Source organism: Pinus tabuliformis, chromosome Q (assembly GCF_031772625.1).
Source record: "Pinus tabuliformis cultivar Carrire ecotype Pingquan chromosome Q, CPIR1, whole genome shotgun sequence".
Lineage (NCBI taxonomy): Eukaryota > Viridiplantae > Streptophyta > Pinopsida > Pinales > Pinaceae > Pinus > Pinus tabuliformis.
This window is the reverse complement of record NC_142296.1, coordinates 602,776,064-603,064,421: the sequence shown is the minus strand read 5'-3', so window position 1 is coordinate 603,064,421 and position 288,358 is coordinate 602,776,064. Positions and strand designations below refer to the sequence as shown.

The 288,358-nt window shown below is 40.2% G+C and overlaps 2 protein-coding genes across 2 annotated transcripts; one reads left to right on the top strand and one right to left on the bottom strand.

Annotated features, from left to right (window-relative positions):
• Positions 1 to 143,543: 143,543 nt before the first annotated feature.
• Positions 143,544 to 164,084, top strand: LOC149220896 (uncharacterized). Its single transcript, XM_089387240.1, has 2 exons — positions 143,544 to 145,250; positions 163,710 to 164,084. The coding sequence occupies exons 1-2, from the start codon at positions 143,544 to 143,546 to the stop codon at positions 164,082 to 164,084; spliced, it is 2,082 nt and encodes a 693-aa protein (XP_089243366.1).
• Positions 164,085 to 164,424: 340 nt separating this feature from the next.
• Positions 164,425 to 276,330, bottom strand: LOC149220895 (uncharacterized). Its single transcript, XM_089387239.1, has 2 exons — positions 276,061 to 276,330; positions 164,425 to 165,073 (listed from the first exon to the last, which is right to left on the bottom strand). The coding sequence occupies exons 1-2, from the start codon at positions 276,328 to 276,330 to the stop codon at positions 164,477 to 164,479; spliced, it is 867 nt and encodes a 288-aa protein (XP_089243365.1). The 3' UTR covers positions 164,425 to 164,476.
• Between the last annotated feature and the right edge of the window lie 12,028 nt (positions 276,331 to 288,358).

Below are 288,358 nucleotides of genomic sequence, written 5' to 3'. Positions count from 1 at the left end.
CTCTCTGAAGCACATCAAGAAAGAATCATGCAATTGAATCAATTGGACGAGATGAGACAACAAGTAGTGGAAAGGACAACAATGATACAACAACAAAGGAGACAGTGGCATGATAAGTTAATCAAGAAGAAAGAGTTTCAAGTTGGTGACTGGGCATTACTCTTTGACTCAAAATTCAAAGACTACAAAGCCAAATTTACAACCCATTGGATGGGCCCCTATGAAATCATTGAAGTCTTTGAGAATGGATCAATCAAACTCACTACAATTGACCAAGAAGGACGAACATTTCTAGTAAATGGACACAGGCTGAAGATTTATCATAAGCCTGTCAGCAAAGAAGATTTCATGAAGACAGTGACACAACAAAATGAGGTTCAGATAGTACAGTAGTCTGCTGTAATATCTATGCCTTAAGTTATCTTTCTACTTTAGAATTTTCAAAAATAATTAAAAATAAATAATAATAATAATAATAAATAAAAATAAAACAATAACAGTTTAGATGTGAAAACCAGACTCTGGCACACTCTAAACACGAATTCTTACAGGAAAACCAAGAAATTGGCCAGTAAGAATTCATTCTTTTTCATTTGTATTTCCAAATAAAATCCTCTATTATATACATTTCACAGTGATGACTTGAGGACAAGTCATATGATCAGTAGGGGAGGAGAAAAGTTTGAACCTTTTCATACTTTTTCATCTCCTTATTTTCAGAATTTTATTACAGCAGAGGAAGGAATTTGTTTTACTTTCATTTTTCAGTAGACTTTTCAACAAAGCATTATTTTTCAAGATGGGACCTGTTAAGAAGAACACATCAGCAAAGGGACCTGTTATATGCAAATTTTCCAGATGGGACCTGTTAAGAAGAAGAAGACTGCACTTAAGAGAGAAAAGGACTGCACCATCACATTCTGCTATGCCTGAACACATCAAACAAGTCAAACAGAGTTAGCTTTCAAATAAGGAAGTATCTGAAGACTGTAAGAATTTTAATTTTAATACTTTAATTTCTTTTATTAATTCCAATTTTTAAATAGTGGTTCATGATGTTTATTGATTTCAGTTTCTATTATCCAGCCTATCCTATATCATACATACTCATTTTTCTGTCCTGTAGGATTTATTCCTACTCTTAAAATCTAGGTATCATAACTTATATCTTATTTTCCATTCTGTATATAAATCCTTAAACCTGATCCTTAAAGCCTATACTCTTATCCTGTACATACCATTCCACTTCAACCACTTCAATCTATCAATCATATGTACCAACAGATCCACTAAAACAAGCATATTCAAGATCTAATTAAACAGTCAAAAGCCACAGATTAGAAGCTACAGATCAGAATTTTTGAGGTACAGGTCTAGGTCAAATGATTTGTATAGTTATGAAGTTATCTATATATATATATATATATATATATATCTATATATTTTATGGTTTTTAACCTAAAATTAAAAAGAAAAAATAAAAAACAGTACATATGTTATGATGACATATAATCGAAAAGGGTATTGCAGTAAGATTATGACAAAATGTCATCATAATAGAGATCAACGACTAGTTAGAAGGAACCATAATGATCCGTAGCCCTCACGGTCTTAGCCAGGGTTCATACCATACCATCATACCCAATTTCATCATTTGAATTAAACATGACTGCTGCTCATAGCTATTGGGCCTATTATTAAGAAATCGTTGTGTAAGGAACCAAAGGCTCATCATTAAATTAAATGTTGTGTGAAGGAACCAAGGGTTCATTACATAATTGAATGTTGTACGAAGGCAGTAAGGCTCATCATTAATGCAAACGTTGTGTTGAAAGAGGTAAAGTGAACGCTGTGTTTATTGTGGAGTATTGGTAAGAGCCCGAACACATAGGAAGTGTTGTTTTTTTTTTAAAGAATTCTGAATGCCTGAGAACCCTCTCTGAGGTATGCGTATGATGTTACGAGTATGTTGACAATGAAAATGTCAACATATGAGTAAGAAAGGCCACGACATGCAAGATAATTCTACAGGACCGGTAAAAAGGGAGTTTCCAATCCAAAAATAGCAGTGTCTTCCACTTGAACAGAGACAAAAAGGCATACGAATAACACTCAGGATAGTGTAGGCTTAGGTAGTTTTCTCGTAGAAATTTTGGTAAATTTTTCTTATAGCACAGGGTAAAAGAAGTAAATTTTTCTCACAACAACATTTTTCTTACAACACAGGGTAAAAAGAGGTAAATTTTTTCTCATGGCAAATAGAACAGAGCCAGAACAATTCGACCTTTCCAAATTGCATAGAGACTGCATAGACATCCTTAGAGAAAAACAATGGTTAACATTCTTAGAAAAATTCAATGGGCACAATGAGTTAACAACCATGGAATTTGCCTCTTCATTCACTGGAGAAAGAGCCACTGTAGGGAACCTATCTTTTAGAGTCTTAGAGGATACAATTGCCTAGGCTATAGGCATAAGTCCAGAGGGAGAGAAGTATTTCAAAACAAAGCAGTTTAAGGAGAAAACATGGACACATTTTATATCTAGATCAAGGGTATCAACAGTTAATTGGAAGACAGGGGTTCCTAGGAGTTGGCTCATTCATCCATGGGATGAAATAGTCTATGTGATTCAGAAATTCATAACATGTGAGGGCAGATACAATATAGTGTTCCTTTATCATATCAAACTGCTAATGCATCTAAGGGGAGACTGTGTTATAAGCTTGCCTTATTTTATTTTGCAAAGCTTAACTAAGATGTCTAAAACTATACAAAAACAAAGAAGTAACATGGATAGGAGCTTATATCATTTTGGTTTGGTGAAAATCTTAATTGAGTTTGAATTGCAAAAGATAGGTGTGTCATGGAATTTTTTTTTGGTGACTAATGAATTTATAGCAGATGAAGAGCAGGAAGGGCAGTAGAATCCACAGGAAGGGCAGCAACATCCAGAGTTATTGATTTATGTGGATGATATAGAAGAAGAATTTTCAGAGCACAGACCTAGTATCTTTTCTCCATCCAACAACAGTATAAAGACAAGAAGAATGGTAAGAGAGGAAATTGAGAAAGCTGAGCAGGATAAAATTTTTACCACCTGCACAAGGAGGTCCAGAAAGACTAAATTTGGTCAAAAAGGGAAAATAGTGGAAGAAGATGATATTTTACAACAACCTCAGTATGATTATATACAATGATTGGAAACAAGAGATAAGAAGGAACCACAAGAACATAAACTTTCAAGTAAGAAGAAAAGGAAGTTGGAAAGGAAAGTTGAAAAATTGCAGTAGCAACTTATGGAGTCTGAAGTTTTGGAAAGGGTGGTGATGAGAGAAAATGAAACTCTTAGAACATAGAGCAAGAAATTTCAAGATGAAAATGAAAATTTGAAAAAGGAGTTCAAGAAACTCCAAGCCTACAAGGTTCAGATTGGTAAGAGGGCCTATAAACTGTACAAGCAGAAGAAGGCAATCAAAACTAAATACCAAATTTTGAAGACAAAGTACAAGGCCCAAATGAACATCAATGCTTTACTCCAGGCAGTTGAGGTAGACGCATAAGCACAAATAGGCGTTTGACATGTTAGAATTCATTTGCATGAGGGCATGCAAAATCTTGAGTTTGGGGGAATGTTGGTATCAATTTATGACTGACCATTTCACTTAAAAATCCTCTTTTTCTCATCATTTCTTACCATTTAACCTTTATATTTCCTCCATAACCCTTAGAAACTGAATGGTATAATGTCATTGTCATTATTTTTATCTTGAAATTAATTTTTGAAATTGTTGTGTTAAAATTGAAATTTTCCAGAAAATTACAAGATGTTGTAACTTCCTGTAATCGCTCCATGGTTTGACATGTTGCATAACAGGATGGAAAATTCGAATATTGTGGGAATGAACCTAAATGTACAGAGATGGTGGATTACCTATCCACTTCCGGATTTGAAGAATATAGGTGGATGGTCAACGTTGGTCAAACCCAACTACTTTAGCAGAAATTCCAGATTTTGTGAACATAATTTCTATTTTTGAGATTTTTGCCTAAATGGAGGATCTGATCCAATTCGACCTCCTTTGATGTAATTGATAGGATCTTATTAGGATAATAAGGAGTATGAATAGCTTCTTTTTGTTATGGATATTTATGATAAATAACTCAAAGGGAGAACTATGTAGATTATTAGTTTTTTTGATATATGAAAAACTTGGAAACACAGTTTATGTATTTTGATTCTTAGACTTAAATACAGAGCTACAGTATTGAGTTCATCTTATGCTTTCAGATCCAATAATTTTCTTCATTTGAGTTAGCCTACAGTGTGCTTGCAAAGTGTGGAAGGCCCCCCACTACGGAGCTGGTACACTCCTTAAGTTTTCTTTATAAATTGCATAGATAGATTTGATATTTAATTCATGTGTTGCAAGTTCATGCAATTGAAAAAAAATTGTTAATTGAAGAGATTTGTATTTGTTGTGAAAGAGCTTTGTAAGAAGTCTCAACCAATATTCATCTTGAAGTTGACAAATATGTTTGCTATTTTATGATTTCAATTTTAGAGTTAGTTCATAGTTCAATTTCCATTGATTAAGATTTGTAATTGCAGAATTCAATCTATAGTTAGATGAATGAACCTTGTAAGAGGATCAACTATTATTGATTTCCAAAGTTACTTATCTCATTCATTGCCTTGACTAGTTGAGATTTAGAAATTGTTTTGAATTGTTATGACTTAGGATTGGAAGGGATTCTATAGAGTAAAGTTCTTGTAAGGGAATGGTAGAATCTTCAACAAGTAATTAATACTTTGTTTTGTTAAATAGGCAATCAGATTTCAATCAGATTTGTTTTCATCTAAATCAATGCTTAAGTGTTTGAAAAAGACAAGGAGACACCTCTTGTAAGAGAGCATTGTTAATTTCACTTCACTAGGCTATCATTAGAACACTAGATCTTTCTAGATCTATATACATTAGATAAGTGCCTCTAAGTGTACCTACTCGGGTTGACAAAAGGAATTAAAGCTTAACTTACCTTAGCAAGTAAAGCTCAACAACACCAATGAGTAAATGGTTAGAGAATATGTGTGGAGTGAATAGCGATATAGATCCACTAGTGTTAATAAGAAATTAGCGTAGGATATTTAAAGGGAATCTTAAAGGATTCTCCTAGGATCAAGCATAAACATAGCAAGAGTGATTTGTGTTTGAGAGGGAGAAATTGTACAAACATATAGAACCATGCTAGATAATCAGAAGAGCTTCTAGTTTAGAGGGGGAAGAGAGTTAGGTAGAGTGGAAGGATAAATCCCACTGGAGATCCAAAGGGTCTCTCATGATGATGATGAGAAAGAGGCTCCCAAGGATGTAGTTTCAAGTCCTTTTGTACCTATGGAACATCCTTTAGATCACGAGGAAGATCTAGAAGGGACCATTGAGTCAGTGGATCCACTTAGGGTCTTTGTTATAGAATCCAAGAAGAGTCTGGCATGGATTCGAAGTACATTTAAGAATGAAAATGGGCATGCAACTCCCCATGACACTTTTAGGGAAAGAAAACATCCTAATAAGTACTGAGGATATGTAACACTGATGATTCATATCATTAATTATGATCCATCCAACTATATGGAGGTAGCATACCATTAATTTTGGAAAATTCCATGATGGAAGAATATTAGTCCATCAGTGAAGAATGATGTTTAGGAAATTGTGCTAAGACCTGAGGGAAGTCAGTGGTGGCTTCCAAGTGGATCTACAAGATCTAGCATGTGGTAGATGGCGGCATAGATAAGTACAAAGTGATATTCATGGAAAGAGGGTTCTCTAAGAAAGATGGAGAGGACTATTGAATAGACATTTTCTTTAGTTGCCAGATACACTTCTATTATAATTATTATTTCTATTGCTTCTATTATGGGTTGGAAATTGCATCAGATGGATGTGACAACCACTTTCCTCAATGGAGTGATTGAGGAAGAAGTGTGCATAGAGAAACCTCGAGGATTTGAGGTACATGAGAAGAAATCTCATGTCTACAGACTAAAAAAGTCTTTATACAGAATCAATCACACACCTCGAGCTTGGTATTATTGGATCGATGAATACGTGATGAGTATTTGTTTCACCAAGAGTGATGTCGATCCCAATCTATACTACAAGGTTGTTAAAGGCGAGCCTTTGATCTTGTTGTTATATGTTAATGACTAGTTTTTGATAGGATCAAAAAATATCATTGATCAGTGTAAGAGGGAGTTGACCATTGAGTTTGAGATGAAGTATTTAGGTTTGGACCCTAGAAGGACCTTCTCAAACGTAGGACCCCAAGTATGCCCCTTATCATAGTGTTTGCTTATATTAGCATTATGGCTGTGTGGAATGTGTGTTTCTCTGTATAGACAACTTTCAGTCTGCTAGGGTATTAGCCCAAGACCCTAGGGCAACTTTTCCCTTAACATAATTGGTGACTCTGCTGGGGACAACATCATTGTTGTTCCTAGTTTGGGTGTGTTCAAGCCAATCAGGGCTCAGCTGCCTGTTTGCTTGCTATTACTGTGTAGTCTGTTCTTGAATTGTAAGTTTGGTCAGTTTCTTCAGACTGTTTTTTATTTTTTCTTGAAATCTTTTATATACGCTGTTTTTATTGCTTACAGAGGCGTATATACGCATGTCTCGTTAAGTGAACCCGCGTATACGCAGGTTTCCTTAGACGCAGTTGCATATACATGCAATCTGTACATAAGTATAGTCTTGTATACCTTGCAATTTTCAAGATTTTTTAAATCTTTTTGTCTCTGAAGGTCTGTCTGCTGGTTTGATTCTGTCCTGAACAGTTACTTTCCAGTCTTAGTTGTTAGTGTTACAGCAAGTATCTGATTTCGAATTCTCTCTGATTGTGAAGTGTTGGTCTTGCTTTTGTTTTTGCAAGCGTCATTGTTTTGTCAAGCACACAAGATTTCTTGTTAGGAGTCTTGGATGCTCTGTTTTGTCAGAGCAGAAAGGCTGATCTCAGCGTTTGTGTCAAATCTTGTTTTGGTGACCTTTAGTGTTTGCTTGTTAAAACTACCTTTTGTGACCATCCACTTTTTGTTTCATGAAAGTTGTTGATTGACACTTTCTTGAAATTTGTCTTTTTGATTTTTTTTTTGGTCTTTGTTGCCAAAGCTTTCATTGCTGCTTTTGATTGTTAAGAGCATCTTTAAACACAATTCTTTTTGTTGAGTTTTCATCCATTGTGTGTTGTCAACTTGCAAAAGTGTTTGTTGCCTATTCTTCAATCATAAAGTTTAAGTCTTGTTGAGAGCATTTTTGAAAAGACATTTTCTTTTTGCTTTTGAAGAAAACTTTTTGAAAAACTTGGTTTTTCTTTCTTGAACTTTGTTTTGATTTGGTTTCCTTTTAGTGAATGAAAATGCTTTTTGTTTGTCTTGAAACTTGTTTTTAGTGTTTAGACGAAATGAATGGTAGCAACTCATATTCCATCTAAACATTTTAAGTGGCAAAATAAAAATTGATAAGCAAAGCAACTTTCATTTCTTGATTTAAGAGTAGTTTTGAGTCTTGCATCAGCATGTACTTGTTGCATTAGGATAGATTTGCACATCTTTTTAGGCATCCATAGTTTTGTTAACTTTTGTGAGTGTGAAGCTTGAATTAAAGAAAAGAAAAGGAAAATTTGTTTTATTTGAAGTTCCTCTGAACCTTGTAGAAATTTCTTTTCATCGAAAAACAAAAACAAGTGCATTTGCATGTAGTTTGGTTTTTATTAATTTCTTTTGCGTCAAAACACCACTAGTTTCACTTCCGCTTATCCCGTGACTTAAAGAACAACCTATTTTAAAATCAAGCGCTAATTAAAATTCACTAAAACTTTTTTATTATCAAGTTAGATACACCAACAAGTTTTAGGATTTTAGGGCCTTAGATTAGGCGAGTGGAGAGTTAACTCTCCAAGGCCATTTAAACTGTCAAACATAGGAGTCTGAGTAGTGAGTGAAAATCCAATAGTGTTAGGAAGACCATGAAAGCTTCGGATCTGGGAGTTAAGCATGAGGGTCTGTGAAGACATGGAAGAGAGATACCCCCTCTCCTACTTTTTCGAACTTACCTCACGACTGTTTCGCTTGGCTTCTACGACGAGTTGGTATCCATAGTTGCTACTCCTAGGGATCTACACAGGTGGCTGCGGAGGGGAATCTCGTGGCACCTGTGGTCGACGTTGTATCACTCTAAATGGTACTACTAGAGGGCACCCTTGCAAAGCTTGGGGGCTTGCACCGGTGCAGACTATTGTTAGGAGGTCAGCGTAACTTCCTCTGTTACCTTCGCTGATAGGACTGGGCCGTCATTATCCTAGACTATCTTCGGAAGGTCCCTTACTCCACTTTCTTGTATTTTGGTGTCCGGTCCTAATCACTCGGAGCGGAAATACTTGGAATTTTTTTGACTGGTTGACTTCTTTTAGGGACTTTTTAGTGAGTGCTCTTTGCTCCTTGTATATAGTTGGCTTTAGGTATTTTTGTCTAGTCACGTTTGGACTTTGTGTTCTGAGTGACTGGATTACCACTCTACCGATCTTGAAAGGCTTTTGGTCGTTCTTTCAGAAGTTGTGGAGTTGCCTCCTTAAGGGCAAAGGTTTTGATTGCTTATCCATATTCCTTGAAAAGTTATTTCTACATTTCCGTAAGGGAAGGCTCTGCGGATCAGTTTGATATGGCTAATATTCCTGTGGAAGCCAACCAAGGTACCCTTCCAAAAGGGGATCCTTGTGCTTTTCCTCTCTTTGGAAACGTTGGTACTCCCTTGATGGCTACTTTGAATATTCCTGGGTTGAATGTTGGACTACCTGTTTGGATGTGGTCCACTCCGAATATTCCAAATGCTCTTGAAACATCTCAGATGAATGCTTTATTTTAGGGGCATCACATGGGTGCTAATTGTTCATCTTCTTTCAAAGAGAAATCTGGGATTCCTTTTTCTCCTCCTTCTTGTAACAAGAAATCTAAGAAAAGGAGAAAGACAAAGTCAAAGAAGAAAAATAATTCTATCCTTTCATATTCAACCTCTGCCAGTCATGTTGGAGATGAGCCTTCAGCTGTTGCGAGTCATGTTGGGGGCACAAGTCTAGTCACTGCAAGTCATACTAGCATTTCATCACCAACCTTTGTTAGTCATGTTGGAGATGAGCCTTCAGCCACTGCAAGTCATACTAGCATTTCATCACCAACCTCTGCTAGTCATGTTGGAGATGAGCCTTCAGCCACTACAAGTCATGCTGGGGGCACAAGTCCAGTCATTGCAAGTCACACTAGCACTTCATCCTCAACCTCTTCCAGTGATGTTGGAGATGAGTCTTCAGCCGCTGTAAGTCATGCTGGGGGCACGAGCCTAGTCACTGCGAGTCATACTAGAAAAGAGTCACCGACCTCTGCAAGTCATGTTCAAGACTCTCCGCAAACCACTGTTAGTCATGTTGGCAGAATGGAGGTTGATAAGAAACCTGGACGTAGAAGTTTTAAACCTAAGTTCCCTTGTAAGATATGCAAGGGAGACCATCTTACTCATTTATGCCCTGGTACTCCAGAGGTTCAAAGGATATGGTCCAAGTCTGAAAGTACTTCTACTCCTAGATCTGATACGGTTTCTCATCAATTCCATCAACCATTGGTTGATAATGTGGTAAAGCCAGTGCAATCGCTGGCCGATTACACTCCTCTTTTGGGGGGTGAAGTGCCTAACAAAAGAGTCTGTTTGATCTCTAGTACAGAGTCTTCTGGTATAGGGGGCATTCCAGTTGCTTCGAATGTTCCCCCTCCAAGTTCTAAGAGTGTTTCCTTTGATTGGGATAGTCTTATTGAGCCTCGTCTTCCTTCCGCTGCAACTTTCCAAATTAAGGTCAGAGTTAATTCCAAAATGTCTATCGATGTATGGGCGATGAAGGATCCTCTGCAAGTATTATATCCTCTTTAACTTGGAAAGCTTTGGGTTCCCCAAAGTTGTTGACAGCTCAGAGTCAGTTGTTAGCCTATGATAGAAGACCTGTTGAATCTATGGGTGTTCTTCCTCAATTGCCTATCACTTTAGGTGGGAAGACTGTCTTAATCGATATGATGGTGGTTGATAGCCCTTTAGAATTTAATATGCTACTTGGGCGTGATTATGTCTATGCTATGAATGCTGTGGTGTCTTCACTCTTTCGAGTAATGTGCTTTCCTCATAATGGGAATATTGTCACTATTGATCAACTTGCATCTGATAATTACCACCCTAATTCGACTTTACTGCAGAATACCCCTTGGTTTGTTCCAAGTGTTCAAATAGACTCTACACCGCCATGGGTCAATTATGTGGCATTCAATCCTCAATGTTCAATCGCTTCTAATAAGGATCCTTTGACCTATTATTCTCCTTCTTGGGACTTGGTCCCAGCAGTTGACCAAGAGATTATTCCTATAGGGACATGGGACCCCTTAATTCCCTCTTTTGATCCTTGTAGTTCTCATGATTTCTTAGAACTTGTTTTGCCTTCACAGGAGGAACTATTTGAAGCCATGAGTCTTGACTACCAAAGGAGTCCTTGGTCTGATCCCTGCAAGGGGTTTGTCCAGAAGAGCTATTATATGTAAGCCGCAAGGTTGCTTGGTTCCCTGTACCATATTGTATATATAAGGTACGCATTTTCAAGTTTTTTATTCTATAACACAAGATTTTATATGAAGTTTATATGTGGGATGTATTAACTTCTTGTCTAGTTTTCCTATTTATGTTTATAGAATTTGGAAGATTTCTCCTTTGGAAGTTTATGGTTGGTCCATTCTGACAGGTATTGGTTCTCGACACTGGCATATAGGTTAGGTTTTTCACCTGCATAGTGCACTTATCAGTTTCCTTTCCCATTTTTGCCTTAGGATCGACCCCACCAAGTTATGGTGTGGAAACTTCTCATTGCTTAGAAGTATCATGACTTGTGTGGTAGAGCCTACCTTATCATGGGTGCCCTAGTTAGTACCTTATTGTCGCTTGGCACTCATGCTGATTTTTCGTCCCTAGTTTCGGGAGCCCTCTTTAGTCCCGCCATGACTTATGCGATGAAGCCTCATTCCTCTTTGCTTCTTTGCTTCATTCTGGCCTTATACCCCAGAGGCTCTTTTGCGTTGAGTTGTACTACTGCATTGAATTTTGACCATTTTCACCTTTTGGCCTTGAGCTGGCTTCACTTGGACTCGTGTTTAAGCCAACTTTTGACCATGCCAACTGCAAAATCAAACTTGCATACCTTTAACTTCTGCAACTTGATGCACCTTGACCCGTGGAAGGAACACACCTTTGAGTGTCATTGACTAGTTTTCACCTCCCTGCATTGCGCATAGGAATGTTCCATTCCCAGGAACTAGATCATCTGTTTCACCGACACTCGTTCTTTCCACTATACCATAGCATTCTTTTATTCTTTTTCAAGCTTAACAGAAAAAGACAAAAAAATTATATATTCCAAAAAAGAGTGAGAACGGGACAATATTTCCATTTATTGTTGGCAGCTAGAGTCAGTCGTGTCGCCCTTGAACAAAGCACTCAAAACAAAGTCTCCTTCGTTTGGGCGAGATTTAGTTTGACTTAGGTACGCTTTAACCTTGTTATTGAGTCAATTCTCCCCCGATTGGTTATCTCTTCCAATCATATGGAGGGTTCGTTCATGCCTCCTGCATGACGAACTTATACAGAGTCATCATATGCTGCCATATAGTCACATTGAGTCGTGCTTTTGTTCAAGGGAAGTTAACCTGAGTCGACCTCTCTGCGGTGTCTCTTTACTCATTTTTCAGTCGGCCATCCCTGGTTGTTAGTATCATGTCTATCATCACATCAGATATATTGGTCCTTTACTCGTGCTGGTTTGAGGAGGTCTCCATTGACTTCTTGCTGGCGGGCCTTGTCCTTATCGACGATGACATCTTGATTTGAGGACAGGTCTACCGCTGCAACCTGGCCCTATTTTCATTATTGATAGGTCACCTTGTGCTCAGCATCGATTAGTATCATGGGTCTTTGACTGAGTGGTTTCCCTTGTGTTCAACATCAGCTTACATTATCACACATTGGGATTCGTGCAGTACCTTGGTTTCCATTTGACCTTATTGGTGGATACCTCGCCTCTGTGTCAGCTTCCATTATTGGTTGGTTCAAAGGGTTTCTGTCATGCGCTAGACACATCTTGTGTACACCGGAAACGTACTTCGGTTGGGTTACTACATCTCTTTCGTCCGATTCCTTCCACATTATTGGCCTACGGGTTACACTCGTGCTAGACTGATGAAGGATGCCTTAATGCCTTCCTTCTAGCGGATCTTTCCCTATCGACTCTGACTCATTGCTCTGGGGAAAAGATCTAGAGTCCATTTGGCAGTACCTTGGGGTTTGCAGTCATCAGTGGTAGATCCTTCGCTATCGACAGTGGGAAACCATCATTGTCTCTTGATCGATAGATTCTTACAGGTGTTCGACTCCAGCTCATCTATTCACACTTGTTAGATTGTATTGGGTACCTTGACGCTCATTATCATTATCGGTGAGTAGTCTCGCGTTTGTTAACGGTATACATCAATGACGGGTAATCAAACGATTTCTCACATGGTCGACTTCAGATAATTTATTCCCATGGTGTAGAAATGTACCACGGCGGTCGGTGAAGACCTCAGGTTTATCAACATTCATTGGTTCACTTGACAGTTGCTCTTGTTGCTGTTAGTTGATACCATTCCACCTTATATGTTGTAGTCAGTCATGGTGACATTCTATATGCTGGCACCTAAGTTTGCAGTGTAGTACCATCCTATTCCATCATGTTCAGTTGGTACCTTTTGTGATCAATTCTCGATATCAGTGATCCGGTTCATCCTTCAGCATCATTGACATTCTTATATGTGATATTCAGACATGTATTTGTTCGATCATGACCATATGATCCATTATGTATTTTCCAGTCATTTATACTTGTATACTCAGTGGATCTGCTTGTACTTGATATGCGGACATGCTTTACTTTCTCTGAGCATGGGTATGCCTGCCTCAGATAGTGTTTCTTTCTGATCTCCTTTTGTGGCTTGGCAGGCTGAACTCTGGTGAAGTCCTTCTCGGTTTTTGACAGATTTCCTTTCCATGTACTTGCTTAATACATTTCGGCCATCATGTACCCCTTCTGACCTCATATATTAGGGGGCATCTGTTATAGCTCCAAATCTCACTCTTATGGTTTGTGATGCTGCACTCATGGCCTAGGGAAACCCCTCCTTCCAGACCTGGTCCAAAATTTAAAAAACAGTGTTTTATTCCCTATACGCGACATTGCCCTGAGCTAAACGTGTGTATACACGGGTTTGTGTATACCCAACCCGTGTATATGTCTTAAAACACTTAAAAAAAATTAAATCTCCTTAATTTTAGGTGGAGATCGCGGGTTTTACCTGCTGATCACCTGTTAGTGCCCGTGGCCCAACTGTTCCCAACGAATTCCCAACTAAACAACTACTTTGGGAGAAGTATAAAAAGGCTTCAATGGGAAGGCCTAAGGGGGGAGAGAAGAGAGAGAAAGGTTATTATGCTGAGATTTCCCTGTCCAGGTCTAAAGATCCTTGTGCCTCCTGCACTTCCCTCATTTGTACAGGAAACTCTTGTTTCCTTGTGTGATGATGTCCATTTACTACTTGTGATATCATGGAGTAAGTCATGGAAGGAGTTTGTTAAAGGCTTGAGACTAGACAAATCCGAAGGATGGCTCCGCTTGGAGCCTGCGAAAGGATGACTCAGGTGAAATTGTTCTTTTCTGTACTTTATTTGTCTATAATAAAAGAAACACATGTCTTTGTTCCTGATATAAATCTTCTTCATGTTTATGATATTCATGTTAGAATTCATATGCGAATGGTTGTTTAATTTCATAACTAACTACCTTTCTTTATAATATGAAGATGGTTTCTTTATAATGTTTAGTCCATATACTGCTGTACTTTCTTGAATTGGTTGTTTTGCAGGTCAAAGGAACAAAAGGAACTCCAAGAAGGGTTTGGACCCTGGAAGGACCTTCTCAAACGTAGGACCCCAGGTACGCCCCTTATCATAGAGTTTGTTTATATTAGCATTATGGCTGTGTGGAATGTGTGTTTCTCTGTATAGACAACTTTCAGTCTGCTAGGGTATCAGCCCAAGACCCTAGTAGACTGATTGTATCAAGCAGGTATCTCAACACATGGAAAAGCATGTGTTGAGATACCTGCTTGATACAATCAGTGATGGACTGAGAAATATATCAAATGGGGAAGTATATATGTAAGGATACACAGATTCCAATTGGGTAGGAAGTGTTGAAGTTAGGAAGCACTGTTGGCTTATTGGGGCCTAACACAGGTTCAGAAGTGATTTAGCCAAGAAAATCTTGGTACTACTGGCCCTTTTGGCAACAATCTGTGGAACACGAACTGAGGTCTCACTTGAAGTAGTATGGGAGGGTGCTAGAACTAGGTTTCCGCACCCTGGGGATGTCTGATATGTGGTGATTGGTATGCGGTCCAACCTTCACACTTACTATGCTATGCACACTTGCGGGCACCCCGCACCCTGTGATACTGTCTTTGTGCAGTTCTACTTGCAGCGCAACCAATGTTATTTAACCAAGTCTTCCTTAATTAGTCTCTTTTAGCCGATTACTTAGATTAAATTTGCATACAAGCATTCATACACATAATTATCAATTGCGCACAGTAAATAACAGAGTAAAGTTGCATAACATCAACAAATAGATTTGAACAAAGTTGACTGCGTGTTTTTTTGAACTGGAGCTCCCATGCCCCTGCCCAACCTTCTGCAGGCCCTTCGCGTGGCAGCGCCTGCTGCTGGGCCCTTCGCTCCTCCTCCTGGCATCCCCGCATTCGGGCTCTGCCTTCCTCCTTCTGCCAGTTCTATTGCTGGCTCTCTTTCGGCCCCCCGGTTCTCATGGCTGGGAGTGACTCCTCCCAGCTACAAGACTCTGATGAACAAGCTGTGATTTTCGCTTCTCTAATCTCTAAAAATGGTGCCCCACGAAACAAACCCATAGCATCCAAGTTTGTTAAAAAACTGGCTGATATCCCAGAAATCTCTTTACCTCCCAGTCTCCCAAGGAAAGCAGCTATTTCTCTAGCAGAGAGAGGTTTGGTTGGTCAATTTACTGGACTGTGGCCCTCCCCCAGAGCTGTTCAGAAATGGGTGGAGCGTAACTGGAGTGCGAACATTCAAGGGAAAATCGCAATAAGATTTTGTGGCAGAGGATACTATACATTCCTCTTTGAAACCAAAGAAGACTAGAATCTCATTTTCAGAAGCGGCCCTTACTTCATGGACTCAAGAGGTCTCTACCTGAACAGATGGTCCCCAGATTTTGATCCAGAAATGGATGTCCCTAATGCAGTCCCGGTCTGGGTTCGTTTGCCTCACCTCCCTCTCCATTGTTGGGGAGATGAATCAGTTAAAGCTATAGGAAATGCTGTTGGAAAATACATTGACAGATGCGAACCAAAGGACAATATGCATGCTTGCGCCAGGATCTGTGTAGAAGTCGACTTAGGGAAGGGCCTCCCGGAAGCAATCAAGATCAAAGTGGATCAGTGGACCCATATTCAGCAGCTGGACTATGAACAAATCCCATTCAAATATAAGGTATGCCATGAATATGGTCATTTTGCTAATAGATGTAGCAAACTAAAAGAAACTGAAATGACTGAGAATGTAGAAGTCAATGAAGAGACATGGGAACAGGTAAGAAGAAAGAAAACAAACTCCAAGCAATCAGGTCCAAAACCAAAGCAACCTCTAGAAAACCTGGCTGCATCCTCCTCTCCCCCTTCAACCTTGACCCAGCAAATACCCACATCATCAAACCCATTCGAATCCCTGGAGGAAGAAGAACCTTCATCCCCTCGTTCTCCTTCTCAAGACAAAGCCTTAGCAGTCATACACTCCCCCATTCAGAACTTTCCATCCCCTCCTCCCACCATACACCGAATCCTTACAAGAAACAAAGTCAAAGAATCAAGCAACACCTCAGAACAACCAAAAAAAGCTGGCAGGAAGTCGAACAAAGAAATAAGAGATGAAACAGTAGCTAAAGAAATGGCCATAGGTACTCAACAACCGATGGTTTCTTTTTTGGCAAAACAAAGAGGAAGTGGGGAGAAGATAAAGGAGAAGAGCGAGGCTCACCAAAAAGCAAATAACTAATGATTTTGGTCTCTTGGAATAGTAGGGGTTTGGGTTTCTCTCTCAAATCCAACACAGCCCGGGATATCATCAGTCAAGAACAACCAAATATATTTTTGATCCAGCAGACCAAAATGTCCAATCAAGATTTTCAAAAATTAATGAAAAAACATAAAAGCTTTGAAGGAACAACGGTAGACTCATTGGGTGCCTCAGGAGGAATAGGCACAATGTGGAACAAGAAGAAATGGGACCTCACCAGCCAAAAATCAAATCACTGGTGGGTCAGAACTGATTTCAAAAACAAAATCACAAATGAAGAATTTACAGTGTTAAATATTTATGCTCCAAATCATTACAGGGACAAAGCCTTCTGTTGGGACTCTGTCAAATTAGAGATGCAGGAGTGCCAAAGAAGAAAGACGGTTCTGGGAGGCGACCTGAATTTAATAAGGAACATTGAAGAAAATATGGGAGGAAAATACCTCAGTGACCCGTCAAGAGCTGCTCTGGAAGAAATAATAGAAGCCCATAAACTCATTGACATACTGCCATGTACTGGAAAATTTACATATAGCAATAAAAGAGCAGGAACTCATAATATCAAAGAAAGACTGGACATGATTTTAAATCATGAAAGTATAGCAGTGGGATTATCATCCATAAAAAGCAATATTGTCCATGCCACAGCCTCAGACCATAAACCAGTGGTCCTGATTCTAGATAGAATAGAAAATTTCGGGCCAATACCATTTAAATAAAATAAAAAGTGGGATAGCAAGGAGGAATTTAGCAAGATCATAAAAGACAGTTGGGAGATCGAAGTTCTTGGATCCCCTCACTTTTTTTTGGAATCGAAATGAAAAATCTAAGAACAACAATAAAAAAGTGGGCAAGAGAGAATGCAACAACAGAGAAAAATAAAAAAATTGAGCTGCAAAAAAATTGGAAAAATGGAGCCAGGAAAAGGAAAGCCAGCAAACATTAGAGGAAGAGCAAGTTCGTGAAATAGAAATTTTTATGGAATTATACAAGCAAAATAGACATGAGGAGGAGGAGCTGAGACAAAAATCGAGGTGCCTCTGGCTCAAAGCGAGAGACAAAAATACATCTTTCTTCCATAACAATCTCAAGCTCAGAAGAGCTGGCAACCAAATAGACAAAATCCTTGTTGAGGGGAAAGAAGTAAAAGAGCAAGAGGAAATCAAAGAAGCAACCCATAATCATTTTAAATCCCTCTTATCAGTTGATGCCCAGCCTCTGGACAACACTGATTTCCTCCTTCCTCTGGATTGTAAAATCAGTGGGCAGCAAAACAACGAGTTGGATCAGGAGGTTTTTGAGGAAGAAATTAGAGAAGCCACGTGGAGTATGCAGCCGGACAAGGCTCCCGGGCCAGATGGCTTCACCATTGCTTTTTACAGGACTCATTGGGACATAATAAAGAAAGATCTTATCAGGATGGTTAAAAATGTTTTCAAAAAAAACAAGATGGGAGAAAATACAAAAACTTCTCATTTGGCACTCATTCCCAAAGAGCCAAACCCCCTCTCTTTTGATCGTTTCAGACCCATCTCTCTTTGTAATGCCTCCTATAAAATTGTCACAAAATCCTTGCTAACAGGTTGAAAAAACTCTTTACCGCTCTCATCTCAGAGAATCAAGGAGGATTTGTCCCAAAAAGACAGATAACTGATAATGTTATTCTAGTGCAAGAAGCCATTCACAGCAGTATATAAAGAAAAGAAAAAGGCATGGTCATTAAACTTGATATGGAAAATGCCTTTGATAGGGTCAGTCATCAATTTCTAGTGGCTGTACTTCAGAAGTTTGGAATCTCCAAAAAATTCATCAATATCATAATAGAATGTATCTCAAATCCTTGGACAGCCCCGTTGATCAATGGAAGGCCTAGCCGCTACCTTCGAAGTATCAGAGGGCTGAGACAAGGTTGTCCTCTCTCTCCTTTCCTTTTCATCATCATGGCGGAAACTTTAAGTTTACATCTTGAAAATCAAAGGAAAAAAGGGAGATAACAGGCATCAGCATAGCGAGAGGAATAAAAAAGATCAATCACTCTCTCTTTTCCGATGACACACTCCTAATTGGAGGAGCTTCAAGTTTAAGAGCTATGAGATTCAAGAAAATTCTATATGCTTTCCTGGCTGTCTCAGGGGGACTGCTTAACAATAAGAAATGTAGAATATATACTTGGAATGTCTCGCCCCAAGTAATGCAAAGGATCTCTCAAATTATGGACATCCCGGTCCAAAGGAACTGGAGCCATTTTTCCTACCTTGGTCTTCCTCTGGCAAAGGAAGTGATCAAATCTGAGACCTGGAACAAGCAGATAGAAAAGATGAGAGGGAATCTCCAAAGCTGGGGGCTGATGTGGTTAAATTTAGCGGGCAGAACCATCCTCATTAAAGCTCTACTTTCAGCTCTTCCCATTTATTAGTATGCTGTTATTTTGGCTCTAGCCAGCATCCATAAACAAATGGAGCTAATCATGAGAGGCTTCCTCTGGCAAGGAGGGAAGCAAGACACAAAAAATTTTAGTTTGGTTCACTAGGAACAGGTGATCCTTCCTTTGAAAAAGGAGGCATATCCATCAAGATCCCAAGTCTAACAAATAAAGCAATGGGCTTTAAACTTGTGTGGCGAATGCTAGTGGAGAAAGGTAGTTGGTGGGTTGAGGCTCTACTAAAGAAATACCTCAATGGACAACATTCAAAGATTCTCTCTGATCTAATTATGGAAAGACCATGCACTCAATCATGGAGACTCATCAAAAAGGTCATTCCTCAAATCGAAAATCATATTTCAAAGATCCCCAGAAATGGAAAAGATATAAATCTATGGACCGCTAGAATAATGGGTTCGAAGCCATGAAGCCATTGTCAGTAGTATAGATCCTTGAAAAATTGGATGGAGGCAAAAAGTTTAAACTCCCTTCATGAAATTTCAAGGGAAAATCGCAATAAGATTTTGTGGCAGAGGATACTATACATTCCTCTTTGAAACCAAAGAAGAACGAAATCTCATTTTCAGCAGCCCTTACTTCATGGACTTAAGAGGTCTCTACCTGAACAGATGGTACCCAGATTTTGATCCAGAAATGGATGTCACTAATGCAGTCCCAGTCTAGGTTCATTTGCCTCACCTCCCTCTCCATTGTTGGGGAGACGAATTAGTTAAATCTATAGGAAATGTTGTTGGAAAATACATTGACAGATGCGAACCAAAGGACAATATGCACACCTGCGCCAGGATCTGCGTAGAAGTCGACTTAGGGAAGGGCCTCCCGGAAGCAATCAAGATCAAAGTGGATCAGTGGACCCATATTCAGCAGCTGGAATATGAACAAATCCCATTCAAATGTAAGGTATGCCATGAATAGAGTCATTTTGCTAATAGATGTAGCAAATTAAAAGAAATTGAAATGACTGAGAATGTAGAAGTCAATGAAGACACATGGGAACAAGTAAGAAGAAAGAAAACAAACTCCAAGCAATCAGGTCCAAAACCAAAGCAACCTCTAGAAACCTGGCTGCATCCTCCTCTCCCCCTCCGACCTTGACCCAACCAATACCCACATCATCAAACCCATTCGAATCCCTGGAAGAAGAAGAACCTTCATCCCCTCGTTCTCCTTCTCAAGACAAAGCCTTAGCAGTCATACACTCCCCCATTCAGAACTTTCCATCCCCTCCTCCCACCATACACCGAATCCTTACAATAAACAAAGTCAAAGAATCAAGCAACACCTCAGAACAACCAAAAAAAGTTGGCAGGAAGTCGAACAAAGAAATAAGAGATGAAATAGTAGCTAAAGAAATGGCCATAGGTACTCAATAACCAATGGATTCTTTTTTTGCCAAACAAAGAGGAAGCGTGGAGAAGATAAGGAGAAGAGAGAGGCTCACCAAAAAGCAAGTAAGTAATGATTTTGGTCTCTTGGAATAGTAGGGGTTTGGGCTCCTCTCTTAAATCCAACACAGCTCGGGATATCATCAGTCAAGAACAACCAGATATATTTTTGATCCAAGAGACCAAAATGTCCAATCAAGATTTTCAAAAATTAATGAAAAAACATAAAATCTTTGAAGGAACAACGATAGACTCATTGGGTGCCTCAGGAGGAATAGGCAGAATGTGGGACAAGAAGAAATGGGACCTCACCAGCCAAAAATAAAATCACTGGTGGGTCAGAACTGATTTCAAAAACAAAATCACAAATGAAGAATTTACAGTGTTAAACATTTATGCTCCAAATCATTACAGGGACAAAGACTTCTGTTGGGACTCTATCAAATTAGAGATGCAGGAGTGCCAAAGAAGAAAGACGGTTCTAGGAGGTGACATGAATTTAATAAGGAACATTGAAGAAAAGATGGAAGGAAAATACCTCAGTGACTCGTCAAGAGCTGCACTGGAAGAAATAATAGAAGCCCATAAACTCATTGACATACCGCCATGTAGTGGAAAATTTACATAGGGCAATAAAAGAGCAGGAACTCATAATACCAAAGAAAGACTAGACAAGATTTTAATTCATGAAAGTATAGCAGTGGGATTCTGATCCATAAAAAGCAATATTGTCCATGCCACAGCCTCACACCATAAACCATTGGTCCTGATTCTAGATAGAATAGAAAATTTCGGGCCAATACCATTTAAATATAATAAAAAGTGGGACAACAAGGAGGAATTTAGCAAGATCATCAAAGACAGTTGGGAGATCGAAGTTCTTGGATCCCCTCACTTTGTTTGGGAATCCAAATTGAAAAATCTAAGAACAGCAATCAAAAAGTGGGCAAGAGAGAATGCAACAATAGAGAAAAATAAAAAAATCGAGCTACAAAAAAATAAGAAAAATGGAGCCAGGAAAAGGAAAGCTAGCAAACATTAGAGTAAGAGCAAGTCTGTGAAATAGAAATTTTTATGGAATTATACAGGCAAAATAGACATGAGGAGGAGGAGCTGAGACAAAAATCGAGGTGCCTCTGGCTCAAAGCGGGAGACAAAAATACATCTTTCTTCCATAACAATCTCAAGCTCAAAAGAGATGGCAACCAAATAGACAAAATCCTTGCTGAGGGGAAAGAAGTAAAAGAGCAAGAGGAAATCAAAGAAGCAACCCATAATAATTTTAAATCCCTCTTATCAGTTGATTCCCAGCCTCTGGACAACACTGATTTCCTTCTTCCTCTGGATTGTAAAATTAGTGGGTAGCAAAACAACGAGTTGGATCAGGAGGTTTCTGAGGAAGAAATTAGAGAAGTCATGTGGAGTATGCAGCCGGACAAGGCTCCCGGGCTAGATGGCTTCACCATTGCTTTTTGCAGGACTCATTGGGACATAATAAAGAGAGATCTTATCAGGATGATTAATTTTTTTTTCAAAAAAAACAAGATGGGAGAAAATACAAAAACTTCTCATTTGGCACTCATTCCCAAAGAGCCAAACCCCCTCTCTTTTGATCGTTTCAGACCCATCTCTCTTTGTAACGCCTCCTATAAAATTGTCACAAAAATCCTAGCTAACAGGTTGAAAAAACTCTTGCCCACTCTCATCTCAGAGAATCAAGGAGGATTTGTCCCAAAAAGACAGATAACTGATAATGTTATTCTGGTGCAAGAAGCCATTCACAGCAGTATACAAAGAAAAGAAAAAGGCATGGTCATTAAACTTGATATGGCAAATGCCTTTGACAGGGTCAGTCATCAATTTCTAGTGGCTGTACTTCAGAAGTTTGGAATCTCCAACAAATTCATCAATATCATAATGGAATGTATCTCAAATCCTTGGACAGCCCCCCTGATCAATGGAAGGCCTAGCCGCTACTTCCGAAGTACCAGAGGGCTGAGACAAGGTTGTCCTCTCTCTCCTTTCCTTTTCATCATCATGGCGGAAACTTTAAGTTTACATCTTGAAAATCAAAGGAAAAAAAGGGAGATAACAGGCATTAGCATAGCAAGAGGAATAAAAAAGATCAATTACTCTCTCTTTGCCGATGACACACTCCTAATTAGAGGAGCTTCAAGTTTAATAGCTAGGAGATTCAAGAAAATTCTAGATACTTTCCTGGCTATCTCAGGGGGACTGCTTAAAAATAAGAAATGCAGAATATATACTTGGAGTGTTTCGCCCCAAGTAATGCAAAGGATCTCTCAAATTATGGACATCTCGGTCCAAAGGAACTGGAGCCATTTTTCCTACCTTGGTCTTCCTCTGGCAAATGAAGTGATCAAATCTGAGACTTGGAATAAGTAGATAGAAAAGATGAAAGGGAATCTCCAAAGTTGGGGGCTGATGTGGTTAAATTTAGTGGGCAGAACCATGCTCATTAAAGCTCTACTTTCAGCTCTTCCCATTTATTAGTATGTTGTTATTTTGGCTCTAGCCAACATCCATCAAAAAATGGAGCTAATCATGAGAGGCTTCCTCTGGCAAGGAGGGAAGCAAGACACAAAAAAATTCAGTTTGGTTCACTGGGAACAGGTGATCCTTCCCTTTGAAAAAGGAGGCATATCCATCAAGATCCCAAGTCTAACAAATAAAGCAATGGGCTTTAAACTTGTGTGGCGAATGCTAGTGGAGAAAGGCAGTTGGTGGGTTGAGGCTCTACTAAAGAAATACCTCAATGGACAACATTCCAAGATTCTCTCTGATCTGATCACGGAAAGACCATGCACTCAAGCGTGGAGACTCATCAAAAAGGTCATTCCTCAAATCAAAAATCATATTTCAAAGATCCTCGGAAATGGAAAAGACATAAATCTATGGATCGATAGAATAATGGGTTCGGAGCCATGAAGCCATTGTCAGCAGTATAGATCCTTGAAAAATTGGATGGAGGCAAAAAGTTTAAACTCCCTTCATGACATTTCTGTCTGGGATCAAAATAGCTGGTCCGCTTGGAAGGACCTCCCTCTTCCAAACTACTTAAAAAATCAGTGGGCTGAATTGAAAATAACGCTGACTGGAGCCGCCCCAATAAACAAAACTTCTCAAGACAGCTTTGTTTGGGACCCAAGCGGAGGAAAGTTTACAGTGAAAGCCGGGTATTAGCTCCTCCAACCCAGCAACAACCTTGAAAATTGGAACCTCCGGGCAGCAGTTTGGAAGAATGAATGTCTTCCAAAAATAAAAGTTTTTTCCTGGACCCTTTTGAAAGGTAAAATTCTCACTGCTGAAAATCTCAGGAAAAAAGGGATTCAAGGGCCATCAATATGCTGTTTATGCCGCAAGGAGGAGGAAAGCAGCCAACATTTATTCTTAGAATGCACCATTGCTCAGCACTGTTGGCGACAAATCATAAGTCCTCTGAGGTTGCCTATGGAAAATTTTGATCAGCTCACAACTCTAAATAGGAATTGGGAAAAAGGTTACCCATATGCAAAAAAAGGTAAATCTACAATTATTCGAATCTGGAAATGCATCCCATCGGCTCTCTGCTGGCAAATATGGCTCTCTAGAAATAATTGTATCTTCAAAAACCAAAAGCCAAACCCAGCACTCATTCTGGCTAAAACCTTGGGGTTAGTTGCAGAAATGATCAGTGCTAACTCAGTGTATAAAATCGACCAAATCAACTGGCAGAAAGATGAGGAAGAATGGTTCAACAAATTCCCGTTGGTTTATTCAATGCATAAACAAGTGTCAGTTAAGTCAGGGGAAAGAAAAAAAGAATGGAAACTCAGGGGAACCCAAAATGAAATAAAACAGTGGATACAAGACCAAAAGACTTTCACCCTTCAATTCGATGGTGCCTCCAAAAATAACCCCAGTAAAGCAGGAGCTGGGGGAATTATCTTTGATCAAGAAGGGAAAGCCATCTCTACTTATGAATGGGGACTTGGCAATATGACAAATAACAAAGTAGAGGCTTACAGTCTGCTTCTTGGCACATGCATTCTCAAAAATCTTCAAGCCAAAAACCCAGTTATAATAGGCGACTCAGCGATAATCATCGCAGCTATGGAATCAGGGGGAGAATTTAAAAACCAGGCCCTCAATAGAATTAAGCAAAGGATTGTGGAAAACACCAAATAGCTGGGGATCATCAAATATAAACATGTCCTGAGAAATTTCAATAGTGAGGCCGACTACCTAGCCAATAAGGCAGTAAACAGGCCTATTGGGCAGGTTCAAGATAACAATAGTCTATATGAAAAATCAATTCCATAATTTGTCACGCCACGTGGTTGGGTATAAGACTCAGTGTTCCATCAGTCACCTCAGCAAAATGACCACTTCTCCTCATAGTCAAAACAGCCGGATGTCCGATCTTCTCAGCACTGACATTATCCTCGATCATCTCCTTAGAACAGTCAGGAAAATCTCTAGACAAAGAGAAGATCTGCATTGGATGTCGGAGCTGGGAAATTCTCATGGGAAGGACACTCAAAATTCTGGTATCAGTCAATTCAAAATCTTCAGAGACTGTGCAGGAAAAATCCGAAATGATGTTCGGGACAAGAGCAATCTCGTGATGGATGATCCGCCTCACGAGGATCCAGTGAACGAGCGGGCTTATAAGCAGCTCGGGGTGCGATGGTTTCATCAGAAGCTCAGTGCTTGTGGAAATAAGTTAGGAGATCATTGTTTGCTTGGCAAAGGCTTGGGTTCTTGCTGCTATCGAATCAGGCTGCTTGCTGTGCGTTTCAGGTGTCGTAGTGGTCCCGGCGAGAGAGTCATCTCCTCTCTGGTCGTGAAAGGTATTGTTTCCACCTGTTGTGATTGCATCTATTATTTTCCCACTAACTTCTGGTATGTCTCTGTGAACCAGATTCACTCAAATTCCGCGGTTGTTGACTCTCTGTGGATTGTTCCCTCTTTACTCTGTTTCCATCCTCCCACGCCCCTCGCCTTCTACTCTGTCTCCTTTCCCTCTCAGCTCAATCCCGGTGGCTTCTCCTCCCTCCCCGTCATCATTCGATCCCCGCTTCATTCAGTCCCCGGAGCTCTGTTTCTCATTTTTTCCTCTCAGGATTGCTCTTTTATCCTCAATCCCTTGTTCCGACTGTCTTTAAATCTCAGAATTTCTGCTGTCCACCATTCTCCCTCCTAGAGTCAGTTGATCAAGTCCAGAAACAAGTTCATCAATTCAATCAAATCTACTCCAACAATGGCTGAAAATCCTTTGGATCACATTGAAACCAATAGCAGTTGCGCTCTCTGCAAGGCGCACTATTTTATGATAGCTCGCTTCATAAAGTACTTCAATGAACTCAAAGCAGAAGTCCAGTCTGAGAATAAATCAAAGAAGAAAAAATTTGAAAAACAGAAGGCAGAAATCAAAGGTCTCAAAGAGAAGTGCAACCATTTAGAAGAAGCTATCAGTTACATAAGAATGCTGAATCAAAGTATACAAGGTGAAGCATCCACCAAGAACAGTGATAAGAAGGATCAACCCCCAGATGACTCAGTCAACCAATTCTGGTGTTAACTCTCCATGCAATGTAATTACTGTCTGCTTTTAGGTCAGTTCCTACGGCAATATAGCTGTTATGTCTTTCAAATCATAAGAAACAAGAGTAGTGAATTGGATTTCGGGACTACGTGCCCATTTTGCACCAATTCAACTATGTTACCTCAGGCATATGTAATGGGACTTGTCTCTCTTTTGAAGTTTTTAATATATAAGTACCTGACTTTGTTAAAAAAAAAACATCAACATACAGATTCAAGAATAGATGCATAGAATAAAATTCTCTTTATTAGCTTTCAAATCCAAGTACATACCCAACTCTGCCCTGTGCACTCAGCTACAGGGGTCCGCGCACTCAGCCGTGGACTCTACTAGGCCTTTTCACACTCAGTTGCAGAGCCTCTTCCTACTACTATGACCCAATACACTTCAATTTTCCTCCTATGCCCTAACCATGCCTTTGCATCGATCTATTACTTGCTTGCCAAAAACTATCTTTTCACAGAGCCTCGCTCTATTTATATAATCCCATGGTTCGCGGACCATGGGTAGGTCGACACAACTTTACATTAGAATACAATTCTTAGGGAAAACAACCCTATGACTCGATTATACAATTTGCTCTCCGCGCCCGCACTTCGCACTGCACTTCGCGGGGTTCTACACCATCTTTGACCAAAACTTGGGCTTTGAGCCCCAAAACCTACTGTGGGGGATCCCATGCCCAACAGGCCCCCAACACAATCATCGTGACTCATTTGGAGTCACTCTGCTGGTGTGGCAACCTTGGCACAGAGCCCCTCCGACTATGCCTATGTTGCATGAAGGTCCGCAGTGCACTTCTCTGACGTCTACTGGATCTGCTCTACTCTTTCTACCGAAAGTTCGCTGTCAGGGGCAAATTCCTATCTTAAGGCATGCATCAACTTCATTTGTGTGAGCTTTCCTTTGTTATCGGTAATGATGCGGAAGGCCTCATCAATCCACGGTTGGACGCACACTTTAAGTACTGCCTCTTCTTGTCGTGCGGCATCCACCTATTCCTTCAACGCCTTCACTTGTTGTAGCTTCGGTAACCTCTCGGTCAGGAAAACTATCTGCCCCCTTCCACGCACACTGTCATACTACACTTGGAGCTCCCACACTTCTATTTCTATTCCCTGTATGGTGGGGTCCTCCTGTAAGGAAGTGAGGACCGCGAGGGATAGCTCTAGCACATCGTTCCCTAACTTCCGAGGGCATGGATGATTATGCCTTTAATCGCAGTTCGACAATATGAAGGTTGAGGTCCAGCTATATCCTCATTGCTTCCTCCTTTGCCTCACGGAATCCACTAGCCAATCTGTGAATTCACACTCCTACTGGTAGGTCTGTCGCAATTTCTAGCTCTGGGGCATGGCGACATGCTTCCTCTACTATCTGTTCCAGCTGTTGATTCTGTGCCAGCGCTTCATCACGTTGTAGACTAAGCTACTCGATGTTGATTCGTTGTTCACTAAGAATTTGTATGGCGCATCCTTCCCTAGTGCGGAGTTCTGTCATCGCTTTGTCCTGTAGCTGGTATAATATATCCCATGGAAGGGTAGCCAAGTTTAGGCCAAGTCCCTTGATCTGGCCCACCACGGCTTTGTCCTCCATGCTGTCCACTGTCAGTGCTCCTTTCAACAGTGTGACGGTGTTAGCCATTTTGGCCTGCAGTAATTGCTCTGTTGTCTATGTACCTATGGCACTGTAGACGGCTACCATTCCCTCTTGTGGGGGTCACATCTGAAGTTGCTGCAGCTGTATCCTGAGGGCCCCCAACACATTCTGCTGCTCTGTCATTGCTTCTTGGAGTGCTTCCCTGGTGACCTCGTGAACTGTGTCGTCGATGTCATATAGGTCACCCTCTGTCAGTGTAATGGGTTCACCATCCAGTTTGGAAGCCTTGGTCTTCTTCCATGGCCCTGTTCGTTTTGTACCACGCGATCGTTTCAGTTGTGTAGATGTCATGCTTGGGTCCGCGCCTTCCGCCATGTCTTCTGTCCCCTGTCCTGTATTAAGGTCCAAGCCTCTTTCCTCCTGCGTCGTGGTGGCCCCTGTTGCTGGTGCTACTGCTGCTTTTTCGGCGGCCTTGGTCTACTTTGCGGCGGCCTTCGCTGCCTCACGGGAAGCCCTTACCTCCTCGGCCAACTGCTCGTTGCGCTTCTGCTGTGCTAGCAGCTTGGTGGCATCCTTCTGTTTTTGTATCGCTGTCTCATCGTGTGTTGCCAGATCCGGGGCACGCCACTCGGGTGGCCATGAGTTGAGCACAGTGAAAACGACATCATTAATCATGATGAAAGGGAGTTTGGTCCAATTCTGTGCTAGATCCTTACGCACCTTGATATACACATTGTGCATATCTGCCTTGAAGTCTACAAAGCTCCGCAGACTGTCGTACACTGTGGGGGATAGGCACAGCCTTTTGTTGATCCACATCTAGACGCTCACCTCCATGAGCACCCAGAAGATCTTGGTCTCGCGGATTCACGTGGCGTTCTTCGTTGCCTAGAGCAACGCGTATTTTGCTGCCTCTGGCAGGTCCTGTTCAAGGGAATGGAACTGACTGTTCTCAGGCAGTTCCCCTGTCACCAATAAGATAGACAAGAGTGACCACACGTAGTGGAAGGTCTTTCACTACTCCTGAGCTTCTTTCAGTTGGTTAGGAATTCCTCACAAAGGAATTCAGCCCAGTTGAATTGGACCCCCTCCGTGCATTGTTCGGCTAGCGCGACGACCGTCGCTGGTACCTCGTTGTCGTAACATTTTCTCATCACCTTTCTGGCCAGTAGCAGGGTGGCTACGCACACCCCTTTTTCTTGAATGCTACTAATTACATAGCCCCTCTGCTTCTTTCTAGCTTGTATTTCTTCTTCATGGCCTCTGCGAGTGCCAAATCTCCGCTTTTGCTAGCTATTTCCACGGGGTCCCTTCCCATATAGGGAAGCTGAGAAATCCTATGAATAAGCTCCGCCGTGATGGGAATAGGCTCCTCCAGCCACAAGTACCCATCGTGCACCAGGAAAAGCAGTTGCCTGATGACAAAGATCATGATCGGTGCCTGGTGAAAGTGTGGAATCCATAGTAGGTGGAGTAGCTCGACCTCCTCCACACCGCGCAACCATTTCTGTGGTTCTAGCACTGTAACTGACCCCTCCTTGCTTTATTTCATGAGTTTGCTAGTCTCCAAATGTGGGAACTTTTCGCTATCCGCGAGGTCCCAATCTTAAAATTTCATCGTGGGCACGTGGCCCAGAACCGAACCTTCAAATAGAATTCCATCTGGGAGGAGCAGGGTTTGGAGTGCACTCTTAACGACATCCAAATCCTTGGGTACTTTTTCTTTCCCTCTCTGCGGAGGGACATACTTGGGTAGTTTTGCTGCAGCGTGCACTGGTTGAATATCTTCCTCCATTTCTTCATCCACCTCGATCTCTTCTACGAAAGCCTGGAGATCCTCCTCCTCATCATCTGTCTCAAGATTAAAAGTCTTGCCCTTGTCTTCCATAGATGGTTTACCAAACTGCTGATTTCGTGGAGACATGCAGACTGGTCCTACTGCCTGTGGATCCTTTTTGGGCCTTGGCGTCCAGGGTGATTTTGAAATATCTGGTGCATCCTCCACCAGCAGCATAGGGCTCTGCGCGACTTCCTCGATTTTCGACATCATTCTATTCAGGAAGTCCTACATCTCCTTCGGCAATGTCTCAAACACTGAACTTGCTCTCAAAGCCTCCAAATTCGTAAGGTCCATACCCACTTGATAGCGCAACAACTGAATTCTCAAAATGCTAAGGGTTGTTCGCTGGATAGCCACTTGTGATTTATAGGCCTTTTTGAATTCAAATTCGACCGTTCCCCCCTCATTCGGCCCATTAATGCTAGATTGGCGGCAAATCGTCCCAAATCTAGTTTTGACTTCATGTCTTAATTGCTCGCCATCCGCTCCTCGTTGTCTTAAATTGGAAATCTTGTCATGAACAGTGACATTAACTGTCACTTCCCAACCTACCCGTGTAGCAGCGCAACCCCCTATGTGCGGGCGTGACCCATGTGACATACTGATCCTGTGTGCAACCTCCTAATCGCGTAGCCCCCATATAGACTCTTTTATAGTCCCACACTCTCTTTCAACTGCTTGGAGTGTTGAGACTATGCTTCCTACGGATATTCAGGTGGTCGCACCACTTGTGTGAGGCTTCAATTCAGCTTCTAGCCTAGTCTGCAGGCACTCCTCAATTACCCTCGCGACAGTCAGTGCCGCACATTCTTCCTTATGCAGTGCGCTCCCCTGGTTACTTTGTTTGGTAAGGTGTGGTTGCAGCCATGGTAGCAGAGCCACAAATTCTTGACGGCAATCTTTTAATGCAGTAGTATGGTTGCCCATATCTTGTCCTGTCATTCTTATTTTATCGACGCGGCATGCTTGCACGATTTCATTTTCTAGTTTTTTGATTTTTGTGTCCATTAACATGCTTTTCTTCCTTAGCCGTACCCAATCTTCTTTGATTTCACAAAGTTTAAGGTTCCCTCGCCGAATGGTTTCCCACAACTACATAATTCCTTCATCCAGGTCCTCGCGTGCTGTCCCACTTGTGAGAGCTATTGCGTGAGGATTCCTTTCTTCCAAAATTATGGTCTCAACTTTGCTATTCAACTTCGGAATCATCTCTGCGCTCAGGTTTTTGCACATGGCCCTATAGGCCCATCGAACCGCTGGTACGTGCAGGTCCCAATCAGTTCGTCTCGCCTGGTGAACCTTGTTTAGGACTTTACATACCTTCTTGAATGCTTCTATGTGGAACATTTGTGGTGCGCGTCGCCTTTCCTGCTGCTACGTGCTGTTTCGATTTTCGATCCTTCATTTGGGGTGTGCTTGAGTGGGCTGTGCAACACATGTCTGTACCCATCTACACAGGTGGGTGCAAAAGTTGCTCTGTCCTTGCCACCCAACTCTTGTTCAAAGCTAGGGGATTCCAAACCATATGCGCATCATCCTTCTACATCCGCACCAGTCCTCAAAATTTCCTTGATGTGTACCCCACCATCGTGCGGGTGTTGCGCATAGTGCCCACTTCAATGCATTGAACCGTTGCTGTTCTGGTACTGCGCTTTCAAATTTGTTTAGGAATTCATCCACCTCTGTCAATCCATCATATGTCAGCAACTCTCTTGCCTCTATTGTCACGCAATACAGTGATCTAACCATCACGTTGCAATTCAGCGTCATTACTTCATGCAACCGATTCTGCCATCGCTCTACTTCCTCGTCGGAATCCGAAGTGCAGGAGCTTTCGCGCTCCCACAAGATCCTCCCATTTGTAGTTGGATTCACCCAATATTGGTCTCGCAGTTATCTTGTAAATACAATCGAGATCATCGTCGCTATCGTCGTCGCGCACTGGTTCAATGTAGCACACTCCTTCTACTGGGTCCAATGGGACTACTGTGCGTAATGACTTTTTCTCGAAGATCATCTTTCTCTTCTTTAGGTTTGTGACTTTGTTCATATCGGTGGACCAGTCTATTCCTAATAACGCGGGATAGGGATTGCTGTCATTGACAATCTCTATTACTTCGAAATTCGTCTGTGTGCTCCTGCCTTCAATATTAACTGTTACCCCTTACAACATTCCCATGGGAAAAATCTTCTATTGCTTCGCCATTCATAATTGAATAGGGGACCACTGTAACACGGGCCTGCCCATACGTTCCCATGTTTTCTTTAGTAATACATTCACATTTGAACCCAGATCTAGGATTACCTGATCCATTTCATATTCACCAATCTGTGCAGTCAACCTCATCTCCCTTCCAGTGCGCAATGCATGCTTCCCCAATTTCCGGACTACGCACGGTTCTCCTGACCCTGCGCACCTGGTGATCAGTTATTTTAGTCTTTTAACCACCTTGTTGTCGCACAACAGTTTCATGCATGTCTCCATAAAGGTAGTAAGCATTGAAGGATCCAGTCCTGGCTATGGTTGATCCTTACTACCTGAAGTGGAGGCCTCCGCGAAGCTCTTCTTAGCTTCCATGAATGTCTCCTTTGCGTGTTCTAAGTCAAACTTGAGTTCCTTTGCAAGAGCCTTGCGAACCCACGTACTTTCCTCTGACTACTTTCCCTTATCCTCTCCCGTGGTCGCACCACTTCTGAGCATCATGTTTACATTCAGGTCCTCTTTGCATGGTTCAAACATCATCATTTGTATATTCTGAGTCATTGGAGGCTGGAATACCCCTTTTTCGCGCATATTTGTGATCAACGTAGGAAATTCTATTATTTCATGATCAAATGAGCACAATACATACAGGATATCCTCGTCAAGTTGGTACAGTCGCGGGCATAGTGCTCTAGTCTTCTGTAATTGTAACAAATTAACTGTCCGCGACCCCTTCCTGATCCCGTTCCTCCTCATCCTTGACCTCGCCCTTGAAATCCAGCATGTGCCATCCTCGCATTTGGGTTGAGGGCTCGCGTTTTGGCCTGCATCCTATAGGCTGGGGTCTGATCCATCATCAACTCATAACTGCGCCAAGTGCGCTCATCGTGGCCTATCGACCTGCAGAAATTACAAAACAATTGCTGGGGTGGCTGTGTATATTTCTGCAGCAAATGACAATTGTCCATTGTGTGTTTCCCTCTTATCTGATAGATCGTGCACCATAAAGTGGGTGCTACACTCGGCCCTGCCTACACCTACGATCTCAACAAAATTGGCCCTCCTCCTGCCAAGTAGTTCAATAAGACTGGACAGTGATCCTTGTCATGACCTTGGCCTTTGCACTTTATGCATCATACTTCCTCGCACACCTTTGGCCATGGTGCCCTATCCTACTTCAAGCTTTGCATTTCCAAACACAAATTTTGTAGTTGTGCATGGATTTGTTGAACTCCCAACCCAGGTTCTTATATCGGGGTCTCATGTAATCTCATCACCATTTCCAACGCTTCAGCTTGGGTAGAAAGTTTTTGTTGTGACAGCACTGTCCTCAAGTGTGGTGTCAGAGATGCTACAAACCATGCGCGATGCTGTGCATCCGTTAGTGTCATATTGGCCTCGCGGATCATACTCTTCAGCCTTTGGTCCAGATCCCAGGGAGTCTCGCTTGGAAGCATCACGATCTCTTTAAACCTGATGATTGACTGTGTCTCTGATTTTGGCCTGCTAAATTCTCTGTTCAACGCATTCTGGATCTCTGCTATCCCTGTGTTTGGGTGGTTGTTAGAGTGCTTGATGTACCATGTTAATGCACGATCCTGCAGTGTGCTCACCAATGTAGCCTTCTTAATATTGTCGTCCATGACACCTTGTGCTTCCCATACTACTCTTACCACGAACCAGAATTGGTTCAGATCCTCATTCCCTACTCCTCTGAACACTGGTAGTTTGATCGCGCTTGCCATACTGAACTGTGGAGGTGGTGGAGGTGGAGTGGGTGGAGATGGAGGTGAGGGAGGTGAAGCGGGTGGCAATGTGGGTGGAGGTGGTAACTGCAGAATTCGCTGCCTTATCAAACTGACCGCGCTTCTTAGAGAAACCTGACCGAGCTTGTCCTCACTTTATCACGAGGGTGAAATTAAGGGACTCTTTTCTAATTCTTCACTACTTCCACTTTTGTAGATCTTTCCGCTCCATGTAGTCCCAAACATTAATTTATTCGCATAACCCTCTTTTCACATAACAACATCTTAATCCAGGTGTTCAAAGATTTAATATACTTACCTCGCAGTCCCTTGAGAAAACATTGTTTTGCCTTGTTGTAACTAATGGTCGTGTCCACTGGGAACTCATTTAATAAATCCTCCTATTATTTGGTCGAGCCAGTGGTCCACAGCTCGCACGATCTTATCCTCAGAGGCTTCTAGTCTGCGCACTAGCTCCGGGGTCCACACTATTGGTTGGTCAACCCTACACCTTCCTTGGCTATCGGCCAACCTTGCGATCCACTCATATAGCTTAGATGGAAAGGATGCAAAGAAAATATCATGGATTTCTGTAGCGATCCAACCACTTTTTCTCAGATACTTGCGGAGTTCTGTTTTCTTGTGTCGCAAACTCGTGAATCTTCTTATCCAACCACTCTTCAATTTCCTTCTTTGTTGGGTTCTAGTGGCACGACATCAGACATCCCTTATGCAGATCTCGGTCTCGACAATAGAACCATTTGTTGGCTTATTGGGGCCTGAACCACGGTCGGAAGTGATTTAGCCAAGAAAATCCCGGTACTACTGGCCCTTTCGGCAACAGTCTACGGAACGCGGATTGAGGTCTTACCCGAAGTAGTATGGGAGGGTGCTAGAACCAGCCTTCCGCACCCTAGGGATGTCTGATATGTGGTGATTGGTATGCAGTCCAACCTTCGCACTTACTGCGCTACGCGCACCTGCGGGCACCCCGCGCCCTGTGATATTGTCTTCGCGCAGTTCTAGTTGCAGTGCGACCCATGTTATTTACCCAAGTCTTCCTTAATTAGTCTCCGTTAGCCGATTACTCAGATTAAATTCACATATAAGCATTCATACACGTAATTATCAATTGCGCGCAGTAAATAATAGAGTAAAGTAATGCATAACATCAACATACAGATTCAAGAATAGATGCACATAATAAACTTCTCTTTATTAGCTTTCAAATCCAAGCACAGACCCGACTTCGCCCTGCGCACTCAGCTACAGGGGTTCGCACACTCAGCTGCGGACTCTACTAGGCCTCTGCGCACTCAGCTGTAGAGCCTCTTCCTACTACTACGACCCAATACACTTCAAATTTCCTCCCATGCCCTAACCATGCCTTCGCTTCTATCTATTACTTGCTTGCAAAAAACTATCTTTTCACTTAGAGCCTTGCTCTATTTATACAATCCCATGGTCCACAGACCATGGATAGGCCAACACAATTTTACATTACAATACAATTCTTAGGGTGAACAACCCTATGACTCGATTATACAATTCACGCTCCGCGCCCGCACTTCGTGGGGTTCTACACCATCTTTGACCAAAACTTGGGCTTTAAACCCCAAAAGTTGCTGCAGGGGATCCCATGCCCAACAAGAGCACATCATGATGTTCCTTCAGTTTCGGTTATATTATGATATCCCGGTTGAGGAGGAAGTAGACATTTGTCGAACTCAACACTATACATGAAAAGTATATTGCAACTAGCTTAGCGAGTTGTTAAGTAGTATGGATTTGAAATCTACTTGCAGGATTGTTTGATCATGTGTTGGAGACGATCGTGATACATTGTGACAATCAAAGTTCTGTGAAGCTTTCAGAAAATCCAGTTTTCCATGACAGGTCGAAGCACATTGAGATCACGTACAACTACATCCATGACATGGTACATAATAGAGAAATGGGGCTCCAACACATTTCTATGGATGATCAGGTTGTTAACATTCTCATAGAGCCTCTATACTAGATCAAGTTAGTATACTTCAAGGATAAGCTTGGATTGGTTGAAAATGGCTCCATCGTTGAGAGGGAGTGTTGATGTTGTAGCAATAGGGCAAACATTCTCCCTCGGTCAAGGGTATTAACCGGGTGCCATGTAATGTGGCTAGGGAGAATGGTCCAGATAACATCAAGGCCCAAAGTGTTGATCCAGAATTATGCAGGAATGAAATGAAATACAAAATTAAATAGAAACAAAGAGACATAATGAAAACCAAACTTCAATTCATTAATAAAAAATATTGAAAACTATTTACATGCACAATGGAACTAAACTAGCTTGGGCAATGGTAGCTTATCTATGAGAAGAGATGTGATGTGTTATATACCTAGGGGGGGTAATATGGGGTACCAAGGGAGGTACCCAAGGTAATAATGTAATATTGGTATGGGCCATAGTAATAAATAAGGTGGTTAACCCATGTCATGTAAGGGACCACAAGTAGTTAATAATAATGTAATGGGCCCATGGTATTAGTTGATGGTATGAGGAAACCATGGTAATGATGCATGGTATTGTATGTATGAGGCCTATATAGAGGCTAGAGACTCCACATGGAGAGATATGAAGAGAAGTATTATTGTATGAACAAGCATATGGCTTGTGGAGTGTTCTCCTTCCTTAAGGAGTGAATGTATGGTGTTGCCCTACCTTAAGGGTTTGATATCAATAAAGAATCATTTCATATTATTTCTGGGTTTATTGTAGTGTCTTATATTTTCATATCAGATCTATAATATTTCCGCGTCAGAGCTACAACAATTGGTATCAGAGCACTTTCTTGGGCAAACCGTGGAGAATTTTTTTTTTCATTTTTGTAGGGATTTTTTGGGTGGCGAATTTGCAGATCAGATATGTATGTTTTGGTGCAAGATATGCAGAATCTAATTGCAGATCTGTATTCCTTGTGCAAAAATAGCCGATTTCAAAAAAAAAATCGGTTGAATCGGAGTTCGGATGAAGGAGATATCGCTGATTTAAAAATCAGTGGGGTTGCAGACAATTTTCAGGGCAGCGAGTTTTGCGGCGCAGATCTAGAAGCCCTGGTGCAAGATCTAATTGTAGATCTGGAATCTTTGTGAAAAAAAACCTAATTTAAAAAAAAAATTCAGTTGAATCGGAGTCCGGATGAGGGAGATATCGCTGATTTAAAATCAGCTCTTTTTTTAGAAATTTTGGGTGACGACGGGAGAATAGCAGCGCGGATCTGAAATTCCAGTGTCTGAATCAGGATTTCTATCACATGGGCAGATGCAGAATGATTGTTCCATTTCCAAAAACAGTTTATAATAGAGATTCTGAGCAATATTGACGAAACAGTGGCCATTTTAAATTTTCGCCAAGTAAGGAATTTTTCTCAAATCCTCTTCATGGAGATGCTATATTTTACAGGGAAAGATAATGGTCTTACTATTGAAGAATACATAAAACAAAAAAAGTCAGCAATGGCAAAATATTGGAGGGATTCAGTGTGGTTTGGTTTCAAAGATGAGGCTTACAAATGGTATTTCTCACTTGATGACAAACAGTTGACCAAACTCTCAGATGCAGAATTTGAAAAAGTCCTTTTAGACAAATGGTCTCATGCTAGAAAAAAGGAGAATGCGACACATAAGGGCTTATTTGCTACAGGTGTCTCCTTATTGCAGGTTCATGGATTGATTCAGAAAGAAAAGATCATTGTTTCTATAAATCCTAGTTGCAAGCATAATTTCATCAATGTTAATTAGGCAAAAAAATTGCAAGTTCCATCGAAACAAATTGAAAATACATAGGTTGATGATGAGGCTATTCAAATTTATAAGGATTTGAAGCTTTCTATGGATAAGTATGTGTTGCATGGGGATTTTTATGCTTCAGATAAGGATAACATAGATGTTGTTTTGGGATACCCTTGGATGGAATCAGTGGGTACTATCAATATTAATGTACAGAAGAAATTCCTGAAGATTTGGTATAAAAAGAAGAAAATTACATTACAGGATATTTCCATTAATAAACAGGTAGAGTGCAAGGAGGCTGAAGCAGAAGATGTTCCAGGGTCTGACATATTAGATGATGAGTCAGTGATGATAGATAATCAAACACAAATAGAGGCAGAAGCAGAAAAGGTTACAGGTGCTGATACATCAGAGGAGGGCTCAGTGGTTGAAGTCATATTAGAAAAGAAGACACCACAACAGACACCACAGCAGGGGGAATTAAAGAAAAAGACACCATCGTGGATTAAAAGTTCAACATATCATCACCCACATCACCCCGCAAGACAACCATCAAGATGGAAACCAAGTAGTCACATGACGGATAGTGAGGAGAGAAGATCCACCCACTACACATCAACACATAAGAGCTGCCATGGTCAACTTCCATCTCAAGCGAGCGAGGCACCAGCAAGATCGAGGGTTCACCTTTCTCTTGGATGGCTAGATGCACGTGCATGGTACCAGTGGACTACTCTTTTGAGTAGATCTTATTATTTATGTTCTTCCCATGTTTCGGGGACGAAACATGCTTAGGAGGGTGGAATGTTATATACCTAGGGGGGGTAATATGGGGTACCAAGGGAGGTACCCAAGGTAATAATGTAATATTGGTATGGGCCATAGTAATAAATAAGGTGGTTAACCCATGTCATGTAAGGGACCACAAGTAGTTAATAATAATGTAATGGGCCCATGGTATTAGTTGATGGTATGAGGAAACCATGGTAATGATGCATGGTATTGTATGTATGAGGCCTATATAGAGGCTAGAGACTCCACATGGAGAGATATGAAGAGAAGTATTATTGTATGAACAAGCATATGGCTTGTGGAGTGTTCTCCTTCCTTAAGGAGTGAATGTATGGTGTTGCCCTACCTTAAGGGTTTGATATCAATAAAGAATCATTTCATATTATTTCTGGGTTTATTGCATTGTCTTATATTTTCATATCTGATCTATAATATTCTTGGGTTAGATCTACAACATGATGACTACATGCCTTCTAGATTGTGTTATGATGAGGCTTAGAGGACTTTTTAGTATTGAGAAATAATGGAAAACCATGAACATTCAAAAACCTAACCTCAGGAGATGAAGCACCAATATTTTGTGGGCCTCGTTGGGGTTAGTTGGTACATCAACTGGGGTTGTAACTTTGGCATATGATCTATGTTTGAAACGTATGATAACTTGTTAGACATATCTATCTAAGGGAAAAAAATTTCATATAAAAAACCTTAACATAACCTATAATTCTACCCATTTTCCAAAATTTTCGTTTAGGGGCTCAAAATGGCTCCTAAAGTTTAAGACTTGAAAAACTACCAAAAATGGTAAAATGTGCTAGAATTAAGGAAACTGAAAGAAACAATGTTAGGGGCCCAAGTGGAATAGGCATGTGGCCATCAATGTTCACTTAGATCATTCCTCCCTCCTTAGGAAACAATGGTCCCCATTGTGTTGAGTGCCTCCATGAGATGGGGAAACTTCTGTTGAACTTGGTCCCTAGTGAGCCACTTTCCTTGGTGCAGGAGTTGGCCAGCTCTGACAACCCGATACAATTGGATTTTTTGTTGGTGAGTGTTCTTGATCTGTGTGTCCATGATCTGATTAGCTGTGGCCTACTCCATGTATTTTGGGTTGAGATCTATTGGTGTTAGTTTTTCGACAATGTATAATGTGTCCAACAATGGTGGAAAGTATGGCCGAAGGCGGTCCACATTGAACACTAGGTGAAAGAATTTTCTCCCACAATTTTGGTAATGGCATAAGGCTTGTATCGATGTGTTCAGATCATTTAATGGGATCCAAAAACATATTCTTTCTGCAAATGCAACCAAACGTTGTCACCCACCTAAAACTTATGCGGCATCGATGTTGATCATGTCATTGTTTATACTTAGAAGATGCGTTGAATGCATTTACTAATTCTGGTTGCTGTATCAGCCTCAGACTGTACATGTGTGGATTCTTCTTGTGTATTCGCATGAGGCATGGCAACATCAATAAGAGACAATGGTTGAAATTCCATACCCACTTAAAAGGGGTTGCGACCTGTCAAGCTTGGAGAGATCTGTTATAGATGTGCTACACATAGGTAAGGATCTCATCCCATGTTCATGGATGCTTGGAGTTGTACATGCTTAGTATGTGCATAATCATCTTGTTGATGAGCTCTGTTTGGCCATCAGTCTAGGGATGGAATGCAATTTACTTGGTGAGACTAATGTCCAATAATGACTAGAGGCTCGACCATAATGTGCTTAGGAACCTACTATCTCGGTCTGATATAATCATCTGTGGGATACTAAAATGTACCCACACTCTCTCAAAGAAGAGTTTGGCTGTTTCCTCTATTAAGATACTCTTCTTGCAGGTCACCAATATAGCCATCTTATAAAATATGCAACCATAAATACACAATCATTACCATGCTTGGTAGAAGGGAGACCAAACATATAGTCCATGGAGATGGATTCCTAAGGCTGGTTGGGATTAGGTAGAGGAGTATATAGGCCTTTCTTCTTTATGGTTGGCTTGGTGATGGCACAAGAAATGTAGGATCTGATATATTTTTCAACATCCTATCAAATTTTTGGTCAATAAAATTACTTTTGTAGTACTTCCATAGTTTTTTCCACACCAAAGTGTCTTGTGACTTGACTGTAGTGCACCTACCAAATCAACTTAGCATTCTTGCTTGAAGTAACACAAATGTGGGCTAGGTAGCATAATAATGTGTATTAGAGGTGGAAGTCTAGAAATTTCTTTCCATCCACTAGCATATGGTATGTGGTGGCAATCTCTAGATCATTTTTCTATAGTTGCTGCCATCTAGAGGCTTCGTGGCCATAAGGGTTGAGAATAATGGTCAGTGCTGCAGCCGGGGGTAGGCTGATGCAATTTGAAACATGATTGGTACTTCCCTTCTTGTATTTAATGTTCAAATGGAATTGTTACAGATATGTGGACCACTTCTAATGGTGATCGTTAGGCAACTTCCCTTGTGTCTATATAAAATGAAGAGATTGGTGATATGAGTGGATGATCATCCCCTTCACTAAAATGTAATGTTTCCATTGTTAGCAAGCATGCATGATGGAATACATCTCTTTATCATAAGTGGGTATTTCAGAATTGTATCAAAAAGCGTCTCACTATGATAGGCCACCAGATTCCCTTGCTAGGTGCGAACTGCACTAATATCATAGTCAAAGGCGTTTGTCTCAATTTCAAATGGTTATTGCAGGTTTGGCAATGTGAGCACTAGTGTAGAGAAGAGGAAGTGTTTCGACTCAATGAACACCTTATGTTGGGACTTAGACCAGAAAAACATTTCTTTCACTCCACCCTTGGTAACTTGACTCAAAGGCCAAGTTATATGATTGAATCCCAACACAAACCTTCGATAAAAATTGGTAAGGCCTAAAAGGCTACGAATCTATATTAGGGTGGTCGAGGCTAGCCAATCTTGAATGACTTGGATATTATTTGGATCCACATGCATGCCTTGCTAATTAATGATGTGACCCAGATATTGGACTTGACTCATGCCAAAGGTGCATTTCTCAAAGTTGGCGCATAGTTTCTGCTACCACAGGGTTTGAAGGACCTATCGAATGTGTTGCAAGTGCTCTTCCCAATTCTTGCTGAAGATAGGGATGTAATCCAGATAAAAAACCATGAATGAGTTGGTAAAGGGCTACAATATGTCATCCATTAGCCTCATAAAAGTTGTAGGGGCATTTGTCAGCCCGAAAGACATGACCAACCACTCAAAAAGTCCCTCCTTGGATTTGAAGGCGGTCTTCCATACATGTATGGGTTCTATTGGAACTTGGTGATAGAAAAATTTAAATCAATCTTGTTGAAGTACTTGACCCCCTTGAGCTGGTCAAGAAGGTCATCAATCTATGGGATTGGATACCTGTTCCTGACAGTGATTTTGTTTAGTGCTCGATAATCATTATAGAGTCTCCAGGTTCCATCCTTCTTTTGTACAAGTACAATTGGGCTCCCACAAGGTGAGGAACTTGGTCGGATGTTCCCTTTTCACAACAAAGCTTGAATATTCTGCTTGATTTATTAAATTTCTAGAATAGAGCACCAATATATTGACCCATTGGCTAGAGGCGCTATGGGAGCCATATCGATCGAATGCTTGACGTGAGAGTGAAAAGGTACCCCTATGGGTGAGGAGAAGATGTCCTTGTATTATTCCATGACATTATCCACCTACTTTTGCTACATTTTCGAACCCTTCTTGGGGGTTATTAATGTGGCCATGATATTCCTCTTACTTTCAAAGTGAATAAAAAAGTAAACAAATTTCCTAGTTTGGGAGATGATCTTATTTCATTTCTTAGTAGAGATCAAGGAGATGGTAGTAGAAGGGGCTACCTATGGTATCCTATATAACTTAGTTCCCAAAGTAATAATAATAGTGAAAGGCCTGGACTCATACACAACATGTTGTTTCGATAAGTATGGTTGTCCTAATAACACATCACAGATTCCAAGAGGAGCAACATCACATAGTACTTAATCCGTGAAGGGCTTGATGCTGTAGGGAAGGTGACATCGCTTACTTACGTTGAGGTCTTGTCCTTGGTGGAGCCACTTGATGGTGTATGGATGTAGGTGTGGTGTGGTTGGTAGACCAATCACTTAATGACATTTGGTGATATGAGATTCTTTTGGCTCCCCTTGTCGACAATGAACTGCAACAAAGATCCCTTCACCCACACTTGTGAGTGGAAGAGACACTCCCTTTCCTCTAGATATTCGAGATCAATCTTTCAGACCCTGGTGGTGGAAATGGTGGGACTGGGCTCTACAACAATAATCTTCTTCCCTGTTTTATTCCACTTATTAAGTTTTGACTTAGAGTCAGAACATGCATCTAACTTTTAAGCCTTCAGCTCAGCCACCAGTGACTGCTTGGCTCAACACTCATTTGTGTTGTGAGTGGGGCTCTTATGGAACTCACACCACTTTCCTGCATCCTTTTATGTCTTTGTGGAGTTGTTCTTTGCTTGTGTCTTCAATGGGTTGTCTTCGGTCACCCCACCTTGGCTTTGTCCTTTGTTTTTCGGTTTGGGGGTGCCTTTTTTTTGCTTAAGATTCATTGATCCAAAGTATCACTTCTTCTATTTAAATTTTTGCTCGATCTTGACAGCATATCGGTATGCGATGCCAAGCGAGTAGATGTCCAAGAACTCCATATCATCCTATATGTATTTGTGTAGACAACCATAATAATTGAATACCAAATGTTTCTAGGAATCCTTGATACCAAAATTCGTGCGAAGGGTATGAAATATAGTTGTGAACTTTGGCATGTCTTGGTCCCTTCCTTGCCACAATGTGGTCCATTTTATGTACTTATCTTCATCGCTCCCAACAGGGTAATATTGTTTCTTGATGGTGTTTTGGAAAGAATTCCAAGTGGGTGTAACTAAAAATAATGAGGGTTACCTCTCATCCCTTTGCTTACAATAGGTTTTGCAGTAGTCCTTGACGTAGGGTTGGACTTGAGGAGTTAAAACGTAATATTTTCCCTATTGGAAAATTATGGACCAAAAAATATCCTTACAACATATTTAACCATTTATCTACTACGTTTTCATCTATCTGTCCTTAAAATATAGGATTGTCAAAGTTAATTTGTACCTTGAAGGGGGTGTCACCTCCGAGGTGGCTGCCGAATGAAGATGCTTTTCCCACTGATACCCACTGAAGGATTAGGGAAAATTTATCCCTCATATTTTTCCTTTGTCACTCAAGGGATTCTTCAAGAATTTTTTTGAAAGGATCTCCTGCTCCCTCATATTTCTTTTCTTTCACCATCAGAGGTCGTCGGGGTCAGTGAGGTTAGTCTTGCAAGGGTTCAACTAGTTCAAGTCCTAACTCCTTATACTTTGACCTCGTTGGGGACATGCACATAAAAATAGACAAATAATAGACCGCTATGATACCACTGATCTAGATTTATGTACGAACGGAATGAAATAAAAATTTAAATAGAAACACGAAGCTACAATGAAAACCGAACTTTAATTCATTAATAAAAAATACAAGAAAACTATTTATATGCAGAATGGAAATAAACTAGCTCTAGTGATGGTATATTATCTTTGAGAAGAGTTGTGCCCACTACATGCCTTCTGAAATGTGTTACAATGAGACTCACATGCCTTTTTTTTATTGAGAAACAATGGAAAACCCTAAACATCCAAAAACCTAACCCTTTTGATGTGGCGCACTCCTATACATTACACTCAATATTTCCATTGTCGTATATCCAACATGGTATTTCTTGTTGTGAATATTATTATTCAATAGTCATCCACATTGGCCTTCACCATTATTTTTCATTAATTCCCCATACTCCTCGAGCTTCGTTTAGGTCATGTTGGTTTTACTATGCCCACACACCTCTAGGGTATGAGTGATGTTTTTTTTCATTGCCCTTATTTTCCTTCACTCAAACTTCCTGAAACTACTACTCAAAGCTAAAGAGACCAAAATAATCACTAGAACTCACTGCAACTGTTCTTGGACATGATCAAATTACCAGGTATGCATCAATCACAAATAATGTACTCCAAGCATTAATATATTGAAATTACGTTGAGTTTGTATCCCTAATGCCTATTTTTCCTTTTGTGTGATATTAGTTTCTTGATATTCACAAAGTTTTTTTATAATCATGTCTCCTCCTCGTTGTCCAAAAATATCAATAAGTTCATCAAACTCATTATTTTTTGTTTACATGCTTGCTCAAAGTTAAAATTTATTTGCTTGAAAGTCAAAAAATCTCCATGTGATTTGGTAAGGTTGGTCATGCCCCTTTGTCTCTTTGTTCAGTTGTTCTTGTGTTCACTTAGCATGAGCCCTTGAGATCAAAACCTCGAGCACAAAAGTACTTGGAATTTTATTTTCTAAGTTGAAATTTGCTTTCACTTTAGCATTTTAGGAAGCTGTAAAAGTCTAGTCTACTTCATGTGCTCTGTTCTTGAACAAAATATTTATTCTTTGCACATTTTTGCATATGTAAAATATTAAATTGTGGCTTATTTTGACATGCTCTGCGATTACTATAAATGCTATGCCAATGCTAACATAGAGTGAAGACCCTATTTCTTTATATCGAAATTATTCAAAAGAGTTTGACACATAATTGCAGACATTACCTTAACTCTTAGTAAAATGATTGCTATTATAACTAGCATTTGCACCAGATGTTGCAAAGGAAACGCCATAAGGCATAAAGTGCAGAAATCCATTATCCATGGAGTGTGTGCATTATTCAAGAAGGTGGATCTCTCTAAATTTGTTGCAAACATTTATGTTGTTGCATTGCTAATTTATTTAGAATCTACTACTACCTCCTCTTCTTGGAATATAATTGTAGATATGGGTCTCCTGATCTCTTGCAAACATTCTGGTCTGATGATTGTTATAGCTATGCATCCCATGAATACTATGGAGATTTTAACGCAAACCCCAAAGCATAATGAACAAAATTGATGCAACTATGAATTTTTCCAACCTTCAGTCCTCCTCTGATTGTGACCTCTAAGCCACATTTTAAGTTTACTAAAGCATAATGAACAAAATTGACGCGGCTATGAATTTTTCCAACCTTCATTCCTCATCCAATTTTGAACTTTGGCAAGAGACCTTTTAATAGTAGGCTAAAATATTATTTTGAATGTCTTACAAGTCACAAGTGGGACAGGGGACTAGTTCATTATGGTATATGGGATCCAGAGAATTATCAAAATGGATTTACAATGCGGAGAAAAGATTTGCAGGAAGCTTGAAGCTTGAATTCAATGTCGAGGCCACATCATGTAAGAGTACAAAAGATATGTAATTGACAAGTTTAATATAATAGCTGATGAGGGGAGGTTACCCTAGTTAACTTATGACACCAAATCAAGAGGTGAATTTAGACATTGTAATTCTACTTCCTTGAAAAGCTTGTATGGAGATGAGATTGATGCATGATTAGGTTATTTTTCCTTCTCAACTCTGTATGTCGAATTGGGTTTTCTAGCTTTGAATAACAAGGCAAGGGAAGTTAATTGTAGATTGTAGGTTATTTTAGGAATAAAGACATTTCTGATTGAGAAATGATCGTGTTATGTTTGATTGAATTACACATCATTGAGACTTTACTAAAACATCCAATAATATTAACATTTATTAGAATTCTGATGATTTGCCTTATTTTGGAGTGACTCCAAAATGCTACACCTGATCATTGTTCACAGTGTATTGGACCATAGTCTTTGATAAAATTTCTTTACAACTCATGCAACTGCTACTGCCTCTTTAATTCTTTTCATTTGCAAATTGCACCATTTAAGCTCAGCCATATTCTGGTGATGGAACATATAAATTTTACTGTACAATCCTCCCTCCGACCATCTCTGAATCCTGCAGGCACTGAGCAAGGCTCCCCACACCCCACCATTTAAGCTTAGTCATATTCTGGTGATGGAACATATAAATTTTACTATCCCTGCTACCATCTCTGAAACCTACAGGCACTGAGCAAGGCTCCCCACACCTGAAAATCAATTTTGAAGGGAATCTTTTTAATAACGACATGTGCATCATCCAGTTTCCCTGCACAGACAAGAAGATCAACCATACAGACATAATGATATAGCCCAGGTGTGATACAGTAAGAACAAACTGGCAATATCGTTTCAGCTAAATTTGGTGAGCTCAGAGGTGTGTTTGCCTCTCAAGCCGAATTATTCATGCTCTAGAATCTGAATTGGGAAAAATTTACTGATCCGATGTTGTAAAGTTGATGATCGTTGAGAAAAGATCCATGAACATAAGAACAAACTTCATGATTTGATGGGACCAAAATCCACATAGTCCAAGTAACCTATCTGTCATTCAAAAAGGATTTTTATTCAGATAACTGAACATTGTCCAAGTAAACTTATCATTATCATTCAAGAAGATTTTTTCAGAGAAGGGAAAGCGCTGCAAAACAAGTAATTCGTTTTCAAGCCATTATAAATATGTCTGTCCAGAACAGTTGGTTAATCATGTTTTTTTTTTTTTTAATTATGATCACACAAACACAAACAAACCATGCAAGAGTTTCTGTAGTGATATCCAAGATGCAGAAGAAGACCAGACATATTATAAACACTGCATATTTTTGAAATTTTAGCAAACAGGAAGAGTTATGAAGTTTTTCTTCATGACAAGATATATTATTTTCTACATAGAAGGTACATCAAAAGTTAATTCAACAGTGAAAATACAAATTTGACTATAAGAGTAGTTCTTCAGTCAAGTAGTGGAAATTGGCTAGATTTGAGGCAAAAACCCTGCAAACAATGTGTGCTAGGCATGCTTTTGAAACTTTTAAAAGCCAAGTTTTAACAAAAAAAGTAGATTTTCTTTCCAATGACAATAATTTGCACCATGCTTCTGCACTACACACCCTTTTTTCCATCAACACCTTCGGCAAGATGAACTACTAAAGCATAGTAACTGCATGCTGCCATGTTTTCAGGTTTTACTATTTACATATATGTACACCCAATGTAGAATGGCATAGTTTTATAGCACACGGATTTTTGCTAACTAAACTGCAATAGAAAAACAAGAAAGTGCCTTCTCTCAAGAACACAGTCTCCTGTCAAGGGAAGTCACTTGGAAAGGGATCACTCACATTTGCATACAGAAGGAAAAGCAAGAAAATAAAATTATGTACAACAAATGGCCATAATTGATGGATAAAGTTTGCATAGTGCCTAGGAGGCCCATCTCAAGGAGTATCAAGAATCAGATGATCCAATGGCAGCCATGTCATAAACTTGAAAGGGATCTATTTCAACACCGTAGTCCATCAAAGGTCTATCTTCCAGTTGATCATCATGGTCATACACAAAATCAAGAATCTCAATTTGTCCCTTCCTAATATAATCCCAGATAAATTATAGACGATTTACATACTTCAGTTTCCAGTATAAATTGCATAACACATCAAAAACTGCATGACAAAATCTGCAACAATTAGTTCTAATGAATTATTTGAATCAAAATGCAAACTCACCTTAATACTCACCCTGCAGTCAAGAAGAAACAACCAAGGGTTGCAAAAAACAGTCTTGACTGAAGCCCTGGATGTAGGGAATACACCACTTGAAGCCTTTCCTTAAAAGCCAGAGGAAGTTATTCATAGATCAACCACAAAGTAGACACACCGGGGCAGTTTTCACTCCTTTGAACAGAGGTATGAATGTAAACAAGACAGTAAGGCCCTTTAGGTATTTCATTTGAGATCTTATCGTAAACATATTTCTGTAGCCTACAAGAGGAGCTGCAGACATAAATATAAACTTCATCTCTTAGTGGAAGGCGTGGATAATCTGAAAAGGGAGATATATGGTAGAGTCCAAATTTTTATTGCTGATTTATTTAACATGCTTCAAAAACAATACATAGTTCATATAAAAAGAAAACATCCCAATCTAAACTGAATTAAAATAGCAAACATGGAATGGAAACAGGTTCAATGGAGAAATTAGTTAATAGACAGAACTCAACCACTAACAATCCACTTTGGAAACAAACCACCTTAACGCAATAAACTAATTTGAATGAATTTTTAATGTGCCAACCAATTGGTAAAAAAAATTGAGCTACAAGAGGTGCCATTACCAGACAGCTTAATAAACTTATGAAACACAGTAATCCTTTTGTAGTATCGATTAATAACCATAAAAACTTAAACCTTAAAAGTCTACTCTCGCAATTTCAAGATGGCTCAGGGGTCACTACAATATAGTTGTATCCTTGTGGTAAAATGGAAAATCGAATTGTTCATCGATTTCAAGATGGCTCAAGGGTCACTACAATATAGTTGTATCCTCATTGAAAAATGGAAACTGAAATTGTTCATCGATGGCATGGAATTGAAATAGTGCTGGCCTAGGTTGAAGATATGGCACAGTGCTTGGATATAGATACAAATAAGAAAGAGGAAGAATATATTGCAAAAATATTAAACAAGACCTTATATTATTATGCACGCAGAAAATAAAACCACAAGCATAACAATTCTGGGAGAATTTATGCAGTGGCAACTGCAATAGATGTATAGATGAAGATACAAAGGGAGAAATAGGGGAAGAGGAAAAACCAAATTCTATGTATTAGAGATGGAAGAAAACTCTTAGCCCAACACCAATAATTTCTTCACTCTACAAGAAATACGAACTCTTAAATATATTCTTCTGTCCAATATGATGTCTTAAATATATCCTACTGTCTGAAGCATACTTTTCATAATATGATCTTACCCTATGCCTTTCATGGCTTTCCTCTAGTTTAGTGTGCATGCTCTTGCAAGATGGACTTGATATAGGCATATAGGTTGTAATTTATGTTTGGATCTACACCTTACCATTCCAAAAAAATGAATACAATTTTTTTTTGATAACCACCTAAAATACTTTTAGAAATTTTTTGTTAAAGTCTACAAAAAAAACTATGATTACTTCAGAGAACTTCTCACCTAGGACTCATGGTGAAGCCAACTTCTTGGGTAAGCCATGATTTATTCAATTATGTTTGACCTAAAATTTTTGAAAATATTGGAGACCATTGAATAATTTTTTATGTAGTGGGATGGTGATTTAGAGTGCACTTGTTTTGAATTTATTTCTGTTAAAGTGAACACACTAATTTCTTACATGATATTTAATATTTTTATTGCTATTATCTTTGGATATCTAATCCCAACCATTCCAAATTTATTTCAACACCGTAGTCCATCAAAGGTCTGTCTTCCAGTTGATCATCATGGTCATACACAAAATCAGGAATCTCAATTTGTCCCTTCCTAATGTAATCCCAGATAAATTCTAGACGATTTACATACTTCAGTTTCCAGTATAAATTGCATAACACATCAAAAACTGCATGAGCACATCTGCAACAATTAGTTCTAATGAATTATTTGAATCAAAATGCAAACTCACCTTAATACTCACCCTGCAGTCAAGAAGAAATGGCCAAGGGTTGCAAAAAACAGTCTTGACTGAAGCCCTGGATGTAGGGAATACACCACCTGAAGCCTTTCCTTAAAAGTCAGAGGAAGTTATTCATAGATCAACCACAAAGTAGACACACCGGGGCAGTTTTCACTCCTTTGAATAGAGGTATGAATGTAAACAAGACAGTAAGGCCCTTCAGGTATTTCATTTGAGATCTTATCGTAAACATATTTCTATAGCCTACAAGAGGAGCTGCAGACATAAATATAAACTTCATCTCTTAGTGGAAGGCGTGGATAATCTGAAAAGGGAGATATATGGTAGAGTCCAAATTTTTACTGTTGATTTATTTAACATGCTTCAAAAACAATACATAGTTCATATAAAAGGAAAACATCCCAATCTGAACTGAATTGAAATAGCAAACATGGAATGGCAACAGGTTCAATGGAGCAATTAGTTAATAGACAGAACTCAACCACTAACAATCCACTTTGGAAACAAACCACCTTAACACAATAAACTAATTTGACTGAATTTTTAATGTGCCAACCAATTGGTAAAAAACATTGAGCTACAAGAGGTACCATTACCAGACAGCTTACTAAACTTATCAAACACAATAATCCTTTTGTAGTATCGATTAATAACCATAAAACTAAAACCTTAAAAGTCTACTCTGGAAATTTCAAGATGGCTCGAGGGTCACTACAATATAGTTGTATCCTTGTGGTAAAATGGAAAATCGAATTGTTCATCGATTTCAAGATGGCTCAAGGGTCACTACAATATAGTTGTATCCTCATGGAAAAATGGAAAATGAAATTGTTCATCGATGGCATGGAATTGAAATAGTGCTGGCCTAGGTTGAAGATATGGCACAGTGCTTGGATATAGATACAAAGAAGAAAGAGGAAGAATATATTGCAAAAATGTTAAACAAGACCTTATATTATTATGAACGTAGAAAATAAAACCACAAGCATAACAATTCTGGGAGAATTTATGCAGTGGCAATTGCAATAGATGTATAGATGAAGATACAAAGGGAGAAAGAGGGGAAGAGGAAAAACCAAATTCTATGTATTAGAGATGGAAGAAAACTCTTAGCCCAACACAAATAATTTCTTCACTCTACAAGCAATACGAACTCTTAAATATATTCTTCTGTCCAATATGATGTCTTAAATATATCCTACTGTCTGAAGCATACTTTTCATAATATGATCTTACCCTATGCCCTTCATGGCTTTCCTCTAGTTTAGTGTGCATGCTCCTGCAAGATGGACTTGATATAGGCATATAGGCTGTAATTTATGTTTGGATCTACACCTTACCATTCCAAAAAAATGAACACAACTTTTTTTAGATAACCACCTAAAATACTTTTAGAGATTTTTTGTTAAAGTCTACAAAAAAAACTATGATTCCTTCAGAGAACTTCTCACCTAGGACTCATGGTGAAGTCAACTTCTTGGGTAAGCCATGATTTACTCAATTATGTTTGATCTAAACTTTTTGAAAATATTGGAGACCATTGAATAATTTTTTATGTAGTGGGATGGTGATTTAGAGTGCACTTGTTTGAATTTATTTCTATTAAAGTGAACACACTAATTTCTTACATGATATTTAATATTTTTATTGCTATTATCTTTGGATATCTAATCCCAACCATTCCAAATTTATTTCAACACCGTAGTCCATCAAAGGTCTGTCTTCTAGTTGATCATCATGGTCATACACAAAATCAAGAATCTCAATTTGTCCCTTCCTAATGTAATCCTAGATAAATTCTAGACGATTTACATACTTCAGTTTCCAGTATAAACTGCATAACACATCAAGAACTGCATGAGCACATCTGCAACAATTAGTTCTAATGAATTATTTGAATCAAAATGAAAACTCACCTTAATACTCACCCCGCAATCAAGAAGAAACAACCAAGGGTTGCAAAAAACAATCTTGATTGAAGCCCTGGATGTAGGGAATACACCACCTGAAGCCTTTCCATAAAAGCCAGAGGAAGTTATTCATAGATCAACCACAAAGTAGACACACCGGGGCAGTTTTCACTCCTTTGAACAGAGGTATGAATGTAAACAAGACAGTGAGGCCCTTCAGGTATTTCATTTGATATCTTATCGTAAACATATTTCTGTAGCCTACAAGAGGAGCTGCAGAAATAAATATAAACTTCATCTCTTAGTGGAAGGCGTGGATAATCTGAAAAGGGAGATATATGGTAGAGTCCAAATTTTTATTGCTGATTTATTTAACATGCTTCAAAAACAATACATAGTTCATATAAAAAGAAAACATCCCAATCTAAACTGAATTAAAATAGCAAACATGGAATGGAAACATGTTCAATGGAGCAATTAGTTAATAGACAGAACTCAACCACTAACAATCCACTTTGGAAACAAACCACCTTAACGCAATAAACTAATTCGACTGAATTTTTAATGTGCCAACCAATTGGTAAAAAACATTGAGCTACAAGAGGTGCCATTACTAGACAGCTTAATAAACTTATCAAACACAATAATCCTTTTGTAGTATCGATTAATAACCATAAAAACTAAAACCTTAAAAGTCTACTCTGGCAATTTCAAGATGGCTCAGGGGTCACTACAATATAGTTGTATCCTTGTGGTAAAATGGAAAATCGAATTGTTCATCGATTTCAAGATGGCTCAAGGGTCACTACAATATAGTTGTATCCTCATTGAAAAATGGAAAATGAAATTGTTCATCGATGGCATGGAATTGAAATAGTGCTGGCCTAGGTTGAAGATATGGCATAGTGCTTGGATATAGATACAAAGAAGAAAGATGAAGAATAAAGAAAGAGGAAGAATATATTGCAAAAATGTTAAAAAAGACCTTATATTATTATGCACGCAGAAAATAAAACCACAAGCATAACAATTCTGGGAGAATTTATGCAGTGGCAACTGCAATAGATGTATAGATGAAGATACAACGGGAGAAAGAGGGGAAGAGGAAAAACCAAATTCTATGTATTAGAGATGGAAGAAAACTCTTAGCTCAACACCAATAATTTCTTCACTCTACAAGCAATATGAACTCTTAAATATATTCTTCTGTCCAATATGATGTCTTAAATATATCCTACTGTCTGAAGCATAATTTTCATAATATGATCTTACCCTATGCCTTTCATGGCTTTCCTCTAGTTTAGTGTGCATGCTCCTACAAGATGGACTTGATATAGGCATATAGGCTGTAATTTATGTTTGGATCTACACCTTACCATTCCAAAAAAGTGAATACAATTTTTTTTTGATAACCACCTACAATACTTTTAGAAATTATGTTGTTCTGAAGGTGAACATCTGTTTGATAATATATCAGTTTGTGGAGTGACTGATAATTTGTAACGCTGATAAGCCACTCATTTTGTACTGGCATCTTTATATTAACAGAATCCAAACTATTGAGTTAGTATTTTCTAATCTCCATGGCATTTGTTTTGCATAGATTTTTTTTACATATATTTAGTATACTGTATATGTCATTACCCCTATCAAGTTGTATACTCTCCGGATCTTCTAAAATTGACATATTATATATATATATATATATATATATATATATATATATAATATAGATATATAATCTAATTTTAGATCATGACCTAACCAGACATCAAATTTGAGATTTACAAGACCCCCTTGTTTCTGGGACAACCCATAGATGTATCCTCATAGTGTTAACTTAGTATACAACTATTGTAAAAAGGGAAATAAAAACAGCAACTGCAAATTAGTTAATATCATATTTAGCTTGCAACTGCTTGCTATATAGTAAAAAATGGCCATTGTCAGATAATGGTAGTGAGAAACAACTGCAAATTCAATAACAGAACAGAGATTAAATTGCATGCAAGATGATATGAGAATGAGTGGTAAAGAAAAAATTACCAACACTTTCTCCAAGGTGCATAGATATCGAATTCAGCTGTGCCCTGTTCTCATAAAGGCGCTGAACAGCTTGCCTCGATCTTACAATTTCTTTTGCCAAATTCTGCCCAAGAAAATTTTGACTCATCAAAGATAAAAGCAAAGCCTGTTTCTGAGTACTAGCAACCTTGCTGATGTTCTTTAGTCACAAACATGATATCATTAAATTTAGAAATTGTACTAGAGAGAAATATAACAAGAATTGTTACTGGAGGTTCAACCCAAGATACATAAAAAATGATGGAAAGCAGTACATCAGCCAGCATTCAGTGCAAACACACCTCACAAGATCAATACTAAATCTGTAGCATTGGATGCCATGTGATGTCAATAAAAATGAAGCCAGGCAAACGATTACTCATATAGACAATAAAATCATAATTGCAAAAATTAAAGCTATAATGTCACAGTAATAGAGAATCTAAAGATTTGAAACACAAGCATGTGTGCTTTTAAATGTGTGCTTGGAAGCTCTTCATCTAGAACCACTTGCAGAGCAAACTAATGCAGGCATCATCAATATAAACCACAACTCGGCCAACAGGAACTCAATTAATGATCCCAGGCTAATCATTCTACTTTACGTGGCTTACAGGACTCCTGCAGAAGGATTAACCACAAAAAAGTTAAGCTTGAAAACTATCTAGTGGGTTGGAGAAATTCATCAAGAAGATCTGCTCCTCAAGATTTATTTGATAAAGTCCTACACAGATTAGAATGGTATATTACTTCAGATATGATGACATGGATTGGTATCCTAAGGTCAAAAAGCAATGAGGTACAACATTGAGAACCTAACCAATCAAGTGCCCCCCTTGTTTCTGGGACAACCCATAGATGTATCCAGATAGTGTTAACTTAGTATACAACTATTGTAAAAAGGGAAATAAAAACAACAACTGCAAATTAGTTAATATCATATTTAGCTTGCAACTGCTTGCTATATAGTAAAAAATGGCTATTTTCAGATAGCTATTCCTAAGAAAGAAGGGAGAAAACCCCAGGTTCTTCTACGTCATCCTCCAGAAGAAGTTATACATGTAGTGCTTGATCTGATACCATAGCTACCTTAATCTAGTCAATGGTTTGAAAAAAAAATGATGCTGATTACAATCAAAATGAGAAACCATAACCCAATTAGAGCATTCACAATATCTCTAGAGGACACTCTTTTTGAAGGGACTTCGTCACAAGAAAGGAAGATGGGCCCTCATGTTGATACCAATAAATAATGACAAATGAACTAATCTGCTGACAAATGAATGATAAGTCTTCTGTGCTGAGATATCTTTTATATGAGACACGATATAATTGTTTCCATCACACTATAATTTCAGTTGTTTCAAATATAAAATCCTCTCGTAAATATTTTTGTGGTGTCAATCATATTGTCATTGTTCTTGTTTTTTTGAAAAGTTGTCAAACATGGTTGATAACTAAATTTTAAAGACTCAAGAATTTTAAAATATTTATTTTTTAATTAAAATAAAAATATATCAGAAAGGAAAATCCCTAAAAATATCAAATCTACCAGCGATATAATAACACAAACAAAAATATTAAAAATATAACAAATCAAATCAAACATATCATCTACATTACAATTATCCATATATTTATTCTTTAAAATGTAAATTTAAATTGTTTTAAATAACATAAATCCGCTTCAAACAGATCTCAAACTCTCCAAATAAAAAAACTGAAAAAAGAGACAAGAATTCAAAAGGTAAGAAGATCTGAATAGATACACACATATATATCATTTAAAATGTAAATATCATTTGTTCCTATATTATTTGAGGTTGTACCTGCAACGAAATGTTGGGTTGAAGTTGAGGCTGTAGCTGCAGCCGGCGATGTACCAACTAGAGCCACTGCAATTTACCGCACCCGCCAATTTAATCTCGAATAAATATATATTGTGCCTTGTTCCTTTCATAAAGATTCATAAATGTAACATGGATTCATAATGGAACATAGAGCACTACAATGCTGCTTCACGCTGAAATGAAATTATGGATGAAAAGAAAAAAAATTGGGAAAAACCAATGCCCATTTCAAAGATGAAAAACCTCTGGATAGAAAAAAACCTAAGTAATCAAAACTGCCGACCAAAAAAAATTAAATCAATAGGCTCGTTTAGTGTGAAATTTAAGTTGAATAGCTTTCATTTTATTGAAAGGCCCAACCATAGCTAAACCCTTCCAAGAACTATATTCATCCAATCCCCTTTATCAGCTATTATCAGCACATAAGACATCCCATTATGCAAATATTTATTAATAAAGAATTATTTAAACAGGTATACATATTCAAATTAGAGAAAAAAAATCATAAAATAAGGATACGTGCTTGATCATTCTAGTATTAGTCATAAAAAGAATCCAAACCAGAGGACTCTCTTCTCCTCGTCCATTTCTTTAAATCCTGCCAAAAAAAAAATCGACCAACCAAAAGAATGTGCACATACAAAAATATAGAAATAAGAAATCAACCCCAAAACTACAAACAACATTAAAAGAGAAAATTGACTGTAAAATCCAAGATGCATGGTCAAGCACAAAAAAATATGAAAAAAAAATTAACAAATTAACCAGCAACACAGCCTGCGAATAACATAACCTCACCCAATCTCTACCCATGTTACCTGCATCCTTGACCCTTAGCAACCTAATGCCCTGTCTAGCTTTCCTTTGGTGGGCTGCCAGTCAAAGTACATTTCCATGCGCATGTAACCATGTGTAACAGAGAATTGAATCCCAGAAGCGCGCATGGGTAACAAAGAATTTCAGTGTTTCAATTTTCAGCAACACAACAGTGAGCGGAGGTCAAGATTTTCTGACGGATGGATCTAACTCTGAATACCAAGCTGAGGTTGAGCTTATGGTTGGTTCCGTCTGGAGGCAGGAATTGAATCGAGCAGAGAAGGCATTGTGTTAAGAACAATAACGGCCCCTGCCAGTCTAACTGCGAAATGCATTTCAGGGATGTTGGAAGCCACCATAGAGACCTGCATATATGCAACGACACAACGAATAAGATTAAATATTAAGGTTCATTCTGCTCTACTCTGCTGGGTTTGAAAATGAACATCATAGAAAATTTCCTTCCAATACTTACGACATTCCCACCCCTCGCAACATATTGCAAGCATAGAGAACAGAGGCGACAACGCTGGTATTTGTGAAAATCTACAAACCAGGTGCTACAACTTTAGAAAAAATAGGAAGGTGAATTCATCCAGAATTGAATAGCTAGTTGTATGCATTTAACAAAATTGAATCAATTTGTTATAAAAAAAAAACAAAAGAAGACACACCGAGACTATACAGAATTTTACCACACACCTTCTTAATTCTGTACCAATCAGGGCTTGTGAAGTTTGCAGCAGTTGCAGGAGGCAATAATCCTATGGCGCCATACCAAGACATGGGTAGTCTCTGTTTGCCATAGCCATAGATTATGCAGCCTAATTAACAACTTGAAAAAGGCCGATCCCAACCTTCTTAATTATGTACCAATCAGGGCTTGTGAAGTTTGCAGCAGTTGCAGGAGGCAATAATCCTATGGCACCATACCAAGACACGGGTAGTCTCTGTTTTCCATAGCCATAGCTTATGCAGTCTAGTTAACAACTTGAAAAAGGCTGATCCCAAATCAAATTTGTTCCTGCTCATCTCACTCATTGGGCTGATATAAATTTGAACATATATAACCAGAAAAGCAAAGAGACACAAATAAATTTATCTAGTCTACCTGGGATTCAATCCTTGCGCACGCCTGTGGATTCGCAAACTGATGTTGTACCAATTCATATTTAAGTTTAGCCTGGAAATTCATTAACACTTGAGCAGAGCGAGCCAATTGCTTGAAATTACAAAATTCATATTAAATCCTGTAATGTACGTCACTTACCAAGCCAATCTAAAATCTGTATTAAGGTTAACCCAACAAAAAGAGATGAGATCACATGTACATACATTTGCATACCTGGGATTGAGAAGGATGTGGGTGGATATCTCCTCGTATATATATAGCTGGAATTGAATCTCTTGGCCCCTGCTAATTAAAAATTGAATTGATGTGACGTCTGCCTTCACCTCCCACACAACACATACAAACCACATACCAAACGGCACAACACAACACATACAAAACCAGACTAGGCAAAGTTCAGACCGACCAAACCAGACACACACAAACATGACAAGACATGGAGCTCCAAGAGTCATACAGACAAGACCGACATACAAAATAGGCGACCATGGGAGGAGGAGGAGAGGGAATGAAAAAGGCAGAGATTCAGACCAGAGTTGCAAATAAATATTGGTTGGATTCAACGGTCCTGCGAATAACATAACCTCGCCCAATCTCTACCCATGTTACCCGCACCCTTGACCCTTAGCAACCTAATGCCCTGTCTAGATTTCACTTGGTGGGCTGCCAGTCAAAGTACATTTCCAAGCGCATGTAACTATGGGTAACAAAGAATTGAAGCCCAACAACGCGCATGGGTAACAAAGAATTGAAGCGTTTCAATTTTCAGCAACACAGCAGCCAGCGGAGGTCAAGATTTTCTGACAGATGGATCTAACTCTTAGTACCAGGCTGAGGTTGAGCTTATGGTTGGTTCCGTCCAGAGGCAGGAATTGAATCGAGCAGAGCAGGCATTGTGTTAAGAACAATAACGCCCCTGCCAGTTGAACTACGAAATGCATTTCAGGGACATTGGGAGCCACCACAGAGACCTGCATATATGCAACCACACAGCGAATAAGATTAAGATTCATTCTGCTCTGCTCTGCTGTGTTTGAAAATGAACATTCTGAAAGATTCCCTTCCAATACTTACGACATTCCCTCCCCTCGCGACATATTGCAAGCATAGATAACAGAGGCGACAACACTGGTATTTGTGAAACCTCTGGTTTGGTATTGTAGACCATAGAGGTGGAGTCTCCATCTCATTACACAGTGGCAACTCTTTCTATAAAACGAATTGGGGATAAACCAATATTCCTCCATTAGAGAAAATCTACAAACCAGAGGCTACAACTTTAGAAAAAATAGGCATGTGAAGCATCCATGGGCATTTAACAAAATGGGCATTTAATAAAATGGGCATTTAACAAAACTCGTCTGAAGCATCCATGCCTTCTTGAAATGGCGGTAATAACCTCTCCTCCTCACCTGCCCGGTTATTGCAAAGAGACGAGACTTCACTCTGCCCCGGCGTCCACAGCCTGCCGCCCTCCATTGCCAGGCTACGCTGAAGCGTTGTCAGGCTGTGTTGAAGTTGTGTGGCCGAGGTCAACATATTAAAAGTAGGCGAGGAAGGCCCCGCTGAAGGCAACGCCATCATCCAAATACCACCCATCCTACCTCTATGCACTACGTTGGCTTGCATCCCTGCACAAACAAGAAAACCAGTCACAAAAAAAAAATTAACCCTAAAAACATAACAAATGCCAACGAATGCAAGAAACCCTGGCAACAAAGGGAAAGGAAGTCTCAGGTTTGAGTAAGTGGTTATGTCTTCCTCAACTGTCCAACTGGCTTCTACAGACAGGGCCTTAAGAACGGATGCAGGGCAAAACTACCAACAATCCTCCAACAATCCTCCTTCTGGCCCTCCACATTCTCTTGGCCCTTCTCCTGCGCAAAAAGCAGGCCTCCTCATCCCCGCTCTCCTCTGTAGCAAACCTCCTCTGTAGCAAAGGCATTCGCCCCCGCCCTCCTCTCTCCTCTGCAGCAAACAGGCTATCCGCCCTCCTCTGCAGCAAACAGGCTATCTGGGCGGGCACGATGGATGACTTGGGTAGAAGGACGGGCTGGGTAGGGTTTAATTATTTTTTTAATTAACTAATTACTTGAACGGTTTTTTAACGTTTTTTAATTAAATTGGACGACATGTAATTGTTGAATCGTCTAACAATAGATCTGACGGTTAAGATTGGGACAGAAAGGCATTTAGGGGAGTTCATTTCAGAGGGGAATGCCTTACGGCGTAATGACACAATTAGTTTAATATGTTATTCATTAAGCCCTACAGGGAAATTGGTTATCATACTGATCTAGGTGGATATTGGTTTCCACCCGACTATTCCACCTAGACCTCTAGTTAGTTTCATAAGTTTCCTTGTTTATGGTAGAATTTACTATTTTTAGCAGTTTTTTGGGTCTTGAACTTTCAGATTAATGTTGACCCCCTAAACAACGTTATTTTGAGGTTCACAGCAGGCCCATAACCATAAGTAGGGGTCTATGGAAAATCTTGTAGTACTTAGAGAAATATCTCCAATGAGGTATTGTACGTGCCAAACAGAGAGAATGTGACCAAGTTATGACCCCAGGAAGTTGGCTTCCCAACTAACCCCAACGAGGCCCACAAAATCTTGGTGTTCCATCTCCTGGTGTTAAGGTTTTGGTTTTTAGGGTTTTCCCTTGCTGTTAAAAAATAAAGAGGCCCTTGAGCCTCATTGTGACACAATTCAGAGGCATGTAGCCACCACATCTCTTCTCAAAGATAAGCTACCTTTGCTTGACCTAGTTTATTTCCATTTAGGTATGTAAGCATCTTTCAGCTCTTTGATGTTAATGCAATGAAGTTTTACTTCTGCTGAATCTTTGTGTTTATGTGTATATTTGTATTTTGTTGTGTTCCTGCATAAGTCCAGATCAGTGGTATCAAAGTGGTCTTCTCTTTCTCTCTTTTTTTTTTGCATGTCCCTAATGAGGTCAGGGCATAAGGAGTTAGGGCTCGAACTAGTTGAACCTTTGCAAGACCAGCATTGCAAACCTCAACAACCTCCCATGCTGGAAGAAAAGAAAGATGAGGGGGTAGAAGATACTTTCAAAATATTGCTCAAGGAATCCCCCAAGTGACAAAGGAATGCAATTATGGATAAATTTGCCTAGATCCTTTGAGGACTACCCAAATATGACACATATTCATCCAACAGCAACTTTAGAGGCACCACTCCTTTTAAGGTACAAGTTAACTTTGACATTCCCACTTTTGAAGGCCAAATAGATGCAGATGCCATAGATAGATGGTTAAATATATTGGAAGGATATTTTTCAGCTCATGCCTTTTCCAATTGAGAAAATATTACTTTTTCACTCAAAGCTGCCCCACATGTCAATGACTGGTGGGAAACCTACTAAGAACAAAAGGACGAGAGGGAATCCTCATTGTTTTCAGCCACATCCACTTGGAATTTTTTTCGAGACACCATCAAGGAACAATATTACCTTGTTGGGATATATGAAGATAAATACATTAAGTGAACCATGCTGTGTCAGGGAAGGGACTAAGATGTGCTGGGGTTCAAAAATGTTTTCCATACCCTTTGCACGAAGCTGGGTATCAAGGATTTTGAGCAGAATTTGGTACTCAAGTACCGTGACTATCTATACAAGTACATCTAAGATGAGATGGAGTTCCTGGATATATCCTTTCTTGGTGCCTCCTATCGATACATTGTCAAGATCAAGTAGAAGTTTAAACAAAAGAAGCGAGACTTTGGATATGCGAATTCGAAGAAAGGGAAATATGCCCCCAAATTGCAAAACAAAGGAAAAATTCAAGGCAAGGCGACCCAGGACAACCCACCAAAGCTGAAAGCAACGAAAAACACCACGAACACAAAGAAGGACATAGGGAGATGGTGTGAGTTCCATAAGAGCCCCACTCTCAACACAAGTGAGTGTCGAGTCAAGAAATCACCTGTGGCCAAGTTGAAGGCTTCTGAATCAAATGCATGTTCTGAATTTGAGTCAGAAACTGATAAGGGGAATGAAAAATGGAAGTAAATTATTGATGTGGAGCTTAGTGCCACTGTTGCCACCACCAAGATCCAGAAGGATGAGCTCGAAGATCCAAAGGAGGGGGAGCGACTCTTCCACTCACAAATGTGAGTGAAGGGTTCTCTGCTGTTGCTCATTGTCAACAGTGGGAGCCAAAAGAACCTCATTTCAGCAGAGATCATGAAGCAGTTGGGCTTATCGACCACACCACACCTGCAACAATACACCATTAGGTGGCTTCACCAGGGGTGAGATCTCTGCGTCAGCCAACAATGTCGCCTTCCCTACCACATCAAGCCCTTTACAGATGAGGTACTACGTGATGTTTCTGCTCTTGAAGTTTTTGATGTTTTATTAGGCCAAACATACTTGTGGAAGTAACATGCTATGTATGAGTCTAGGCCTCACATTGTTGTTTTTACTTTGGGCAATAAATTCTACAGGATATCGGAGGTAGTGCCGCCTACCACCATTTCTTTGATCACTGCGAAGCAATGCAGTGAGATCATTTCCCAGATTGAGAATTTTTTTTTTTCCTTATGATTCGCCCTCAGGGCAAGAAGAAGATTGTGGCCACGACCTCCAGACAAGGCTCCTCCGCATGGAAGCAGAAGATGGACAAGGTTGTGGAGGAGTACAAGGACATATTCACCTCACCCACAAGAGTACCTATACACTGTTATGTCAATCACTCCATCAATCTGACCCCAGGTCATCGCTACCCAATGGACCAATCTATCGATGCTCTGTTATGGATAATGATGAAATCATGAGGTAGATTCAGGAGATGTTGCAGAAAGGGCACATTACGCCAAGTTCATCACCTCATGGGAGCCCATTCGTGTTGGTACATAAGAAGGATGGGACTTGTAGACTCTATATTGACTATCTTGCGATGAACAAGATCACTATCCGGAATAGGTATCGAATCCCACAGATTGATGACCTTCTGACCAGCTCAAGGGGGCCAAATATTTTAGCAAGATTAACTTGAAGTCTGGTTATCACCAGGTATCTATCGAACCCTTTGATGTGTGGAAGAATTCCTTGAAATCCAAGGAGGGCCTTTTCAAATGGTTGGTCATGCCTTTTGGGTTGACGAATGCCCGCAACCTTCATTAGGTTGATGGATGAAATCTTACAACCCTTCACCGACTAATTCATGTTGGTGTATTTGGATGAACTTCTGATCTTCAGCTAGAGTTGGGGAGAGCATCTCCACCATATTTGACAGGTACTCCAAACCTTGTGGTAACACAAGTTGTGTGCCAATTTGGAGAAATGCACTTTTGGTATGACCTCGGTTCAATATCCAGGGTACATCATTAATAATTGGGGTGTGCATGTGGACCCAAACAAGATACAAGTCATTCTGGATTAACCATCCCCAACCACCCTAATAGAGCTCCGCAACTTTCTGGGTCTTGCCAAATTCTACCACAAGTTTGTGTGGGGGTTCTTTCATATCACTTGGCCTTTACGTCAAGTCACCAAGGGAGGAGTGAAAACAAAGTTCTTTTGGACCAAATCCCAATAGAAGATGTTTTTTGAGTTGAAGCGTTACCTCTGCTTTGCACCAGTGCTCACATTACCAGACCTACAACAACCATTTCAGGTTGAGACAAATGCCTCTGATTATGCTATTGATGCAGTTCTTACTCAACAGTGGAATCCAGTGGCATATCATAGTGAGACAATTTTAGACATAGTCTGAAAGTATCCCACCTATGACAAAGATATGTATTCCATTGTGTAGGCCTGTCGAAAATGTAAGCATTACATTCTAGGGAAGGAAACGGTCATCCACATACACCACCAACGCTTGCAGTTCATACAGACACAAGGGAAGTTACAGAACGATTGCCATCAGAAATGGTCCACATACCTACAATAGTTCCATTTGAACATTAAGTACAATAAGGGTAGCACCAACAACGTTGAATATTCCTTAGGTGACCACTGGTCATGGCGCTGACCACTGTGCTCGACTCTTGTGGGCACGAGATTGTGATGTGGCCGCATCTTTACAAGAGTGATCCAGAATTTGGCAACACATACCAGGAGCTCTTGGAAGGCAAGAAAGTTCCCAATTTTCACCTCTAGGATGCACTATTATGCCACCTAGGACACCTCTATGTTCCTTCAAGTGAGCATGCCAAGATGATTTGGGAGGCGCACTATAGTCGGGTCGCTGAATATTTTAGGGTAGAGAAAACAGTAGCAGTGCTGCAAAAGTATTTTTATTGGCCAAACCTTCGACAAGATGTTGGGAAGTACATCAAATACTGCACTACCTATGCCATTTCCAAATCAACCATTAAGAAGCAAGGCATATATACTACTCTTCCTACTCCTAGTCGACTCTGGGAATCCATCTCCATGGATTACATGTCAGGCCTCCCTTCCACTAAGCATGGGAACGAATGCGTTTTCATGTTTGCCAACAGATTATCTAAGATGGCCATTCTAGTTGCCTGTAAGAAGAGTATCACAACAAAATCCACTGTTAATATCTTCTTTGAATGAGTGTGGGTACACTTTGGTATCCCACATTCCATTATCTCAGATCAGGATAGCAGGTTCCTAAGTAATGTCAAGTCTCTGGTCTATGTTGGATATCAAGCTCACTAAGTCCATGAATTTCCACTTTTTGATGGTGTTGGACTTGCCGACATGTCAAGGGGATCTCCATAGTAAGAAGTCTCAACTATGCCTCAGACCGTTTGGAGTAGGAGTCCTAGTAGTGGGTAATAAAGTAGTGCCTTGACCGCGGTAGCACGGAAAGGTAAGTATGATAACTTTGCCCTAAGAAAGTGTGTGACCTTGCAACAAGGCACATGAGATGCATGGGGGTTCTAACACACATAAGGGAAAAAGAAGTGTGCCCCTTAGAAGCATATAATAGTATGCAGCCTAAAAGGAACACGAGTAGAATACCATCACAAGTTGGAAGCGGAATAGTCCACAAACCAAAGTGACGGGTTAATCCAACAACACACCTTCTACAAGATTCATACAATTTCATACAAAATAGTTCATACACAAATGTGTAAGTTAAACAACATGTACTTCTAGAGAAACCAGAATAATCCAACTACAATAACAACATATGGATGAAAATGTGTTGGCTCAGTTATATTATTAAGTGAAAGTTCCATCCATACATACACCATTGAAATCCACTAGCCCCAATAGTGGAACATTATAGTCAATGCTACCTGCTCCTCCAAGGAAGTGTACTTGCTCTACGCTGTGGAGAAGCCAAGGCTCGTCAGAATACTCTCCAAGCCTTCTCTAAGAAATGCCTAGCTAAAAGCTTGTCTCCCAAAAGCCTGTACTATGATTTATGAGGTTCTATATATAAAAAAGGGTGGCATGACCCTTGAAATTCCCCTTTTACTACCCTCATGACTCTTCAATTCCTTTACAAATAACTCTTTACGTTACATAGTGATTGTTCACATTCCACTAATGACACTTGGAATTTCACTTGCAATATATTTACAAATAATAATAAAATTTCCACATATACCCATGTGGGACAAGATAGGATTGAGTCAGCCTAACAAGACAACCACCATCACTTGAAACCTTGGGGAAAGACCAACTCGGCAACATCCTCTTGATGGTCTTTAGTGACGAGCTGATACCAAGCTTGGTACTACGCTATTGTGTCCTCGTATTGTTTGGTGATGTATTTCTGGAAACAAACTCTTGTCTTCATGGTTTCCAAGTATATGTTTCTGGAACATTTTTCCAACTCATCTTGAAGCATGCACAACATTGTCCTGAGTGTGGGTGGACCACTGATGTACTTGTGCATGTTTTTTGCGCTGACCTGCAAGTCATTACTGGTGGCCTCTCACTAGATCATCATCAAGGAGAAAAACCTCTCCTTGCTTGCTCAGGAATCATTCTAATTCTGGAGGTGGTGGAGACTGAGGGGCGACCTCGGATTTTCTCAGCATGAGGTTGATATCTTGGTCCTGTTGCTACTGTTCCAACTCCATGTCCATTTCTTCAACCATTTGCTAAATCTGCTGAGAAAGTTCCCGAACCTACACCTCCTAACCCTCTTCTTCATTTGTTGGTTGCTATGACTCCTCAAACTATATAGGCACAATTTTCTCTATCATTGCGCCTTGCCTTTCATCCTATTCCTGTTTCTGCTTCTCTTCCCTCTCTCTCCTTCTTAACTCCTGCTCTTCTTTTGGCTTCTTCTTTGTTTCCTGCAACTTTCTTTCTGCATCCTCCAACCTTTGCTTCTCTCTCTTCCTCTATTCTACTCTCTTTATGCACTGTTGCCTCTTCGCCTCTATTTCCAAAGCTACTTTCTCAATGAGAGGATATTTTCTGAACTTGTAGCATTTCTCCGCCTCTAGGTTCTCGACAATATTCCTCTTGCCTTTGTCCTGCGTCGGTTTTTTGCTGACTACTATTTTTGTTATTGCTTCCTATGGTGGTGTTACCTACAAAGTGACTTTCCATTCTATGGTAGTTTCAATCGGAAAGAAACTTGCAATAAATGCTGATAACATTCTTTGATGGTGTCCATGTCCAACCCATGCCAGGAAACTAATGCTGGCCACATATTGCATCAAGTAGGTACGCAGACATATAGAATCTCACTTTCTCATCCTTAGGCGTATTATGGGCATTAGTCAAATGCAATTTTAGCTGAAGAACCAACATATTCGACCAACTGAATGGAATTCCTTCATTTTCCAACTAATCATACAAAACCACGCAATTCAGCGGAAAGGTATTCGTGCTCTCTTGATCGTACAAGTGGCATGCAAAGATGATCAAAAGTTGGTAGGCCTTTCTGAGTGAATTAGTCTTGTAAATGTTGACCTGAAATTCGATGTCTCTTTCACCCAACACTTCATGATGTCTCTAGTGTTCACATTGTTGTTGGGGATGTAGAAGAGTGTATCGATGCGGTTCACCGGCTGTGGTAATTGATACATCTAATGATAGTTTTTGTCTTGAAGGTAGCAAGATGTGTTCCACTAGCACTGCTCAATGTCATGGTATCGAGATTGGTATGTGAGGCAATCCAATGAATGATGTACGCACATGGGAAGGTGGGGTGCCTGCATGCAACATTATACAAGTTTGACTTGTTGATGTTGACATAGACCTGTTGATCTTCTAGATATTCCTTGAAGTTACTTGCGCTCCTTAATTTCCTGCCATGTTATCTTCATGTCCTTCTTTATGAACACTATGTGTCTACATAGATTGGAAAGTTCATTTGCACAGACTTATCACAAGCCAAGGAAACAAAAGCGTCATAAAAGGCATCAAAAGACTAGAAAAGCAAGACTTACCCGGAAAAGTTGTGAAGACCATGCTAAAGGTTCTTAGATGCACGGGGAATGCCAGAGCTCCAAGATCGAATGTGAAAATGAGCTCTAGTGGCGCCCATTAAATAGATTTTACCGATTGAGGATTTATGTCGCAAAGGCCCAAAATCTAGGAAAAAGTGACACATGGCATTAGTTTCCAAAATAACTCAAGTGTAACTCCGTCTGCTAAAATAGATCCCTATTTTTAAGGGATGTTTTTTTCGCTTTTTCTTTTTTTATTTTTCGGGAATGACTACCATGCATGCATGGAGAAATTGCATAGTTTCGAGGAGAACTAGATAACTCACTAATGCACGCATCAGGCAATTGTTGAGGGAATGATTCTGCGCAATTCCTGGGTTGAGTGGTTCTGGTTGCCTGTCATGCTCTGAACAATTTTCCAGTAGAAGAGAAGCTACCAGCTCGGTTTTCACAATTCTGGAGCCAAAGCTCACTGCTGGGTGGAACTGCTCATTTCATGAGAGCAAGGTTGGTTGCCCTCTAGGATTGCGCAGGTCCTCAAGGCAGTGCTAGAACCAAATTATAACCAAGTGAAGAAGTTAGCTTGTGGTTAGACAACCAAGAAAGTAAGAAAACAAAAGCTGTAAAGCAAAGATAAACTCAATGAAAGTACAAGTACCTGGTCAGTGCGAGAAAATTTGCTGAGATTTTAGTAGGGAGGCTCTAAAACAAAGCTTAGGAAAAATTTTGAAGGGTGGTTGTAGCCGCTCCAACATTGGCGACACACTGGTAGAACTCCAGCTCTCTGTATGGACCTTGTCTCATGTAAAGAGAGTCTAACTCTTCTTGAAATATTGTTAGATTCTTTAAGCGTTCATGGTTCCTTCACTAGCTTGAGTTAAAGATATAGCCCATACCATTCTCTTGATCGATCAACACACATACCGAGCTAATTCAACTGAGTTGTTTTGATTGGGGATGAGGGGTATATTGATGCACAAGTAATATAAACTATGAAAGTTTAAGTTTCATCTCTGGTGTTCCTCTGCTGCCAGTAGGCATGGACAGTACCCCGATAGAGTCACTTCAGGAACATAAGAATTTCTCCGCTGCTAGTGAGCCTAGACAGTACCCTAACGGAGTTACTTGCTTCACCTCTCTACGTAGGAAGCCTTTATCTTATTTTGCCTTTTTTTCTTTTCTTTTCTTTTCACTTTTCATTTTTCAAAGAACTGTGCACATGCACTTATTTATTTCATGAGGTGGAAGAGGGATGCCTATTTATTGAGAGTAAAAGAGGTTGTCCCTTCAAAGAAGGATGTTATATATACCTCTGACATACTTGTTAAGTTTTTCCCCTTCACCTTACTCTACTTGACTAAGTTGACAAGGGTTAACCAAAAATAGAGAACCAACCAGAGTACGCGTTACTAGTTAAAAGTGAAAGCGTTGTGACTTCACCAAGACTCACTCTGAAAGGAACGTATTTTCCATCAGGGTATCATTGACTAGAAGAAACGCAAGTTCTTCATAAAAAGAGGGTAGAAAGATAACCAAATTTTGATATTTGTACAAGTCCTCTTGTATTTCACTTTGCTTGTCTCAAGAAGCCAAACATTGTTTCATGGGAAAGCTAGTCATGCGGGTGCATAAACAAACAAACAAGCAAAGGAAAGCAGTAACACGGAAGCAAAAACAAGTAAGAAAAATAAAAACAAGAAAGCAAAAGAAAAAAAGAAAGAAAACACTACTCCTACTCCTAAGCTAAACAATGCATGGGCCTACTCACGTGAAGTGATATTTCCAATGCAGCCACTGGCGCATTGGTTGGCCCATGTAAGTGAAGGCATGGTTGACAAGAAATATATTTAGGCAAACCAACAAGAAAGAAAGATAAAACAATGAAAACCAACATGCTCGAAGTTTGAATGCATCCACAGAAAAGAAAAGAGTAAAAGCACATGGAAGGCACTCTGTAGACGTATCATGGTGTTGTATCACACTGTGCACAGACGACAAGCATGTACACTCTTTCGACCTTGACAAATGAGAAAACATGCAGAAAGAAGAAAAATTTTGTTTCACAACATGAATTTCTACGTATGACTCCTCCAATGCATGAGCGATATGGTCGCGTGATTCAACTTTAGGATGTGAAAATTGTAGATCAGATTGATTTTCAATGCGAACAAGAGAGTGATGAGGAGCTTGGGGTGATTCAACAGTTTTCTGATCGAAAGTGGAACTGACCTCAGGGTTGTGAGAACCTGACATAACCATTAGCTCAGGCTGAAGTGCCTCGACAACTTGAGGGGTCTCCACTTCATCAGAAGATGTATCATCAAAGACCAATGACTTAGAAAGATCAACAATAAGTGAATCAAAATCGTGATCAAATGAATGAGTAAAAAGATCATGACAGCCACGATTAGAAATAGAAAATTTCACCCTGTGAATTTCCATAAATGAAAGATAAAAGATTGGATGGATTTGGAAATAAATATTTTTCCTCTCCCCAAACAAATGACGGAATGACATATTGTGTGTTCTGTGATGATCGGAAGTAGAAGCATCTGGTTATGACTTTTCACAAGAAAAATCAGGAATAGCAGACTCATAGAAGATGTCAAGATAAAGTAGAGGAGGTGTGGATAGAAGGAGGTCATCCTTCACCGCAGGTTCTTCTTCAAATTCCCGCAAACTCATACAAAAATATGACAATGCAGGTTGGCTACTCAACACCAACTTCGTTGAAAAAATTGATCCTTGTGAACATCACATGTGGAATTCGGAACAGATAAACACAAGACACCAAAATTCAGAGGATCAAAGGAACCAAAGGACGGAGGTTGAGAGAACGAAATCACGTGACAACTATCAAGGTTGCAGTCCAAATATGCACATATATCCAAAGCAGGTGGGGTGGGAGGAGGTGACATTTCAATAGATTGGTTCGCAACTTGTCCCACCTCGTCCTACGAAGCTAGAGTTGTTTGATGAGAAGAGGATGGAGGGTCACTTGTGACAAAAACCTTGTCCGTCTTAGATTTAGAAGCTCTAATACCGAGGTATGCTGGGAGGGGTTCAAATGATTCTAACTCATGTGGATTTTTAGATACGTGAAGAAGATACTGAAATTTTTCTTTGAGAAATTTCCAATCAATTTCATATTCAGGGATTTGAAAATCAAGATTTCAAAAGCGATCCCAAAATTATACAATAGATTCATTAAGTGATTTCCGTAAGTCTAGAATTTTTTTATTGAGTGCTTTACGGTCATAATGGAAGAAAGCATTACCTAACGCTCTAATCATGTGATTAAAAGAGTGAATAGAGGCTGCGGGCAATGTGAAACACCATTTCTTAACATGCCCTTCGAACATGTAAGTGAACAACCCACAAAAAATGTCATTCGAGGGGACTTCATTCCTTTCACAGAAGCCGAAAAGGGACACTTCGAAATCATGTGCATCAGAAAAACATGCCGAAGTTGAGATTGTGATGTAAGTCATGAATGATGTGTAGATGTTCAAAACAGACTTTGAGGGCTTAGCTTGTCATCTAGCCCTCCTTCTAGCACCAAAAATGTTGACGGTGTTGGACCCGCCAACATGTCAAAGGGATCTCCCCAGTTAGAAGTCCCAACTTTACCTTAGAACATTTGGAGTAGGAGTCCCAGCAGTGGGTAGTAAAGTAGTGCCTTGACTGCGATAGCGTGCAAAGGTAAGTATGATCACTTTGTCAGAAGAAAGTGTGTGACCTTGCAGTGAGTCAAGGGATATGCATGGGGGTTCCAACACATAGAGGGGAAAGGGAAGTGTGCCCCTTAGAAGCCTGTAATAGTACGTAGCCTAAACGGAACACATAAGTGGAATGACATCACAAGATGGAAGTGGAATATTCCACAAACCAAAGTGACAGGTTAATCTAACAACACGCCTTCAACAAGATTCATACAATTGCATACAAAATAGTTCATACACAAATGCGTAAGTTAAACAACATACATTTCTAAAGCAACCAGAATAGTCTAATTACAATAATAACATATGCATGAAAATTTGTTGGATCAGTTATATTATTAATTGAAAGTTCCATCCATACATACACCATCGACAACAAGACAAACAACATATATGAGTGGGTTCTCACAAACAAACAGATTTAATTAAGTGGGTTCTTAATTTACATCATAAACAAAAACCAAATTTGGTGGCTTTTTCCCTTTGGGTTTCGACGTGAAAAACACCGTGTCAAATGTGTGTGTTGCTCATGTGATTGTTCTATGAACATGTATGTTTGAAATTGTTGATTCATTGTTTTTGTGAATGAATGCTCTCATAATTAAAATAATATAAGAAGGGAATATAAGCATAATAGAAAAAGAAAAAGAGTTTCATAATTACGGATTCACCCCCCCTCTCATCAATACCTTATTTAAACAATTGGTATCAGAGCGAGGTTCCTTCAGCAATAGTCTAACCATTGGAAGGAATATCTATAAGGAATTATGTATAGGCAAGAGAGTCATGAGGCTTACTCAAGTAGAATACTAGTCTTTGATGGGACAAACTTATGCCTTTTGGAAAGTAAGAATGGAAGCATATCTTATGTCCTTGAGAGTAAATATTCAGACTTTAGTACTAGTAGACTACAATATCCCTAATATTCCTCCCACTGATGGAGATGGTAAAAAAATATATGGAATAATTGTTACATACCCCGATGTGCCCAAAACATGACCATAATGTAGTGTACTCATTCATATATGTAGTTCATAGCCTTCCTAAGACATTGATTGGAAAGTTCCATCCATACGTAAACCATCGACAACAAGACAAACAACATCACTCAGAAGCTAAGGGAAAGGCCAACTTGACAACATCCTCTTGATGGTCTTTGGTGACGAATTGATACCAAGCTTGGTATTGCACTATTGTGTCCCTATACTATTTGGTGATGTCTTTCTGGAAACGAACTCTTGCCTCCATGGCTTCTAGGTATATAGTTTTGGAACCTTTTTCTAACTTATCTTGAAGCATGTGCAACATTGTCCTGAGTGTGGTTGGACCACCGATTTACTTCTGCATGTTTTCTGTGCTCAGTTGCAAGTCATCGCTGGTGGCCTCTTGCATTAACTTCTCCATCAAGATGCCAATCTCCAATAAGACATGGTTCTTCTTAATGGCTTGAGTGAGGGATCTGATTGAAGGGATCATGTGTGTCCTCACTATGACATCTAGACTCTTGAACAACCATGCATAAGAAGCATCAATGCTTACGATGAGCAGAGAGAGCTGCTCATAGTTCTGGATCAACATTTGAATAAATGATTTCTCTAGCTTTGCCTATGGCTTCATTATCTTCTATAAGTAAAGTGGGGCTCCCTTGTACCTCATTGTCCATTCTTGTACATGCGTAATAGCAGTGTGGATGTCTTTAAGAGTTTGGGAAATCTTCATGCATCGGTGTTGAAAACCATACAGATGGATAAATGCCTTGTTCACAGTGACAAATCTGCCATACAGTTCCCACATGGTTGTCTTAGGAGTTGATACTTCAATAAGTATCACTTTTCTCATCTTTTCCATAATGGATCCTGCGGATTTTTCTATTCTCTGCCTGCCTCTTGCAAGTCCTTTTCCATTCGATCATTCTCTTCTAACAAGAACTTGACAATTGTACTTGTGGCTTTTGCATAAGCCTTATAGGCATCAGCCATAGCACATGGATGTCTCCTAACATTTGGCACAATAACCCTTTCCTCTATATGTGCATGTGACGCGTGATCAATTGGGAGATGCTTTCTTCGTTCCTGTAAAATCCTTTGTTGCGACTCATCAAATGATAGATTGTACAGATCTATCACTGGTTCATCATTAAGGAGAACAACCTCTCCTTGCTCGCTCGAGACTGGTTCTGATTCTAGAGGTGGTGGAGACTGAGGGGTGACCTCAGATGTTCTCGGGATGAGGTCATTATCTTGGTCCTATGGCTCCTGTTCCAAATCCATGTTTTTTGCTTCAACCATTTGCTCAATCTGCTGAGCAATTTCCCAAACCCGCACCTGCTCAACCTCTTCTTCATCTCCTGGCTGCTCTGAATCCTCAACCTGTATAGGCGTAGTTTTCTCTGTCATTGTGCCTTGCCTTTCTTCCTATTCTTGTTTCTTCTTCTCTTCCTTCTCTCTCCTTCTTAGCTCCTGCTCTTCTTCCAATTTCTTCTCTATTTTCTACAGCTTTCTTTCTGCTGTTGGCATTATGATGCATGTGTTGTACTTGATGGCAACCCTCTCATAGAAGATCATCTCACTTGTATACATTCAGATGAATCCACAGAAGAGATATCAGATATGACAAAATACATGGATGTAGGACAGTTCAAAGGGATCAGATGACAATTCACAAGTAAGCTTTGCCATCAAGTCCAAAGGGGGAGATTGTTGGCATTATGGCTAAAGTGTTGTCCTTGATGGCAACTCATACAGGTGATGGATCACTGTACAACAGGTCAGTAGCAGAGATTGATGATTAGCTCACAAATAATGAAGAAAACAAGAGGTACGCAGGTACACCGTACAAAAGCTGCGGACCCGCAGGCATGTCATAGATAAAGTGCGTACATACCCGCAGGTACACCATGTAAAAGGTGCGGACCCCAGTTCACTCACTTCAAGGCAGAGAAGTGCGCTCACGTGGGGTTTCTTATGTTTGGCCCGTGGTATTTAGCCCACCGTTCTTGATTCTATGGTTTTGGCCCGTGGTATAGGATCTAATTTAGCCCCGGTTTGGATCCCTTGTATTGGTTATCTCTGGTATTGATCCATGATTTTAGGAAGAAACTGCCTATATAAAGCAAAGGAGATCATTTGGCTAGACACTTGTGAAAGAAGAAGATCTTAAGAGAAGCTAGATCTGAAATTCTAGTGATGGGTTTGTGAGATATAACTGAATCTAAATCAAGGAGAAACATGAGGGTTACAAGTCGAATCTACTAATGGGTTGAGATCCCTTCGGCGCATGATCAGATCTGTAGATCTGATAGTCTGGGTTATCCTTGAAGTCTGAAAATTGTCTATACCCGCAGGAACGCAAGTGCAGTGAAAAAAAAGTGCGGAGATACGCAGGCGCAGAAGCGTTGCAGGTGCACAGATACGCAGGCGCAGAAGCGCTGCAGGTGCGTGGATACGCAGGCCCAGAAGCGCTGCAGATGCGGAGGTACGCAGGAAGTCTGTGAGGCACAGTGTGTGGGTGCACGAAAGTAGTTGGAGATAGTGTGGATGTACGCAGGTGTTCTATGGGTGAAGCTGCAGACTTTTCATGAAATCTATTTAGCTGCCCCTGTTTATTATTGTTGTGTTCTGGGTTTTGCAGTGATGTCTGGTATTATGTTCTGATAACAGCAGTGATTGATTGAATGATTATGATTAGCTTCAGTATTGATAGATGAATGGATCAGGTTCATAATGACTTATCCTTATATGATCTGGTGGACTAGATCTGGTTGATAACTCTCATTGTATATACATTGATCTGGTGATTGGGTGATTCAGAAGGTTGTTTGATTATGAGCTTCAATGTTGTTTTTGGGTCCAGTATGAAAATTGGATGAAATGTGGCCTTTCAGATTATGTGTTGTGCTTCAGTGTGTCCAGTCTGAAAATTGATGAAACGTGGTACCTGGAGGAGAGAAGATTGTAGGCCAGCACCTACGTACTATTATCTAAGCTAGTACAAGAGCTAAAGGAAATCTTTGGAACATTGTAGCAGGTAGCAGACTACGTACTAGTAAATGGATCAGCTAGTACAAGAGCAAAGGGGGTTGTAGCTCCCGTACTGGTATAAGACTACACCAGTACAAAATATTGTAAAAGGATTTTCTTATTAAGAAGAAGATTGAGATGACTTGCAGCAGGTGGTTTTCTCCCGCATTGGGTTTCCACCTTATATCATGGTGTTCATGTGTGTGCCTTATGTGTGATGATCTATTCCATGTTACTGCATCTGTTAACTGATAATATGGTTGATAATGTTCTAATGCACTCATTGAAGATCAATTAACTTAATCATAAGAAGTTGTGGAAGTAGAATATATGAATCAGAGTTTGGAAATGAAAAAGTTTTATTGACTTGATAATACTGATTCACCCCCCCCCTCTCAGTATTATTTCCAACAATTGGTATCAGAGCAGGTCCTTTGATAGAAGCTTGATCGCTTGAAGGAGATCCATGGAACAATGGGAAAGAAGCTTAAGAAGGAAGCACCTAAGAAAAAGAAGTCATCTCAGAAGAACTATGACAGTGGGAGAATCGATTGGGGATTAGGTGTAAGAAGCTCTTCAGATTCAGAATCAGATTCAGAATCAGATTCAGAATCATTATCAGGTATGAATATATTATCCTCTGATGTTCCAGCTATCTTTCCTTTTGGAAGAGATGAAAGTGATAGCGAAACTACTGAATTTGCTCTTATGGGTGAACAAGAAAGATATCAAATAGAGGCAAAATTTAAAAGGCTGACAGACAAAATCAGAGATCAACAAGATCTATTGAACAAAAGGGAATGTGACTTCAAAGAAGAAGCTACCAAACTAAAGGCCCAATTAGAAGAAGGAAACAAGGTAAGAAAACTACTCAAGGACAAGGAAGACCAATGTCAAAAATTGCAACATGAAGTGATATCATTAAGAAAAGAAGTCAACGAAAGAAGCACAACCATCAAGAAACTCAAAGATAGATCTAGCTACTATGAAAATCTTGAAGCTACAATCCTCTCACTAAAAGGAGATCTTGAAGAATCAAAGAAGCAGAATGAAGATCTACATCAAGCAATTGAAAAACAAGACAACGAAGTCATCAGCTTAAAATCTCAGTTGGAATGTGCCTTCCGAGTTCGTCAAATGCAGCAGGATCTGAATGAAGAACAAGAAAAGGAGATTCTCAAACTAAGGGAACAAATGGAAGAAGGAAGGAAAGATGAAGAAGATTTGAAAAAGCAATCTCTTGAAAAGGAAGAACAGCTTCAGGTTGAGGTAAATATCTTGAAAGGTAAATTAGAAGAAAAGGATAAGCTTTTACGATTTCAAGATAGTTCTAAAGTCTTGGATGATATTCTTAGTAATCAAAGGTCTCCTGCTATAAAGACTGGTCTTGGTTTCCATGAATCTGTTGAAGGTGAATCTAGTTCAAGGAACTCTAAAGAGAAATCTAAAGTGATCAACGAAGAAATGAAAGATCAATCTCATCATCAACCAAGGAAAGAGATTCCTCAAAGAAAATCCTTTACTCCTCCTATGAATAATGTTGAATGTTATGTATGTCATAATCTTGGACATGTTACAGCTAGATGTAGAAGAAGAAGGGTTCAAGACCATTATGCAGAAAGATCATCACATTCAAGGTACTTTAATGGATATTTCTTTGCTTGCAATATGTATGGTCATAAAGCTACTGACTGTTACAGGAGGAATATGAAACATGTAAGATGTTATGCATGTAACAAGCTTGGACATATAGCTAAGGAATGTAGGAACAAAGTGTGGGCACCATATCAAAAGGAGAAAATGTCATCATCACGCTTGAAGATATGGAAGAAAAAGGAAGTACAGTCAGAAAAAGGCAGCACAACACAACATACAGACATACCAGAATCAGAGGGAGATGAAAGTACAAAACTTCAGTGTCCTGAATCTCATATGCAAACTCCATAAATGGAAGTCGCGTATATACGTGAGCTGGATACTGCACAATCGCGTATATTATTGTTTGAAGAAAGGCAGTGAAGTTGGAAGTGAATCTATGAAGTGTGATCTCTCGAGCACAAGATCAGATCTGGGAATCTGACTATTAGTAGCACAGAGGAGGACTGTTAATTGGGTTCTAATCAGAGGTACGCAGACCATTCACTGTGAAAGTGTGAGGGTACACAGCGCAGCAATGGTCCTGGTGCGTAGGTACGCGGCGACATAGGAGGTCGAGCTGTGAAGGTACGGTATAAGTGCGTGGCGTAAGAAAAGGGCACATGCGGACGGACGCGGTGAGATAGAAGAAGCGGTGCGGAGCAAGATCGGAGGTACGTGGCACGATAGAAGGAAAACCTACGGAGGTACATAGAAGTACGCGACGTGATAGAAGCAAAGAATGCGTGGCCACAGTAGAGGTACGCAGAGCAATTGAAGAAACAGTGCGTGGGTACGCGCTGTAGTAGAAGGTTCTCTGCGGGAATACGTAGAAGCTCAGAAAGTCAAGTGCAGGGATACGCAGAGGAGCGGAAGGTGAAGTGCGGAGCCACGCAGGCCATATAATGAGAAACTGCGGATCTGTCTTAAGGCATTTATTGGCTGACTTTTCTTACTGATAAGATCTGACAGATGGCACAAGTTTAGGGGGAGCATATGCTCTTAATGCATTGTTGGCATTATGGTCCTTGGTGACGATGCTTATGATTCATCTTGCTATGGTTATGAGTTGTTCACATGGTTCTTGGATCAGATTTGTGGTTGATTCTCTAATGGTGCTTGCATGGAGTCTTTATTGTTCTTGGCACATATATGGATGAGGATTGTTGGCTGGATTCATGGTTGACTATTCAAAGTTGCATTAATGCAGATATTCCAAATTGATGATACTTGGTTCATAATGGCTATGAATGAGTTGATGCAGACATACCTTGATGATTCATGCACTAATGCAAGTTGCTGATCTAGTTGCTGTTGACAGATACTATGGAGCAGATCATACAGTGTTGTTGCTGATGTTTATCTTAGGTGATTGGTCTCTGTTATAAATGTCATATCACGACTCATGATGTAATAGTATGTCTCTATCTATTGTAGTCATCTCTTCAGGTCATGTAACGACCTATGTTGGTTTCCCCACTATGCCTGGGATGAAGATGTAATGTATTTAGTTCCTGATGTATCCCCACTTGGTTGGGTGATGGATGTATGTATTGAGTCTTTTGGTGATAGGAAGGTCATTTATGATATATAGAGTCATGTTCTTCTTGTAGAACATCTTTTTGCAGACCTTGCTTATAGTCAAGGGGAGCTTGAGCATGAACAACACTATATAGCAGAGCAGATATTTCAGCTTGTTCTCAGAAAGAGAATTATCAGATTAATTCACCATGGCATATACAAAGGGGGAGCTCATTTAGAGACTTCAGCAGATCTGGTTTATAGTCAAGGGGAGCATGTTTTGGGAGCAAAACCATTTGCCCTTGATGTCAAAGGGGGAGAGTGATTTGGTGTTGTTGCCATCAAGTCCAAAGGGGGAGATTGTTGGCATTATGATGCATGTGTTGTACTTGATGGCAACCCTCTCATAGAAGATCATCTCACTTGTATGCATTCAGATGAATCCACAGAAGAGATATCAGATATGATAGAATACATGGATGTAGGACAGTTCAAAGGGATCAGATGACAATTCACAAGTAAGCTTTGCCATCAAGTCCAAAGGGGGAGATTGTTGGCATTATGGCTAAAGTGTTGTCCTTGATGGCAACTCATACAGGTGATGGATCACTGTACAACAGGTCAGTAGCAGAGATTGATGATTAGCTCACAAATAATGAAGAAAACAAGAGGTACGCAGGTACACCGTACAAAAGCTGCGGACCCGCAGGCATGTCATAGATAAAGTGCGTACATACCCGCAAGTACACCATGTAAAAGGTGCGGACCCCAGTTCACTCACTTCAAGGCAGAGAAGCGCGCTCACGTGGGGTTTCTTATGTTTGGCCCGTGGTATTTAGCCCTCCGTTCTTGATTCTATGGTTTTGGCCCATGGTATAGGATCTAATTTAGCCCCGGTTTGGATCCCTTGTATTGGTTATCTCTGGTATTGATCCATGATTTTAGGAAGAGCCTGCCTATATAAAGCAAAGGAGATCATTTGGCTAGACACTTGTGAAAGAAGAAGATCTTAAGAGAAGCTAGATCTGAAATTCTAGTGATGGGTTTGTGAGAGATAGCTGAATCTAAATCAAGGAGAAACATGAGGGTTACAAGTCGGATCTACTAATGGGTTGAGATCCCTGTGGCGCATGATCAGATCTGTAGATCTGATAGTCTGGGTTATCCTTGAAGTCTGAAAATTGTCTATACCCGCAGGAACGCAAGTGCAGTGAAAAAAAAGTGCGGAGATACGCAGGCGCAGAAGCGTTGCAGGTGCACAGATACGCAGGCGCAGAAGCGCTGCAGGTGCGCGGATACGCAGGCCCAGAAGCGCTGTAGATGCGGAGGTATGCAGGAAGTCCGTGAGGCACAGTGCGTGGGTGCGCAGGAAAGCAGTTGGAGATAGTGCGGATGTACGTAGGTGTTCTATGGGTGAAGCTGCAGACTTTTCATGAAATCTATTTAGCTGCCCCTGTTTATTATTGTTGTGTTCTGGGTTTTGAAGTGATGTCTGGTATTATGTTCTGATAACAGTAGTGATTGATTGAATGATTATGATTAGCTTCAATATTGATAGATGAATGGATCAGGTTCATAATGACTTCTCCTTATATGATCTGGTGGACTAGATCTGGTTGATAAATCTCATTGTATATACATTGATCTGGTGATTGGGTGATTCAGAAGGTTGTTTGATTATGAGCTTCAATGTTGTTGTTGGGTCCAGTATGAAAATTGGATGAAATGTGGCCTTTCAGATTATGTGTTGTGCTTTAGTGTATCCAGTCTGAAAATTGATGAAACGTGGTACCTGGAGGAGAGAAGATTGTAGGCCAGCACCTACGTACTAGTATCTAAGCTAGTACAAGAGCTAAAGGAAATCTTTGGAGCATTGTAGCAGGTAGCAGCCTGTGTACTAGTAAATGGATCGGCTAGTACAAGAGAAAAGGGGGTTGTAGCTCCCGTACTGGTATAAGACTGCACCAGTACAAAATATTGTAAAAGGATTTTCTTATTAAGAAGAAGATTGAGATGACTTGCAGCAGGTGGTTTTCTCCCGCATTGGGTTTCCACCTTATATCATGGTGTTCATGTGTGTGCCTTATGTGTGATGATCTATTCTATGTTACTGCATCTGTTAACTGATAATATGGTTGATAATGTTCTAATGCACTCATTGAAGATCAATTAACTTAATCATAAGAAGTTGTGGAAGTAGAATATATGAATCAGAGTTTGGAAATGAAAAAGTTTTATTGACTTGATAATACTGATTCACCCCCCCCCCTCTCAGTATTATTTCCAACATCTGCATCCTCCAACCTATGCTTCTCTCTCGTCCTTTGTTCGACTCTCTTTATGCGTTGTTTCCTATTCGCCTATATTTCCAAAGATACTTTCTCAATGAGAGGATATTCTCTGAACTTATAGTTTTTCTTAGCCTCTGGGGTCTCAGCAATCCTCCTCTTGCCTTTATCCTGTGTCGGTTTGTTTCTCATTGTTGTTGTTGTTGCTGCTTCCTGTGGTGTTGCTGCCTACCAAGTGCCTTTCCATTCTATGGTATTTGCAGACATATAGAATATTTCTTGCTCATCCTTAGGTGGATTTTGGGCATTAGTCACATGCACTTTCAGCAGAAGAGCCAACATATCTAAATAGTTGAATGGCCTTCCTTCATTTTCCAATTAATCCAACACAATCACTTAATTATGCATAAATGTCTCCATGCTCTCTTGACCATATAAGCGACATGCAAATATGATCAAGAGTTGATAGGCATTTCTAAGTGACATAGTCTTGTAAAACTGATTAGGTGTCGACCCAAACTTCGATGGCTCTTTCACCCAACACTTCATGATGTATCTAGTGTTCACATTGTTGTTGGGGGCGTAGAAGAGTGCATCCATGTGGTTCACAGATGTGGTAAGTGATACATCTAATGATAGTTTTCCATCCTAAAGGTAGCAAGATGTGTTCCACTGGAACTTGTCAATGTCATGGTCTCATGATTGGTATGTGAGACAACCCAGTGAATGATGTCTGCACATGGGAAGGCGAGGTACCTGCATGCAACCTTATACAAGTCTAACTTGTGGATGTTGACATAGACTTGTTGATCTTCCAGATCTTTCTTGAAGATGTCTATGAAGATATCCTTAATTTCTTGCCATGTTATCTTCATGTCCTTCTCTATGAACAACTGTGTGTCTGCATAGATTGGCAAGTTCATTGACACATGTTGAAATACATCTCCAGTGTTTCTCTCTACAGTATCCTTTGATCCAACTCTCTTAGAAGCCATGTTACCTATACTTTTGAAAGCTTCTCAACACCTATTGTACGTGGAGTCAGAGAGGACACTCATGGCATGCAAATGTTAGTATGAAATCAAAAGAACTTCAACACAGACCAAACAACAAACTGGGCAATTGCTGGGAAATATTGCATAATTCTGGCTCTCAGAGGTGAGGGCCTATCAGGTAGATCTGCACATTGTACAATCCCAGTTGCGAGTGGGAGGTGATGATGACTGGAACTGCGTAATGCGCAATATAGTGTGGTTTGCTGATGACTGGAACTATGCAATGTGTAGTTCAATTTGGTTTTGATGCTGCCTGGAACTGCAGATTGCATAATCCCAGTGGGAAATACTACGGGACTGGCTCCTGGAACTGTGTAGTGCGCAATTAGCGCTAGTCAATGGCAGCCTATGTGCAATTCTTGGAGCCAAGGAAGAGCCTTGAGATCCAGAAATGTGCAGTGCATGCCGGGAAGAGCTATATCTGGGTGAAGGCAACCCAGATTTGCCCAAGGGCAACATGGAAATGATCAAATATGAATGTGTGAGTGATGGTTGGTGCAGATATGAGTGAATGGTGGTGCATGAAATCAAAACAAGTGAAGGAATTAATCAAACAGAAGAACAATGAAGCTCATGGAGAGAGTCGCCGCAACGACGACTGTTAGTGCAAAAACTAGGTTATGCATGTGACACTTAGGAAAGGCAATGAAAAACTTAAAACAACACTTGTACAAGCTAAAAAAAATCAAAATGACAGCGGTCATTCAATAAAATGGGTAAAATGACACTCTCACAAGCCAAGGAAACAAAAGTGACAGAAAAAGTAGCAAAAGAATAGAAAAGAAAGACTTATCCGGAAAAGTTGTGAAGATCGTGTTGAAGGTTCCTAGATGCCTCAGGAACGCCAGAGCTCCAAGATCAAATGTGAAAATGAGATTTGGCGGAACCCATTAAATATATTTGATCAATATAGGGTTTATGATGTGAAGGTCCAAAATCTAGGAAAAAATGACACATGGCAGTAGTTTCCAATATAATTCAAGTGTAACTCCCTCTGCTAAAATATATCCCTTTTTTTTAAGGATGATTTTTCACTTTTTGTTTTTTGATTTTTTAGGAAAGGCTTCCATGCATGCATGGAGAAATTGTGTAGTTACAGAGAGAACCAGAAAACTCACTGACACATGCATCAAGAAGCTGGTGAGGGAATGCTTTTGCACAATTCCTATGCTGAGTGGCTCTGGTTGCCTCTCATGCTCTATGCAGTTTTCCAATCGAAGATAAGATGCCAACTAGGTCTTAAAAATTTTGGAGTCAAAGCTCACTACTGAGTTGAACTACACATTTCTTGAGAGAAAGGTTGGTTTTCCTCTAGGATTGCACAGGTCCTCAAGGCAGTGCTAGAACAAGATTTCAACCGAGTGAAGAGGTTAGCTTGTGGTCGGACAACCAAGCAAGTAAGAAAATAGAAGTTGTAAAGAAAAGATAAAATAAATGAAAGAATAAGTAACTGGTTAGTGCAAGATAAGTTGTTGATATTTTAGTAGGGAGGCTCCAAAACGAAGCTTAGACAAAATTTTGGACGGTGGTTGTAGCCGCTACATCACCATCCCAAAACTGATGGCCAAAGAGAGATCATCAAGAGGATAATTGTACACATTCTATGCATGTACAACTCAAAGCATTCATTCACATGGGATGAAAGCCTCCCTTATGTCCAACACAGCTACAACAGAGCTCTTCATCGCTCAACTAGCAACAACCCCATTCAGGTGGGATTGGGATTCTAGCCACTATGTCCCATTGATGTGGCCATACCATTTGCAACTACTTAGGAAGATTTGACTCATTCCAATCCGAAGATAAAAGGGGTAACATCTTCATTGAGCACATTTAGCACATCCTCCAGTAGGTCCATGACATTAAAGAGCCAATGCTAAGTAGAAGTAGTGACATGATCAACATTGGGTGCCACACAAGTTCCAAGTGGGCGAAAACGTTTGGTTACATCTACAAAAGGACTGCCTTGCTAGGACCCACAACAAGCTTCGCCTGCTCTGATGTGGGCCATACTGTTCGGTTTATGTTATTTTCCTACCATGAAGTCCTATCTATTCATTGCACCGGGCACAATAGGGGGGTCACAGGGGGATGCAGCCCCCCTTGTCGGGGAGTTTTTAGTGGGGCAGCAACCCCGCTAGACAGGGTCCGGTGAAGCACCCTAGGATTTTTTTTTTGGACCCTATAATAGATGGGCAGACCTACCTATGGTTTTGTGCATGGGTTTTGTACATGGTTTTGGGCTTGATGGTTTTCTTCCCTTGGTATTTTGTAGAGACGGTTAAGGGAACTACGATTATGTTTTAATCCAAGGTTATGTATATATATGTATTGTAACATTGAAAATAATATAATGAAAAATCAATATGGTAGTCCCGTTTTGGGATCTAGGTGAAAATCTCCGTGTATTTGTTTTATGTTCTCGCCATTGTATATAATTGTCTTAAGAATTCTTTTGCAGGTAATTTCTCTATAGGGTTAAAACCTAGACATACAACATCACCAAGGATGTAGGGGGCAATGCCTTCAAACTTAGCATTCCACCATTCCATGACATGCACCCAATATTTAATGTGGAACAACTTCGACCATACTTTCCACCATTGCAAAACAACTTACACCAACAAAATCAAACCCAGACTTCATGGAACAACCTAACATTGATCGGATCATGGGCATGCAGATCAAGAACAATCACCAACAGAGGATCCATCTATATTGATGTTTCAAAGTGGGCCAACTCCTTAACCAGGGAAAGTGGTTCTCCAAGGACTAGGTTCAACAGATATTCCCTCACCTCGTGGGGGCTTTGCACACAATGGGGACCATTTCTTCCTAAGGAGGGAGGAATTATCCAGGTGGATATTGGTGGCCACCCTCCTATTCCACCTATACCTCTAGTCGATTTCATCTGTTTCCTTGTTTATAGCAACATTTACTATTTTTAGCAGTTTTTCTGGTCTTGAATTGCTGGAGTGGTTTTGACCCCCTAAACGATGTTTTTTGAGGTCCACAGTAGGCCCATTTCCATAAGTAGTGGCCTTTGGAAAATACTGTAGTACTCAAAGATATCTTTCCAATGAGGTATCATACATTCCAAACGAAGATAATATGACCAAGTTATGACCCCGGGAAGTTGGTATCCCAACTAACCCCAACAGGGGTCCACAAACTCTTGGTGTTCCATCTCTTGGGGTTAGGTTTTTGGTTGTTTAGGGTTTTCCCTTATCGTTCAATAATAAAAAGGCCCTTGAGCCTTATTGTAACATAGTTTAGAGGCATGTAGTCGCCACATCTCTTCTCAAAGATAAGCTACCATTGCCCAAGCTAGTTTATTTCCATTTCTATATGTAATCATCTTTTAGTTCTTTGATATTATTGAAATGAAGTTTTACCTCTACTGCATCTTTGTGTTTATGTAGATATATGTATCTTGTTGCATTCCTACATAATTCCAGATCACATACCACATGTTGATGGGAGCCCTTGAAGCCCTAGGGTATCAGGCCCAAAACCATATGACATTGCTAGTGCACAAGAATTTTATTTATTCTATACAACTAGGGGAAAAACCTATTTCCTTTATAACTCTAGTTCATTTGAACATATTTAAACATGTCTATTAAATGATGAATTCTGTCACGTCTTACATGTCTGCTATTCAAACAAAGGAAGGAGGAGGGCAATTGTAACAACCCTGGTAAAAAAATTCATGTGAAAAAATATAAGAGCAAGGTCATGGGACACATATTCCAAGCTGAGTGTTGGGAAAAACATCCTAGCATGGGTGTTCATTTTGGTTCTTATGGCTAAACGAAATTGGAAAAGGAAAAGGCAAAGGCTTTGGAAAGGCAAAGTGGCATTAACTTACATTTTATTTATGAAAATAAAGGAAATTAGGAGAAAAGGAAGGTGAAAGATCAAAAGTTGCATGTGATGAGGAAATTGAAGGAAAATAATGGAAAATTGAAGAAAATAGAGGCCTGATTAATAAAAAGGCTTTTGAGAATCGACTGGTAACCTTTTTTTAGTTCAATTTTGGAGCTCTCTCTCTATTCTCTCTCTCTCTATTCTCTCTCTCTCTCTCTCACTCTTGGACACTTAGAAAATTCTTGGAGAACTCTAGAAATGGATCAATGAAAGCAAAGGAAAGACCAAGAAGGAAAAGTTCAATCAAGGAAGAGTGGGATCAAGCAACTACAATGGGATTACTTGCAATGTGTGTATTTGGTTCTCTTGTTTTCATTGGCAGGGGTTTTGCCAGGTGTGACAGTGTTCTTTAGCCTTGCCTTGCCATTTATGGATAGCCGTGGTGTGATGGGTTCTCTTGTATTTGGTTGAGATGGATTATCAGATGGTTTCGAAAATGAGTGAGGTGGTCTCTAAAAGAAAGAACACAAGGCCTAGGAATCCATCAACCAGTTTGGGATTGCGGTAAAGTAGGATTTGTGTGCCTAGGAATCCTTGATCAATGAATGGTGAGATATACGGTAAAGCCTAGAGGTGTGTGCCCTCGATCAGGCCTAGGGATCCTTGACCAGTGGTAGGATATACTATAAATCCTGGAGGGTGGAGTCTTGATTAGGCGTAGGAATCCTTGATCGTTGTATGGCGGGATATGCGGTAAGCCTAGAGACTAGGAGACAGGAAAATTCCTCACGGTGTAGGTGGAGAAATACAGTGGCATCCATGCTTATTTAGGGCCTAGTGATTCGATGGGGATTGCAGTAAATCTTGAGGAAACAATGATTGGTTTTGTTGTGATTCCCACATTCATGCATGAAATATGGCACAGGGATGATTGGTTGAAAGAAATATTTGGTTAAGCCAATCTATGGTCTAGTGGTTGTTGGAAGTCCCATACCTAGTTGGATTTTTCATTCATTAATAAGTGTTGGGGCCTTCGTTTTGAGATTTTTTGGAGAAAGAAGACGATGAAAAATGGCAGGGATGACTGTTGGAGTTGACATCCAAGGGAAGAACAGAAACTAGAAGATGACTGGCAGTCACAAAAAAGTTGGCGAGAAGAAGTAGGAGACAACCAAGCAAGGAGAGGATAAAGGCAACCATGAATGAAGGCAGTCGAGCAGAAGGAAGGTAGAACTGGTAGTCTGAGCACGTGGAAGAGGATAAAAAGTAGAAGAAAGAGTGAAGGAAGGTTGTTTTTAGTCAGTTGAGTGAGCCTGTGATAGTTAGAGTCTTTTTGTGTTGCAGAGGAATGTGAACAACTCCATGGTCCTGTCTGTATCTGTTTATGCTGGTTATGTTATTCATGTTATTGAGGATCATACCTTGAGCCTTATGTACCGATTTATGTTATGTTAATGGAAGAGACAGTTCAAGTCCACCTTGTGTTCTTAAGCTCTATGTTGACTCTTTAAAAAATTTAATGAATGCATTTGGTTATATAATTTCCTAATATGGCATGAGTAGATCATTGTGATTGGGTTAATATAGATGCTACGCTATTATACTTTGGTATATTTTTCTTGATATGACTCCTTTGGTACCTAATTCCACCCTCATCTAACTTCAGTTGTGGCATGCCTTAGGTGAGGCTCCTTACCCTCTCTGGGTAAGGTGAAAATGCCAGCGTTTCTCTAGACTACAACAAAGCCTTGTTGGCCCCTTGTGCCCGAACCTAGGGTCTCAACCCTACTGTCATTTTCGTGCCAACAAAGGGTTTCGTTGCTGGGACCTGAAATAAAAAAGGAGGGTTCATAATATGGTATCGAGGATTTTTTAGAAGGAAATACGAAACTTGTGGCACGACCAAGTGGATCGGTTTGTATCTCATCAATCTCTTCTTCACTGCCGAGCGGTTGCGAAAGTGAAAGATGAAGTTCTATACTCAGAGGCTGCAAGTGATCAGTACGAGATCTTCTAGTGTAAGTTCCTAGAGGAACCATACAACTGGTTACGGAGATTGCAAGTGAAGGGTAGGTCAAGAGGATAGACCTTACCTCGTCGTGACTGGACTCCTGCGGAACTCCCGACACTGAACCGTCTTGACATGGATCTAACAAGAGCAATAGATTTTTGGGTGCAAATTACACTAGAGGGGTACATTGTCAAGTTCGCAATAGAAAGCTACTAGTCCTTTTCAAAATCCGACGATGAGTTTCAAGCGGGGTTAAGAGTGGAATTTGTTGAAAGAAGTACTTCTCTGGATTAAAGTCTTAATGGTGGAAGAAGGCCTGCTTATATTCCAAGGTTTAAGCATGACAACATAAACCCCTAGTAGTGGGGGAAGGATCTAAGGGGAGAAATTATATCGAGCGGGGAATCATGATGTCATTAGGAGGATGGACACAAAGGATTCATGAAGGGCCAGGGAAGTGAGAGCATAGAGGAGGGTGCATATAGCATAAATCGAAGGAAAGGGCCATGCAAGCATTTAAAAGGTAGCCGAAGGAAGTACACCAAGTAGGAGTGGTGTTGAGGAGCTCAAAAGAGGAAGATAAGATGGAGAATAACTCGATGAAATGGATACATACAACTAGGATTGCTGGAAGTCTAGAGGGTGATAAGAGCCCTCCCTCACCAATTGTGGAGGAGGGGTCCAATGGAATTGGTTGCGTTAACTTAGAGGAAGACGTGAAGCATGAGATGTGCTTTTTGATGAGGAGACTGTTCGTAGAGGATCATGCATCCAGAAGAATCAAAGATCCAATCCCCTAAAGCTCAGGTAGAATTCCCTCCGACCTTACCCTCGTACTCTACAATAGCCCTGGTAAATTTATTTCTAAGTTTCTTAAGACAATAAGATTACATAGTGTGCATGTTAACTATAAGACTAGTACTGGTAGTAGTAGTGGAAATAGTAGTAATAGTAATTTTGGATTACAATGATGTCAACAACCAGGATCGAAAGGTTTTGTGCTTCTAGCGCGAACCTAGTCTATAATGGCAGGGCCATTTACAAGATATCCAGAATTCTTCGGTAGAGGGAATGAAGACATGGAGAAACAATGGTACTTATGTGAGGCTATCTAGAGGGCTCACTAGGTGTCTGACGATGTAAAGTTGATATAATTCTAGACCACTCTGAGGGAAAGGGCTTGAGATGGGTCATTAAGTGGTTGGAGTTACACCAGAACTTGAAGGTAGATGAGATTAAAAAAGAGTTTTTATAAGAATTCAAACATCCCCAGACGGATTAGCAAGGGATGTTGGAGCTATGGGAAATCATGTAACGGGAGGGAGAAACCACCTGGGAAATAATGAAAATATTTAAAGACATAATTGGTAAGCTCAGCTATACCATAGACCCAAATCACTAGAGGGATTGGTTCATCAAAGCCTTGTTACCCCTCACCTTGACGCCACTAACACAACAAAAAATTGAGACACTACAGGATTCCCTAGAGAAAGAAACCCAAATAGAGGCTATGGTGGGGTATCCGCATGAAATCCGGGGGGAGCCACTTCACATGAACCCTCTATCTTGGGTCTCCAGCACCATGCAAGTTTAATGGAGAAGCTGAAAGATCTACAACCATCCCGCCCAGTGAGACCGAATGTGTGGTGTACCAACTACCTAGTGGAAGGTCACATTGCCATGGATTGCTTGAGGCTGAGGGGTGTGGGTGCCACATCAGGGCCAGGGGGACCATAGGAGGCCCCACCTATAGCAGGTGTCATGACAGTAGGGTCGCAAGGCGCATTTTTGGGCCGCAACCAACCCGAGTACTATAAAGTGTGTAGGGGGTATGGACACCCATCGTGCCTATGCCTGATATTGAAAAAGTATTTGAATGTTCTAAATAGCAAATATTGTGATTTCTGCATGTACACAACCCACCACATGGACCAGTGTCGAGTGTTGGACGCGCTATCAAATAGGCAAGACCGTTCGACCTTCAGGATCAATGAGACTGATCACATGGGCGAGGAGGAGGAGGAACAAGAGGAGGAAGGGAAAGAGGTAGGGGGACTATCCACTATTACAACTGTGACCAAGAGGGACATGTTGCATGGGAAAGACCCTACCAAAGAGACCCTGGTTCTCACAGTGCAAGGTCAATGCCCACATGATGAAGGATTTCCCAGGGATGATCACAAGATGAGAGGAGCAGAACAGGCAACAAGGGACGAATTTGATCAATGCGGAACCTAGGGTTATAGAGTTAGCCCACTGTCCAACATAAAAATAGTTACCCGTGGCAAAGAAAAGACTGGGGCTGACTAGAGTGCTCCAAACCAACCCACAATCATCCGAGTAGCCTCGCCAAAGAGACCATATAACACCGAGTAGAAAAATAGTACTACAAAGAAGAAACGAATTTGTTTGAAAATCTGACTGCAAGCATGAGACCATCAAGTGAATAGGAAGAGTCTCTTAAGGACAAGAATCTAGATCTTCCAAAATCTACCAATACAAAACCTATTAAGGAGTGGTTAAGACTATTCCTATAGATTGTCAACGATGAGCAGATGCTGGGGAAACTACAAAAAAACCTAGGGGCAACCATACCAGAAGAAGAAACTAAAGGGGGGGTTATCTATGCCAACTTGCCTGAAAGGCACACCAGGAGAGTAAGGAGAAATAAGAAGATAATGGGCAGGGAATTCAGAATTGATGCTCAGATTGCCGGATTCCAAATCAAGGACACTATGTTAGACCTGGGTTCTGATGTCAACATGCTACCAAGAAAGACGTGGGAGGTGATGGGGAAACATCAACTAACATTCTCACCAATCTAGCTATGAATGGCCAATCAATACTGTATACTTTTGATTGGGAGACTGGAGGGCATGGAGGTGGATGTAGCAGGAGTAAAAACACATGTGGATTTTGAAGTAATTGATATAATGGGGGACAAAGATCCTTACCCGACACTGCTAGGTATTTACTGGGCCTATGAAAATTATGCCATTATATATCTGAAGAAGGAGCTGATGATATTTGAAGTAGAGGGAGTAAGAGTCATCCAACCACTAGACCCATACAAAGGGCCCAGATTCACAGAACCTATAGATGACAGAGAAGATCTAGGGATGTTAGACCAACTCTACAGGTTAACAATGGGTAAGAGAGAAGATTACATCAACCCAACATCTGAAGGATTGGTTAGTTAGAGGAGTATCTAGATCTCTAAGGTTGGTTCAGAAGCTGCATGGGACGCTTGGTAACAAGGAAGATATGAGGTTGACACTAGATGCTGTGCTACAATGTGTCACGTCAATTGGATTGGAACAGAGGTAATAGACTTTCCCTTTTTCAATGGTATAGACTCGGTGGATATATTCCTTAATAAAATTGATGTAACCATAAGGGATGAACATAAAATACCATTATTAGACATTACACTGCAAGAAACTCTAGCATGATGGTTGGGGATCCACCGCAAATATCTCAGGGACTTGGAAATAACTAAGAGTTCTATGAAGGAGAGATTCAAACAGGGAGGGGAATATCTGCAGGGATTTTCAAAATATAGGAGGGATTTTGATCCTCGGTGACATGTAGAAAACTATAAGGATATATGGAACTGAGAGGGGGTTCTCGAAGAGATTTGGGTGCTCGGGTTCATACAATCATTTAGTACATTTCCTAAAGCCTGGTACATACAAGAAGAAATAAGGAGGAAAACAGGAGAATGTGACGCCCTGGAAGAACAATTTATTAGTAGTTTCTCTTTCAGGGACAGTGATAAAAGACTGGCTGAGGCATTGCATGCTATCAAACATGTCCTCCTTACATCAGGGCAACTCTCAGATATATGCATAGACTAGAGAATATTACAGGTTTTCTATGAGTCTGGATATCTGGAAGTGACGACTTGTGGGAAGGTGGACAAAGAACCAGTTGAGGACGAAGTAGAAGGGTTATGGAACCTGAAATTTCATGAAACAAAAGGGAAGAGAGATATATCGGAGGGACTCGTAATGGATGCTCCACACTTGCTCCCAGTGAATTTTTAAAAGCACAACATTGGCACGAAGGACAAACCTAAGCTGGCATCAATTCAAGACTATTGGGATGAACATACAACAAAAGAAATCTTTGATCTCCTAAGGGAGTACAAATATCTATTTCCCTTGTTAGTTGTGGACCTAAAAGGGATTAAGGGAGACATAGGAGAAATGAAAATTGTGTTGAAGCCTGATGCAAAGCCGGTGAAGCACAAGCCATACAGGTTGAACCCAAGGGTCAAAGAGAAGGTAAAGAAAGACAAAATTCTAGAGGCAAGACTTATTTTACCAGTGGATAAGGTATACTGCTTCAATTGGATAGTAATACAAAACAAAAAGGATGCCATGGAGATAAGAGTTTGTGTAGACTATCACAACCTTAATAATGTTTGTGTGCATGACCTATTCCCCACACCATTCAATGATGAGGTCCTAGACAATGTCAGGGGAATGAATCATATTCCTTCACAAATGGGTTCTTGGGTTACGATTAGGTCAGAATAGATAAAGAAGACAAGAAGAAAACCACTTTTACTACAAAATGGGGGTCGTATGCCTACCATGTGATGCCATTCGGTCTTAAGAATGTACCTGAAATATTTTCGAGAATTGTCATTGCAACATTCAGATACTACATCCATAGGCTCTTGGAGGTATACATGGATGAATGGAAAGTATACAGATTGCTGAAGAAACACTCAATCCTACTCAGAATAATGTTTTATCGCTGCAGGAAAATACAAATATCTTTGAATCTAACAAAATGCATATTTACAGTTCCATTCGGCACACTTCTGGGCCATATTGTGTGCAAGGATAGGGTATGCATATATCTTGCCAAGGTTGCAGCATCAACATGGACCCACTGGCCAATGTTAAGAAGCTCAGATTGACATTAGGGCACACTGGATACTACCAAAGATTCATTGCAAGTACGCCTCCATCACTGCACCTATGGAGAAGTTATTAAGGAAGGTGGAAGCACATGGTCGGAGGAGTGTCAAGCCGCAATGAACATACTGAAGGAGAGGCTGCTAAGTTCCCCTATTTTAGTCTATCTAAACTGGAATAAGCAATTCCATGTCCATATTGATGCATCTAGTATTTATCTAGGACCAATATTGGCACAACCGGGAGAAGGAATCTTGGATCATCTAATCTATTTTGCCAACAGGAAATTCTCAACTGCAGAAAAAATAATTACATTACGACAAAGAGAGAAGCACTAGCTATGGTCTACTCTCTTCAAAATTTTAGGAACTACTTACTTGGGGGTCTGTTTAAGTTCTTTACAGGCTACTCCACATTGAAATACTTGGTCAACAAGCATGTACTAGAGGGGAGAATTTGCGGATGGTTGCTATTATTTCATGAATTTACTTTTGAAGTATTTGTCAAAGCAGGTTGGTTGAAAGTTGGGCTTGATCACCTTTCAAGGTTGGAATTAGGAGACAATGGGGGTTCCCTAGATGATGAGCTTCCCGACGGCGATTTATTTAGAGTGGAAGCAATACTTGATTATTTAGAAGAGATCGCAACCATCCTAGCCATAGGGAAATGCTTGAAGGAGTACATGACAATGCAAAGAAAATACATCGCCGTGCGAGCAACAGATTACCAACTTATTGCAGGACGCCTATACAAACTGGGGTTATATCAAGTCTTGCAGTAGTGTGCCCTCCAACACGAGTGACAAAATGTCTTATGGGAATGCCACTCAGGAGGGTCAAGTGGCGACGTAGGGGGGAAAGCTAATGTGTAGAAGGTTTTGTAGGCAGGGATATGGTGGCCAACAATATATAAGGATGCCAAAGAGTACGCTAAGGGATGTGATTTGTTCCAGAGAGTTTGGAAACCCTCACATCGCAATGAGCTCACACTACAACTTGTACATTCCTTACAAATATTTGAAAAGTGGGAAATTGATTTCATAGGTCCGATCAATCCATCTGCGCGTCATGCTCAGGACAGGTACATAATAACAATGACAAAATATCTCACAATATGGGTTGAGATAGCACTGGTGAAGAAATTCATAGTAGACACAACTGCAAGGTTTATGTTTGAAAATATCATCTCAAGGTTCGGGTGCCCAGGGGCCTGACAAGCGATCATGGAACTCACTTCATAAATGAAACAATTGTTTCTTTGCTGCAGAACTTCATGATACAACATCACAAGAGCAGCCCATATCACCTGCAGGCCAATGGAATTATAGAAGCATTCAACAAAATACTTGAAAAGGGATTAACTAATGTGTGTTTGGCACATAGAGATGATTAGGATGAAAAGGTGCAAGCCATGCCAAGGGCACACTGTACAATAGATAAGAGACTACACAAACAAACGCCATTCCAATTGGTGTATGGATGAGAAGTCATTGTGCTGGTAGAGTTTGCAATCCCAAGCATCTTCATCACCTATGCCACAAGAATGATAGAAGAAAAATCACTCCAGAAGTGATTGGAGGAGCTATTGGAACTGGATGAGGCAAGGTTCCTAAGAGATTTTCACTAGTCCATCGAGCAGAAAAGAGAGAAAGCATGGCATGAAAGACACATCAAGAAAAAATCTGTCGCAGTTGGGGGCATGTTTTATTATATGAAAACAAGTTCCAGAAGTTTCTGGGCAAGCTACAGATGCATTGGCTAGGGTCGTTCATAGTTGTGGAGATCAGGGAGTCTAGACCTGTTAAGATCGTGTAATTGGATGGAGTATTTCTACCAGGTTGGGTGAATGGTGCATGCCTGAAACCCTTCCACAAATCAAAGATTGACATTCAAAATTGATTGGGTCTCTAAAAAGAGACCATAGGTAGGATTAGGAAAAGTCAGTAGGAGTCAATTAGTCAATTTAGAATGAGTTTAGTTAGTCAGTTAGCCAGCTGTCAAATTATTTTCAATAAACAAATATGGGATGTCAAGTTCAGTTGCAACTTCCATGTCACCACATTGTAACTAATTGTTGTTTGGGGGGGGGGGGTGTAGGTCACATGTGCTAGGAGTCTTTTTCCGTAATAATTAGACATTAATACTACTATCAACCCAAATTTCCATAGAATCTTTCCCATTATAAAAATAATTATGCAATTATACTAGCATAATTACCCTTCCTTTCCAAATTGTATTTTCTAGAAGTACATCATCTAATTCAATTCCAGCTCAGTCAACGAAGGATTTACAAGTTCGAGCCTGCATAAGGAAATTTTCTGTAGTAATTAGTTAGCGAGTCTCATAAGAAACATTGTGTCGATATGGTCTACTTATTTTTCATGGATATGTCGAAGTTATAAGAGTTTGAAGCTAAGGTGATAGAGTTTCTCAAGTTGCAGTCAAGTTCTCAGTGATGTCGCCCAAGAATTTGTTATCAGCCTCTAGTAATTTCAGTCTACCAACGACGTTCCAATATGAAAAATCCAATTCTTTCCATTCTTGAAGACGGGTTGGATGATAGGATTTCAATTATAGAGTTGCTCTATGGAAAATATGATAAGGCCACACTCGTCAACAATGATTTGTCAGATTCTTTTCAATTCCTAGCCCTGAAGCAGGAATTATATACAGAAACGATAAAAAAGGAGGACGAGACAACAACAATCAAGGCCAAGGTCACATACAGGAGAATTCAATGTTCAACACTGTTAAATTTGAGGAGTTTGCTTGTGTTCAGAATGGCTCTCGCTGCAATGTAGTGAACTAAAATTTTGATCAACATGTTACATGGTTGGTCGCTCTATGGACTAGGAGTACGTGATTCATGCAATTGATATTCAATGACATACAGGTTTATCAACAACGGGGGATGAAGTTTTGATGGCATTCCAGACAAACTCAAAAAGAGAAAAGAAGGAAGGAGATGTTGACTACTATGGAAAGTACAACACCAAGAGAGGAGGGAAGGGAGAAAAAATTGACCTCATCAACAAGGAACATATTAATTTTTCTTGCTACATCATCGCAGGGAAGTTCATATGTCATTTTTCGAGGAATGAGTGCACATTGGACATAGTATCGGTTGTGGAACATTGTGTAGAGGACACCCAACTGAATTGGTGTGCGTTTCTACTAAATGAGTTGTTTGAGGCCTGTGAATATGTTTATAAATGGAGTAGTAACTTCATCTACGACTATCTGGTGATGAATCTAGCGATGTGGAAGTGATGCCCACAAGAGGGAAGGGACCTGGAGCTAATCTCAGAAGACCAACCCTTAGCTCTTTGGTATACACCATGGAGGACGTAAGGAGACTCGAGAAATAAGGAAATCAACGAAACTTCTTTTGGAGGATGGTATGTTAAGATGCTTGAGGTGATAAGGTCCATTGAAAGAATCCCCAGGTCACTGCTCGATGAGTAATCAACATCAATCTGGTTTGGGGTCACTCATGGGAATACCTACTTTAGGTTGCATTGTGTTCACCTGCACACCTTCTAGATGCAGGCTCAAAAATTTATGCTATCAGCTGAAGCATTCCATGTGGAAGCCGGGTCATGGCCAAGGGTTGCATGAGAGATTATAGAAGGAAAGTACCTATATTTATTTGGGGGGATGGTTCCATAGCCATTACCAGGAGAGAAAATTATGGACACCAGGAAGTGGATGGAGGAACATGAGTTGCAACCTGTTTTCACTCAAATGAAGAATCAAATGAGATCTCTCAAGCAAACCATTGCAAGATTAACTAGATCATTAGGTTCAGGTCCTAAATTTGTTGAATTGCAAGGTTTTATGCAACAAAACCATCTAGTCACCACGCCTCTTGTTGTTTCCATACCACATGTAGGACCTCATTCGCAGTCCAAGCTAACCATTCCCAAACCTAGGAAAACAAAAAGCACCAAGCCTGCAGTTGTAGCCAAGAAGCAAAAGGTAGACCCTGTAGTGTCTATAGTTGACCTCACCATCGAGGGACCCCAGACTGCTGCGACCTCCCCAATTGTAGAATAACTCCCACCCTCCACCTCCACCATTTGACTAGGCTCGCAAGATCCACCCTGCACACAACATCCACTTCCACAACCCTTCCAGATACTATTCCCTCTGGGGCACAACTGGGCACAAAAGATATGGAGGTTGACTCCGTCGTTTAGTTTGCCATGACACTCCCCAGGGGAGAAAACATCACCACCTCCATGATATCCCTGGAATTAGAGTGAGGCCCAGTATTGAGTGTAATGCCTTCCGCCTCACAATCACTGGTTACAACTATCGAGCCCTTTATGGCCCCATTTTCTTTGAATTTACTTGTTGTTCCAAATCCAGTTTCTATCCCTACAACGCCCTAATTTTCAGAACCCTTGCAACAAGCCACCTAGCCACAAGGTCATTCTAAAAACTCTGTTGTTAGTGAGTAGCCTTTACAGAGAAGATTCCTGCACTCATCCACTATGCAACAAGATAACCTTCAGAACTGGTCGTCAACATAGTTGTTTAGTTTCATATAGAAAGTCGCACAATGGGTGTAACAAATTCACAATGACCTTGTCGCCGACCACAAGCAACAAAAGCAGAAAATCACCGCCCTTACAGCTGAAAGAGACCAACTTCACCAAACCAATCAACAACTATAGACACAGGTTGATCAGATAACTTTGTGGTTCTAGATGCTTTAGTCAACCATTTTAGTTGTAGCCATTGAAGATTTGGAGGACTTTTCCGCTTGCACCCTAGTCGAATGCTGTGACCACCTCCAAGCTACATGCACCAAGTTGATCCCCACCAATAGAGAATTCAGATAGAGCCTCGACGCTCCAAGGAAGGCACTGCTCGATCCTTCCACGAACTATGTTGATGATATTATGATATTGAACAAAATATCACTGTTGCTGTCGCCCTAAAAGGCTCCATTTATGATGCTTTGAACGATGGGTACATAATAATGGACCAAGCCCATGACTGGTCCAGTAGTCTGGCAAAGAAAAATCAACCAGTCTACCAGCTTCGAAAATAAATTCAGCAGCTCCTTGCTGACATCAAGAGATCCAAGGACAAAGATCAGTGGAAGAATTTCGAAGCAAAGGTAGCCTCTCTGGAAGTCCATGTCTAGCAAATCGAAGACGAGTCGGTGAAGACAAAACATAAGATCCATGATCTCTGACCACCGATTGACACTCATGTCAACACCTTGCGAGAGATCAGTGATGAAATGAAGGCGCAGTGGGATTCCCCATTTATAAATCGACCAACCCAACCAAATTCTAGCACGATGACAAATTTCATCAAGCAATCTGAGGCAATTACCAGACCCTGGAAAGCAACACTCGGTGACTACACCCGATTCCGCCATGACACAGTTGGTGTCATGCTAAAATTTGGGCCTTCATTTGGAAAATAAGGCCAACAAGAAGTAGCATAAACACAATAAGAAGCAACAACAACACAACAAGAAGCAACAACATTGTTAGCAGAAACACCTGTGACATTAATAACAGAGGCACCGACAGAAATGTCAACCGCACTAACAACACTGAAAGCACCAAGGGAAGATTAACTTGGGGACAAGTCAATGTAATGTGGTTAGGGCCTGTTGGTACCTTCATTTGGAGATTTTGCAGAGAAATAATCCGATGAAAAATGGCAGGGATGACCATTGGAGTTGCGGAGTTGACAGTCGAGGGAAGAATAGCAACTAGCAGATGACTAGTAGTTGCGAAAAGGTACCGGGAAGAAGCAGAGACAACTGAGAAAGGAGAGAACAAATACAACTGAGAATGAAGGTAGTCAATTAGAAGGAAGGCATAACTGGTAGTCCAAGTGCATGGCAGAGGATAAAAACCAGAAGAAAGAGCAAATGAAGGTTGTTGTTAGTCAGTCGAGTGAGCCTCTGATAGTTAGAGTCTTCTTGTGTTGCGGAGGAATGTGAACAACTGCATGATCTTGTATGTATCTTTTTATGTTGGTTATGTTATTAGTGTTATTGAGGATCAAGCCTTGAGCCTTATGTACCTATTTATGTTATGTTAATAGAAGAGATGGTTTAGATCCACCTTGTGTTCTTAAGCTCTGTGTTGACTCTTTGAAAATTTTAATGAATGCATCTGGTTATATAGTTTCCTGATATGGCATGAGTAGATCATTGTGATTGGGTTAATATAGATGCTAATCTATTACACTTTGGTCTCTTTTGTTTGATATGACTCCTTTGGCACCTAATTCCACCCTCCTTTAACTTCAGTCATGACACACCTTGGGTGAGACTCCTTACCCTCTTCGGGTAAGGTGAAAATTCTTGCATTTCTCTAGACTACAATAGAGCCTTGTTGGCTCGATGTTCCTGAACCTAGGGTATCAACCCTGCTGTCATTTTCATGCCAAAAATAAGAGATCTTTCTCCTTGGTATTTCATGTGTAAATGTATTAGCTTATATGTGGATTTTATGGTTGTTATATCCTTGTTATTTCTATTGGTTATGGGTATGTTTTATAACATGGTTGATGTATGAATCTCATTATGTTTTGATAGTAATTGAAAATACAATGACCTAATAGATGATAATGGAGCCATTTTTATATGGCAACAATGCTTCTTTACAATTCTCAGATAAGTATGAGACCCCTATTGTCAAATATGATGTTATGACCTATATATTGCATATTTCTGACATGTTTGACGAAATGCTTATCATGGCTAGTAGGGGTCCAGTCAAGTCCTTAATCAAGTGCTTTCATTAGTACCTTTGTTCCAATTCCATTTATCATTTTTGAAAGTTTCATGAAGTTTGGGACAATGGCTTGAGTCATGGCCCTAAAAAAGTGGCACATAATTGGGGTTGTTGGCTTAAAACTAGCTGAAAAAGTCCACAGTCACTGGCAAGCCCTTGATGTGGGAGTTACTGGAAGGCCTTAGTCGCTAGCATGCCCTTGATGTGGGAGTTACTGGAAGGCCTCAGTCACATTCATGGCTTGTCATGAGAACAACTGGGGGTCCATATCAGTGAAATGTCAAGTTGTCTCAGGGGTTGGTCACTTGGAAGGGTTGGTTGGCCCTTGAAGGTTCTGTAGCATGTGTGGAAGGTCATAATGGTTTTGTTTTGTTGGTTCCACTTCCTTAATTGTACATGGGGAATTGAATCACATCATAGTAGCCTCTCATCACATGTTTACCCCAATGAACCAGTTAACTTGGGTAAATGTGGGAGGAGGGTGTTATAGTGTGGTATTAGAGCATGGTTCAAAATTTGGATTGGATGGGTGGAATGTGTTTTCCATGCATGCATGTAGGTTTTATATGTTCTTGTTATGTATGCATGGTAGTGGTCATTGTTATAGTTGTGTTTCCATGTTGGAGTTGATGATGTTTTGGTTGGGATGCTTTATTCATGAATGCATGTCAGTGTCTATATGTTGTTATGCATGCATTGTCATGGTTATAGTTATGCATGTATAATACTTAAAAAATTCATTGTGAGGTTATTTTATGTAGTTTGTGTCATCATGATGTTGTTGGTTGTTATATAGCTAATATTTTGGTTGAGATAGAGCAGGAGATGTAGATCATCAAAGTGAAGTTGCGACACTAGACTTCGGGGTGAGAGAAAATCATCATATAGGTTTGTATGTTTGGCATGCATGTATGTGGTTAATGGTTGTTATAAGAATTAGGGTTACTTATATTCTTGTCATTCTATTTTTATTGTGGTTATATGTATGATAAATTCTAGTTGATTAGTGTAGTCATCTGCACATGTCAGATAGTCATGAAGGATAATAACTTGTTGTTATATGACTTGTGGTCATATGCATAATGGTTGTGGTGATTGTAGCTGAGGTATTGATGTTATTATGTTTTGTGCTAATTTGGATTTACCTGTGCAAATGATTATGATTATGATATTTAGGTATGAGTCGACATAGTTGTGATATTGTGTTGTACTAACCTAGACTGACTATGCATATGTGATTGTTATGCATGAATGACAATTGTTTATGAGCTTATGATGTAAAATTTTTAGCTAATTACTATCATGGATATCATGACCTTATTTATGTTTGATTTGATGTGTTGTGAAGTTATATTGTGCTAATCTAGATTGTTTGTGCAGATAATATAGCCTCCCCTGAGATACATTAAGGTATGAGTTTGCTTATGTCGTCTATTTGGTGTTTGAATGTTTGATTATGTCATTTATTTAGTGTTTGAGTGTTTGGTGTCTATTATGTCACCTATCTGTTGTCTAAATGTTTGAGTACTTTCATTATATGAGTATGTGTCTATAAGATTGCATGAAGGAATGATATTGTTTTAAGACGGATGTACTAACACATATGTGTTGAGACAACTGATATGCGCTTGAGTGTAAGTAGGTGCTAGTTGTAGTAGTATGTGTAATGAATGTTAGTTGATTATGACATGGTTTTTAGTCTTCGAAAAGGTTGATTTCAATTAATAGACATAAGGTTTTGATCCTTGGAACATGTGGCTAACATGTGTAAACAATTGTAGGGAAACATGCTTGGTATTATCATGGCAAGGTAATAGTTGATTTGTTGATATAACCATCCATTGAGTGATGTGACAATACATAGTAAGACTCAGTTGTAGCAAGGTAAAGGTGAAAGAAAGGAATTGGGTGATAATTCCTTTGGTTATGTTTTGAAACCGCAATTCCAAATCAATGAATTCTTTGAATACAAGAAGTCTTCTTAACCTTGATTTTGTCTGGCATCATGTGGATATGTGCTAGATTCATGAACAATGTATTTGACATATATAACAGTTGGTTTGTAGTTATAGCTAGATCTGTTAAGGGAATTGGAGTCCCTTGAGAGATGGCATGAATATGTTTGGTTACAAGGGAATGTTCTTGGCACAAAAAGGTAAGATAATTGGTATATTTTTATATTTATTTATTCATTGACAATTGTGTGTCTATGGCAGTAGGATGAAGAGGATTGCATGGAAAAAGAGACTGCTATGAAATCTTGAAGAAGGCTCAGGTTGAGCTTTCCCTTGGAAGCTTGGGAAACATGGGGATTTAGTAATGGTGTTATTTTTTGTTTGTGATTTTGGTCTTTTATGATTTGTTTTTTCTTGATTTGTAGTTTCATTTATGTCTAGCGTAAGGCCATACCACTTTGTTTGTGGTGTCATATTGTTATTAGTTTTTCATGGTTTTCTTCTTGTTTGTTTCTTATTCTTTCCTTTTGTGTTTTGAGGGTCTTGGTAATTGGTTAAGAAGGAGGAAGTTAATGGATCTCAGGAAGAGATGAATGAAACTCAATAAGTGATGTAAGGCTTGGATGAGGCTCAATGCATGTATAAGGGTAGCTGAAGGAAAGAGTATGAAAGTCAGTTGGATTGGTTGGGTCCATTGGGGTAAATGGACAATGGTATAACAGTGATGAGGAAGGTAACATGAAAGGTAGATTAAATGGATTTGAGGCATGTTGGGAACTGTTGTTCTCAATTTTATGCATGGATAAAGGGAGTTATCTTAACCTTGACTTTATGATATCTAGTAATTATATTGTGATCATGATTATGTTGATGTCTATATATGTATACATGTATGTATGTATGTATGTCATGTTTGACAGGATCATCATGGATCATGATTGTTTTGTGTTAATATTTATATGTATATATGTATGTCGTTGTTTGATAGGATCATGATTGTTTTATGCTAATGTTTATATATATGTATGTATGTATCTATGTCACTGCCTGACAGGGTTATTAGGGATCATTCTTGTGGAGGAATGATTTCTTATGCAGGTGAATGACATGAATAGGTTCCTAGTCTTATGAGGAGTTAAGTGGGAAGTGTTATGTGCAGGTGGTATTGTGTATATGTGGTTTCACTTACATGTCGTGCATGTGGTGTTGTGTACATCTTGTACATGTGGTGCGGTGTACATGTGGTGTCGTGTACACATTGTGCAGATGGTGCCGTGTACATGTGATGTTGTGTACACATTGTACAGTTGGTGTTGTTTACATCTGGTACTGTGTACATGTTGTACATGTGGTATTGTGTGCATGTTGTACATGCTTTGTTGTGTACATGTGGTACTATGTATGTGCATTGTGTATTCGTGGCATCATGACATGTGTATTCGTTGTGTTGTACTATGTGTATTGTGTTATACATGGATGTTGGAGTATGTATTTTGTTGTGTTATACACTGGGTGTATATGTATGAATTATGTGGTGTCGTATGCTATGTGTTGATGTATGTTATTGTGATGTACATTTTGTATGTGTATGTGATTGAAGGAAAGAAAAAGGCACTAAGTGTTTGTCAGGTATAGAAACCGATCTAGTGTTTGTATGGAAAGGACAAAGGATAAAGATAAAAGTTAAGGACTGATTAAAGGATAAGTATCAATATTTTATTTCAGTTTTATTATGCATGTGATCTATGATTCTGATTTATGATGGTTACAAGTGATCTATGATTCTGGTTTATGATGATGGCATATGATTCATGATTTTGATGGTTGTGTTTTGAGCTAACCAGATGTGATATGTTTATACATGATGATTTGGTTAAGAGTTGGTTTGGCTTGTTGTGATAGGAAGTAAACATGATTTCAAATGTACCTTATTGACGAGCCATAGATGAGGTATGATGTGAATTTATTTCAATTTATTTTGAATCTAATGGAATTTATGTGCTTGGTATAGGAAAACATGAAAATTCCCAGTTGGGTGGTTGGAATTGACTACAAGAATGTTAGTAGAAACAACAAAAAGGAATTGGAATAGGAAGAAGTATGTTAGTAAAGCACTTTAGGAGTAGGGCCATTGTGGGACACTGGTACCCAATAGTGGCCATTGATTTCCATGAGCATGCTATGACTGATATGAGGTTTTTGAGGTACGTATATGCCTTTTTTGTTTGAACTTCCTATGCGAGGAAGACTTTCCAAGGCATGGATCACGCAGGATAGGGGATGTTAGGGAACTTGGAAGGTGAGTGACTACATGGAAGGGGATGACCATATTTCTTGAGGAACTATGTAGAAGAGAAAAGAAGGTTGTGGGATGGATTTGTTTTGGTCCTTAGTATTTCTAGATGGAATCAAATGAACATTGGGAGTGTGCCCTAGAAAAACGAGTCAGTAACTATTAATTGAGAGGACAAGTGGCACAAGATTGTGGCACTAGACGTTGGATGTAGACTTTGATTTTGACAGTGGATTTTGGACTTCCTAGGAAGGAGGTGAATCCTAGTCTTACTTTGAGAGTGGAGGTGTGAGCCTCTGGATTCCCTTGTTTTAGATGTAGGCATCATCTCCTTTTATTTGTTGGTTATAGAAAATGTGCATATATGTATGTGTGTATATCATTGTAAATACTGTATTGAGCTAGATTTATAAAGCTCCATGAAAAATATGGTTATTTTTTGGTTAAAGCAAATGTGGTTGTTCTTGTAAATACTACAATGATCTATGCTATAAATCTCCTTGGGAAGTATGATTTGGTTTCAGTGGTTTTCTGATTTATAGGTGTTATTGAACACTGAGGATGGTGTTCCCCCAAGGGGGAAGGTTTTGTAACAACCTTGGTAAAAAAAATCATATAAAATAATATAAGACTAAGGTCATGGGACACGTATTCCAAGCTAAATGTTGGGAAAACATCCTAGTTTAGGTGTTCATTTCGATTATTATGGCTAAATGGATTTGGAAATCGAAGGATTTGGAAAGGCAAAGTGGCATTAATCGGCATTTTATTTAAAAAATAAAGGAAATTAGGAGAATAGGAAGGTGAAAGGTCACATGTTGCAGGTGAGGAGGAAATTGAAGGAAAATAATGGAAAATTGAAGAAAAAAGAGGCCTCATTAATAAAAAGGCTTCTAAAGATCAGTTGGTAACCTTTTGTTAATTTAGGGTTGGAGCTATCTCTCTATTCTCTCTCTCTCTCTCACTCTTGGACACTTAGAGAATTCTTGGAGCACTCTAACATTAGATCAAGGAAAGAAAAGGAAGGAATAAGAAGGAAAAGATCAAGCAAGGAAGAGCAGGAAGGAATAAGAAGGAAAAGATCAAGCAAGGAAGAGCAGGATCAAGAAACTACAGTGGGATTACTTTCATGTATCTGTTTGCATGTGTGATTTCCTTCCTAGATTTAGCATGCGTTTTTCTAAGTGTGACAATGTTCTTTAGCCTTTCCTTGCCATTTCCAGATAACCTGGTGTGATGGGTTCTCTTGTATTTGTTGAGCTGGATTGCCAGATGGTTATGAAACTAAGAGAGGTGGCCTCTAAAAGAAAGAACACAAGGCCTAGGAGTCCCTGAACCAAATTTGGATTGCGGTAAAGCCATATTTTATGTACCTTAGTGGGCCTAGGAATCCTCGATCGGTGAATGGAAGGATATACGGTAAAGCCTAGAGGTGTGTGCCCTCGATTAGGCCTAGGAATCCTTAACTAGTGAATGGTGGGATATACAGTAAAGCCTGGAGGGTGGAGTCTTGATTATGCCTAAGAATCCTTGACCATTGTATGGTAGGATATACGGTAAATCCTAGAGACTAGGAGATAGGAAAATTCCTCACAATGTAGGTGGAGAAATCTAGTGGTATCCATGCTTGTTTAGGGACTAGTGATATGGTGGGGATTGCAGTAAAGCCTGAGGAAACTTGGATTGGTTTTGTTGTGAGTCCCAGATTCATGCTTGGAATATGGAACAGGGGTGACTGGCTGAAAGAAAGATTTGATTTAGCTAATATATGGTCGGGTGGTTCATGGAAGTCCAATACTTTGTAGGATTTTACATTCATTAATAAAAGTTATTTCTTCTTGGTATCTCATGTGTAAATGTATTGTCTTATACATGGATTTTATGGTTGTTATAGCCTTGTTATTTCTGTTGGTTATATGTTGGTTATGAGTATGTTTTATGACAAAATTGATGTATGGCTCTCATAATTTTTTGATTAGTAATTTAAAATACAATGTATACATGACCTGATAGATGATAATGCACCTATTGTGATATGGCAACAATTCTTCTTTAAAAATATCAGATAAGTATGAGACTCCTATCCTCAGATCTGATGTTATGACCTGTAGATTTCATATTTGTGACATGTTTGATGAAATGGTTTTCATGGCTAGTAGGGGTCCAGTCAAGTCCTTACTCAAGTGTTTGCATTAGTACCTTTGTTCCAATGTCATTTATCATTTCTAAAAGTTTCATGAAGCTTGGGCCGTGTCCTAAGTCCTGGCCCTAAAAAAGTGGCACATAATCTGGGGTCGCTTGCTCGGAACTAGCTGAAAAATTCCATAGTCGCTAGCATGCCCTTGTTGTGGGAGCGAATGGAAGGACTCAATCACATGCATGGATTTTCATGGGAGCAACTAAGGGTCCAGATCAATGAAATGTCAAGTTTCCTTAGGGGTTGGTCACTTGGAAGGGTTGGTTGGCTTCTGAGGATTCTGTAGCATGTGTGGAAGGTAATAATGGTTTTGTTTTGTTAGTTCCACTTCCTTAACTATACATGGGGAGTTGAATCACATCATAGTAGCATCTCGTCACATGTTTACCCCAATGGACCAGTTAACATGGGTAAATGTGGGAGGAGGGTGTTACAGGTATTTTGTCTCATTCTAATATTCTAATAGACCAATCAAGTCATTATGTTTACAAGTCATATGAATCTATGACTCCGTCAATTGAATGTTTCTTGTTTGCCCAACTAGTAACAAAAATAAAAAATTTCTTCCATCCAAGGAAAAAAATTAGTTGGTAGACATTCATCTTCATATCAATATGGGTTTTTATTGATGGGTCTCATGTCATCATTGTTTTCTCCTTTCATTACAGGCCAAGGTTCCAATTATTTTGTATTCACTTAGTGCCCATGGTCTGTACATGTTGTTGTGTTTGTCCATGAATGTAGCTCCCCAGATATGCTTGTTAATATAACATGTAAAGCCTTCACACTCATACCAAAGGGGTTTTGTTGCCCCAAATTTGCATAATATATAATTATTCATAAAATAAAAAGATTGATTCTTTCAAGCTCTACATTATCATGTACATTTATACCTCGGAAAATTACATAGAAAACCCTAGATCATTACTACTTTTATTTTCTTAATAATGATATGCAGATTCAGGACATTAGATAAATTAAGTTGATATATCAAGCAACGATCCTTTTCCATACAAACTATTTTCCTAATTGTTTGTTATTTTAAAAACTAATGTAATAATAAATTTGTTGATGTTGGAAAATACTATTTTATCATGATTTGAAAGTAACTTAATTTTTCAGTTCAGCATGAGTTTTAACAATAGAAAGAGGGGCAGAAGAAGAAATAACGGGGATAGAAATGTTGGAATAATAAGAGAAAGAAGATTTAGAGTGTCAGTTCATTTTGATGGAGATTTGAAAGAAATAAGGCAGCTGCTCCAAATTGACATAGTAAACTTAACTAGCCAACCTATTGTACAACCAATTGTTCAAACTTCCATTCAAAATAGGCTAGTATTGGCATCCTTGTGTCGTCTTACATCTTTTCCCCTCTTGTAGTTCCCAATAATGATGGTTGGAAAAATGTAGTTCAAGCATAACCATTGTGTTATGTTCTAGGTTGGCTTACTGTTTCATTGCCACCTCCTCATCCTCCTAAAGAAAATGTTTCAAATCACCCACATTCAAATTCTTCGTATGCTATACCCTCTCAAAAGGAAGCACCTCATCCCTCTATACCTTCTGATCAACCTCCTCCATATGCTATTCAAGTTTCTAAACAGACTACTTACTTGCTCATCTAGTTGCTTAGTCCTCCAACATGCTATCAAGCCCCTGCAACCTTTTTTCAACAATGAAAGAAAAAAGGCCCAAGTCACTAGGTCGAAATTCCTCTCATGGTTCCTCTCACTTCATGACATCTCATCCCTGCCAGCAAGAGAAGCAGGCTGAAAGTGATCCTTCTCACATATTGAAAAGGCAGTTCATCGATATTTTCATTTTGATTTTGATGCACTAATGGGTATTGTTTGTTTCTTGCTATTGTTTGGATTATTTTCACTGGTTTATATGTACATATGGTAATTTTGTATGTTTATGTAGATTATTTACAACACTTATTTTTATGAATGGAAATTTTCATGGTTTTTATGATACACATATTATATGTTTTCTTGAGAAGGCACATACATTGTGGAGGAGATATTTATACACATATCACGATCATGATGGAGAAACAAGGGGAGTATTGGGAGGCACAAGGAGGTTATATATTTTTGTGTGATGATTCTTATTTCAACATACATATGCCTAGTTAATTATGTTTTTTTGTGTGGATGTACAAAGGTCCTACCTTCTTGTGTACATTAAATGGAAGCATGGTTGATTTATTTTGTGGCACACATGTTTTATGATAATCAAATTATTATTATGGTTAAATATCATATTATATTGATGTTATGGTACAAGGGGGGTCCCACCTATTAGAAAAATTTAGTGTAATAGTGAAAAATTAATTAATTTGTATTTCCCTTTAGAACTCCTGCTCTAAAACTCTAATAAAAAATTGATTAGAAAATATATTTTAACAAATGAGCCAAGTGGTTGAACTTTCTAACCACTTTGAGGGAGCATAAAAGAGAGAGGAGGCTATGAAGGAAGAGAGAGAAGACTACCATGAGAGGTATGCACTAAATATTAGTTGTCATTCATTCCTTTTGATTTCAATATTCTATGAGTCAAAAGTTGATGAACCAAGAGATGACAACAAATATTTGTTAGGTGTGGAGCCTGTTTATCTTCTTTATTCATTGTTATCACAACATTGGAACCCAGTTCCTTATGAGGCAGAAACACTGCCGTTTAATCATCATCAGGGGGGTCCAGGCCCTTGTGGCAGGGGTTTGGGGGCAGAGCCCATGAAGCTAAAAATAGATGAAAAATTGCGTTGTAAAATATTGTAATTTCATAGTCAATCTGAGTCATTCATTAGGAGGATGATTTAACTGTAGAATTTATGTTAATTTAGGGTTTTTTTCCCTAGAAGGAAACCCTCCGTTTATATGAGGGAATTGTATTGCGACTGTGTATTATTATTATGAGTGAGAAAGAGAGAGGAGACTGTGTGAGAGAGAAGAGGAAATTACAGTAGATATGCTATATGTTTAATCTCTTCATTTTGTTGGATAATATAAAGGAAGGACTTGCCATTTCTCTGTGGACCTAGCCCAAATTGGGTGAACCACATATATTTATGTCTTCTTCTTCATGAGTCATGCTAGAGCTTTCAGGTTCCTTACTAGGTGTTTGCATTTTCTTTCCTCGGGGCATCAGTTACCAATAATAATGCTTTACTATGCCCTTTGAATTCCGTTAAACCAAGCTTACACAAAAATTAAAAAAAAACTACACACCTTTTTTCACTTTATAGAAGCCTGATACTGAATCTGATGTATCTATGTAATTTCGGATCATCCAGTTTTGAAATTGCTACCTGTAGTATCTTTCTGCGTCCTCTTTCCAATGCCACAAGTCTGAGCCAAATTGGATTCTCCAACGAAGAGTTATGTGAAATCTCCCAGAGTGACTTGCTTTTATACCGGTTCAGTAGAGCGAACTTGTACGACGTGCCACGAGTCACTGTTTCAACCTTTGAATCTAAAACACACACACAAGAAACTACAGTCCGTGCTATTTTTGTACCTTTTTACAAAATTTCAATCCGATCCTCAGAGAGAAAGTTATGACGATTTTCCCCAGGTCACCTGTTTTGAGTGTAATTCATGAGTCTACAAAAAGACCAACTTCCTCAGATCATATCTCCGAAAATATCACGCAAAAAGATCTGAAATTAGGACCCAAGGTTCAACGCCAATTTTTCTCAAATGGGTTTTTTTTGCGACTTCTGAAACGTCACAGAAAAAAAATTTATAGCGAAAATGCCACAATGACCTGTTTGGAGCAGCGAAACCCTAGAATCCAAAGCTCTGATACCAAATGTTATGAAACCAGCTCAAGAAAAGATAGAAAAAATAGATCAACGCCTTAGAATTCAGCCTCTTCGAGGGGGAAACCTCCATTACATTACATAAATGAACAATTCTTGGATGATACAAATGACAAAACCTCCTTTTTATATATAGGAGTCTAAGGAGTCACAATATAATCTAGCCGACCTAACAATAATAATATAAAGCCACATAAATAACAATAGAGGGATTCTATGGGGCACAGAAATAACAATATGGGGGTAATAGGGGCATAACAATATAAATAAGGGGTATAACTACAATAGTAATGGGGTAATCACGAGTATTATAGGGACCCAACACTTGTTATATTCATTTTATGTGTTTGTGTTTTTGCAATATTTTCTGTGTTCCCTTGCTCTATAATATATTATTTTCTAACAATATTTTTTGAAGGGAATATATTGTTTAATGAGAAACTCCACTCATCCTTTCAATCCATCAATTTAGGTAACTTGATTTTCTGTCATTTTGTTTGTTGTTTGAAGGTATAGTTTTATTTGACTAGTGCTAACAACCATTAATTTGGTAGAGAAACATGTTGTCTACCATTATATCAGATCATCTGAAGGTGTTTTAAAGTTTTTTTCATGATTTCATTTTCTTTCCTGGACTTATGTATATGAAAGTTTACATTGCAAACATTTAGAATCTATTTTGGCCAATTTTTCTTCGCAATATTCTTCTTTTTGGTTCTGTTGTACTCAAGTACTCTTTTATTTAATAAAATCAGTTGTGCAAAGATAAATCCATCAACATGAGCACCCTGACTATTAATAATCAATTGATCAAAGTCATTTAACACTCTCTATCTACGGTGATTGATTACCATCTAGTCTAATAAAAAACACAATATTGTTCCCCAATTGAATGATCAAAGACACATCGTTAATTCTCTACTTGATTACATATTATGTAATACTCCCACCATTGATCAATTAAATCGTGATTGGGTTATAATTGCTCGAGAAATTGAAATTGCTGAAGAGCAAGAGATCTTAACTAATAAACGATACGAACATGAATGATAACATGTACATGCTTCTCGCTAAGAATATTCACATGAGTAGTGAATATTGATCCTCTAGACATATTAGAGGCAACATTATTGAATATACTCCTATTGATGAAATCCAAATATGTAAAGTAATCTTAGAAGTTGAAGATTGACATTGATATTTATAAAATTTAGCTATATCCTCTAGGACTACCTCTCCTACAAAGCACATAATGTTTGTGACTCAATCCCAACCCTTGTATGGACCTTAGGGGTCTACAACCTCTGGGTCTTCCACTTTAGGCTTAGGCCTGTTAGTGTCAGTGTCTTCACACCGCCATTAGTGATAAAAAATTACTCTTTTGCATTTCATACTAGGAGTTCCATTCTGATGAGTTGCATTCCATTAGGTCATGGATCTACTGATGGTAGGGCTCATTTTAGTTTTTTCCCTCATGATATATATCTGCTGACCTCCTTTTATACTTTTCAGTCAATGATTCATGCTTATTTTCAGTTCATTTCATCAATTATTTAGGGTTTCAGTCTCATTAGGTCTTAGGGTTTTACCATGGTCAAATTTCAATGACTATTGTTAATAATGGTCAACAGACACATGAGGATGTTAATAATGATCAGAAGGTTCTAATTTCTTAATTTGTAAGCTTAATAAAGTTCTCACCTCAAAACTAGTTTTGAGGTGAAAACAGAGCATTTGTATTTTATTGTTAAATTTCATGTAATTTTATTGATCTCATATGTAATAAATGGTTCCATGCTGCTCCTGGTCACCTGGTGATATTGCCAAGTACTTGCCACTGCAAAAGTCAAAGAAATTTGAGCATCAGTTCACCTATCCAAGCAAAAAGATCAAGCATTCAAAAAACAGAGTATTTGAAAAAGCAAATAGACATTACAAAGTGGGTTTTGTACATCAAAAATCAAAAAGTTGAAAAGCTATATAAAGATCATCCCTCTATTGATCATTTCATTATTTGAGTTGAAGTTCAAGAGCTAAAAGGTGATTTTAAAATGTCATTGAGACAAAGAAGTGCAGTTGCTGCGTTTTTGGACAAGTTCTGAGCGGCGTTGCACACTAGAGGCTGGCGATGTGCACTTGGCAGAATTTCTCAGTGTAAAACTACACGGGCGTTGCGTACCTGGGAGGCGTTGTCCACCTAGGTGAGGCACTGTGCACCTGGCAGCTAAGCCCCAAATCACTCCAAATCGCCAAAATTTCCTCAAAACATCCAAGTTTACCTCATTCCAAGTAAGTACATCAATGCTTCTTGTTGAAAAGGGTTTATACACCAAGCTTTGGTAATTATTTCACACACAAAGTCAAAACCCTAGTTTTCACACAAACTGTCTCATAAAATTGACAAACTCACTCTCTTACTATTTTCCTATTTTATCCATTTTTCTATTGTTCCCTAAACCCCATTCCCTCATATAAATTTCCTAAACACCATTCCCTCATATATTCTCCCTAAATCCCATTCTCACATACAAATTTCCCAAACCCTATACATTCTCCCCAAAACCCTACACACTCTATCCTACATACGTCCCTAAACCCTACTCACTCCCTAAATCCCATTCAGACTCCCATTCACTCTCACCTACTCATCCATAAAATCTCTTAATACTTATCTTTCATTCATCCACCCTATCTCCTCATTCACCCCAAGTGATCACAGCTATAAAAAAAATAGAAAGAGATAGTGAATATGAGCTTGAAGAAGACACCCTTAGTGATAGTTCCAAGGAGAGAAACATACATCATAGGAAGCCTCATAAAGGAGGAAGGCTTATCAGAGATGAGCCCACCAGTTTGAGGGAGTTACAAGCTTGCCCACTTTCCATTTCTTGTTTTAAATACCAGTCATGTTTTGGTTTTTGTGAAATGGTAGAAAGAGTTAAATTTCATCATGAGTTGGAAAGGTTGTTTGTGACACATTTGCACAATAATGAAGTATCCCTTGTTGGAATTACATTCACCTTATCATCAACTGTCATTTCAAAGGCTACAGGTATTCCAGATGTGGGTGAAAAATGGAACAAAGGTTAGGATATTGATAGGGAGTACTATGAGCTTTACACCAAGGCTAGATACAAAGACAAACTGAGGAGAGTATTCCTCTTCAAGTTCTTGGAAGACAGGTTTTCTCCATTGATGAAGATCATTATCAAGTACTTTAATTGTGAAGGTAGGTTCTCCCAATTGTATGCCTACCACATTAGACTGCTGATACATTTCACTAGAGCAAGAATGATGAATATCCCTTACTTCATGTTTAGAAACATTGAGAAGATGGCACTTATTGTAAAGAAGAAACCATACCCCCAATAGTTAAATAACATTTTCCATTACTCTTTGATTAAAATCATTGTTCTACATCAGTAGAACCTTCTTAACATGCCATGGGAGACTTTCATTTCTCATGATATGTTCAAAGGCCCACAAATCTTTTCATCAGTGCATCATGAAGAAGGTGGACCTTCAAGACATGAAAAGGTCAAAGAGACTGAAACTGTTGGAGTGCCAATGTTTGTGACATATGAGAGGGGCACTAGGAAACATTGTGCAGTTGCTAGGTGAGTATTATCTCCACAAGGTGTGGAAGGGGTCTCGCCTTCATCATTAGGCTACAGGCAAATGCTATTTTCACAAGGAGTGGAAGGGGCTTTGCCTTCTTCTTCAGCAAGACAGGTATAGGTTGAGGAGAAAAGCAAGGAAAAGGTAAAGGCAAGAAAAAGATGCATAAGAAGGATCTTAGTGATGAGCAAGAAAGAGATTTTGACCTTGTTGATCATGATGAGATACAAGGAGTTGATGTCATTGATTTGGAAACTCAAGATCCAAAGACTGCCAAAGACATGATCATAAAAGAACAAGAGGCTGAGATACAATTTTTATTAGAAAAATTAGAGAGGGCTAAGTGGGTCATAAAATATTTAGAGCAACAAAACAAACAATTGAGTGACAAGCAAGTCCTCATGGAGCTGCAAATGATCAAAGCAAACAAGCGAAGGGCTAAAAGGGCTCGTGTCAAGTTTACTCCTCTTGAGCAAGAGATTCAAAATGATAGGGAAACATGGCTTGAGAGGGTCAACATACACCTTGAGGGGCTGATTGAGAAAGCCAACAAAGACAAGAAGATGCTTCGTCATATGGCCTACCACTACATGACTCGCAACAAGATCTGTAACATAAGAATGAGGAAGCTTAAGGCTAGGTTGAGGAAGGCCTTAAGGAGCCAAAAGGAGCAAAATAAGTTCAAAATCTTGGCTGAAGTGTCTCTAGCCCATCAAAGCAACTAATCATGGTGCCTTGTGCCAAATTTGGGCAAGTTTTGATAAATTTTTGTCTTTTTCAAATTTTGGAATTTTGACAATAGGAAATTACCCTAGGTGCGTGCTGTGCTTTTCCCTGGAGGACTTTTTGGAGGAATGGCTTATATATATCTAGATTCAGCATGATGAGAGCATCAAACCCAAAAAATATCAGCAATTTTGGAACAAAACTAGGTCACCAAAATGTCAAAAAACTACCAAAAAATGACCTCTCTGCCTCTTTTTGGACACACAAAAATAGCCTTGGGAGATTCCACTTTTGAGGGAGAAAATGACCTCCAAATGAAAAAATTCAAGATGTTCTAGAAACTATATAGGAAGACCTTTCCAATGAGATATCTTGGGCTCAATTTTTCTAAGGGCAAGACCTCTAAAAGTGGCCTTGAAGCGGTGCTACGCACCTGGCCAGTGGTGTTGCGCGTTAGCTAGTTTGCCAAAAAATCCAGTTTTTGCCTAGTTTTTCTGCAAGTTGACATTTTATCTCTTCATGGATGAATTTATGATTGTAACTAATGCCATGGTATGTAAATGTAACTTTGAAATGATCTTAGAGGGTAGATTCATCAGTTTGAGTTGGTTTTGGGGTCAATGAATCAGTTTCCATGGTTTTAGAGGCAAGCTGTTCCACTGCTTATATTCCCGTTCCTTGTTTGGAAATGGTTGTAACAGTTCCTTATATTTTGGATTCAACCCCTGATGGCTAGCATAGGTGGTTTGATGTCTATATTATGTATTTTTTCAGTCATTAGCAAAGGTTGGACTCTCTTGGATGCTCTGAGCTATATTGTACACCTTTATCAGCAGTTTGGCAAGGAAATAAACCAGGATTTGCAACTATTTTTATGGGATACTTGTGGTAAAGTGTTTTTGCATAGTTTCTTCTTCTATTATTAGTTTTTCTCATGTGTTATGTGTGCCACAATCTAATTCATTTCTTCTAGCTAAATGATATCAAGATAGATAGGTAGAATACATTGGTTACAGTGCTCTGCCTTGGGAAACCATTTAGTTTTTGATGTTTTCTACTATTTGAGAAGGATACATGATATTTGCATGCCCTCCTCAGCTCCTCACTAGTCTTAGACCTACCATCTCACTCAATTTCAAGTGCCAAAACACCTACCTACCTCGCCCCATAGAACACCCTGCATTCCTGACTTGATTTCCCGGACCCAAAGCTGCCTGCTCCATTTGATCCAGCAAAAAACCCAACAAAATCAATCAAAAACCCTAGAGCTACTATACCTAGCCTAAAATCCAAATTTGATCCAGCCATCGTGACTGAAATTGATAAGGAGAGAGCCCTCTCTTGACCTAGTATGACTAGCTACCAGGTTAAGCTTGGTTTGTGGTTATCCTAGGATTGCCTTCTTTCAGCCTGAGGTCAATCTAGGCTCTAACAAGGACCAAGTTCAATTCCCAGCCCCACTATCTCTATTGGATTGATTTATTTATTTTTCACTCATCATCAGTTGACCACCAACATTATGAAGGTTATTCGTAAGTATGGTATGTTCCAATTTGAAGAAGACCTTAACAATACTCTTTGGCATGTGCAATCCCCTTTAAACTTAGCACCAACCAATGCACCTCTTCCTAAATTCAAATACCACTTACCTAATTTCTCAACTGACAAAACGATCACTGTGAATGAACATTTAATTGCATTTTCAAATGCTTGCCACAATATTGGGGAAAATGATAATGACACATGTATGTGATTATTTGTGAATTCTCTCCAAGGCAAAGTTACTACTGATTTATTTGAATTCCCTCCTAAAGCCTTCTCTACTTGGGAAGAACATTGCTACTAGTTCAAATCTACCTATGGGCAACCTAGAAACCCTATTGACCTCTTATAATATTATTACAATGTCTCTTTTCCAAAAGGAGAGACCATTAAAAAATTCAACCTCGTTTCACCAAACTATATAATAAGATTCCCGAAATTATTCACCCTCAAAATCAAGCATCCATGATGCATTACTATAGTGTAATGATGTCACCTTACCATAAAATCTTGGAAGAAAATAACACTACTAGTTTTGAGTTTGCACTCCAAATTTGTCTAGAATACAAGAAACAACTTTGTAGGATATGTGTTCCTTTAAAGGGTCAAACAAACCAATCTGACATGACATCTATCCTTCAACTCATGCAATACATGAGAAGTAGATTGATTTCATAAGAAATAAAAATTAGCATACAACCTCAACCTGAGCTCTCTTCCTTAAAGCATGTTTACACTTCTCAACATACATATCAACTAAACTCCATGTTCTCTTTCCCATGGTGTAATTTTTGTGAAGAATACCATGATGAGAAAAATTTTCAAATTCGAATTAGTCCAATAGAAAGGATATTTGACAAAAATCCTGACCCCATCATGGCAAATCTAGACTGGATTGATAATGAAGAAGTGTTATTGTTGAGACAAGAGGTGCTTTTAGGGCCCGAAATGCTAATAATTAAGATTCTAAAAAACTAGAAAATCCAAAAGCTATAGATCCCTCGATCTCTCGTTCCATTGTAAATGCAAGCTCCGCCTCTCAAAATTTACATAATTCTACCTCCTCTTCACCTTCCATGCTTCCTAAGTTTAACGTTTTAAAACATATGGACAATGTTAAATTTGAGGCCTCCTTACTTGACATTGCAACAATTGTTGAACAATAAAGGTGATTAAAGGGTTCCTTGAAGGAAAAAATACTCACACCAGTTAATTCCCTAGAAATCCAATCGGAAGAAGAAGACCATTATGACAAAGTCCTTGTTGTTTATAAGCCTTCAACTTCTCTTAGAACTCATTTTTACATCTCCATGGAACTCCATAACAAAATAGCACACTATTTATTGGTTGGTGGAGGATTTGAACCTAATGTAATGCCTACGGTCGTAATGGAAGAATTAGGTATGGAGTGCTATAAATATACCCCAAGTACTTGCATTTAAAAAATTTCTCCAAGAAATGATTGGTCAAATCAAAGATATCACCCTAGCTATCTACGCTCATCCTAAAATTACAATTGCATGTAACATAGAAGTCATGGATATGTCAGTTTCTAATTATTCAATAATTTTGGGAAGAGATAGGCAAGTCCAGACTAGAGGTTACATTTCACTTGATGGTTCACATATGACCTTCCCTAAAAATGGAAAAAACATTATTGTTTACAGGGAAGGTCACATTATGCCATACATCGAAAGTTTAACCCAACACATGTTAGCTATGTAGAAGAGGACATTGGTGTGTACTCCCTCTTCACTAAAGATGAGTTGCCTCCTCCCATGGAAACCCACCAAGAAGATGAAATATGGAATTTACATTTTTATGGGGCCTCTTCTATGAAGGTAATGGAAACGGTATTATATTGTACTCTCCTCTTGGAAAAATGCACCAATATGCATTCAGACTCAAATTTCAATGCACTAGTAATATTGTTGAATTTAAAGAATATTTCCTAGGAATAAAGAAAGATTTAACTTTCGGTTGTAACTATTTGACTGCCTTTGGGGACTTAGAATTAGTTGTCAATTTAATAAAGAAAATATATTCTCCTAATAATAAAATCATTAAAAGGTATACTCAAATCACTTGGGAAAAGATTTTCAATCTCCTAGTCTTTAACATTACTCATGTTCGAAGGGAGCTCAATTCCTTTGTTGATTTATTAGTTATATATGTAGCAAGTCCTTCTCATCAAATGTTACTTGGAAGGCCTAATTGTATTCTACAGTCTATTTATAGGCATCATCTCCCAAACAATAACGAGGACTAAAAGGTATTCTCTGATGAAAATAACATTTGTGCTTTTATTCAAAACCAACCTATCAAGGAGGATGATATTATATCTTTGAAAGACAACATATACCTAGTCGGAATTTTTCCTTTTGAAAATTATTTCTCACTAAGTGATGTTTCCAATTCAAAATAAAAACATGGAGAAGAATCCAATCACAAAATTAGAGAGAAATTTCTAGTAAACATTGGAACTACTGATGATCTAAAGATATTACAAATTGGGGCCCAATGCACTGAATAATAAAAGGAAAATATGATTTCTTTGTTCAAATAATTCTTTGATGTCTTTTTATGGTCTTATAGAAACCTTAGAAGTTTTGATCCCGACATAATTCAACATGCCATTCCTATCAAATACGATGCCGAACCATTTAGGCAAAGACAAATATTGATCAACCCTACTCTCGGGCCACTATAAAAAAGGAATTGGAAAGTCACTTCAATCTCAAATCATTCTTCCGATTAAATATTCAGAATGGGTAGCCAACTTGGTCCTTGTTAGGAAAAATAATGGTGACATATGCTTATGTGTAGATTATTGTTATTTGAACAAGGCAGGTGTAAAAGATAATTTTCCTTTGCCTAACATGGATTAAATTTTGCAGCAAGTGGCAGGATCTCAACTAGTGTGCCTTTTAGATGGATTTTTTGGTTATAATTAGATTTGTGTAAAGAAGGTGGACATATACAATACTACTTTCACCACTCGCTGGGGAAATTTCGCTTATGAATAGATTCATTTTGGCTTGATCAATGCAGGTGCCACTTTTCAGAGGGATATGCAACTGTCCTTCCATGAACTTATTGGAAATATCATTCAGATCTATCTTGATGATATGATAATATGTTCAAAATGTCGTAAAGATCATTTTGATCATCTAAGAAGAGTTTTCATTGGGTGTAGAATATTTTGTATACCCCTCAATTCAAAGAAGTTTGTTTTTAGAGTCATCATTGGTAAGATTCTCAGGCACATTATGTTTGAACTAGGAATTAGTATTGACCCAAAAAGAATTGAAGCAATTAAGAACCTCCCTCCCATAATTTGAGAAAGGAAATTTAATATTTCATGGGAAAGGTAAATTTTATCCACATTTTTATCAATGATTTTGATAAATAACTAAACTAATCCATAATTTATTAAATCAAGATCATGTCTTTAAGTGGGACGATGCCAAACAAAGGGATTTTATTTCCATTCCCTCCACACCAATGCTAGCTGAGCCAAACTTCTCTAAATAATTCTCTATCTACACTAATGCTATAAAGGAAGTCATTTCTGGCATCCTTATTCAGAAAATTATCAAGGTATAGAAAATCCAATAATTTTTACGAGTCAAAGTCCTTTTGATGATGAATTCAAATACTTTTTCACTGAAAAACATGCCTTTTCTCTTGTCAAAGAAATTGAGAAATTTCACCACTATATTCTAGGCAAGCATACAAATCTAAGAGTCTCGTTACCTGCTGTTAATTTTTTCTTTCTCTAACTTATCTTTTAGGAGAACTCTCTCATTGGCTTGCCAAAATTAAAGAAAATGGTTTGTGAACTATCACTACCAAAATGATAAAGGGACATGATCTAGCCCTTCACTTGGCTCAATATCTTGAACCTTGTGAGCTAGAAAATAATGATGAATCCTTATCTGCTCCATTTCTAATTAATGAACAACAACTTGATGTTGCAGATAACCCTTGGTACAAGGATATATTCTATTACTTGCAGTATAAAAAAATATCTTGATCATCTTGATAGAATTAAACAAAGAAGATTGCGATTCGAATCCTCCAAGTATTTAATCCTCAATAATATGCTCTTTCGAAGAACCTTCAATGAATTATTACTACATTGTGTCAATGACGAATCCGCTAATGGAATCTTAATCTATCTCATAGTTCCACTCACAGAGGGATGCATATAGGAGGTCATTTTGGTGCCAAATGCACAATGCATAAAATCTTGAGATATGGTTAATATTGGCCAAAAATATTTTCAGATTCATCTAAATTTGTAGAAAGTTGCAAGGAATTTTAGAAAGCTTCCAGTGAAGAAAAAATTCACATTATTCCTTTGCAACCAATTATAGTTGACTTCCCATTTATGAAATGGGGTCTCAATTTCATCAGACCAATTAAGCCTCCCTCATATGTAGGGCCCATCTTCATACTCACTGCCACTGATTATTTCACAAAGTGGGCATAAGTTGTTCCTTTAGAGAATGGCTTGGGATAAGCAAGTTATTGAATTTATTGAAAATAACGTTCTCTCACAATTTGGTATTCCTCTTGATCTGATCATAGATAATGGACAACTTTTATTTCTAGACGTTTTATTGAGTTTTGTGACAAAAACAATATAAAAAATTCCATGTCCTCTACCTATTACCCCCAAGGTAATGGGTTAGCTAAATCTATGAATAAGAATTTGATTCGAATTCTAAAGAAAATCATAAATCATAATCCTCATAATTAGCACATTTTGTTGAAATATTCCTTATGGGCTGATCGCATAATCATAAAAGTGAGTACTAATGCTTTTCCCTTCTAGCTTGTATATGGAAATGAGGCAGTCATGCCAATTGAACTTGAATTGATCTCATTATATCTTGCCATGTAGGTTGGAGAACTTAGGTTGGAGAACTTAACTCTATCGATGTTCCTTAAAGAGTGTTAGCTCTGTTAGCCCTGTAAGAGCAACACAATCATTTTCTCAATAATTTTAGGTGTAGAATGCAAACAATACAAAAATATTTCAATAAAAGATATAAATATGTCAAATTCACCGTGAATCAAAAAGTATTTTTTTGGGACTTTGCACATGCAGAGAAGGGTAAACATCATAAGTTTCAGAAGTTATAGATAGATCCATTTGCAATCGCTACAATTGTCGAACCTAATTCCTATATTTTAGAAGATGGAAATGATCGTATCATGCCCTACACTATGAAAGGCTTTCAACTCAAGCCATACATAGAGTTAGCGAAAGAATAAAGCATCAAAATCACTATTCTTAATTGTAAATATTTCATTTATTGGATTTTATTTATTTTCTTTTTATCTCCTTTTATATTTACTTTCAATCTGATTTAGTTTTTTGTAGTTCAGTTTTTACTTTTAAATTCCAACCTTTGGTCAAGTCTAATGCCTTTTTTTTCTTTACTATCCTACTTATTTTCCTATTCTTTACAAAACTTTACTTTCTGTTTGATTTTGATAAGGCTGGTACACTTTTATATTTTGAGTACAAGTGGGAAAATATTTTTAAGGCATACACACCTTCTCTGATATAATGTGTCTTAAGTTGTATTTCTCTAGAAGAATTAATATGTTGACACTGTTAACTTTTCATCAAAAAAAAATTATTCCAAACACAAGGAATATTTTCTTACATCCAAGAGTTGGATTGCGAAGAAGAATTATCTGAACTTTTATTACCTGTGATAGACCACCTCAGGTGTTGTCTTCTTCGTCCCACTTCTCACATACCTTGCTTCCTCATGCTTAGTGAAAGCTAACATCCTACTCATTTGCAGTGTTACTATTCATTTCTATCACCAAATATTTTCGAGTTATGTTTTGTACTATGTAAACCACCTTGTGGAGTTGACAATGTTGATGAATGTCAATATTAAAAAAAAATTGCTAACGATAGGGAGTATCTTCCCATTCACTTAATAATAAATCCTGAAGGAAATGTGCATAACATAAGAACAAATTAAATATAGTAGGTGGGACCCTACCTTAAGAAAACTCTCTTCCATATGCAATAATATATGACAAATGCATGCTTCAGATATTTGCATTATGTTCAAAATGGAGACAAAATCTCTTTTTATGAGCACAACAGATGTGAAATAGACTTGAACTTATTTTCATATGGTGCCAAGCTTACAAATAAATAAATATGTGCATGTGTGTGTGTGTGCGCGCGTGCGTCTGTATATATGTGTGTGTGCGTGTGTGTATTATTTCAAAGTGTGCAAAGGGTTTTGGCTTCATTTTACATGTTTCATAATGTAGAAGGTCTAAGTAGGAATTCCAATGCCTTATTCATTAAGTCATTATCAGCAAAGGGTATTCCATATACATTTATATGGTCAGAAAACAAAGTGTTGTAACAGTCAGGTTGGCACCTTTACAAAGAATTATTATTCAGATATGGGTGATGGCATTTTCATAAATTACATGTGCTTACAATGTTTTATATGACACATATATAATTTGGTCGGAGTTATCGCAGTGCACACGTTAGTATATGTGTGATACTGATGGATATGTTTGCAAATAAAATGTCACAATTACGAGGTAACATTTAATGTGTTTGCTTATAAAGTCAATATTGATATTACAAAACCCCAAGCCTTGTCTTGTTGATGTCGCAACATGATATGTTGTTAAGTATTAAAGTTGTGAGGCATGTTACAAATGGTGTAATGTTAATCAAGCTTTAGTTGACATGTTCAATCACTAAATTTTTATGTTATTACATGTGCTATATTGGGTTGTTACATGGCACAACTTTGAAGTCTAGCTGTAAGGCCTTTCCAAATATTAAAATCTGGTTAGCACCATGAATGTGATGCCTTTTCTTCCTCCTTTTTCCAATGCACTGTGATTTTCATTTGATCCTCCTCATCCCTCTATCCAAAAATCACTTCCAACCTATCACCCTAGCCACTTCATCAACCTCCTACGTGGTGCACTCCCATACGTGACACTTGATATTGGCATTGTTGTATATCCAATGTGGTATTTCTTGTTGTGAATATGATTATTACATAGTCATCCATGTTGGCCTTCAACATTACTCTATCATAAATTCCCCATATTCCTTGAGCTTCATTTAGGTCATACCACCTTTACTATACCCACACACTTCCAAGGTATTAGTGATGTTTATTTTTCATTAGCTAGATTTTCCTTCGCTCAAACTTCTTGAAATTACTGCTCAAAGCCGAGGAGAAAGCGAGAATTCCCAGAACTCATTGCAAATGTTCTTGGACACACTAAAATTACCAAGGATGCCTCAATGAAAAATAATGTACTCCAAGTGCTAATAGATTGAAATTACATTGAATTTTTATCCCTCATGCTTGTTTTTCCTCTTGTGTGATATTAGTTCCTTGATATTCACAATTTTTTGCTCCAATCATGTCTCTTCCTTGTGTTTGAAAATATTAATAAGTTCATCAAACTCATTACTTGTTGTCTACATGTTTGCTCAAAGTCAAAATTTATTTTCATGCATGTAAAAAAATATCCATGTGATTTGGTAAAGTTGGTCATGCCTTTTGGTCTCTCTATTCAGTTGTTCTTGCGTTCACTCACTGCGAGCCCTTGAGGCCAAAACCTTGGGCACAAATTTGCTTGGCATTTTATTTTCTAGGTCGAAATTTACTCTGTTTAGTGTTTCAACAAGTTGTAAAAGCCCGGTCTACTCCATGTGCTCTGTTATTGAACATAATGTTTCTTCTCTACACATTTTCACATATGTAAAATATTGAACCGTGGCTTATTTTGACATGCTTTGCAATTCATATAAAATCTATGTCTATGGCAACATAGAGTTAAGACCTTGTTTCATTCTATAGAAATTATTCAAAAGGGTTTGACACATAACTGTAGCCATTACCTTAACACTTAGTCAAATGATTGCTATTATAATTGAACAATTGGTTTAATATGTTATTCAATAATCCTTATAGGGAAATTGGTTATCATACCACATGTCGATGGGAGCCGTTGGAAGCCTAGCGTCTTAGGCACAAAACCATATGACAATTCCAGTGCGTAAGAATTTTATTTATTCTATACGATGAGGGGAAAAACCTATTTTATTTATAAGCCCATTTCATTTGAGCATATTTGAATATGTCTATTAAATGATGAATTTTGTTATGTCTTACGTTTATGCTATTCAAACAAAGGAAGGAGGAGGGGGATTTCGTCTCATTCCAATCTTCTAACAGACCAACTAAGTTGTTCCATTTACAAGTCATATGAATCTATGACTTCATCAATTGGATGTTTCTCATTTTCCCAACCAGTGACACAAATACAATCTATCTTCCATCCAGGGAAAAAAATGATTAATTTATATTCATATTCATATCGATATGGGATCTCACATCATCACTATTTTTATCTTTGACTACAGGTCAGGATTCTGATTATTTTGTATTCACACAGCTCCCATGGTCTGTACACGCTATATTGTTTGTTCATAAATGTAGCTCCTCAAATATGCTTGCTAATAAAACGTATAAAACCCTCACACTCATACCAAAGGGTTTTCATTGTCCCATCTTTGCATAATATACAATTATTCATAAAAATAAAAATATTGATTCTTTCGAGCTCTATATTATCATATATATTTATACCTATGAAAGTTACAGAGAAAACCCTGTATCATTGCTAATTTTATTTTCTTTATAATTTTATGCAGATCCATGATGTTAGATAAATTTTGTTGATATATCAAACAACTATCCCTTTCCCTGCAAATAATTTTTCTAATTGTTTGTTACTTAAAAAACTCGTAATAATAAATTTGTTGATGTTGGAATATATTATTTTATCATGATTTGCAAGTAATTTAATGTTTTTGTTGCAACATGATTTTTTACAATAGAAATAAGGGTAGAGGAATAAATAACAAGGATATAAACTTGGGAATAAGAAGAGAAAGAAAACCTAGAGTGTTAGTTCATTTTGATGGATATTTAGAGGAACTAAGAAAACTTCTCCAAACTAACATAGTAAACTTAACTGGCCAACCTATTGCCCAGCCTATTGTAAAACCAATTGTTCAGCCTCCTCAACCTTCCATTCAAAATAGGCCAAGTATTGGTATCCCCATGTCGTCTCATATCTCTACCCCTCTTGTAGTTTGTAATATTGATGGTGAGAAAAATATAATTCAATCACAACCATTGTGTTCTGTTCAAGGTTGGTCTATTGTTTCATTTCCTCCTCCTCCTCCTCCTGAAGAAAATGTGTCACATCACCCAAAGTCATTCGCTTCATTTGTTATACCATTTACACAAGCAACACCTTGACCCTATATACTTGTTGATCAACCTCCTCCATCTGATGTTCATGTTTCTAAATAGACTACTATACTTTCTCATCCAGTTTCTCAATACTCCAACCATGCTATCAAACCACTGCAACCTTTTTCCAACAATGGAAGACAAAAGGCCCAAGCCACTAGGCTTATTTCCTCCTATTGTTCTTCTCACTCTATGACATCTCATCCCCACCAGCAGGATCAACATGTTGAAAGTGTTCCTTTTCATAGATTGAAATGGAAGTTCATGTATATTTATAGTTTGTTTTTGATGCACAAATGGATATTGTTTTTTCCTACTATTTGGATTATTTGCATTCGTTTATATGGACATATGGCATTTTTGTATGTTTATGTAGATTATTTACAACACTTGTTTATATGAATGGAATTTTTGAGGTTTTTTTATGAGACACATTTATATGTTATCTTGAGGAGGCACATACATTTTGGAGGACATATTTCTACAAAGATCATGATCATGATGGAGAAACAAAGGGTATTTTGGGAGGAAAATGTAGGTTATATACTATTGTTTGATGATGCTTATTTCAGCATACATAAGCATGGTTAACGATGTTTGTTTTGGATATACCAAGGTCCTACTTTCTTATTTACATTTTATGGTAGCATGGTTGATTTAATTTGTGGCACACATGTTTTATGATAGTCATATTATTATTATGGTTAAAAATCATATTAGATCTATGTTATGGTACAAGGAGGGTCCCACCTACTAGAAAACTTTAGTATAATAATGAAAAAATAATTTATTTACATTTCCCTTTATAACTCCTGCTCTCAAACTCTAATAAAAAAATTGATTAGAAAATGTATTTTAACAAATGACCCAAGTGGTTGAATTGTCAAAACACTTTGAGAGGGCATAAAAGAGGGGGCTATGAAGGAAGAGAGAGGAGATTGTTATCAGAGGTATGCACTAAATTTAAGTTGTCATTCGTTCCTTCTTATTTCAATATTAAGTGAGTCATGTGCAGTTGAACCAAGAAGTGATGGTAGATCTTTCGAAGGGAAGAAATTGTTTAATGAGCAACTCCACTCATCCTTTGGATCCATCATTTTAGGTAACTTGAATTTTTGTTGTTTTGTTTGTTGTTTGAAGTTATGGTTTTATTTGACTAGTGCTAACAACCATTAATTTTGCAGAGAAATGGGTTGTCTACCATTATATTAGAGCATCTGAAGGTGTTTTGAAGACTGTTACATCATTTCATTTTCTTTCCTGGACTTTTGTATATGAATGTTTACATTGCCGTTGTTTAGAATATGATTTGGCCAATTTTTCTTCACAAGAATTTTCCATTTTTATTCTGTTGTACTCACAGACTCTTTTATCTAATAAAATCAACATATTTTCCCTATGATTTTGTGTATATTTATCGCTAAATTTCATACCTTATTAGCATTTTATTTTCTAAGTTTAGCACAACTGAGGCTTTATAGCTTTTGAGGCCTAAAAGTATTAAAATGTTGATTAGTTTGTTGTTGTTCATGTCTGTTTTTTATTGATTTTCATGGATTTTAATATGCTTATTTATATTTGTAAGCTTTTATAAAATTTTAGGCATTGTTCCATAAATATTGTATTTTAGTTTCTTTTTTTCTTGAATATCTTGGAAATAATTTCCTATAATTATAGAAAACTTGTAAATTCTCACTTAGTCGTTGACATCATAATGCTATAGACATTTTTGTGCCTTACAGCATTGAGCATGAAATGTCCATAATCTAAGGGATCCAAAGTCCCTAAGCATGTTGTTCCTACCCCTAGAGGAACAAGGCTAACAAACCACAGCAATTCACAGAAGTTCTCCACCAAAAACTACTCAAAACAAGTCAAATCAGGATCATTTCAGTGGCTACACTAGCTGTTTGCGCTGAATGTCAAAGCCAACACTGGCTACCTGCGTTGAATGTCAACTAGAACACTGGCTACCTGCGCTGAACGAGAATGGACAAGTGGCAAGCTCATTTCTCAAGGTGTCAAAACCCAGGAAGCTTCCAAAATGACACTTGCCTCAGGGAATTCGACTGGTGATGAGTAAGAGGTTCCAAATCTCCAAGTGGAAGCAAGAACCTCCAAGTGGACTCAAGAACTGACAGAGGGAGAGGACACTAGTCACATCTCAAGCTGACTCATCCTCTCTCCAAACATCTATATATGGATCTCTCCTCCATGAGATCTAGAGGTTGGAATTTTGTTATTGCAAAGAATTGCTATTGGTTTGAGATTGGAATCATTGGGTGCTTAATGCTTTGAAAGGGGGTGAAGATAGGAATTCCATTTGCTGGGAAGGAGATGCTGGATTGGAGCCCTCTGGGTTGTATCTCTTCCTGAACCTTGTTATTCATCAATAAAGCTATCTTGGTTTCTCCTATATACTGGTGTATTTTTTATGTATGAATGCATTAGTATGTTTAGTTTATTTCTAATCCTGAACTAGTTATGAATATGAATCCATGTCTTGTGTAGTGTTCTCTTCTTGTGATCTTGCAGAAACCTCTTGAAGCTGGGCGAGCGAGAAGGCAAGTAGCTGGGAACTCTCCAAGAGAAGAGAAGCCGGATCGAGGGACAAAAGGAAGACACCGGTTAGTCCATTCATCTCTCTCTCTTCATTCTTAATTCATAAAGGAAGAATACTAGAATAGCTGTCTCTGTTTGTTGCTAAGGCACTGTCACACCTTAGGTGGATAGGATCGTCCTGCATAGGCATTTTTCCCCACAACAAATTGGTGACTCCACTGGGGAGATTTGTTTAGTCATTTTATTTGTGTTTCTATCATTGTTTACTTCATAGACTTGACAACAACAATCGAACTGCATCTTCTTTTCCCGGATGCAAAGTAGACAGTTGCTGCTTTGATCCAATCACTGGACTTGTCTATGATCTGAACTATGGACTCACAAATGATTTGATGATCCTTTGTGATAGATCTTAGTACCCCCTCAAAGCATCCCTTTGATTGTACCTTGCTTGTTGCTTTTATTTGGCCTGAAACAGTGAATTAAATAGCAATCTGTGACCCAGAACCTGTGGGAAACGAGAGTTTCTCCTTCAGCGCAGACCCAGTGAAGGGATTCTGCATTTCAACGCAGGTCCCGTGAAGGCTACCTGCGCTGAATGTCAAAACCCCTGTGTTGAGGTTGCGCTGAACCAGTTTGTCCTAGTACAGTTGGGGTTCTCTGCTCTGTTTTGCCTTGTTTTGATCTCTGATTTTTGCAGCCTGTAACCAGCATAGGTACCAGTCTGATAACTCCTTTTCTCTGCTTAGATTCCGCCTCCTTTTGTACAAAAAGACTGTGAGTGTTTTTATGTGTTTGTGGCATCATTTGCAGTCTTCCTTTGCATGAGTGAAGTAATCATCCTGTAGCCCTTGATTCAGATCTGTTGATTGTGATCTTAGGAGAGAGTTCATTGGCTGTTTGCAGTTGATTATACATTTGCTTTTGCTTATTGGTTTGAGTTTGTCTCTTTTAAAGTGTCGAAACAAAAGTTTATTTCGAAAATCGTTAAGTGTTGTAATCTCTTCTACCCTTTCTGATTTCGAAAAAGTAAACTTGTTTGTATTTGTCATTTAAAAGCAAATTCAAAGTTGTGCAAAAAGCTTTCTTTTGTAGGCATCAACACTAAGAAAGCGGAAAACAAACACCTGCATTGTGCATTTGCATTTTGATAGTTTGCATGTTTGATTTAGGAAAAGTGCATTAGAGTGTGCTGATTGCTCTTTGAGAAAAGATGGTGTCTTTCTTTTCCCTTAGTAGCTAGGATTTTCAAAGTTGAAAAGATAAAAAGCTTGCTTATCATCTTTAGACTGCATTTAGGAATTTGTATCATACATCTCGTGGTGAACCTTGAAAGGCAAACTTTAAAAAGATCAACCTAAAATAAATTGAATGAACTTAACAACGCTTTGCAACATAACGCACAACATAGAGGTCTAGGCTAGAGACGTGTTCCAGCGTCGTTAAGCCTGGTGACTATCGATCTCGTGGATGGTGGGTGATTCCTCCTGAGGGACGATAGCGCCAGTACGGATTGTGCTCCCACGTACCGTCGCGTATATATTGGGAGACCCCTATAGGCATAAAACCTTTATCCTTAGGAAGCCGTGTTGGCCGCCCTACTGATCGCAATGCACTGAACATAGCATTCAGGAAGATCGACCGCCCGTACCCTAAAAAGTATTCTGCGGTTTTGCGAAAAGTTTGGCACACCCTCTGCCTAGAACTCCAAAGCAGTTCCTTTTGGCCTTTTTCAGACTCTATAACGGAAAAAGTCCATCCGAGAATTTGTCACTTCGGGCTCGTTAAAACATCGAAGGAGACTAGAGTCATCTTTAGCTTTTTCTCGACTCTTTAAAACTGAAAAAGCAAGTTGTGTCTAAGCGTCGTTAAAAATTTATTTTAAACGGAACAATCACCCCTATTCCTGCGTTGATCTTTAGGTTGAAAAAATGGAGAACACCAACCAAGGAATTCCCCTTGGTGGAAATCCTAGTCCCTTCTCCTCTTGGGGAGATGTTGGTGCGCCCCACATGGCCACATTGTCGCTTCCAGGACTGACAATTGGCCACATTGTCGTTCAAACCACCACTATTCCTGAACAGTCGAGTCAACAGTTAGATCAGACCAGGGTTGCCAACTAGCCTTCTACTTCATCTAACTCCTCCTCTCCTCCTTCCTCTTCGCTTGATGGAACTGGTAAAACAAAAAACCAAGTTCCTAAGGAGAAGAAGGAAAAGAAGAAGAAAGAGAAGAAGAAGAAGGAGCCAAAAGCGACTGGGGGCAAACAAGCGTCGTCTGACAAAAATCCACACACAGCACTGACAAGGCCTAAATCGCCATGTGTCATATGCAAGGGAGACCACTTCCACAGAGATTGTCCCTGCATCCCTCGGATTTGCATAATTCGGTAGCATCAACCTCTGATAGCCATGTTGACTGCTCACCGTCAACTAGTGAAAGTGAAGCCACAGGACAGAGAGGGAAAGCTAGATTTCCATGCAAACTGTGTGAAGGTGATCACGCCATCCACTGTTGTCCCTTCTTAGATGAGGCGAAAAGAGTTTTGGAAGATCGCCCGATTTTACGAGCGCAACTTCCTCCTGGATATCAAAAACTCCTGCCAAGTCCTTCACTAGTTGAGAACCCGGCTGGCCCGCCCAGGTGGTCAGCCGAAGCACCTATCATTGAAGATGAACCGTCTAGATCCATGCCTGACGAAAGTTAAAAGGTTGAGGCGGCAGTTGACCCGGTTTTGCCTTCAGAGGCTCTATCTTCGAATGATACCATCACAAAGGAGAATAAAGACGACACCGTCCAAATTCTCTTCATCAACACAGACTCCGACGAACAAGGGGGCAATTTGCCCATTCCTTTGTCGCAGGAAGGAACTTCGTCAGAGTCACATCCGGCCGTCTATTCGGTCCCACCACCAAGAAACCTAGTTGTCTTGTTCGATTGGAACCAACTAGGCAGACCCCGGTTGCCAGCCAGCATACCATTCAGGATTATCGTTCAAATATACAGAATGGTAATGGTTGGCACTATCATTGATGAGGGGGCATCTGTGAGTATCCTTTCCTCTATTGCTTGGAAAGCGCTTGGTTCGCCAGCACTTTTTCCTGAAATGAGAAATCTATCAGGCTTTGATAAAGGAACCAGGCGACCTTTAGGGATCCTCCCCAATGTGCCCATTACATTGAAAGGGAAGACCGTTCAAATGAACGTGACGGTCGTTCAAGGACCCTTGGATTATAACCTACTCCTTGGATGAGACTATATATATTGCATGGGAGCCGTCGTCTCCTCACTCTTTAGAGTAATGTGTTTTTCGCACGAAGGAAGAGTGGTCAAGCTCGTGGACCAGCTTTCATTTCCCGTATCACACATCGTAAATAGTCATATACCACCTCTAAATGGTCTATTCACGCAAGAAGTGTCTCAACCCACGGTCCGTCCTCGTGATGAGCGCGAGTAATCCGGGAGGATATGACTGGAACCCAGGGGGCATGCGTCCTGGTCTGCTTAGGCAGGAAAACTTTGGGTATAGGGTAGGTTTCCGCGGGAGAATATGACTAGTCTGTACCCCGCCCATGCTGGAAGAGGGTATTCTAGAATAGGATTCTTTTGTCAAAGTTATGTGAGTTGACGGGCATCGTCGCTCACCTTTGTCTATTTCGGTAGGCATTGCTGAGGAAGTGTTTTGTTTAAACTACTAACGAGACAATCTTTGGGTAACCTGAAAGAGGTAGGCCTCTCTCGGTGAAATGAACGTTTTGACGGAAATGAAGTAGAGGTAACCTTGAAATTTCACTTTATGTCTGGGGGCATGCAAACCTTTTGGAGTTCAAGCAAGGGGCAGCTATTTATTTTTTAAATTTTTAGGTCCTCCCTTTAAACCTGTAGGTCTAACCCTTTAAACTCGTAGGATTAGTCGTTTCCGAACTTGCATAACGAAAGGATACGGAGCAAAGCTTAGTGAGATGAAGCTCCATAAAAAATAGAATCTTGATGAGACACTCTTATCATATGACTGGTATATCGAGCAATTTTAGCACAAAGTTCATGCTCGTTAAAAAATAAACGCAAGATCCGAGCAGTTTTAGCACATAGTTCATGCTCGTTAAAAAATAAACATAAGACCGAGCAAATGTTTCCACCCGCATTTAAGCTCGTTAAAAAATGAACTATCCCGGTAAATAACCAATGTGAAAGTTATATCATCAGCCATTAAAGCCTTGGTCGTGTTTGCACCGTCACCTCCACTTTTCATTTGGGCGATCGTTCACCTCCATATGATTGTTTACCCATTTTGAGGAACAGCTGCGAAGAGTGATTTCACCTAGCCATCCTTGTGACACTGCCGTGATTGGAAAATTCCAACCTGTACCTGGAATCAGCTGCTAACCCTGTTTATCACTCGTTCCTCAAAAGACAAGTCTTCTTTAAGCTCTTTTCATCTGACTCGTAAAATATGAAAAGATTGCCGAGTTTTGGCCTTCCAGCTCGTTAAAGCGACCGGAAGAGCTATCCCTCCTCTAGATTTTAATCTTTTTGGACCTGAGGGATTATTGCACAAAAAGATCGAGCGCTTGTTTTATTCAGCTCGTTAAAACTATCGAAAACTCATCCCTTCTGTATTGTTTTATACTTTTTCGGACTTAAGGGATTAGATGACGAAAAAGGACTTTTGGAGTTAACTTTATGTACCTTTTCAGACTCTCTAAAAATGAAAAGGACCGAGTTATCCTTGTCGTTAGACTCGTTAAAATCATTAAATAGCGACAAACTTGTCTTTAGACGAGAACGAGTTTCACTATCGCTAGGCTCGTTAAAACATAGCGATGGGCTTGCCCGAAGGGTAGGTTATAGAACAAGCATATGTTATCCTCCTCAAGCTTGACAAAAATAAAGAGGTACTGGTCAGCAATGACTGGGGAAAAATTGGGAGAAACTAAAGAAAACTTTGATGGTAGCAAGTCGCTCTTGAACATGACACTTTTCCTCCGTACCACAATCGGGTTGGGTTGTTTCATTCACCGGTCACATCCATGGTCTCGCCATACCATCCATCTTTGGGGTAATGCTACCAATCCATCGCATCAGTGTCGCCATATGTTCAAGAGAAGTCGTTCAGAAAAGTCAACCGTGTCCCATCCACTGCCATACATTATCCTTCATCCTTTCATGACCGCCACCCTGAATCATATGTCACAGATCGTTTTCACCTCCATTAAAATCATTAGCTACGTTCCGTGTCACTGATGTGGGATTCATTAAGGCCCTCTTTTGACGGATCGCTTCTTGTCGACATCAGCTCATTATCCGAGAAGTTGATCTAGGAACAACCCCTTCAGTACTTTGAAGCTTGCATGCCTCAATGGCAAGTTTCTCACTTCCGACGACAGGTATACATCAATGACCTTCGACCGAAAGATTTTGCGTGGTGTTCGACGCCAAGTCCTTTATTCACATCACGTGAATTGTACTACAGTACATTGAGGGTCATTATCATTATCGTCGATTCCTCTTGCGCTTGTTAATGGTTTACATCATTGACCGGTAATCAAGCGATGTCTTTCCATGTTCGACTTCAGAACAATTCTCACATGGATCGACTTGTACTTAGAGTGAAGATCGAACGAGTTTGAAGACCCCGGATCCAGTTTCATCCATCTGAGCTACGATATATATTCAGGAAAGATAAAGACATTGACATGTACATCATTGCAGCAGATAATCATCCTACTCAAAGGATGATAATTTCATCAAAATTATCAGTCTACCATCAGACGATTGTCTGTTCTATGTACAGAAAAATGAATTTATAAAGCTGAGCATGGGAATGCCCGCCTCAGCTAGATCATGAAAGCAGTATGAAAAATAATGTATTGTATTGTATCTTATTACAGGTCTCCTCCCAGCATTGGATGAACTTCGGATCCCCCTGATAAAGCATTTCACCCGATAAACAGCCTCATACTTTAGGGGGAAACTGTTATAGACATTTTTGTGCATTACAAAATTGAGCATGAAATGTCCATAATCTAAGGGATCCAAAGTCCCTAAGCATGTTGTTCCTATCCCTAGAGGAACAAGGCTAACAAACCACAGCAATTCACAGAAGTTCTCCACCAAAAACTACTCAAAACAAGTCAAATCAGGATCATTTCAGTGGCTACATTAGTTGTTTGCGCTGAATGTCAAAGCCAACACTGGCTACCTGCATTGAATGTCAACTGGAACACTGGCTACCTGCGTTGAACGAGAATGGACAAGTGGCAAGCTCATTTCTCAAGGTGTCAAAACCCAGGAAGCTTCCAAAATGACACTTGCCTCAGGGAATTCGACTGGTGATGAGTAAGAGGTTCCAAATCTCCAAGTGGAAGCAAGAACCTCCAAGTGGACTCAAGAACTGACAGAGGGAGAGGACACTAGTCACATCTCAAGCTGACTCATCCTCTCTCCAAACATCTATATATGGATCTCTCCTCCATGAGATCTAGAGGCTGGAATTTTGTTATTGCAAAGAATTGCTGTTGGTTTGAGATTGGAATCATTGGGTGCTTAATGCTTTGAAAGGGGGTGAAGATAGGAATTCCATTTGCTGGGAAGGAGATGCTAGATTGGAGCCCTCTGGGTTGTATCTCTTCCTGAACCTTGTTATTCATCAATAAAGCTATCTTGGTTTCTCCTATATACTGGTGTATTTTTTATGTATGAATGCATTAGTATGTTTAGTTTATTTCTAATCCTGAACTAGTTATGAATATGAATCCATGTCTTGTGTAGTGTTCTCTTCTTGTGATCTTGCAGAAACCTCTTGAAACTGGGCGAGCGAGAAGGCAAGTAGCTGGGAACTCTCCAAGAGAAGAGAAGCCGGATCGAGGGACAAACGGAAGACACCGGTTAGTCCATTCATCTCTCTCTCTTCATTCTTAATTCATAAAGGAAGAATACTAGAATAGCTGTCTCTGTTTGTTGCTAAGGCACTGTCACACCTTAGGTGGATAGGATCGTCCTGCATAGGCATTTTTCCCCACAACACATAAGGCATAGAATCTAGGGTAGACTTGTCCCACTATCTCACTCACCCTAGTGAGATTCGATGGGTTGATTAAGAGAAGGACAAAACTTCTCTTTCATCAACATGACCCAGTACTAGTTTTTTTTTTTACCTTGGTGAGGGGGTACCTCACCATATCGCCAAAGGGTATTTGTCTAGTGGGTGACTACATCCTTTGCATGATGTTGATGTTGAATGTTTTCCACATGGTTATGGAATTTTACATGAAGTGCATGGATACATTAAGATAGAAGGATCATTCAATATTTTCTTGGGATGGATAATTTTTTCACCTAAGTGGACATCTTGAGGAAATCAAGGTGAATACCTCCCTAGCTAAGAGGCATTGTTGATTTTCTTGTGTATTTACGAGAGGTATTCCCTAGCTACACAACTTAAAAGAAATAAATTTTAAATTTTAAATTAGAAGAAAGAAAATTAAAAGAAATCAAATTTAATTTAATTTGAAAAGAGATTTGCCTCTTGGGCACCCTAAAATCATTATAAAAATAAACTTGAACTTCTCATTTTCAAACAAAATCATTACTCACTCATTACACACATTTTTCTCTCTCTCACACGTGAAAAGCAATTTGAGGAAGAGGCTAAAGTTTCTAGGGAGTCAAATTTATGAGATAATCAATGTTTGACTAGTTGAATTTTATGAGTGTAATTACTTAATCATCTTCTAGAGTGCTTCAAAGTAATATCATATACATTGGAAGTAATTATGAGTTGCAGAAAATTGTGCTTCTCTAATTAGTACTAGAAAATCAACAACTATGAAAAGGATCTCTATGATTTGGTGCAAGATGTGAGTTTTTAATGGGAAATGATAGTGTAATCCACATATATCACCAACCACTACAGTACCTATAGGCCTACAATAATTTACAATAGATCAAGACTTACAAGTGGATGGGGTTCTTACAACAATTTCATTTAGTGATCGACAATAAGGGAATCACAAAAACGTTGGTTGAAATTCTTTAAAGGCCACCCACATCAAAGATCACAACTTTGTAAACTTTGATGCACATGGAGCCTTTCACTCGTGATGCATATACAAAGGCCTGCACATTAGATGAGGACTTCAAGGAGTTTCAATAGTCGCAAAGCCACTTTCATGTGCATGATGGTGACAATGAAATTGAATATCATCTCTAAAATGGGTTAGTCTACAAGTTGGACAACATACGTGATCTTAAAGGTGGCAATTGTAGCTAATCAAAGAGGCTCACTCCAAGGTTGCAGGGAATTTTAGTATAGAGAAGACAATGGATTACTTGCAAGGGCATGTGCATTGGTCAAGGATGCAAGAAGATGTATCTAGGTTCATAAAAGGATGTATGCTTTTTTGCACCAAAATTCCTAGTAATAGGAAGCAAGGTCTACACCATCCCTTGTACCCACCCATCATAGGGAAAGCATTTCCATGGAATTTTGGGAGGTTTACTGATAACTAGGAAGGGACATTACTACCTACTCGTGATAGTTTGATAGGTTAAATAAGATTTGCATTCTCATGTCCAGTGAAAATACCATGAACAATAAATAAGTAAAAAACTTGTTCTTTGGATAGGTCTAGGTGCACTTTGGATTCCCAAGGAGCCTCATTTCATATAGGGACACAATATTTCTAAATGTGTTTTGGACTATATTGGGGGAGATAATAGACACAAAGTTGAATAGGTCTAAATAATTCTATCCAGATAGATGGAAAGTAGTTATTAGGAATTCATTGTGGCTTTTGAGGGTTACAATTAGAAGAATCCAAAGGCTAGGGATGAAAATATGGTATGTATACAACACTTGTATAATAAAGCAGTGCACACTTCCACAAGTCCCCATTTGAAACTTGTTTTGGATGTTTTCCACCTTCACCTTTGGATATTGCATATGGAAAAAAAGAAGGAGCGAGGGAGGATATTATAGGGGATGCCTTAAGGGTATAAAAAATTGTTTATAAGATCAAAATTATCCATCTAAAGGTACATGGGACACTCAAGAAGTCACAAGAAAAATACAAGGTTATGTGTGATCAACACAGGACAAATAAATCATTTAGAGTGGGAGATAAAGTATGGTTATAGTTTAACAAAGAGACACTATATAGTCATGGTAATAAAATCAAGGCTATGTGATATGGTTCCTTTGAGATACTCGAAAGGTGGAAGATAATTCCATTAGACTCAACCTACCCTCATACATGTACATTCACTAAATAGTGAATGTAGATAATCTCAAACTCTATGAGCTTTCCATGTTGGATTAGGAAGAGGAGTAAGTACTACCTTCCATTGAGGATTTAACAATAGATGATTAGGAAAAGTTGATAGAGGATACAATTTTGTAGAATTTTTTTGGAACTATAAGAGAGGGTTTTAATTAAATTTGAAAGATTGGGTTGAAAGAAAAACTTCCAAGCAAGGATAAACGGTACTATAGGGAGAAGAAAGAGGAAAAATTTCCTCACTATTCAATAAAATATTTTGGAGACCAAAATCCTACCAAATGGGGAGAAAATTTGTTCTTTGGATAGGTCATGACACACTTTGGAATCACAAGGAGCCTCATTTCATATAGGGACATAATATTTCTAAATTCATTTTAAACTACATTGTGGGAGAATATGGACAGAGATTTGAAGAGGTCTAAAGGATTCCATGCATAGACAGATGGGAAAACATAAGTATTCAACATGACTTTGGTGTAACTTCTAAGGGGTTACAATTAAAGGAATTTGAAGACTTGGGTATATATAAAACACTCTTATAATATATTAGTCCACACTTTACTAGTAAGTCTCCATTTTAAACTTGTTTTGGATATTTTCCACCTCAACCTTCGGATATTGCATATGGAAAAAAAAAGTGAGGGAGGATATTACATGGGATTCCTTAAGGGTATTTTTTTTTAGAATATCAAGAAAATCCTTTAATAGGTATAAGAGACACTAAAGGAGTCATAAGAAAAATACAAGGCTAGGCATGATCAACATAGGATAGTGAAGTCATTTATATTGGGAGACAAAGTATGGTTACAGTTGAACAAAGAGAAGTTACATGGTATTGGTACTAAAATAAATTATTTGCAATATGGTCCCTTTTAGATACTAGAAAATGTGGGAGATAATGCATATAGACTTAGTGTACCCTCATACATGCACATTTACTCAATAATGAATGTAGAGAATCTCAAACTCTATGAGCCTTCCATGCTAGATTAGGAAGTGGAGCAAGTAGCACCTTTTTAGAGGATTTAACGCTAGCTATTTAGGAAAATTTGATATAGAGGATAAAATTTTGTAGAATGTTTCTAGAACTACAACACAGTATCAAAATTATCTTTGGAAAATTGGGTTGAAAGAACAACTTCGAAGTAAGGTTAAATGGTACTCCAAGGAGAAGGGAGAGGAAAAATTTCCTCACCTCATTCAATAAAGTATTTTGGAGATAAAAATCCTCCCAAATGGGGATTTATGATATTTATTGGATATATTCATCTATATCAATGCTTTTAGAATAGAAAATTTGGAAGAATAAGCTTATAGGGTCATTTTTACCAGCGATCCAAGTTTGGAATTTTTTGGGTGAAAAAATTAAGAATCCATTTTGAGGCTTTAAATGGAAACCTTTTATGGTCATAAACTTATTATGTATCTATGTTCCATAATCTAGACATTGATACCTTTTCAACAATGCAAGAATCACCTCAATCAGAGCTTTTATGAGAAAGTTATGCCTTCCAAAAGTTTATCAAACGGAATTGACACCATAATTCAAGAGGATGCCATGTCAACCCCTGTTACTCATGGAAAATGGGCTATTCATGTGGGAATTATGAATAAGAATATAGAAGGGTTTATTTGTAACTCATATGGAGGGTTTAATGGGTCAAATTTAATCCCTAGTTGGCTATTGGGATGTGTTATAACTAGTCCACTAGGAGGAAAGGGGGTTCCATTTCATTTGAGTGTAGTTTGTTCCATAGATGATCAGAGTAGATAAGAATATATATATATATATATATAGCGAGAGAGAGAGAGAGAGAGAGAGAGAGAGAGAGAGAGAGAGAGAGTTCTATAGCATCCCATGGGCCACAAGTCTCAATCCTTTTACTTAAGTCTATTTCGCATAGAAAGAGAGTCTAGAGTAGCCTCACCTTCCAACTCAGTTTTCTCCTGAAATAGTTTCCTAGGCCATATATTCTATTTTATGATTTTCTGAGTGATTTTTATATTTGTTCTCTATTTTATGAATTTTATATTTTGCATGCATATGCAAAAAATAGTAATTTAATAATTCTATAAATCTAAGGAAAAATGAACCCTCATAGTATAGATTTTAGATTTCAATAAATTTTCTTTATCAGATTTGTTGTAATATATTGTCCAATGGAATATTCACGACATTTTATGGATCAAATTATGTAATATAGGATGTGCATTGGAAGAGGGAAATTGGGTAAGAATTACTTTAGCCATGCTTTTGATATGTTAAATGATACGCTTATTATGACATTCAAATTCAGGTATATGATTGATGCCCAAGTTGTGGTATAGTACATGTAGTAATCCTTGAACATGTAAATATTTTTAGAATATTTTAATGCATTCATATAACAAAATGTCACTGTGAATTGGTTAAGAGATGGAAATGTTTCTTGAGGGACCAATGAGTAGTGAAAGGAGAGGCCTTATAGTTTTCTTGAGGTGCTCCTAAGCAATGAAGGGAGGGTACATTCCTTGTGTTGTGATTCACTAAAGAGAAGGTGTATATATATGTTGAAGATTTGAGTGAATTCTTTAGCTTGACAAGGTGGGTTGTGTAACATGTGGTGGTGACGATGATGCATCTAAGTAAAGTTACATGGAAGGTGTGTGAGATTTGGAGGATGTGAAGATGACAAAGATGATGATATACGTATGATAAGATATATTAGCCAAGGTATATATAGAACTATTGGATGGATATAAAATATAGTGTAGGGTGGTATTTAGTGTTGTGCAATGGTACACTGAGAAAGTGAGATGAAAATTAAGAAATTATAAATGTGCATGAGTAGACTATGTGGATGTGTAAAGTGTGATTGTGTTTCCATGAACATTGGAAGTGTTCCTTAACCATTAGATTTAAAACACAAACTAGGTATAAAAAGATTACAAATGTAAAAGATAAATGATATAAATAAGATAAAATATGTGAAATATACCCTTGTATTATGTTAATGAGAAGGAAAAAAGAAATTTTTACTTGCCTCTTAAGGTGGGGAAATATTTCACTCATTGAAGCTCTAAATACAACAACACTTGAGAAAACATTTCATATCCTCTTAACTCTTTAAATACATTCTCAATAGAAAATCCCTAATTACTTGTGGTACCCTCATTAACAAGTACCTCAATAAAGTGGACCCTTTTATATTAAATATATAGCCACTACCAACTAATTGGCCTTATTAAAAAATATGGCCACATGCATTAATTATCTAATTCCTAAGTAAATTAAAGAAAGAATATTAGGGTACAATTGTTAATATGAAAATTCTTAGCAAGTGTACCAAAAATACTTCACTTAAGTCACTGGTGACAAGGGACCCTAACAACAAAAAAATGGTTGCTTCTATGCTTCATATCTGCAATAAAATGTGAGAAAACCTGGCAAGAAAATATATGATGCAAGTCCAAAACATATAACAATAGTAAATGAAAGAACATTAGCCCAATGGAGGACTTCAAATGAATAATAATTTTATTAAAATGTCTGGTGAGGAATATTTACAACATGGGTCTGTATATCCCCCTCTGTTGGATGGGTCCTCATGTTCTTGTGCTTCAACAATTTGTTTCTCTCTCTCAATATGTAGAAAACCCAAAAGCAAGATGGAACTCAAGTGGGAGCTCAAATTTTGTGAGATGATAATGGTAACGATGATAATGATCATGGTGAAGAATGAATGGAAAACCCTCTTATTTATAACAAAGTATTGAGCTAAATTAGGAATTGGAAAATAATAAAATATTATTGACCAAATCAAAATCTAGTCGTTGGGAATACTTTATTATATTTTTTGGAGAGGGAAAACATATTCAAAATGGTCAAATATCTTTATTTAGAAAGTGGTTGAAGTAATTAATAAATAAAAATGATTTTATGTGGTTCATAGACCTCGTAGATCAATAACCTTTAATAATTGTAAGATATCTCTGAATGAAGAGAGCTCCTGCTACAATGGCGGAACCCTAAACCCTAGGTCTTGTTACAGGGTCGACTAACCATGGCGACAGGCGTTTTGCGCATTGGGTACAGGGATCACTGACGGTCTGAGTAACGACAACAGCTACGGGTTTCTCGGCGCATTATTATACTCTGCGGTCCCCTCCTGGATACACTGGTGCTCTGGCCCCCCTACCTTTCCGCTGGACGGTTTCCCTGATCGTTTCTTGTTGGCATACACTGCACCGACAGACAGCATGGGAGAAGAAGATATTGTTGACTACGAGGCGGACCCCACGCCTCACCAAGACATCTGGGCGCATCCGAAGCGGCCTCATATGATCCCGCGGAGTGTTGCACTGGGCTACGAGACAGGTGCTTCGTCTCAGCAGCCGCACCTGCCGCTCACTGGGAAGAACAAATCCCCAGACTTCAACCTCGTCGACTCTCTGCCACTTGAATGCCCGCCCCTATCTCCTGCGACGATTCAGTTGTTGGGCTCATGCTTTCAGAACTCGCCTTCTCTCGACGCTCCGCTCCAGATTTCCAACCGCCCTGCATTACCACAGCCCCCACCGCCTCCGCCTCCATCAAACTCTCAATCACCTTCCGTTTCCTTTATGCCGCTGGCCCAACAGCCCCCCCACCGCTCCTCCCTATCCCTTCTCCCGGGCACTAGTAGCTCTGTTCCTCGCTCTCCGATTCGCTCGGGCTGCTTTACTACCCCGCCGCTACCGGTTCGATCCGCTGGATCCGCACAGCATAGCTCTACTGATCCTTGCCGTAAACTTCTTAGGGAGAATCCTTTTGGAAAGCGCTCAGAGAAGGTGACAAAAGGCAGATGCCTTCGAGCAACTGATTCGGACTTCAACATCAACTTTGGGCCTGAAGCACCGCTGCCGGATGTGATGGATTCTTCTCGCAAGGTCCTGGTCGGTAGGGTCCGTGGACGCACCTACACTGTGGAACGACTCAAGCTCTGGGTGGAGGAGATTTGGGGCACTTTACTCAAAGAACTTCCAGATATCATGGTCCTCACGAGGTGCTGGTTTGCCTTACATTTCCATAGACCCGAATACACCCAGTGGATCCTCTCTCAGTATTGGCACATTGAGTTAGCACCAATCATGCTCAAGCGTTGGGATCCTCTCTTCGACCCGGAACGTGAACAACTGGGGGCTGGACCCATCTGGGTTCGCCTACCTGGTCTGCCCTGGCAATTTTGGAACCCGTATGTTTTTAAGAGAATTAGGGACACTCTAGGTACCTACCTGGAGCACGACAGATCGTATGAGAAAACAGGAATCAGGACAATGGTTCGCATACTTGTCCACTTGGACACCAGACCGAGATTAGAGGAGAAAATCACCCTGCACCACATCCATGTCTCACGCAAACAGTTACTAGACTACGAAGGCGTTCCCTTCCGCTGTCGAAGATGCCATAAAATTGGCCATCTTTATAAGGATTGTCCACTGAATTCGGGGGTGACTTCTGAGGATACCAAAGGACCTCGACAGCAGACCACAGTGGATCAAAATGCAGGAGCTAATATTCCTACGGAAGGGGAGCAGACTCAACAGGAGACTCCATCCAAGAAGGCGGGTGATAGTACCAACAAGATTGCTCGAAGGAAGGCTTCATCTACTCCAGGGCCGCCGCGTACTCGCTCCAAGACTGCGGAGGCTGCACCTACTCATCCGGGTAATGCTTCCACTCCCAATTGTACTCACAATTTTTCTGATGATATGCAATCTATTGTATACTCTTCTTTGCGGACTTCCCACACAGAAAATGTCCCCCTCCCCTCCATCCTTTGCACCATTGCCCCTCCTCCACCCACTTTCTCTACCACACCTCCCTCTCACAACCTGGTATTGGGCTGTCCTGATTCCCCCTCCTCTCCGGTCGGATCCGGATCACATCACTATCATCTGAGACCCCGGGCACATTCTAGAATTCTGGGACTGGGATCATCCCCTGGTCGCCACCGCAAGCAAAAGCGAGGCAGACCATCTAAAATCTCTTCAGCAAAGCTAAATGCTGTTGCGGAAGTCGCCATGGGGCGACAGTTTACCATTGATCGGGCACTTAGAGCTATTGAGCCCCTGACCTGCAGTTCCCCATGATCTGGCTCTCCTACAATTGCAGGGGACTAGCCAACCCCAAAAAAAGACTGGCTCTGAAAAGACTCTTACATGAATCTAGATGCGATATCATTTTCCTTCAGGAAACACTTTGTACATCCGAGGTGGCGGTGCGAAGTCTACAAGCTATGCTCCCTGGCTGGGTTTTACATGGATTGGATGCGAGTGGTCGATCTGGCGGGCTGCTCATTGGAATAAATCCTAGAAAAAGCAGGCTACTCTCTGTTTGGGGGGGTAGTGGCTTCCTCGGCATGGACATATTTATGGGTGACTTGGGCATCCCCATCAGAATTATTAATATTTACGGGCCTAATCAGAATAGACTCCCATTTTGGCAAAATTTTCTAAATGGCAATCATATCACTCAGAATACAGTGATTGGGGGTGATTTCAATTTCTCATTGGGGGTTGGAGAATCCTGGGGACATCATGCTCAGAGCGACCCTATTGCGGATCAAATGAACATGTTATTAGATGCACACCACCTCGTGGATATCCCCATGAACAAGAAGCTTCCTACTTGGCACAATCAGCGCACAGGAGAGGCTGCTCTGGGGCGGCGGTTAGACAGATATATGATACATGAGGAATTGATACAATTGTTCCCTTTATACAGACAATGGGTCAGCACTGGGGGCCTATCAGATCATCACCCGATTCTACTTCAGATCAGCGATAAAAAATTAAAGCCGCGCTCCCCCTTTAAATTCTTTGCTGGATTTCTCCAAGAGCCGGAATTCATCAAGATGGTCACAGATTTCTGGGCATCACAACCCCCACTAAGGGAACAGAGGAAAGCGATGGATTTCTGTGGTAGACTAAAGAAGCTCAAAGAAATGACTAAGACCTGGGCGAGATCAAAGCGGAATAGAGATGAACAGATACTGAAGGACACTGAAGAACAGATAGCTCTATTGACTGATGAGAGGGGGGCGGGCTATCAATTCGATGATTCAAAAACATTACTAAACCAGTTGCTTGGGCAAAAATCGAAGATATTACAAGAAAAGGAGGAGCTATGGAGACTCAAAAGCAGAGCCATTTGGCTCAAAGCTGGGGACAGTAATACTAAATACTTTCATAATCTGGCAAATGGCAGAAAGGCATCAAATACCATCTGGAAGCTACCACGGGAACCAGATGGTTGGGCTACCACTCACTAGCAACTTGCCAGTCTGGGGGTAACACACTTTAAGCGACTATTCACGGCGCCGAATGTTGTAAATCTACCAGACATCATCAGTCTTGCAGGAAATTTTCCTCGGTTTGTTGGACAGGAAGACATTGAAGACCTTAATCAACCGGTTACTATACAAGAGCTGGAAAGTACCCTTAAATGGTTTAAGAAAGATAAAAGTCCGGGGCCAGATGGCTGGCCAGTGGAGTTCTACCTGGCTTTTTATGATCTGCTAGGCGAGGACTTATTGGAAGTCATTGAGGAGAGCAGGATCACTGGGCACATACATCCGCCTATGAACCAGACCTTCATTGCCTTGATCCCCAAATCTGATGACCCCACATCCTTCAATGATTTTCGCCCTATCTCTCTCTGTAATTGCCTCTACAAAATCATTGCCAACCGCATTAAACCTATCTTGTCCACACATATATCTGCAGAACAATTTGCCTTTCTCCAAAACCGCCACATCCAAGAGGCCATAGGCACAACCCAGGAAGCTTTACACTCTATTAAGTTGAAGAACCTCAAAGGAATTTCACTAAAGATCGATCTTGCAAAGGCTTTTGACAAGGTAAATTGGCTCTACCTTAAGATGATTCTTACCCATTTGGGATTCCCCCACATGCTCATAAACTGGATTATGGGATGTATATCATCTATCTCCTTTGCCATCCTTATTAATGGTGCAGCCTCTGCTCGCTTTAACATCAACAGAGGTATCAGGCAAGGCTGCCCCCTTTCCCCACTACTCATCCTTATTGTTATGGAGGGACTGAGCAGGCTCATTGCTGTTGCAAAAAGGAATGGAGACTTCAGCGGTCTCAAAATCACTGAACAGTACTCTCTTACCCACCTACTGTTTGTTGACGATATTTTAATCTTTCTCAATGGAAGTGTCCGGGACACCATTGCACTAAATGATATTCTACAACTCTTCTGTAAAGCCACGGGCATGGAGATCAACAGGCAGAAATCCACCAGATCCATGATGAGATGCACATATCAGGAAACTCAACTGGCGACACAGCACTTCCCCTTCTCGGAAAATAACATGCTGGAGGGCATCAAATACCTTGGATTCAGATTAAGGCCGGATGGCTATAAATCTGAACACTGGTCATGGCTTATAAACAAAATTGAAAAAAGGATCATCTGCTGGCAACATCGACTACTGTCAAAAGCTGGTAGACTACTGCTGATCAAATCTGTACTTGAGGCTACCCCAGTCTACTGGATGTCCCTCACATGGATACCAAAAGGCATCCTTCAAAAAATTCAACAAATCTGCAACAGGTTCCTGTGGAATGGCAATAAAAAGGGTAAGATATTTGCTTGGACAAGATGGTCCCTGGTTTCCATGCCCAAGAGATGGGGAGGGTGGGGACTAAAATCTCTTTCAGAGTTTGCACAAGCGTTAACAGCGAAACAGGGCTGGTCACTCCTCAAGATGGACAGTTTATGGGCGGAAGTAATACACCAAAAGTATATTTGGCCCTCCAACATCATTGAATGGCTTCGCAGACCCACATGGAACCACCAAGGCATATCTGCGATCTGGAGGGCCACACTAAAAGCTATGCCACTCATCCGAGATAACCTGCTATGGAAAATTGGCAATGGTGCACAGGTCCGTATTGGCTTAGACCCTTGGCCTGGTTCAGGGAACGCACACTTACTGCCGGAAGGATTGATTCGACATCTAAACAACAGGGGCATAAAATATCTGGCTCAGATTGGTGATCTACAACGATCAACTATCTTCACACAGGCATGGGTCACGGATCGTCAGTGGCATCTGTTAGACGAATGGACTGAATATTGGAAAGGATACATACAGGCACTTACTGAATCACACATCAAGCTTCATGAGGAGGAAGATGAACTAATATGGGCACCTGCCAAATCTGGTATTTATGCTCCAAAGCTTGGCTACATAAATCTTATCAAAGCTAAGAAACCTGACATACAAAAAAACTGGTGGTCTGATATCTGGCAGCTTCAAGCACAGCCTAGGGCCAGGCTTCTAATGTGGAATATCATTGCAGACAAGTTACCTACAGGTGCCACTCTAAGGAAACGGGCTTTCGCTGGACCAACTTGGTGTGTACTTTGCAGAAAAGAGGAGGAAACAACACCTCACCTATTTCTCACCTGTGAGGTTACAAAGGATTTATGGCATCAGGTCACACAGACTCTCAACATAAACACAGTTTGGCAAGGAGCAGATATACCCACAGCCTGGGAACAGTGGTGGACTGCGGTGGCTTCTGAAAAGGCCAGGAACTTACCGCCTGTGGTGTCTTGGTACATTTGGAACAGGCGTAATGCCATAATCTTTGAAGACAACAGGGTCAATTGGCAACTAATTCCGCCGTCCATCTGCGCGGCATACATGGAAATCCCATTTGAAAATAAAATTAACACACCCAGGAACATTACGCCTGAAAATATCAACAGGGATATGCCTTGGGCATATTTCGATGGGGCAGCACCAATGCAAGGATGTGGGGGGGGGGGGGGTATTTTATTTCATCTAACAGAAACACACTTTTTTCACCTGAGATTGGGACTCGGCCCCGGTACCAATAACGATGCAGAACTTATTACATTGAGACATCTTCTCTACTTTTCTCTATCCAAAAACTGTCGACAAATACAAATCTTTGGGGACTCAAAGATTGTGATTGATTGGGCAAATAATAAAACTATTTGTCATGCATATTCTTTGAAACACATCTTGGAAGAAATTGTTTTTCTAAAAACACATTTTGACCAGATCACTGTTTCTCACATCTACAGGGAAAGAAATGCAACTGCTGACCGGCTCTCGAAAGAAACGGCGGATCGGCCTCTAGGAGACTGGCTGATTGAAGAATACAATCCAGAGGGGATGCACAGATTCTATCATCGACCATATATTGATGGCCTCCAACAGGGGGACAACCTCCCCATCTAAATTTTTGCTCTACATGTTTATTTTTGTATATAACAGCACAGTTCAGATCGGTTCTATACTTATTTTACTGCATGAGGGATATATTCCTCAACTCTGTCTATTTTTGGTTAAATTTTGTGAGACACTGTCTATCTTTGACGGATACAGAACCATCGTATCCTAGTGACACATACTGGATGTAATTTTGTATAATTTTTGAGCAATGGTAAAAACCACACTACAGCATATGCCTTGGCATCAACAGCGTGTAATTTCTATTATTTCTCTTTAATAGAAATTATGAACTCTATTTTCTCCGGAAAAAAATTAATAAATAAAAATTATTTATTAATCACTTTATGAGAATTAAGAAAGAAATTATTATTAAATAGTGGTTTAGTAATTATCTCGTAAGGAAAATATGGAATAAATAAATAGTGAATTATTTAAATTTTCCAAGGTGATTGAGTCAAAATTAATTAAGAAATAATTATCAAATAATTATTGTATAATTATTTCTAGAGAAAATTAAATATATAATGATTTATTCAATTATTCTCATGGGGTTTTTTGAATTTTAATCAGAAATGATTTAATAAATTATTTCTTATGGTGAAAGTGAATTTACCATGGTAAAATGGATCCTACATAGTGTATTTAAATCCACTTAGTATGAAATGGCTAAGTGATCATTTTTGGGGTGATAATGATCTATGTGGATATTGGTGGCCACCCGCCTATTCCACCTATACTTCTAATCGGTTTCATCAGTTTCCTTGATTATAGCAGTAATTACTATTTTTAGTAGTTTTTCTGGTCTTGCACTTCCGAAGCTTTTTGACCCCCTAAACGAGCTTTTTTGAGGTTTGTCGTTGGCCCATAACCGTAGGTAGGGGTCTGCCACAAATCCTGTATTACTTAGAGAGATATTTCTAATGAGGTATCGTATGTGCCAAACATAGATCATATGACCAAATTACGATGCCGGGAAGTTGGATGCCCAACTAACCCCCAACGGAGCCCACAAACTCTTGACATTCCATCTCCTAGGGTTAGGTTTTTGGTTTTTTAGGGTTTCCCTTTGTTGTTCAATAATAAGAAGGCCCTTGAGCCTCATAGTAACACATTTTAGAGGCATGTAGCCACCACATCTCTTCTCAGAGATAAGCTACCATCACCCGAGCTAGTTTATTTCCATTATGTATGTAATCATATTTTAGTTCTTTGATGTTAATGAAATTAAGTTTTATTTATGTTGCATCTCTGTGTTTATGTTTATATATTTGTTCAGTTGCATTCTTGCATAAGTTTGGATTAGTGTATGAGTCTAGGCCTAACACTGTTATTATTACTTTGGGAAATAACGTATACAAGATATCATAGGTAGCATCACCTACCACCATCTCTTTGATATCTGCGAAGAAATGCAGTAAGATAATTTCCTAGTCTGGGAAATTTTTATTCCTTTTGATTTTCCCTCAGGGAAAGAAGAATATTGTGGCCATGTACACAACCTACAGATAGGGCTCCTCGGCACGAAAATAACAAATGGACAAGGCTGTGGAGGAGTACAGGAACATCTTCACCTCACCCACAGGGGTACCCTTACACTGTTAGGTCAAGCACTCCATCGATTAGACCCCAGACACACCGCTACCCAATGGAACGATCTATTGATGCTCTATTATAGAGAATGATGAAATCAAGAATCAAATTCAGGAGTTGTTGTAGAAAGGGCACATCAGGCCAAGTTCATCACACTGTGGGAGCCCAATCGTGTTGGCACAAAAGAAGGACGGGACCTGGAGACTCTGTATTGACTATCAGGAGTTGAATAAGATCGTTGTCTAGAATAGGTTTCCAATCCCATGGATTGATGAAATTTTGGACCAACTCGAGGGGGCCACATATTTCAACAATATTGACTTGAAGTTAAGTTATTACTAAGTGCCAATCGAACCCTTTGATGTGTGGAATATTTCCTCCAAATCCAAGGAGGGAATTTTTGAATGATTGGTCATGCCTTTTGAGTTGACGAATTCCCCAACAACCTTCATGAGGCTGATGGACGACATCTTCTGACCCTTCACTAACTCATTCATGGTAGTGTATTTGGACAAAATATTAATCTTTAGTAAGAGTTGGGAAGATCACATTCACCATATTTGATAGGTCCTCCAAACCCCGTGTCAACACAAATTGTGTGCTAATTTGGAAAAAAAGCACTTTTGGTATGACCAAGGTTAAATATTTGGGGTACATCATTAATGAATAGGGTGTGCATGTGTACCCAACCAAGGTACAAGCTATTCATGATTGGATAGCCCCAACCAATCTAACAAGACTTGGCATCTTTCTAGGTCTTTCCAATTCTATCGTAGGTTCGTGTTGGGTTTCTCTAATATCACTTGGCCTTTGAGTCAATTCACCAAGGGTGGGTGAAAGAAAAGTTATTTTGGTTTGAATCCCAACCGAAGGTGTTTTTTGAGTTGAAGCATCACATCTGCTCTCCACCAATTCTCACATTACCAGACCTACAACAACCATTTGAGATTGAGACATATGCCTCTGACTATGCTATTGGTGCAATTCTTACTCAGTAGGGGAATCTGGTGGCATATTGATGAGCCTCATCATTGGGTAATTATATGGACCTTAATACACCTCCAAGCTTATTAAAATCAACTCTTCTCATAATTCCTTACATATTTTAATTATATTTTCCTTAATGAGATGAGTAAAAGTAAGATGTTATGTCTAGTGGTCTAATGTGCATTGATTGCAAATTTTTGAGAACAAATCATGGCAATTTTGGCTAATTAAGGAAAAAAAATCGAATGAGACAAGGAGGAGATATTGTAGGAGATAGATTCTCCTCATTTAATCCTCACTCATTCGAATATTCCTCCATCAAATCACACTAGCTCGGAGTTGTAAGCAGCCAAGTCATGAAGGTCAAAAGGCAGTTGAGCCAGTGACAGTTAAGAGCCAGTTCATCTTGAGTTTGGGAGCCAAGCCTCCCTAGATTTAAGGAATTCGTTGGAGAATTTAGTTGTATAATAAGAAGGCCTAGAGCCTCATTAGGATTCAGATTTTTTTATGTAAGAGCACTAAGAATTTTCGAGTTCAAGACTTGTGGAAGACATTGTTATGTAATTTTTCTGATATGATAATGAGAATGAGCATTTCCTTGATCCAACACTGAGTTGACTTAGAGGGCTAAAGCTCTTGGGTTAGGGTCCAACCCTAGCAGCAAAGGCTCCTCTTCTTGTACTTGTATGCTTAGTTTATTTCATAGATTAATGGTTGAATTGGTTTTAGCATTATTTCATTACAAGTAGTTGTGAATTTGGATTAGTTTGTTTCCAATTGTGTCTTACTTTAGCAGTAGCTTAGAAAGAAAAAGGAATACCAAAAATATGTTAGCAGGTGGAGTTGGCCTCACTCCTCCTTTCAGGGACCATGGTTTGAGAAAAGAACTCCTATGCAGCCCCAAAAGGACACATTTCTGATTTCTCATGGAATTTAGGGTTTTATGCTACTTAGTCCATTATCTATTCAGTTTTCAAGAATAGGATCCAATTGTCATCTCTGATATCTTTAGCCTTGTATTAGATCTCATAGTGTTTCACATTATTTTGCAAGTATTTCCATGCATGAGCTAAGCAACTATATAATAAAATTATGTTTCTTTATTTGATTGAAAATCTTTCTTATTTGACATGATTCATGGATAAATTCCAGTGATCTACGTAGTGCAAGAGTTCCAATAGTGCAGGGAGATCTCATGACTAGCAACCCCATCCTAAGCTCATCCATCCATAATCATCACTTTTTCCACTAAGTCCCTCAAATAATTCATCCTTCCATAAGAAAAACTTTCCAAGTTTGTTGAGAAAATCCAACCATCTTACAAACTCTGTTTTGAGCTATGAAGAAGTCTTAGTCACTCCCTTTATTTATTTCTCCCACCATTCACCTTCCCTAATCCATACACCACCTTCCAAATCACTCCTATTACTCTCGGTTGGATCCTGTAGGAATACGGGGGATCTTGTAGGAGCATTAGGACATCCTGTAGGACGAACTACAGTGGCTTGTTTTAAGGCCGAATTGTGAAAAAGCATCCAGGAAGACAAGAGAAGACCCCTACTTGCCTCCTAAGCCATCTAACCTTTCACCACCATCTCTAACCTACCTGCCACATCACCAAGAGGATTTAGCATTCATATTTTTCACACAAAAAGGACAAAAGGGAAAAAAGAGTTATTATGTTCATTTACATGCACAATAGTAGAGTGTTTGGTTATTTCAGATTGCATGCCTAAGACAGTAGGATTACATACATGTTAACTTAGCATTATTTTAAAGAAAATCATCTTAGCAATTAGTTAGATGAGTGGTGTGTCTAAGCATTTGATTTCTGTATTTCCTTACTACATTAGACAAGATTCTAGTTAGTGCAAATTTCCCTTTTCCTCATTGGTAATATAGCTTCTTCTGAATCAATAGAAAGTTGGTTTGAGAAACCATAGTGGTCTATCACCAGCTTAGTAGTGACAAAGAGTGGACCCATCACATCTGCTTGTGTATACAACACTATCACCTCCAAGTTTGTACGAACCCTGGGTTGATAAAGTAAAGTTGGTGTTATAGACATTTTTGTGCCTTACAGCATTGAGCATGAAATGTCCATAATCTAAGGGATCCAAAGTCCCTAAACATGTTGTTCCTACCCCTAGAGGAACAAGGCTAACTAACCACAGCAATTCACAGAAGTTCTCCACCTGAAACCACTCAAAAACAAGTCAATTCAGGATCATGTCAACTGCTCCACTGAGCATCTGCGTTGAATGTCAACTGCTACACTGGCTACCTGTGTTGAATGTCAACTCCAACACTAGCTACCTGCGCTGAGCGAGTTTGGGCATGTGGCAGTCTCATTCCTCAAGGTGTCAGAAGCCAGGAAGCTTCCAAAATGACACTTGCCTCAGGGAATTCGACTGGTGATGAGTAAGAGGTTCCAAATCTCCAAGTGGAAGCAAGAACCTCCAAGTGGACTCAAGAACTGACAGAGGGAGAGGACACTAGTCAGATCTCAAGCTGACTCATCCTCTCTCCAAACATCTATATATGGATCTCACCTCCATGAGATCTAGAGGCTGGAATTTTGTGAATGTAAAGAATTGTTGTTGGATTGAGACTGGAAACATTGGGTGCTTAATGCTTTGAAGGGAGCTGAAGAAGGAATTCCATTCTACTGGGAAGAAGATGCTGGATTGGAGCCCTCTAGGTTGTATCTCTTCCTGAACCTTGTTATCAATCAATAAAGCTATCTTGGTTTTCTCCTATATACTGGTGTATTTGTATGATTGCATTAGTGTATTTGATTTACTTCTAATCCTGAATCATTTATGAATATGTATATTTGCCTTTGTGTTGTGTTCTTCTCTTGTCGCAAGTAGCTGTTCTCTTGTCACAGGTAGCTATTCTCTTGTGATCTCGTGGGAATCAAGTAGCTGTTCTCTTGACCAAGCGAGGAGGCAAGTAGCTGTGAACACCCAAAGAGGAGAGGATCTAGATCGAGGGACAAACGGAAGACAACGGTAAGTCTATCGATCTCCCCTCTTTCATATTTCATAAAGGAAAGAACCAGAATAGCTGTATCTGTTTGTTGCTAAGGCACTGTCACACCTTAGGTGGATAGGATCGTCCTGCATAGGCATTTTTCCCCACAACAAATTGGCGACTCCACTGGGGAAGAACTTGTTTATTCATTTCATTTGAGTTTCTATCATTTGTTTGCATCATAGACTCAACAGCATCGAACTGCTTCTGCAAAGTAGACTGTTGCTGCCTTGATCCTTCACTGGATTTTGGCTATGATCTAACAATGGACTCACAAATGATGTGATGATCCTTTGTGATAGTCTTTAGTACCCTCTCAAAGCATCCCTCTGTTTATACCTTGCTTGTGTTTCTGATTTGGCCTGAAACAGTCGATTTTTGAGCATTTTATGACCCAGAACCCAGGGGAAACGAGAGTTTCTCCTTCAGCGCAACTGCTGTGAAGGTAGTCTGCATTTCAACGCAGGTCTCGTGAAGGCTACCTGCGCTTAATGTCAAGTCCTCAGTGTTGGACTTGCGCTGAACCAGTTTAGCCTTGTGCAGCTGGGGTTCTCTGTCCTCTGTTGCCCTGTTTTGATCTTTGTTTTTTTTGCAGCCTTTAACCAGCATAGGTACCAGTCTGATAACCTCTTTTCTTTGCTTAGATTCCGCCTCTTTTTTGTACAAAAATACTGTGAATGTTTTTATGTGTTTGTGGAGTCATTTACAGTTTTCCTTTGCATGAGTAAAGTAGTCATCCTGTAGCCTTTGATTCAGATCTGATTGATTGTGATCTTAGAAGAGAGTTCATTGGCTGTTTGCAGATTGATTATAGATTTACTTTTGCTTATTGGTTTGAATTTGTCTCTTTTAAGTGTCAAAACAAGTCTTTATTTCGAAAGTAGCAAAGTGATTGTAATCTCTTCTACCCTTGTTGTTTTCGAAAAAGTGAACTTGTTTGTATTGATCATTTAAAAGCAAATTCAAAGTTGTACAAAAAGCTTTCTTTGTAGGCATATATACTAAGAAAGTGGAAAACAAACACCTGCATTGTGCATTTGCATTTGATAAGTTTGCATGTTGGATTTAGGAAGAGTGCATTAGAGTGTGCTGATTGCTCTTTGAGAAAAGATAGTTCCTTTTCCCTTAGTAGCTAGGATTTTCAAAGTTGAAAAGATTATAAAGCTTGCTTATCATCTTTAGACTGCATTTAGGAATTTGTATCATACATCTCGTGGTGAACCTTGAAAGGCAAACTTTAAAAAGATCAACCTAAAATAAACTGAATGAACCTAACAACGCTTTGTAACATAACGCAAAACAAAGAGGTCTAGGCTAGAGACGTGTTCCGACGTTGTTAAGCCTAGTGACTGTCGATCTCGTGGAAGGTGGGTGATTCCTCCTGAGGGACGATAGCGCTAGTACGGATTGTGCTCCCACGTACCGTCGCGTATATATTGGGAGACCCCTATAGGCATATATCTTTTATCCTTAGGAAGCCGTGTCGGCCGCCCTACTGATCGCAATGCAGTGAACACAACATTCACGAAGATTGACCACCCGTACCCTAAAACGTATTCTGCGGTTTTGTGAAAAGTTTGGCACACCCTCTGCCTAGAACTCCAGAGCAGTTTCTTTTGGCCTTTTTCAGACTCTATAACAGAAAAAGTCCATCCGAGCATTTGTCACTTCGGGCTCGTTAAAACATCGAAGGAGACTAGAGTCATCTTTAGCTTTTTCTCGACTCTTTAAAAGTGAAAAAGCAAGTTGTGTCTAAAGTGTCGTTAACAATTTATTTTAAACGGAACAATCACCCTTTAATCCTGCGTTGATCTTTAGGTTGAAAGGATGGAGCACACCAACCAGGGAATTCCTCTTGGTGGAAATCCTAGTCCCTTCTCCTCTTGGGGAGATGTTGGTGCACCCCACATGGCCACATTGTCGCTTCCAGGACTGACGATTGGCCTACCAGTTTGGCTCTTTTCAACCAATGTCATTCAGAATACCACCATTCCTGAATAGTCGAGTCAATAGTTAGATCAGACAAGAGTTGCCTCCCAGCCTTCCACTTCATCTTCCTCCCCTCCTTCCTCTTCGCTTGACGGAACTGGTAAATCAAAAAACCGTGTTCCTAAGGAGAAGAAGGAGAAGAAGAAGAAAGAAAAGAAGAAGAAGGAGCCTAAGGCGACTGGGGGCAAACAAGTGTCATCTAACAAAAATCCACACACAGCACTCGTAAGGCCTAAATCGCCATGCGTCATATGCAAGGGAGACCACTTCCATAGAGATTGTCCCTGTATCCCCCGGATACTAAGAGACTGGTCCCCCCGTTTGCACAATTCGGTAGCATCGACCTCTGATAGCCATGTCGACTGCTCACTGTCAACTAGCAGGAGTGAAGCCCCAGGACAGAGCGGGAAAGCTAAATTTCCCTGCAGACTGTGTGAAGGCGATCACGCCATCCACCGTTGTCCCTTCTTAGACGAGGCAAAAAGAGTTCTGGAAGATCGCCCGATTTTACGAGCGCAACTTCCTCCTGGATATCAAAAACTCTTGCCAAGTCCCTCGCTAGTTGAGAATCCGACTGACCCGCCCAGGTGGTCAGCCGAAGCACCTGTCATTGAAGATGAACCGTCTGGATCCATGCCTGACGAAAGTCAAAAGGTTGATACGGCAGTTGACCCGGTTTTGCCTTCAGAGGCTCTATCTTCGAATGACACCGTCACAGAGGAGAATCAAGACGACACCGTCCAGATTCTCTTCATCAGCACTGACTCTGATGATCAAGGGGGCAATGCCACCAATCCTTTATCGCAGGAAGGAAGTTCCTCAGAGCGCTATCCGGCCGTATATTCGGTCCCACCACCAAGCAACCTAGTTGTGTCCTTTGACTGGAAACAACTAGGCAGACCCCGGTTGCCAGCCAGTATACCATTCAGAATTATTTGTCAAATATACAGAATGGTAATGGCTGACACTATCATTGATGAGGGGGCATCTGTGAGTATCCTTTCCTCTATTGCTTGGAAAGCGCTTGGTTCGCCAGCACTTTTGCCTGAGATGAGAAGTCTATCGGGCTTTGATAAAGGAACCAGTCGACCTTTAGGGATCCTCCCCAATGTGCCTATAACATTGAAAGGGAAGACCGTTCAAATGAACGTGATGGTTGTTCAAGGACCCTTGGATTATAACCTACTCCTTGGACGAGACTATATATATTGCATGGGAGCTATAGTCTCCTCACTCTTTAGAGTAATGTGTTTTCCGCATGAAGGAAGAATGGTCAAGCTCGTGGACCAACTTTCATTTCCCGGATCACGCATCGCAAATAGTCATGTAGCATCCCTAAATGGTCTATTCATGCAAGAAGTATCTCAACCCACGGTCCGTCCTCCTGATGAGCGCGAGTAATCCGGGAGGATATGACTGGAACCCAGGGGGCATGCGTCCTGGCCTGCTTCGGCAGGAAAACTTTGGGTATAGGGTAGGTTTCCACGGGAGAATATGACTAGTCCGTACCCTGTCCGTGGATGGAAGAGGGGTTGTTCTAGAATAGGATTTTTTTGTCAAAGTTACGTGTTTGGCGCCAGAGTCATTCACCCTTGTCTATTTCGGTAGACATTGCCGAGGAAGTGTTTTGTTTGAAATAGTAACGAGACAATCTTTGGGTAACCTGAAAGAGGTAAGCCTCTCTCTTTAAAACAATTGTTTTGAAGGAGGAGAAGTAGAGTTGACCTTGAAATCGTACTTTATACCTAGGGGCATGCAAACCTTTTGGAGTGCAAGCAAGGGGCAACTATTTATTTTTTAAATTTTTAGGACCTCTAACCCTTTAAACTCGTAGGATTAGTCGTTTCCGAACTTGCATAAAGAAAGGATAGGGAGCAAAGCTTAGTGAGATGAAGCTCCATAAAAAATAGAATATTGATGAGACACTCTTATCTTATGACTGGGTAATCGAGCAGTTTTAGCATAAAGTTCATGCTCGTTAAAAAATAAACGCAAGATCCGAGCAGTTTTAACGCGGTCTTCATGCTCGTTAAAAAATATATATAAGCAGTGAGCAAGAGTTTCCTACAGTGTTTAAGCTCATTTTAAAATAAAAAATGAACCTATCCCGGTAAATAACCACTGTGATCGTAAATTTATCAGCCATAAAAGCCTTGGTCGTGTTTGCACCTGCCACCTCCACTTTTCATTTGGCCGATCGTTCACCTCCATATGATTGTTTACCCATTTTGAGGAACAGCTGCGAAGAGTGATTTCACCTAGCCATCCTTGTGACACTGCCGTGATTGGAAAATTCCAACCTGTACCTGGAATCTGCTGCTATCCCTGTTTATCACTCATTCCTCAAAAGACGAGTCTTCTTTAAGCTCTTTTCAACTGACTCGTAAAATATGAAAAGATTGTTGAGTCTTGGCCTTCCAGCTCGTTAAAGGATCGAAAGAGCTATCCCTCCTCTAGATTTTAATCTTTTTGGACCTGAGGGATTATTGCACAAAAAGATCGAGCGCTTGTTTTGTTCGGCTCGTTAAAACTATCGAAAACTCATCCCTTCTGTATTGTTTTATAATTTTTCGGACTTAAGGGATTAGATGACGAAAAAGGGATTTTGGAGTTGACTTTATGTATCTTTTCAGACTCTCTAAAAATGAAAAGAACCGAGTTATCCTTGTCGTTAGACTTGTTAAAATTATTAAATAGCGACAAACTTGTCTTTAGACGAGAACGAGTTTCCCTATCGCTAGGCTCGTTAAAACATAGCGATGGGCTTGCCCGAAGGGCAGGTTATAGAACAAGCATATGTTATCCTCCTCAAGCTTGACAAAAATAAAGAGGTACTGGTCAGCAATGACTGGGGAAAAATTGGGAGAAAACTAAAGAAAACTTTGATGGTAGCAGGTCGCTCTTGAACATGACACTTTTCCTCCGTACCACAATCGGGTTGGGTTGTCTCATTCACCGGTCACATCACCATGGTCTCGCCATACCATCCATATTTGGGGTAATGCTACCAATCCATCGCATCAGTGTCGCCATATGTTCAAGAGAAGTCGTTCAGAAAGAGTCAGACGGGTCCCATCCACTGCCATACATTATCCTTCATCCATTCATGACCGCCACCCTGAATCATATGTCACAGATTGTTTTCACCTCCATTAAAATCATTAGCTCCGTTCCGTGTCACTGATGTGGGATTCATCAAGGCCCTCCTTTGACGGATCGCTTCTTGTCGACATCAGCTCATTATCCAAGAAGTTGATCTAGGAACATCCCCTTCAGTACTTTGAAGCTTGCATGCCTCAATGGCAAGTTTCTCACTTCCGGCGACAGGTATACATCAATGACCTTCGACCAGAAGATTTTGCGTGGTGTTCGACGCCAAGTCCTTTATTCACACCACGTGAATTGTACTGCAGTACCTTGAGGGTCATTATCATTATTGGTGATTCCTCTCGCGCTTGTTAACGGTTTACATCATTGACCGGTAATCAAGCGATGTCTTTCCATGTTCGACTTCAGCGCAATTCTCACATGGATCGACTTGTACTTAGAGTGAAGATCGAACGAGTTTGAAGACCCCGGATCTAGTTTCATCCATCCGGGCTGCGATATATATTCAGGAAAGATAAAGACATTTGACATGTACATCATTGCAGCAAATGATCATCCTACTCAAAGGATGATAATTTCGCCAAAATTATCAGTCTACCATCAGATGATCGTCTGTTCTATGTACAAAAATGAATTTATAAAGCTGAGCATGGGAATGCCCACCTCAGCTAGATCATGAAAGCAGTATGAATCATAATGTATTGTATTGTATCTTATTACAGGTCTCCTCCCAGCAAATGGATGAACTTCGGACCCTCCTGGATAAAGCATTTCACCCGATAAACGGCCTCATACTTTAGGGGGCAACTTTTATAGACATTTTTGTGCCTTACAGCATTGAGCATGAAATGTCCATAATCTAAGGGATCCAAAGTCCCTAAACATGTTGTTCCTACCCCTAGAGGAACAAGGCTAACTAACCACAGCAATTCACAGAAGTTCTCCAACTGAAACCACTCAAAAACAAGTCAATTCAGGATCATGTCAACTGCTCCACTGAGCATCTGCGCTGAATGTCAACTGCTACACTGGCTACCTGCGTTGAATGTCAACTCCAACACTAGCTACCTACGCTGAGCGAGTTTGGACATGTGGCAGTCTCATTCCTCAAGGTGTCAGAAGCCAGGAAGCTTCCAAAATGACACTTGCCTCAGGGAATTCGACTGGTGATGAGTAAGAGGTTCCAAATCTCCAAGTGGAAGCAAGAACCTCCAAGTGGACTCAAGAACTGACAAAGGGAGAGGACACTAGTCAGATCTCAAGCTGACTCATCCTCTCTCCAAACATCTATATATGGATCTCACCTCCATGAGATCTAGAGGCTGGAATTTTGTGAATGTAAAGAATTGCTGTTGGTTTGAGACTGGAAACATTGGGTGCTTAATGCTTTGAAGGGAGCTGAAGAAGGAATTCCATTCTGCTGGGAAGGAGATGCTGGATTGGAGCCCTCTAGGTTGTATCTCTTCCTGAACCTTGTTATCAATCAATAAAGCTATCTTGGTTTTCTCCTATATACTGGTGTATTTGTATGATTGCATTAGTGAATTTGATTTACTTCTAATCCTGAATCATTTATGAATATGTATATTTGCCTTTGTGTTGTGTTCTTCTCTTGTCGCAAGTAGCTATTCTCTTGTCACAGGTAGCTGTTCTCTTGTGATCTCGTGGGAATCAAGTAGCTGTTCTCTTGACCAAGCGAGGAGGCAAGTAGCTGTGAACACCCAAAGAGGAGAGGATCTAGATCGAGGGACAAACGGAAGACAACGGTAAGTCTATCGATCTCCCCTCTTTCATATTTCATAAAGGAAAGAACCAGAATAGCTGTATTTGTTTGTTGCTAAGGCACTGTCACACCTTAGGTGGATAGGATCATCCTACATAGGCATTTTTCCCCACAACAGTTGGTAGCCCCAGGAGTTGCAACATTCTTGCTGCAATATTGGTGCTCATCAATTTTTGGTGCTATTGTCAGGGAGGTGTCTGAGTAAGATGTGATTTCTACTTTCTTTCTTCCATTTCTTATCTCTGACATTCTGCTATTAACTTCATTTCTGAAAAAGTAATTGTAAGTGGTTTTCTTTATTTTCCATTCCGTAAGTAAGATTTCATTCAACAATTAGTTTCTATTCAGGTTGTTATTTCAATTCTGCAATTAGTCTCAAAGCTTGAAAAAAACCACAAAACAAAACAAAAACACTTCTTTCATGCTGTTATCTCAAAATCAGATCCTGATAGGCTGCTGGTCAGGTTGACTCTAAGTAACTATTTCAAACCAATCTTTTAGCTAAGGCTTAGCCTCCTTAGCCTGAGAGGGCTCTCTCAAAGGGTTAATGATATTGATTAAAGATATGGATAGATGGCTAACTCTATGGTTTGTGATTTTATATGTTTGTAGATTGGAAGATGGAGACTTGCTACCATTGGGCTATGGAGTCAGTGACAGAGATAAGGATAACAAATAGCTCTTCTTATAAAACTGAGGCTTGTATATACTTCAATGAAGGAGTGACACATTCAAGAAAGTCTCAATAACTTGAAGTTCATAGGAGTCAGAGCATGTGGGCATGAATTCTGAGTAATGATACATCAAGGTATTCAAAAGGAAAGAATTTAAAGTGATAGATCAGAGTTTAATACCTACATGGAAGTCAGGGCATTCAGCATTTAAACATTCAGAACATAAACTCATATGGGACCACACAGTTTATGAATGTATACAGGAAGTCAGAGCACATTCAGTGAATTCTGAGTGATTATACATCCATACCACTGTAAGAATTAAGGAAAGGACAACATCACATATTCTGAACATAAAAAATCCTTCATGAATCCTGAGAAGTAAGCATTAAGACTATGGAAGTAAAGCATTTCAAAGATAAAATATGAAGCTCACTGAAGTACACTAAGAATCTCAGCTTCAGAAAAGTCCAACTGCTTCTGTATATATCAATCCCTGCATATCATTTACAAAAGTAGTCTTTTTCTCTAATGTTTTCCAACCCCTAATACATTATTTATTCTCCCATATATAGAGTTCATGTAGATTCCTTCCTCCAGCATGAGGGGAATTCGAATTCCTCCTAATTTGACACCTATTGACACTTAAAACTAACTATTTAATACAAAGGACAGCTAACCAGGAGTCCTAGAGACCTAATACAACTAGGAGTGTAACTCCTTATTATGATTACAAAAACCTTGTCTAAACATTTAAAACATTATTTGACACCTAAAGCTCCATGAAGTCGAATTTGATGGTGCTCATAACCTTCCAGCTGGCCCTTGATGACTCATCCTTTTGCTGTTCCTAGAAACTAGGAGACTGTCCCTTGCTCTGTTCTGGCTGAAAAATAGGTCTTGGGACAGAGCTCATAACTTCTGATAACAAATGTATTTCGAAAAACTGAAGGAGGCTTTTGTGAACCAATCCATGCTGAACAAAAACCTATCTTGGGTTTTTGAAACACCTTCCCTACCGCCCAGAATGTGTCTTTGAAAAACAGGTGTAAAACAGGAGATGAAAAACTGCACCTACAACAGTTTCGTAGCATAACTTTGGTCCTTCATTTCTCCCAGATCATAATGGATTTGAAGAAAGTAGAAGAGGTTTTTGTACTTCAGTATCTTAGGAATGAAAACCTATTTAACTTTTCAGAGAGTAGTTTTCCACTGCTCAGAAACTCTTCTAGAAGTTGACTGGTAGAAACTAGGAGAGAAAGTTCCTCTTTCCTAGAGTTTCTTTTTTATTCTTCTCTTCGACCTTCTGCTACTTGTTTTTCCCTTGCTGGATGTTTAAACCATGTAAATACTCCCTTTTAGAAATCCTTCTTCACAAATATTTGCTTTTTGTCTCTCAAAATTGGTCCATCAAGTCATAATATGCAGCTACAGCAGTTTCGTAGCGCGCTACGAAACTGCTGTGTGAATAAAAAAAACACATTTTTTTTTCAAAAAATATTCTTCTTGTGATTTCTTCACAGCTTCATCTTATGCCAATAGGCCACATATATTTGACATAATTCATCCATAAACATCTTCGAAAATGTAATGTTCTAACCAAAATTGTGTTAGGCTCCAATCACTTACAGCCCGGTTCTTTTATGCTGAGATTGTCCTCCTAGTTTGCTCAAATGAATTTGCAGGTCCTCAATCTGTCTCTTTTACCTCTGACTCTACCTCTTGTAATCTTCTTAAATGCCTAGTCACAGGCCTTCTTGGCTTTGAAAACAAACTTTGAGAATTGGTCATCAAATTGAAGCTTTTTGGAAGATTTAACTCCTTTGGTTTTGTTCTTGTTGGCTTCAAGTAGCTCTGCTTGGACCAAAGGAGTCTCTTCTATGTAGATGGTGTGGAGGAGATCGTTCAAACTTCCCTTTGAAGCTGGGCTTTCATTAACAATCATTGTCTTCCCCTTTTCCTTGGCTAATTGACTTCTAGTTACTCTTCTTTTGACTGTTTTATCAATAGACTGCTCTTGTACCACTTCCTTGATCTGAACCTTCTTCTTCTGTGACTGTTTGAATGCTTCTTCAACCTCTCTATTCCTCATGAGAACATCCAAGCCTTCAGGCTCAGGTCTAAGACACTGGCCTGATCTGTGACTTTTCCTTTCTTCAGACATGTCTATGAAATCCAACTTTGAAACCATACAAGTTGTCCAAATTGTTTTTGAATTTTTTTTAGTGATAACAGTGGCTCCACTTGGGATAGTGTGCTCCTGTAGTACACTAAGAACTCGTAGGTCCAGTGCTTTGTCCATTTTATGAAAAACATAGATTTGCTTGACGAGCATTCCTTTCCAACTTCTTGGGCCTTCACCTCGGGCTTAAACTTGATGATCATTGTGAGATAAAGAAATCTACCACTACTGAAAAAAAATGCTCAGTCAACCTTGAGCTTATTTGCATTTACCTACCTACCTACCCTATCAATTTCAAACTTCTTTCAGCTCAATCAATGTGAAATTTCCAATGTAGCCAATCATTTGTCTTATCTGATGTTTGATTTCTTTGACTGCATCGGAGTTCAGAGCCAATATGATATTGTGATGACCACTGCCACTGAAATTGCCTCTGATCTTCATAGAAAAACTGAAACACTGGAGAGTAAAACTCTTCCATATATTTGGCTATAGGATACCAGAATACATGATCAGCTTGATGGTTCTTGTAACTTTCTGGTTGTGAAAACTGATCTTCAACAACAGTGTACTCTTCCTCAAACGTGAAAGAGAAAGGAAACAACACTCTCTCCTTATGTGCTGCCATAAAAATATTTTGAAAAGAATGATCACAACCACGAAGACTATATGGTTGAATTTGACCTTGTAAACGTTCAATATCTTTCTCAATGTCTTTGGCAAATTCATCCAAAAATTTCATCTTATCCTCTGCCTTGCAGTCAAATGATTTTAGATAAGAAGACAAGGACAAAGAAAATTTTTCAACTATTTCTTCATTAATATGATGATCATTCCACTGTTTGAAACCTTGAATTGAAGGAGAGTTTGCCACCACATCTGATCTATCCATCCATTCCTCCAAAAACATAAGCCAAAAGTCTTCAAATGACTTAATGGATTTGGTAGGAAAGCTTTCAATCCATTGTTTACATTTCCCTTGAAATGAATCATAGAACAACATAATGCAAACATCCTCATGTTTAACTCTAAGAAGCTCTGTAAAATCACAAAAATCTGATATATGCTTCAAAGTTAAACTCAAATCTTCTCCATTGAATTTTGGACCATTCCTTAGAAAATATGCATCCTTGGGAAAATGATTTGGGAAACCATGAATTCCTGAAAAATTTATGCATGCATACCTTGAAATAAGAATGGTAGCATCTGGGTCCTTCATAACTCCAGTGGAATCACCATGAATGTATGAATTTCGAATTCTTCAACAATGGAGTCGCCAAGGTAGATTTGCAGCCTCAAAAAGATGTCTGAGCTCCTGCTACCTTCAGAAGTTCAACCTCTTAATTTTGGGAATGAATAGACTTCAGGCTCCCGGTAGACGCACCAAAATGTTATCTCAAAATCAGGCCCTGGAAGGCTGCAGACCAGGAAGACTTCAAGTAACTATTTCAAACCTACTTTAGGCTGAGGCTTAGCCTCCTCAACCTGAGAGGGCTCTCTCTAGATGGGTTAATGATTTTGATTAAGATAAGATGGCTAACTCTTGTGAAATAACTGTGACAAATATAGATGCTGGAAAAACATTAAACGAGTTTCCATTGGGCCTATGGATTCAACAACACCTCAAATAAACAATGATCTTGAATTTACATAGAAGTCAGGGCATTCAGCATTTGAATATTCAGAACATAACTCATAGGGAACCACAGTTTATAAATGCATACAGGAAATCAGAGCACAATCAGTGAATTCTGAGTGATTATACATCTATACAACTGTAAAAAACATTAAGGAAAGGATAAGATCACACATTCTGAACATAGAAATCCTTCATGAATCCTGAGAAGTAAAGCCAAATTATATTACTGAAACTGTGTCTTTACATAAGCCAAATACAATGCTCTGTCATAAAGTTTTCCAACCCCCATTACATTGCTGTTTCAGCTATATATAGAATTCTTATTCTACCTAATCGAGATTCCTCCTCCAGCATGAGGGGAATTCGCTAACTACCTCTAATGACACTTATCAACTATTTAATTAACTAATTAATACAATAAAGTGCTGACTGGAGCTTTTTTAGAGTTCTAAATCTACTATGACTCTAACTCCCTATTGTATGCATGATGGCTTCTCCTCGTTCTTTGACACCTGGTCCTCTTTCAGTTTGGCTGAAATGGCTGAGATGGGTATTTAATGCCCCATGTTGACCTGGAATGTTGAAACTTTTTAACTGCTCAGAGATATTCGGAGGTTACCCTTGCCTCTCGGCTTCAGTTTTTTCCAAAATCTTCGAATGCTCAGAAGCATGTTCTTTAGCCTTTTGATTATACAAAACATATCAGAATGCCACGTCCTTGATCTGCTGTCCACCTTTGCCATGTGTGAAGATAAAAACCTCCTCCAAGCTGTCATTTTTGTGACAGTGGCAACAATTTTCTCCAATTCAGAAGGAAACAATACAGACCACAGTTCTCTAGTTTTGAAGCAATAATCCTTAAACACCATATCTGACATGTCCTGATTGTTGATACCATAACCTTGGATTGATCCTTTTTCTATATCAACAAAATATAAGTAGATATTTGACATCTGTTTACGAAACATAGTCAGTGCTTCATTGGTTCTAGGAAACAAGTGTGCCCTTGCATTGTTATCAACAAAAAGATGTAGCCGTTGCTCAGTTGAATCTGTCATTGGCAGAGGAATCACTTGAGATATGGGATAGGAAAGCCTATAAGATTCAAGTTCTTTGCCACTGTGAGAATCTACAAATGAAAGAATCCCTGTCTCATCATGTCCTAGACCACATTTCCCTATTATCAAAACAACTGGACTCTCATCTAAAGCATGCTGGTGAGGGATCCGTCAAGGAAGGACCTTCAACACAGAAGGAGCTTGGCATTCTTCTATTTTCCGGAAAGCAGGGAGCAACTGTGACCATACAATGCGACCATCTCCAGAGTGAAGAGGCAAAAGTTTTCCTGCCTTTGTTAATACTATAAACAATTTTCGAAATCCATTATGATCCCTGGTCATTTTTGTTTTCTCTGCAACTGTAATTGAGCAAGTTTAGTATACTACATAACTTCCTGATTTTGAGCCTGCATCCGCTATGTCAATTGCTGCAAGAAGTAATTGCTTTTGCGGAAAAGCACATTTTGGCACCAGATCCAAAGCATACACCAGTTCCATAGAAACTTCAGCGGAGCCATTAGATTGAAATCACACCACTCCCGAAGGAAGCCGCAGCACAAGCTGCCCTCCTACAACACTTTGAACATAGTAGTAGCAAAAGTCTGCCAAAATAAAAGTCTGAACAATCTCTGACAAAAGTATCATGGACGGCCACAAGCCATGGCCCAATGTAAAACAAGTAGCCACGGCTATTCAAAACCTAGAGTACCCAATGTGCACAGCTGAAAAACCTTGCAATACCCAATGCAAACACATAATGGGCTGTGAATGGTTCAACTATCTTTGTATTTTGCATCACGCGAAGCTGGGGTAAAACTGCAACAGCTTCAAGGTAAACACAAAAGGCCCAAAGTATCCTGTTTACAATATTATGGGATGTTGATGGATGGATAAAAAGGGCAAGTACTGCACATGGAATCACCACATAATATATCGGAAAATTATCCAAATCTTCATCATGTGTTGCCTTCAACTTGAAACGTATCATGTAAATCACCCACAAAGTGGTGACTAATGTTGCACAATCAAGCACTGCGTGTATATCATATTCCATAACAAAACTGCAGTACACCCTCACTGCTAAGAATATAGCAGTAAGCTCCTGAGATTTAAGTGATAAGCCTGCACAGTTCCATTCCTTGAAGAGCTTGTAGATCAAGACAGAGATGCCCACAGCATGTGTTGCTTCGGCAGCAACGAAGAGATTATCATGGTTGTGAACCACGAATCTGAGAGCGACAAGAGCTGTGATGTCACTTACTACCGCTAGAAACGCCTTCACCTTTGGGGGTTTTTTCTATCTTTCTGTTTTTCAAGACAATTTGCAAATTAAAAACAAAGGAAGGTGACAAGAGCCCATTCTTCCCAGAAGTCATACTGCCAGATTGATCACAAATCGAAACCAGAATCAGAAGTTTCGGTCTTAATAGAGAATTTTCAAATTTGGTTTTGGATGGAAATCTCGATTTGAATAGTACAGGCAAGAATCAAATTTGAAGGCTACAGAACACGTGTCAAGACCGACATGTAAGACCTTGCACATGTTATCCCCGTAAAATTCTTGCAGAAAATATGACAGCTGGGGTGAGATGTGTTATGGATCAGCACGAATTCCCCATTTCGTAGCGCAGTTAGTGCAAAATCGGTGTTTTCCGCTACGAAATCACCTAAACCGAGGTTTCTGCGCTATGAACTTTACATGAAACATGTTGCGCTGCGAAAACACCTAAAACTGACTTATGCGCTACGAAATCACCTAAAGAGCTTTGTAGCACATAATAACCTTTGAACAAAGTTGACACATGGAAATTGTGTAAATTATGAGACTGGTGGTGAATGAGGATGCATAGTGGACTCCTTAGACTCAGACTCTAAGGCAAACAAAACTCAAGACTAGACTAGCACTGAATTTTTTACCATCAAACTAATGTGAGCGGTTTTAAAATTAGAATTCTTAAGTGATAACACATGCCTTGTAGGAATAGGGATATCTTAGGAAAATTTCTACCGAATACCTCCACCACTTCAAACAACCAACCTTCCCTCTTCTTCGGTGGCTGTGAATTGGAGGACCCCTTAGGCGAACAACTAGAGATTTTTGAAGAGCCTATAGGGGGAGAAGAAGAAGGAGAACCCATTCCAACTGACCTAATGGTTGAAAATAGAAATGATAGAGGAGATAGAGAAATAATTGAGGGTGCTTTTCCCATCAGAGAAACTAATGGGGATACCAAGATGAAAAACATAAGCCCCTATGCTCTTCCTCATTTCCATGGCCCGACCTCAGAAGATCCAGATACTTTCCTGTTTGAGTTCCTATCATATGCATAACTTATGATTACACCATTGATGAGAAGAAGTTGAAATTATTCCCATCCACTCTCAAGGATGTAGCTCTGCGTTGGTTCATGGGTTTACTTGGGGATATCATCACAACTTGGGCTCAGATGCAACAAGTCTTCAACAACAAGTATCAAGACTACTGCAGGTCCAAAGACACTAAAGAGGAAATTTTTAGGATGACCTTGGGGCATGATGAAGCCCTAGAGGATTATGAAGAAAGATTCCAACTTAGCTACAAAAGGGCCAGGTGCACTCTTGATCCTGATTCACTGAAGCTAGTCCTGCTCTAAGGGATAAGGGAAGATATTCTGAATACCCTAAACTTGCTAGCAAGAGAGGACATCTACCAGCTAGCCTATGAATATATCAAGACTATCTTTAGGAACCATTCTAGGGAAGCCAGGAAAAAGGGTAGGGGTAGTCAACCAATGGCCAGCTCATCCTTTTCCAACACATCCATAAAAGGTTAAATTGGAAATATGCTATAAGATTTCAAGAGTGAAATGTTGCAAACCCTTGCCCTACAAATGGACACTATGCGCATCAAGAGAAAGCAGGAGGAAGCAGAGAGAGAATTAGCCATATTTTTCCCTAGATACACAAGGAGGCACCCTAGGAATGAATGTCCATTAAACCTTATCAAAAATTTCTCGGTTTGTGAAGAAAACCACCCCACAGACAAGTGCCCTTCTCTACCTGGACTAAAAGCTGTGTATCAGGGAGCTGAAGGGGTGACTAAACAACTCTGCTACATAAATCAAAGGAGATCCCATGGGCCTTGACCATACTAGTAGGGAATGCAAGGGTCATCCCATGCATATTACAACCCTAACCAGAACACATCCATTCCATCTTGGGGGGCCCCTGCTCATCCCTCTTGGTTTACACCTTCTCCTTGGTATTTTGCACCTCAGTACCATTCCTAGCTGACCAACTAGTCATTTTAGCCATATACTCCGCCATAGCCTCAGTGGAATGCCCCACCCTAGGGGTGGAGGCCCCCATACAACAATGCTCCAGCCTTATTTCCTTCACCTCATACTCAACCACATATTTTACACCCTGCTCCACCTAAACAACCTCAGATGCCTGCCCAACCAAATATGAACCCGAAGAACAGACAAGCACAACAAGTATACAATGGAGAGACATCTTATCCTACTTACGCTGTGGAGATTCAAGAAATCAACCTAATATCTAGGAGATTAATTCCAACCTCCATCTCCACCTAGGGAGAGTGAGGAGGAAAGAGAGGAAAGCATGCCTAGAGTGAATCCACCACCCTTTCATGAGATATTAACTCATTCAGTTCAACCTACCCCAGAAGAGAATGAACTTCTCGGAGAATTGAATAATCTATGTGTCTAAATTCCACTTCTCCAAGCGATCAAGAATGTACCTATATACAACAAATTGATTAAAGAGAAGTGTTTCAAAAATCCAGGGAGGCGAAAAAGAGACACCCCTACCATTAATGTCATTGGACAACTGTCCGACTTAATGTTGGGGCAGGTAATTTCCCTAAAGTATTTGGAGCTTGGAAGCCTTGTAGTAGATGTGAACATCAATGGCACCATTTTCCCACACACCTTGATTCATCTTGGGGCTTCCACTAATGTAATGACTAAGGACACCATACTGAAGCTCAATCTCTAGGGTTCATTAAGAAAGCCCACAACAATCTTGCAACTTGCAGACCATTCCACAGTAGCCCCTAAGGGGATTGTTGAGGATGTGATGGTCTCCATTGACTCCTAGGAGTAACCTATAGACTTCCTAGTTCTCCATCCTAAGGCCAAGCTTATTGGTTATCCTCTCATACTTGGGAGGCCTTGGTTAGCCATTGCTGATGCCTACATCAGTTGCAGGGATGGAAATATGACTATAAAAATTGGGCATCTATCCAAGCAGTTGGTCTTGTACCCACTTCCTCAGCCATCTCTAGAACATGACTTACCTTTATGGCTAGAAGAGGATGAAGATGATGAAATCTACTTAGCCCAACTCTATACCCTAGAAACTGCCATGGGAGGAGGACAACCGGATGAAGATGATTTGATTGAACACACACTCTAAAGTCCAACTCCCAGCACCTTGTCCTTAGAGGAATTAGTAAAGGAAACCAAGAGCAACCATCAGATTGATCTATGCTTAGTTGATTCAAACCCTACCCGTGTCAAAACAATAGAATTCGGCCCTGAGAGAACTTTGAAAATCAACCCCTCTCTTTCTGTACACCAAGAAGAAAAGTTGTGCAACATGCTAAGGGAACATATAGATGCCTTTGCTTGGAGTTACAAAGAAATGAAGGGAGTGCACCCCTCGATGTGTACTCAGCACATTTATATCTAGGAAGGTTGCAAACTAATCCAACAACCTCAAAGGAGAATGAATCCAGCTCTCAAGGATATAGTCAAAGAAGAACTGCAAAAGCTGCTGGCTGCAAAATTCATTTACCCTATCTCGGATAGTGAGTGGGCTTCTCCTTTGGTGTTGGCCCCAAAGAAAAATGGGAAGTGGAGGATTTGTGTCGATTACAGAGAGTTAAACAAAGAAACAAAGAAGGACCATTTCCCTCTACCTTTCATTGACCAAGTGCTAGAGGCCTGGTAAGGAAAAAGTTTTTTCTCTTTCCTAGATGGGTTCAATGGGCACAATCAAATTTAGATTAGCCCAGAGGACCAGCATAGAACCGCCTTCACCTATCCTTGGGGTGCTTTCACTTATAGGGTCCTTCTTTTTGGCCTATGCAATGCCCCTACCACTTTCCAAAGGGAAGTCCTGAGTATCTTTGCTGAGCTAGTCCATGATGCAGTAGAGATTTATATGGATGATTTTACACCCTATGGGTGTGATTTACAAAAGGCTTTGTCCAACTTGGGTAAGGTGTTGAACAAAGGCATTGAAATGAACTTGTCCCTTAGTCCCGAAAAATGTGAGTTCTTGATGACTGTAGGGACTATTCTAGGTCATTCAATATCCTAGAAAGGACTGCAGGTGGACCCAAATAATATATCCATCATCCAAAGGGTCCCACTTCCGCAAAAACAAAGGGATGTTGGAAGTTTTCTAGTTTTAGCTGGATACTATAGGAGATTTATAAAATACTTCAACAAGTTAGTTTCTTCGTTGTTTGGGTTATTGGCCAAAGACTCTAAATTTGTATGGTCAGAAAGCTGTCAAGAGGCCTTGGACGCCCTAAAGGACAAGCTGACCACTGCACCTATTCTTCGAGGCCCAAATTGGGCCCTTCCTTTCCATATACATGCTGATGCCTCTCACAAAGGCATAGGAGTAGCTCTAGACCAGATAGATGACAAGTTAGCTTATGCCATTTACTTCATCAGTAAGAATCTGTCAAAAGCTGAACTAAACTACACAGTGACCGAAAAGGAGCTCCTAGCTATTGTGCATTCATTGAACAAATTTAGGCTTTACATTACAGGTTACCAAACATTTGTACACACTGACCATGCTGCAATTGAATACTTGATGAATAAACCTATTGTAAATGCCTAGATTGTTAGATGGTTACTTTTATTACAACACTTTGATCTAACTATTATTGATAAGCCTAGAAAGTAGAATGTTGTTGCATATTTCTTAATCCAGATTGACTTTACCTGTAGGGAAGGAAGGAATGGTTGATGATCAGTTACCAGATGAACACTTATTCACCATTTCGGTTCTCTCTCCATGGTTTGCTAACATAGAAAATTACCTGGTGTTTGCATAGTTTCCACCAAATTTGTCCTCCAAAGAAAAAAGCAAGATTGTGAGGAAGAGCACCCCATTCACTTGGACTAGGGGAAACCTCTTCAAACTAGGCTCGGATCAAATTCTGAGAAGATGTGTCAGGGAGGAGGAAGTCTTTGACATCCTTCTGACTTGTCATGATGGGCCTTGTGGAGCTCACTTTGTAGCCAAAAGGACAACATTCAAGGTGCTACAAGCTGGTGATTATTGACCCACTCTTCACCAGGATGTGAGGAGGTATACTAGTCAGTGTGATCGGTGCCAAACGAAGGGGAAACCTACCCAAAGGGATGAAATTCCTCTGCAACCTCAAGTGATTTTTGAGCCATTTGACAAGTGGGGCATGGATTTCATTGGACCCATTGACCCTCCATCCAAGCAAAAGAATTACATAATTTTGTGCACTGACTATTTGACCAAGTGGGCTGAAGCTAAGGCCATCAAAGCAACAACATAAGAGAAATTGGTTGAGATATTAAGGGAAAATGTATTTTATAAGTTTGGGTACCCTAGAGAACTGGTCACTGATAAAGGTAGTCAGTTTACATCTCACATGATTGAAAATTTTTTAAGCCACCACAAGATCAAGCATAGAACATCCACTCCTTACCACCCACAAGCTAATGGGAAAGTGGAGGTAACCAACATAGTGCTAGAAGGCATTTTGACCAAGGTGATTAGAAGCAATAGAAAGGAATGGGAAGATAGGTTAGTTGAGGCCACTTGGACCTACAAACCACCTGGAAGACCGCCACTAGATTCACCCCTTATGAGCTAGTCTATGGCAAGAAGGCCCTGTTGTCCATTGAATTTGAATACAACACCTTAAGAATGGCAGCATAGCTAGATCTAGATCTTACTAGGGCACAAAAAGAAAGATTTCTCCAACTGAATGGGTTAGATGAATTTAGAATGTAGGCCCTCCTACACACAGAGGTGACTCAAGTTCAAAGGAAGATTTGGCATGACAAACACATAAAGGAAAAAAAGTTTCAAGAAGGTGATTGGGCTTTATTGTATGATTCCAGATACAAGGATTTTAAAGGAAAGTTAAGGACTAAATGGTTAGGGCCTTATGTCATAGAAAAATTTCATGATAATGGTTTAGTATAGATAAGAACCATTGATGCATAGGTTATCCCTTTACTTGTCAATGGGCACAGATTGAAGGTCTACAAGAAGCCCTTGTCAAAGCATGAATTCATCAATGGCATTAGCAAGACAGTGATGGTGGTGGAGCAAGTCTTAGATTCTACCCCATCAAGTCCCTAAAAAAAAAAAGAAAAAAAAAGAAAAAAATAAGGAGACTTAGGTGAAAACCTCCATGAGGCACTTGAGTCCCACTGTTGGGTTGAAAACCTCTTGAGGCGGCCCAATGGTGTCGAAAAAAGAAAAAAATAAAAAGATCTCTGGGTGAAAACCTATTTTGAGGCACCCAGGGCAAGAAGCTAGGATGAAAACCTATTTTGAGGCACCCAGGGCAAGAAGCTAGGATGAAAACCTCTTGGAGGCAGGCTAGTTGTTTTCAAAAAAAAATGAAAAAAAAGAGAGAAGATAAATTTTTGAAAATGTTCTTTGCAGGTTAACAGGAGGAGGATTAGAGCAACTGGAGAAGAGTAGAAGGACCTATACAATTCATATTTTCATTCCTCCATACCATATTCTTCATTATCCCATCAATCCATCCATTTATGAACTCCTCCAGCTCAGTTTACACAGGCTCTGTGTTTTCTACAAGATTCCCTATAATCCTACAGGATTCCCTGAAAACCTATAGGAGTTTCCTATAGGAATTACAGTGGCTTGGGAATCCCAAGAAAAGTGACCCTAGAGCAAGGGGATGACCAGCCTGTGTCAAAAAATGAAATGTTTACTCCACCACCTCATCACCATGCCTCTCACCACCATGTTACCCCTGCATTCATCCAATAAGTCAATTCCAAAAAGATTACAGTTTTCAAAAAAGAAAAAACAAATAGAAGAGGGGGAGAACAGAGGACAAGGGGACAATACCTAAAGGTTATACCTCTCACCTACCAATCACTAGACCCCTTCTCTACCCATGACAACAATCCTCATGCTCCAGAAGTGAAGAAAAGAATGAAAGTTTAGGGGAGAGGCAGCTACAGGACATCCTGTAGGTTTCCTGTAGGAAATCCTATAGCAGCCTATCCCATAAAAGGGAATTTCACAGGGTTGTAGTCATCTTTAGCATAGGGATCCCAATGTCAAGGAAGCTCCTCCAGAGCTCAGCAGTAGCAGCATGATCATCAACATCACTCTCTAGTACTTTCACATCAAAGGAAACAAACATCAAAAGAGGCCAATACAAAAAATATGCAACAAATACACAACACAGGGACATCATTCTTCAACAAGTAGCAACATCAAAGCATCTTACCCACAGGTATGTCATCTTGCTTATGCTCTCTCATTAGCACGATATGATAAAAAAATGTAGGATTATGCAAGAGTTGGTTTTATAAGCAAAGGTGGCTAGTTAACTTGGCCACCTTTGGCTAGTCGACGAGGAGAAAATAGTTAGACAACTCCACATGTGGCAGCAGTCAAATTAGAGGAAAAATGAGATAAGGCCAAAAATGGTTAAATTACAAATGATCGAAGTGGGAGATGATTACGAGGTAAGGAGGAATGATGGAGTGATAGTGGGACCAACGGTCCAAAAGTGGGTGCTCGTACTTCGGTAGCTAGCACACCATCCCACATGATCACCCATATGAGGAAATAAGACATTGATTTCCATGCAAAGTAGGCATTCACAATCTTGAGGATTCATGACTATTTGCAGTCAGTATGGGTCCATCATCACTTATACTGTCCTCCTAAGAAAGTCTCAGACCTCAGCTCTTCATGTAAAGCTTTGAAAATGAGAGAAAGACATTAAAAATCAATAAAGTTCTAGTTCCGCACTTTCTCTCACTGTTGCCTGCGGTCCCGCACCCTCTGTTCACATTACCTGCGGACCTGCCCACTCTGTCTCTAAAGGAGTGGGTGCGGACCCCTGTGAAAGTAAAAAAGGCGCAAGCTTATTCTAAAAAACTCACTTTGGGTTAATTCTATATGATTCTAGAAGGAATTTTGACGTGGATGGTTCGCTCTTAGGTGGTTCATGCATCCCAAAAGAGAAAGAGCTAATCCCTTGATGAGAGGAGCTATCCCTTTGAAGGAGGGCTTTATCCCTTTGAAGGAGGACCTAGTAACTTCCCTCCATTGCACTACAAATTAAGGCATTGGGTTGGTTGCTAGGGAGGTTAGAAGTTGAACATTTTTGAGGGTAAATGCTGGTGGAATTGAGACTTCCTAGTTAAACTTGAGAGGAGAGATCACATACCTTTTGGCTTCATTGGGAAGAGAGTGAAACTTGTCAAAGTAGAGGAGACTTCTTGTTGGACCCTGGGAGCAGCTTGTATAGCATCAAGGCACAGGTTGTAAAGTTCTTCTTTGATTTGAATTAACACAACTAGATTCATTTTTCTCAACAAATCATCTTATGTCATTTGTTTCATGAATTCCTTGATCATCATGATAAGTATGCTTTATGATATTGGCTTTTCAGGTGCTATTTAATTTGTGTGCTTGTTTTTGTTTGCAGATTCGCTACAAGGGAGCTCATTTGGATCAAAGGAGCGAGGCTTCCACAAACTTGCATTGGACCCGAGGTAGGCCTAAAACACTTGTTTGCCTTTGTTTATAAATTGCATATTTAGAGAAAGATAGTTTTTGATTGGCTTGCTTGTCACTAGATATCGTTAGATACTAGGGAGGTCGATCTTGTCCGCAATAATGTCTCATTCCATGTGACAAAATGGCGACTCCACTGGGGACTTGATTTTTTCCTTGTTTTTACTTTGACCTGAGAAATTGTGTTTTTGTTTCTGTTTTTGGCTTGTTGTGTGTGGAATTGGGTAGATTTAGTAGATCTTGGATTTTTTTTTTTCATAACTTTGGCAGAGGACCGCACCCTTGGCTTGCAACACAATGCGAACCTATCTGCACTATTTCTTTTCACACAGAGCGGTATCGCACCTTTGTGAACTGCGGGCCTGCGGACCCTGCTAAAATTTTGGAAAACTTGAGATTTTCTCTTTCAATCAACTTAGTTTTTGTTTAAATGTTTATATCCCCTGCCCATACCTGCATGTGACCTGTCAAGAACTTTTCTTAATTTAATTCCATTGGTGTTAGGGTTTTAGGTGAAATTCCTAGAAGTTTTGGTTACCGGGCTTGGTTTTCATTTTGGTCTTGTAGTAGCTCAAAGCTTAGAAGCTGTAGAAGCCTCAGATCACCTTGGTTTTTACTGGCCTTCTTATGAGTCTGACCATTTGCAAAATCTACCATTGTTGAGGAATCCATCTTGTGTTTCTCATTACGAAACTTCGAAAAGACTTGTGTTAAGAGTTTTGGATTTCATTTTTAGAAAAGAAAACAAAAATTGGTTGTTTTTTGACTGATTTGTGATTCTGGACAAATTAGTCCTTAGTTTGCTTATAGCTAAGTAAAACATCCTTGAAAAGACATCTTGTAAGCTTTTACTTCAAATAGTTTTTTATAGTTTATAGATCTCAAGATTAGAATTTTCCATAGTTTTGAGTGTTTTATAAAAATAAGAAAAAATCTCTTTCGGAAAAAAGTTGGTTTTGTAGTATCTGAGTGTTTGAAAGAAAAGGGAAACTTTTGTGAAAATAACTAGTTGTCTCATTTTGAGTGCATTGGAAAAGACAAAAAGCTCTTCTTTTGATTTGTTTGTTAAGAAATATTTGTGTTTACAAGCATCTGCATTCTCAACTCTTTCCTAGCTAGAAATTCATTGAAGGGAAAAGATTGCTTATCATCTTAAGTGCATTTTTAGTGATTTCGAGTCGAGTCTTCACACCATAAGTTTCATCTCCGCACCACTTGACTTAAACAAAAACCAATAAAAATAACGCTTAAAGTAAAATCTATCTAGTAATATTTTTGTTTCTATGGCTCTATTACACCAACATAGCTTAGGCTAGTGTCTTGGAGTAGGGAGTAATTAACTCTCCAAGACAGTAAAACAAACAAGTAGTTGTATCCCGCGGTAGGAGAAAAATCCAATTGTTACATCTATGCTCTGGGAAAGCTCCTCTTAAAGGAGAAGCACGAGATCATGTCCGAACCAGTGTGGGAATCAATCCTTCCTCATTGGGAATGACACCAAATATTCACGTATTAAAAATGGTAAACCTCGGATTAACCATTGTCGAGGAGCCTGGGGTCACTTGTTGGTAAACCTTGGATTATGTCAAGGAGCCTTCAAGGGGATTGAGCTTGTTACTCTGCCCTTGTGTGCGTATCGGATTGTAGACTGTTCCCCCGGGTATATTTATTTCCGTTGGTAACCATAGTGACCATATTCCATATTCTATAGGATTCTTCCTAAGGTGACGGTGGAGGGAAGATCCCACTGTACTTGGAGCAGACGTCGGCTAGACTCACTTGGATTTTCTGAGGGGTTCTCTTCACTCGAGACGGTTTAGTGGAGAAACTTGTGCCAGTCTATTCATTAAGCAGGTTGCCGGGGTAACTATTCCAACTGCCATTTCTGTATTGAACTCTGCGACGTTGGATTTCATCACCAACTAGTGTTTTCAGTACGGAAAGTTACTGTTTGTGTGTGGTTTGATCTCCTAGATTCTTTAGGTGTGTGATTCAATTTGTTTGGTTCTTTAGAGGCTTTAGGTGGTTTTCATTGAGATTTTACTTTGTCTACGTGTGAAGTAGTTAAAATATTTAATCGTGGCTGAATTACCGAGGAATTCCAGTAGACTTCGGGGCCAACCTCCTGAGTTTTCACCGAGCCAACCTGAAGGGTTAAGAGCCCTTGTAACTCCTAGAGACAGTAGAGTTGGGTCACCTGAAGAAGGAGAGTCTTCTTTAGTGGTACATCCTGATTATCAAGCTCTAGTAGCAGATTATAATCCGCAATCTGTCTCTATTTCCGAAGTTACTGGTATTTTTTCATCTACTAGTGATTTAGGTGAAGAACGTGAAATATCTGAACCTGAAACTGAATTTGCTGCTACTCCAACATCGGGATTTACCTCTCCAACTTCTAGTGGTCCTGGTTCACTCAGGATACAAAGAATAATTACCCAAAATCTTCCTTTTGGACTTATAGCTATTAAAGAACTTGCTACTCCGGAAGAAGAAGGTATCCCTATCCCTGAAAATCAACCCATTATAGAACTTAGGGACCGTGAATCAATCTTTTACAGTCCACCTAGGAGCAGTGCTTGGTATCTTTCATTGACTAAATTTTTGGAAAACCCAGGACTAAGTTTTTCACCACCTCGTATTCCTTATCACCCAACACCTAAGGGTTACTATCCTCCATTAAATATGTCAAGAGAGTCGTCCATGTTTTCTCAATCTACAGAAACCTTTTTGTATGGCGGTCCTTCTGTTCCCTCTGGGTATCAGTTGCTTACTGGTACTTTTTTGGGAGCATCTCTTCAACCTATTGAACAAGGGTTACTAACTAGAAATAATAGAACTAAGCCGTTGAGTGTAGAAGATATTCTCATGATGTCAGGTACTATTCCTAATCCTCAACCTCAAGGTGGCCAGTTATCACCTCGGGGGCAGCCTCAAAGTCCTCAATTATCGCCCGGGGGGCAACCTCAAGGTACTCAATTTGCGCCTGGGGGGCAACCTCAAGGACAGTACATACCTACAAGATAGTATGTTCAATATGTACCTCAAGGTCAACCCCAGTATCAATATGTACCCCAAGGTCAACCCCAGTATCAGTACGTGCCTCAAGGTTATCAACCTCAAGTTCAGTACCCGAACCAAGGTTTCCAACCACCTTCCGGTCAATCATATGTTCAAGGAACTGGAAATGTACCTTTGAATTATCAACCCTACCCTCAACCTGGTTATGGTCCTCAATATTCTCAACCTGTTATGGGTCCGTACCCCGGAATGAACTTAGTGTGGGGTCCATCTCAAACTCAACAAGTCTTGCAACTGAATGTACAATTGTCATCTCAAACTGGACAACCCTTGGTTTCTGGTTCGCCCTAGCAACCTATCCAGTCTACTATTCAAACTTCTGCACCTTCTGTAGTTTCTCAGCCTGGGCCTAGTACGCCTCGTACTCCGCCTCAAACGGCTGTTGCAACTACTGCAACATTTGTTCAATCTACCCCACCTACTTTTGGAGTATCGACAGCTCCGGTTTCTACTGTTCCTGTATCAACTCCTCAGACATCTTTATTTCAGTCTGGATCCACAATTCAAACTTCGGTTCAAATGCCTGTAGGACAACCTGGTTCAAGTACGGTTGTCACAAGTCAACCTCAATTTACTTATCAACCGTACCAAGGACAGTACCAATTCGGTCCTGCTGTGTAGCAACCAGTCTATCAGTATCAACCGTACCCTGGGTATACATATCAACAACCTCAACAACTCCAGTACGGTCCGGTTAATCCTGATTTTCCGGGAGGATATAATATCCCAAATGCAATCCCAATCCCTAGTTATCCTGGATATCCTCCTCCTGGGGCTGGTCTCATGACCCAGAGTTTTAGGGACCCTAATCGTCAGTTACCGTTTATCGCAACTTTGGACTTGCCTAACTTGTCGCGCCTTACTAACGATCCAATTAACTATCTTCCATTTTGGCCGCTAATGCCGAATAAGTTGCCTAGTGATATTCCTAAGTTAGAAGGCAAATCAAGAGAGGACCCGTCGAACCATGTGATGACTTATCACCTCTGGTGTGCGTCTAATTCCATTTCAGATGATTCAATCCGTTTAAGGCTTTTCCAGCGCACTCTAATTGGTCTTGCGGCCAAGTGGTACATTGAGTTACCGCGAGCCACTTTTTATAATTTTAGTCAGCTAGCTACTTCATTTTTAACTCATTTTCAGTTGCCAATCAGATATGACAATGGCACAGAATTATTAACTTCGTTAAAACAATCTACGTCCACTTATATTTCAGATCACCTTCATGAATGGAGACGTCGACGACGTTTAGTGAAGGTTTTTATTCCGGATCAAATCTTAGCCGAAAAATCTTTATTGCCAAAGATCACTGAAGATGTAGCTAAGGCCGGAGTTGTTACTGAGGAGCAAGTAATTGCTCAAGCTCAGTACCTTGACTTAGTTTATACGCAATTAGGTACGTTGCACGAGAAAATCCCCGATCTTCCTAAACAAAATCAAATCGCTGCAGCTCCTTCAGGGTCTCATGCCGCTGATGGTATGATTGGTACGTTTAATACCAAAAGTAAGAAGAAATCCTCTAAGAATTCTTCTCCTATCATAGCCTTGCTAGATTCCCCGACAGGAGATTCTTTCGCGGAAATTTCCGCCGATATTCATGTTGTAGAGTCATCTACAGCCAAATCAAAATTCGGCGGTAAAAAGAAAGGGAAGAAGAAAAATAAAACAGATAAGAATTCGAAAGAGAAACTAGAAAAAGCAAAATCAAATGATGAGAAACGCAAACCTCGTTATCCTTATCTCATTTGTGACGAAGAGCATTTTACAAGAGACTGCCCTCATCGTGCAGAGGTTGCGAAAATTGTCAAAGGTTCCCAAACGCCTGCTGTTTTGAAGGATTCTTTTCCAAGTCAAGACAGTAAGATGATAGGTTCTTCCTCAAATGTCTCCGAAGAACCCATAATGATGATGTCCCATGTTAGGATTGTGACTCGATCGCATGATTATGGAAGTAAAAGTCCTGTTGATGGTAAGGAAGCAGAATCTTCTCATTCTAACCCATCAACCTCATCTCCCGGTTCCAATCCGCTACAGATCGAGAAACCTAACCCAGACTTAGTAATCAAACCACTCGCCAAGGGTATACTTTGAAAGTCAGCTTTCAATCCACATGCAAGAGCGGCTCAGAACTATAACATTGTTGAAGATTTAGTTGTTTCACCTTCAGCAATGTCGGCTTTGGAAGTGCTGCAATCATGCCTAGCATAGCGTAAATTGCTATTGTCGGCTATAGGAGATGTTGACGTTCAGGACTCGAACCTTATAATTTTCGATCTAGAAAATAGTACACTGCGCTTACCTCATCAAATGGCTCCTCATCAAATGGCTTCCAGATCCCAGTGTTAGTAAAAAACAGACCTTGTTATAGGACTGTGATTGATGAGGGAGCCTCAACGTGTATTATGTCGATACAGTGTTGGAAATTGCTTGGTTTTCCTTCGCTAAATCAATCCCCGATGATTATAAAGGCCTTTTATGGCCGTGGGTTTCATCCTTTTGGCATTCTACAGGATTTACCTATAGGGGTTGAAGGCAAAACTGTTAATCTAGATGTGGAGGTGGTTGATGCCCCTCTAGATTACAACCTTCTCTTGGGTCGTAGTTGGTCTTACGCTATAACAGCTGTCGTTTCATCGGTCTTTTGGCTTATAAAGTTCCCTCATAATGGAAAGATCATAACTATAGACCAGCTGACTTACTTTTCATCTGACCCAGCCTCTTCTGAAAGTATTCAGCATGTCGACAAAACAACTATCCCGTATAAGGATGTTGGAGTAGGACTAGTTAAAGATTCTGGTTTACTGGGAACTTTTCCTTTTCCTCCTATCAACGCATCGTCTTCTACTACAACCATTCATATGATTTCATCAGACACTATTGTTTATGATGATCCTTGGATCGTACCTTCCGAATCTGAGATAGACTCATTTGGTGATGTTATGCCTTTGAGTCCATATGAAATTGCGTATCAGACCGTGCAGTCGCTTTTCGACCCATCTTCAACCAAAATTGACTTAATGAATGTGGTCCATGAGGAATCACTTGCAACATCAAACTCGGACCCAACAATGTTTTCCGAACTTGTTCACATTGATGAGAAAATTCGTGAAATCCTATGTGTTGATGATTTACCATGGGAAGATCTTCATCATGGATCTTCATTTTTGCCCGAGAGTGATTGTTTTGAAAATGATTTTTCATCCATTTTTACGACTAAATATGTCAAGGAACCTCAGAATCCAATGAAAAATCCTGATTCAGAGTTAAATTTGGGAAACATTTCTCGAACTATTCCTATTGATATTTCGGTTAAGCCTGGAATTGTTGAAAACATTCATATAGGTGCCTCTTGTACGGAAGATGAAATTCAAACATATAAGGCCCTATTTCAAGAATTCCGCGACGTGTTTGCCTGGTCATATGAGGATATGCCAGGAATTGACCCCGTAATTGTTGTGCATGAAATCAAAACTTACCTGGATGCTAAACCAGTCTGGCAACGTTTGCATCAGATCCACCCAAGAAAAGCTGTTGCTATTAAAGCAGAAGTTGAAAAATTACTCAAAGCAGGTTTCATTTATCCGATTCCATTAACGGATTGGGTATCGAATATTGTTCCTGTTAACAAAAGTCAAGGGACAATAAGAATATGTATCGATTATAGGGATATTAATCGAGCCTGTCCAAAAGACAATTACCCAACTCCCTATATCGATCAAATCATTGATGATTGTGCCGGCCGTGAAATATTTTCCTTCATGGATGGTTTTTCCCGATACAATCAAATCAATATTCTACCTACCGATCAACCAAAAATAGCTTTCATTTGTCCATGGGGGACACTTTCTTATTGCAAATTACCTTTTGGGCTCAAGAACGCCGGGGCAACTTTTCAAAGGGCCATGTCTTACGCGTTTCATGACATCAAGCACATTGTGCAACCCTATCTCGATGATTTTCCTGCTCATTCATTACATCGAGCTGATCATCTTATCCATTTATGAGCAATATTTATGAGGTGTAGGCATTATCGGATTAGGTTGAATACACACAAGTGTGTTTTCTGTATAGAAACGGGTCGGTTACTAGGGTTTGTTGTTTCGAAAGTCGGCATTCGCGTCGATCCATCGAAGGTTGAAGCTATTGTCAAATTGCCTCCTCCTTCGACTCTTCGCCAACTCCAAAGTTTGCAAGGGAAAGCAAACTTTTTACGTCGATTCATTCCTAACTACGCCGAGATCACAAAGGGTTTTACCCAGTTGTTGAAACAGAATACTCCATTCTTTGGGATGAGATAGCTGAAAAATCTTTTGATGCATTAAAGCACTCGTTGACCCATGCACCGTTATCGCATCCTCCCAACTAGAACCAGGATTACTTCTTGTATCTCGCCACTTCCCATTCCACCATGGGAATGGTGTTAGTTCAGGAAGATGAATTCGGTACTGAACATGTGATATATTACCTTAGTCGAACTTTAAATCCAACTGAGCTAAAATACTCACATGTGGAGAAATTGGCATTGGCAGCTGTTCAAGCTATCCAACGTTTTCGTCATTACATTTTACTACGTAAAAATACAGTAATTTCTGATTGCAACCCTATGATCTATATTTTGACCAAGCAATTGCTAGGGGGCAAGTACTCCAAATGGATTGTGATCTTGCAAGAGTTCGACTTGGAATTTGAAAAGTCTAAGTCGAAGAAATCTTTAGTATTTGCGGAGTTAATGTGTGACTTCCCGCGTGCTGACACAGAAACTGTGGTGTAGGAGCCCATTGCAGATGAATCCTTATTTCTAATCAACACTTTAGATCCATGGTATGGGGATATCATCATTTATCTCCAGACCCAATCCTTTCGGCCAGAAATTTCAAGGTTAGAACGTCGAAAAATATGATTCCAGTCCTAACAATTCAGAATTATTGGAAATACTCTTTATCGTTGTGGGGCGGACTCTGTTTTTCGATGTTGTTTAACTCATGAGGAAGATGAAAGGGTTCTAAATGACTGTCACTTTGGAGCGTGTGGCGTTCATATGTTTGGGTATGCCACAGCCCGAAAGATATTGCACGCTGGCTACTTCTGGTCGTCTATGTTTAAAGATTGTATTAATGCGGTTCGAAAATGCCACAACTTCCAAATTTTTGATTGAAAGATGCGCGCTCCACCTGCTCCTCTCCACCCTATAATTGCCATCGGTCCTTTTGCAAAATGGGGTATCGATTTTATTACATGTAACCCTCACTCGGCCGGTGGGCATGCGTATATCATCCTTGCGGTAGATTATTTTACCAAGTGGGCCGAGGCGATGCCTACATTTGAGGCAGACGGCAAAACAACTGCGATTTTCGTGTTCAATCATATAATTGCTAGGTTTGGTGTTCCACAAGCGATTATCATTGATCATGGGCGTCATTTTCGAAACGTTATGATGACTGAACTTACAGGCCAACTTGGCTTGCGTCACAATAGTTCAACTCCATATTATCCACAAGCTAATGGTCTGGTTGAAGCCATCAACAAAGTTCTAGTCATCATGATTCGACGAATCATTGGGATTCATAGGTCGAATCGGCATAACATGCTATTTTCAGCGCTTTGGGCATATCGAACCTCAGTAAAAACGTCAACAGGGTTCACTCCTTTCCAACTAGTTTATGGTTTGGAAGCTGTATTACCCATTGAATGCGAAATCTCGTCATTGCAAATGGCCATCGAGTTACTTCCAGCCACTTCTGAAGAGGAAAAACATTTGTTATACTTGGCTCAGCTAGATGAGAATTGACATGATGCTGCATTGGCGATCGAAACTCATGCAAAACGTATTAAAGCTCAGTATGATCGAAATGTGACCCCTCGAAATTTTTCAGAAGAAGACCTAGTCTTATTGTACGATCAAGAAAATGATAAATTAGGCGCTGGAAAATTCGTACCTATGTGGCATGGTCCTTATGTTGTCAAGTGAAAGCTGGCAAAAGGAGCCTATGAACTGGTAGACTTTGACGGGGTCTCTTTAGGTAAACCCAGAAATGGTCTTTACCTGAAGAGGTATTATGCTTTAAAACAGGTGTGGAGATTTTGTAGTTAGGTTAGTTTTCTTTCTAGCTGGCGTGTTGTAGTTTAAAAAGTGTGCTTAGCTTAGAGAGTGTTTTTCGTCATTATTCCTGCTTATCTTGGTTTTACTATTGATATTGCAGATGTCGACGCCTCTCCAAACATACATTGGTTTTACTGATGGTGCTTGTCGTAATACACAGAATATTTCTTCCGCAGCTTGGGTTATCTATTCGCCCTCTGACGAGTTGGTATCTATGCATGGGGTAAGCCTCGGTCAAACAACAAACAACATTGCTGAGTATAGTGCAGTGATTGAGTTATTATCTGAATCTATTTCATTTGGGATTCGGAGTTTGATAGTGAGGTTAGATTCTGAACTCGTTGTATTACAGCTTAATAGAGTATATGCCATTAGAAATCCAGTGTTATTAAGATTATTTTTGAGAGTGCGTCTCTTGGAATGTGAATTTGATTATATTGAATATCAGCATATTCCAAGATATTTAAATACATTAGCAGATGCAATTGCTTCTCGAATGTTAAGTAGACATTTGCAATAATCATACAAGTAAATTTAAAAACATTCCATAACATGTTTTACAAGATAAGCCAGTAATAGTGATATAGTATAATATAGGAGTGTGTCAAAATATACATCATCCTCGATCATAGGTTGAAAAACACCTTATGATCGGCAAAAATGATAGTACAAAAAGCAAAAATGTCATATGTGTCTACAATAGGTGATCATCCTATCACTGGTGATGATCTCGATAAGAAACCACTGGACGTGCCACCTTACAAAGGAACCTCCTGAAAGGTCTTGGGACCCCAATCACATAGCGCTGTAGTCGAAGAGGAATGTCATCTATTCCGGTCTCTAGAATGTCTCCTGTTAAATGCTCTAGATGGCTCTCCAATTCGGCCAAGGTCTCTGCTGATTTGTCCTGTGGGACTGGTGCCGCTATCGCTGGTTGTTTCCTCTCATAGGGCCGGAGAGCAGCTGGTCGCTGTGGACCTACATCTACATTTTAAACTTTTACTATCAATTTTGGGACGAGATAAAAACAAAAAAATTAAATTAGAAAAATTTTGAAAATGATTTTACCTAAGTCATCCCATTGCTTTCCTGGTGGAAGAGCCATGTCTGGGTCACCGCGAAAATCTAACCCAGTGTAAGGAAAGTCCTGAATAGCAAAAGCCTAGTTTTCCAACCAATGGAAATACTCAGGTGTGAATCGAACGACCTCTGTCCCCTCCTCAGGATGACGGGCCATAACTGCAACCCATCGCATCAGTTTGGGCTCTCGAGGAAGTCCAGCTCCAACAGTGAGGTGCTGTGGGACCAACATTGGGACCCTCTCCAGACCAAAGCTCACGAATAAAGCACCATATCGAAAGGTCTTTAGTTGTCCGTTCTTGGCTCTGGTCAGTTGGCCTTTTACATTACCCAAAATAGCATCGCACCAGTTGAAGATGGTGCCTTGAAAGTAGTCAACTGCCATCCATTTGGGATCTAGTGGCTATATGTAGTGTTGCGCTCCCGTAGAGCCTGGTAACAGTAAATGCGATTACCATGAGTTCAGGAAGGGATATGGTTTTGATGTCTATCCTTTTTTCTCTAGTCTGGTTGTTACAGAACTCTAGCTGGAGGCTATCGACAGACTGGTCACCTGGCCTAGTCCCGAATATAGTCAAGTGTTCACCTCTCTTAGGCAAACCAGTCAAAAAGTATATGTCTGCTAGCTCCATTTCGAGCTAGTGACCACCAATGAAGAAGCACTAGTCCTGTATGCTCCACCTGTCTACCAGCCATTGCAAGAAGTCCACCTAGGCCCTCATGCCAGGTATGGCCCAGAATTTGTATAAGCCACATGCCTTCAATGCATCAATCGAAGGTTGATGATTTATTGCGGCGAGATCTATGTCCTCATGCTCCCGTTCTCACCAATCAAGCATGATGTATACTCTACATTCAACAAAAAGGCGAATTAGAATATGTAAAATGGAAATTTTTGGGTGATATTTGAGTTTGTTAGGTTTAAAAAACCTTTGCGCGGGGTACGCACCCTCTCTGTTAGAGACAGTGCGTGGGTCCGCACCTTCCCTTCATGGCAGGTGTGGACCCATGACTTTTTCCCCATTGCGAAAAAGTCGGGGTCCATGGGTCCCCTGTGTTATACCTGCGGACCCCCGCGCGCAGGTTTTTTGACCTAAAAGCTCCTAAAAAATTAAATTAAACCCTAAAAATCAATTTGAAACAGATGAAATTAAAGAGTAGGATGATGTAGATTACCTGGAGGAGACGGCGCTCAATTCCAACGGATGGATTTTCCGCAATGTTCACGAGAAGTTTCTGACCAAAAGCTCTATTTTCTCACCCAAAACTCAAACGGTAAAAATGAATTGATGAAAGCCCTTTTTATAAGTTTTTTGAATAAATGAGTTGTTAATTTGTTTATGTTTCACTTTAGAAAGGTAACTTTTGCAGCATTTTTATCCATTTTAAACAGGTATGAGTAATGTTTGAGTTTTTGTTCAGGATAACCGATTTTTCAGGTGAAATCGGTAATTTTCGACGCAAAAACATTAGAGTCACCTTTAAGCTCTTTTCTGACTCCTAAAACATGAAAAGATCGCCAAGTTTTTCTTTTTAAACTCGTTAAAATGGAACTAAAAAGGCGGTCCACTTACAGCCCTTTTCTGATTGTAAAAACATGAAAAGATTGCCGGATTTTTGTCGTTTCAAATTCGATATTGGTTATAAAACGACGTGTCACTGATCACTTTTTTACTTTTTTCAGATTAGAGGCACTAATTACGAAAAGTACTCCTTGGTCGTAATGATCAAGAAGTTTTCTCAAGTATTATTTTATACTTTTTCGGGCTTGGGAGACACAAATTTACGAAAAAGGTCAACCATGGAGCCTTCTTAAGTTTTTCAGACTCTCTAAAATTGAAAAACGCCGAGTTTCTCCTATACTGGACTCGTTAAAATTTAACAGTAAAGGACCTGTTCAATTACAAACAGGAACGAACCACTCCTTCTTAGGGTTCGAAATAAAACTAAGTTGGAATCTTCCGAAGGATGAGCTTATAATCAAGCAAATGTTATCCTCCTCAAGCTTGTCAAAAATAAAGAGGTACTTGCCAGAAATGGTGGGGGAAAAGAGAGAAAAATGAACCTGTTTGTCATACTTTGTAACCACTCTTGAACACGACACCTTTATTCACCTAGGTTGGGAAATCCTTTTCCTAACAGTTGATCAAACCATATTTAAAGTCTTCAGCCGATTTCTGGGTATTAACTTTGGGTCAATTGTCACCAAACCATCTGCTGTGTCGTTATGTGTTCAAGAGGTCAGTGAAAATAAGCCATTCATCTGCAAAATATCTATCATCCATCTTGACCATCCCTGAGTCAGTCCTTGCAACTAAATTTCTTCAAACTTGATCTATGATTTCGTGTTGTGGGCTTGCCTACGACGGATTGATTTCTATCAACTTCAGCTCATTATCTAGAAAGATGATCTAGAAATTGTCAGTACCTTGGGATCTGCATGCCTCAATGGTAGGTTTCTCGCCTTTGACGATAGGTTGCATCATTAACCTTCGATCAAAGGATTCCGTGACATGTTCAACATCAACACATCTATTCACATCTCATGGATTGTACTGAGTACTTTGAGAGCCATTGACATTACTGGTGGTTTCTCTCACACTTGTTCAGAGTTTACATCATTGACTGGTAATCAAGTGGTTTCTACCATGTTCGACTTCAACACATTCATTCGCATGGATAGCATCGTACTGTTTCGGGAAGTAGAAATGAAGACCCTGTGTCATGCGGAAAGAGTCAATTTTGCGGACAAAACTGACCTCCCTAGAAGCTAAGGCTTTCTAGTGAAAAACAAGACAATTAAACACTACCTTTCTCTAAATATGCATTTAGAATACAAGTAATCAGGTGTTTATAACATACCTTTAGTCCAACGCTTTGTAGTAGTCCAGCCTCGCCGATCCGGATGAGCTCCTCCTTCTCTTCGAAACCTGCATTCACTAACAAACAAAAGATTACATAGCACCTGAATAATTCATAAAATAAAACATATTCATCATACAGACCAAGGAGTATATGAAACAAATCATGTATAACAATCTGTTGAGAAAAATGAGTTTATTGTATTAAGTGGAAACAAAAGAAACCATTACAACCTGAGCCTTGGTGTTGTGCAGGTCCCTCCTAGGGTCCAGCAAGAGTTCTCCTTTACTTTGATCAGCTCACCCACTTCCAAATGAAGCTAAGAAAGGATGGGAATTTCTCCTCTCAAGCTCTATAAGGGAGTCCTAATTCCAGCAGCATCTACCCTTAGGAATGTTCAGCTTTCAACCTCCCCTCCCTCTGGCCCAATGCCTGTATTTATAGTGCTTTAGAGGAATTTAATCAGGTCCACCATCAATGGGATAAGCCCTTCTTTGAATGGGATAGCTCCCCTCTTGATGGGATAAGTTCCTCTTTCATAGGGATACATGAACCATCTGGAGGCGCTCAATACACATCAAACAAACTTCTAGAATTCTCTAGAAATGACCACAAGTAACTTTTTTGAAGTGAAACTTGCGCCTTTTGACCTTTACAGGAGTACGCACCCACCCCTTTACAGACGGAGCGTACAAGTACGCAGGTATTGTGAACTTGAGGTGCGTACACGCAGGTAAGGCTAAGAGAAACTGCGTACCCAGAGATATATAGATTTTTAAAGACTTTCTCTCTTTCTTGGAGTTTGACATGAAGAGTAGAGGTATAAGACTTGCCAAGGAGGATAGTATGACAGTTGATGGAGCCATACTAACTGCAAATAGTCATGGTGACAAATTTTAGTGTAACAGATTGCCCCCTAAAGTGCGAAGCCTGTAGTAGATTAGGGTTTCATATCATCTAGGAAGGGTGAAGTACTTTATCATTTCAAGGATTATCTTATGGAGAGCCCGGTTGGAACCTGCAAATATTCAACACAAAATACATATATAAGATAATATCGTCGCTGAGGTAGGCATTCCCATACTCAGATTGAAAACTTTAACTAGCAAACTAACTACTGCTCTGATACAGGAATGATTTCGCAGTACATCATAACCATAGACTCTTGTAGACACAGTATGGATGCAACCATCTGTTTATGATTAGTCTATTGTATAATGAATACAAATCTCCTCGCAGCCTAGATGGTGGAAACTAGATCCAGGGTCTTCATTTCTACTTCCCGAAATGGTACGATTCTATCCATGCGAATAAATGAGTTGATGTCGAACATGGTAGAAACCACTTGATTACCAGTCGATGATGTAAACTGTTAACAAGTGTGAGAGAGACCACCAGTGATGTCAATGGTTCTCAAAGTACCCAGTACAATCCATGAGATGTGAATGAATGAGTTGATGTCGAACATTTCACGGAATCCTTCGATCGAAAGTCAATGATGTAAACTGTCGTCAAAGGCGAGAAACCTGCCATTGATGCATGCAGATTTCAAGGTACTGACGATTTCTAGGTCATCTCTCTAGATAATGTGCTGATGTCAATAGAAAGCGACCCGTTGCAGGCAAGCCCACAACACGAAATCATAGATCAAGTTGAAGAAATGTAGCTGTAAGGACTGACTCAGGGATGGTCGAGATGGATGACGGGTATTTTGCAGATGAATGGTTTATTTGCAGTGACCTCTTGAACACATAATGACACAACAGATGGCTTGGTGACAATTGACCCAATAGTTAATACCCGGAACCGGTTGAAGATTTTCAATGTGGTTTGATCAACTGTTAGGCAAAGGATTTCCCAACCCAGGTGAATGAAAAGTGTCGTGTTCAAGAGTGGTGATAAGGCTTCTTCTGAGACAAAGGATAACAAATAGGCTCATTTTCCTCTCCTTTCCCCCACCATTTCTGGCAAGTACCTCTTTATTTTTTACAAGCTTGAGGAGGATAACATATGCTTGATTATAAGCTCATCCTTCGGATGAGTCCAACTTAGTTTTTAGATTCGAACCCTAAGAAGGAGTGGTCCGTTCCTGTTTGTAATCGAACAGGTCCTTTACTGTGAAATTTTAACGAGTCCAGTATAGGAGAAACTCGACGTTTTTCAATTTTAGAGAGTCTGAAAAAACTTAAGAAGACTCCAGGGTTGAACTTTTTCGTAAATTTGTGTCCCTCAAGCCAGAAAAAGTATAAAATAATACTTGAGAGAACCGCTTGGTTTTTTTACGACCAAGGAGTACTTTCATAGTTAGTGTCTTTGACCTGAAAAGTAAAAAGCGATCAAGGACACGTCGTTTTATTTCCAGTATCGAATTTGAAACGACAAAAATCCGGCAATCTTTTCCTGTTTTTACGGTCAGAAAAGAGCTATAAGAGGATCGTCTTTTAATTCCATTTTAACGAGTGTAAAATAAACGCTCGGCAATCTTTTCATGTTTTAGGAGTTAGAAAAGGGCTTAAAAGATGACTATGATGTTTTTGTTTGTGAAAAATGACAATTTTCCCTTAAAATCCTTTATCCTGCACAAAAACCACCACATTACTCATACATGTTTAAAGATAGATAAAAATACTTTGAAAAATACCTTTTCATGGTGGAAAATAAACAAATTTAACATTTATTTACTCAAAAAACCTATAAAAAGAGCTTTTACCATTTTACTGTTGAGGAGAGAAAAAGGGCTTTTGGCAAGAAACTTCCCGTGGACATTGCGGAGAATCCGACCGTCGAAACCGAATGCCGTCTCATCAGGTATTCTACAACATCCTCCTCTTCATCTCCATCCATTTAGAATTTGTTTTTAAGCTTTAGTTTCATTTTTTGGAGGCCTTGGGGTTTCAAGGTCCGCTTTTCGGGGTACGCAGGTGCTCCACTGGTGACCTGCATACCCCGACATTTTCTCAGTTGGGAAAATGCCGGGCGTACGCAGCTTGCCTTAAGAGAACCTGCGTACACACGCTCTATCTCTAAAGGCAGGCTGTGTACACCGCGGAGAGGATTTTCAAACCCCCATTTCTCCAAAATGAACCAAAAAATTTTAATTTTATGGACTCTAACAGATGTTTTATGGTGTGTAGATTTCCCACCATGCTTGATTGGCGGGAGAGAGAACACGAAGATGTTGATTTGGCCGCCATTAATCACAAACCTTCCATTGATGCTTTGAAGGCATGCGGCCTTTACAAATACTGGGCCATACCTGGCATGAGGGCCTAGGTGCGCTTTCTAGAGTGGCTGGTTGAAAGGTGGAACGTTTAGGATCAGTTCTTTTACATTGGAGGGCACTAGCTCGAGATAGAGCCCTCATATATTTACTTTCTCACTGGTTTTCCCAAGAGGGGCGAACAATTGACTCTATCCGGGACTAGGCCGGGTGGCCAGTCCATCACTAGTCTCCGTCTAGAGTGGTGTAATAATCAAAACCAGGATAAGGGGATAGAGATTAAAAAGATATCCCGACCTGAACTTATGGTAATTGCCTTTACAGTTACCAGACTTTGCGGGGCTGCCGCTTTGCACATTGCCATTGGATCCCAGATGCGGATGGCGATTGATTGCTATCGGGGCACCATTTTCAACTGGTGCGATGCTGTGTTGGCCAACTTCAAGGGCCAACTGACTAGGACCAAAAACGGACAGCTGAAGACTTTTGGTTATGGGCCTTTAGTTGTGAGTTTTGCCCTAGAGAGGGTTCCGATGCTGATCCCACAGCAGCTCACTGTTGAGTTTGGGCCTCCCCGAGAGCCTAAGTTGACGCGATGGGTTGCGGTGATGGCCCGTCATCCTGACGAGGGCACGGAGGTTGTCCGATTTAGACCAGAGTATTTTCACTGGTTGGAGAACTAGATCTTCTCGATACAAGATTTTACTTATTCCGGAGTTGATTTTCATGGAGATCTGGACATGATTCTTCCACCGGGAGAACAGTGGGATGACACAGGTACTTCATTTTTCACAAGTTTTTAAATTATCTATTTTTTTTGTTTTTATATCGTCTCAAAACTGACAGTAATAATTTTCAAAATGCAGATGTAGGCCCACACCGTCCAGCCAATCTCCGGCCTTTCGAGAGGAGACTACCAGTTGCACCGGTACCGGCCCCACAGGATGCGGCCGCAGAGACCTTAGCTGAGTTGGAACAAGACCTAGAGCGTCTTATGACAGACATACCAGAGACTACTATAGATGATATTCCTATCAGGCTTCAGCGCTATGTCGTCATAGTCCTAAGACCTTTTAGGAGGTTCTTGTGTAGGGTAGCCCATGCAGTGGTGTCGTATAGAGAGCATCACGAGTGATTGGATGGTCGCTTTTGTAGACACATATGGCATTTTGGTTTTTTGTACTTATCATTTTTGCCGATCATAAGGTGTTTTTCAACCTATGACTGAAGACGAGGTATTTTTGACACACTCCTATCTATATATATCATTATTACTGGCTTATCTTGTTAAACATGTGTGATGAAATGTTTTTAAATTTACATGTATGATTATCGCAAATGTCTGTCTAACATTCGAGAAGCAATTGCATCTGCTAATGTATTTAAAGACCTTGGAATATGCTGAGATTAATTGTAATCAAATTCACGTTCCAAGAGGCGCACTCTCAAAAATAATCTTAATAACACTGGATTTCTAATGGCATACACTCTATTAAGCTGTAATACAATGAGTTCAGAATCTAACCTCACTATCAAACTTCGAACCCCAAATGAAATAGATTCAGACAATAATTCGATCACTGCACTGTATTCTGCAATGTTGTTTGTTGTTTGACCGAGGCTCACCCCATGCATAGAAACTAACTCGTCAGAGGGTGAATAGATAACCCAAGCTGCGGAAGAGATATTTCGTGTACTACGACAAGCACCATCAGCAAATCCAATGTACGTTTGGAGAGGCGTCGACATCTGCAATATCAAGAGTAAAACCAAGATAAGCCAGAATAACGACGAAAAACACACTTTCTAAGCTAAGCACATTGTCTATACTAACAAACACACCAACTAGAAAGAAAAACCTAACTAAAATCTCCATACCCATCATTTAAGCATAATACCTCTTTAGGTAAAGTCCATTTCTGGGTTTACCCAAAGAGTCCCCGTCAAAATCTACCAGCTCATAGGCCCCTTTTGCTAGCTTTCGCTTGACAATGTAGGGCCCATGCCACATAGGAAAGAATTTTCCAGCACCTAATTTATCATTAGCTTGATCATATAATAGCACTAGGTCTCCTTCCGAAAAATTTCGAGGGGTCACATTTCGATCATACTGAGCTTTCATACGTTTTGCGTGAGTCTCGATTGCCAATGCAGTGTCACGTCGAGTCTCATCTAATTGAGATAAGTATAATAAACGCTTCTCCTCTTCGGAAGTAGCTGGAAGTAATTCGACAGCCATTTGAAGTGACGGGATTTCGCATTCAATGGGCAGCATAGCTTCCAAACCATAAACTAGTTGGAAAGGAGTGAACCCTGTTGATGTTTTCACTGAGGTTCGGTTTGCCCAAAGCGCGGAAAATAACATGTTGTGCCAATTTGACCGATGAATACCAATGATTCGTCGGATCATGATAACTAAAACTTTGTTGATGGACTCAACCAGACCGTTCGCTTGTGGATAATAAGGAGTTGAGCTATCGTGACGCAAACCAAGCTGGCCTGTAAGTTCTGTCATCATAACGTTTCGAAAATGGCGCCCATGGTCAGTGAATATCGCTTGTGGGACACCAAACCTAGCAATAATGTGATTCAATACGAAAATTGCAGCTTTCTTGCCGTTTGCCTCGAATGTAGGCATCGCCTCGGCCCACTTAGTAAAATAATCAACCGCAAGGATGATATACGCATGCCCCCCAGCCGAGTGAGGGTTACATGTAATAAAATCGATACCCCATTTGGAAAAAGGACCAACGGCAATTATAGGATGGAGAGGAGCAGGTGGTGCGCGCATCTTGCGATCAAACACTTGACAGTTGTGGCATTTCCGGACCGCAATAATACAGTCTTTAAACAAGGACGGCCAGAAGTAGTCAGCGTGCAATATCTTTTGGGCTGTGGCATACCCAGACATATGACCGCCACACGCTCTAGAGTGACAGTCATTCAAAACCCTTTCTGCTTCCTCGTGAGTTAAGCAACGGTGAAAAACCAAGTCCGCCCCACGGCGATAAAGAGTATCTCCAATAATTTTGTACTGTTGGGACTGGAATCGAATTTTCCGACATTCCGACTTTGAAACTTCGGGCCGAAAGGATTGGGTCTGGAGATAGACGATTATATCCCCATACCACGGATCTAAAGTGCTGATGAGAAACAAAGATTCGTCCGCAATGGGTTCCTCTACCACAGTTTCTGTGTCAGCACGCGGGAAGTCACACATTAACTCAGCAAAAACTAAAGATTTCTTAGACTTAGATTTTTCAAATTCCAAGTCTAACTCCTGCAGGATAACAATCCATTTGGAGTACTTGCCCCCTAGCAATTGCTTAGTTAAAATGTAGATCATAGGGTTGCAATCCGAAATGACTGTAGTTTTACGGAGTAGAATGTAGTGACGAAAACGTTGGATAGCTTGAACGACTGCTAATGCCAATTTCTCCACATGTGAATACTTGAGCTCAGTTGGATTTAAGGTCCGACTAAGGTAATATATCACATGTTCCGTTCTGAATTCATCTTCCTGAACTAAGACCATTCCAATGGTGGAATGAGTGGCGGCGAGGTACAAAAAGTAATCCTGGTTGTAGTTGGGAGGATGCAGCAACGGTGCATGGGTCAACGCGTGTTTGAGTGCATCAAAAGATTTCTGAGCTATCTCATCCCAAGAGAATTGAGCGTTCTGTTTCAACAACCGGGTAAAACCATTGGTAATCTCGGCGTAGTTAGGAATGAATCGGCGTAAAAAGTTTGCTTTCCCCTGCAAACTTTGGAGTTGGTGAAGACTCGAAGGAGGAGGCAATTTGATGATAGCTTCTACCTTCGAGGGATCGACGCGGATGCCGGCTTTTGAAATTACAAATCCCAGCAATCGTCCCACTTCTATACAGAAGACACATTTGTGTGGGTTCAACCGTATACGATAATGCCTAAACCTCATGAAAATTGCTCGTAAATGGACGAGGTGATCAGCTCGATGTAAGGAGTGAGCGGGCAAATCATCGAGATACGGTTGCACAATGTGTTTGATGTCATAAAACGCATAAGACATTGCCCTTTGCAAAGTGGCTCCGGCATTCTTAAGTCCAAAAGGTAATTTGCAGTAAGCAAATGTCCCCCATGGACAAATGAAAGCCGTTTTTGGTTGATCGGCAGGTAGAATATTGATTTGGTTGTAGCCGGAAAAACCGTCCATAAAGGAAAATATTTCACTGCCGGCACAATCATCAATTATTTGATCGATATAGGGTGTTGGGTAGTTGTCCTTTGGACAAGCACGATTAATATCCCTATAGTCGATACATATTCTTATTGTTCCTTGCTTTTTGTTAACCGGAACAATATTCGATACTCAATCCGTTAACGGGATCGGATAAATGAAACCTGCTTTCAACAGCTTCTCAACTTCTGCTTTAATCGCAGCCTCTTTTCGTGGGTGAATATGACGCAAACGTTGCCGGACGGGTTTAGCATCCGGGTAAGTCTTGATCTCATGGACAACAATCGCAGGATCAATTCCTGGCATTTCCTCATAGGACCAGGCAAACACGTCGTGGAATTCTTGAAATAGGGCCTTGTATGTCTGAATTTCGTCATCTGAACACGAGGCACCTATATGAATGTGCTCAACAATTCTGGGCTTGATTGAAATGTCAATGGGAATAGTGCGAGAAATGTTTCCCAAATTCAGCACTGAATCAGGATGTTTCATTGGACTCTGAGCTTCTTTGACATATTCAGCTGTAAATATTGATGAGAAATCGTTTTCAAAATGATCATCCTCAGGTAAAAACGAAGATCTATGATGGAGATCTTCCCATGGTAAATCGCCTACGCACAAGACTTCGCAAAGTTGTTCGTCAGATGACACAACTTCGGGAAACGCTATTAATTCCGAGGTTGACGTGAAAAGTGATTCCTCACGGACCACATTCATTTGGTCGATTTTGGTTGAACTTGGGTCGGTAAAAGAGTGCACGGCTTCATAGGCAATTTCATATGGACTCAAAGGCATAGCATCGCCAAATGAGTCTATCTCAGATTCAGAAGGAACGATCCAAGGATCGTCATAAACAATAGTGTTTGAAGTAATCATATGAATAGATGCAAATGAAGATACGGCGTTGATTGGAGGAAAAGGAAAAGTTCCCAGTAAACCGACATCTTTAACTAATCCTACTCCAACATCCTTATAAGGGATAGTCGTTTTACAGACATGTTGGATACTCTCTGAAGAGGTTGGGTCGGATGAAAAGTAAGCCAGCTGGTCTATGGTTACGATCTTGCCATTGTGTGGAAACTTTATTACTCTGAAGACCGATGAAACGACCGCTGTCATAGCGTAAGACCAACTTCGACCCAAAAGAAGGTTATAGTCTAGAGGGGCATCAACCACCTCCATATCTAGACTAACGGTTTTTCCCTCAACCCCTATAGGTAAATCCTGTAGAATGCCAAATGGATGGAACCCACGGCCATCAAAGGCCTTAAGAATGGTCGAGAATTGATTTAGTGAAGGAGAACCAAGCGATCTCCAGCACTGTATCGACATAATACACGTGGAAGCTCCCTCATCAATTACAGTCCGATGAATAGGCCTGTTTTTGACTATCACTGGAATCTGGAAAGCCATTTGATGAGGTAAACGCGGTGTACTATTTTCTAGATCAAAGATTATTAGGTTCGGGTCCTGAAAATCAATAGCTCCTATAGCCGACAAAAATAATTTGTGTTGTGCTGGGCATGATTGCAGCACTTCCAAAGCCGACATTACTGAGGGTGAAATAGCTAAATCCTCAACAATGTTGTAATTCTGGGCCGCTCTCGCATGTGGATTGAAAGCAGACCTTCGAAGTACACCCTTGGCGGGTGGTTTGATTACTAAGTCAGGGTTGGATTTCTCGATCTGTAGTGGATCGGAACCGGGAGCTGAGGTTGATGGATTTGAATGAGAAGATTCTGCTTCTTTGCCATCAACAGGACTCTTACTACCATAATCTTGCGATCGAGTCGCAATCCTTACATGAGACATCATCAATATGGGTTCTTCACTGGCACTCGAGGAAGAACCTATCATCTTACTCTCCTGCTTTGGAAATGGATCTTTCAAAACAGCAGGAGTTGAGGAACCCTTGACGATTTTCACAACCTCGGCCCGATGAGGGAAATCTCTTGTAAAATGATCCTCTTCACAAATAAGACAAGGATATCGAGGTTTGCGCTTTTCGTCATTGTTTTCCGACTTTTCTGTTTTCTCCTTTGGAGTTTTGTCTGCTTTATTCTTCTTCTTGCCTTTCTTCTTCCCACCGTTTTTTGATTTAGTCGTAGATGACTCTATAGCGTGAATATCAGCGGAAACTTCAGCAGAAGATTCTCCTGTCGGGGAGTCTGGTAAGGTTATAATGGGCGAAGAATTCTTTGAAGACTTCTTCTTGCTTTTAGTATTCACCGTACCAATCATGCCATCAGCAACATGAGATCCCGAAGGAGCAGCAACGATTTGATTTGACTTTGGAAGATCTGGGATCTTTTCATGTAACGTACCTGACTGAGTGTAAACTAAGTCAAGGTACTACGCTTGAGCAATCACTTGCTCCTCAGTAACTACGCCGGCCTTAGCTACGTCTTCAGTAATCTTCGGTAATAATGATTTAACAAACCATTCAGCTAAGATTTGGTCCGGGATAAAAACTTTCACTAATCGCCTTCGACGTCTCCATTCATGAATATGATCGGAAATATAAGTGGACGTTGACTGTTTTAATGAAGTTAGTAACTCTGTGCCATTATCATATCTGACCGGAAACTGAAAATGAGTTAAGAACGAGGTAGCTAACTGACTAAAATTATAAAAAGAGGCCCGTGGTAACTCAATGTACCACTTGGCCGCGAGACCAATGAGCGTACGCTGGAAAAGACGTAAGCGGATCGAATCATCCGAGATGGAATTTGAGGCACACCAGAGGTGGTAAGTCATCACATGATTCGACGGGTCCTCTCCAGACTTACCTTCGAACTTGGGTATGTCACTGGGCAACTTATTTGGCATTGGCGGCCAAAACGGAAGATAATTGATCGGATCGTTCGTTAGGCGCGACAAGTCTGGTAAATCCAAAGTTGCGATAAACGGTAATTGCCGATTAGGATCCCTAAAGCTCTAGGTCACAAGACCAGTCCCAGGAGGAGGATATCCAAGATAACTTGGAATAGGAATCGCGTTCGGGATATTGTATCCTCCCGGAAAACCAGGATTAACCGGACTGTACTGGGGTTGCTGAGGTTGTTGATAAGTGTACCCAGGATACGGTTGATACTGGTAAACTAGCTGCTGGACAGCAGGCCCGTATTGGTACTGTCCCTGGTACGGTTGATAAGTGAATTGTGGTTGACTAGTGACAACCGTACTTAAACCAGGTTGTCCTATAGGCATCTGAACCGTAGTTTGAATCGTGGATCCAGACAATGGTAAAGATGTCTGAGGAGTAGTTGCAGAGACAGTAGAAACCGGAGCTGTCGATACTCCAGAAGTAAGTGCGGTAGATTGAACAGATGTTGCGGTAGTCGCAGCAGTCGTTTGAGATGGAGTACTAGGCGCAATGGGCGACTGAGTAACTATCGAAGGTATAAAAGTTTGAACATTAGACTGGACTGGTTGCTGGGGTGGACCAAAAACTAAAGGTTGTCCAGTTTGAGATGACAACTGTACACTTGGCTGCAACACCTGTTGAACTTGCGATGGATCCCACACTATGTTCATTCCGGGGTATTGACCCATGACAGGTTGAGGATATTGAGATCCATAACCGGATTGAGGGTAGGATTGATAATTGAAAGGTACATTTCCCGTACCTTGAGCATAAGATTGACCTTGGGGTGGTTGATAACCTTGACTTGAGTACTGACCTTGAGGTAGATACCCTTGAGGTAAGTACTGATACTGGGGTTGACCTTGAGGCATAAATTGATACTGAGGTTGACCTTGGGGTACATATTAAGGCTGGGGTTGACCTTGAGGAATGTATTTCACTATGGGTACATACTGTCCTTGAGGTTTCCCCCCAGACGCAATTTGTGTACCTTGAGGTTGCCCCCCAGGCGGTAACTGGCCAACTTGAGGTTGAGAACCAGGAATTGAACCTGACATCATGTAAATGTCTCCTACACCCAACGGTTTATTACCATTGTTTCCAGTTAATAACCCATGTTCAATGGGTTGAGGAGATGCTCCCGCAAAAGTACCAGAAAGTGACTGATACCCAGAGGGAACAGAAGGACCACTGTACAAGAAAGATTCAGGAGATTGAGTGAACACGGACGACTGACCAGACATATTTACAGGAGTATAAATACCTCCGGGTGGATAAGGAGTACGAGGTGGAGAAAAACTTGACCCTGAGTTGTCCAAATAATTGGTTAACGAAAGATACCAAGTAGTACTTCTAGGAGGACTGTAAAAAATGGATTCACGCTCCCTTAGATCAATAGTAGGTTGATCTTCAAGGATAGAGACGCCTATTTCTTCTTCTGGAGCAAGTTCTTCAATAGCTATCAAACTAGAAGGAAGATTTTCGGTGATGACTCTTTCTATCCTTGGTGAATCAGGAACACTAGAAGTTGGAGTAATAGGTTCAGATATTTCAGGTTCTTCGCCTATATCACTAGTAGATGAAAAACTACCAGCAAGCTCGGAAACTGCAACAGCTTCGGGATTATAACATGTTTCTAGACCTTGGTAATCTGGATGGACTACCAACGACGACTCTCCTTCTTCAGGTGAACCTACTTTACTGCCACTAGGAGTTACAAGGACTTTCAAACCTTCGTAATGACCCGAGACATCTTCAGGAGGTTCGCCCCGAAGTCTATGGGACTTCCTCAATAAATCGGCCAGGGTAACAATCTCAGGAGACTGGCCCCGAAGTCTACGGGACTGTCTTGGTAATTCAGCCACAGTTAAAAACTTTTAACTACCGCACACGCAAACAAAGTAAAATCTCAAAGCAAACCGCCTAAAGTCTCTAAAGAACCAAACAAATTCGAATCACACGCCTAAAGAATCTAGGGCGTCAAACCATACACAAACAGTAGCCTTCCGGACCGAAAACACTAGTTGGTGATGAAGCCCAACATCGTCGAATTCAGTACAGAAGTGGCGGGTGGAACAGTTACCCCGACAACCTTCTTAATGAATAGACCGGCACAAGTTCCTCCACTTTAACCGTCTCGAGTGAAGTGAACCCCCCGGAAAATCCAAGTGAGTCTAGCCGACGTCTGCTCCAGGTACAGTGGGATCTTCCCTCCACCGTCACCTCGGGTAGAATCCTAAAGATAATGGTCACTAAGGTTACCAACAGCAACAAATATACCTGGGGGAACAGTCTACGACCCGATAGCACGCAAGGGCAGAGTAACAAGCTCAATCCCCTTGCCGGCTCCTTGACAATAATCCAAGGTTTACCGACAAGTGACCCCAGGCTCCTCGACAATAATCCGAGGTTTACCGTTTGTAGTACGTGCGTATCTGGCATCTTTCTCAAATCAAAGTTTCACACAAAGGAAAAATCATTCACATCAATGGAGTTCCCCAGTATGGTCGCCATTTTGTCATGTGGAAAGAGTCAATTTTGCGGACAAAACTGACCTCCCTAGAAGCTAATGCTTTCTAGTGACAAACAAGACAATTAAACACTACCTTTCTCTAAATATGCATTTAGAATACAAGTAATTAGGTGTTTATAACATACCTTTAGTCCAACGCTTTGTAGTAGTCCAGCCTTACCGATCCGGATGAGCTCCTCCTTCTCTTCGAAACCTTCATTCACTAACAAAAAAAAGATTACATAGCACCTGAATAACTCATAAAATAAAACATATTCATCATACAGACCAAGGAGTATATGAAACAAATCATGTATAACAATCTGTTGAGAAAAATGAGTTTATTTTATTAAGTGGAAACAAAAGAAACCATTACAACCTGAGCCTTGGTGTTGTGCAGGTCCCTCCCAGGGTCCAGCAAGAGTTCTCCTTTATTTTGATTGGCTTACCCACTTCCAAATGAAGCTAAGAAAGGATGGGAATCTCTCCTCTCAAGCTCTATAAGGGAGTCCTAATTCCAGCAGCATCTACCCTTAGGAATGTTCAGCTTTCAACCTTCCCTCCCTCTGTTCACATTACCTGCGGACCTGCCCGCTCTGTCTCTAAAGGAGTGGGTGCGGACCCCTGTGAAAGTCAAAAAGGTGCAAGTTTATTCTAAAAAACTCACTTTGGGTTAATTCTAGATGATTCTAGAAGGAATTTTGACGTGGATGGTTCGCTCTTAGGTGGTTCATGCATCCCAAAAGAGAAGGAGCTAATCCCTTGATGAGAGGAGCTATCCCTTTGAAGGAGGGCTTTATCCCTTTGAAGGAGGACCTAGTAACTTCCCTCCATTGCACTATAAATTAAGGCATTGGGCTAGTTGCTAGGGAGGTTAGAAGCTGAACATTTTTTAGGGTAAATGCTGGTGGAATTGAGACTTCCTAGTTAAGCTTGAGAGGAGAGATCACATATCTTTTGGCTTCACTGGGAAGAGAGTGAAACTTGTCAAAGTAGAGGAGACTTCTTGTTGGACCCTGGGAGGAGCTTGTACAACATTAAGGCACAGGTTGTAAAGTTCTTCTTTGATTTGAATTAATACAATCAGATTCATTTTTCTCAACAAATTGTCTTATGTCATTTGTTTCATGAATTCCTTGATCATCATGATAAGTATGCTTTATGATATTGGCTTTTTAGGTGCTATTTAATTTGTGTGCTTGTTTGTGTTTGCAGATTCGCTACAAGGGAGCTCATTTGGATCAAAGGAGCAAGGCTTCCACAAACTTGCATTGGACCCGAGGTAGGCATAAAACACTTGTTTGCCTTTGTTTATAAATTGCAATTTGGAGAAAGATAGTTTTTGATTGGCTTGCTTGTCACTAGATATCGTTAGATACTAGGGAGGTCGATCTTGTCCGCAAGAATGACTCGTTCCATGTGACACAATGTTTCTCTCGGCCTCTTGAAGCAACATCTATAGGAAAGACAATGAGTATTTTGTAGCACAGAGGCACCTATAGGATCCTACAGGATTCTACAGGAAGACCTACATGATATAGAGTAGTCATCTATAGAATTATCAGTGGGCATTTAAGGAGGAAGGATCAAGATTTTTCCTCATCATACAATAACCAGGAGGTAGGAGCTATACCTTCCCATCTTTTCTAGTTAAAAACAAAGAAAAAATCCTCCATTTGGTTAAAGGAAGTTGTAGTCTAGGAGAATTATATTGCAGTGTTCTCATTTAATCTATCTCACCCACTAAATTCTTGAATTATACCCATACAAGCCTCCACAATTACCAAAGAAAAATGACAGGGGGTTTTAACAAGAGGGAACCCACAAACAGAGTAAGAATTCAACAACACCCTCATGTAGTATAAATCTTCACAAGGCACAGTTGGATGGGTTTCTTTGAAAGAATGAGGGGATACGATGATGGGGTGGCTAGAGACTTTGCTCTCTCACTCATACCCCTCACTAGGACCCATGCCACTGATGTGGTGAAAGGCCTATTAGTAGAAATCACCCCTGAAATCATAAGCATAATCACCACACTTCCTTTAAGGTTGCCTTGGATAAAATAAGATAAGGGTAACAACACCCTTGCAAAGAAGAAATTCTTTATGGAAGGGGAGGAGGCAATGGAGGACAAAAATGGGGTCAATAGAGGAAGCCTTACATACCCTTGGAATGAAATTAGCTACCACCTCATTAAATATATATCATGTGAAGGGAGATTCAGTGTGGTGTATGGATACCATTTCAGGCTTCTCCAAGAATTGATATTTGGAGTAGACACACCTCCTAAAAAAAACTAAGTATACCCTGCTTTCTTCTCCAATCAATGATAGATATGAGCATAAAAGTGTAGGAAGGAAAACATCAACAACTAACCCATCATGGTTTAATCAAACTTATCCTAGAAGATTCTCTCTAAAACCTAAGACTCCCTGTTACATGGATAACTTTAAGAGACATGCAGGCAAAGGGAGAAATAAAAGCCCATGAATATAAAAAAATCCCCACTGCTAGTGAGAGGGAAGAAGTGGAAAAGGAGGAGGAAAAAGAGGAAGAAAAGGAGGAGGAAAAAGAGGAAGAAAAGGAGGAAGAAAATGAAGAAGAGACAGAAGAAGAAACAAAAGAAGAAACATATGAACAACGTGAGGAACTGGAGGAAGAAGAGGAAGAGAAGGACAATGATGAGGAGGAGAATGGAAAAGAGGAAACAAAACAGAAAAAAGAACAGAGGCCCACAGTTCAAGGAAAAGAGGGGGAAGAATCACAAAGGGAATCCATAGAACCCACTGAGAAAGAAGCAACAAATTCTCTTACTGCCCTAAGTACACCTATCAAGCCAAAAGGAAAGAGACAGAGACAAACCCCACTGTACTTTAGGACAAGAAAAGTCACAAGAATCAGGCAAGGAAGAACTCAAACACCCACCAAAATTCATATTTTCATTGAAGACTCACCAAAGAAACAAGAGAAGATAACTCCTCTTGGGAAAAATCAAGGAGAAGGATCATCAAGACAAGCCTCTCCCAAATCTCCCATCACCTATGTTAGGAGGCCTGTCACAAGGTCTGCCTCATCAAAGGGAAAAGGTCTCCTACAAGAGACACATAAGGACCTACATGAAGCAGATGCCATCCTACAGGAAAATCTGCTAAACCTACAGGAAACTCAGAAAATGGACCAAGAAGGTATCACTCAGTAAGAAACAAAGAAGGAAGACCTACTGAGAGAACCTAGTTCTCAAACCAACCTTGACTCTTACTACAGGTTCATTGAACGGGGTAGGTTCATCCCACAAAAATTTTCAATCCCCTTATTCTTTGAGCTTGAAAAAGAAAGGGAAAAATCACACAGGTGGATGCAAATTGCCAAATCTAAAGGAGTGGAGGATGTGGGCCACATGGAGGAGAACGTAAAGGAGATGGGAAGAGAGTTGAGCAGCACAAGGGACAAGAGGTAATGATGAAAGCTTAGTTGGAAGCAAATAATGAATGGCTAAGGGGATAGTTACAAGAAAGGGAAAGCCAGTTGGCAGCTATGGCTAGTTTATCCTTAGAGGCAATCCAGTGCAGGATGCCAGCAAAGTCTTATGCCTTGTACCTTAAGGAATAGTGGCTACAATTTCAAATTAAGACTTTGGAACAAATAGGCACTATGCCTTTCCAAGAATACATATAATTCATTGATCTCTATGATCAAAGCACCCTAGAAGATAGAGAGAAAATGTCTGAGTTTTACCTACACAACTTATCCTTGACATATTTAAATGTGTGGGACCCAAATTCAAAACTAGGGTACTTGCAATTGATGGCCTTAACATCATGGATGAATCATGAGGAGGCAAGAGTTGTAGAGATGAAAAAGGTAATTGCAAGAGAAGAGACAAAACCCCTCATGATAAGAGTTAAGCAATGTAATCCAATGGCCGTCATCAACGCCCACAACCTGATTGCCAATGACCCTAAGCTTGCACCTAGGTAGCTTCTTGCCCAAGAGCAAGTACTCATGCACTTTGAAGATATGTTCAGGCTATTAGGAGATGACATCATGCAAGCTTGCCAAAGGAGATGGAACACCTTCCCTTACAGCTTGAAAATAAGAGAATGAGAGAGGCACTAAATAGAACACCCATGTACAAGAAAGCTCTACAAAGACTCAAAGTCAATTGGATTGGCTTGAGACTCATTCCACCACTGCTCTTAAGAATTTTGGAAGGAAGGAAAGAAGAGGAAGAAAGAAAGTAGTGGGAAGATATAGAGAGGAAGGAAGGATTTTATTCATAGGAAGAAGAAACTACATCAAAAGCATGGGATGTGAGGGAGGCCACCAGAGCAATGAAGGACATGGATATAGATTGAGTTGCTCAGAGGATGAGCAACACTTTCAATAGGGGGTTGATGATGAGCCTCATCATTAGGTAACTATATGGACCTTAATACACCTCCAAGTTTATTAAAATCAACTCTTCTCATAATTCCTCACATATTTTAATTATATTTTTCTTAATGCGATGAGTAAAAGTAAGATGTTATGTATAGTGGTCTAATGTGCATTGATTTGAGGTTTTTGAGAACAAATCATGGCAATTTTGGCTAATTAAGGGAAAAAACCTCAAATGAGACAAGGAGGAGAGATTCTAGGAGATAGATCCTCCTCATTTAATCCTCACTCATTCGAATATTCCTCCATCAAATCACACTAACTCGGAGTTGCAAGCAGCGGATTCATGAAGGTCAAAAGGAAACCGAGACGGTGATAGTTAAGAGCTAGTTCATCTTGAGTTTTGGAGCCAAGCCTCCCTAGATTTAAGAAATTCATTGGATACTTCAGTTGTATAAATAAGAAGGCCTAGAGCCTCATTAGGATTCATATTTTTTATGTAAGAGCACTGAGCATTTTCGAGTTCGAGAATTGTGGAAGACATTGTTATGTAATTTTTCTAATATGATAATGAGAATGAGCATTTCCTTGATCCAACACCGAGTTGACTCAGAGGGTTGAAGCTCTTGGGTTAGGACCCAACCATAGTAGCAAAGGCTCCTCTTTTTGTACTTGTATTCTTAGTTGATTTCATAGATTAATGGTTGAATTTGTTTTAACGTTATTTCATTGCAAGTAGTTGTGAATTTGGATTAGTTTGCTTCCATTTGTGTCTTACTTTCTCAGTAGCTTAGAAAGATAAAGGAATACCAAAAAGATATTAGAAAGTGGACTTGGCCTCACTCCTCCCTTCAGGGACCATGGTTTGAGGAAAGGACTCCTATGTAGCTCAAAAAGGACAGAATTTTGATTTCTCATGGAATTTAGGGTTTTCTGCTACTTAGGCCAACATCTTTTCAATTTTCAACAATAGGAATCAATTGTCATCTCTGATATCTTCAGCCTTGTATTAGATCTCATAGTGTTTCACATTATTCTGGAAGTATTTCCATGCATGAGCTAGGAAACTAGATAATAAAATTATGTTTTCTTTAGTTGATTGAAAATCTTTCTTATTTGACATGATTCTTGGATAAATGCCAGTGATTGACACAGTGCAGGAGTTCCAACAGTGCAGGGAGATCTCATGACCAACAACCCCATCCTAATATCATCCATCCATAGTCATCACTTTTTCCACTAAGTCCCTCAAACAATTCATCCTTCCATAAGAACAACTTTCCAGGTTTGTTGAGCAAATCCAACCATCTTACAAACTCTGTTTTGGGCTTTGAAGAAGTCTTAGTCACTCCCTTGCTTTATTTCTCCCACCATTCACCTTCCCTAAGCCCTACACCAACTTCCAAATCATTCCTATTGCTCTCAGCCGAAACCTATAGGAATATAGGGGATCTTGTAGGAGCATTAGGACATCCTTTAGGAAGCATTAGAACATCCTATAGGACGACCTGTAGTGGCCTGTTTTAAGGACAAATTATGAAAAAGCATCTAGGAAGATAGGAGAAGACCTCTAATTTCCTCCCAATCCATCTGACCTTTCACTACCATCTCTAACCTACCTACCACATCACCAAGAGGATTTAGCATTCATATTTTTCACACAAAAAGGAAAAAAATGAAAAAAGAGTTATTATGTTCACTTACATGCACAACAATAGAGTGTTTGGTTATTTCAGATTGCATGCCTAGGACAGTAGGATTACATACATGTTAACTTAGCATTCTTTTGAAGAAAAGGCTCTTAGAAATTAGTTAGATGAGTGGTGTGTCTAAGCATTTGATTTCAGTCTTTCCTTACTACAGTAGACAAGATTCCAGTTAGTGCAAATTTCCCTTTTCATCATTGGTAATCAAGCTTCCTCTGAATCAATAGAAGGTTGGTTTGAGAAACCATAGTTGTCTATCACCATCTTAGCAGTGACAAAGAGTGGACCTATCGCATCTGCTTGTGTATACATCACTGTCACCTCCAAGTTTGTACGAACCCTGGGTTGATAAAGTAAAGTTGGTAGCCCCAGGAGTTGTAACATTCTTGCTGCAATACTAGTGCTCATCACATATCATAGTGAGACACTTTCAAATACATTATGAAAGTATCCCACTTATGAAAAATAGATGTATTCCATTTTTCAGGTCTGCCACTAATGGAAGCATTACATTCTGGGGAAGGAAATGGTCATCCACACAGACCACCAACCCCTGGAGTTCATAGAGACAAAATGAAAGTTGCAGAATGGTTTCCATAAAAAATGGTCCACATATCTGAAATGGTTCCATTTGAACATTAAGTATAAGAATAGTAACAAAAATAATGTCGCAAACTGCCTTAGCTGATCGTTAGTCATGACGTTGACCACTTTACTCAACTCTTGTGGACACAAGACTTTCGGATGGCCACATCTTTACAAGAGTGATCCAAAATTCGACACCACATACCAGATGCTCCTGGGAGGTAAGTAGCTTCCAGACTTTCATGTCCAGGACACGCTATTATGCCACCTGGGACACATTTGTGTGCCTTCAAGCGAGCGTTCCAATAGGATTTTGGAGGTGCACTACATTTAAGTTGTTGGACATTTTGGGGTAGAAAAGACAGTGGCAATACTGCAAAAATATTTTTATTGGCCAAACCTTCGACAAGTTCTTGGGAAGTACATCATATCTTGCATTGTTTGTGTCATTTCTAAACCCAAAATTAAGAAGCAAGGCATGTATACTCGTCTTCCTACTCCTAGCCGGCCATGGGAATCCATCTCCAAGGATTACATGTCGGGACTTCCTTCTACCAAGCATGGAAATGACTATGTTTTTGTGGTAGTTGAAAAATTCTCTAAGATGGCCATTCTGGCGGCTTGCAAGAAGAGTATCTCAACAAAAGCCACTAGAAAATTATTCTTCAAATGAGTATGGGTACACTTTGGGATCCCACATTCCATTATCTCATATCAGGACAGCTGGTTCCTAAGTCCATTATGGTCAAGCCTCTTGTCATTGTTTGATACCAAGCTCACTAAGTCCACAACCTTTCACCCCCAAACTGCCACAAAAATCGCTGCCACAACAAAGGGGAAACCACCCGGTCCGGACCTTAGTGCAGCTCCTTTTCCGTTTGGAATAGTGGTTCCGACTGGGGATAATGGGACCAGTTTCCCAAGAATTATAAGTGAACGGGATGGATGAGTGACTTATGACATAAGATGGTAATAAGCGGACAGCTAAACTATAAACAAAATGTAATAACTATAATCGGATCCCGGGATTTATCACTTCGCAAAGCGTAGCATTTGATGATCTGTGCTTTAAGGCAGGCATGTAGATGACTCTAACACTATAAGCATAGATGTTTAAAACCATTTAAACATTGCTCTGCATAATTAGTTATGCAGAGCGATTAGAGCGAATTACTACACTTAATCGTTCATATCATTGATACATGCATGGGTGAAAGAGATAACAAATCATCAAAACATTCAATAGTGAAACGAAATGAAGATTCGCTGTTATATCGCATACATGCATTCAACAATAGCAAAGATAATAACACAATAATTCATATAATAAGAAAGAACACAGATACAGATAATAGTACCATGTAAGCTGCTCGATCAATCCAGTATATTAATCACTATGTCGCAGTCCTTCCTTCAAATCAGAAAGCATTCCAAACAACAGACAGTCGTGCGCAATTGTGTAAAACAGCCTTCTAATCAAAATTCAGAACCGTTGGTCGAGTTTCACAAAAGAATATAGACTGAAGCAAAATAGTGCAAACTTCAGCCTTTTAAGTCTGTTACAAAATTTTACGACCTTTTCCAAAACAATGAAAGGGTCTATAAATACTATACTAATCTAAATATCTAAACAACTGAAAAGCTATTAAATTGGCATCAATAAATGTTTGTTCCATCTTTCTTGGCAATCTGGCAGTTGGCGGCAATGCTTCATTCGGTGGGTTCTTTGCCTTTACTCCTTAGCTGACATATCGCCAGCATTGGCTCTACTTCTGGTGGAGTGTTGAGACGCGAAGTTAGCTGGGCATCATATGTAGCATCTTGAATGTCGGGGATCAAGCATCCAAGGGCATCTGTTAAACACTTGAGAGCAGACCTTTGAGTATGTGGCTTGATTAGAAAGAGCCAATATGCATCAGAGGTTAAAGTATTTACTCCGGTAATTAACTTCCTCTGTTCCTCCAAGTCATGATAACTTGATTCTTCAAGCATACCTGCTATTGTTATGCTTCCAGGTGTGCACTTGGAGATCATGTTTGCCAAATAAAGTGTATCATTGACTAGGTCGATCATATTGCTGGCAATTATTTTACACCTGGAAGCCGCCCTTTCTGCTTTCATTACCTGAGTGTTCCATTCCGTGAAGAGGATGTCCTTGTACACTTCATGGATTCGGGACAAATTCGTCGCTTTCCCTTCGTCAGTGTCTTGCCACTCAGTATAATCGGATATGGCTTCTTCGGCTTGATCTAGCTCATTCCTGGCCTTCTCTATTTGTGCACACACTGTTGTAGATATTTCGCATAATGGCTCAGCCTTAGCAAGTTGTTGACATAGAAGTCTGATCTGAGACAGTAATGCGCCATTTATTTGGGTGGCTTCTGCTCTGAAAACTTTCACATTATGTGTGCTCTTGATACCTTCGAGCTGTGCTGATAGTTGAGCTATTCGCTCATCTTTCGATTTCATCATCAGCTCATTTGATGCTTTCAACTGTGACAATGCCTCCGACAATTCTTTTGCCTTCTGAGTTTCACTTTGGTCTATCCTTTGTCTTTCAATTTGCAGTTGCTGGGTTAACAAATTGTTTTCTTGCTGTTGAGCCAGCAACTGCTCTTCCACCTGTGCTGCTTTGTTTTTCGCTTCAATTAGCTCTGCCTGTAATGCATATATTTCATGGTCCTTAGTCTTCAACAGAAGACTTACCTCCGATGCTTTGTCGATAGTTGCTGCAGAATAAGCTCCCGCGAATTGCGACAGCTTTGTTAGATCATCGGAGGGATCCAAATCCTCCTTCCAGACCATATTGCCCGTGACTGTTTTCTCAAGAAAGATAGAAGGTTGATCAAGCCTTCGTCTTTTCTTAGAGCGCTTGATAACAGCTCTATGCTTTGGGCTGTAGAAAACATCCAGGGGAGGAATTTCTTCCACCTGGAGAACAATTTGATCGGAAGGGTCCTTATTGATTATCTCGACATCCTGTGAAATGGGTGGGTCGCTGGTTCCTCCTAGAACCTGAGAAGAAGTGGTATCGGGCGCATCGCTTGTTTTAGAGGAGCCTTTGTCTTTGGAGCCTTCTTTACCACTGATAATGGAATCGAATTGGTTCCATTGTTTAATCAATTCAGGATCGGTGGAGGTTTACTTATGTTGCTCTGTATGGGCTTTGCTCCATTCTTTTTCTTGTTCTAACTTCTGCTGTTCTTCAAGTGCTTTTCACTGCTACTCCTCCAATTCCTTTTTCTGCCTATCTGCTAGTTCTTTCTTTAGTTTCTCTTCTTCCTTCTTCTTCCTCTGCTCTTCTTCCTTCTTTGCCTTTTGCTGCCTTTCTATCTGCTCCTTTTTCTGCCTCTCTGCTTTCTCTTTTCTTTGCTTCTCAGCCTGTAGCTTCTTCTGCCGTTCCTCCAGTTGTTTATCCTGTTCTTTAGTTGTAACAGGAGGTGGATGTATCTGTTGCCGACCAGGCTCGCTTGAGGAAGACGCTGGAGTTGTGGATAATAAATCTAGAGGCAGAGTTTGCAACCTCTCCTCCCTAAGTTTATTAAACTCAGTCAACGCCTCATCATTGTATTTCATTTTGGCAAGTTGTTTGGCTTGGCTTATTGACTCGGTACCTGCGAACAGGTCATCAAACATATCCTCTTGATGATCAATTTTTGTTAATTTTGCTCTTTCAAGGGCAAAGTGTTATAGACATTTTTGTGCCTTACAGCATGAAGCATGAAATGTCCATAATCAAAGGGATCCAAAGTCCCTAAACATGTTGTTCTTACCCCTAGAGGAACAAGGTCAGCAAACCACAACACTTCAAATCAGTTCTCCACCTAAAAACGCTCAAAAACAAGGCAATTCTGGATCATGTCAACTGCTACACTGGCTACCTGCGCTGAATGTCAACTCCAACACTAGCCATCTGCGCTGAACGTGTTTGGACAAGTGGCAGGCTCATTTCTCAAGGTGTCAATGCCCAGGAAGCTTCCAAAATGACACTTGGATCAGGGAATTCGCCCAGTGATGAGTAAGAGGTTCTTAAACTCCAAGTGGAAGCAAGGATCTCCAAGTGGACTCAAGAACTGAAGTATAACTGAAGTGGGAGAGGACACTAGTCAGCTTGAAGCCAGCCTCAAGCTGACTCGTCCTTTCTCCAAATCTCCTATATATAGAGCTATCTCATGAGGTCTAAGGAGGTTGGAATTTGGTGCAAAGCAAGGAAGTGCTGTTGGTTCACAGTTAGAGCTATTGGGTGATTGCTTTTATAGAGGGGAAGAGGAGATTTCTTGCTGCTGGGGAGGTGCTGCTGGATTGGAGCCATTTATGGTTGTAACCTTCTCAGAACCTTTTTCTTCTATCAATAAAGCTTTGATGTTCTCCTATATACTTGTATTGCAATGACGTATTGTTTTTATCTGTATATTTGATTCATTCTAATCCATGCATCAGTTATGAGTACATGTTTCTTGTAGTTTCCCTCTCTTGTTTTGCAGGATCTTTGTGTAGCTGGGCCGGTAAAAGGAGCAAGGAGCTGGGAGCAAGAGGCAAAGAGAGAAGACAGGATCGACAAAAGCGAAAGACATCGGTTGGTCAATCTTTTCTTCCTTCTCTGTACTTTCATAAAGGAAAAATATCAAAGCTTTACTTTCAGTTGTTGCTAAGGAACTATCACCCTTAGAGTAGGGATAGGGTCATTCCGAGTCGGATACTTTTCCCCACAACACAAAGTAGGCATTTTGCTTTGGATCATAGAGTCTGTTTGGGATAGTGGCCAGGGATAAATTTTGGATTTTTGTCGCTTCTTTTTCCGCATGCTTGTAATTAAGCAAAGTAAAAACCCCAATTCTTAAAGGAAAAGGGGGCCAACCTTTCTTCTTCTCCTCTTTGAGAGTTTGTGTGACACTCTCAGCCATAATCTGGTAGCAGATTTCCCGGGCTAACAGCTTGTCTGGGATATACAAAGGGAGGACATGTGGCCTAGCCTTACTCCCAAAAACTCTGATATAGGTGAAATACTCTTCCCCGAACCAACTCGCTATGGCTGGTAAGTCAAAAGAAGCTTCATAGGAAATTCTGGGAATGGGTTTGTCATAGATAGAATAGTAAATGGGCACCATGAAACCATTACAAATTTGGTACAAATGATCCTTGTAATAGGACTTCCACAATTTCTGATGGTATAAATGAATGGGTGTTGGATCTTGGGTGGTCCATCTCCAACCGAGGACAGGAAACTCAGAATTAAAACACAGGGTATCCATAATGTAAGCGGTATAATAAAATGGCGGGATTTTCCTTTCGGTGACTTTAGTTTTGTGCCTAATTCACGAACAGCTACGACCAACTTATCAGAAAGAATAGTGGCCCAATCCATAATTATACTATTGATAGCCGCTTCCATTAAGGGAACCATGTCAATCTCAATATTAACGGAGTCATGTAATCCCCACAATCTACACATCATAATCCCCGCATAGCAATAGGGAGAAGCCAAAGAAACGTTGGAGTACTTACCCGAACTTTCATGCTTGTGCTTGGCTGGGTTCTGCCTCCAATCTCGGAGGGGTTCGGATGGTGATTCATTTTCTTTTGCGAATTTCTCCACGAAGGCTCTGTTGTAGACTAGCTCCGGTTCAGGCAGATGATACATTCGCCTCAGGTCATCAGGCTTGAATGACCCGAAAATCCTTCCGTCCCTTGTATGGAAAGTTCTATCAGTGATAGGGATTTCTTCAATTGCCCAGCGCACCACATCTGTGTAAGGGAGCACCTGCTCTCTGGCCGCTATTCTGTGTAAAAAGGAGTCGGCCAAGTCTTTGAGCGTTGCATCAGACTTCCTTAGTACATCAACACTAGCCGTTCTCACTGTCACTTGTGGTTGCTCGGCCTCCAACAGATTATATGTGCCCTGCCATGTGGTCCTAGCAAGACCAGCGCACGTAGTGTCCAAGATTAGGCCTTTCTTCGAAATTGTAGCAGCTTGACCTGCAACAGGTGTTGTAGTGGAACCAGAACTCCTCTTATTTTTCTTCCCCATCATATTCAGGCTTTTCTCCACAAACGAACTCTACACAAATGCAAGAGAAATCGTAACACGAGAAATAATGAAGACAAAGCATAATGTGAAAGATATATATCACTTGAAGCGTGGCGATATTAATTTTCAAGAAGTGGCTGCGGATCCAATCACTGGTAAGAGATCCCATATGCATTAATGGTGTTTTTAAGGCCTGCTACTCATTAAATGACCATTATGTTGGCATTATGGTTCAAGTGTTGTCCTTGATGGCAACTCACCCAGTGGATGGTACAGGTGCTCAAAGGTTAGTACAGGTGATGGCAACTTAATCAGAAGACAGATCTCAGTACAGCATGGCAAGAAAGCTCATACACGCTCTTTCGTTAAGCCCAAGTCGCGTGTACACGCAAGTTCGATTCAGAAAAAGCGCGTGTATGTGGAAAGGTTCCTTTGGTTCATGGTGGTTAGACCTTGGAAGTTGTGCCTATGATTTCGGACCATTATGTCTCGACGGGCGTGTCGATCCCTAGTTTTAAAGTTGATGGTATTGTGTTACTATGGTTTTGGCTCTTGGTATTGAGAAAGGCCTAAGGCTATATAAGGAGAAGAAGATCATTAGGCAAAGATCATCTTTCGACAAGGCATGAATATCTAAGAGAGAAAGAGATCTGATATGCAGGTTCTGAGTTGGTTGATCTGAGCTAAGGAGAGATCTCATCGGTTGATGGAGAACTAGATCTAAGGAGAGATCGGGATCAAATGGTTTGAAATGCACTATCATGATATGGTTGATTATGCGTATTTCTAGATCTGCATATTGTCGCAATGTTACGTTCTGAGTCTAACTAATATCTGGTACAGCTGCAAATTGAGAAAGTTTATTTTTAGATCTGTACGCAGGTTGGCTTCGGTAAAAGCGCGTGTATACGCGGTTTCTGTTCATTAAAGTAGCGTATATCTTTTGAAGCTTGATTTGAGTTTACAGTGGGGTCTGACTGTTATTACAGAGTTCTGTAGTCTGCTCTGTGTTCTGGTAACTGGTGATTGACAGGGTTCAGTGGTTCAGTGATTCAAAGTTGGGTTGTTTTATGCTTCAATGATCTGTTGTGAAAATTGAATGAATTGTGGTCTTCAGATTGTAATGTTGTGCTTCAGGAATATCCAAGTCTGAAAATGTATGAAAAGTGATACCTGGAAGAAGGAAAATTGTAGGTCAGCACCTACGTACTAGTATCTTGGCTAGTACAAGAGCAAAGGGGGTTGGAGCTCCCTTCCAAGGAAGTTTGGAGAACGAGAGAAGGTTGAAGCCTTCTGCAGGTTGTAGCCTGCGTACTGGTATAAGGCTGCACCAGTACAAAAGATTGTAAACTGAAGTTTCATATTAAGAAAGATAGAGACAACTTGCAGCAGGTGGTTTTCACCCACATTGGGTTTCCACCTTATATCTTGGTGTTCATGTGTGTGGCTTTTTATCTGTTCTGTTATACTGCACATGTTTACTGTTAATATGATGAATAATGTCCTGATGCACTTAATTGAAGAATAAGCCAACTAAATTGTGAGTTTTCTGCTTATACGCTGTTTTACTTCGTCATAGTAGCGTGTACACGCTGGTTCACTTAACTGAAGTAGCGTATATGTTTTTGGGCATTTGAAAAGTTTGATTAATCAGATAATACTGATTCACCCCCCCTCTCAGTATTATTTCCAACAATTGGTATCAGAGCAGGTCCTTCAGAGAAGCTTGATCGCTTGAAGGAAGATCATTCATCATGAGCAACTACGAGAAAGAAGCATCAATCAGGCCACCGATTTTTGATGGAACAAATTTCAATTATTGGAAGGTAAGAGTTACTGCATATCTTCAATCTCTTGGTACAGAAGTTTGGGACATTGTAGAAACAGGCTATGCTTTTCCTTCAGCTACTCCTACAGATCCAGCTGAGAAAAAGGCATATGAAACAAATGCAAAAGCAGTCAGTACTCTATTAGGAAGTATATCTCAAACAGAATTCATGAAGGTCATGCACTTCAAATCAGCAAAAGAGATATGGGACAAAATGATCACTAGCTATGAAGGAGATGAACAGGTAAAGCAAGCTAAACTTCAAACTCTTAGGATTCAATATGAGACCCTCAAGATGTATAATGATGAAAGTGTGGCTAATTATTTTCTTCGGGTAGATGAGATTGTTAATTGTATGAAAAATCTGGGTGAAGAAATAAAAGAGACTATAGTAGTTCAAAAGATTCTAAGATCATTATCCCCCAAGTTTGAATCTAAAGTATCTGCAATAGAAGAAAAGGAAAATCTCAAAGTTCTCACTATGTCTCAGCTACATGGAATTCTAACTGCTTATGAAATGAGAAAGGGAGGTCCATCAGACAGAAGGGAAGCTGCTTTTAAGGCATCAAGAAAAGAAGATTACTATGAAGCAAGCCATGTTCCAGAAGAAGAGGAAGAAGAATCAAACTTTGTCAGAAATCTTCAAAGGGGTGCTGGAAGGTTCAGAGGTAAGCTACCTTTCAAATGCTTTGCTTGTGGAAGAGTAGGTCATTATGCTGCAAAATGTCCAAATAAGGATAAAGGAAAAGAACCTGCTAGATGGAATAAGAAACAAAGTGCAAATAAGAAAAGCTACTACACCCATGAAGATAGTGATGGCTTATCAAACAGTGATGAAGATGAACAAGGTAATAAATATAAGCTATTAATGGCATTTGAAGATGATGATTATGAGGATGCTGTAGATGTGGATAATCTCTATAATGAAATTACTAGACTCAAGAGATGCATAGAAGAAAAGAGTGTGATCATTGATACTTTGCAATTTCAAATTGATGAAAAGGAAAAACATCTTGAAAAACTAGAAGGTGAAATTGTTGGTCTCAGAAAAGAAATTGAGAAAACAAAAACTATTAATCTTAAGTTTGTCAAAGGATCTGAAACTTTGGATGAGATTATCAATGTGCAGCGGTCTCCTCTAAACAAGACAGGTTTGGGCTATAATGGAGAAACCTCTCAAGCATCCACCTCAAAAAGTTATCTTGATGCAGCAAGAAGAAATGAGCAGAAGAACAATGAAGATAATCAGGTAAAGCAGGGACGAATTACAAACAGAAACTATCAGGGACAATCCTTCTTAAGGGTGAACAAAAGCTACAACCAACCACAGGTAAAATCTTCTCAGTTTGGCACAAGAATAGATGAAAATAGAAATTACAATCAGTTGGCTGGTAGATTCAATAACCGCAGAAGCTTCTTCAATGGACAATGCTTTTCTTGCCATAACTTTGGTCACAAAGCAGCTCAATGTGTTGCATATAAAACAATCATGACTAGGGAAGCTCAAAAACAAAGAAGTATGACAGGGATTACAAAGAGGACCTATAACAACTTTTCGGTTCTTGAAAATGAAGTTGAATGTTCTATTTGCAATAATTTTGGTCATAAAGAGTCTGAATGCAGGAGCAGGTTTCAGGAGAAAAAGGAACAAGCCACGAGCACCAAAAAATGGAGAATAAAAGAACCTCAGACAGAAAGATGTGGGATAGCGTTTTATGCAGAAGGACAGGAAAATCTATGGTACATTGACAGTGGATGTTCGAAACATATGACAGGTGATAAAGAAAAACTTGAATCTTATTCTACTTTAGAAAAGGGAAAGAAAGTTTCTTTTGGAAATGATACTCCTGCAACTATAAAAGGAAAAGGTATTGCTCCTTTGAAAGAAAAGGTCAAGGCTGGAAATGTTTTGTATGTTGATGGATTGAAGCATAATCTTCTAAGTGTCAGCCAAATGTGTGATCAAAAAACCGAGGTTATTTTCAGATCGAATGGATGTCTTGTTCGTGATCTTGATACAGGTAAAACAGTTCTCAAAGGCAAAAGAACTCCAAATAATCTGTACATATTTGAAGAAGGACAACAACAATGCTATCTTAGCAAGGATGAAGAGCACTGGTTATGGCATCGAAGGTTGGGACATCTAAGCTTCTCACAAATAAGGAAAGCATGCAAATATCAGGCAGTTCGCGATCTTCCAGATATCAAAATTCCAGACAACACCATATGCAAATCTTGTCAGTTTGGAAAGCAAACCAGAACTAACTTTCCAGAGAAGGAAGGATCAGCTAGCTTGCCTCTTGAGCTAGTCCATACAGATGTATGTGGTCCATTTAGGAAAAGGACACCTCGAGGAGAAGAATATCTGATATTATTCATTGATGATTTCTCAAGGTTTGTTTGGTTAGGGCTTATGAAGCACAAAGATGAAGCATTCGAAAAATTCAAATCCTTCAAAGCATTGGCTGAAAATGAATCAGGACACAAAATTAAGTGCCTCAGATCTGACAGAGGTGGGGAGTTCACATCAAATGAATTTTTCGATTTCTGCGATGAACATGGGATAAGAAGAGAATTCTCTACAGCTAGAACTCCTCAGCAAAATGGGGTTGTGGAAAGAATGAACAGAACTATCCAACAAATGGCTCGTGCTATGCTCGATGAATCAGGTACTCCTGCAACCTTCTGGGGTGAAGCTGCACATGCTGCTGTTATCATTCTTAACAAAACAAATGTCCGAGTAAACAGCACTCAAACACCTCATGAGCTTTGGAGTGGTAAAACTCCTTCCGTGAAGCATTTCAAAATCTTTGGGAGCAAATGTTATATTAAGAACACTGATGAGCAACTTGGCAAACTTGAACCTAGAGCAGATGAGGGCATTCTTCTTGGTTATTCTCCACATAGCAAAGCATACAAGTGCTACAATAAAAGACTTGGCAGAATTGTTGACAGTATTGATATAGTGGTTGATGAGAAGGGATATATTCCTAGGCAAGTTCATCATGAAGACATTGAAGAAGATGAAGGTTACTCTCAAAGGCGAAATGATGAAGAAGAAGAACCTCAAGAAGAAGAAGAATCTCAAGAAGAACCAGAGGAGCAGACAAGAATAGAAGAGAAGACTCCATCCAGATATGTCCAAAAGAATCATCCAGAAACTCAGATTGTGGGGCAGAAAGAAGCAGGAGTACAAACAAGAAGGACACTTGCAGAAGCTTCAAGCTACTTGGCTCTACTCTCCTCCATTGAACCACAAAATGTGAAAGAAGCATGCAAAGATGAATGTTGGGTCAAAGCAATGGATGAAGAACTTGAGCAAATCGAAAGGAACAACACTTGGGAATTAGTTCCTAGACCAAAAGATAAGAATGTAATAGGAACAAAATGGGTCTTCAAGAATAAGTTAAATGAAAATGGAGAAGTAATTAGAAACAAGGCCAGACTTGTTTGTAAAGGGTATGCACAGCAAGAAGGAATAGATTTTGAAGAGACCTTTGCTCCTGTGGCAAGACTAGAGGCCATCCGAATGTTCCTTGCTCTCTCAAGCTTTCAAAACTTCAAGGTATTTCAAATGGACGTGAAATCAGCCTTCCTGAATGGAGACTTAGAAGAAGAAGTATATATTGAGCAGCCAGATGGGTTCATTCTTGGAAATGATCCAAACCTTGTATGCAGATTGAAAAAGGCACTCTATGGGCTCAAACAAGCTCCAAGGGCTTGGTACTATCGGTTGGACAAATATCTTCACCAACAAGGCTTTTCAAAAGGATCAGCAGATAGCAATCTCTATATAAAAGTTGAAAATAACAAATTGCTAATTCTTGTTGTTTATGTAGATGATATTATTTTTGGCAGCAATGAAGAGACCATGAGTCAAAACTTTGCCTTGGTTATGCAGAAAGAATTCGAAATGTCACTTCTTGGAGAATTGACATATTTTCTTGGATTGCAAATCCAACAAAATGAAGGAGGTATCTTCTTGTCTCAAACCAAATACCTCAAGCAGATCTTGAAGAAGTATGGCATGGAAGAGTCAAAGCCAGTATGTACACCCATGGTTACAGGATGCAGCCTCAGTGCAAATGATGAATCAGCAGCAGTCCACCAACCCACTTATAGATCCATGATTGGGAGTTTGCTTTATTTGACAGGTACTCGACCAGATATTACACATGCAGTAGGAATGGTTGGAAGATTTCAAGCCAACCCAAAGGAAACTCATCTTCAGGCAGTCAAAAGAATCTTCAAATATCTTCAAGGGACCCAAAACTATGGCTTATGGTATCCTAGAAATACTGATCTCACTCTTCATGCTTACACAGATGCAGATTGGGCTGGAAGTGTGGATGATAGGAAAAGCACAAGTGGAGGTGCTTTCTTCATGGGTTCCAGATTAGTATCTTGGTTCAGCAAGAAACAAAGTTCGATTGCCTTATCTACAGCTGAAGCAGAATATGTGGCTGCAGCATCTTGTTGCACACAACTTCTTTGGATGATGCAGACCTTGCAGGACTTTCAAATCACTTGCACTCCACCTGTCTCTATCTTATGTGATAATACAAGTGCAATCAGCATTTCAAAGAATCCAGTCATGCACTCAAAGACCAAGCACATACCAATCAAGTACCATTTTCTTCGGGAACAAGTGCTTGAGCAGAAGGTCAAGTTGGAGTATGTTCCTTCTAAGGAGCAAGTTGCTGATATTCTCACAAAACCACTGCCCAGGGAAACTTTTGAATATCTCAGACAAAAGCTGGGAGTAGTTGATGCTTCATCCTGTTGTTGAAGTTTGTTTGTTCTACAGAAAAGTTGGTATACGCAGGTTACGGAAGGGATATGAGCGTATACACGCGGATTCATACTGGGTAAGTCGCGTGTATGCTGGACGCTTGTTGCAGAAATAATATCCGCGTACATACGCTGTTTTGTACAGGATAAAACGCGTATATGAAGTTCTGAACAGCAAGGGAAAACTCTGAAGTTCTGAACAGCAATAGGAATGTCAGAATTCTTCAGGCACAGTTTCAGGGAGTGCAACAGGCACAGGTTCAGGGGGAGCAGCTCAAAGTCTCATAAAGCATTGTTGGCATTCAGATGTTTTGGTTGATTGGTTTAAGAAGGAGCTCAGAAAGAAATTCTAGTTGCTAATCTAACAAGATGTTTATCAGATGCTGCTGGTGTCTTTCCTAAGTCTTGGTCTAGATCTGTTGTCTCTATGTCATGTATCTCTCTTGTCTCTTTTATGGTGTCAAGGTCATGTAACGGCCTTTGTTGGTTTCCCCACTATGCCTGGGATGAATGATGAAATGTTCATGTATTATCATGGTTAGATATTGATGTATCCCCACTTGGTTGGGTGGATGAGTCATTTTTTTTTGTATATCCTCACTTAGTTGAGAAATGGATGTATGTATGAGTCTTTGGTGATAGGAAGGTCTTTTATGATGTATAGAGTCATGTTCTTCTTGAAGAACATCTTTTGCAGATCTTGCCTACAGTCAAGGGGAGCATGAACAGCACTTGGTGAGCAGGATGGATAGATTGGTACTCTTTGGCATTCACAAAGGGGGAGCACACTTGGAGATTTCAGCATGTACTCAGGGGGAGTATGGACAGCAGTATGGACAGCAGAAGGATTACCAAGGAAGAGAATATCTTGGTCCTCCCTTTGCCCTTGATGTCAAAGGGGGAGAGTGACTTGGTGTGGTGGTTGCCATCAAGTCCAAAGGGGGAGATTGTTGGCATTATGGTTCAAGTGTTGTCCTTGATGGCAACTCACCCAGTGGATGGTACAGGTGCTCAAAGGTTAGTACAGGTGATGGCAACTTAATCAGAAGACAGATCTCAGTACAGCATGGCAAGAAAGCTCATACACGCTCTTTCGTTAAGCCCAAGTCGCGTGTACACGCAAGTTCGATTCAGAAAAAGCGCGTGTATGTGGAAAGGTTCCTTTGGTTCATGGTGGTTAGACCTTGGAAGTTGTGCCTATGATTTCGGACCATTATGTCTCGACGGGCGTGTCGATCCCTAGTTTTAAAGTTGATGGTATTGTGTTACTATGGTTTTGGCTCTTGGTATTGAGAAAGGCCTAAGGCTATATAAGGAGAAGAAGATCATTAGGCAAAGATCATCTTTCGACAAGGCATGAATATCTAAGAGAGAAAGAGATCTGATATGCAGGTTCTGAGTTGGTTGATCTGAGCTAAGGAGAGATCTCATCGGTTGATGGAGAACTAGATCTAAGGAGAGATCGGGATCAAATGGTTTGAAATGCACTATCATGATATGGTTGATTATGCGTATTTCTAGATCTGCATATTGTCGCAATGTTACGTTCTGAGTCTAACTAATATCTGGTACAGCTGCAAATTGAGAAAGTTTATTTTTAGATCTGTACGCAGGTTGGCTTCGGTAAAAGTGCGTGTATACGCGGTTTCTGTTCATTAAAGTAGCGTATATCTTTTGAAGCTTGATTTGAGTTTACAGTGGGGTCTGACTGTTATTACAGAGTTCTGTAGTCTGCTCTGTGTTCTGGTAACTGGTGATTGACAGGGTTCAGTGGTTCAGTGATTCAAAGTTGGGTTGTTTTATGCTTCAATGATCTGTTGTGAAAATTGAATGAATTGTGGTCTTCAGATTGTAATGTTGTGCTTCAGGAATATCCAAGTCTGAAAATGTATGAAAAGTGATACCTGGAAGAAGGAAAATTGTAGGTCAGCACCTACGTACTAGTATCTTGGCTAGTACAAGAGCAAAGGGGGTTGGAGCTCCCTTCCAAGGAAGTTTGGAGAACGAGAGAAGGTTGAAGCCTTCTGCAGGTTGTAGCCTGCGTACTGGTATAAGGCTGCACCAGTACAAAAGATTGTAAACTGAAGTTTCATATTAAGAAAGATAGAGACAACTTGCAGCAGGTGGTTTTCACCCACATTGGGTTTCCACCTTATATCTTGGTGTTCATGTGTGTGGCTTTTTATCTGTTCTGTTATACTGCACATGTTTACTGTTAATATGATGAATAATGTCCTGATGCACTTAATTGAAGAATAAGCCAACTAAATTGTGAGTTTTCTGCTTATACGCTGTTTTACTTCGTCATAGTAGCGTGTACACGCTGGTTCACTTAACTGAAGTAGCGTATATGTTTTTGGGCATTTGAAAAGTTTGATTAATCAGATAATACTGATTCACCCCCCCTCTCAGTATTATTTCCAACACATTACACTGTTATTCGGTTGAATGACCTCCTAACGCGTGCAACAGATATGATAATGCCTTAGACGCAAGTATTCGTTTAAACGAAGGGGCAAAGTTATTAAATACGCATGCATTACCTTATCCCTGCTTTAACGGCATCTTGAAATCTGCGCTTTATCAACCGGATTTAAATATAACTTTAAGGCTTAAAGCAATCACTTTTTGAAAATGCCGATTACCGATGAACAATGTCGCATCGCATCGGGGAAGGAGTTAGTTTATCGTTTGAAAGTAGTCCCAGCGAACGCCGATAGCGATATCGCATCGGGCTAGCGTGTGAACACATTACCAGATGCATATTAAGAGATTTGCCGACTTCCGATAGCAATATCGCATCGCATTGGGGAAAGACGTGAGTGCCTTATGGGAGTGCATGGGATACTACCGACGGCCAATAGCGATATCACATCGGGTTGGGGTTTAAAACTTAAAGTGTTTTCCCACAAGAGGCAGTGCCGATAGCCGATCGCCGATATAGCGTCGCATCCGGGTATAAGATATGTGCTCTTTTTTGTGTATGCATTGAATACCGCCGATCGCCGATAGCGATATCGCATCGGCAAAGACCAAAGTGCCATTTAAATGCGTCTCTTTTGGTATTGCGATATGCGATCTTGCGATCGCTTTATCGCAATAACCAAAGATTGTTTTATTTTGGAAACATTGTTATTCGAAAAAAGGCTTTAATTCACAAAGACATTTGATTATCATACCTTTTCCGAACAAATTCATTGATACCAATTAATTTTTTAAAAGGGACCCATTTCATATAATTGATTGTTATGAATAGAGATGATACGAAATGGGGGGTTGTTGTAGGGCACAACAATTGGCGATTCGTTGGTAGAACCAGTTATCTCTGAAATTAACATAAACACTCAAGCTTTTCATAAATAGAAACTCAATCAGAAGGAGAAATTTCTAATATAACTAGCTATTCATGTGTTCTGACTAAAGTGAACTCCATTTTGTTAACTTCATCCCATTTAGTTTCAAGAAACCAAATACATAATAAGTTTCAAAAACAAGTCTTTATTGGTTCATAGTGATAAAATAGAAAACTTTCCCACATCAGCTTTTATAATTAACCCCTTTGTCATAGGTAGAGCCTCTGTTGCCAGCAAACGTTTATAGTCTCGACAGGGATACCTTTTAACCATAGTATTGTCCACTTTTCCATTCACATAAGAGTGTGATTAACAGAATGAATCCATAAAATGTTTTCATATTTTATTTTTCATCTGTTTTTCTTTGTAATAAATAAGATAAAAAGCCATTGTCCTGGTTTGGTAGCCAGTTTATGACAATGCCATTCACTGGTAATAATTTAACTGATCAAGCTGGCTCGTGATGAGACCCCTTGTCTTGAAATTTCAAGCCATTGCCCTGTTTTGGTAGGCAGTATTGGTAATGTTAGTTAACCTATTTCCCTATGAACATGGTAAGCAGGCTTATGATAAGACCTCTTATCTTTAATCTTTTATATTTTAGAATTACACTCTGAGTAATCATAACCTTTAGTGAATGGGGTGAACAATTTTTCTCCTTAAGAGTAGGTGGATGACAGGTGAAGAGTTGAAGATACTGAAAATGGGTTAGCCTCTATCTTTTAACAGATAACCTTTGGAGACTAGATTTGGAAACAGAAAATGATTCATAACTCTTACCTCTTGAGAGGAGTCTTCAAAATTTAGATTATAGTTTCAGAACACAAGGATATCTAATTTCCTAGAAACTATTTCTTTTGATTGAGGGTTCTATTATCTAAAAACAAATATTTATATTATTTTTGTGAGACAGCTTCGTCAAACACAACAAAAGGTCAATGGAGATACTCTACAATTTTATTTCCTACCAATCCTACAAACTACGCAAATCTACAAAAGGAGAAGGGGTTACCTTCTCAATTAAAGAATTTCTTCAGGATCAGGCCATTGACGGGGAGAAAATCTCTCAACCCTGATAAGTCTTGCAATATAAAAGTTGAATGGCCTATCTTTTCACAGATCTGAAATGGTCCAAGCCACATTTTCTGAAATTTGGTATGCTTACCTTTATCTTCATGGGCCTTGTCCCATTTGAGAACTAAGTCACCAACTTGAAGTTGTTTGGAACCGGATGATGCTGAGTTGAAGGATGCTTTGATGATTTGTTGATGTTTGGCATGAGTGATTCTGGCTTTTTCCCTCTCTTCTTCTAATTTGAGAATTTGGTCATGTCTAAGTTGGATAGAAGAAGACAGAGTCTCTTGAATGAACTGCACTAGGGCTAAAGATGGGAGAACAAGATTTGTAGGCAACACGACTTCCTTTCCATATACCAAATTGAAAGGAGAGGTCCCTATAGAAGCCTTTTGTGTTATTCTATCAGCCCATAATGCAAAGACCAAAGATTTATGCCAGTTTCTATGATTCTGTTCAACAGTTCGCTTAATGATTTTGATGAGATTCTTATTAGTAGATTCGGCTAAACCGTTTCCCTGGGGATAATAATTGGAAGAATATTTCAGTTTAAACCCCCTTTTAATAGCAAAATCATACATAGCGTTTCCTGAGAAATAGGAAGCATTATCAAAAACAATAGCGTTTGGAACACCAAACCTGGTAATGATGAACTGATCAATGAACTCGATGATTGCCTCTGTGTTTGCCGCCTTCAAAGGAATAGCCTCTACCCATTTGGTAAAATAATCAGTAGCAGTAAGGATATACCTATGTTGTTTGGAAGATGGTGGAGTAATTTCCCCGATGATATCTAATCCCCATTGTTCGAATGGCTGTTCAATATTGACAGGTTGGAGAGGGAAAGCTGATTTTCGTTGTCTTCCACCAGATGTTTGGCAATTAAGGCATTTTCTTACGTACTCATGGAAATCTCTAAATAGAGTAGGCCAATAATATCCAGCATGAATAATCTTGTGAGCTGTTGTGTCAGCTCCAAAATGTCCCCCAGCTGGTCCATCATGTAGCTCCTGCAAAACCTTTTGAGCTTCAGGTTTCTCAAGACATCTTAACAGGATAGAATCATAATTTTGTTTAAACAACAGATCATCAATGAGAGTGAAATTCTTAGCTTTTAACCTAATGGCCCTTTTATTTTTGTAAGATAAATTTGGAGGAGCATAACCATTTTTCAAATAAAATATCAAATTAGCATATTGAGATTCAGAATCAGTGACACTTATCTGATTGATGGATTCAATCTGATCCTCATCGCTTGATTCGTAAATGTTTGATGTTCCTGCCAATATCCTGCAAAAACCTTGGCCCCTAACAATCTTTGCTGGCTTTATTTCTAAATTATACTCTTGAAGCGTTGTAACCCAATTGGCTCTTTTTTCACCCAATTCTTTCTGAATTAATAGTTGTCTTACCGCTGGGAAAGGAACTATAACTTTCGTGTGGGTTTTCAAAAGGAAGGGTCTATAATGTTTGACTACTTTGAACACAGCAAAGGCTTGTTTCTCCACATCAGAATAATTCAATTCGGCACCTTGAAGATTTGAACTGAAAAATGATATGGGTGCTTCTAAGTTGTTATCATTCAGTTGTGTGAGTACTGCGGCATATGAAGTGTTGGATGCAATAGTATATAGTGTAAAATGATTAGAAAAATTTGGAGTATTCAAGGCTGGGGCATTGATTATTGACTATTTGATAACATCAAAAGCTTGCTTTTCTTCTGATCCCCATTTGAAAACTGAATTCTTCTTGATCATTGTCTGAAGTGGTAATACAATCTGCGAAAAATCTGGAACAAATCGTTTGACAAAATTAATCTGACCCAAAAATGACTGCATTGATTTTTTGTTATGTGGGAAAGGGATTTCAGAAATTTCATTAATCCGATCAGGATCAATATAAATGCCATCTTTGGATACTATAAAGCCTAAGAGTTTTCCTTGGTCTAGAGCAAAGAAGGACTTTTTTGGGTTTAGAGAAATACCATATCTTTTGCATCGCTGAAAGATCTGATTTAAGTCGTGCAAATGATTATCTCTCTTCTTAGAATACACAGTAATATCGTCTAGATAGACGACTACTGATTGATTAATTAAGCCTCTGAAGGCCATGTCCATAGCTCTCTGAAATGTCGCTCCGGCATTTATAAGACCAAAAGGCATCTTCTGATATGCATAGGTCCCCCATTTTGTTCTGAATGTAGTTTTAAGCTGGTCATCAGGATGTACCAGAACTTGATTGTACCCTGAAAAACCGTCTAGAAAAGACATCAATTCAGAACCTGCCACCGATTGAAGAATTTGCTCCATAGTAGGCAATGGGAAGTTGTCTTTTAAGCTTGCTTTGTTTAAATTCCTGAAATCAATACAAATTCGAATGTCGCCATTTTTCTTTCTGACTGGCACCATATTAGAGACCCAGTTTGAATGTCGGACCAAAAAAATAATTTTGGCTTTCAAGAGCTTATTAAGCTCCGACTTAATCTGGCTCTCCAAATTTGGGTGTATTTTTCTTAATTTTTGCTGAATCGGTTTCTGATCAGGAAGCATAGGAATGGTATGCTGGATAATAGATGTATCATATGTCTTTAAGTCATCATATTTCCATGCAAAAACCTGTTTGTTCTTTCTTAACAATTTAATAAATGCTTCCTTTTCCTTCTGAGATAGACCTGTTCCTAAATTGATGTTTTGAGGAGACTCATTTGTTCCTAGATTTATTAATTCAAACCTAAGGGTAGAACTCTGAAGCTTTGTATTAATTACAGGTTTAAACCTGTCTTTGATATCATAAAGATCTTCTAGTTTTACTACTGGCTTAGGGATCGAATTTTCTTTGAGCACTTCTTTCATCTGGGAATCATGATCATCTTCCTCAATAACTTGCTTATCATAAGAATTCTCAGAAGTTAAAAATTGCAAAATATCATCATCATGATTAAATACTCTCCAATTAGTGACATTGTCAGGAATTGAGGGTCTGAAAAGTAATTCTACAGAAAATCTATCAAGGCTGTAGTCTTCAGAAGGTAGAAGCTTTGAAGCTACATTGGCTAGTAAATCTGCGGCTGAATTTTGAGATCGAGGTATAGAAGAAATGTTGAATGCCAAAAAGTGTGAGGTGAGCTCTTGAACGAGCGATTGGTAATGTTTAAGGTGAGTCGAAAGGCAATGAATTTCATTTCTAACCTGTTTGACAATGATTTCCGAATCGCCGAATACCTTTAGATATCGTACCTCCAGGCCGATTGCTTTGTATAATCCTTGGATTAAAGCTTCATATTCGGCTGTATTATTAGTGCACTCAAACTCTAACCTACAAGACAACATTGTCTTTTCTCCTTGCGGACTAACCAATACACATCCAGCTCCTGAACCTTCAGAGGACTTAGAGCCATCAAAATACAGAGACCAAAATAAAGGAATATTAACAAAAGTATATACATTTTTCTCAGCCTCATTAAAACATCTGGACCTATCAGTTTGTGAGAAATTTTCTATTTGAGATGTAAAATGATTGACTGAAAAAGGAGATGGTTGGGCAACAAAGTTGCCAAAGAATGATTCTGCCGAATAGTTCCCCAAAATGTTGTTGTTGAATGCCACAGGTTGGTTATCTTGCTCGAATTCAGTAACTGTGTGGGTCATATGATTCTCACGATCGATCCTTATTTGATTTGGCTTTCCCTTGTAGGGAAGCCACATATGTGACCAATCTGTAGAAATATACCCGTGCAGTTTTTCGGACCAATCTCTGCTCAATATTAAACCATAAAATTCAGGTATGTCTGCAATTAAAATATCAATTCTCTGGACAACCCTGGGGTCGGCAGACAACCTGATGGTTACAGAATTAATTTCACCCACTACCTGCACTTTAGTCCTATCCAACTGCACAATATGAGTAGCTGACTTCTGTGGCTCAATGTTCAGCTTAGAACAAACTGAAGCTGGCATTATACTAGATGAAGCCCCTGAATCAATTAAATAGTTGTGCAGGTTTCTATTATAAATCTCGTACGTCAGCAGGAAGGGTGGAGTGTGAGAATTTGATTTATCTCCAATTAAAACTGAATCGGTAGCTTCAACCATACCTGCAGGAGGCTGGCCTTGATCGTTGGCAGCTCTTGTACTGGGAAGGGGAGTAGAGGGAACAGCATTTAATTCTTTGAGAAGTAATTTTTGTTGATGTTTTAATTTGCTAAGCTCAAACATAGTTATATTTGCCTTATTTTTCTTCATATCATCAACAATATTATACTCCATTGAGTCAGATATCACTAATGTCTTGGATGTTGAAGGAGAACTAGAAGTTGAAGGCTGGTTTTGGGGGGCTACTACAGGCGACTTCTTAGGGGGAACTTTTTCCTTTGCTGTAGTAGCGCCTGCGCTCCTCTTCTTTGAAGTTGCCTGGGCGGGTTCAGGAGTGCTTTTACTTCTTGTAGTAACCGGAAAGGCTTCTTCTTCATTCCCCATATCAGAGTTTGGGAGTATAAAATCCCACATTCCGTGGCATTCAGCTACTTCTTCTTCATCATCGGTCTGTGAAGGTGTTTCCTCTTCCTCTTCTTCTTGGTCCGAATCAACGTTAGATATAACATTAGGTGGCTTTGATTCGGTTTTCTTAAAAGTCCTAAATGGTCTTTTGCTTGAAGTTTCGGCCACCTGCTTTTTAATCTCAACCATTTCATTGGACAATGTTTTAAGGACCTTTTGTAAACCTTCCATGTCATATGGGTCCTTCGGGGTTTTCTTCTTGGAATCTTCTTTAAACGAGACTTTTTTAGCTTTTCTATCTTCTAGAGCAGCTTTCTTTTCAAGAGCATTGATGCGCTTTTCAACGGCAAGTGCTTCTTTCATATTTTCAGCTAACGTAGGTTTGCCAGCCCTGTCAACAAAGATAGCTATGTTGGCAGGTAGGGCAGTGATGTACCATTCGCTTTGGATTTGTTCACTTGGTTTAGAAGCGGTAGGGATTTTATTCAGTAGTTTATTAAATCTGGCATTAAACTCCTTTATTGGTTCCCCGTGCTCTATTCTCAAATTGGAGAGGTCATTTATTAAGGTTGCTAAGGACCTATCGTCTCCATATTTAGTGAGAAACTGCTCTTGGCATGTATTCCAACTGGTAATCGAACCAGAGGGTAAGGAAAAATACCAGGATCCTGCTGATCCTTGTAAAGTGTAAGGGAAAAGTCTTACTACGACATCTTGCTCTGTCACTCCTTTTAGGTTAACTGCTAACATGAAGTTGTTGATGTGTTCTTCAGCCTGGATCCCATCGTCTGGATTGAATTTAGGCAGCCATTTTTCGGGGTCATTGGGTAGATCATGCAATGGTCCAGGCATGTTGACTGCTCCTGGCCTAGTCCATGGATCTGCCATTATAATGGCAACAGTGGTTGGGACTACTGCTGGGATTCCGGATGTGTTGGAAAGGGTTGAAGATGAGGAGTGAATAGATTGGGATATTGAGGCTTCTGTTCCCTAGTGAACAACAATATGTAATGGAGGAGTGGGTGGTTGACTTTGCAGATGAGGAGATGAAATGGAGGATGTGGAAGAAAAATCCCCAGTATCAGATCCTTCAGTATTTTTCTTTGATTTTTTCCTTTTGGGTAAAGGAAACTCAGTGGGTTCAATACCAAGTTTTTCGCTCTGAAGTCTGGTAAGAGGATGAGTGAGGTTGAACTGCGAAGTCGCACTGCTTTCTGATATCTCAGATTTCTGTGGTGAGATCAAGAAGCTCTGAAGTTTATGGATTAGAGACTGGACTTCAGGAGATTCAAGACTTAGCTGTTCTGGGATATGATGGGATTGAGCAGTGGTGGTAGATTCCTCTTCTTCTTGGTTATGGGCTGGCGAACTAGCATGTAATTGAGAAGAACGAGGAGGTTTGGAGGGAAAATTACTCTTAGAATGACTTGCCGATTTGGGTCGGCTTGCCATTCACAGTTAAAGCCCTCCTTCTAGCGCCAATTTTGTTGAGGCCTCGAAAATCGCTGCCACAACAAAGGGGAAACCACCCGGTCCGGACCTTAGTGCAGCTCCTTTTCCGTTTGGAATAGTGGTTCCAACTGGGGATAATGGGACCAGTTTCCCAAGAATTATAAGTGAACGGGATGGATGAGTGACTTATGACATAAGATGGTAATAAGCGGACAGCTAAACTATAAACAAAATGTAATAACTATAATCGGATCCCGGGATTTATCACTTCGCAAAGCGTAGCGTTTGATGATCTGTGCTTTAAGGCAGGCATGTAGATGACTCTAACACTATAAGCATAGATGTTTAAAACCATTTAAACATTGCTCTGCATAATTAGTTATGCAGAGCGATTAGAGCGAATTACTACACTTAATCGTTCATATCATTGATACATGCATGGGTGAAAGAGATAACAAATCATCAAAACATTCAATAGTGAAACGAAATGAAGATTCGCTGTTATATCGCATACATGCATTCAACAATAGCAAAGATAATAACACAGTAATTCATATAATAAGAAAGAACACAGATACAGATAATAGTACCATGTAAGCTGCTCGATCAATCCAGTATATTAACCACTATGTCGCAGTCCTTCCTTCAAATCAGAAAGCATTCCAAACAACAGACAGTCGTGCGCAATTGTGTAAAACAGCCTTCTAATCAAAATTCAGAACCGTTGGTCGAGTTTCACAAAAGAATATAGACTGAAGCACAATAGTGCAAACTTCAGCCTTTTAAGTCTGTTACAAAATTTTACGACCTTTTCCAAAACAATGAAATGGTCTATAAATACTATACTAATCTAAATATCTAAACAACTGAAAAGCTATTAAATTGGCATCAATAAATGTTTGTTCCATCTTTCTTGGCAATCTGGCAGTTGGCGGCAATGCTTCATTCGGTGGGTTCTTTGCCTTTACTCCTTAGCTGACATATCGCCAGCATTGGCTCTACTTCTGGTGGAGTGTTGAGACGCGAAGTTAGCTGGGCATCATCTGTAGCATCTTGAATGTCGGGGATCAAGCATCCGAGGGCATCTGTTAAACACTTGAGAGCAGACCTTTGAGTATGTGGCTTGATTAGAAAGAGCCAATATGCATCAGAGGTTAAAGTATTTACTCCGGTAATTAACTTCCTCTGTTCCTCCAAGTCATGATAACTTGATTCTTCAAGCATACCTGCTGTTGTTATGCTTCCAGGTGTGCACTTGGAGATCATGTTTGCCAAATAAAGTGTATCATTGACTAGGTCAATCATATTGCTGGCAATTATTTTACACCTGGAAGCCGCCCTTTCTGCTTTCATTACCTGAGTGTTCCATTCCGTGAAGAGGATGTCCTTGTACGCTTCATGGATTCGGGAAAAATTCGCTGCTTTCCCTTCGTCAGTGTCTTGCCACTCAGTATAATCGGATATGGCTTCTTCGGCCTGATCTAGCTCATTCCTGGCCTTCTCTATTTGTGCACACACTGTTGTAGATATTTCGCATAATGGCTCAGCCTTAGCAAGTTGTTGACATAGAAGTCTGATCTGAGACAGTAATGCGCCATTTATTTGGGTGGCTTCTGCTCTGAAAACTTTCACATTCTGTGTGCTCTTGATACCTTCGAGCTGTGCTGATAGTTGAGCTATTCGCTCATCTTTCGATTTCATCATCAGCTCATTTGACGCTTTCAACTGTGACAATGCCTCCGACAATTCTTTTGCCTTCTGAGTTTCACTTTGGTCTATCCTTTGTCTTTCAATTTGCAGTTGCTGGGTTAACAAATTGTTTTCTTGCTGTTGAGCCAGCAACTGCTCTTCCACCTGTGCTGCTTTGTTTTTCGCTTCAATTGGCTCTGCCTGTAATGCATATATTTCATGGTCCTTAGTCTTCAACAGAAGACTTACCTCCGATGCTTTGTCGATAGTTGCTGCAGAATAAGCTCCCGCGAATTGCGATAGCTTTGTTAGATCATCGGAGGGATCCAAATCCTCCTTCCAGACCATATTGCCCGTGACTGTTTGCTCAGGAAAGATAGAAGGTTGATCAAGCCTTCGTCTTTTCTTAGAGCGCTTGATAACGGCTCTATGCTTTGGGCTGTAGAAAACATCCAGGGGAGGAATTTCTTCCACCTGGAGAACAATTTGATCGGAAGGGTCCTTATTGATTATCTCGACATACTGTGAAATGGGTGGGTCGCTGGTTCCTCCTAGAACCTGAGAAGAAGTGGTATCGGGCGCATCGCTTGTTTTAGAGGAGCCTTTGTCTTTGGAGCCTTCTTTACTACTGATAATGGAATCGAATTGGTTCCATTGTTTAATCAATTCAGGATCGGTGGAGGTTGGCTTATGTTGCTCTGTATGGGCTTTGCTCCGTTCTTTTTCTTGTTCTAACTTCTGCTGTTCTTCAAGTGCTTTTCGCTGCTGCTCCTCCAATTCCTTTTTCTGCCTATCTGCTAGTTCTTTCTTTAGTTTCTCTTCTTCCTTCTTCTTCCTCTGCTCTTCTTCCTTCTTTGCCTTTTGCTGCCTTTCTATCTGCTCCTTTTTCTGCCTCTCTGCTTGCTCTTTTCTTTGCTTCTCAGCCTGCAGCTTCTTCTGCCGTTCCTCCAGTTGTTTATCCTGTTCTTTAGTTGTAACAGGAGGTGGATGTATCTGTTGCCGACCAGGCTCGCTTGAGGAAGACGCTGGAGTTGTGGATAATAAATCTAGAGGCAGAGTTTGCAACCTCTCCTCCCTAAGTTTATTAAACTCAGTCAACGCCTCATCATTGTATTTCATTTTGGCAAGCTGTTTGGCTTGGCTTATTGACTCGGTACCTGCGAACAGGTCATCAAACATATCCTCTTGATGATCAATTTTTGTTAATTTTGCTTGTTCAAGGGCAAAGTAGGCATTTTGCTTTGGATCATAGAGTCTGTTTGGGATAGTGGCCAGGGATAAAGTTTGGATTTTTGTCGCTTCTTTTTCTGCATGCTTGTAATTAAGCAAAGTAAAAACCCCAATTCTTAAAGGAAAAGGGGGCCAACCTTTCTTCTTCTCCTCTTTGAGAGTTTGTGTGACACTCTCAGCCATAATCTGGTAGCAGATTTCCCTGGCTAACAGCTTGTCTGGGATATACAAAGGGAGGACATGTGGCCTAGCCTTACTCCCAAAAACTCTGATATAGGTGAAATACTCTTCCCCGAACCAACTCGCTATGGCTGGTAAGTCAAAAGAAGCTTCATAGGAAATTCTGGGAATGGGTTTGTCATAGATAGAATAGTAAATGGGCACCATGAAACCATTACAAATTTGGTACAAATGATCCTTGTAATAAGACTTCCACAATTTCTGATGGTATAAATGAATGGGTGTTGGATCTTGGGTGGTCCATCTCCAACCGAGGACAGGAAACTCAGAATTAAAACACAGGGTATCCATAATGTAAGCGGTATAATAAAATGGCGGGATTTTCCTTTCGGTGACTTTAGTTTTGTGTCTAAATTCACGAACAGCTACGAACAACTTATCAGAAAGAATAGTGGCCCAATCCATAATTATACTATTGATAGCCGCTTCCATTAAGGGAACCATGTCAATCTCAATATTAACGGAGTCATGTAATCCCCACAATCTACACATCATAATCCCCGCATAGCAATAGGGAGAAGCCAAAGAAACGTTGGAGTACTTACCCGAACTTTCATGCTTGTGCTTGGCTGGGTTCTGCCTCCAATCTCGGAGGGGTTCGGATGGTGATTCATTTTCTTTTGCGAATTTCTCCACGAAGGCTCTGTTGTAGACTAGCTCCGGTTCAGGCAGATGATACATTCGCCTCAGGTCATCAGGCTTGAATGACCCGAAAATCCTTCCGTCCCTTGTATGGAAAGTTCTATCAGTGATAGGGATTTCTTCAATTGCCCAGCGCACCACATCTGTGTAAGGGAGCACCTGCTCTCTGGCCGCTATTCTGTGTAAAAAGGAGTCGGCCAAGTCTTTGAGCGTTGCATCAGACTTCCTTAGTACATCAACACTAGCCGTTCTCACTGTCACTTGTGGTTGCTCGGCCTCCAACAGATTATATGTGCCCTGCCATGTGGTCCTAGCAAGACCAGCGCACGTAGTGTCTGAGATTAGGCCTTTCTTCGAAATTGTAGCAGCTTGACCTGCAACAGGTGTTGTAGTGGAACCAGAACTCCTCTTATTTTTCTTCCCCATCATATTCAGGCTTTTCTCCACAAACGAACTCTACACAAATGCAAGAGAAATCGTAACACGAGAAATAATGAAGACAAAGCATAATGTGAAAGATATATATCACTTGAAGCGTGGCGATATTAATTTTCAAGAAGTGGCTGCGGATCCAATCACTGGTAAGAGATCGCATATGCATTAATGGTGTTTTTAAGGCCTGCTACTCATTAAATGACCATTACACTGTTATTCGGTTGAATGACCTCCTAACGCGTGCAACAGATATGATAATGCCTTAGACGCAAGTATTCGTTTAAACGAAGGGGCAAAGTTATTAAATACGCATGCATTACCTTATCCCTGCTTTAACGGCATCTTGAAATCTGCGCTTTATCAACCGGATTTAAATATAACTTTAAGGCTTAAAGCAATCACTTTTTGAAAATGCCGATTACCGATGAACAATGTCGCATCGCATCGGGGAAAGAGTTAGTTTATCGTTTGAAAGTAGTCCCAGCGAACGCCGATAGCGATATCGCATCGGGCTAGCGTGTGAACACATTACCAGATGCATATTAAGAGATTTGCCGACTTCCGATAGCGATATCGCATCGCATCGGGGAAAGACATGAGTGCCTTATGGGAGTGCATGGGATACTGCCGACGGCCGATAGCGATATCACATCGGGTCGGGGTTTAAAACTTAAAGCGTTTTCCCACAAGAGGCAGTACCGATAGCCGATCGCCGATATAGCGTCGCATCGGGGTATAAGATATGTGCTCTTTTTTGTGTATGCATTGAATACCGCCGATCGCCGATAGCGATATCGCATCGGCAAAGACCAAAGTGCCATTTAAATGCGTCTCTTTTGGTATTGCAATATGCGATCTTGCGATCGCTTTATCACAATAACCAAAGATTGTTTTATTTTGGAAACATTGTTATTCGAAAAAAGGCTTTAATTCACAAAGACATTTGATTATCATACCTTTTTCGAACAAATTCATTGATACCAATTAATTTTTTAAAAGGGACCCATTTCATATAATTGATTGTTATGAATAGAGATGATACGAAATGGGGGGTTGTTGTAGGGCACAACAGGACACAAGACTTTCGGATGGCCACATCTTTACAAGAGTGATCCAAAATTCGACACCACATACCAGATGCTCCTGGGAGGTAAGTAGCTTCCAAACTTTCATGTCCAGGACACGCTATTATGCCACCTGGGACACCTTTGTGTGCCTTCAAGCGAGCGTTCCAATAGGATTTTGGAGGTGCACTACATTTAAGTTGTTGGACATTTTGGGGTAGAAAAGACAGTGGCAATACTGCAAAAATATTTTTATTGGCCAAACCTTCGACAAGATCTTGGGAAGTACATCATATCTTGCATTGTTTGTGTCATTTCTAAACCCAAAATTAAGAAGCAAGGCATGTATACTCGTCTTCCTACTCCTAGCCGGCCATGGGAATCCATCTCCAAGGATTACATGTCGGGACTTCCTTCTACCAAGCATGGAAATGACTATGTTTTTGTGGTAGTTGAAAAATTCTCTAAGATGGTCATTATGGCGGCTTGCAAGAAGAGTATCTCAACAAAAGCCACTAGAAAATTATTCTTCAAATGAGTATGGGTACACTTTGGGATCCCACATTCCATTATCTCATATCGGGACAGCTGGTTCCTAAGTCCATTATGGTCAAGCCTCTTGTCATTGTTTGATACCAAGCTCACTAAGTCCACAACCTTTCACCCCCAAACTGATGACAAAAACTGGTCATCGATAGGATGATTGTGCACGTCTTGAGCATGTACAACCTGAAGAACCCATGCACATGGGATGAGAGCCTCCTCTATTTCCAACACAACTACAATAGGGCTCTCCATAGCTCAACTAGCCATAAACCCTTTCAGGTGGGATTGGGATTCCATCCACTATGTCCCGTTGACATCACCATACCATTTGCAACTACTCAGGTAGATTTAGCTCATGTATAGTGCAAATCTGGCAGGGCTAACATCTTCATTTATTTCATTAAGCACATCCACCAATATGTCCATGACATATTGGATAGAGAAAATGCAAAGTACAAGAAACATCATGATTAGAATTGGGTGCCACACAAGTTCTAGGTGGGTGACAAAGTTTGGTTACATTTGTAGAAGGAGTGGCTCATTGGTCTCCACTACAACCTTCACATGATCTAATATGGGCATCACTAAGGTTGTAGGGAGGGGATTATTTTGAGCTCAGCATTCCACCGTTCCTTATCCTGCACCCAATATTCAATGTGGATTGGTTGCGGTCATACTTTCGCCCATGTTGGAGACTATGATGTTGTTCAGCAGTTGACACCAACATAACTCAACCCAAGTTGTATTGAACATGCCACAATTGATAGGATCATGTATAAATATATCAAGAACACTTGCCAGTAGAGGATTCATCTATATCGAGTTGCAAAGTAGACCAACTCCTTCACTCTGGGAAGTGGCACACTAGGGACCAAGTTCAACAGAAATTTCCTTACCTCCTGGAGGCTTTGCATGCAATGGGGACCATTGCTTCCTAAGGGGGGAGGACTGATCCAGGTGGATATTGGTGGCCACCATCCTATTCCACCTAGACCTCCAATCACTTTCATTAGTTTCCTTGATTATAGTAGTAATTACAATTTTTAGCAATTGTTCGGGCCCTTAACTTTTTAAGTTGTTTTGACGCCCTAAACAAGATTTTTTTGGAGGTATATTGTAGGCCTGTAGCCTTAAGTATTGGCATACCAAAAATCATTTAATACTCATAGATATATTTATAACAAGGTATCGTATGCACCAAACATAGATCATATGAACAAGTTACGACCCTGGAAAGTTGGATGGCAAACTAATTCTAGCGAGGCCCACAAACTCTTGGTGTTCCATCTCTTAGGGTTAGATTTTTTGTTGTTTAGGGTTTCCCTTTGTTGTTCAATAATTAAAAGTCCCTTGAGCCTCATTGTAACACAGTTCAGAGGCACGTAGCTACCACATCTCTTCACAGAGATAAGCTACCGTCGCTCAAGATATTTTATTTCCATTCTATACGTAAGCATATTTCAGTTCTTTGATGTTAATGAAATGAAGTTTTATTTTTTTTGCATCTCTATGTTTGTGTTTATATTTGTGTTCTATTGTATTCCTTCATAATTCTAGATCAGATAACATATTTCCCCCCAATGTAAGAGCGTTAGGAGCAAATCGTATGATCGAAATATGTTGTAGGTTACACTTTCACGAGACACCAAAAGGGAGAGAGAGAGAGAGAGAGAGAGAGAGAGAGAGAGAGAGAGATCTAAAGCAAGGCAAGGAAGGACTGGGAAGGGAGGGGGTGAGACATACTAAACTGATATAAGTCTCTTTTTATTTTGGAGTACATGATCTCAAATGAGACGGGGGATGCATACCCATACCCACCAAGATAACTGAGTATAGATAATAATGTTGTGTCCAACAATGTGGGTTTGAAAAACAAATTACATGATACATGAAACATGATACATGATATGTTTGCATCAATGACCCAAAAAGTGATACAATGATACAATGAATCCCATGTAGATGATGTGCTTCGAAAAACATAGGCTAGGACTGAATACAATAAGTTTTGTTGATCTAAGTACATGAGACATAATACCCCTCAAGCTGACATGGTGAGAGGGGATCACAACCAAGAAGCCTTGTTCAACTACAAAGGGATTTTAAAATCTAGATGGATCATTTGAATGAGGCACACATGTTGTGGGCGCTTTAAGCGAGGTGGATTGAGCTAGTCAAATCTATGGAACTGCATCTGAGGTTGTATCAGAAGTTGCTAACATTTGTGAATGTGGGGGGGTGTTTGAAAGGTCACCCCCTCATGAGGTATGAAACATCTCACACACACCTGGGAAAAGTTGGTACAATCGTTGGACCATCAAGTGTAAAATTCTCAATTGTGTGATGATGATCTAGAGTCAAGCACACGTGAATCAACCAAGTCAAAGGAAAATGGGGATTCCCTTTGCTTGATTCGAGGTACCGAACAATGATGGAAGATGGAACCAAGGTACACTACCCTCTAAACCACTATTTTGGAATAAATGTGTTGAAGTCGATGGAAGAGGGCCTGCCAGATTTGAGATAATGATGATTCCTCAACAAAGCCACGAGGATTATAGTAATGTGACGGATGTAATGACACCAGTGATGATGATCAAAGGACACAAGATGAGAGGTGGACTAACAAATTCCCTTGTCAGAGCATAATATGCATGGATGACTTTGTAGCAACTGACTCAATTCTAGAGGGGATGGTCAATTACTGAGGTGAAGGATTTTCAAAGACAAATCAGTATAGTTGGAGTCCAATTATGAGAAAAATGGGATGAATGCAATGAAAATATGGATGATACATTATAGAAAAATTCAATGGGACTCTGAACAAACGTCATGAATGCAAGGGTGACTCATCTCAGATGCTCTGAACAAGGGTAAATTGACGATGTTGCCACATGAGGGAGGACTAAAGGGGACCATAAAAACATGAGTAAATAATGGTTACTCATGACGAAAATCGACACGTGAGTCAATTAGTGCAAAGGTAAAGTGGTACTAGAGTAGAGGTGACTCATATGAAGAAATTCGATTTTAATAGGCAGTACAGTGAGACCTCGTGGAAAAATGGCTTCCTGGTGAAGTGTCAAATTAGCATAAACAAAAATAGGCCCATTATAGAATTTGATGAGAGATTTCCAACGATGTTGATGGTTCAACAAATTGATCTATGGTTTGGTCGCAATGGGCGATAGAAAAACTAGGGTTTTTCCTATAAAAGGGTTTCTTTCCTCCAAATCCAATTCATTTTCATAATAAGTTGTTGGATAATTTGGAGAGGATGAGATGGCCCTAAACCTTGCCTATCTTGTTACGGACAAACCGACCATCAGAATTTGGATCTACAAGTTTTAGGTATGTCGCCTAACCTTATAGATCAATTTCAGTGGATTGAAATTTTAGATTAGGGCCTTAACTAATTGGGAGAAACCCCATCTCTTCCTCACAGTCACAACGCACTTTTTGGGTTGTTTTTCCCTGGGGCGCAAAAAAAGGGCTATAAAGTGCACCTAATGAAATATTTGGGGGAAACATTGTGCTCTAAACCAGAGGCATAATTGGTGTTGGTTGGTTCTAGGGAGCTGAGGTTGAGTGTTGAACAAGAATGTTATGACTTTGAATCGACAAAATATAATGGTATTTTGTAGGTATGGTAGAGTTAAAGTTAGTATGGAGTGAACGTGATTTTGATGATCTTTGTTCTAAGATTCAGGGGGAGTAGGCTGTCAGAGGGCCTTTGGCACTGTATGGGTTACTTAAGTTCTTGGAGAACCCATTAATGAGGGTAGGTAAGCCAATTTTGTCCTAGATTGTGACTTACTTTGATGTAGATCAGGAGGCCTTTGTGATACAGGGGCATAGGATTGAGATCATGATTCAGGACATATATTTTTTGACAGAGTTACCACCTTTGAGGGTGATGGGAGAGATTCATCTAGTATTGCCTCATGCGAGGCATATTAGAGTGTTTGTGGATTGTTATTGTGTACTTGGGACTTAGGCGAAGGACATAAACATTTATATATAGGACTTGGAGATACATGAGAGATGAGCTACGAACGTAGTAGTGGTGTAGATCTTAGGTATTCATGCCTGCCACTGCATTTATGAAAGAAAGATGATGATGGTGGATATTTTTCTAGGAGGGACCTACTATGGGTGGGCACAGATGTTGTTGATGTCATTGAAATGTTATTTGAGTATATGCATGTAGCGGGCCAATGATAACTATTCATTTGGGAAAGTTTTATGATCATTATTCTTTGAGAATATCCCTACCATCCATCAACATTTACATATTCATGATGGGGGGCCACAAGAGCCCAGGATGTGTCGTTGGGGACAACTAATATGACGAGGTGGAGGAGGGGGAGTCAGACAATTTTTCCAACTTGAGTTCTTTGTGCATTGGGACAAAATGCCTCTGTACATAAACAACTATCCATATAGTGGAATTAATTTTCAAGGGGATCCTGATCTACCACTACGGCCAGGACGAGCATGGGGTCTAGATGCTAAGTGATAGTTGCTATATTTTGATCACATGTATAGTTTAGAAAATGTATGTATGTGTTACTGATTTCTAAATTTGTGGCATGCATATATAACACCGATGAGGTCGGAAAGATATGCAAGATGATCCGTAGCATCTGGGGCTGCAGATCAGAGAGGTTCAACATCCCAATAGAGATTAGATGGTGATGTGCTACTAGAGGATCTCTGACGTAGGTTCAACTTGCTACTGACCGGGGTGACAGAGCACATATGACACAAGCTAGAATATTAGTATACAAATGTGTGCATTGGTCTTCCCTATGAGTGGTGAGGTATCATGAGGCACATAACAATGGCTATTTAGGTAGTTCGAGACATACGAGTGGGTGGAATGGATCCACTGGCACGGGATCCACCAAAGGAGAGTGATTAGGCATAAGGACATGGGGTAGCCAATTTTTTGTATGTAAAATTATATGGGCATGTGGGATGTGTTTAGATTAGTGGAATCCAAACTTTATATGTTAGATATTATGATACATAATATGGTTATGCATCTTTTGTGATGATTGTGGTTCACCATTTGTTTATTTTATGTATGTCTTCTTGTATATGCATGTGATAATGCCAATCTAGAATGTTGCTTGTAATGGTATCTACATAGTTATTTTGTGTTATAAGAACATGATTGAATGTAATGGATTGAAATTCACGTGCCAAAACCTTAGCTCATGGATATTTTCTAAATAAGATAGGATTATGCACATGATAGACGCCATTCAATTGCATGACAAGTAACAAGGAATTAATACAAACATGAAGGTGAAGGATGCGATGATCAAAGGAATCAACTTACAAACCTATCACTACATCATATTTGACCTGGTTATCAGTGGCAGATCCAATGCAGATGTTGTTGGAGTGGACTAACGAATAAAAAGGGGTGAAAATTGTCCAAGTTGTCGAGGCTAGATTCCTAGAGAGGTGACTCACATCATTGACATAACTGATATCTAGTGTGGATGATGGATCCATTTGAAAAGTGCAATATTAAAACAAATGAGATGATGGGGGATGAAAGCTACCTAAATGTAGAAATAAAAAAGAAGACACATCTCAAATGGAAATTCTATGGGTAAAATTTCTTCAGGTAGAGCGCATTGCGAGGGTTGGGAATAATTCTCCTTCTAGTCCCTCTAGAAGGTATGCCTCCTTTCCCAAACACTTATAGATGATGTAAGTGTTGATCCATAATGGTTCAAAATTTCCATGTCCCAATGCATCGTGATTTTGGTCATAAACAGGAAGGTTTCCTTCATGAAAGGTATGGGGGTGAAATTTATGGTCATACTGAGCTTTGGTGGCCTTTTTGGCTGCTTCAATGGTTTTGCAAAGCAACTAGACAGTCTTCATTGGTGTGCTCAAGCATGATTAGTCAATGTTATAAACATTGGGTATCCAAGAGGAGTTCAACACCAAGGTGGAGGGAGTGGATTTCACACTCAATTGGTAAGTCTTCCTCTTATCTATAGACAAGGTAGAAAGGAGTGAACCAATGTTGGTTTCAACAGAAGTTCTATAGGCCCACAATTCAAGGAAGAGCATAAGATGTAAGTTGGTCTTGTGTTTATTCATCGTCTATTAAAGCATAGTTTTAAGTATTTTATTAATAGCTTAAACTTTTTTGTTACCTTGGGCATAGTAAGTTGATGAATATTGGTGTTCAAAGCCTAACAGTGAGGATAGCTCACACCATATCTCATCTTCAAAGTGTTGGCCATGTTCGGAAATCAGTTGTTTCCAAACCCCGAGTCGAGTGATTACATGGTTAAAGAAGAATAGGGTTGCAGTAGTTGCAGTGTTATTGAAGGTGGGAATGGATTTAACCCATTTGGTGAAATACTCGATGACCATGATAATATACTTATGGTTATTATAATATGGAGTTCAATGCTCCATAAATTCAATGGCTCATTTACAGAAAGGATTGGTTGCGATGACAGGATTGAGAGGAGCAGGTGAGGCTTGAGCCTTTGGGGCATATAATTGACAATTGGGGAAATGTTTGATTGCCTCAATGTAATAGCTAAGGAGAGAAGGCTAAAAGTATATAACACACATGATTTTCTAGGAAATGTCCATTATGGAGATATGACCACCATAAGCATTGATGTGATAGGCATTGAGCACTTGCTCAGCTTCAACATGGGTGAGACAACGACAAAGGACAATGTCGACACCATGATGATAAATATCCTCACCAATGAGGATATAGCCGTTATAGACATTTTTGTGCCTTGCAGCTCCAAGCATGAAATGTCCATAAACCAAGGGCTCCTAAGTCCCTAAAAGTGTTGTTCTAACCCCTAAAGGAATAAGGTCAACAAATTACAGCTTCTCCCAGAAGTTCTCCACCAGAAACTGCTCAGAATAAGTCAAAACAGGATCATTTCAGCTGCTACACTGGCTAGGTGCGTTGCATTGCACCTAAACACACTAGCTAGGTGCGTTGCAACACACCTAAATGCACTGTGAGGGTGCGTTGGGCGAGAAATGACAAATGGCAGTGTCATTCCGCGAGGTGGAAAGACAATGGAAGCTTCCAGAATCTTCTCCTGTGACACTTGCCTCACTGAATTCGACCAAGGATGAGTAAGAGGCTTTCAGTCTCCAAGTGGAAGCAAGAACTGACGGAGAGAAGACACTAATCAAATCACAAGCTGACTCATCCTCCTTGCATACATCTATATATGGATCCCTCATCCCAGAGATCCAGAGGCTGGAATTTTGCACATTGTAAGGAATTGCTGTTGGTTTTGAGATAGATATCAGAGTATTGGGTGATTTATGCTTTGTTGGAGGTGAAGAGGGGTTTCTTTGCTGGGAGGTTGATGCTGGGTCAGGAATCATCGGTTGTAACTCCTCTTGAATCTTCTTGTATATCAATAAAAACTATTTGAGTTTTTCCTCCATGCTTTTGTATCATTGATGCTTGTTACATTTGTATGGTTAGCTTAAATCTGATCCTAAGCTGTTTATGAATATAGATCCATGTCTTTGTATAGTTTTCTTCTTCTGTGATCTTACAGGTACTTGGTGAAGCTGGGCAAGTAAGGGAGCAAGTAGCTGGAAGCTGTCAAAGAAGAGAGGGATTGGATCAAAGGATTAGCGCAAGACACGGGTCGGTTCTTTCTATCCCCCTCTATCTTTAATTCATAAAGGAAATACAAAAGTAGTTTTTCTCCGTTTGTTTCTAGGGCAGCTGTCACACCTTAGTGGGATAGAGCAGTTCAAAATAGACACTTTTCCCAGAAACAAAATGGCGACTCCACTGGGGACGATTGTCTAATTAGTTTGTTTGTGTATCTTTTTGTTGTTTGTTTCATAAACTTATAAGTAGCATTCGAACTGCATTTGCCATAACAAATGCAAAGTAGACATCTGCTGCTTCAATCCATTCACTGGATCTGTTTATGATTTGAACAACTGATTCACAAACGATTTGATTTCCCTTGTGATAGCTCTTAGACCCTCCTTAGATCTACCCCTGATTGTGCATTACTGATTGCTTTTACTCGGCCAAAAACCAAAGACTGAACTGCAAACCGTGACCCAGAACCCAGACAGATTCTCGTTTCTGGCCCAGCGCAGGTACTGTTAAGAGTTCCTGCATTTCAGCGCACTTCCCGAAAGGGCAACTTGCGCTGCAATTTAGTTTCTCTGTGTTACAGGTGCGCTAATCAGACTAGCCCTGTGCAGCTGAGGTTCTTGTGCTTCATTCTTTCCACTTTTGTCTCTGATTTTTGCAGCCTGTGATCAGTATATGTCTGTTTAAAAACCCTTTTTCCTTGCTGTTATTCCGCCTCCTTTGTACAAAAGAACTGTAGATGTTTTTGTGTGTTTGTTGAGTCGTTTACAGTTTTCCATTGCAAAAGTAGAATAGTCGTACTGTCGTCCTTTGATTTAGATCTGTCGCAAGTGTCGATTTCGATCATAGGAGAAAGTTTGATTACTGTTGATGGTCGATTATACTTGTACTATTTCCTTTGGTTTGAATTTGTGACTTTCTAGTGTCAAAAACGATTGTTCATTTCAAAATCGTAAAGTGTCGTAATCGTCTTTATCTTTTGATTTCGAAAAGAAGCTTGTTTGTGTTTGTCGCTTGAAAGCAAATTCAGATTTGTACATCAACTTTCTTTTTAGCATCAATACTAAGAAAGTCGAAAACAAATACATGCATGTGCATTTGCGTATTGACATTCTGTTTGGCTTGATTTAGGAAAGTGAATTTACAGTGTGCTCTTTGCTCTTTGTGAAAAGATTGTGTCTTTCTTTTCCTCTAGTAGCTAGGATTTTCATTGCACAAAAGAGATAAAAGTTTGTTTATCATCTTTAGATGGCATTTTAGGAATTACATCTACATCTCGTGGTGAACCCAAAAGGCAAACTTCATAAGAAAGATCAACTTAAAATAAATTCAATGAATCTAACAACGCTTTGGAACTTAATGCACAACATTTAGAGGTCTAGGCTAGAGACGTATTCTGGCGTCGTAAAGCCTGGTAACTATTGTCCTCACTAATGGTTGGGTGATTCCTCCACTTTGAGACGATAAGTGCCAGTACAGACTTGTGCTCCCACGTACCGTCAAGTATATTTTGGGAGACCCCTATAGGCTTAAATCCTTTATCCATCGGAAGCCGTGTCTGTCGCCCTATCGATCACAATGCATTGAACACAGCATTCGGGAAGATTGACTGTCGTACCGTAAAAAGTATTCTGCAGTTTTGCGATTGGTTTGGTACTCCCTCTACCTAGATCTCCAGAGCAGTCCCTTTCGTTCCTTTTCAGACTCCTTAATGGAAAAGGTCCATCTGAGCACTTGTCACTTCAGGCTCATTAAAAATCGAAGGAGACTAGAGTCATCTTTTGTTTTTCTCGACTCTTAAAAACTGAAAAAACAAGTTGTGTCAAAGCATCTAAAATTCATTTAATTCGGAAACATACCTTCCCTTTATTTTAGTTGATCGAGTAATCCGCAATCGTGGAAGAAAGTCAATTGAAACCCCATCGTTCGTGGAGGCTTACGAGTCAACCGTCTTTGTCTCTGGAATCGAAATCAGTACGGACAAAGCAAACTCGTTTAACCGGTTCCAAATCTCCTATTAAAGTTAGAACAAGTGTTCCAACGACATAAGAGACTCCGGTTACTCCAAACATTTCTGGAATCCCTGCCTCTACAGAAGAAGTTCAACAGCCACAGAAGGACAGTGATACTGATCCTAGTTTAAGAGTAAACACTTGTGTTATCGAACCAGTTCCATCTACAACCGATTCGGAGAGTCTTACTCTTCAAACATCTGTCGCTGCCGATTTCACACCTTCTTCGGCACCAGAAATATTTTACGGACCTGACGGTCTTCCCCTTCCACCTGGTCTGATTGCTATTGAAGAAATTGTAGAAGATCCTCAAACAAGTACTCCAACGCACTTTGGAGTCGGGATCACTCTATATCCTTCTTCATCAGAAGTTAGTCTACCACCAGCGGAAGCTCCTGTAGAATCGCTAGGTAATCTTTTGGATAGACTACAAATGTCTGAGCAACCGTCAACATCTAGGACTGTGTCATCTGACATAGCGACGGCAGAACTCCCTGCTATCACTTCGACAATGTTCGCCGACATACCATCTGTCCCGACTAGCTCTCAGCCGCTAGAAGGAGCCCACTCAGGGGCTATTACGACAGTATGGTCCGTTCCTGTTTGTTCATTCGGAATAATATCCGGAAACTCTTATGTTGAGTCTCAACAAATTGATCCATTTGGAGGTCAATTTGGGCAGTCCGGTCCCCAAGGGCAAACAATTCCCTTGAGTTCTAGATTACCACTGTATGGGGGGCAGTATGCCCTTTCATTATCCCCTCCGGGAGGATATCCATACGGGAGTTCACAACAACATTCAGGTTACACTGGAATTACCTCAAGTTGTTGGGTACCTATACTACCTCAACAACCAAGAGTTGTGTATTCGATGCAACAATGCATACCTATGTCAAATATCCCGACTACGCCAGCTATTGTGACAGTGTCGCAAGTTCAAACGCTGCCTGTTGTATGCCAACCTCAGTTTTCTCAGGTTGTAATGCAACAGCCCCTTGACCCTGCGACTCAACCACAATCGCCGACTAGTGGAGCGACGTAGGTCTAGATGGGTACAATTACTCCTCACCTTGGTCAAACGGTTAGTATAGCGCAACAGCACATGGCTTCACAACCATGGCTGGAGCAATACCAACAACCGCAATTCCAACAAGTATACCAAGGTTCTGAGCAGCAAATCTTTGCGAACAGTGGATAGCCGTACATTCAAAACGGTCAAAATCAACCATTTTACAATGGTCATGTCCACCAACCTTACCAAACATACCAGCATCAAATGCATTATGCTGGTATGCAAAGACCAACTGCTCAGGCAATCCCATCTTATCCTGGGTATGCTTCACCTAACCTGAATCAACAGTTACCCTTTGTGGCAACCTTAGAGTTACCTGATTTAAATCGGTTAACAAACAATCCAATTGCTTACGCCCCTTGGTGGCCAGCGATTCCGCATAAACTTCCATCAGATATTCCTAAATTTAATGGAAATCCGCGTGAAGATCCATCGAATCACGTGATGACATTTCATCTATGGTGTTCATCAAACACCCTAAATGATGATTCGATAAGACTTCGCCTCTTTCAAAGGACGTTAACGGGTCCAGCGGCAAAATGGTACATTGAATTGCCTAGAGCTTCGTTCGACAACTTCAGTACCTTAGCCACAACCTTTTTAACCCATTTTCAATTACCAATAAGGTACGAAACGGGAACAGAACTTCTTACCAACTTCAAACAGACAACGGCCACTCACATATATGATCATATACATGAGTGGCGACATCGTCGTAGGATGGTAATAAAGTACGTCCCCGATCAGCTCGTAGCTGAATGGTTTATCAAGTCATTACTGCCTTCCATCACAGAAGATGTGGCAAAGGGGGGAGTCGTAACAGAAGAGCAAGTTATCGCTCGTTCACAATATCTGGACTTGATCTATACTCAGTATGGAACGCTCTACGACAAAATACCTGACGCCCCTAGACCGGAATTCTCAATTCCTCCTCCTCCTAAATCAAACAATGACTCTCATGCCGGCGATGGCGTGATTGGCACGACAGACACGAAATCGAAAAAGGCTACATCCAAAAAGGCCCATAAGATTTCAGGTCAAAATGCAAAAGACGAACTTCTTGCTTCAGAAGTAAATGCCATATCGACAGATAAAGGAAAAGAAACCAAACAACCAGGGGGCAAGAAGAAAGGCAAAGGGAAGAAGAAGAAACAGGAGGAATCATCACCTGAAAAATCTTCTTCAAACCCTCCTGGAAATAGGAAACCAAAATTTCCTTGCTTTATATGCGATGAGGATCATCGGACCACAGACTGTCCATACAGAGTTGAGGTTAAAAAATTCTTCAAGAATTCAAAAACCTCCGCAGTGTTAACTGATCCGTTTCCAAATCCAGGAACAAATCTAGTTGAAAGTGGAAATGCTTCCCCGTCTCAAGTGCTAATGTTGTCAGTTTCAAAACAGAAAAATGATGCTTTGATATCGACAAGGAACAAAGATTATGGGAATCCACAGCGGTCGAACAACAAGGATAAAGATCAACCAAGTAGTTCGACAACAACTTCGATAGAAGTTGTGCCACCCACCATTCCTGAATTAACGATAAAACCGCCAAAGGGAGTAGTACACAAGTCGACATTTAATCCCTATGCTAGAGCGGCATAGCATTATAACATAGTGGAAGATTTGGCCCAATCGCCATCCGCTATGTCGACTCTTGAAGTACTACAAAATTGCCCATCCCAAAGGCAGGCTTTATTATCAGCCATTGGTGGGATTGACCCAAAGGATTCCAATCTTGTATCCTTCGATCATAAAGGATACGATCCTCAGTTACCAACTCAACTAGATTTCCTTATTCAAGTGAAAGCCCTCAACAAAACTGTTGATCGAACAATTATTGATGAGGGGGCATCTACATGGATTATGTCGATGAGTTGTTGGAAAACTTTAGGATCTCCAACCTTGTCGCGATCTTCGACGACATTAAAAGCCTTTGACGGAAGGACATATACCCCATATGGTATCCTAAATAACTTGAAAGTTGAACTAGGAGGGAAAACGGTAGAAATAGATGTTGAAGTCATCGATGGGAATCTTGATTACAACATCCTACTAGGAAGACCATGGATTTATGCCATGGCAGCTGTTGTGTCGATCTATTTTAGAAAGATTGCATTTCCCTTTCAAGGAGGGATTACAATCGTCGATCAACAAAACTTCCTCCCCAATGGTTCTCAAGTTACTGGAAGCATTCCCATGATCCATGGAAGCCCCCATTCACTTCAGAATATCGGAGTAGGCCTACTAAAAGATCCTATACTAATGGGAACTTTCGCTCTTCCACCTCCAATCAATCTGGCGGAAGTAGCGTCGATAGGAACCTGCAACATGATATCTTCTACAAAGATCTCAGAAAATGATATTGACATGGATCATGCAGTGGTTTTGCCCCCAAGCCCAACGGAAATATTATAGCAATCAATGTTCCTAGCATGGGAGGCAAACCCAAATCAACGCTCATCAAGCGTTTGGATAGATAGGTCTAGAGAATATGGTACTCCTTCAGATCCTTGGTCGCGAGTGCATGTCACCGACGAAGGAATTGTCCAATCAATGGTAATTGAAGGAGCACCATGGAATTATTCCCGCCATCGTTCTCTTCTTCCGGATTGTGGAGAAGATACTCAAAATGACTTTTATCATCCTTCAGTCTTTGATTTTCTATCAAATACTCTAAATATGGTGGATTCCGAGCGAAACTTGTCCAACATTGAAGAGACTATAGCCATAAATATCTCGACCAAAACAGATGTTGTAGAGAATATTTATGTTGGCAAATGTTGTTCTCCATCAGAACTGGAAATATATAACGCTCTTTTTCGCGAATTCAGAGATGTCTTTGCTTGGTCATATAGTGAAATTCCAGGAATTGACTCGAGTATCGTTGAACACGAAATTAAGATGTATCTAGATGTCAAACCAGTACGACAACGGCTAAGGCAGGTGCACCCCAAGAAAGCCGCTACCATTAAGGCAGAAGTTGAAAAACTTCTCCATGTTGGTTTCATCTACCCGGTTCCTCTAACCGATTGGGTATCGAATATTGTCCCTGTTATGAAAAAACAAGGGACAATTAGAGTGTGCGTCGATTATAGGGATGTAAATCAAGCTTGTCCAAAAAACAACTACCCTACACCCTTCATCGACCAGATTATTGATGAATGCGCCGGATGCGAAATATTTTCATTCATGGATGGATTCTCCGGGTATAATCAAATAAATATCTGCCCACAGGACCAGTCAAAGACTGCATTTATTTGTCTGTGGGGCACATTCGCATATCGAAAATTACCCTTTGGTTTAAAGAACGCAGGGGCGACGTTTCAGAGGGCAATGAATTATGCCTTCCACGACATGAAAAACATCGTTCAACCATACCTCGACGACCTTCCAGCTCATTTGTGAAAGCGAACTGATAATTCGCAGAATTTAAGAGCGATATTTCTACATTGCCGACACTACAAGATACGACTCAATCCGCACAAATGTGTATTTTGCGTCAGTTCTGGTCGTTTACTTGGCTTTGTAGTCTCCAAGGATGGGATTCGTCTCGACCCATGTAAGGTCCAGGCAATCATAAATTTGCCTCCACCTTCAAATTTGCTTCAGATTCAGAAACTCCAAGGGAAAGCAAACTTTCTGAGGAGGTTCATTCCAAATTATGCTGAACTTGCTAAAGGTTATACATGTCTTTTGAAAAAGGAGGTACCCTTTGTCTGAGATCAGGTTGCACAAGCTTCCTTTGATGCTCTAAAATATTCCCTGATGAAAGCATCATTAATGTACGCCCCTAATTATCAAAAAGATTTTAACTTGTATCTAGCTACAGCAGATACGACCATCGCAATGGTTTTAGTTCAAGAAGTCGATGGAATTGAGCATCCTATATATTATTTAAGTAAAAACTTAAATGATATAGAAAGCAAATATTCTTACGTTGAAAAACTAGCGCTTGCAGCTGTTCAAGCGATACAAAGATTTCGACACTATGTCCTCTTTCGGAAAACTACCATTCTGTCAGATTGCAACCCCATGACTTATACATTGTCGCGACAGTTACTGGGGGGAAAATACTCAAAATGGATAGCAATCCTACAAGAGTTTGATTTGGAATTTGTAAAATCCAAGTCAAAGAAAGCTCTAGTTTTCGCAGAATTATTCTGCGATCTCCCATTGTCGTCCAACGATGAAACATACTAAGAATCAATCGTGGATGAGAGTTTGTTTCTGATATCTACAAGAAATAAGTGGTATGGGGATATAATCATTTATCTCCAAACCCAAAAATTTAGGCCGAGCACCTCCCACTCTGAACAAAAACGTATTCGATACCAAGCAAAAGACTACATGATCGTCGGTGATAAACTTTACCGTCGTGGTATCGATACAGTTCTGAGAAGGTGCCTCACCCATGAGGAGGCCGAAAAAGTCCTGAATGAGTGTCATTCAGGCGCGTGTGGGGGGCATCAATCTAGATATGCTACAACACAAAAAAATTTACGAGCAGGATACTTCTGGCCAACAATGTTCAAAGATTGCATAACCGCAGTCAGAAGTTGCCATGCTTGTCAAATTTTTGATAGCAAAACCAGAAGACCACCCGCACCTCTACAGCCAATAGTTGCTGTTGGGCCATTCGCCAAATGGGGCATCGATTTCATGACATGTAACCCCACCTCGACCGGGGGGCATGGGTATATCATAGTCGCAGTTGACTATTTTACCAAATGGGCCGAGGTGATGCCTACATTAGATAATACTGGTGAAACAACTGCCCTCTTCTTTTTCAATCATGTAGTCGCCAGATTTGGCGTACCGCAGGCTATAGTCACAGATAATGGATCACATTTTCGCAATCACATGATGGTCGAATTAGCTGCCAAACTAGGGTTGTCTCACGACAACTCTACTCCGTATTATCCGCAAGCCAACGAACAAGTTGAATCGATCAACAAGGTCCTGAAATGCATGCTGCAAAGGATGATCGGAGTTCACAAAAGAAGATGGCACCTAATCCTGTACTCAGCCTTGTGGGCTTACCGAACATCGGTAAGGAATGCAACCGGGTTCACAGCCTTCCAACTGGTATATGGCCTGGAAGCAGTCTTACCAATCCAGTGTGAAATCTCGTCTCTCAAACTCGCAATTTATCTCCTCACCGGAACTTCAGAAGAAGAGGCTCGTTTCTTGGAATTAATCCAATTGGATGAAACCCGTCGTGACGCCGCTTTGGCTAACGAAGCCCATAAGAAATGAGTCAAGGCGCATTTCGACAAAAATGTCAAACCCCGTGTCTTCTCAGAAGGAGACTTGGTCTTGCTTTACGACCAAGAATCCGATAAATTGGGAGCAGGTAAATTTAAGTCTTTATGGATGGGCCCCTATATTGTTAAATGAGTGTTAGCAAAAGGAGCCTACGAGTTAATGGATTATGACGGAATTCCATTGGCGCAACCTCGTAATGGGTTGTACCTCAAGCGTTACTATGCGTAATGGTAACCAGTATGCTTTTGTTATGTTTTTGTTTTCGCTAAAGTGTTTGTTTTGGTCAAGTAATCCACTTTTTACATTTATTGCAGATGTCAAACCTATTGGAGCCATGTGTTGGATATGCCGACGGAGCGAGTCGTAGTTCGCCGGAACCTGTCCTCCGTAGCCTGGGCCATTTTTGATCCAAGCGGCAAGTTAGTAAGTTTCAGAGGTGTATGTATTGGTCGATCAACGAATAACATCGCTGAGTATAGCGCGTTGATAGAACTTCTCTCTGATGCCATCACTCATGGTATACGCCAACTAATTGTCAGGCTAGACTCACAACTCGTAATACTACAACTCAATGGTATATATTCCGTCCGAAACCCAGCTATTTATCCCATGTTCCTAAGGGTTAAGATTTTGGAAAGACAATTTGATCTTATTCAATATCAACATATTTCCAGAAACTTAAACACATTAACTGGCTCATTAGCAAACTATGTGTTAGATAGACATTTGCAACATTTATAAAAAGAAACACGTCATCAATGTTTCGCATGTGGATCATGTAGCTCAACCAAAATAAAACTCCGAAAATCAAAAATATATATAACTATTTATGGTTTACACATAATGTTCTGTAACCAAGACAAAATCGGTCAAACGACCCAAAAACTCAAAATGCTAGGGGGCACCCTAGTCTAATGATGCTCGTGATAGCAAGTCACAGCCTGTGCGATCATGCGTAGGAGACGAGTCCATCGTCTGGGCACACCAGTAGTATGCCGTTGTAACCGCAAAGGTAGCTTGTCGGTCCTCACATCTGGAATACTGAGAGTGAGGCCCTCAACTTGCTCCTGCAAAACTGTGAGAGTCTCGGCCACATCGAGGTCATGAAGAATAGCTCTTCCGACGGCCTCTCCTACTGGGGCAGCACCTGGTACTCTCAGGCGAACTACTGGACGAACGGGACCAACATCTGCATGTACACATGAGTTTTATTAAAGTCTTGATAGAATAAAGCACAAGGACATTATAAGAAAAAAACGATAAACAACAATATGGTCAAAAATTTTACCAATGGCGCCCCACTGCTCGCCATCTGGCAGTACTAAATCTGGATCACCCCGGAAGTCCATGCCAGCGTATGGATACTCAGAATAAACCATCTCCTGACGATCAAACCACCTAAAGAAGGTATCAGAAAATGAAATCTGAGACTGGCCAACATGCCTAGACATATGGTCAACCCATCTCTGCATACGTGGTTCAGTAGGAGAAGGTAAATCGAGTGCAATGTACTGCGGCTGCATCAGTGGTATCTTCTCCAAGGCAAAGGCAGTCAAAATAGAACCATACCCAAAGTTCTTCAACCTCTCGTTCTTTATCTTGGTCCACTGTTCTTTCATCACAAGAAGTACTGCATCGCACCAGTTGAACACCTTCGGTTGGAGGCATTCCAAGGCATGCTGCATATAAGATCGATTGGCTACATGAAGAGACGCACTACCGACCATCCTAACAAAAGTAAACAAATAGTCCTAAGGGACCTGTCAGTGACATCACGGATGATGATCTTGCCGTCTTTACTCGGCTGAGATCCTTCTCTATAGTACCGGCGGACATAATCTCTCACAGAATCGCCTCCTCGAGCCGAACCTGACAAAGAGATGGGGGCACCCCGCCTCGACAAGCCAGTCAAGAAATAAATGTCTACTACAGTCAAGGGGATAGATTTGCCCCTGATCTGGAAAACCTGATTGGTAGGATCCCAAGCATCGAGCAAATACTGCAGTAAGTTGATCTGCTGTCTCATGCTAGAAATGCGGAAGAACTTCAGCAAGCCACAATTCCGTAGCGCGTTCATTGTAACTGGATCATGTAGGGCAAGCAGGTCCTCTTCTTCATGCTCACGTTCTCACCATGTAATGGTCATCTTACTCCAAAGACCTCTGAAAAACAAACAAGAGAGGAGTTAGGTCCTGATTTTGGTGAGAAACAGGAAAAAATTCCATCAAAAATTGTGCATCAAATTCCCTTTTTGCGCCCAACGCACCTGCAGCAGTGTTCTAGGTGCGTTGAATGTTAGATAGCCTTTAGACAGGCCAACATTCAGCGCAGGTTTCGATACACTGAGGGTGCGTTGATGGCAGAACGAGTTCCTTAAACCCCAGGGGCTCAGAAAAGCTAGGAATCAAGCTCAAAATGCAAAATGGAAACCATGAAATGAAAGAGCTCAGGTTTAGCTCCTACCTGGTCCAGACGGCGCCGAGAATCGTCCACAGAATCTCCCAAAATCAACTGATGAAAATCGAGGGGGAAAAGCACCTCCAAAGCTCCAACAAACCAAGTTCAAATGAAATGGTAAAATGAGAGGTAAAAAACACTTTTTAATTACTTTTACGTAGTTCAAAGTAAAATATTAGCGTTTTAACTCGTTTTCAAGCAAATATTGTTCATTTCTGACTAGTTTGATGAAGCAGTTGAAAATACAGTACGATCTCTGAAAGGACAAAGCTATTTATGGTAAAATCAAAACAAGACCATCCAATCGAGCAGTGTTACCGCAAGGTTCAAGCTTGTTAAAAAATAAACCCGCACCGAGCAAATGTTTCCACCCGTGTGTAAGCTCGTTAAAAAATGAACTATTCCCCGGTAAATAACCACCATGAATGTAGTACTTCAGCCATTAAAGCCTTGGTCATGTTTGCACCGTCACCTCCACGTTTACATTGGCCGATCATTCACCTCCATTTGATTGTTTACCCATTTTGAGGAACAGCTGCGAAGAGTGATTTCACTAGCCATCCTTGTGACACTGCCGTGATTGGAAAATTCCAAGCCTTACCTGGAATCAGCTGCGACCCGTCTTATCACTCGTTCCTCAAAAGACGAGTCTTCTTTAAGCTCTTTTCAACTGACTCGTAAAATATGAAAAGATTGCCGAGTCCTTGGCCTTCCAGCTCATTAAAGGGACAGGAAGTGCTATCCCTCCTCTAGATTTTAATCTTTTTGGACCTGAGGGATTATTGCACAAAAAGATCAAGCGCTTGATTTGTTCGGCTCGTTAAAACTATCGAAAATTCATCCCTTCTGTATTGTTTTATACTTTTTCGGACTTAAGGGATTAGATGATGAAAAAGGAATTTTGGAGTTACCTTTACATACCTTTTCAGACTCTCTAAAAATGAAAAGGACCGAGTTATCTTTGTCGTTAAACTCGTTAAAAAGCTTAATAGTGACAAACTTGTCTTTAGACGAGAACGAGTTTCACTGTCGCTAGGCTCGTTAAAACATAGCGATGGGTTTGCCCGAAGGGAAAATTATAGAACAAGCATATGTTATCCTCCTCAAGCTTGACAAAAATAAAGAGGTACTGGTCAGCAATGACTAGGGAAAAATTGGGAAGAAAACTCAAAGAATCTTTATTGGTAGCAAGTCGCTCTTGAACATGACACTTCCACTCCGTGTCCGAGTTGGGTTGGGTTGTTTCATTCACCGGTCACATCGCCATGGTCACACCATACCATCCACATTTGGGGTTAATGCTACCAATCCATCACATCAGTGTCGCCGACATGTTCAAGAGAAGTCATCCAGAGAAGTCACCTGTGTGCCACCCACTACCATACGTTATACTCCATTTTTCATGACCGCCACCCTGAACCGTATATCATCAGATCGTTTTCACCTCCATCAAAATCATTTACTCCGTTCCATGTCATTGATGTGGGATTATTTAAGGCGCTCCTGTGACAGATCACTTCTTGTCGACATCAGCTCATTATCCAAGAAGTTGGTCTAGGAACACCCCATTCAGTACTTTGAAGCTTGCATGCCTTAATGGCAAGTTTCTCACTTCTGGCGATAGGTTTACATCAATGGCCTTCGACCAAAAGATTTTGCGTGGTGTTCGACGCCAAGTCCTTTATTCACACCACATGAATTGTATTGTAGTACCTTGAGGGTCATTATCATTATCGGTGATTCCTCTCGCGCTTGTTAACAGTTTACATGATTGACTGGTAATCAAGCGATGTCTTTCCATGTTCGACTTCAAAACATTTCTCACATGGATCGACTTGTACATCGAGTGAAGATCGGACGAGATTGAAGACCCCAGATCTAGTTTCATCCATCCGGGCTGCGATATATATTCAGGAAAATAAAGACATTAAATGTACAACATTGCAGCACAGATAAACATCCTACCAAAAGGATGATGGCTCTATCAGAATCATCAGTCTACAATCAGACGATTGTCTGTCCTATGTACATGAAAATGAATTTATAAAGCTGAGCATGGGAATGCCCGCCTCAGCTAGATCATGAAAACAGTATGAAGATAATGTATTGTATTGTATCTTATTACAGGTCTCCTCCCAGCATTGAAAGAACTTCGGATCCTCACAATAAAGCATTTCACCCGATTAACGGCCTCATACTTTAGGGGGCAACTGTTATAGACATTTTTGTGCCTTGCAGCTCCAAGCATGAAATGTCCATAAACCAAGGGCTCCTAAGTCCCTAAAAGTGTTGTTCTAACCCCTAAAGGAACAAGGTCAACAAATTACAGCTTCTCCCAGAAGTTCTCCACCAGAAACTGCTCAGAATAAGTCAAAACAGGATCATTTCAGCTGCTACACTGGCTAGGTGCGTTGAATAGCACCTAAACAAACTAGCTAGGTGCATTGCAACACACCTAAATGCACTGTGAGGGTGCATTGGGCGAGAAATGACAAATGGCAGTGTCATTCCGCGAGGTGGAAAGACAATGGAAGCTTCCAGAATCTTCTCTTGTGACACTTGCCTCACTGAATTCGACCAAGGATGAGTAAGAGGCTTTCAGTCTCCAAGTGGAAGCAAGAACTGACAGAGAGAAGACACTAATCAAATCACAAGCTGACTCATCCTCCTTGCATACATCTATATATGGATCCCTCATCCCAGAGATCCAGAGGCTGGAATTTTGCACATTTTAAGGAATTACTGTTGGTTTTGAGATAGATATCAGAGTATTGGGTGATTTATGCTTTGTTGGAGGTGAAGAGGGGCTTCTTTGTTGGGAGGTTGATGCTGGGTCAGGAATCATCGGTTGTAACTCCTCCTGGATCTTCTTGTATATCAATAAAAACTATTTGATATTTTCCTCCATGATTTTGTATCATTGATGCTTGTTACATTTGTATGGTTAGCTTAAATATTATCCTAAGCTGTTTATGAATATAGATCCATGTCTTTGTATAGTTTTCTTCTTCTGTGATCTTACAGGTACTTGGTGAAGCTGGGCAAGTAAGGGAGCAAGTAGCTAGAAGCTGTCAAAGAAGAGAGGGATTGGATCAAAGGATTAGCACAAGACACAGGTCGGTTCTTTCTATCCCCCTCTATCTTTAATTCATAAAGGAAATAGAAAAGTAGTTTTTCTCCGTTTGTTTCTAGGGCAGCTGTCACACCTTAGTGGGATAGAGCAGTTCTAAATAGACACTTTTCCCGGTAACAATAGCGAGGGGCTTGATGTATAATACATTGTTTATCATCACGATTGAGATGGAGGGTAAATTTTTTATTTTACAAATAGGTGAGGATGTCACCATACCAAGGATCATTTGAGGTTATAGTGAACAAATGTTCATCTAGAAGGTCATCATTTACCGAAAAATCTGACGCACTAGTAGGAAAATCAGAAATGAACTCAACAACAGCTAATCCTTTCTTACTCTTGGGTGTGACAAATTCTAGAAGGAATTCTTGCAGGATAACTATCAAGCGGGCATTCTTCCCATTGATGATCTGTCAACTCAATAGGAATTCCATTGGGTTGGAATTAGTCACAACTTTGACATTATGCATGAAGATATAATGACAAAGATTTTGAACGGAGAACACAACATCCAGGGCTAACTTTTCCTCATGTGAATAGGAGAGAGTGATTATATTAATGTTTTTACTCACATGATAAATGATGTGTTGATTCCCAGTTGTATCTTCCTATATTAGGACCCCGACAATATGAAGTCCCTCTCAATGTTAGGTGGGCTAATCAAGGGAGCGAAATTGAGGGCACTTTTGAGGGCATGAAAGGATTGCTGAGCTTGGTCATCCCAAAAAAAAAGGAATTTTGGAGCGAAGGAGTCTGAGGAATCCATGAGTAGTAGTGGCATAGTCAGGAATAAACTGACAAAGGAAGTTGGCTTTGCCTTGGAGGCTTTGTAACTGGTGAAGGTTGCGAGGTGGAGGAAGTTTGAGAATGTCTTGAACTTTGACGGGATCAAGGGTAATACCATATTTGGACACAATGAAGCCCAAAAGGTGTCCGTCAAGAACACAAAAGTCACAATTAAGTGGATTGAGGTCAATGTTGTACTTGCGACATTGGAGGAAAACAATACATAAAGTAGCAAGGTGTTGTGACCAAAGTTTGGAACAAGCAATGAGATCGTCTATATATGAAAGGATAATATGAGCCAGGTCATGGAAACAATAGGACATGTCACGTTGAAAAGTGGCCCCAACATTCTTCAAACCAAAAGGCATGGCTGATAGACAAAATTTCCCCAAAAAATAGTGAAGGAAATTTTAAGTTGATCAACATAACGAGTACATATTTGGCTGTATCTGGAGAATCCATCCATAAAGGAAAGGACCTCATGCCCTGCACACTCATTAATTATTTTGTCTATGGTAGGTGTGAGAAATTTGTCTTTGGGACAAGCTTTATTCAAATCGTGAAATTTCATGTAGACACAAATTTTGCCTTGTTTCTGTAGAATAAGAACATGATTGGACACCCATGTGGTGTATTCAATGGGATAAATCAACCCATCTTGCTTGAGCTTATCGATTTCATATTTAATATCATCTTATTTGGAAGGATGGATAGGTCTTTGTTTGTAGTGGACATGAATGGCATCGGGCCAAGTGTCAATGTGGTGTTCAACAATGGAGGGATCAAGTTTGGGCATCTCAAAATAACACCAGGCGAAAACATCACAAAATTAGCTGAATAAATTAGTGTAAGATTCAATTTCTTCCAAGGTGCATTATACCCCAAGGTGATATTTTATTCAACCCCCGGTTTATTCGAAATGTTAATCTTTATGGTAGGGGAGATGTTAGCCATATCTCCTTCTTACAAAGCATCTGGTTTAGGAATGGGATTTTTGAACCAGTTGACCTCACCATGGATGAAGTCTTTTGATGCCACAAAAAAATGATCATGGGTTTACTAAAGAAGGAAGTACGCATGATGGTGCATATCATCCAAAGGATAATTACGGGTGGTCATGGCTTCCATAATGTCCTAATTGGAATAAAATATGGGAGGACGAGAGGAAGAAGGATCAAATGATGAAGAGGAAATACTTGAGGCATTTTCATGGGAGACAAGGTTCACATACATATCATTGAGAGGGATGGACAAATGACTAGTAGATGTGACATCTATCGATGTTGAGATTGAAGTGTTAACCAAAGAGGGTTTGCCAAAATCACAATAGGAACCTCCAAGAGAGTCCCAATATATCAATCCTATGGATAATGATAGGTAGAGAATGGGGGTGGAACTAACCATCATCTTGACATTAGGAGGGGAATCACAATGGTGGGTTGAGAAAACTCCTATTGTGGCAAAGCAGTGGGGCTAGAACCCGCAGGTAGAGGAGAAGTGAAATCACTATGAGCGGCATATAACTCAGGAAGCACTTGAAGTGTATCATGAAAATCTTGAAGACAGGGATAGTGATCTCAATAATGGCCATAGTTATCACACAAAGCACAAGGGTGATTCATGTGTAATGATTTTTTTTCTTGGTGGACTCAGGTAAGGTAACATGGACCTCAGGAATATTAGAGTAAGGTAAAGTAATAGAGACCACATTCTTAATATGAGGAAGTTCGGGAAAATTATTGGTGGCATGCCTAATGACATCACACAAAGTGCATGGAGGAGTAGGCTTTGGTGATTTAGGAGGAGTGGGAGTTAGCTGGGGTGCCTTGTCTTTGATTCCCTTTTTCTGGGCTTTCCCCCCTCACTAGATTCTTTTGCAAGAGGAATGGCTTCCTATTGAGGTTGTTTTGGAACTGAAGCAAAGGAAAGGGAAGGAATAACAAGTTGAACTAGATTCCAAGTTGTGTAAGGTTTGAGCTGGTTAGGATTGTTTGTAGGAGGATCAATGTATCATACATGGATCACCAAAGTGATGTTTGGAAGACTCAACGTAGCCATAACAGGGGTAGAAAATATTCCTGGTGGTGGGAATAATAAAGGTATATGACTAGAAGGGTAATGATCTCAAGGAAAAACTCTAGGATGGTTAGGACCTGGGGAATAGTTCTTGTTTAAAAAGGACCAGGAGAGATACCAACGAAAGAAAAATGGCCTGGAGGAATTGTACCTGAAGTCTGAGTTGAGTTAGGAGTAGGAGGTTGTGGATTGTGAAGAAATACAAGATCACTTGCTAGTGGTCGTGATGCTTGGAGCATGCAAACACTTGAATATATAAGCTCACAAAAAGTAGGAAATGGTCCATAATAGGCCCCAAGTAGCATCGAATATTTGTAGACTCAACAAGAAACATCGGTTAAGGAAAGGATAGTCTTATTTCTAGTCATCGATGAGATAGTGGTCTATGGAGAGGTTTGAGACTAAGGGTCATAGTAATTCAACTGATAGATAGTGACGATGTTTCCATTGTGAGGAAAACACATCTTGCGAAAGACAATGGGTGTGACAACGAACATGGCATAGGTGTAACTACAAACCAACAAGAGGTTATAGGCTAATGGGGAATCAATGAATTCAATATCAATCAAGACTATATTTCCAGCAATAGTGATGGGGCAGTCACGATATAAACCAAGGGGCTATGATGGGTGACCATCCCAAGTTCGACTATTGATAGTGGATGGGGACATGTACTAGGAACCTAGTTGCTTCCAAACACTAGTGACCATCACACAGGTGGAGGTGCCTTCGTCTATTATACACCACTGGATAGTAGCATTTTTTATGGAGACTGGTATTTGAAAGGAAACAAATGAAGGAAGGGGGGATGTTGCATTTTATAAATCAGACAAATCAGACAGGATCCATAGCACCCAAATCAGACAGTAGAGCTTTCCATTAGGATGCCACGTCTAGAGGACTTCGAACATTGACATGGAAGCAAGAGATTGCACCAAGTCATCTACTTGTTATAAGTATGGGTAACTTTATATGAAGATGAATTTCAACGTAATGGACCTTTGGGGATCTTGGGGGGAACCTCGACTTTAGGTAGATGGATTTGTAAGGTTCCATTTGGTGATGAAAAAGGCTTAGTGGAAACTTTGGGTTGAGAATCAGTCACTGAATTTGCAGGAGGCTTGTCATATTGGAATGACTGAGTTTGGAGGTTGGATTGTTCCGTGTTGACCACTTCAGAATTCATCATGAGAATATGGTAATTGTTTTGGACAAATTGTGAAAGTTGGGGGTTTATATTACTCTGTGTGGGTTGGGTAGCCGCATATCCTTGATGAGGAAAAGGATTTGTAGGCACAACTAGTTGTGATGAAGCAGGAGGGGGAGGAGGTGGAGCAATGGGATGAGGTCCTCAAGAAGCATTTGCTTGATCTTCCCATGCTTGGAGAATCTAAGGTAAAAGGGGACATTCATGAGTATAATGGCCAAAAAATATGTAATAGGCACAAGGTTTATTGGTTCTAAGATCCTTGTTTTTCTTGGGTTTTCCTCCCTGTTGCTGGGTTGCATGATTAGAATGGTAACCCTTAGGGCCATTAGGTTATGGAAATTTATTACCTTAGTTACCTTGAGGTTGTTGGTTCTAGTTACCCTTCCCCTTATTCCTTCTCTTAGGGTTGGGGGGATCGGTAGTACTCTATTGGGCATACACTTGACCTTGAGGAGGCAATTGCTAGGGTGGCAGAGGCAGAGGAGGCATGGTAGGTTGAGGTGTTGGTGCCAGTGGGGATGGAGTGTTATGTGCTACATAAGGATAGTAAGGATTTTATGAAACATTTTGATAACCATGTTGAGAAACAGATGGACCTATCATCAACTGATGCATATGAGGGTATCCACATGATGTTCTTATACCTTGGTAAGAGTTGAGATGCGAAGGATCGGGAGGGGATAGATGTAAGTGGAATTGGTACCCCTCTGGGGTTGACCATAACTCATAGAAGGTTGATAATATGGTGATGGTTGAGGGTGGGAAAGGGATCCAATGATACCTTCAACATCATGAGATACCCCGAGTGCACTAGCACCACCAGGTTGAGGAAGATCAGGGAATACAATGTAAACATAACTTGATTGAGCATATATCAAACCATATTTTAAGGCTATATAGAGATCTTCTTCCTTAGTCTGATGGAAGTGAGAGGCGATATATTTACCTATAGGGGCCAAAAGCATTCTTAGAAACCAATCCATATATACATGGTCTTCAAACTTAGGGGCTCTACACTTGCTCCTCCTTCTGTGTCATTCTTGAACATGGTCAGGTGGGTGGCAGAATTTTGACGAAAAGAGGTCAAAATTTTGGTACTTGTGTCACATCAGAGAGGTAGCTAGAAATATGAAAGAAAATATTTGGTGAGAGTGACAAAGGTGGAATGGGAGGCATGCGGTAGGTTCGCATACAATTTGGCAGCAACTCCAATTACGGTGCGCTGGAAAAGGCAAAAACAAATTGAGTCTTTGGTAATGGAATTAGATTAACACCACATATGAAAAGAGAAAACATGATTTGTGGGGTCTTCTCCAGGATTACCTTCGAACTTGGGAATGTCGGAAGGAAGCTTGGTAGGCATAGGAGGCCAATTTGGATGATGGAAAAGAGGTTCATTAGTGAGCTGGTTGAAATCAGGGAGGCACAAACCAACCATATAAGGAAGCAAAGGAGGGTTAGTGGTTGTTGTACATTAGATAAATTGATGAGCGCTAGTATTGCAGCAAGGATGTTGCAACTCCTGGGCTATCAGCTTTACTTATCAACCTGGGGTTCATACAAACTTAGAGGTGACAGTGCTGTATGCACAAGTAAAAGTGATGGTCCTGCCTGTTGTCACTGTTCAGCTGGTGAGAGACCACTGGGCTCCCAAGTCAGCCTTCTATGGAGTCAGAAGAAGCTTGATCCTTTGATGGAAGAAGGGCAAATCTACTTTAAGAGAGCTACTCTACTGCAGTAATGAAAAAACAACATGTAATGCTAAATCACACTGTACCCTAATTAACCATTTAAACATCTATGCTAAGCAGAATTTCTAAATCAACACTAAAAAAATGCTACTATCTAAGTTGCAAAAGTAAAAAGCATCAAACCATACTAATGTGCAAGAAAAAAACTAAACTAAATCTGTTTTCACTTTTTTGGTTAGGCAAAATCAAGTATGCAAAATAATTGTTCTTGTGGATGTGACAGGTGGATGGAAGGTGTTTGAGGATGGATGGAGGGTATATGAAGTGGTTGGATGGTGTGGAGGGGTCCTAGGAGGATTTTTGTGGCTTCCTAGAGGTTTCCCATCAATTCAGCCTCAAAACAAGTCGTTTCAGGAAAACCTACAGGATGTACTAGAAACCTACAGAATGATCCTGTAGGAATTATAGGAAACCTACATGATACAACCGAGAGCTAATTGTGAGGTGTTTGAGGTGTTAGGAAAGGTGTGTGATGAGTGGAATGGGGTGTTAGAAGGTTTAGGAGCACTCAGGAGTCAATATCCAAGATAAGAGATGGCTAGATTTGCTCAATGTATCTAGGGGAATTTCAATGAAAAATGATGAAAAACTAGTGGCTACTAGTGATGAAGTCTGGGTCTCCTCCGGAAGTACCTTCTCTGCTTAAAACATGTGTGTCTTCCAAGAACTATGCAACAAGATATATTTTCATAAACTAGAAAAGCATTAATCAATTGCCTATATTATGCATGAAGAAAGTTGTTGAAGGGAATGAAAGCATGAGTGAGATCTTATTGCAGAAGTGGAGATGGAAAAATATGACAATGAAATATGCCTTGCAACATGAACCAAATACTGAATCAAAGACAACAAACTCCAAAGCTCATACAAGAATTAGAAATCTGTGTTTTTGGGGCTGTTGTAGGGTCCCTTCTTCAAGTCATGGTCCCAGAGGGAGGAAGTGAGCTGAGACACCTGATGACAACCTTGTGGTGATCCTTTTTCTCCTTGCTAATATGCTACTCGAAAGAAGGCACAAATGGAAGCAAACTATCATACAACCAATCTAATCTATACTGGTGTAATGGAAATGCATCTACTAAGCAAATGAGCAATTAAGCTATGAATCAATACTAGCATACATGTACAATAAAGAGGAGCTTTGGCTACTAGGGTTGGGCCCTAACCCAAGAGCTTCAGCCCTCTCAGTTTACTCAGTGTTGGCTCAAAACAAAACTCATTCTTATTACAAAAACAATGGATTACATCAAAAACTGTCACAAGTCTTGCAGCTTGAAAATAGAGTAGAGTTTTACAATCAAAAGTCCAAATCCTACTGAGGTCCTAGGTCTCTCTACTTATACATCTAAAGTCTCCAACGAATTCCTTAAATTTAGGGAGGCTTGGCTCCCAAACTCGAGATAAATTGGTGCTTTGTCTTTCACTTGCTTGACTTCCTTCTAGTCCTCATGATTTGGCTGTTTGCACTCCGAGCTGATCAAGAAATATTCGAATGGAGGGGTAGTAAATGAGGAGGATTTACCTCCTATAATCCCTCTCCCTTGTCCCATTCGAGTTTTGACCTTGGTCTTTGCCAAAATTCCTTTCTTTTATCCTTAATCCTACATTAAATGCACATTATACCACAAAGAAAAATATCCAACTCTAACTCATCTCATAAACAAAATATAATCAAAAGTATGCAATAAGTTATAAGAATAGTTGGTTTGACTAAGCTAGGATGTGAATTAAGGCCCATATAACTACCCAATGATGAGGCTAATCATAACCTCCCTACTGAAAGTGTTGCTCATCCTCTGAGCAACTTATTTAATATCCATATCCTTCATGGCTCTGGTAGCCTCTCTGACAACCCATGCTTCTACTGTGGTCTCCTCTTCTTGTTCATAGAAGCCTGCTTTCTTTTCTACTTCTTCCCACTGCCTCTTTTCTTCTTGTTCTTTTCTCCCTTCTATCATCCCTAAGAGTAGTGGTGGACTAAGTTTTAGGCATATACAAGTGACCTTAAACCTTTGCATAGCTTGCTTATACATAGGTGTCTTGTTGAGTTCCTCTCTCAACCTTTGTGGAGAGTGATATTCTATTATCTTTAAGCTCTGTGGTAGTTCATTCCATCTTATTAGGCAAGCATGTATCCTATCATCTCCTAGCAGCCTAAACATGTCCTCAAAATGTGAAATTGGCTACTCTTTGGCAACAATATATCTAGGTGCCAGCTGAGGATCATTTGCAATCAAATTATGGGTACTGATGAGGGCCATGGGATTTGATTGTTCAGCTCTGATCAAAAGAGGTTTAGTTTTCTCTCTGGCCAATATCCTTTTCATCTCTGTAGCCCAAAGCCATTAATTGTAGATCTCCTAACTTGGCATTAGGGTCCCACACATTCATGTCTGTGAGGGCCATGCTGTGCAAATAAAACTCAACCATTTTGGCCCTATCTTCTAGTGTACTTTGGTCACAAAGATTAATAAATTGCCTGTAGTCCTAAAATGGCATGGTTCCCCTCTATGCTAGTGTCGTAATCTGATACTGCAACCATTTTTATTTGAGGTAAAGAGCATAGGATTTAGTTGGCATCCTACATTGGATTGCCTCCAAGGAGAGGTTGGCCATACATTCTAGTTGGTTCTCTCTTTCCTGCAACAGTCCCCTCAGCCATGCATTTTCTGTCTCAAGTTGATTTCTCATTATAGCTTCTTTGTCCCTTAAGCCACATAGCTCTCTACCCATTTCTTTGAGATTCTCTTCCATGTGCCCAATGTCTTCCAACCCCTTTGATCTGGCGATATGCATCCATCGGTGGGTTCTGACCCTCTCCTTCTCAAGCTCGAAGAACAGTGGGATGGAAAATTTTTGAGGTATTACCCTGCCTTCTTCAATAAACCGGTAATAAGAGCCCAAGTTAGGTTGGGGGCTAGGTTCCTTTGACTCTAGGTCTTCCTCTTTAGCTTCTTGCTGCTCCCCTACCTTTCTTTCCAATTTTTGTGCCTCCTGTAGATTCAGCAGAGTATCCTATAGGATTGTTTTTTCTTCCTGTAGATTTTGCTGTGGATCCTGTAGGATTGCCTTACCCTTTGAGGAAGTTGATCTAGTAGTAGGCCTCCTTACATAGGTGATAGGGGACTTAGGGGAAGGCATTTTGTCTTTTTGTGTAGGGGAATCTTCAATCTCAATAGGAATTTTTGTTGATGTTTGTGGCTTCCCCTGTTTTATTCTTGTGCTCTTTCTTGTTCTGAAATATAGTGGGGTCTGCCTTTGCCTTTTTCCTTTTTGCTTGATTGGGGTGCTAAGAGTAGTGAGGGAAGTTGCTGCCTTTCTCTCAGTGGCCTCTAGAGACACCATAGGCGACTCCTCCTTGTGTTCTTTCCCCTCTTGTTGCATAGAAGCCCATTGGGCATGGAATCCCCCCACAACATGTTTTGGGGCTCAAAGCCCAAGTTTTGAGTTAATATTGCTGTAAAGCTCCGCGAATTGCAAGCACGAAATGTATGTTAGAGTCATAGGGTTGTCCACCCTAAGCTTTGAATGTAATGTTGGCCTACCCATGGTCCGTGGACCATGGTATTATATAAATATAGCGAAGCTCTAAGTGTAAAAAGAGGGTAGTAAGTTAGAGAAAAGTATGAGATAGAAGTACAGAGAAAGTGTCTAAGTGTATCTTGGGTCGTAGTAGTATGAAGAGGCTCTACAGTTGAGTGCGCAGAGGCGTAGTAAAGTTTGCAACTGAGTGCGTGGACCCCTACACCTAAGTGCGTAGGGTGGAATAGAGTCTGTAACTGAAGGAAGAGAATAATAAAGAGAAGTTTTATCTGAATTACGTGTATCTGAATTGGGTTATTATATGCTGAATATGAATTGAAATCATACTGTTTATTTACTACGCACACTTGTATGAATTGTGAATATTGTTAAGGATAACTGAAAGCATACAATAAGCTAAGTTAATCAACTAAGATAGGATTACTAGTAAGGACTTGGGTAATAACACTGTTCGGCCCCCGAGTAGGGTTGCGCGAAGACAACATCATAGGCTACGAGGTACAGGAAAGTGCGTGTAGCGGTATGCACACAGGGTCGAACCGCAGACCACTTGAACCCATCAAACATCCCCAGGGTGCAGAAAGCTGGTTCTAGCACCCTCCCATACTACTTTAGGTGAGACCTCAGTCCGCTCTCTGCGAACTGTTGTTGAAAGGGCCAGTAGTACTGGGATTTGTTTGGCTAAATCACCTCCAAATCTAGGTCAGGCCCAAACAAGCCAAAAAATGGTTCCGTTGCCGGGACTAGGATCTGCATAAGGGATGTCTGATGTCGTGTCACTGGAACCCGATGAAGAAAGAAGTTGAAGGGTGGTTAGACAGAAAGATTCACGAGTTCGCGGCATAAGAAAACATGAATCCATGAGTATCAAAGGGATAGTGGTTAGAGTGCTACTTATATACAAAAATCCACGAAATTTTCTTTGCATCCCTCCCCTCTGAGTTATATGAGTGGATCGCAAGGCTAGCAGATAGTCAGGGAAGGTGTAGGCTCGACAAACCGATTGTGTGGACTCCAAAATTAGTGCGCAGACTAGAAGCATTGTAAGACAAGATCGTGCACGCTGTGGACCATTGGCTCGATCAAATTATAGGAGGGTTTATCACTGAGTTCGTGGTAGACACGAAAGTCAGCTACAGCGAGGCAGAACAACGCTTCCTCAATGGATCGCAAGGTAAGTACATTAAATCTTTGAACATTTGGATTAAAATGCTATTGTGTGAAAAGAAGGTTATGTAGATAAATTGATGTTTGGGGCTACATGAAGTGGGAGGTTCTATAGGAAAAAAGGTAGCACAAAAATAGAAACTAGCCCCTTGATTTCACCTCAGCGATAAAGTGAGGAAGAGTTCGCGAAAGTTTCACATGGAAGTGTGATCAGTTGATAAGGCAGTAAATTCTACGCATACCACCTCCACCTACACCACCACTAGTCTCACCATCTTCAACTCCATCTCCGCCCACACCACCTCCGCCACCACCATAGTTTAATATGGCGAGCGCGATAAAATTTCCAGTATACAGAGGAGTAGGGAATGAAGATCCAAACCAATTTTGGTTCGTGGTAAAAGTTGTATGGGAAGCACAAGGAGTCATAGATGACAATATAAAGAAGGCAACATTGGTAAGCGCGTTGCAGGATCGTGCACTAATATGGTACATTAAGCATTCTAATGACCATCCAAATGCAGGGATCGTAGATATCCAGGCTGCACTAAACAGGGAATTTAGTAGGCCAAAATAGGAGGCACAATCGATTATTAGGTTTAAGGAAATTACGATGCTTCTAGGTGAGACCCCATGGGATCTGGATCAGAGACTGAAGAGTATGATTCATGAAGCCAACATGACCTTGACGGATGGACAACACCACGCATGGTTTGTAGCGTCACTAACGCTAGATTTAAGGACGGCGCTATCACAATAGAAATTATCCATCGAGGTCGAAGCTTTGTAGATTGCAATGAGACTACATGAGACCCCATACAAGTTCCTGGCTTGAGAGTCCAAAAAATCCATGTGCAACTACAAAATTTTTGTTTGGAAATGCAGCGTTTGAAATAGGACAGGACAACTCACTCAGAAGCACACGAGGAGGCATGGTGCATAAAATGCAAAGGCCAGGGGCATGACAAGGACCATTGTCCAGTCTTAGTGAATTACCTAGTAGCAGGAGGGACGATGCCATTAAGACCAGAGGCATAAGCAGGGTCAAGCGCGATGCCTACATTATGGTGTGTGATTTGTAAGATAGGAGGAAAACATGCTACAGATAACTGTCACTTATTACAGAAGTATACACAGATGTCCCAACAATTGTTCTGTAATTTCTGCAGGTCGGTAGGCCATGATGAGCGCACCTACAAAAGTTACGAGCTGATGATGGATCGGACTCCTGCCACAGAGTGCATACCGAAATGCAAGCCCTCAATCCAAATGCAGGGATGGTGTGCGCTGGATTTCAGGGATGTGGACGAGGTCGAGGTGGAATGGGACCAGGAAGGGGTCGTGGACAACTGATTTGTTATAATTGCGGAGGGCCAGGGAATTATGCCCATGATTGTACAAATTCGACGAGAGAATCATGTTTATATTGTACTCAGTTTGATCATGAGACAGAGGACTACCCTACATTGATAGTGAGGTTGCACGATAAGGGATACTCCAGTCTCCCTCGACTCAGAATTTGCAAATGATGAGGTCTGATTCGCGTGAAGAGGACTCGAAAGTAAACATCGTGCTCCAAAGCGCTATCATGATAGGAGATGACAAAGGTAAGTAGCCTGAAGAAAGTGTGTGGGTTTGCAAGGCTCCTACAAAGGAACCTGAATTTGATTTGGAGCGCGTGAAGGAGACATTCATGGAAGCTAAGAAGAGCTTCATGAAGGCCTCCACTTTAGGTAGTAAGGATCAAATAGGACCGGAGATGGATCTTTCAATGCTCACTACCTTTCTGGAGACTTGTATGAAGCTGTTGTGTGACAAAAAAGTTGTGAAGGGACTGCAAGAGATTATCACTAGGTGCGTTGGGTCGAGAGAACCATGCATAGTTTGGAAGCTCAAAAAGCATACATTGTGAATAGGAAGGGAAATGAGATTGGCTGCACAAATTGAGAGTATGAAATGGATCAAGTAATTCTGGATCTAGGATCGGACGTGAATGTTCTACCAAAGCAGACATGGGAGCACATGGGTAGGCCCACATTGTAATGGTCCCCTATTCATTATGAATGGCGAACCAACAAAAGATCCTACCGATGGGAAGATTGGAGGGGATAACGGTAGACATTGAAGGTGTGAGCATGCTTGCAGATTTCGAAGTGATAGAGATTGTCGATGACAGCAATCCCTATGCCACACTACTAGGAATATATTGGGCCACTGATATGACCAGAGTGATAAACCTGAATAAGTGCAAAAATGATTTTTGAGAAAAAGGCACTGCGCGTAGTGGTACCTTTAGACCTTGCGGAAGGAGCGCGCTACATAGAGCCAGTGCAGGGCAACGAGAGCGATGAAGAGCTAGATTGTATCTACAAGATAACCATTTGGGAACAGGGTTGGGTTAATCCTACAACGGATGGTCGGATTTCGTGGGAGCATAAAAGCTCCTGCACATCAGATTCAGATGAGGAAATAGAACGATGGCAAAACTGGTGACACGAGGTAACCATGCTCAATTGCAACACGATGGTAAGATCACTGTGTTGCATGACAACATAGGTAAGGGACTTGCCTATGTATGACGGGTTGACAGTGGTGGATGAATTCCTAAACAAATTTGAAAGCAGAGTGCCATAATAGTAGTGGTTTGATGCTCTGAAATGGGCACTGCGCGCTATGCCCGCAAGGTGGTGGGATACGCATCAGAGAAGCTTTGAGGACTAGTGCGAATGTAGAAAGATGATGCACTTATGATTTGGGAAGCCTCAGATGTGGATGGAATCCAGGCATGATGGATGAAACAGCCTGTGCCCACCTTTCTAGATGGCTACAGGCATATGGTATGCAGCCCACACGAATGCACACCGCTATCATGATAGGAAGCAGGAACAACAAGCAGAAGAAAGCAAGGCAAGTGCGCAAATGACGAAGTATGATAAGACATAGCACGCCGAAAATCATACACGGGGAAGTCTTTGAAAAGGTGTGCAAAGTGTTGAACAGGGTCCATCATGTGAAATGCACCGACTGGGACCTGCACGTACCAACTGTTGTGTCGGCTTATAGGACCATATGCAAAACTCTGACTGCACAAGCACTTCCGAAGCAAAAGTTTGAAGTAGGTGCTATAATCCCTATGGCACATGCGAAGCCGAATCCGCGCGTAATAGCAACTATAGATACGATGTTTCGCGTAGATCGAAACGAAGAAATCACTCAGCTATGAGAAATAGAACATATAAGACTTGAGGAAGAAATCTAACGGGGAAACTTTATACTTCGCGAACTCGAAAAAACTGTGTATGGATAAGGGAGAAAAGTTTTTTGATGGAAGATGAAATAAAGGAAGCATTTCTCATTGAAAACCCAGGAATGGTAAGGTAAGATGCGTACGATCATACTAACAAGTTGGAGGACTATCATTGTGAACTGGTTAGTCTGCTACCATGGCTTGGACCACATGTCGCCAAACGAAGTGACCAGGGTAGCATGTTGCAAGTAGTAAAGTGCGCGGTGCCAATCACCACAACGAACGATGAGGATTCTTCATGAACCATGGTGAAGGATGGGATGGAGTCCCGCACAGGTGGTACGACCACCTGACTAGCCATAGGGAGAACAGTCTTAGCACTGCAGGCAGTTGAAAGGGAGCGCGGGACTATAAAATATTTTGCTTGGGAGCTGCACGATATTGGAAATGCACGCAGAATCATAATGTCACAGGGTTCGTGACCGTGCATGGAGGGCTGTGTTGCCACGCGGGTTGGCTGGGAAGTGACTGTTGGTGTCACTATTCATGATGGGATGTTTGATTTGAGGCCAAATGGAGTGGGCAGCGGGCATTTAAGACGTGAGTTATGGGCAATATTTGGGAAAATCTACCACCAAGAAAGCATTAATGGCCCGAAATTGGGGGGAACGGTTGAATTCGAATTCAAAAGGTGCTATAAAACTCAAAGGGCTGGCCAGCAAACAACACTTGGTCATTTGAGAATTGAGCACTTGAGCAGAGCACAAAGCATTGAGAACCGAGTGATAATTGAGCCCCTAAGTTCGTGAGAGATAGCATACAACCTAGAGATGATGACGACCACTAAGGATGGGTTGGGAATTGAAGAGGTACCCGCCGGTGAGGCTGCGTGTACCCAAATGGTGGAGGATGTTCCAAAAGGCACCGAGGTGGTGATAGAAATCCCCAAATCACTGAGAACATCGAGGTCCAAGAAGGACAAATAGGCAATGGGTCCAGTACGTGTGTCCTTGAGGAATCTGCAGCACAACAAACTAACCATGGTAGAGAAAGGGAAAGAAGTCACAATAGAAACGGATGAGGAAGAAGAATACTTGCAAGCCCTGATCATCGTAGAAGAAAAAGATGAAGACATGGAAGAGGATATCCAGCCATTACACTCTTAAACAAAACTACCTGCGTATGTCCCTCTGCGGAAGCGGAAAACCAAAGTGCCGAAGGATCTGGACGAAACGAAGAGTTCACTCCAAACCTCGCTCCTTCCAGATGGCATTGTATTTGAGGGCATGCACCTAGGCCGTGTACCAACCATGAAGTTTGAAGATTGGGACCTCGCTAACCGTGAGAATTTCCCTCATCTGCAGACCATGACTTTGATGAAGCAGAATACTGAGGGGGCGGTGATAACGTTAGAGCTGCGGAAATGGCTGCATGGTGTGGAAAAGGCTGGGTTGTTGCACTTATTATGGATACCACATTTCCACTACGCCCATCACCATTTTCGTCATCAGGCAGCTGCTCTGCTTGGTGCATGATGGGTATCTATGGTTGGAGGAGCCTATTCCCATCACGATAGACCTCATTCACTATATTTATCAGCTCCCCTATAAAGAAAAGGACCTCGTGACTATAGTCAGAAAGGGAAGCGATTTGGCTCTCGCAGAAGCCATGAAGGCAAAATATAAGCTAGAGAAGAAGAAGAGGGGCTACACTATCTCCAACATCAAGGACAAAGGGGTTTGTATAGAAACCCAACTCCTAGCCGGTAAAGTTATGAGGAAATGTCGCGCCGATGAGGTACTAGCGCCGATGGTCTCTCTAGCCGCAGTGCACGGAGGGGGTCCAGTTCAACTAGTCTGAATTCCTCTACGAGAAATTTTTAACAAACTATCACAAAGCCCAAGAGTAGGGTAAAACCTTCCACTACGCATGGTTGCTCTTATCCATATTGCTAGTAGCGAGAGAACTATCAAAGGATAGTAAATTCCCCAACATTGACAGAGAGTTACTAGAGGCCGCGAAGTACACTTCACTTTGGGCCACAAAGGACGTGAAACAGATTCGCGACACCAAAATTTTCTTGGTACTCATGGAGGTGAGCATCCGGATGTGGATCAATTGGAGGCTGTGCTTGTCACCTATGGTGTATAATAGTCTGCAGAGTTTTTCAGACTTCAAAGCTGATATGCACAACATCTATATCAGGGCGTGAAAGGATCCGACGAAGAAGTGGACGAAGCTACCGTTTGTAGCCACTGATGACGTGACTTTTTTTATCTTGGAGATGGCCTCTCAAATGACACGCCCCAGATCTGGTAGAACTAGAGGAGGCAGAAGAACATAAGAAAAAGGACGATGCCAAGATGCGCGTCACTCAATTGGAAGAGAAAAGGCGAAAGGAAAAAGTAGCAACTGAGGTAGGGGCAGTGCGAGAAGCGGCATAGAAAGCCACAGAGCAGAAGAAGGCCATAGAAGAGGCAGCAACTACACAGGAAGATGAGGGCCAAGCAACATCCTCACAGGGGTAGGAGGTGGAGGAAGCAGAAACAGCATAAGGGAGTGCAAACCCAGGGGTTGCGTCCACACAGTTAAAGCGCCCATGCATCGCAGAAAGAGCAAGACCAAGGAAACAGGTCAAGGCCTTGAAGTTGGCCATTGACCTGATCACCTTAACTAAAGGTGATCTCCATGACATCAGCGACATGGTTGGTGATGTCACGAATGAAGTGCTTCAGGATTTTATGCAGGAGCATCAGACTATGTTGGGGGCCCTCAGGGCGCAGCTGCAGGAATTACAGGTGCAGCCTCCTCAGGTGGGTACCCTTTCTACTCACCTCATAGCAGGATCCTCAGCAGCAGAGCAGATGCTACGCACACGGGTGGACAATATGATAGTATTGCCAGAAGGGGCCATAATTACAGCGAATGTGACCAATAGATTTTCAATTAGCATGTTGAAAGGACTTGGCCTTAATTTGGCTGCCCTTCTGCGAGAAATGTTGTATCAGCTACAAGATGGGATAATGGCAGAGTTTCACACCAAGGAGAGCCATGCGATCCAAGTTCTTAGCTAGCGGAAGATAAACATAGAGCAGCTCAGCTTGCAGCGCACAAGTTGTTGTCGCAGAATCAAAAATAGGTGCAGACGGTAGATGACGCTTGCCGATGCGTCCCAGAGTTGGCTGTTGGCTAGTTGAATTGTTTATGAATTAAACATTCATGTACCACATTAATTGTCAACCAGGGAAAGCCTTTTTATTCCAAAGGCTACTGCGTACTGTATGTACTTAAAATATAAAAGCATTGAAAAGCTGTAGTATACGTGATTCTTACGCTATGTCATTACAGTACTTGTTAAAATAAAAGCAATTAATTAAAACTACAAATCTGGAAAGCGAAAGGATGGATGCTCTGTTCGCAGAGGATTAGGACCCTATCCTCCAGGTGGGGATGTTCAGCACCTACCCCTGTAATCAGCTTACTAATGCACACTGCACTCTCATTCACCGGTGAGAAACAAACTCAAATGATTAATGAAACAGAGTACTAGCAAAACAGAGAATACCAGAGGTAATGCTATCAAATCCAAACAGAGTACCAGAAAGAAACTATTGCACACTTACACACTTGACAAGAAAGTAAATGGGTGAATCTTGTGAGGAAGGTGGGCCCTGTCCCTCTCACAAGATTCCTCAGGAAAACGAAGACTGGATTAAGTGCTCAAAACAGTTTTATATTCATCTGCCAAAAAGGTTTGAATACAATAAAGTTCAGACTTGCTGATGTTCTCAAGATCTCTTCTTACAAACTGACCATAGACACTGACTAATCCCCTTTTCATGTAGATGTCTCCTCTTTATAGAGGAGACATCTATTACAATAAAGTATTACAGCCCATTCAGTTAACCCATCTTATAAAAAATAAGCAATTCAGAATGTTGTTACAACAGTATGATAATACGTTCTTTCTTGAGCTCTGGCTGTTACACAGCGGGTAACTGACTTCGACCGTCTTCTCGGGATCTTCATATTCCTTTGCCATTTCCCCATGCTGTTCCTGATTTAGGCCATGCTGACTGTGTTCTTCTTGCTTTAGACCTCCGCTTGATTATGCCACGTCAGGGTTCTTTAAATAGTTGCCATCTGTTATTCGCGGCTGTTACAAAATAGCTTGCTTTAGGTGATTGCTGTTGCTGACTGTAGCAACTACGGAGTTGCTGCTTCTGGTGTTGCAGCAACTGCGTAGTTGCTGTTTTTGGTGTTACAGCAACTGCGTAGTTGCCGTTTTTGGTGTTACAGCAACTATACATTATAATTCCTGCAAGCTTAAGGCAATTACTTGACAGTTTAGTCAGCGTTTCCAAGGATAAGTATAAAGATATTCACGAATATGAAATAAACAATTAAACATAGATATGCGGGAGGTTACTTCGTACCTTGGGGTCATTATGTCATTATAAAATAAAATCTTTCAACTTAGGACTGCAAAAGGATAATAATACGGCAAAAAGATAAGGTCAAAAATAGGTCAATTCTGAGTCCCAACATCCCCCCCAATTGAAGAAATTCCATGTCCCCATGCAATGGCTACTCTGAGTCTGAGTCGGAGAACTGGGACGAACAATGCAGATTACTAAGACAATAGCTGTAGGGAGTAACATCAAACTTCCTTCTGAAACCACAAACAGTTTGTATATGCTTCCATGCTGCCGCTTCTTCTCTGTTAGAAAGTCCAAATTGGCCCTTATACTGATCATCAGACAACCATAAAAGTGGGAATTTAAATTTATAACCCATCCAATTTTCAGCATAACGCTGCATGCATTCAACATACTGAGGGACCCTTGAAAGTGCTACCTGTAGATTTGATGGGTTATACAGGTGATATTCCTGCCTTTCTGCAGGGCAGTTTTCCCAAAACAATTTATTTTCTTTAACAGCCAAGGATGCTTTGATCTTTACATAACGTTGACAGTCTGTTAGGACCTCTGTTTGCAGTCTCATGACATGATCCTTCATATCAGGATCGCTTACCATTTTTAAGTGTTGTGAAATGAAAGTGGCAGCGTTCTGTGGTTCAGCTCGAATCCACAGAAGACAATTCTGTTCGTTCTGATGGGCTGAGACATAGGCATTCTGCCAGGTAAGTTGATTAGCCAAAAAGGAGATGAAGGCTCTCAATTGAATGTCACCAACTACAGGTATCATGTTCATGTTCCTTTCTTCAGACACGGCCTCATTATGGAGGTATAATTCACATAGCAGGTTTTGATCGTTTTTGGATGCCTCTGCAAAGGTCTGCATAAACTGCTCTGCTGTGACCACTTGATGAGGCCTCCCTTCTTTGACAGCCTTCAGCTGTATGAATGCAAGTCTTTCCCTAAAAAATGTAGCATAGTTAAAAGAGGGTTTCCTTGTGGCAAGCATTCTTTGACATAACTCAAACATCTGGGACATTCTGTTTTTCAGTTCCTTGATTTCTTTATACTGGGCCCTACACTGTTCCAGTGCTTCCCAGTTCTTATAAGCATGATCAAACCAGGTCCCCTTTTGTTGTTCGAATGCTTTGCCTTGAGACTGCTGATATTCTCTCCACCACCTACCTTTTAATTCCTGAAAACTTTCTGTTTCTATACATGCATCACTAACAGTGGGGAGTTCTGTTTGTATACAGGCGTCAATCAGGGTCATCTGCTCTATTGAAGTGGGCTGGGATGATCCAGCATCTTTCTCTTCATCTTTGACTAGAGTTTCCTCCTCCTGTTGGACTAATCCATTTTGCTCCAAAGTAATTTTGGTGGACCGGGGCGAATCTGTCCCTTTTTCTTCGACTTCTCTTTGCTCCTTGGCAGTTTGACTGAGGCTGGGCGAATTCAATTCTTCTTTGTTCCCTTCTGAAACTATTTGCTCTTCCTCCATAATGATCTGGGTAGGCCGTGATGAGTCTGTATCTTTTTCTTCTTCTTCTAGCTCCTTGGCAACTTGAATAGGGCTAGGTGAGTCCAGTTTTTCTTCATTTTCTCCTGAAATTATTTCTTCTTCCATAATAATCTGGGTAGGCGGTGATGAGTCTGTGTCTTTTTCTTCTTCCTCCATAATACTCTGGGTAAGCCGGGGTGAGTCTGTACCTTTTTCCTCATTTTCTTCTATGTCTTTTTCTTGTTCCATAACACTTTCAGTGTTTCTTTCTTCATTTCCTGGTTCTTGTGTAGCTTCTTCTTGCATAGCAGATTGGGTAGGCCGGGGTGAATCCTTGTTCTCCTCTTTCTTTTCTTCCTGTGTAGTATCAGCAAGCTCCTTTGTTTGTTCCTGTGCAGTCTCTGAAGAACTTATTGGTTCTTGTGTGTTAGTAATTCCTTGATTTTGTGCAGTTTGAGGTGAACTTACTGGTTCTTGTGTGTCAGTAAGTTCTTGATCTTGGTCCTGCATGTTCTCTGGATGGCCTGTTGGTTCTTGTGTAGCAACAGGTCTCTCTGACTGCACTTCTTCTGAAGATCCTGTTGGTTCTTGTGTGGCAACAGGTCTCTCTGTCTGCACTTCCTCTGAAGATCCTGTTGGTTCTTGTGTAGCAACAGGTCTCTCTGACTGCACTTCTTCTGAAGATCCTGTTGGTTCTTGTGTAACAACAGGTCTGTCTGTCTGCACTTCTTGTGAAGATCCTGTTGGTTCTTGTGTAACAACAGGTCTGTCTGTCTGCACTTCTTGTGAAGATCCTGTTGGTTCTTGTGTAACAACAGGTCTCTCTGTCTGCACTTCCTCTGAAGATCCTGTTGGTTCTTGTGTGTCAACAGGTTTTTCTATCTCAGCAGAGAATTGTGGGATTTCTATTTCTGCATCAGCAGACTCCTTTGTTTCATTTTCAGCAGCGGAGGCTTCCTTCATTGGTTCTTGTACTACCTTATATCCTGCCTGAGTATATATTTCACCACAATTTGTACACATATATTCGTTATCTTTACTTTTCTCTGCTGCAGACGCTACTCTTGCTAAAACATGCAGGCTGAATTCTTTCTGATATGCTTCCCTGACCCTTATTATCTCTTCCTGATAGTCCTGAATCTGAGATTTCAGAAACTCAATTTCTTCTTGTAGGGCGGGTATAGTAGGCTGATCCTGTGGGACAGTGGATTCCAGTGGAGGCAGAGGTTGTGCTTCGTCAATTTGATCAGTATTCCCCACAGGTGGTTCTTGTGTATCACCTGGGGTAGTGGCTGTTTCTTGTGTTGTAGCCACTTGGTCACTATCACTCTGGGTGTTGGCAGCTGGTTCTTGTGTATCAGCTGTCTTAAGATATGATGCCACGAAGCTATGAACACTCTGCATCTCAGCCTCTGTGGGTGAGGGAGAGGAGTTTCGAGGAGTGGCTGGAGTGCGGGTTCTTAAAGCGATGGGTGGTGAACTGGAGGAATTAGGGGATTCAACTACTACCGATTTTCGTTTTGGTAGGGAAGCAGGGAATTGAGGTGTTTTTCTCTTCCTGCTGGCCTTTAAGGTAGGGACAGTAGTCGGGGTAGTAGGTGCTTTGGTTGAAACCCTAGTTCTTCTTCTTTTTGCTGGGGTTTTCTTTACCTGCTGCATTTTTCGTTTAAGCTGAGTAATTGGGATATTATCGTCGGAATCATCAGTAGAAATACTGAGTATGGGAGCGGAAGGATTGGTTCTTTTGGGAGATGTGGTTAATTCCGCTGCTGCTTGTTCATTCTCAGTAACATGCAGGGGTGTTTGCTGGGGTTGTTCGGGAATATGCTCTGTTTGCTGAGGGTTTTCCAAAGGGGTTTGTTCAGGCATGTCGTCCATTTGTTGAGGAAGCTCTTGGTCTTGCTGAGGTGTATCCTCAGTTTGACGAAGAGTTTCCTCTTCTTGATGAGGACCTTCATGCTCAGGCTGTGGAATTCCTTCCTCCAGATGGGGATTAATGGGGGGTGGAGGGATGTTTAGAGCGAGAGCTCTGTTAATCAGCAATTGGGCTAAGCGATGATGTTTTAGGGAGAGAACTGGATGCTTCGCTTTCATAGCATATCGTGACATATTTTTGAGACAACCCAGCAAATAATATGGCATGTTCAATAATTGACCATTTCTTAAGTGATTTAACAGGACAAAGTCATGCTGGTAAATTACCTGGTAACGACCTTCGCATGTCAGATATTGCTTGACGAATTCCGCGACTTTTGGCCATGGTTGAGGTAACGACCGCAGTGCTACACCTCTGTCCTTGGTTTCTACTTCCTCGCCCGGTCGGAGAAAGTCTTGCTGTGCATTCAGAATCAGGTGCTTTCTGCTGAACCACCGTGTGCCAGTGGCTGGTAATCCGGTGACCTCAGCTATGATTTCTTCCGTAACTGGAACTTGAATTCCTTGGACGACAGAGAATCCTTCTGTCAAATTGCATGTGAATTCCAGGACTTGCTGCTCGTCAAAGTCCGGAAGTCTCTTGAAATACTCTATCCATCCAGCTTGTAAGAAAATTTGGTAAATTTCCGGAAAGAGTTCCAGGACTGCTGTTGTGCTTGGTTCATGAGTAATGAGGGTTCCTCCCATGGCTGTTGTCTCGGTGAATCTTCAGAATTCAGAGCCGAGCTACCGATTTCAACTCAGAGTATACATCACAAATGGTAACATGCTGTAGCTTTTACATACGACCGGGAGAATTAAGGGTGGCGGTGGTTGGCGTGGTTTGTCATTATGAGAATTGCTTTGGTAATCCCCCCCCCTTCCTACGTGTAAATGATATGATTGGGAATGCAATCATTTGATGGACCTATCAACCTTTTTCCGCATTATCTATTATTTAATGCTCATTCATAAACGTGCGTACCTTCGTACTTTACCTTTTTGATCGCTGCGTCAAAAAGTCTTTTCTTGTCTTCTGTCAAATTATAATAATTACCGCGGATCTGAAAGCACGGGAATATGGGTGATTTGTAATGATAATGATGGGAAGTGATAATAAGGTGCTGTAATCATCACGAGAGGTGGTATATTTTATCAGGATTTGCTCGTGAGGGAATTTTGCTGGGAAGGATATTTCGTGACCGGGAAGCAATATCGTGGCACCGGGACTGGTGTTGCAGCAACAGAAAATTACCATTGGGGCAACAGGGATTGGGGAAAGATGTTTGTGAAAACGGGGAATGTGCTGGAGTAATGGAACTAGTGTTGCAGCAACAGAAATGGTGTTGCAGCAACAAGGATAGTGTTGCGGCAACGAGAAATGGTGTTGCAGCAACAGGAAGTGGTGTTGCAGCAACGGGAAGTGGTGTTGCAGCAACAGGAAGTGGTGTTGCAGCAACGGGAAGTGGTGTTGCAGCAACGGGAAGTGGTGTTGCAGCAACAAGAAGTGGTGTTGCAGCAACGGGAAGTGGTGTTGCAGCAACAGAAATTCGGAGTCCACACAGTAATTCCTTTCGAGACTTTTGTTCTCAGCTATTTCCCAATGCTAACACCTGCAAAATACTGAGATGTAACATCGCAATCCTTGGCAGGATTTATTAGTTTCTAAGAAAAAAAAAAAATGTCTAATCCTAAAGATTACATAAATAATAGAAATTCAAGTGCTTTGAGGGACAGCAAGTTCCCCTGGAAAAGAATACTGTTTTATTGCCATGCAAGTGGCTTTAAAGTCCTCTTTGGAAACCGGCCGCTGATATAACCGAAGTCGGTAGCCATTCACTAACAGTGGTGTTCTGCTTCCATCAATTGTTAAAAGTCTAACCGTTCCATTTGGGAAAACAGTATCCACTTCGTACGGCCCTAACCATCTTGTTCTCAGCTTCCCTTGAAAATTCTCGAAACGTGAATCATAAAGTAGAGCCCAGTTACCTTTCTGGAACTGCTTTTGCTTGATGGTTCTGTCATGCCATCTGCTCCTTTGTTGCTGTATCATAGTTGTTTGGTGGACGACATCCAATCTTTTCTCATCCAATTCCTGCAACTGCTGCAACCTGGCTGTCTGTGCATCAGTTAAATCAAGGTTAACAGCTAAGGCAGTTCTTAAGGTTTTAATCTCAAACTCTACAGGAAAAATAGCATTCTTTCCAAAAACCAATTCATAGGGTGAAAATCCTGTTGTGTTTCTCCAGGTAGTTCTGTAGGCCCAAAGAGCCTCGGGCAAGCGCTGGAACCAGTCCCTTCTATTCTCCTTTATCGTTTTTGTTAAGATAGCTTCTATGACCTTGTTGGTGCTTTCCACCTGCCCATTTGCTTGGGGGTGGTATGGTGTGGTCATCTTATGCTTGATGTGATATTTTTGGAGCGTATCTTTGAAACCATGAGAATTGAAAGGAGGTCCTCCATCAGTGACTAATTCTCTGGGTAGTCCAAATCTAACAAAGATTTCCTCAAATAAGAATGTTAGTACTGCTTCTTCATTAGCTTTAATGAGTGCTTTGGCCTCTACGCATTTAGTCATGTAATCTGTACATACTAAAATGTAAACTCTTTGATTAGATGGAGGATTAATGGGACCTACGAAATCTAATGCCCATTTCTCAAAGGGTTCGAGAGTTACCTGGGGATTGAGTGGCATTTCATCCCTATGATTGGGCTGGCCCATTCTTTGACAGCTGTCACAAGCCTTCACATATTTTCTAGCATCTTTAAACAGTGATGGCCAGTAATAACCCATTCTAAGTACCTTGTGAGCTATTCTTTTATCTGCAAAATGTCCTCCACAAGGACCATCGTGACAAGCTTTCAATATATCATAAATCTCGTCTTCCCCAACGCATCTCCTAATTTCTTGATCTATTCCTGTGTGGAACAGACACCCGCTTATCCAGCTGTACCTAGCACTTTGCTGGATGATCTTCCTTCTTTCCCTGTGTGATAGGTGTGATGGTAATTTTCCTGCAACTAGATAATTGGCAATGTCTGCATACCAAGGTGAGTGAGCAGATACTGCAAATAGATACTCATCAGGAAAATAATCATCTACTGGAACATTTTCATCAGTTTTTAAACGAGAAAGAAAATCAGCAACTACATTTTCTTTTCCTGGCCTATCTACAATTGTGATATCAAATTCCTGTAATAGTAATAACCACCTGGTGACTCGAGCATTTGTAATTGATTTATTCATTAAATACTTGATGGGCGAGTGGTCAGTATGCACAAAGGTAGTATAGCCAGTAATATAATGCCGAAATTTATTAATAGCATAAATAACTGCTAAAAATTCTTTCTCAGTTACTGTATAATTTAGCTCGGCTGGTGTCATGTTTTTGCTGATGAAATAGATAGCATAGGGGAGATTGTTTTCTTCCTGACCCAGGACAGCTCCAATTGCCGTATCTGAGGCATCAGAGGAAATATGAAAGGGTAATGCCCAATCAGGTCCTCTCAAAATAGGAGCTGTGGACAACTGATGCTTAAGTTTATTGAATGCATTCTCACAGTCATCAGTCCACTTGAATTCAGCATTTTTCATTAATAACACAAACAAAGGAGAAGCTATTTTAGAGAAATCCTTAATGAATCTTCTGTAATATCCGGCATGTCCTAAAAAACTTCTCACCTCAGTTTGTGTTTTGGGGATAGGAAGGTTCTGAATCACCTGAATCTTAGCTGGGTCGACTTGAATTCCTAAAAATGAAATGAAATGACCTAATACAATACCCTAATTCATCATCATATGGCACTTTTCAGTGCTTAAAGCAAGGTGTGCTTCTATGCACCGCTTAAGTACTTTTTCAAGGTTTTGCAGAGCATCTTCAAAGGTCACTCCATAAGGAGTAAAGTCGTCCATGAATATTTCTAATGAATCGTTTAACATATCAGAAAAGATTCCTATCACCGCTCTTTGAAATGTCGCTGGAGCGTTACACAACCCAAATGGAAGTACTCTATAAGCAAAGGTTCCCCATGGGCTGGTAAATGTGGTTTTGTCTTGATCCTGGGGTGCAATTCTAATTTGGTTGTATCCACTAAACCCATCCAAGAATGAGAAGAATTTCTTACCTGCTAAATTGTCCAATACTTGATCAATAAAAGGTAAAGGGAAATGATCTTTCTGGGTTGCTTTATTTAATGATCTATAGTCTACACATACTCGCCATTTCCCATTCTTCTTTGGTACAATTACGAGTGGAGAAACCCACTCACTGTCAGATATTGGATATGTAAATCCTGCATTTAAAAGTTTTTGGAGTTCCTCCTTCACAATTTCTCTAAGGTTAGGGTTCATTCTTCGCTGGGGTTGACAGACTGGCCGGGATCCCTCCTTAATATAAATACGGTGAGTACATAATTCAGGGGAGATCCCTTTCATGTCTGTGTAGTCCCATGCAAATGCCTCTTTGTTTGCTTGGAGTAACTTTATTAATTTATGTTTTTCATCATCAGTCAAATCGGGATTTATATTCAGCGTTTTACCAGGTTCAATTTCAACTGTTGTGCTCTTGGAAGGGTTGCCTAATGATGTCTGGCATAAGTTTTCATCTTTCATATTCTGCTGGGATTCAAGTTCTAGGATTGCAGCGAAGTGGTTAAATGTTTCTGGATTAACCGAAGAGGGTTCAGAAATAAAACTGCTAATTAGTTCATCTTCGGTGGAGTCTTTAAAAGTCAAAGCTTGTCCAATAGTTAATATCGGTTGGGTTTCCTCATCCTCATAGTCTACCCATACAGAATTGTCGCTATTAATCATGGGAGTGGCATGAGGATAGAGGGTCAGCTGTTTAGTTTCTTGTCCATTGGAGATGGTCATTGATCCAGATCTACAGCTGATGAAAGCATCTGCTGTAGCCAACCAAGGTCTCCCTAGAATCAACGGATGACCCCCCAACTTTGTTTTAGTTTGTAATACCACAAAGTCAACTGGGTAATTCCAGGATTCTACAGAGATTATAAGGTCTTCAATGACCCCTTCAGGTTTAATCGTAGAACGGTCAGCTAATTCTAAGATAGTTGGAGTTTCCCTGATAAAGTTTTTTAGCTGGAGCAATTGAGCTGTTTCGAGTGTCATGATATTTATTGCAGCTCCTAAGTCTACTAAGACTTTAGAGATAAAGGTTTTTCCGACCTGGACTGTTACTGTAGGGTGACCAGGGTCACCATACTTCACAGGATAATCTTTTTCAGTCATTAAGGCAGTTAATTCCCCCATCACATGAACTGTGAGGGGATCTTTAGCCTTCCTTCCAGGTTTTTTTATACAAATGTCTCTAATAGTTCTAGCATATATAGGAACATCCCTTAGTGCTTGCAATAATGGGATTTTGACATACAAGTTTTGTAGCTCTCCTAAAAGATTGAAGGTAGGTTGTTCAGGTGTTTTAGTGAGAGTCAGCCTTTCAGGGAATGGCGGATCTATTGTTTGATCATTATTGTTAGGTGTTGATTCTGCTGTTTCAGCACTATGGTTAGCTGGTTTCTCTTTTCTAGCCTCTTCTTTGTCAGAGTCCGTGATATCATCTATAATAGGTTCAACTATTCTCCCTGAGCGAAGGTGAATATCATTACATTGCAGGGGAGAGATAGGCTGATTTTGAATGTCAATAACTTGCAGGGCTTTATTATTATTTGGATTGGGGTTAGGTTGTACAGGCAGCTGCGGTCTCATTACCTGATTATTCAGAGGATTATTAGATGGTAAGGAAAGAGATTGTTGTTGTTGAGGAAAAGGTATCTGTTGGGCTGCCCAGTTTGGATTCCATTGATTAAAGTATGGTTGCTGGGGAGCCCAAGGATTCCATATAGTAGGGTCAGAAAAAGGAATATTTGGTTGCTGCATAAGTGGAAAGTTCATTGTGTTGAAGGGTGGGTATTGCATTTGATTCATGGGTGGGTAAAAAGGAGAATTATTATTCCAACGATTGAATGTTGTATTAGAGCTCATACCTTGTCTTTGCGGCCATTGCCTCCTCTGTGTCATCAGGTACACTGCTTCAGCTTCTTCTTCAGTTGTCTGCAGTGCTGCTTTGATTCCAGGCAGAGAGGGGCATTGCTGTGTTTCATGATCCTTCTCGCAGATTGTGCATATAGGTATCTTGTCCAGTGGGCATTCTCTGAGTGGATGTTTTTCTCTGCATTTTGAACAGAAAATTGCCAGAGCAGCTTCTGCTTCTGCCTGTTTTTTCTTAACCTGCAGAGCATCAATTTGTGAAGCAAAGGAACTTAGCATTTCAGTTTTAAATTCTTCTAATAAGTTACCTATCTCAGCTCTTGTTTCTCCTCCACTGGCTGACTTCTGAACCCTTGAATACACATTATCTCTGCTTTTTGATCTACCTGCCGCTCCCCTTGAACACCGCATGCAGAGCTTAATAATTTCATCAAAGGGTTCTTTGGAAATGTCCCCTTTCCCAAGCATGTTCAACATGTCCAGGCAGTCATCTCTTACCCCTTTCAGCAGTATGGTCTTCAAAATATCTTTACTCATATTAGGATGATCAGACCGCTGCAGATTATACTGTAATCTTTCCACGAAATCTTCCAAATTCTCGTCCTCTTTCTGGACCATTTTAAACAATTCTTCCTTCCTTTCTCTTGTCCGGCAGTAGTCTTGATACTTGGCCAGAAATCCCTCTTTCATCTGGTCCCAGGTGGTGATTGCCTGAGCTCCTAAGCTCATAAACCACCTCAATGCGTTCCCTTTTAGTGTTGCTGGAAACAGCTTCAGCTTCTGATTAGGACTTATGTAATCATAGCTTCTACACAGTATGTCGAATTCAAAGAGGAATTCGTCCGGGTCTTCAGAGGATAACCCATGAAAATTGGGTAATGCCGAGAGTGGGATGTTTTTCATGGTGGTTGTTCCTCTCGGGAGCTCCCCAATAGGGAATTCCAGGGTAGAGAGCGAGTTTTCCCCTCTCCCTTCTATTCTGTTATCCTCCATTGGTCTTTTCCCTGAATCACTCGCTTTATCTTCTGTGTCTTCTGTTTCTTCAGGTTCTTCTACCGGTTTCTCAGTGTACTCTGGTGCTTCTAGCTTCCTTTCAGGTCCTATTACTTCCTCCGTCTGTTGGTCTGTTTGTGAGGAGTATTGGATCTGAGGTCTCCGGGAACTCGTCCTCTGTGATGCTTCGGCCTTAGAGATGATTTCGTCGATGTAAGTCTTCCTTCCTCCTTTGCCGCCTGTAAAATTAGGTTTCTTGTGTCCTCTCATACACCTGTTATTTTCACAAAGAAACCATTAATGCTTTTAGAATTCTTTAGTTGCCTTCCCCGGCAACGGCGCCAAAATGTTGGCTAGTTGAATTGTTTATGAATTAAACATTCAAGTACCACATTAATTGTCAACCAGGGAAAGTCTTTTTATTCCAAAGGCTACTGCGTACTGTATGTACTTAAAATCTAAAAGCATTGAAAAGCTGTAGTATACGTGATTCTTACGCTATGTCATTACAGTACTTGTTAAAATAAAAGCAATTAATTAAAACTACAAATCTGGAAAGCGAAAGGATGGATGCTCTGTTGGCAGAGGATCAGGACCCTATCCTCCAGGTGGGGACGTTCAGCACCTGCCCCTGTAATCAGATTACTAATGCACACTGCACTCTCATTCACCGGTGAGAAACAAACTCAAATGATTAATGAAACAGAGTACTAGCAAAACAGAGAATACCAGAGGTAATGCTATCAAATCCAAACAGAGTACCAGAAAGAAACTATTGCACACTTACACACTTGACAAGAAAGTAAATGGGTGAATCTTGTGAGGAAGGTGGGCCCTGTCCCTCTCACAAGATTCCCCAGGAAAACAAAGACTGGATTAAGTGCTCAAAACAGTTTTATATTCATCTACCAAAAAGTTTTGAATACAATAAAGTTCAGACTTGCTGATGTTCTCAAGATCTCTTCTTACAGACTGGCCATAGACACTGACTAATCCCCTTTTCATGTAGATGTCTCCTCTTTATAGAGGAGACATCTATTACAATCAAGTATTACAGCCCATTCAGTTAACCCATCTTATAAAAAATAAGCAATTCAGAATGCTGTTACAACAGTATGATAATACGTTCTTTCTTGAGCTCTGGCTGTTACATAGCGGGTAACTGACTTCGACCGTCTTCTCGGGATCTTCATATTCCTTTGCCATTTCCCCATGTTGTTCCTGGTTTAGGCCATGCTGACTGTGTTCTTCTTGCTTTAGACCTCCGCTTGATTATGCCACGTTAGGGTTCTTTAAATAGTTTCCATCTGTTATTCGCGGCTGTTACAAAATAGCTTGCTTTAGGTGATTGCTGTTGCTGACTGTAGCAACTACGGAGTTGCTGCTTCTGGTGTTGCAGCAACTACGTAGTTGCTATTTCTGGTGTTACAGCAACTACGTAGTTGTTGTTTTTGGTGTTACAACAACTATACATTATAATTCCTGCAAGCTTAAGGCAATTACTTGACAGTTTAGTCAGCGTTTCCAAGGATAAGTATAAAGATATTCACGAATATGAAATAAACAATTAAACATAGATATGCGGGAGGTTACTTCGTACCTTGGGGTCATTATGTCATTATAAAATAAAAGCTTTCAACTTATGACTGCAAAAGGATAATAATACGGCAAAAAGATAAGGTCAAAAATAGGTCAATTCTGAGTCCCAACATTGGCCATCACAGCAGATCTTCTGGTAGAAGTGCGGATCCACAGTTTGGCAGTTGGAGTCCATGAGGCCAGGGAAGAGACGAAAAAGGTGCAACTAGAGCTGAATGTCAAGATCGCCAAGCTACAGTTGAAGGCGTAGCCTTCCACTCCCCCGAAAATTAGAGAATAGTGCGCTAGCACTATTGCAATAGGGTTGGAAGAAATTGGAGGTGCAGTGGGCGATTGCACCAATGTGTTAGAATAGGCACTTGAGGTCCTCACAACTTTGCAAGAGGACCCCAACATCCAGTGGCTAGAGACAGAAGTGCGTGAACTCCAGCAGCAGTACGACAGTGTTAGAGGAACTACGCAGATAGTAGTCCTCACTCAGCGGCTTGCGAGGATGCAACAAGCCAAGGTATTAAAGGAGCAGGTGGACGCAGCATGCCATAAGGAAGAAGTTCTCAAAGCACACGTTCAACCATGGATTGACGAGGCCTTCACGATCATGGAAAAAATCGAAGGGAAGCTTGCACACATACAGGGGATGCATGTGTAGATGCAGGAAAGCACGTCGACCATAGAGGTCTCAGAAGAACGGATGCAACAGGTTCAGCAAGAAGCAGCTCAGTGCGCTGCAGACATCAGTACTGTTCGAGAGCAGTTTGAGGGACTTCGTGCCAAGATCGTCGCACCGACAGAGTGACTCAAGGGTGAGTCATGATGTTTGTGTTGGGGGCCTGTTGGGCATGGAATCCCCCCATAGCATGTTTTGGGGCTCAAAGCCCAAGTTTTGAGTTAATATTGTTGTAAATCTCTGCGAATTGCAGGCGTGAAATGTATGTTAGAGTCATAAGGTTGCCCACCCTAAGTTTTGAATGTAATGTTGGCCTACCCATGGTCTGCGGACCATGAGATTGTATAAATAGAGTGAAGCTCTAAGTGTAAAAAGAGGGTAGTAAGTTAGAGAAAAGTATGAGATAGAAGTACAGAGCAAGTGTCTAAGTGTATCTTAGGTCATAGTAGTAGCAAGAGGCTCTGTAGTTGAGTGCGCAGAGGCCTAGTAAAGTCCATAGCTGAGTGCGTGGCCTATTTCGCCATGCACTGAGTGTGCAGGGTGAAATAGAGTCTGTAACCGAAGGAAGAGAATAATAAAGATAATTTTTATCTAAATTACATGTATCTGTCTTGGGATATTATCTGTTGAATATGAATTGCAATCATACTGTTTATTTACTATGCGCACTTGTATGAATTGTGAATATAGTTAAGTATAACTGAAAGCATACAATAAGCTAATTTAATCAACTAAGATAGGACTACTAGTAAGGACTTGGGTAATAACACTCTTTGCCCCTTGAGTAGGGCCGCGCGAAGATAGCATCACAAGCTGCGAGGTATAGGTAAGTGCGCATAGCAACG

Excerpts from the sequence above, each read along its gene's own strand:
- LOC149220896 (XM_089387240.1), top strand. The coding sequence starts at position 143,544 with ATGGAGGGACTGAGCAGGCTCATTGCTGTTGCAAAAAGGAATGGAGAC. Across the intron at positions 145,251-163,709 it reads TCAACAGGGATATGCCTTGG|GAAACAAGTGTGCCCTTGCA; the intron begins GCATATTTCGAT and ends CATTGGTTCTAG.
- LOC149220895 (XM_089387239.1), bottom strand. The coding sequence starts at position 276,330 with ATGGAGGAAGAGCAAATAGTTTCAGAAGGGAACAAAGAAGAATTGAAT. Across the intron at positions 165,074-276,060 it reads TACAAACAGAACTCCCCACT|AAAAAACCCCCAAAGGTGAA; the intron begins GTTAGTGATGCA and ends ACAGAAAGATAG.